The sequence below is a fragment of the Bos grunniens genome, chromosome 1 (assembly GCF_055505025.1).
Source record: "Bos grunniens cultivar Pamir isolate PY7600 chromosome 1, Bosgru_T2T1.0, whole genome shotgun sequence".
In the NCBI taxonomy this organism is placed as follows: domain Eukaryota; kingdom Metazoa; phylum Chordata; class Mammalia; order Artiodactyla; family Bovidae; genus Bos; species Bos grunniens.
Genome location: NC_141165.1, coordinates 83,284,274 through 83,572,631, shown reverse-complemented (window position 1 = coordinate 83,572,631; position 288,358 = coordinate 83,284,274). Strand labels below are relative to the sequence as shown.

The following is a 288,358-nucleotide window of genomic DNA, read 5'->3' as shown; positions in this document are numbered from 1 at the left end:
TATTTAGTGAGTTAGTGAAGTTGGGGTTTCTGCTTTGTGAGGGAGCTATATTTTCAATAATGTGGTCCCCTGGACCTTGTCCCCCTCCTCACCCCAGGATGGATAAGGCTCTGGGAATTTTCCAACTGCCTCCCTTCAGACATTGCTTTGGCCCTTCCCAGCTGACATAGGTCCCTTGGGAACACTAGACCAGGCTGGACCACAACCTACTCTTCACTGAGAGCCATCAGGGCCAGATTTGTAGAGTGTCAGCTCTGTGCTAGACCCTGGGTGTATGACACACATCATCTCATTTAATTCCACTTCATCTTTATGGAAACCTTTTAAAAGGGTTAGAACCCCATTAATTAAAGGTAGGAAGTGAGACTCAAAAAGTTCAGTAACTTGCCCAAGACCGTACAATAGACCAGCAGACCCAAATTATCATGCTGTGAACTCCTTAAGGTGGGATTGCCTTCTGTTCTCTCTCTATCCCCTGCACCTTAGCCCATGCGATGCAAGTCTGAATGTCTGTTGAATGAATGACTGAAACAAAGTTCTGACTCCGTAGCTCAAATGTGCTCTGAGCCTTCATTGCCTCACTGGGAAATAACATGAAATGGATGGATTTGGTATGAGGTTAAAATGAGTCCTGGCAATATGTTTGGTAAACAGAGGGGGTATGGAAGCCATGTGCTTTCCAGAATTCCTCGGATCCCAGACTGTAGACAATGCTCACAGATATCCTTTTGAAAAGGTTTGGCCTTTGGAGCTCAACTCACTTCCCGTTAGGGCATATTTGTGGGTCCGATCTGATTCTCAAAACTGGCACCATCACCTGCCACCAGGCAAAACTTCCAGAAGAAGCTGAACAAACTCCCTTTATTTCCACAGCATCTGAGACCTGCTCACCAGTCCAGTCCACCACCCCGCCCTGACCATACCTCAGGGAGCTCTGAGGAAAGGTTAACTGAAAGGGGGCCGTCTTTGTTGTCAGAACAAACTAGCGGTGGCATTGCCATCTCCACCTCCCTGGCTGAAGTTTCAGCGGCTGCGGCCACACAGAGCAAGCCTTGTTCTTTTGTGAAAGTTCTAGTCCCAGTTTTGCTGCAGTGTTGTGGAGTCTTCAGCGGGCCTTTGTGACCAAAGAATCCCCCCCGAACAATAGGGACACTTCCTCCAAAGAGCCTGCTCCACCCTGGAGGGAGAGCCAAGGCTCCCAGGCTGCCTGGCTGCCCAGCAACTGTGGGTGTGGAAAGTTCCCTGAGGCCTGGGAGAAAAGGAGAGCTAGGCCCCCACAGTGTCAGGCCTTCTCTTAGGCCAAGTCACAACCCAGAGGGAAGGCTGCCTCCAGCCCTCACCAACTGGGGCGAAAATCAGCCGCATCCACGTGGGGACAGAACAGGAGACCTACACTCAGCTGAACTGTTTCTTTAAGAAGCTGGATTTTCCTGCCTGGGGTAGCTGGGTCCCCTCTTGATCTAGAATCCCAAACGCATTCATGACCAAACAGAGAGTTCAACAGGGAAGGTAAGGGCAGAGAAAACGTGAAACTTTATTGAGTGTTTAATGAATGCCAGGTGCTATGGGAAGCACTTAAAAAAAAAAACAGAAAAGAAAGACATAGGGACTTCTTGTTTGGGAATTCGCCTTTCTACAAAGAAGAGAAAAAGATGATCAAGAATAGTTCTGCCATACAGTTTTATACACCAAGTCTTTTTTTCACCTTATTAAATTATCGACTCTATGAAAAAAAAGAAAAGAATTCACCTTCCAATGCAGAGTATGCAGGTTCGATCCCTGGTAGGGGAACTAAGACCCTGCATGACATGGTGCAACTAAGACCGAGTGCTGCAACAAAGAACTGTGCACGCTGCAGTGAAGACCCAGCGCGGCCAAAAATAAATAAATAGACACACCATGCCATTTATTGGAAGGTTGGAAGGCATAACGTAGAAATGAAGTCAAATGATCACAAATTGATAGGTATAATGCATTTTCTATCAAGACATAATAATTAATATTTACTAAGTACTTACTACATCCCAGGTATTCTGTTAAGTAATTTATCAGCAGTATTTCATTCCATGTTTATTTTATAAGGAAGGGACTATTATCATTCGTGTTTTGAAGATAGAATTTGAGGTTCAGAGAGGTTAAGCAACCTGCAGCCTATAAGCAGTGAGCTGGGATTTAAATTCATGTCTGTGCAACAGAAACACCTGTATTCTTTGTTTCTTTATTGAGGTATAACTGACATACAATACAGTGCACATATTTAAAGTCTACAAGTGGTAAGTTTCTGCATTTGTGAAACCATGACCAAAATGAATACAGTGAACTTACTCATGAGTCCAAAAGTCCCCTTGTGCCCTTTACTTTCATCCTGTCCCCAACCACCCTCTGATCTTCTTTATATTAGTTTGCAATTCCTAGAAGGTGGGGTTCCTAGCAATATACAGTATGTCCTCATTTAAAAAAATCTGGCTTCTTTCACTTAGCAGCATCATTCTGAGATTCACCCAGGTTGATGCATGCCCATTCTTTTTACTTGCTGAGTAGTATTCCATTGCATGAATAGACCAGAGTGTGCTTATCCATTTCTCGCTTGGTGGGCATTTGGGCGATGTTCAGTTTCTGGCTGTTAGAAATAAAGCTGCAAAGAACATCTGTGTACAGATTTTTATTTAGACACAGGCTTTCATTTATCTTGGGTAGACACCTAGGAATGGAATGGCTAGGGTATATGGTGGGCTATGTATTTAACTTTCTAAGAAACTCCCAACTGTTTTCCAATGTGGGCTCAAGCAACTCTTCTCCCCTTATGGGACCCAGTTTTCCTATTTGTGAAACCAAGCAGTCCTTCAGGGCCTTCCCAGGGACAGATACCCCATGTCCCCTGCCTCCTGTTTGTTAGAAAGCTTTAGCCTCCTAAGTCTAAATTCCAAGGAATAAATTCAATCAGAAATGAAAAAAAAGCCAAGACAAAGAATGGTCAATCAAGACAGAATAAAACTAGTTTAGTCATAAAACAAAATCAAGGACCTTTAGTTTCACCTCAATGGCTATAGAGAATATCCTTAGCCAGATCCTTGGGATTTTTTTGCAGATACTAAAACCCCAAGTATGTGGAAGAAGTGAACACTATGCTGACCACAAACATGCAGACTCTAGACCAGTTGGAACCAGAAGGTTGATGATATTGTTATTTTAATAACTTCCAAAATACCACACTGTTACCTCACCACCAACCAGTCAGAAAAAAGCCCATGAGCTGATCAGGCACCCTACAACCCTTACCCCTAATGTTGCCTTTAAAAACCCTCCCTGAGAGCTATCAGGGAGATCAGGTATTTTGAGCATGAGCTGCATGTTCTCCTTGCTTGGTGTTTCGCAATAAACACTGTACTTGCCTTCACCACAACCCAGTGTCTATAGATTGGCTTTGCTGCACATTGGGCAGGCAGACCCAAGTTTGTTTCTTTACCTGAGAAGCAGCAGAACCCCTAGCTCTGGCACACTCTCTGTAAGCCTTTCCACTGCCTGCCACCCCAGCCCACCACCACCCCTACATACACACACAGAGGAAGGCTTCAGGAATGTAAAAGGAGTGAGATATCTGTCACACAGCAGAGTGTATTTAGAGGCAAGTTTCCAGCCTCCCTTCTCAGTCTCCCCGGTACAGTTTTCAGATAGGAGAGTGGATCAGGTTCAGGACCAGAACACATCAGGTATACTCCAGTGGTGTAGAGAGAATCCTGAACTGACCTATCTCCTGCTGTTTCTGGATGGTGGTATAGAAGGAGGAGATGCGGAGAGGCACTGGGCAGGGCAGCCATCTCTTTCTTAGAACATGTCTCCAACCTATGCATGGACCCGGGGTCACTGTCAGTTCTCCTGTGCACAGCCCATCTGCCTCTTTAGTGGAGCCACAGACCACACACTGGTATTGGAAGGGCCCCAAGAGACTCAGACCAACTCTGTCCTTTAACAAGGCCAACCCAGATGCCAGAATGCTGAGGGCCTTGCCCAAGCTAGGGTGGAGCTGAGATCTTTGCACGCTGCATTGTAACCACACCCTGCTGGACAAACACATAGACCTTGGCTTCAGATACCAAGGGAAAGTTTCAGAAGCATGAGGTTCAAAACAAGTGAAAGTAGTTTGTGTTAGACTGGGATAGGTCTTCCCAGGTGTCTCAGTGGTAAAGAATCCGCCTGCCAGTGCAGGAGCCGCAGGAGAAGCAGGTTCGATCCCTGGGTTGGGAAGATCCCCTAGAGGAGGAAATAGCAACCTCCTCCAGGATTCTTGCCTGGGAAATCCCAAGAACAGAGAAGCCTGGTGGGGTCTTCTCGGGTCACAAGAGTCAGACATGACTTAGCGACTGAGCAATCGAGGATAGGATAGGTTAGGCTAGTGGTCACCCTTGCAGGAGGCGATCCCGGGAGGGAGCCCAGGTGGGCTGTGGGTGCCAGAAACGTCCAGGCTCTTGACCTGCTGGGTACAGGATGTAGCCATTCCCATCAAGCTGGACAGGTGACATGGTCCACTACATTTCAATAAAAATGTACTTTTAACAAACGAATGAAAAGAGACAGGAAAGGCAGTATGTGGCCTGAACATTGTCGGGCTGCCCCATGGCACGGAGGGTACTGTGTTTGGCACCCCAGCTGTGCCCCTGGAAAGGGGCTGGAGGGCTGGTCGCCCGCACTTGTTGGCAGAGCAAACACCCAGGCCTCTGAGTGCACTGTCTCCTCTGTGTACACAGGGTGTTAGGCCAGGCTCTGCCGAGCTGCACTTCAGGGTGACAAAGACAACAATGCCACCATCTCGTAACTGTCAACAGCATCACTGTGCTCAAGGCTTTGTTCCAATATTTGCGGAGCTAGAAGGGCCAGGTCGCCTGTATGATATTGACTTAGATGTACCACTAACCAGCAAAAGAGTGCCCGGGCCTGTGGGCTCAAGCCTGGGGCCTCTGGGATGTGCGTGGCCTTAGGGATGGTGCAGGGTCCTGGAAACCCCACCAGTTGGCTGTTGTTACTATTGTTACTGTTACTATTATCTTCCCAGTAAAGCAGGGAGTCATGAGTTTCCAGACTGTTGTGAAGACGCCCTCAAATCCTTTGTAATCCAACCTGCCAGATTTGCAGGGAGAGCTGGAAAGATGAAGCATATCTGGAACTGAAGTTTTTGGAAAATGGCAGTGGAAAGTTTTTCCTAAGAAGTTTTCTTTTTTTATAGGAAAGAGAATTTTTCTTTTTCTCCTTAACGGGATCACACTCTATAAATGCCAAGCTTGTTAGTCTCTAGTCGAGTGTTTTACTGCTCCCAGTCATTTCTGAGTGAGACACTCTACCACTGACAAATACCGAGACTGCTTTGCAGAAACTCGTGTTGCCAGGGGAAGCCCCCGCTCCCCTTTGTGAGCCCCAGGCCTCAGGGCCGGCCGTGACCCGTGACCTCTGGCTCCCAGTCTTGCTGTCAGCGGGAGAAAGCGAGGGGCCAGCCTGCGTCAGCTGGACGAGCCAGGGCCCGGACACACCGCCCTGGGGCTCTGCTCTCCACGAGGTGCTGACCCCTCGCTGCAGGTGCCCTGTCCCCCGGGGGGCCTTGCTGTCCCGTCGGGTGACCAGAGGCTCAGACCTCTCTGCTGTCTGAGAGGGTTTCTCTTCTTCCTGTTTTGTCAGAAGAGCTCTCACTCTGTGCCCTGCCCCTCCCTCTGCCTCCAGGCCCACACTCAGTGAGGCCTTCAGTAACCATTAATTTAGCCAATTTCCTGGGCCCCACCGTTCCCCAGGGACCCCACTTTGGTGGGCAGCAGCGGAACAAGACACCCTGCTGTGTCCCCTTCCCTTTTAATTACACGGGGACAAGCTTCCTTGGGGGGGCTTTGGGAGGCAAGCCCTGGGCCGGCCTGGCTGCCCCCTACGAAACAAAGCACACATGTTCCAGAGAATTCCCTCCTCGCCTAATCCAGGCTGGGAAGAAAAGGGCTTTTCTTCTTGTTGTCAAAGGGGGTCTTCGATGCTAAGATACCATTTTGTGTCTCAAGTCATGTCACGGGACTTCTGCCTGGGCCTTGCGTCTGCTCTTTAGAAATGAAAGACACAGTCCGTGCTTCACCTCAGGACAAGTACCACTCCCCCCCAGGCCCACCCCAAAATACAGGGACTCGGGGGCCAATAGAAGCAGGGAAACCTCCCAACTCCCGCTGTTCCTTTCTTATCCCAGCAATCTCGGCTTTCTGGACTATTTGCCCAAAGGATGAGTACGGAGGGCTGGGCCTCACCTGCTGATCTCAAGGGTCATGAATATTCTTATAATCCCCTGGAAAGAAGGACCCTTTCATTAAAGAAGCAGATTCCCCCTGGTGGCTTGGGGACTTGCCATCCCTTCCTACCAGCAGCCTGCCTCCTCTCTGCTCCATGACCTATGGGTCCCAGCTGGCTTCTTCAGCTTTTCCAGAAGCCTGGCTCTGCCACTTTCCATCGTGAATCCATGTCCCTATTTTACAGGTGAATTGAAGAAAGTAACAGCAAAGATATTACAGACATGCAACCTGACGCCTAGAAAGGAGTTGGGTTCAGGCCCAGAGAAAAAGAAACTTCCTGCATTGCTGATAGTCGCACACACTTAAACGTTTACACTTTACCTTGTTTGGCAAGAGGATTAAAGGTGGGTTTTGGAAATATCCGAGAAAATTCAGATGAAGAACTCAAAGATAAGTGCAGGGGAAGTAGCAAAATTAAATCAAGGCAGAGTGAAGTCAGTTAAGACATGTAAATGCAAAGTTCCATTCGTGAGCAAGGCTCAGCTGAGAATTTAGCTTCCAGCTTCCTAGCAGCCAAAGAAAAGGGAGAGAAATGGTTGACAGAAGGTCAGAGCACATCAGGCACTCAGGGGAAGCACAGGTCTTGAAACTGAGGCCTGACACATATACACTATTGATACTATGTATCAAATAGATAACAAGTGAGAACTACTGTGTAGCACACCGAACTCTTCTAGAGCCTCAGTGGTGACCAGAAGGAAACCCACAAGGCAGGGCATATACATACATGTCTGGAAGGAAACCCACAAGGCAGGGCATATACATACATGTCTGGAAGGAAACCCACAAGGCAGGGCATATACATACATGTCTGGAAGGAAACCCACAAGGCAGGGCATATACGTACATGTCTGGCTGATTCATTTTGCTGGACAGTAGAAAATAACACAAAATTGTGAAGCAACTACACTCAAGTAAAAAAGGATTCTAAATAAATAAAAACAATGTAATGTAAAAAAGAAAAAAACAAAAAACAAAAAAAACACGAAAGAAACTAAGGCCTGAAACTCTTTGCTCCCTACCCCATCCTTGGGAATGGTGAGATGATGAGTCTTCAAACAAAAACACTATGCACTGCATTGAAATGTCATCCCTGGTTTAAGTTTCCTTAACCTGTGCTTTAAAATGGTTGAATGTACAACTCACATAGCAATGATTACTTCACTCACTAGACTTCCTTCTACTCTTGCCATTGTATTTAAAATATATCCTGCATTCAGGCTAAGCAACAAACAGTTCTTATGGGGTCGGCATTGCTGCAGATATTTTAAACAAAGGCTCTGATCCTATTGCTAAGCCTTATAGTACAAAGCAATCATTTTCAAAGTTTTAATCTTTTAAAAAGCACTGTGCATGCCAAAGTTTTTGCTGACATGGGTTTATGTCTATTGATATTTAATATTTGATATTGATATATTAGAAACTGAAACATAAAAAATAAATACTCTAATAAATTAAAAAAAATAAAACGATTCCATGTTTTAACATAAATTATATTTCTTATGAAAAACAAAAGAATGTAGTGACAAGAGTAGGCTTCTAAAAGTCCTTTGCAATCCTTTTGAATATCCAGCTTGATAGGAGATAAATGGATTCTTCTATCTGCTTCTAGATTCAGTCTGTCGCAATATGTTGCTTTGGTTGAAGGCGGTGAAGAAAACTTGGCCTCACACAATAATGAGATGAGAAAAAACAAAGAGAATGGGAATCACCTTTCCAGGTAATCGTGCAGCTTCCTTGATGCGACACCAATACTTGCCAAATCAGTGAACGTATCCTCTGTGACATAAAATCCCTTGGTCCACCCCCTGCTTAGAGAGGAGCTTCCCCCCCATGCCTGTTCTAGATCTGTCACACACTAGCTGATCAGAAAATACTGGTTTCCTTGGTTATGCAGATCTTTCGACTGACACATTTCTTTTGACAATAACCAAAAAATCGCATTCCTGGATACCATCTTCCATCTCATCAGAAAAACACTGAGAAGCTATCAGACTCGTAATGTTTTTCCAAATTCTCATTTTGGCTTAAATGTGTCAGTTTTACCGTTGGTAACCAATACAGCAGAGGTTTTCCTTGAAGCGGCAGGTTCCCTCTTCTTTTTGAGAAAATATCTGCCTTATGAGTCAGCTTGAACTACCACAGTCTATTAGTCATTCTTTTAAGCAAAATGATATTCCTTGAAGAAAATGACAGTTTCGGTCCTAAGTCAAATAATTGCACAAGTACCTTTTATCAATATGACCATCATATTCTGGATTGCAAACAGTTTTTTATGTCACACTAATTTGTCACAGACTATTTAAAAAAAGTACTTAAGGGTTGAGATTAAATAAAGCTAAAAATCAAGAAAATACACTGATAACATAGCAATACAAATTAATAAAATGATGTTTACTATTTCATCAAATCACTCTTTAACTGAACTAGCTTATTTTTTCTGTTTTAAACCATGAGTGCATCTTAGTAAAGATGACACACACAGCACCCATTAGGACAGGTCGTGCCATTGTCTTGATTCATGCTGAGCGCTGTTACCCACACCGCTTTCACAGAGCCAGTGAATGTCGACATAGTGAAGAGAAGAACCACAATACCAGTGCTGTTATAACATCATGTTGACCATGTGATTACTGAAAGGGTCTTAAGGACCACCGGGGGCCCGTGGACCACTCTCTCAGCTGCTGATGTAGAGACTTGGCATCTAAGATGGCAGTTACTCTAGAAGAGATTCCAGACAGCAAAAAGGAAGAGGATTTCCCTCTGAAAATGGTTTGTATCTTGAGCATAGCTCTGATAGTTAAAGGAATTAGCAATGTATCCTGTGTTGCAGTGATAAATACTGCAGAAATTTAGTGCTAGAATCAAGTCATTTGATTAAGGTTGGACAAATGCTTAAAATAAGCCAATAACTGAAATGTACTCATTTCATCACAATGACTACCTTATATTTTAAAGATCAAGTGAGATAATAACTCTGAAAGCTATATCCCAATTCAGGGCAGTTTTATTTAGAAGAGGCAGTTTTATATCAAAATAATATCAAAGGTTTTTACAAATGTCAGCATCAGAAGGACCTTTAGTGAACAGCCAATCAAATCCTCATATTTTATCAATGAGGAAATTAATCAAGATGCAAAGGACATTCCAAATTATAGCAAATCCTGGTTTATGGGTGCATAAATGTTTTTTTGCCAACTGAAGTGAAAAGTTAATTATTTATACGAGATAGCAAATGAAAAAACAGAACACATACATGTGATCACAACACATAAATGAGTAAACATACAGATAGCAGTAAATGTTACCATACCTTATACATAACTCAATGTCTACATAATACATGTTTTATAGACATGAAAAGTTCACTCATTTAAATAATTTTTTAATATTTGTCATGTGCCAGATGTTGTGCTAAATGCTAGGGATAAGGAGATCCGTAACACTCGGTGTCTGCCCTTAAATATCCTCCAATCCCATGAAAAAACATGTGGATGAAGTAGCAATCCCAGTGCACTATGCTGTATCAAGACAGATACACAAGTGGGTGCCAACAGGAAAGCAGCCAATTCAGGTGGGAGGCAGGGAGGGGGCACAGAAGTCTCCCAGAGGAAGTGGTGCTAGAGCAGGGTCCCCAAGGATGGGATGAGAGTTATCAGAGCAAGGAGGACATTCCATCCTGAGCAGTGTGTGGGCAGGAAGGCGGGCTGATTGCAGGAAGGTCTGTAGTTCTCCATATGGATGTGGGCTGAGAGGGGTGACTGGAATTGCTGGAGAAATGGGCAGATCCCATCCCCTGAGGAGTTCTGTGCTAAAGATTTTGAACTTTATTTGAAAGTTATCTGGAGACAGATTTAATCAAAAATGGTCATGTTTGCATTTTAGATTCTTCTTTCTGGCAAGAGTGTAAAGGATGCTTAAGAGAAGTGAGAATGAAGGCATGTGGCGGGAATAGAGACGAGCTATGGGGCCATCTGAAGTGTGGAGAGCCAGGAGGAAAGATACTGAGGTCAAAACCGCAGACACTGATGACTAGGTCTGTTGTTTGTATCAGGAACAGGGGAGTCCTGGGTGTTTGTCTTGTCAGCCATCACAGTGCCTGTCACCAAAACAGTGAAATCTGGAGAAGGAACAGGTTTAATGAAGAAAGGGGTGCTTGCACTTTGGACAAGTTGAGTGTAAGACGTCTAGGGTACATGCAAGTAGGGAGTTGGAGCTGGTGTTTGGTATGGAGAGAGAGGAACAGGATGGAACTGGAGAGTTTAGAGTCACAAGCAATGTGGCTGGAAGTTGGGCAGGCGGGAGGAATGGAGGCAGAAGAGGAGAGTTCCAAGGGAGCACTCCGAGAAAGGCCCACCCTTGGGGGGCGGGGTGAACAGTCCTGACAACCAGCAGCCATTCTGTTATAAGATGGAGGACGAGGAGAAAGTGGGGTCACAAAAGGACAGAAGTCAAAGAAATAAGTTGACAGGGAGAGAGAGAGAACAGATGTCACAAAGTATTAACTGGCCTTAATGAGTCAAACAAAATAAGTATAGAAGTGTTTGGGGGGATTAGCATGGAGAAGCAGTGGTGGAGGCAGTGATGGCATGGAGGAGGGAGGCCCAGCTGGCAAAGAAAACGCCAGCTTGGAGTGAGTTAAAGGAGGAATATGGTGGTGATTTCTCTTTCAAGGAGCTTGGCTGAGAATGAAAGAAAGATAGTGTATAGTTTACAGATATATAGGGTTCACGGGAGATGATGATTTATTTCTAGATTCTGGGATTCAAGGACATTTAAAAAGTTAACTTGCTTTATTTCCAGATAACTCTACACAAAGTATTCGGAAGACAGTAAGTTAAAGTGGTGGTATAAAATGGAGGATGAAGTGGAGGTATAAAGTGGTGGTATAAAAGTGGACAATGAAGGAAAACGTGTTCAAGTTAGAAAAACATAAAAATAGCTAACTCAAGCAGGCATACTGAATATGATGCCCCAAATCCAAGTTTGCTTATACTCACATGATAAAGCATGGCCTGTTAGCAGGCCCAGTAGGCAATACTGAGCCAGTCCCTCTGTGCCCCCAGGAACATGAGGATTCATACAGCTCACACTGTGCCCTCCCAGACAGCCAATCCACAGTCTTCAAAGACCTACTGGGCCCTACTTCCCTCCCATGTTCCCGTGCAAATTAAGCTCGTGCCCTTCCCTCTGGCAGGGAAGAGATCTGGACGTGAACTGTCTCCTTGGCAGTCAGGGGATCCCAAGACTGGGCGGCCCGGTTCCCAAGGTCTCCGGTGTGGTGAGGTGCAGCAATGAGTCCTAGAAATAGAAAAATGTTCTGTTTGCAAACATTCCCGAGGGAGCTGGAACTTTTCTTATCTACGACTCTCAAATGCCTGCCTTCTGAACTCACAGCCTCTCAAACTTCTCTGACGCCCTTTTCCAACAGCAGCTTCAGCCTCAGGCTTCCTGCTAAGCGAAGTAGGCCATTTCTAGTGGAGAGGCAGTTTCCAGGGCGGTGGTTAAGTGTACAGACACAAGAAGCCAGATATCCCAGGTGGAAATCCCCACTTTGCCACTGACGAGCCAAGCAAACTCTGACAACTTGAACAACTCAGAGACTCCATTTCTTTTTCTTCCCGTCCTATCTATAAAAGGGGGAAATACCAGAATCTAGCTCTCAGAGCTGTGGAAACCAACAGCGTTCATGGAGGCTAAGGGTTTACAGTAGGACCTGACACATAATCAGCACTTAGCAAACGTTTCTATCATTATTTAGGAGGATTTAGGGAACACCTTGTACCCAGTTTGGAGGCAAATATGATGCTTTCCACTGAAAAGAGAATGTAATCTGGAAAATGTCCTGTCCTGATTTAGCTGGACCAGGAGATATTTTTCTCTGGGTTTGGGAAAACATTTTTAGATGCCAAGTGTAATCAATGGCAGAAGCTCATAGACCATCTGGGCTGGAGGCCTTTGGGAGTATCCAGAGGAGGAAGGGGCTCTGCTAAGGCCACCTGTCACGGGGGCACAGAGCATGATTAGAAGCACAGTTCTCTGGCTGCATGGCCTGTTCTCTGCCTTTGCTCTCCTACATATAACACACAGGTTCCAGACCTGAATGTATGTGCTTGTTGGGGCCTTGCCCTTCTTAGCAGCTGCCTTCTTTCTGGTGGAATTTCTCCAAGTAGAATTCTTTTTCTGGAAACAGTGATGAATTCTTGATTACAAATCCAGGACACACACACACACACTCAGTATTCAATAGACTTTCTTTTATGACAAAGCATGCTTTAATGAGTGAGGTGGTTTTATTCAACCTGTGCCACAAATAATCAATACAAAATACTTATTTAATACCAAGATTCTGGATTACCTCCTCCTTGTGCTCAGTAGTGTCCGACTCTTTGTGACCTGCCAGGCTCCTCTGTCCATGGGATTCTACAGGCAAGAATACTGGAGTGGGTTGCCAGTTCCTCCTCTAGGGGATCTTCCCGACCCAGGAATCGAATCCGGGTCTCCTGCATTGGCAGGCAGATTCTTTACCACTGAGCCACTGCGGAAGCCCAGTACCTACCTCCTCCTCAATAAACCTTAAAAATAATGTGCTCTGCATACTCAGAATTCACTGAAAATATGAAAAACTGGCATGACAAGTGCTATGAGGTTCACCAGTGTGACTTTCAGAATTGAACAGTTTGATGTTTAGAATGAAAAGCTTTTATGTAAATCTGTGCATCTTGTTCAGTTGGGGTTTTCCCTGAGCGCTGACTCGCCCAATCATGCTGGAAGTAGGGCATCCAGTTCTCCTTTTATGAATATACCTGCCTCTTTGCCAGGCTGCTCACAACATGAAAACGAACTGCCATTTCAAAAGAGTCGAGGAGGGGAGGGAAGGGCTGTTTAGCACATGGCCAGCCCTTCCAATACCTGCACTTTGTTCAAGGTTCTGTGCTTAAGCCTACCTGGGATCCCAGAAAGACTTGGCCAACAAGCCGGTCTTAGGACTGCAGGTAGCCTCTCTGAGCCAGAGTTGAACTGCTGGTAACATGCTCCCTTTAGTCCAGCCGCATCATCAGAGAAGCTAGAGCTCTGTGTATCTAAATGAAGCTAAAAACCTATGCATCTCTAAGAATGACTAGAAATCATATTATTTTCAGAAGCCCTAGTAATACTGTCACTCAAATCCATTGAGGCCAGAGGTGAGCATAAAGTTACAGTTTAAATCAGAGATTTCAAACGGTGACCCGGCAGTGTGGGTAGTGCGTTATAGATGTTTCAGTCTGACTCACACAGTAAGATTCTTAAAATCAGCTGCTAACATTTCAATGGAAGCTTTCACAGGACTCTCAGGATCCTCAACTTCTACAAAATGATTGGCTTTGGAGGTACTACATCTGTGTCCCCTGACATAAATCTTCATGGAACAGAAACAATACTTCCCTGGGGAGTCAGGAGGCAAGGGTTTCAGCTAGACCACTAATTGAACAAATTGCTTCTTCTCTCTGGGACTCTTTTTTTATTCTACTTTTTTAAAAAAAAAAAAACAAAAAACAAGAGCTATTGTTGTTCTAAAACTATAATTCATTTTCTAGATAAGCAAAGTAAATCTGAGGGTAGAAAAAAAAAAAGATACAATTCCTCTGGAAATCACACCATACTCTGTACAGTCAGCCAGGTGGGTAGGAGGTTTTGAAAATGTTTCAGAATATATATAACTGTTAACACAAAAGATTATCCAAACTATAGGCGCCGGTATATAAGTCATGGTAACTCAGAAAGAGGAAGCTATTTTTAAAGGACGAGGTGCTGGGTCTCATACGCTCGGGAAGATGGAAGCTGCCCGCCACCAGATGCTGAGCATGCAGACTTGCTACATATCCATCTGCCATGGAAATTTCCCTGCTTCCTCATTCTCATCTTGTCGTTCTGAGGTTGAGCATGCCACGCCTCGGCCATGGAGGCTTTCTGCTCTGGTGGCTTCAGACAAAGTTACCATTAACTCCCCAACCTGCAAGAAAATTATTTGACACAAAGGATTCCAAAATGTCCTCCTCTCCCCCTACAAGCCTGCAAACAAATGGTACAGGAATGAGGTCAGAAAGGAATCCCCCGCCTACCAGGCCCCTGAATTCATTTACCTACCTCAGAGCCCATTCAGGGGAAGGGGTGGGACTGGGAACAAGAGCCCCTTGGAGGCCAAGTGGAGTTTGGGGGTCGAGCGCTACATTACAAGATCTGACAGGCCTTTGCCAGCCTTCAGCTTCTTTGTGTCTCTCACATAATAGAGAAACACAAACTGAGCAGCACACGATCTGTGGTTACACCCTTGGACTGAGCACATTCTTTGCAAATGCTAATAGTATTGTAGCATCCTGTCACCCAGGAACACAAAAAAAGGATGTTGATTTTCACATGAACCAGAACACGCCCATTGTACACAAGTTGGTGACCAACTTGTAGTATCTGCACATCAAAAGCCCAGCCAATCACAGGGCACACAGCTGGCGAACTGCACCGATAGCCGCCAGGCCCAGAGAACGAGATCCAAATGCCCTGTCCCCTGCTACAGTGACAAAACACAGAACTTTTGAAGTGAATGGGCCCACAGTTTCAGGATTCTGATTCAGTGGTGACCAGAGCAATTAGTATAATTAGCAAGAATGTCAGTGTCTCAGATATTTAAAAAGAGAAATCTGAATGTATGAAAATGGGAGTGGCCTCATGCTTCTGCTGAGAGTCTTAATACAGCAGAGGCTGCAGAGGGCAGGGATGTTTAGGCATTCCCACTAGTGGTTATCAGAGGGATAGAGAAGCTCGCAAGAATGTTGGCAGGGAAGTATTTATTATCTATTTCTATTCTAATAGTCCTGGGAAACTAGAAAGTCTCAGGGCAAGAAAATTAAAGAGTATATAAGATATTCCTGAAAATAAACTTATTAAAGATGGCAAAGGTTTCTGTTAATAGCTTTCTGAAAGTGTTTAAGGGAGTCAAAATTTGGAAAAATAAAATATTCAATCAAGGTTTTGAAAACAGGTAAAAATAATTCTGTATCTTAATAGTTGGGCTAACTCAAAAAGAGAGGATCTGTAGAGGTAAAATGGGAAAATTAACATGATTAAGATGTTGAGGGAAAACTGCGGGGTATTCATTTCCACTCCTACCACTTCAAGGTCTGGGATAACCCTGAGATTAGAATCCCCTCTGAATCTCAATATCACCTTGCCTCCCAGGGCCCTGTAGGGAACCACATATCTCTGCAGGGCTTTCCATTCTCATGATGCAGCAGAAACCTCATATAGTTAGGGAAAGCCACCCTAGGGCATTTCTGTAAAGTTAGCTCAAATTGCACTTTCTAGGTATATCAGTGCCCTAATATATTCAGAATTTATAAATAAGTTCATTTTCCTAAAAGTATTTTTGAGAGCGAGCGAGCATGCTTTGGACAGTGGCTTGTATGTAACTAGATCTGTTTTCCAGTTTAGACTCTATTCACATGAATGGCATTGGTTACTTAAAACTTTTCCGAGCCTATTTTCTCATTTATAAAATGGAAATAACCCTGCCTGTGACAATGGATGCATAACACAAGACGTACTGGTTCCTTTGCTTTAAAGTTTTTTCTTCAAAATTTAAAAGGAAAGTCAAAGAAGTTTCATGGGATTAATCCTTGGAAAAGACAGAAGAGTGGCCTAAAGGGTTTCAGGGGGTTTCTAGATAGATCCCCAAAAGCTCACAGCCAGTGACAGCTCACGGCCCTGCTGTCCTTTCCATGGACACTAAGAGTCCTTCTGGGAGTCCTTCTCAGGGTGTGTGGCCACCCCTGCAACGCTGTAGACTGAGGTGGCTGCACACCTTTCCTCTGAAACACATCAAGCACCACCTCCTCCCATTAGTGTTGCTGCTGGCAGGGGGAGGCACGTTCTCTGAGAGCCGGTGTGTGCCTGTAGTCCCAGCTACTTGGGATGCTGAGGCGGGAGCATGATCTGAGCCCAGGAGTTCTGGGCTGTAGTGCACTATGCTGATTGTGTGTCTGCACGAAGTTCGGCATCGATATGGTGACCTCCCGGGAGTGGGGGACTACCAAGTTGCCTGAGGAGGGCTGCAACGGCGCAGGTCAGAACTCCTGTGCTGATCAGAAGTGTTGGCTGCATACCACCTGGAGCACCACTGACTGCAAGTGTGAGAACTTTTGACTTAAGCCCTCTAGGCAAATACAGTTCTTAATGGAGAAAGAGTTAAGTACGGCATTTTTGTTAACGACCCATGATTACTTCTGTGTTAAGATGTATGGAAAAGAGAGATTAAAAATAAAAATGGAACACAAACTAAGGAAGCAGAGAAATGAATAGGTTCATTCCTTACGAGATATGTTCATTTCAATATTTCCTGGTAGCTGAGGCAAAAAAACAGGTGAAGTCTTGAGTTCTCTTTGACAGAAATGAAGCAGTGTATATGGGCTTCCCTGGTGGCTCAGACAATAGAGTCTGCCTGCAATGCAGGAGACCTGGGTTTGATTCCTGGGTCGAGAAGATGCCCTGGAGAAGGAAATAGCAACCTACTCCAGTATTCTTGCCTGAAAAAGTGCATGGACAGAGGAGCCTGGCAAGTGACACAGTCCATGGATTCACAGAGTTGGACATGACTGAGTGGTTAACACTTTTAAGCACTATACGCTTTGCTCGGGAGTGGGAAACTTGGCTGGTCCTGAACTGTCTAGAAATCCTTAAAGAACCTAAGTGTTAATTGAGACATGTCATTTTAACTTTTGCAAAAGGTGCTGTGTATTTTCTTTAAACAGGTGCATCATAAAATATTTGTGAAAGCAAAGGGCATAATATTAGATAAATTAATAAGTGGGTAAAGTAGTTCAGGCAGTATTGCTTTCTGATTTGGCCTAATTTTCAGATAAACTTTAGCAAAACAAACAAGAAGATGGAGTTAACCTATTTCCTACATACTTTCTCACAAATGTTAGAAGTCTCACAAGCTTTTGGCAAGTGTTAGATCATGTATACCATGACCATAATTTTTCACAAGTGGATAAAATTCTAATTCTTGTGTTGTTGCATGATTTAGTTATTCCAAGAGACAGTTTCAAAATGGACATTCTTCTTTGAACTCTTAAGGAGAGAAACCTATATTCTAACTCAACCATAAGACATGCCTCTGTAGAGGCTGCTGGCGGTTTTCATTGGATCTTCACTGGGGTCTCTGGCCTACAATTTTTTAAATGACTTTTTGCAATTTCTCAAATACTTGGGTAGGAACCATGCTACACATAAGTTAATTGGTTAAAAACAAAACAAATGATACGAATTCTTTACCACACAGAATAAGGAACTGGTTTACAAAAACATTTAAAAGCTGTAGTTACCCCGGTCAGTGACTTGACCCCAAATAAACCTTAACACTGATCCGTAGAATGTGAACAAAACCCACATGAAGGCTTCACAGGGTGATCATATACACATTCTCTGTCAAGCTGGTAACTCAACTCTCATTTCAAGATACACACTTAACCCACTGCCTTATGATGTACATCTTTTCTCAGCTTATTTTATAAAAGTGTCTTTAGGCTAAGTATCACTCACACTTAAACTCTGGACACTACTCTGCTTTTTAATCTCTGACAACTTTTATAGTACCTGTCTTAACTCTTAAGTTTTCTACATCTATCAACTTAGTCTAATATGTGTAGAAATTATTTATGACTTGTTATCACAAGTTGAATATTTTATTGTTTAAATTTAAATAGCAATTATTATTTTAAAACACACTTTGTAACGTAATTAAATACATCTCTATTATTTATAGGCACATGGTAGCTACTTCACTTTGACCAAGATGCTAATTCTTCAGCTGAAAGTATTGGCAGAAAACAGATAAATTACCCTATTAAATCTTCAGGAAGCAAACTCTTCAAACTTTGACGTAGGAAGATCTTGAAGTACACAAAGGATGAATACCACTGATAAGTGAAATAACTGTTAATATGATTGAAATATGTCCTTCCCTCTAAATTTTCTAAAGGAATTTAAAACTGTCTTAACATCTATTCACCAGAAAATATACCACACTCCAGCGACTGTGTGCCGCTTATGGAAGCAATCGTGACTTTACAGACTCTTCCTGGTTTTGGCTTTACCTAACCGTGTGAATCAGGGAGAAGATACATCCACACACTGTCTTATTTTATGTATCTAATGGTCACCAAATCTTAAGGTCAGCTGGTAAAGAATCCACCTGCAAGGCAAGAGACCCCTGTTTGATTCCTGAGTCGGAAAGTTTCCCTGGAAAAGGGATAAGCTACCCACTTCAGTATTCTTGGGCTTTCCTCGTGGCTCAGATGGTAAATAATCTGCCTGCAATGCGGGAGACCTGAGTTCGATCCCTGGGTTGGGAAGATCCCCTAGAGAAGGGCATGGCAACTCACTTCAGTATTCTTGCCTGGAGAAACCCCATGGACAGAAGAGCCTGCTGGGCTATAGCCCATATGGTCGCCAAGAGTCGGACACGACTGAGCAACTAAACACACACATGAGCAAAGTTCTGGGAAAAATTCTATTTAAAAAAAAAAAAAAAAAAAGGGAGTTCGTTAATTGGGTGGTGGATGGAATGCAGTGATCTTTAAGGTTCCTTCTGGTTCTAAGACTTAATGATGCCTTCTTAGGCAGCCTCATAAATGACTAAACAGGTTAGCATCATCAATGAAAATGATGGCCATGGTAGCAAAATGCAATTAAAAACATTTAAAAAATATATTTCACCAAAGAAAATACCAAAGTGTATTGACAAATATCAAGACATGAAAAAGCATGGTTAGATCATGAATTACAACTATGCAATGTGAGGCATGTGAAAGTCAAGCATTCCAAGAAGAGCCACATGTTAAGAGGCTTATTAGACCATGAATTTGGTTATACTGTGGAGTCAATTATCATCCTGGGTGCATAAGTTTCTCTCTCTCTCCCCCTCATTATAACAGAGACAACTTAAAAGATGATCTCCAATAACATGATTTCAGTGTCTTTAATTACTCATCTACACCAATGATTTTAGATCAAGCACAGGCAAAATATAAATTGCAGTAACATCTACATATAGTGTGAACGTTTTAAAAAATAATACAAAGTTCATTCATAGTGCACAAGTAAAAACAAGGCTAAGTTTTAAATATTTAAACACAAAGCCATGATTATTCAAAAGGTAAGCATATTTATAAGCACATTTCTATATTGCTGAAGTTCCTGAAACTATAGCATATACCAGCTTAGAGAATCAAAACTGTAAAAAAAAAAAAACAACACAAAACTTTGATCCCCTTTATTGGAAAACTAAAATATATTTCTTTTAGCACATAAATACATCTAAAATAAATAAAAATAAAATTATTGACTAAGGGATTTACCTTTTAAACCTACACTCTGAATCTTAATATCATATGCAAAATTCCCAAATTATAAGGTCAGGAAATACCACTCTCTGCAATGATCCCTATTCATTATTACACTATTCATTTGTATCTGGAGGCTAAATAATTTGTGGGAAGGAGTGTGTCAGAGTCAAGCCTGGAAAGGGGATAATACAGAGAAAAGAGGACATAATTAAGCAGCTAAGAAAGGCTGACTGCTCCACTTGTAACCACAGCTCAGCTGAACTATGGTTCAACCGTGAAGCTGCAGGAACCGCTCGTTTCCCATCATTCACTGCCTACATAGCTTCATTTCTTAAATTGATACCTGGATCGAGTACCTTTTAAATCTATTTACAGTTGTTCAGTCTTCAGTACAGAGCTTTGTTCATTCTATTCCTTGCAAATTCTGTGGTGAAAAACAAAATGATTCCTGGTCTCATTAGAATTTAACTTCTGTACATAGAATTTGTTTCTATTTGTTACATTTTTATACTTTTGCATAGTGATTTGTTTACATTTGAATCATTTGTGATTTCTGAACTACTGACACAACAATTTACTGTTTACTGTTGAGAATCTGAGGGTTTTTTTTTCTTTTAAAACATCCGATTTTAAGAAATAGCTTTTGGGTGGGGAGGGAAGCATGCTTAGTGTGAGATCAGCCATAAAGGAAAACAATATACAATCCATGAAAGAAGTCATATTACTGAGTAGGACAGGGAAATGTCTGGACTCTAAAATGGGATTTTTAATAACATTTTATTATTTATATATTTAAATCACAAATACTGATCTCAAAGAAATGGAAACATCTCCTTTAACCACCCCTTCTTAAATTTATAGAAAGATGCGATAAAAGCACTGACTTAACATCAGCCTTTTGCTTGGGGGAAATCTGTAGAAACACAGCTGAGTGCATTTTTCCCTATCCATAGCTCACAGAAATAAACACGGTCCTTTTCCTTTTTTTTTTTTAGCAATACATTTGTAGTTGTAAAGTTGCTGTGTTTTACAACTGCAAAAATATTAATTACTAACTGAATGATGTCTGCTTCAGTGAGGGTATATACCCACTGGCCAGCACTAGTTGGAGGGAGTTAACCAGTACGGTCACTTCTTAACCTCTGTACAGAACATCAGGGCACTCTGTTCCCTCTCCATTCGCCCACCCACTCACTCACTGTCCCTAGGTCTGAAGGACACAGAAATGTTCTCGATGACTCAGCTCCCAAGTAAAATACATTGCTACTCTCTGCTTAAAACTGCATCTACATCCTATCAAACAGTATACAAAAAATAATTCAATTTTCAATTTCTGAAACATTTTGTGGTATCCTTTAACCTTGCATATTGTGTCAGATCTTGATAGAGATCACAATAAAGAATGTACTGATGTTAAATTTAAAAAAATGTGGGAACTGTTACCAAAATGTAATTCCAAGAAACTTAAAGATTAAGTAAAATAAAAATTGTCACAAATGGACACTTTTGTTAGAATACTAAAGGTGTAACTCTGCAGCAAGAAGCAGAGTTAAATGGCAAAAACACTGAAAGTCAAAAATGGCCTATTTCTTTGCTTTAAAGTCTTGTAGCCATTACAAAATATTAAAAAAAAACATGAAAATGATGTGAGGATATTACCGTAATTGAACTGCAATGAATTAAACTTTATATTTTTCTTTAAACATCCAGAGAAGAAGGGAATGGTCAACATAATTCTAATTGTTGAGATAATTTAAATGAAACGTAATTCCATTTAAAACACAGTTTTATGAAAGAAGGCTTTTCCTGAGGCCTCAATGAAATTTTCGACAATAGTCTAAATGAATTAGTCAATTGATGACTCTTAATCTTCCCCATCACAATCCAACAGCTCAGTCAACAGGTAAAAAAAAAAAACAACAAAACCACTGTCAACAAGAAAGCCTAGCTCAAGTATAAAACATCCAAAATGAATGAATTCAGTACAAAATCATCAACTGAAACAAACAGGTAAGCTGCTACTCTTAGCTTCTAAAGCAACTTCTAAGCTGTCAATGAAGGGCCGAAATCTTTCACTGAATGCACACAGAATTGTAATACAAATTAACCTATTTGAAGAGTTTTTCTGTTAACTCACTTTCTTTCAAGTAAATATAAACTGAGCTATCCTGGTCAAATAGCTTCTGTACACAGAACACTGCAGATACAGACAACAACTCAGCAGGTTACCATCATTTTATATACAATTGATAGCCTTTAGAAAATTGCCGTAAGTTTTATTTCAAAACACCTAACATTCTTTCTCTGCAAAAGAAATTACATTGAGTAATGATGGCTAAAGAGTTAGTTGAACTCGTGCCACTAGAAATGAGACAACAAGCAGGAGTGCAAGTTTCTTATCTTCAAGGACAGCCTAATGGCCACACCACTTAAATTATCCCAATTTGTCACTTAAATACAATAAAACAGAATGTTAATGGCATTTCCACTGTTCTTCCATTCAAAAGGCAGCTGACTGTTAAAGTGCCTCTAACACACATAAATTATTTTTATTCCATGACTTTATTTTATGTTTAGAAAGGCAGAATAGCAGAAGGAAAAAAAAGGCAAGACAAAAGACTTTTGAGTTTTCTTTCTTCAGATGTATGCTGAGGTGATTATATGATGAGTAGGATTCTGTAAAAATAAACAGAATTTTCATTGGTAAATTTAGGTCTGGGGAGACAAATGTAAAATTTCTAAGTAAATTTTACTATTGTATGATCATAAAAATATTGAAGCTTAACTGCCTAATTTGCTAGCTTTAATAAATTTGAAATATCCACCAGAACAATAAAAATTTTATCAAATATGATGTATGAATTAAAAAATATTGGAATTCATCTTCGCCAAGTATCAGTTATTCAAAATGATCAGGCTGAGTAACTACACGCATCTCAAAACTCACTGAGAGGAATACAAATTCCTTAAGATGCCTGGCAACTTTTATTAAATGGTCAAAATGAAGCAAGGCTACAGTTTTGCCAGATTTGTTCTTTTACTTTTTTTTCCTAGCCTCACCCGTGGCATCTGAGATCAGTTTCCCAACCATGGAACCTATAGAACTAGGCTCCCTGCACTGGGAGAACAGTCTTAACCACTGGACCACGAGAGAAGTCCCAGATTTATTCTTTTAAGTGGATGTGCAGGATACAAAATAGATCATCTGTCCAACTCACAGATGAATATAACAGTTCACAGAGCCATGAATCCCAAGGGGTGGCAAGTGCCCTAGAGAGCAGAGACAAGTAGGGAACAAAAAAAGGTGGGACTGTTTTCCGGTACACAACCTGCCTCGTAGGACTGTCTCGGCCTTCACCTGGGACAAACACTTTGGTAGGAAAAGGCATGTTCCTGGCAGCAACAACCACTCCAGATGTCACAGTGACCAGCTTAGGTAAGTGACACTGACCTGGTTGGCTCTGGGCTTCCTTATTTCATTAAAGAGATGGAAATGCACCTGATATTTTTAATTGGGTTTCTGTGAATTCCACCCCCCAAAAAAACCTATATTTGTAAACAAAAGTATCAAGCAAACTCTGATGCTTATGAAGAGAATCTCCAAATCCAGAAGATTCTCAAATGTTTCTAACATTAACTACTGATAGTAAGGAACTACGACAATGAGGAAGACATCATAACATTTCATGGTTTTAAAAGAAAATTCTCGTACACTGAAATTGTATAAAACGTTTATGAGCACAGACACTTAAAAATACTGAATTATTTTTGGCCTGTGTGAAAGATGATTAATATTTAGTTTCTAGACACATTTTTGTATACATCCATATACCTGTCTTAGCTTATGAAAGAGAAACAAAGTAACAAAGCATTATTCTAAAGCTTTCTACTCCTTCCTCTCTCATTCATTGCTGGTGTACCCTTTTATGTGATGCTGGCTCTGAGCTGTGCTTCCTTTTTCTAGCTTGCTTTCTCAAATATATTGCCTCGACAGTACAAGAAAGTAGGCAGTCTGATTTAAGGGCCTTTTCTGAACACAGTGCCGCTAGGGAGAAAAACTTTCACATTTCTACTCCGTTAACTTCTGTGTTGCAAGCTGTTTACAGAGCAAGGACTCACAAATAAAGTAATTAAATATTTTAAATAAGTGATAAGGTCTTAATTATAGCACTTTCCCTTTCTCTTCAATAAAATACTTCCTAATTATATTTTTTCAGCAATAATTAGCAATTAACTCTGCTATTAAGGGAAGTCTTCAAATATAATATTTTATTAGGCACTGCTTATAATGCCACACTACAGAATTAGACAAGAGCCCATACATTCAGAAGAGTCCTAAATTCTATAGCTGTCGAGTTATTTTAAATTGAAAAAGTTTATTCAAATGTTTTTAAATACTGAAAATAAGATTAAGAGCAATTATGAAAATTTTTAGTCAACCCAAAATAAAAAGCTTTGCAAGTGAACATATATGTGATTATTCATTGAATACGAACAATGAGAAAATGAGTGCAACAGTTCAATTCTTTATAAACAGAAAATCTATGAGCCACCAGCATATCATGAAATATTTTAGCTTTGTTCACCTTTTTTTATGTTCAAAATGAGTTCTAGGGGATATTTTTAGTTCAGCCACAAGGCGATCAAGTTATTCAAAGGAACATCATACATAAAAACTGTAGAATCTAGTTTTGGAAATTCCTGCTTTTTAAATTATTTAATTACATTAAGATTATTATTAAGGAGTAAGTAGGATATAGTTAAGTAGAATGGTAAACTGTTAAAGTAAGTTTTAAATATAAATTTTGTGTTTAGTCAGTACCAATGCAGTAAGAGATTTTTTTACTCACTTATAATTTATTTCTCCTGATGAAGAGCTTCAATAAATGCATCAAGTTTTTCTTGGATTTCTCTAACTTTTTCTGTAGAAATAAGAAGATAACAAATTAATTAAAAACAAATTTTATTTCTTGACGGCAATGGTTTGGGATACTTGAACTACTTAGGAAAAGGGGAAAAATTACCTTCACATGACATACCATCTGATATCCAAATAAAGTTCAAAGAGATTATAGCAGTAGCCCTTCTAATAATTTTTTGGAAAGGGGAGGAGTGTAGGGGACAGATCCTTTTGAGAATCTAATAAATGTTGCAGATTCTTACACAGAAAAAGGCAAATATAGATATAGATACACATACAATTATGTGTATAATTTTAAGGAGTTGTTAAGATTCTCTGGGGTCTAACCAAGTACTCACAGTTAGCATTATCTGGAACAGAGGAAAATATAAAATAATGAAACCAAACTTTTTAAAATTAGAAGAGAATACAGGTGAGTATATAACTGGCCTTCAACTAGAAAATGACTTTCTAGGTGTGAAGTAATAGGAAGAGTTACAAAGATCAACCAATATGACCACATTAAAATGTACACTTTACATGTCAAAATGTCCTAACACTGAAGACAAAAAAGAAACTATAGAAGTACCTTCAACAAAAATGAAAAAGGCAATAACACTTAAAAAATAATAAAAATGTACTTTTCTTTCTGTGAATGAGGAAGGAAAATTTAAAAACACCTGAGCCACTGAAGACAGATTTATTTTATTTGATTTCAGGTTTTCACTTTAGGTGTTCAAATAAAATCTACAAATTCTCCCTGAAACATAAAAATTTCCTTCAAAATGTGTTCACATGGCATGCCAATCTCCTAATATTAAAAGCAGAAAGAGTCATGATTTATTCTACTTCACTACTAACTTAATCAGGTAGCTCCTATTTTAAAACACAGGTTAGGCATGCTATTGAACTGTGGTGCTGGAGAAGACTCCTGAGAGTCCCTTAAACAACAAGGAGATCAAACCAGTCAATCCTAAAGGAAATCAACCATGAATATTCTTTAGAAGGACTGATGGCTGAAGCTGAAGCTCCAATACTTTGGCCACCTGATGTGACTCATTAGCAAAGACCCTGATGCTAGGAAAGATTGAGGGCAAAAGGAGAAGGGGGTGATAGAGGATGAGATGGTTGGATGGCATCACTGACTCAATGGATGTGGGTTTGAGCAAACTCCAGGAGATAGTGAAAGACAGGGAAGCTTGGCGTGCTGCAGTCCATGGTGTCGCAAAGAGTTGGACATGACTTAGTGACTGAACAACAACAGTAAGCATGATAACAAGTACTTTTATCCTGTTAACATAATATGTTAGTGAGTCAATTATCAATTAAAGTGAAATGACTGGTTCAAAGTTGGTGACCTAAAGGCAAAACTGCAAAGCCTTCTACCTTCTATTCTTACTCTTACAGTGTTTATTCTTTTTTTCAGCTTTTCTATTTTTTAAAAACCGAAATATAATTGATTTACAACATTTGCATCTTTTACATTTAAAAATAAATAATCTGTAATCGAAGATATAAGTATCCTTTTTTATCAATGAGACAGCATGTGTGATGAGTAGCCAATAAAAAGAACTGTTCTTTTGGTAAATTTTTGTTAGCACTGCAGGAACTCAGCATAGCCCACCAGAGTTGTATATAAAGAATGGAATGTTTTCATTTTCTTCTTCCAGTAATTTAGAACTTCTAATTCTTGGTATTAGACTGAGATGAATACACACCAAAAAAATCCAGGGCAGAGGGATCCCCTATTATTTTAAACAAAGTATTTACTGAGAAAATATGCTACAGTTAAATGTAAGCAAGAATTCCTTGCTTCTATCTAAAAAAAATCAGATTCCTGGAAATTTAGTTCATACTTTTTGTAGTCTGTTTTTTTTTGTTTTTTTGTTTGTTTGCTTTTTTAACTAGCAGTCAAACCAGTAAACATCCTTCCTTTCACAAAAAAAGGCCATATTTTTATTTTAAAAATTATTTCATATAGTTACTTAGAACAGTTCACCTATCTTCTTCACTGAACATTTACAGAGTTTCAGATACTATAGTTCAGTTGACGACCTTCTTTAGAGGAGGCTGGGAAATAGGGCGAAAAAAGTTTTCTACATCATCTCACAGAATTTTGGAAATGGATGAGGTCTTTAAAAAATCATCTAGCTTAAATAGCACAAAACATGGAAATCTCAAACAAGTGTTCAGAGCCTTAGCAGCTCTCTAAACACTGTACTGAGAACTACTTCTACGTGGGAAAACTGTATTGTATGAAGGAAGTAAATCACAATCTATCTGCTCCATCATCTGAGTACAATCAGGCAGCTGAAGGGCCAGCTCTATCCATCCTTTGCCCCGTCAATGACCTCTATGCTCAGCTGGACAGACTATCTGTGAGTGTGTGGGACAGTAGCATCACTCACAAGACACTGTTCACAGAAAGATCTACTTGTATTGACAGAGACCAAGAGCCACTCTGATGCGTGTGCCTAACACTGGAATCTGAATCAAATTCAAATTCTTCTAAAATTCAAGATAAGTGATGTTCCTCATAAAGTTTTTAAAAAACTAATTATATATGAAAACCACAGAATAAAAAACTACCAATTATCCCTTTAAAAAGTTGTTTTTACAAAATATTTTACCACTGGAACATTAAGACACTATACCTCTGTGCCCTGAAACCTCAAGAATAACACAAAGCACACTAGTAAGTAACTAGGAATTAATGGGAGGAGATGAGAGAGAAGAGGATGGAAGTAAAAGTTAAAAGAAAAAAGAATAACTGTGATAAATGTTTTAATACTAAACTGGAAAACTCATTTCTCCATTTGTTCCTTCACTTATATAATGTACTTACTGAAGTGACATGGGGACATATGATACCCTGCCTTTACGAAGAATTCCTTGCTTACCTTCTACCTCTCTCTAAGTCTGTAAGTGTCTACTATGCTTTGTGTGATTTCAGATCCCACATTTCATTTGGTCCTCATATAACCCCACACGTTTCACTGCCAAAGACGAGGCTTTTAAGCCTGGAGAGTTAGCCTTGTCCACCTTCCTCCAATTCAGAGACACATACCAGATCTACTACCATATGCAGATTCTAAATGGTAACAAAACAAATGCTATTATTGCAAGTGTATTTGTTGCAAGTTTTGCCTTCTGTGAAACAAGATATTTTGATAATAAAAATAGAAAATAAGATAGTTAACTGAGAACGTAAGTAATTCTGTGTCTAGGAGTGTCTAAAAAATGTATATTATGCTATCATAATATGAATATTATGGTAAGATGAGTATTATTATTACTTCTTCCTCTTGAGATTAGATCTATACACATTTGGAGAGACCCTTGGAGAACAATATTAGAGCAGGAAACTGGACCAAAAAAGCTCAGCGTCTTCAGTGTCTACAACAATGTCTGACTTACTATACATGCTCAATAAATATTTGATAAATGAAGTTACCACAAGTATGGCATGGAGAATGATGGCTACAGGTTATCAAGAAGGGGGAAAGAAGCACTTAACATGCTTCCAGGATGTTATGTCAGGATCACAAGAGCTAGAGCAAGTCTGTGAACAAGAGGCAGGGTACATGTTGACAATGAAGATCAAGAAAAGCTGGTAGGCTCCCAACAACACGGAACAGAGAATACTCAGGTCTTAGAATACAATAGCAATTGGTGGGGGAGTGGAGGGAGGACTTAATTATTACACCTTACTTAAGAAGGCTAAAATATGATGACTATATAAGCACACACATGCATGATTTCAAGCTTTGCAAGGAAGTTATATTACAAATAATAAGCAACATTATTTTCCATATTTGAATTAATTTTAAATTCTGATGTAAAGTTCCAACAATGTCTTGTATCTGGCTGCACAGAAAACTGAGTTATGCATAAAAATCAAGTTGGAATGTTAGCAACTAACACTTTCCACTTTCTGATCCTTCAAATTAATGTCTCACTATTACAGTGTTTTCAAATCCCCAAATCTTAACGGTATTTAATTTATCAACATTAGAACTTACTTTCCCACGGAAAAATGTGTATATATTAGCAAGGCTAATTATAGAGCAAACTCCTTTTTCTATTAAATATTTGCATTAAATATTTACATAGCTAGAGAATTCTTATAAATTTGTGATTTACTTGATAAACTAAACCAACTCAGGAAGAGATTAACAAACTGCTATTTCTGTACACTGAAACAGCCAATTCCACATGTAGTGAATACGGAGTCTACTTTCCATTTATCCAATGTTTACTTAAAAGATGAACAATTTCAAACATCAATTCATTGTGCTTCTTGATTGAGTCATGAATATTCCCATAATCCCCAACTCATAAACCATCAGTCTCAGTGAATGAAGTTCCTTCTCTTTTTTCTTTTCTTTAGATGACTTGACACCCATTCATGTTTAGGGTCTCTTTATCTCTACGTGAAATGATACCACTACTCTCATTTTCCTTTTGAGTCTTCTGATAGTTGTTCTAAAAGTCTCAAAACCACACTAATCTGTAATTAGGTTTTGAATACACTGTGAATCCAAAAGGCCAAACCCGGGAGAAGGCTCACTTCAGTGGTTAGTAACAGTTTAGAACAGGAACAAAGAATCACGCACAAAACTCTACACATGAACCGAAATAAACCTTTGACAACTTCTGATGTTTTTAGAGAAAGCGTAGAGAAATGAGCTGCAAACTTACAGATGCAGTGTATTTTATACAAGCACACATCCAAAGACCCAAATGCTCCTTAAGAGAACTGTTTCATAACACGCTGCATGCACATGTTCTACCAAGCTTGGGGACACCTTGTAGGTGAAATTTTGCTATAAAAAGCTGTTCACTACGGGACTGAAAATTAAAGGAACACTTCTTATTATGTTACATATGCTGTTCCTGTACAGGCTTGCTTTTTATTAGACAATTACACTGTAAGTGCTCTTTAGAAATTCAGTGTTTAAAGGAATCATTTAGGGAAACAAGGAAAGAACACCAACCAAAAACAAGTGAATCCAGACCAGATTCAAGATTCTCAAAACTACACTCAAAATCTTAGAGTTAGCACCAGGAAACATGTATACCTTTGACAGCTGAAAGGAAGAGCCAAAGAGATACAAAGATGCACATTTAAATCTAACACTTATCTTCTGAGTCCTGGCCCTTAGTTTATTTTTTTCTCTTCCCTACAAGTAGGTATGATTATTTTTAAACATATTCATTAATAAAGACAAACAGTAGACGTGTTTGTTACAGAAGAGGGAGGCGTCATGCCCTGTGTCCTGGGGAAAGATGTTTGAGACTGGGACAGTAATTTCAAAGCTGGGAGGGGTCCAGACTTCCAGGGGTCTGTGAGGCAGAAATAGAGTTCTCTGGGTTATTTCTATTGCTTCAAAAGTTCAAATGGAAATCTTTGTTTGGGCTAGAATTACATCTACTCTTGTAACAATTATCTGTTTGGGCTGATTAAGAGATATATAACTGCAATTCTATGTTTCAAATTAAAAATAAAAGCGTATTATAGACAAATTTTATAAAACATAGACTTCACAAAATGAAGTATACAAAAATGAAACGAGTGTCTGACAAAAAACAGTGTTAGGAATCCCTGGTCAAAGGCTCCTAATAATCAATGGGTTATTTCATATGATTTTTATATAAATGAGACCGTACTGTACTAATAGGCGTATGATAGTATGATCAGAAGAACTAAGTTTCTAGTCCTGGCTTTGCCTTTAACCTTAGTATTGTGGACAAATCACAGTCCTAGTTTCTTTATCTATAAAAGGAGGGAATATGTCTTAAAAAATTCAAAGTCTATATATTATTGTACTTTAAAACTCAGGACTGAAATGTACTATTCTGATGTTATTAATAATTGCACCTTTTAAAACTTATTCGTGGTCTTTTGTTCTTTAGTATCTTTTTATCTGATAACCTCAGATATGCAGATGACACCACCCTTATGGCAGAAAGTGAAGAGGAACTAAAAAGCCTCTTGATGAAAGTGAAAGTGAAGAGTGAAAAGGTTGGCTTAAAGCTCAACGTTCAAAAAACAAAGATCATGGCGTCTGGTCCCATCACTTCATGGGAAATAGATGGGGAAACAGTGGAAACAGTGGCAGACTTTATTTTTTTGGGCTCCAAAATCACTGCAGATGGTGACTGCAGCCATGAAATTAAAAGACGCTTACTCCTTGGAAGGAAAGTTATGACCAACCTAGATAGCATATTCAAAAGCAGAGACATTACTTTGCCAACAAAGGTCTGTCTAGTCAAGGCTATGGTTTTTCTGGTGGTCATGTATGGATGTGAGAGTTGGACTGTGAAGAAGGCTGAGCGCTGAAGAATTGATGCCTTTGAACTGTGGTGTTGGAGAAGACTCTTGAGAGTCCCTTGGACTGCAAGGAGATCCAACCAGTCCATTCTGAAGGAGATCAGCCCTGGGATTTCTTTGGAAGGAATGATGCTAAAGCTGAAACTCCAGTACTTTGGCCACCTCATGCGCAGAGTTGACTCATTGGAAAAGACTCTGATGCTGGGAGGGATTGGGGGCAGGAGGAGAAGGGGACGACAGAGGATGAGATGGCTGGATGGCATCACTGACTCGATGGATTGAGTCTGGGTGAACTCTGGGAGTTGGTGATGGACAGGGAGGCCTGGTGTGCTGTGATTCATGGGGTCACAAAGAGTCGGACACGACTGAGTAACTGAACTGAAGCTACTAGCAAAAACTGCAACCACAAATGATATTATTCTCAAAGGACTGCAGAGTTCATTTTAGAAAGATGCATTTTATATTGTCCCCACCCCGCCCTCCACCCAGGAATAGGACTGCTTATATGAATTATCTACTTACAAAGAAGCCTGTCATTTAAAATCACTCAGCAAGTGCTACACTTGCTATGTAATAGATGCCCATGAATATTCATTCATTGTTCACTCATTTATTGACAGGTGAGTGATCTGACTTAAGCAATACTTAATCTAAACATTAAAGATTATTTTAGGGACTTTCCTGGTGGTCCGGTGGCTAAGACTCCATGCTCCCAATGCAGGGGACCCAGGTTCGATCCCTAGTCAGGGAACTAGATCCCACATGCTGCAACCAAGAGTTCACATGCCACAGCTAGGACCCAGTGCAGCCAATAAATAAATATATTTTTTTTTAAAAGATGATTTTAAAAGTTTATGTCAGACCCCAAAACAATATGATTTAGAAAGAAAGCTGCCATAAGGAAAGTCTGTGAAATAAATTATAATTTATGTTCTGCTTCACTGACTACACTGAAGCCTTTGACTGCAGACCACAACAAACTGTGGAAAATTCTTAAACAGATGGGAGTATCAGACCATCTCACCTGTCTCCCGAGAAACCTGTATGCAGGTCAAGAAGCAACGGTTAGAATCAGACATGGAACAATTAACTAAGTGATTCAAAATTGGGAAAGGAGTATGACAAGGCTGCATGTTGTCACCCTGCTTATGCAACTTACATGCAGAGTACATCATGTGAAATGCTGAGCTGGATGAAGCTCAAGCTGGAAGCAATATTGCTGGGAGAAATATCAACAACTCAGATATGTAAATGATACCACTCTAATGGCATAAAGTGAAGAGGAACTAAAGAGTCTCTTGATGAGGGTGAAAGAGAATGGAAAAAGCTGGCTTAAAACTCAACATTCAGAAAACTAAAATCATGGCATCTAGTCCCATCACTTCATGGCAAACAGAAGGGGAAAAAGTGGAAACAGTGGCAGACAGTGGCAGATTTTATTTTCTTGGGCTCCAAAATCACTGTGGATGATGACTGCAGCCATGAAATTAAAAGATGCTTGCTCCTTGAAGAAAAGTTATAACAGACCTAGACAGCGTATTAAAAACCAGAGACATCACTTTGCCAACAGGTCTGTATAGTCAAAGCTATGGTTTTTCCAGTAGTCACGTATAGATGTGAGAGATGATCCATAAAGAAGATCGAGTAATGAAAAATCGATGCTTTTGAATTGTTAGAGCAGACTCTTGAGAGTCTCCTGTACTGCCAGTTCAAACTGCCAATCCTAAATGAAATCAACCCTGAATATTCATTGGAAGGACTGATGCTGAAGCTCCAACACTTTGGCCACTTAATGTGAAAAACCAACTCCCTGGAAAAGATCCTGATGCCAGGAAAGACAGAAGGCAGGAGGAGAAGGCGGTGGCAGAGGATGAGATGGTTAGACAGCATCAATGACTCAATGAACACGAACCTCAGCAAACTCCAGGAGACAGTGGAGGACAGAGGAGCAGGTGAAGACAGAGGAGCCTGACGTGCTACAGTCATGGGGGTTGAAAAGAGTTGGATATGACTTAGTGACAGAACAACAACAACATTTCTTCACCACAACCCAGTGTCAGTTGATTGGCTTTGCTGTACACAGGGCTAGGGGATCAGAGACCAATTCGTAAACACCAGTAGGAAGCTCAAGACTAAATTGACAGCTTGTTTATAGCAAAGTATGCAGAACCCTCAAGAGCACCAATCACATCCTAAGTTTCACATTATCCCATTGCCTGCATTTTCTCTTCCCTTCCACCCTTATCATTTAAGTATACTTACCTTTTGCACAGGGTAGATCTTTATAAGCTGCGTCAAATTATTTGAGGAATAAGGCAGGGAATTAGTAAACTAACAAGCTAGTTTGTAGAAGATACACCACAGGAAGCTGATTCATGCAATATATTATAATACTCTAAAAATGATCTTTTTATACCAGCAGCGCTTTTAAAATCAGTAATTTAAGAACATTTTTGGGAAACAATATCACATACTGTCACCCTGCTTATTTAACTTTTATGCAGAGTACATCATGAGAAATGCTGGGCTGGAAGAAGCACAAGCTGGAATCAAGACTGCTGGGAGAAATATCAATAACCTCAGATATGCAGATGACACCACCCTTATGGCAGAAAGTGAAGAGGAACTAAAAAGCCTCTTGATGAAAGTGAAAGTGAAGAGTGAAAAGGTTGGCTTAAAGCTCAACATTCAGAAAACGAAGATTATGGCATCTGGTCCCATCACTTCATGGGAAATAGATGGGGAAACAGTGTCAGACTATTTTTTTGGGCTCCAAAATCACTGCAGATGGTGACTGCAGCCATGAAATTAAAAGACGCTTACTCCTTGGAAGGAAAGTTATGAACAACCTAGATAGCATATTCAAAAGCAGAGACATTACTTTGCCAACTAAGGTCCGTCTAGTCAAGGCTATAGTTTTTCCAGTGGTCATGTATGGATGTGAGAGTTGGACTGTGAAGAAGGCTGAGCGCCGAAGAATTGATGCTTTTGAGCTGTGGTGTTGGAGAAGACTCTTGAGAGTCCCTTGGACTGCAAGGAGATCCAACCAGTCCATTCTGAAGGAGATCAGCCCTGGGATTTCTTTGGAAGGAATGATGCTAAAGCTGAAACTCCAGTACTTTGGCCACCTCATGCCAAGAGTTGACTCATTGGAAAAGACTCTGATGCTGGGAGGGATTGGGGGCAGGAGGAGAAGGGGACAACAGAGGATGAGATGGCTGGATGGCATCACTGACTCAGTGGATGTGAGTCTGGGTGAACTCCGGGAGTTGGTGATGGACAGGGAGGCCTGGCGTGCTGCGATTCATGGGGTCGCAAAGAGTCGGACACGACTGAGCGACTGAACTGAACTGAAATGAACAATCTCTATGTGAGAGAAAAAATAAAGTATTTTCATTTCTGCTCAATTCTCAGAAAACTCAAAGATATAAATATCTATACTTAAAGTCATTATTTTCAGCAATAGAAAAAAATCATACATTTCTATACGATTCATGATTATTTTTTTAAAAGTTAGATTCTACCATAAGATTATAATCATCTCCTGTGAGTTATTTAATTCTGTATCCAGTAATAAAATATTTCATATTCATACAACTATCAACTCAAAATTATGATGAAAAAATATTTAGAAGTTATTTTATATGCTAACTCATTAACAATATATTGATTTTTTCCCTCAAAAAAGCTTAAATACAGTATTTCAAAGTAAATAATTTCTTTTCTTTGCCCACAGGAAAGCCTAAAAATCAATACAATTTAACAACTATGATATAGGTAATTAATTGGGAAAGCTGAAAAAGCACTAGCCTTAAGACCAGTAAGATATTCAGGCCCAAATAATTAAGAAAGTATAAAAATAATTCATCATTTCTTTCTTTCCTATTTTCTTCTTATTCTTAAAAGCGTATTTTACTCTGAATTTTGTTTCAACGTTGAAACATTTTAAGAAAAGGAAAACCACCCAGGCAGCTCTTAAAGAGACAGAACATCATTTATCACTTGCAAAGACAGATTTATAAGAAGAGGGCCCCTTCTGTTCCTTTAAGACTGCCAAACAGATGGGAAGTGAATGGACAGTCAATGGGACAAGAAAACACATGGGAGGTGCTGCTCTATGTATGTTCCCAGCATAAGAAAGAGGTCAAGATTGTAACTGCATGACTGGATCCTGGAAAGGGTCTTTCTTCAAGCTGTTACAAAGACAAACGCTGTTCCTCATCCTGCTGTCAAACTGTTATAAATATTGGTTTGTCAAAAGACCTTCAGTTCTGAAGGTTTAAAAGGGAGGAGTAACAGATGAATGAATCATGAGAATGATTCTTAAACAGTCAGCTCATTAATGTAATTTTAAAAGTAAAAGAAAAAAATACAAGAAGGGAGAATGCAATTCTGATTTATGAACCAAACTAAAGTTTGCAGAATGTAAAGTATGGAATTAAAAATTGTAGACTTTAACAAAGTTATGAATTAAGTGAGATGAAAAATAAAAATGAAATATAATTTTATCTCTTAAATAAAATATTGCATTAGAACAAAGTATTATTAATTTTATCACAAGGAGAACTAATAGGCATTCATTTTTTTTTAGGCTGATTTCATAAGCTTTCAGTTATTTCTCACTATAACCCTATAAAGAGGTATCATTACTGATATTGGTTTCATAAGTCAGAATAAAGCTCAAAAACAAAAATAACTTGAGAGTTAATTTCATGCATTCACTAACTTAGAAAATCACCTTTAAATTATAATCATAATTTCTTCTACAGAAAAGGAATAATCATGAAAAAGCAATAAGCATGCATAGATTTATATGCCTGAGTTATTTTTTTTTGAAGAATAAAATCATTACATGTCTTTAGGAGACAAACTTATTGTTCTAGAGTTAGTGATTAGTTTAACTAGAAGAGCAGGGTCGGAAACCAACACATTGAAAAATAATATAAAAAAGGAAGCCAAACTATATGAACTTGGTTATATACAGTCACCCACTAGCATAATCCCAGACCAGAGGAACAGAATCCCAAAACAAATCTAAAAACATACTATCTCTAATACACGTTGTTAGTCCCAGCTTTGCCATAAAGATTTTTGTGTTTGGCTAAACCATTTTCCTCAATGAACATAAATTTTCCCATTTGAACAATGGGGATAATAACTTATAAGCCTTATATGCCTTTACAAGGCAAACGTAAGAAACTGTGTAAAGTGTAAAGCTCTGTACACATTTAAGGGATATATAAAAAGTTCCAAGCAGGATTTGACTGGGATTCCAAAGTACCTAATGATGCAGCTACTCGAGAATACTTTCTTTTCCTAAAGCTTGCCTGGCTCATTGCTTTCTTGATTGTCAGCAGTCTCAGTGAGAATAAAAGGTTACAAAGTTAAGAAGAGAGTGGATGGTTTAAAGTGGAGGTAGCAGCCAAACCCACTCCAGTACTCCTGCCTGGAAAATCCCATGGACGGAGGAGCCTGGAAGGCTGCAGTCCATAGGGTCGCTGAGGGTCGGACACGACTGAGCGACTTCACTTTCACTTTTCACTTTCATGCATTGGAGAAGGAAATGGCAACCCACTCCAGTGTTCTTGCCTGGAGAATCCCAGGGACAGGGGAGCCTGGTGGGCTGCCGTCTATGGGGTCGCACAAAGTTGTACACGACTGAATTGACTTAGCAGCAGCAGCAGCCAAACATTCAAATCCTTTCCTGTTTGAAAGAGAATCATGAATTGACCCCACAGTTTTAAGAAGCAAATACTTCAAGCATCTCTGAAGGAAGGGGAGACATAGTGAAGGCAAAAGCATGTACAGGAAGTGCCAGGGTCCTAAATACAGATGGAGATTAACTTTAAAACAGTAATTTTTAGTATATGTTTTGTTATAAGATAGCCTCTGGAATACCTCATCTATTTGAAGTAATGAGCATCATAGTTTTTATTTTTACTAATGCTCCTTATTCGTCTCAATGAATCTTTCTGAAGTAAGTTTATATGAAGAAAAGAAAAAGAAATTTAGCCTACTCTGATAGATGAGAAACCAGAAATAGGAGCAATGACAACAAACTGAAGACTCAGGGTATAGATGGAAGCTAATCCAAGATCTCTTCATGAAAAGTGTGTTCCAGATTTGTGACACAAATTATAGCCCTAAGATCACATTAAAAACTTTATTAGAATAGAGCTACAGTGGTTATTTCTGGGCAGTGGCAATAGCTTAAAAAGTTCTGCCATCTATATTTTCTAATTTTACACAATGCATATGCACTAGTTCTCTGATTTAAAAAAAGATGAAAACAAAAACACCCAAAATTCTGACAGTTGTACTGGGTGAAAACAGGTACGTATGACTCAGAACTGGTACCATGCGGTGGTGCCATTAAAGAGAGAGACTAACTAACTAATTCCTTGACTCAGCAAAAAAGATCTAACTTACAGCACTAAAACTAAAGGAATAGGCTGAAAGAATTCTAAGAGGAATTAAAACAGACCATTTCCATACACCAGCTAACAAGAAGCAGACAAAATCTGTTATCTTTAATAGGCTGCACAAGCTTAAAAACTTCACTAGTTCAACAAGAAAGGTTTCAATTCATTCACAGATGACAGATCCATGAAGGAAATGAGAAGAATTCAATGTGAATTTCCCACCACAAAGGATGATACATTAATGATCACTTACGTGGGCCCGTGAAATGTCTCTTGGTGTCACAATCACCAAGAGGTTATTTGGGAAGGTATCTTTGGCCACCTCATGCGAAGAGTTGACTCACTGGAAAAGACTCTGATGCTGGGAGGGATTGGGGGCAAGAGGAGAAGGGGACGACAGAGGATGAGATGGCTGGATGGCATCACTGACTCGATGGACGTGAGTCTCAGTGCGCTCCGGGAATTGGTGATGGACAGGGAGGCCTGGCGTGCTGCGATTCATGGGGTCGCAAAGTCGGACACGACTGAGCGACTGATCTGATCTGATCAGTCACTCTTAAGATTTATCATATCACAAACCAGCTTTTATCATTTCTATGAACATGACAGTTAAGAATATGAAATTTCTAAGGTAATTCTGAACTATGCTCATTTGGGCAAAGAAGCAGTTAAGGAATGTATAAAATGGTAAAGAAATTAAAATTCCTTTTGCCCTTAACGCCCTCCCCCAACAACTATTCTGAGAACCGTATTTTATAAAGATTACCAGTATCCATCAATTTGTCCTTCAAGACAATTTTTGAAAAAAATTATTCATTTCTGTTTAATTTTATTTTTTAATATACTGTTACACATGTCAATGGATTGTTTCATAGTCTGATTTAGTTTTCAATGACTAGATTCCATTTTTCTCTCCATCTCAGAATGGACAGAATAGTACAAAAGACATTATTTAAAAATAAAACAAATCAAAGTTTAATCCCAAATATAAAGATATTATTTCATTCTAAACTCTGAGGGAGTGGTAAGCATTAATAACAAGGGGGAAAACAGCCTAATTTCTAGTTTTAAATATGAGCACTGGCTTTTTTATACATATTAATATACACACAAACACATAACACAGTAACACATAAATAGAATCCACTTTAAAATGATAACCAAAATTCAATTCATAAATTACTAAAGAGTCCTTTCCTATCCTTATTCTGACTTTTATCAGTTAAAAATGTGGCTTTTAAGCAAAACGAACACACTTGCTAGTAAAGCATTGAGTACCAGTAGCCTGTTTAAGATTTTAGAGAAGTAAATATCCTTTTAATCTTGTACCAATTTATCAATATCCTTCAATGCTGTCCTTAAAAGACAGACTTAGTGCATGAAAAATGTGCTTGATTCTAAAAGCCCCATTTTGAGTCTAAATTTTCTCATCAATAACCTGGAAAGCACACAATTTGGACTCATCGTGTGGAATCATGCCTGTAAATAACTACTTCTCTTAACACAGAGGACTCTCCCTGAGGATTACTTTATTCTTTGTGTCAGCTCACACACACTCTCTCTTTCCCTTTTTTGGGCTACAACACAAAGGCAGACTCTACTTCATCTCTGCAGACTCAAGGTAAAAATAACTCTTCACTCTCTTTCTTAGCTGCTTTGTCAATTTCATTTTACTAGGAAAAATATTTCACAAAGGCAGAATTTAGAAACTCAACCACTTTTACCCTGAGAAGATGCCTGAAAGACCTCAAACACTGATAACATAACACAGGAAGTAGTTATTTATTCTGCAGTGAAGAAAAAAATTCCAATCTTTTTCAAATATATTCACATCTACTAACCATTCCAAAAAGTACTAAATATCAGAGAGAATAAAAATACTCCAATTGACTTAAGACTTCCTAATAAACACACACAAAAATGAAAACGCTTTGGTGAATTGGGTGGGCCAGTGATTAGACATCACAGGTGACCTAGAAAGCAGGTGTTTTGTTAGGGATGAAAGCTAGATCACAAAATGTGAGCAAAGGAATGTGTGGATACAGAGCTGAATGCAGGACATGTGAGCTGTTCCACAAGAGAAATGAGATGGCAGTTTCCTGGCAACACAGAGGAACGCTTCCTTAGGATGAGAAAGCTTCCTTTTCCCTCTCTTTTAAGTTAAGAGAAGTGGGCTAATGAAGAGTCTGTATTGAAGCAACATGATTCAACATTCAGCAAACATATACAATGTATGATTTACAAAGTAAGGTGAATTTACGAAAGAGGCTTATCACTTGGGCAGAAGAGATCATACATAACAGACATGAAAAGACTCTCTTAAATTGGTTATTTTGGTTGATCTACAGTTGTCTATAGTGGGAAGCCTGCCTTATGCTCAATTAAACAACACTGGCAGTTACCTCAGTAAGGTTTCTAACCACTGAAGGAAGGTAAAAAAGCAGAGAGGAGGAAACACTAGCTCAGGACCAAGAGAGAATAATGACATAGAAAAAGGAACAGTGAGAGATATTAGAAAAAGAGAGACAAAGGAAAAGAATGCTTAGAAGCATGCTAGAAGCCAGCAGAGATGAGAAACCAGTACTGAGGTTCTATAATTATTGGCCAAAACTCACAATAATAGTATTTATATATAAATGATGCCACAAGATTGTCTAGGTACCTAGAATTCTACAACTCAATACTATCCTCTTATCCTTTAAATCAAATCCCTTCAAAATTAATTTTCTTTGGTTATGTTTACAGAAACAAAATGGACATGCTACTACAGATGATGGTTCAAATAACAAATTTTCAGTAGTCACATGATTTATCACACTCTACTAAAAGATACATGAGAATTTCACCCCAGTTGCTAACTTGGCAGATTGTACTGCTGTAAACATGAAGAACTCTCTAGAGTACTGGTTTGAGGGCATGGCATGAATAGCTATTGTGATGCATGGCAAGAATCACCTACGGAGACTTGGCAAAATACACATGCCAGAGCCCTGGCTCTGGGAAAGGTAGTTTAAATATGACTGCCCTTTTCTACAGTTTAAAGTTTCAGATTCTGAGTATAATCTTTCAAGGATAATTTTTAGTCTCACACTGCCGTGTGGCCGCTATTTTCATCCACAAAGGCCCTCAAAGATTCTGTAGGTATGGCAGAAGTTTAGGAATGTGGAGGAACCAATGAAAATTAAATTCAAGAGGTACCTATTTCTTTTTTCTAAATGAAGAACAAAATTATTCTTGCTGAAGCTTTTCTCATCTTTATATTTTCTGACTACTTTTTACCCAAGTTTTAACACGGTGTGAAGAAACTTAACTCTTATAAATTAGAATTATATTTTAGAGATAATGAAGGTACTTCTTAAACTGGAACAGCTAAAGAGCATTTCTCTTCCAATCTTAGCTTTTAAACGTAGCACTGGATCATTCTGCTGTTGCTCCCTTTTTATGTAATTTATAAAATTAAATTATAAAGCCACTAGTATACCAATCATGAAGAACAAAGTTTTCATTAAAAAAAAAAATTCGTTACTATCTGATAGCTCACAGAAAAAAAGAAATTTCCATCTGTCATCTATATTTCTAAGTTTTTAGCATCAAAACTGAATCTCCTGCACACTAAGATACAAAACTTGTATCTTTACCCCATTCTAATTATCAAGAGAAAGCACAGAAAGGATAAGAGGAGACTGGGAAAGAGAGGAGATACAAAGACGAGCCCCACCAGCATTGTATACTCCCAAGAGAAACAAACTTTAGGATTTAAGAAACAATTGCTGGCTGTCTGGGAGATGCTCAGGCATCAAACAATAAAGAACAGTCAACAGAGGCAAGCGGCCGAGCATGCTGCTGCGACTGCTACTCTAATCCCCAGGGCTCTAGTAAAAAGGCCAGCTGTTGCCACCTCGCGTAGGGAGTCAGCAGAGCAAATTAACTATGGGAGAGAAAAGCTGCGGATATTGGAAAATTCTAATTTACCAGCCTCTTTAATCTATGCTGTTTTTAACATTAAGGGCATCAAAATTATCATTAAAATAAGCCTGTGCAATGGTAGCCCAAGTAAAAACTGTATGATTGTTTTCATATTTCATTAGTAAATGAGATGTAAATATGAAATATTTGGCTTTGACTGAAGCTTATCTTCTCTTCATGTAAAATACAAGAAATATGAAGAAATATACTGAAGCTTATTATAAAACATCTCAACACTCCCACTCCTAGACAAGCTCAACAAAAAAGTTCAACTAAGAATAACAGCCATTATGCTCAAGTAAAGGTTCTGTATCTGTTACAGTTGGATCTTAAGTCTCTAAGTATAAACACAACAGACTGAAAAGCTGTGTCTAGATTTTGGGCAACTTAGATACTACTTACCTATGGCGGAATCTGATTGAGTGCACTTAGAGACAGGTCTACAAGTCATATAAGGAAAATTAACTTCCTTCAATGTTTACTGGTACTGTTCACACTTTAGTGTTCTTCTACCCAGACTTCCTAATTCTGTGAAAGGTTTCACACTGTTTGAAAGTTTAAGCTGCAATGCTTTTGTGCTACAGGAAGTACGCAGGATGACCATGATCATGATCGTAACTAGTATGTATATCTTTCTGACCCACTCCATAAGGGACTTGTGAACTATGGAAGTTTCCAAATACACAAGACCATTTCATATAATTATATTGCCTAATGCCTTGAGGTTTTTTTCTCCCCTCAAAAAAAATTGTTCAGCACAGTAAAAAACCTGAGCTCAAATCCTGGCTTTACCACGATGTGGGTGTTTTTAGGACTCTATTTCTTTATTATATATAAATGATAAAAAATGACTGTACCTATGAGAATATGAAAATGCGTTTTAAACACATAACCTAATATCTGGCATAGGAAATGTATTTAAATATTAATTCATTTTCACAAGCAGAATCAAGTTCTGATACAAAAATGAAAAGGAATTTATTGTAAAATAAGGAGAGGAAAATCTAAATGACTGCTAATACCCCTTTAATTATTGGGAATCAGTGATTCTTTGATTATTTACACAAAGAATGAAAAGTATAACTCAGACTTTAGTGAATAAGAGTTGAAAAAGAAACCTAAGCTCTAAACTCCTTGCAACTGATATCAAGGTCCAAAAACTCACAATAATCTAGTTAACTGTTGATACAATATTCATAGAGCAAACAACAAAAGAATCCCATGCTGTACTGATGAAACTCAGCTGAGCAACACTACCAGCGGCTGTTACCAGTGCCCAGACACTCAGTTTCTGGGCTGAAGTGGAGAATAAATTCTGAAAAAAAAGTCTACGAGGTTTTTAGCAATATTATTTTATATAATGACAATCATAAAATAGATCTTATAAATCCTAAACAGATTATACAAAAATTTTGAATTGAGCTATATAACATGCTGATTTTTCCCTCTCCAAAGAAGGCACTTTAAAATTGCAGTCTATTTCAATAAATAGATAGGACACATTATTAAAAATTATGCTGGGAATCCAAATGGATTTTATCTAAATTAATGTTGTACTTAAATATCTATAAAAAAGAAATCCTGAGAAAATATTCACTACAAAATCAAAAGAATTTCATCAATGTCACAGCAGATACCAGGCAGTTGTGAATATGAGTAGACATTGCAAAAAAGGGATTAAGGTGGAAAGATCAGTTATGTATTTTATTAAATTATCCATGAGGTGACCCAGTCTTTCAACATCTTCAGAGATGATGTTTTCAAAAGTCTCATTTTCTCTAAATTATTTTCAAATGATCCCTGATCCTGTATCAGGATATATCCTTTTTAATCCTTTTCTCAGACTTAGGAAACAGTTTTAAGAATACCACAAAGAGCATAATTTTCCTGAATCATTTACTGTCATTATGCCTCACAAGCCCCAATTGTATTGTCTGTTAGCTACAAATAAGATTATTTCCCTAAACAATCTCAATCTAACAATCAAACTTTTAAAATTGATAATATTGACATATGACTACCATGTAACCCTCAGATCCCCACCAGCTGTCCCATTAACATCCTTCAGAGCAGAAAGATTCAGTTCAGGATCACATACATTGTATTTTGTTTTCCTGTTCTTGGTCTCCCTCAGCTGGAACAGTTCCTCAGTCTTCCCTTGTCACTCACGATCTTGATACACTTAGAGATTACAGGCCAGCTACTTTGTAGACTGTGCTTTAACTTGGGTTTTTCTGATGCATCTTCATGATTGAATTTAAGTTATACATCTTTGGTAAGAAAATCACAGAAGTGACACTGGGTTCCTCTCACTGAATTCTCTAAGGTATCACATAGTTCTGATCTGACCATTACTGATATTATTTTAACCACTTGATTAAGGTGGCTATTACCAGTCTTTTCCAACATACAGTTACTCTTTTTTCCTTACGCTGTCCTTCTTTACTTTGATGCCCAAATTGTCCTAGTGTTGGCTAGCAGGAGCCTTTGCACGTTGGCTTCTGTATCTTGTTGACATGTCCCTATCATCCTTCAACTACTTCCTTACTTTCTACATCCTCAAGACGCCCCAGGGTCCTCCTGACCTTTCCCTGTTCCACCGATGGAATCCACTGTGCTTCTAGAGTCTGGGTTCCTTGTATGACTCCTCAACCGATGAGCCTTCTAGGACTAGAAGAGGTAAATTCTTCTTTCATCTTTCTAATTCTAGTTTTGTGGCTTCATTTCAATATTGAACATGGTACCTCTTCTTAAAATGAAAGAACATCACAGTATTTTTTATGTAATCATCTTAAAGTATCATCAGTTGCTGAACCTCCAAAGTAAAGCGGTGAAATGATTTGAAAATGGGCAAGCTTAAGAGTGGCAAAATACATGATGCATCCAACTTGTACCAATTTCTATAATATTTCATCCTGTATTCATTTCAAATTGTAAAAAGCAAAACAAAACAGAGCCCTATCTGCTTCCCTTTCTCTAAATTTCATTAACCAATTTAACATATTCTAATTGAATATGTTATACTAGGAACTTTGATCTGTGTAATACAGTAGTAACCATTAAACTCTGAAAGTTTTCTGGCTGAAAGTATCCATGACCATATTCCCAACTGTTAGACTGAAGATAAACAGTACGGAAAAGGTACTCTCAAGATTCTTTTTCAACTAATGGACAAAGTCATGTCTCATCTCCTTTAGTGTGACTGATGAGGCTGAGTCACTGGTCAAACACTTGCTTCCAAGGACATTATCTGGTACAGAAACATGATGATAATTATATATTTATACACACACACAAAAGTGGTAAGTCATTTCAAGGGAGTCATATGAGTACTTTTTCAGGAAAAACAGCAGGAAAACATAAGAATTGGCTTAACAGTACACAAATTTGTGTTAGAAATATGCTTTCTTTAAATAACCAAATTGGGAGTGAAAAGTGATGGGGTTACACAAGACTCTATTAAAGGGACTTCCCTGGTGGTCCATTGGCTAAGACTCCCAGCTCCCAACGCAAGGGGCCTAGGTTACACTGGTCAGGTAACTAGATCCCACGCTCCAACTAAAAGTTCGCATGCCCCAACTAAAGAGCCCACGTGCTGCAACTGAGCCGCAGCACACCCAAGTAAATAAATATTTTTAAAAAAGAAGACTATTCTAAAACTTGAGAAAAGACACATCATTTTCTAATCACTTAAAAATGCATCTTCAGGTAAAACACATGGAAGTACTTCACTGTCTGATAACTATTTCTTAAGAGATACGAAAGAAATAGATCTGTATACACTGTGAAACCGATACATCTCTTCCTGAACAGTACTAATTCAGCATAAAATTATGAACCAGGAACTTACAAATGTTTTTTGAACCAATTTCCCTAACAATCCTATAAAAAAAGAACTATTGTAGTACCACTCTTTCACAGGAAGTTAAGGCTGTGGGAGATAGCCTGCCTAAGAAGGGGGAGACAGAGCATGAGATGGTTCGATGGCATCACCATCGAACAATGGAACATCGACTCAATGGACATGAGTTTGAGCAAACTCCAGGAGATAGTGAAGGACAGGGAAGCCTGGCTCGCTGCAGTCCATGGGGTTGCAAAGAATCAGAATACCACTGAGCAACTGAACGATGACAACAAAGTACATGGTAGCTCAGATTTAAGTACACACCTGTGAGTTAGCACAAACTTAACTATACTGCCAAAGTGGCATGAAAAACTGAAAGAAGAGCAACAGGAGATGGAAACAAAAGTTAGAGTGAGGTATGTTTCAAAGAAAGATTACCTAAAGAAAAGAAGGAAAAGGCAAGGAGAAAGAAATAAGAAGCTGAGGTAAGCTGGGAGGAGAGAGGAGAGGACAAACAGTGGAGGAGAACACGCTGCTCTGGCACAGGGTGGAAGACCGGAAAACTGCCTGGTTTTTCTTGGATGTACTTATCAGCTTAAAAACTGTTTTCAGATTTAAGTAACTGCTTTCTGTCGAGCATGTGCTATCTTTTGGACATCAGAAAATTCATAGACAGTAAAGCTAAGTATACATTGAAAGGAAAAACTACTGTTTCGTGAAGCTAAAATAAGGGAAACTTATTATAAGGTTAACGCAAACAGAAGCAATGACCACTAGTATTTTTATTTAATAATATAAATCTTTCATGGATTTCCTTAGATTCAGAAGTATCTAAGTAAATCTTAACATGAAATCCAAACAGCTTAAAGTGAGGGATTCACTAGCACCCAGGAAAGAACCCCCTGACCCCTATACCCTGAAAACAAAGTGACAAAGTGACGAATAAGGCCCAGCGAGATTGAGGGCTGAGGATAGGGAGCCACAGCATTCTGGTATATGTGTTAAAGCCAGACCAAGTTTAAGAGGCCATTCACATTAGGGTGTGGTGACCTGCCCAGTAGTGAGGAGAGGATACATGGAGGAGGGCAGGCAGGCAGTGCAAAGTGCCAAAGCACAGGCAGACAAAAATGGTATCTCTACAACAGCATGGTCAGGATTCAGGTGAGGAAGAGTCCTTGTGTACTTGGATAGGGAGGAGGAGAGACGCCTGGCAGTGTCAGAGCATGAGATCAGTTAAAAGGACTCCCTCAGGAAGGGCATCCTGGCACAGAATGTCACAACTGAGATGAGGTGGAAAGGGTATTAACACAGGGGGAGGAACTGTGGTGATGGCCTGGAGTCAGGTGAAGAGAACCTGAGCTGGGTGAGGACATTTGAACAATGAAGGGGACAGTGACAAGTTTAGTTAAATGTAAGAGGACTGATCAAAATAAGTAAATATATTAAGGACACTAAGAGCCAGATTTCTCATTATCAGAAAAACGAATTATAAATACGGAAAAGGGGAGATTTCTCTGGATGGTCCAGTGGTTAAGAATCTGCCTTCCAAGGCAGGGAATGTGGGTTTGTTCCCTAACTGGGGAACTAAGATCTCATGTGCTGTGGGGCAACTAAGCCTCCATGGCACAACTGCTGAGCCCGCAAGCCAGAGCAAGAGGTCCTGCATGCCCATGTGCCACAACTAAGACCTGATACAGCCAAATCAATAAATATTTTTTAAAATTACAGAAAAATAGAAAATTAGAATGAGCTCAGTATTTGATTAGGAATACAGTTATAAATATGTGTATATGTGCACATACACAAATATGCACACACATGCATATTTGTTCCCTTGCTCCACTGAGCACTTCTGGGAGCAGTGATATTTCAGTAACAATAAATGTATCTAGTTCCCAGCTCTTGATTTCTAAAGGTTGTGCTGTGCTTAGTCGTTCAGTTGTGTCTGGCTCTTTGCGATTTCTAAATATCATTCTACTAAAAAGGGAAGCTGGGTCAGGGAAAATAAAAGATGCATATGGAATATCTTGTGATATGGAAGGACGCTATAAGGACAACAGGTGAAACTTGAATTGAGTCTAAAAATTAGATGTAGTAATTTATCCTTGTTGTTAAAATCTTGATTTTGACGGCTGCTAGGAGAAAATTCTTGTTTCTAAAAAGTACACATTAAAATACTTGGAACTGATGGAACTTTAGGACAGCAACTTTCAAACAGTTCAAGGGAAAAGAGCTTTTTGCATACACTTTTCTGTAAGTTTACAATGAAATGGAGAAATAAATGGACATGGGGAAGGTGAAAGGAAAAGGCAGTGAGATGGAGGGCAGGCAGGATTACTTACTGAGGTCTTCGGCCAGTTGAACTCGTTTGCCAGTAAGCAATTTTACCTTCTTCTCACTGTCTTCAGCAAAATCTTCCAATACCTCTTTAACATTTTTCTCTAATCGCCTGACTGTTTAAAGCAAATAAAGAAGCACCATTTTTATGAACATACAAGAATGACAAAGGTAACAATATATATAGAAAGCAAATTCTTATTTTTCTCACCATGGTAAATCTGTTGTTAAGTTCAGATTTCTCAGTTATAGGGAGAATCTCTACCTGATATACACTACTTTATATATTCTCAGAGATAGTCTTAATCTTAAGCCCTAATATTTTTATGGAAGTACAGATTCCCCCAAATCCTAAATGATGCTTAGCACCCCTTTCATACCAGAGTTTTTGGGTAATAAAGACTCCTGGTATGTTTATTTCCCATAATTCTCAATTATGATTTTATTTTCATTAATATTTTAAAGGCAAATTATGTTTTGTTTGTTTTTTTTTTAATAAATCTAATTTTCAGGAAGTATTTTGGCATCCTTCTATTTAAAATGAACATTACTGTTTTTTGATGTCAAATTAGAAAGCGGTGCCTCTGTGGCTTACCTTCAGTGTTTGTAAGTTGCTGTCTTAAAGTATTTGCGGTGATAGCAAGCATACGCTGTATTCGCCAAAACAGGACAACATCATTGCATTCCAACTGAAATATGAGGTGGTTAAGATTACCAGATGCAATTTAAAAATGAAAACCACAATCATGAACCCATACAACTACTAAAAATATTCAGATTTACCTAATATACATATTCCTCTTATAGAGAGAACCTAGTGATTTTTTTCTGTATAGATCTATGAAGTTCTGCATGATTTGGGTTTTATCCGCTGCACAGCTACATAGTTTTGATTTCAATGACAAAGCAAAGTAAACTTGGGAGGTAGAGCATTTCGTTACATTCTATACAAGTAGAAGTCCACAAAATACATCCTTAATTAGCATTTACTTTCAGCTAACAATCACATTATCTTAAATATGTCCTCAGGCTAACCTCTTTTCTTTGAATGTGCACTCAAGCCATTTTTGAAATTCACATGCATATGAAAATAAATTAGTGATATTTTAAAAAAGAAGCTTATCCTCTGGGTGAGGAGTAAAAGAGGAATAGGGATTAAGAAGTACCAACAACTATGTATAAAATAAGTAAACTACAAGAATATATTGTACAGCACAGGGAAACATAGCAGTATTTTATAACAACTTTAAATGGAACACAATCTATAAAAATACTGAATCCCTATACTGTGTACCTGAAACTAATATAATCTTGTAAAATCAATTATACTTCAAAAAAAAAAAAGCTAGCATGCTGCTTCTCAAAAGAGGGAGACATAAAGCTTATTCTATACAAAGAGGTCTTTCCAACAATTGTGTGTTAGCTGCATGCGTGCTCAGTTGCTCAGTTGTGTCTGACTCTTTGTGGCCCCATGGACTGTAGCCCGCCAAGCTCCTGTCCATGGATTTTCCAGGCAAGAATACTGGAGTGGGCTGTCATTTCCTCCTCTAGGGGATATTCCCAACGCAGGGATCAAACCCGTGTCTCCTGTGTCTCTTGCACTGTAGGCAGATTCCGTACCACTAAGCCACTGGGGAAGCCACATTCCAACAATTAAAATGACAAAAAAAACTTGTCAATTTTTACATTGTCACATTTAAACAAAAATTTTCTTTTAAGCTGCTCAAAAGAAAAACATTTTATGGATCTCAAATAGGACTGCTGATTAGCAGAGCTCTTTCAGTACACTTTGAAAAGCATTTCTGCTTGCATGAAAATGCTCAAATACATTAGCCTACTGCCACCTAGGGGCTACCCTAGGTCTATGGAGTCACAGAGTCATATAACTGAACAACTAACACGCACACTGCCACCTAGGGGTTACTCGGTAAAATGTGACATTAAACTGCGCAATTGTCCATTTTAAGAACTTTATACAGTTCTTTAAAGAATTAGTTAATGCAAAATTTTCATGATATAAAGAAAGAATTATAAAATGGAGAAAAAGCATGATAAAAATGTATTATATTATTATTTCCACTATGAAATGGATGATTATGTTATAAATATACACACATACAACATGTGGTAGCTCAGAGGATAAAGCATCTGCCTGCAATGTGGGAGACCCGGGTTCGATCCCTGGGTTGGGAAGATCCCCTGGAGAAGGAAATGGCAGCCCACTGCAGTATTCTTGCCTGGAGAATGCCATGGACAGAGGAGCCTGGTGGGCTACAGTCCGCAGGGTTGCAAAGAGTTGGACACGACTTAGTGACTTCACCTCACCTCACCAAGGGGATTATAGGCTTCCCTCATAGCTCAGTTGGTAAAGAAACTGCCTGCAATCTGGGAGACCTGGGTTTGATCCCTGGGTTGGGAAGGTCTCCTGGAGAAGGGAAAAGCTACCCACTCTAATACTTTGGCCTGGAGAATTCCATGGACTATACAGTCTGTGGGGTCACAAAAAGTGGGATACAACTGAGCAACTTTCACTTTCAAGGGGATTATAAATTATTGTTTACTTTTGTATGTTTTACATTTACCTATTCCATTTACTTTCCAAAATAGAAAAGTTTATCTTTCTAACATAAAGTTAATCCTTAAAAGTCTTTCAAAAGTAGCATAGTGCCTATTATACACACACAGTTTTACAAGCACTGGAATGATAGCACGTAAAATGCAATTACTACCAAAGTGGCAAATATCTTTGAAAAAAATATGAATTAGGCTATTCTTTCTAAATAATGCATACTTTTTTTCTCAGAAGATCAAAAGACTTTAATGCCAAACCTCAAGGTTACTTTTAAGCACTTAAACAACTATCACTAAAAACATTTCTCCTTGCTTTCGGAAACCTTACCTCAGAATCAACAAAATGCCTCTGGTAATAATAGAAGCCTCTTCGACAAAGGTTACAATGGTTTAGAGCTGTTTTTAAGAAATGTCTTCTATAAACTTGGTGCCAAGTATCCTTAATCTAAAATAAAAACGAAGAAAACCAAGGCCAAAAAGTTACTGTATACCCTCCAGGTTGATCAAACACATTTTGAAAAGTCATATACAAAGTTTATTTATAAAAAATTAAAAACAACAGCAATGTTGTTATTCTGTCAACTGTTTATATCCATTAAAAATTTTGTTTCAAGATAAAGATTAGATTACTACTAATCTGACTCCTTAACAGTCTTTGTACTTCAAAATTTGTACTGTTTCTAACAAGCATTATTGTTAATAATCCAGTAGAGTAGACAGGGTGGGGATTATTTTCCCCTAGTTAGAATTAAGGTGTCTGAGGCAAATGAGGTTGTGAGCCTTGACTGAGGTCAGGGCTAGACTAGGAAGCTGGTCTTAGACCATGTCCATCAACCCAACAAGATTTCCTTTCTCATTATTAAATTTCATTGTTACCTCAGCAATATGATACCCCATCGTTTTATTACTATATAGTCTGTCAGAGTGTCCAAGGTTCTCTTACACCACTGTCTTTTCTTGAGCACGACAACGATAATGTTGAGAAAGTAAACAAGCGTCACCAACACCATCTGGCGGTTGGGAAGGGGGCTGAGTTTATACCAATTGTTAGAGGCAGTATTACTAGCTAATGGAGTGGAAATGTACCAGAAGTCACATCTCTTGACATCTAGCCCATCTAGATTACAGTACTTTGCTCAGTGAACACAGTTTCTCTTGGGGAAAAAACTGGTGTTTTCTTACTCACAGAAAGTAATTAAGATATATAGCCAATCCACATCCTAAGATATGGACAAAGTCCCTCCTACTGTATTAACCATTTATAAAGTTCAAAAGTACCGAACCAAACACAATTTATTGTTAGTGAGAACTAGGACTAATGTGGATAAATTACATCTATATTCAACTAATAACTGCATGTAATCACTAGCTTTAACTTCATTTTCAATTTATAAACAATGAGATATATAACAGCTTTATCTGTTTCTTTTCATCAGTTTTCTTTTCTTGTTCTGACCTCTGGTTAATTTTTTAAATAAGTATACTCTTTTCTCAAGTGCAGAGACGTAAATAGCAAATACTTTTAAAAAGAATTTATGTGTGGCTTTGAAATTTCTTAATGATTATTTTACCCACTAGAATTACTTTTCTCAATGGAATTCACTTAAGCTAATATTAAAATGAAGTTGATCCTTTACACCCTAACCAGGGAATATAGATCCAGAAACACAATTGCTTCTTAAAGACTTTCTCCAAATAAGCATCATGAAAGTGAAAAAGTACTACTCTAAACTATAATTATATAGCATCATATTTATTTTAAGAAAGGAAAGAGATAGAACTCAAAGACATTATCCAATTTACTCATACACATTAAGTATGATTAAGATACATATGACTGAAAAAAATACATATAAATGAACTATATTCAAGCAAAAATTTTATTTTGTAATCTGACCCAGTGTAATGTGGTGTAGAGATCTGAATGTGTTTCATCCCCTTTTGCCAGACCTAACTGCTAAATTTGCCCAGATACTTCCCTTTTCTAGGTCTCAGGTTCCCCATTTACAAACTAAAGCGTTACACTTAAAAAAATAATACTGAGAATAAAATTTCAAATTTTTTCCACACTCAAAATCACTGAGTTCTTTTTGTCAGCAAAAGCACCCATGATCAAAATCAAATTAAGTTCTTAAGTATCTAGGTAATATATTAGAAGTAAAAACATTTTACTACAAGAAACAAAGACTTAGGAAGCAAACTCATGCTTTTCAGCAACGTTTATTACCAAGCTCGGGTCTACTTCTACTCCTCGTGATTCAAGGTTCTTTCGGACTGTCGTTATCTCATCACTCGCAAGGTAAGCTGGGTGCTCCTCATTACACTTCAGCATCTTCTCCAGTTCATTCTTGGTTTCATTGTGAACACACTTTGAAATGTTTAAAAGAGGACTGTGTTTATTAGATAGTTCATGACTTGGCATAATTATAAAAAGAGAGTCCCAATTTTAATAAATATATTACTTTGGCACGACCGGTGACACACGCTCAATCAAACAAACAAGGAAGACCAGAACAGCACGGCTTATGAATGCAAAACAACCTGGACATATGAAGGGCCACAGGGGGAAGGGGATTAGCCCTATTTACTGTATTTTACTTTGGCTGAAATGTTTTACTGTCCAAATTACAGAACCAGACACCTTACTATGCACTTCGTTTCTTGACCTTAGGGTATGAGTTCAATCTAGGAAAAAGTACCCTGTATACATGGGAAGAGATAATGTTCTATGAATGCTTTATATCTAAGAACTGGATGACTATAAGGCCCTGTGCCTGTTGACATAGTTCTTTTCTCATAAATTAAATATGAAAGTCATAGTTTTTTTTTAAGTCTTTTCATTAAAAATCATTATTAGACTGCTTCTGTGAGGTATCTGTCATTCTTAAATTCACTTCAAGTCTCTTCTAAACAATTATATTGCTTATAATCTCTTCACCAAATGAGGAAAACACACACACTAGTGATAACTTTGAAAGCAAAACTAGTGTATGGTGTCAAAGTAACTTTATATTTTCAGTTTTTCATTCTTTCCAAATTGCATGGTACAGGAAACTAGCTTCAAATTCACTGAATTACACGAAACAAGTTATTGCCATAGCATCTTGCCCATAAGAACAACACTTAAACACAAAGAAATGGCTTGTAAATGAAACTATTAAATACTATTCTCTGAAAACATGACACATTAAAAGACATTTAATGAAGAGAAATTTCACTGTTTTCTTAAACTTCTGCTATCTGGTCTGAGAGAGGAAGGAAATCTCTAATCATGACATCCTCCCACTCTTCCTGTCCTGTTTCACTTCCACTTGTCCACCTGTCCCCATCACACTGGGTGTCCAGGAGACCACTACTCTCCTATCTATCCTGACCAAGATTTCCATTAGTTTAGCTCAATGTGAGAATGCTTCAAAGGACTGGATCCCGCACCCCCCCCCCACCCCGATTAAGTAAAAATAACAATATAAAAGCAAAAAATAATTTTCAGAACATGGATTTCTCCTCTTCAACACAGGACAAAATTAAGTTTCTTTTCCTAAGTCCTGCCAATTCAAAAAGAAATGAAACTGTTACACAGCTATCTAAATTTGCAGTATGAGACTTTAGGAATATTCTCGATCTCTTCTAGAATCTGTTTCTCAATAAAACATCCAGGTAGGAAGCCTAGACCAGTGGTTTTCAACTGGGAGTGGGAGGGTTAGAAAGATTAGAGAACTTAATTCAATGATTCTGACATGAAGCTTTGTTTTGAAAGAGAAAACAAAACATATCTATACAAACACCTCCCCTGTGATTCTCCTGTCACTCCCCTCTCCAAAGGATGGCCTCCATTCATCTATGGATCTTATGCACGCTGCCCTGAAACCCTAGAAGAAAGTTTCCTCTACAGATCCTTGCTTTGACCTTAAAACTACTGGGTTGGCCAAAAGGTTTGTTCAGGTTTTTCCTGTTGTTGTTTTTTTATGGAAAAACCTGAACAAACTTTTTGGTCAATCCAGTAATTCCCCTGCTTCTCTTTAAGGGATTCTTTTTAAGTTCAAGTTCCTGAGAAAGTAACATACAACCAGGAACCATTTTTCTCTGAGAATGTTTGGCTAAAGCATATTTACAACTAGTTGCTGAATTAAGTTCTGCCATCATTGGTTGTTCTAGACCTAATTAAGCCTAACTAAGCCTTACTCCTTGGAAGAAAAGTTATGACCAACCTAGATAGCATATTGAAAAGCAGAGACATTACTTTGCCAACTAAGGTCCATCTAGTCAAGGCTATGGTTTTTCCAGTGGTCATGTATGGATGTGAGAGTTGGACTGTGAAGAAAGCTGAGCGCCAAAGAATTGATGCTTTTGAACTGTGGTGTTGGAGAAGACTCTTGAGAGTCCCTTGGACTGCAAGGAGATCCAACCAGTCCATTCTGAAGGAGATCAGCCCTGGGATTTCTTTGGAAGGAATGATTTTAAAGCTGAAACTTCAGTACTTTGGCCACCTCATGTGAAGAGTTGACTCACTGGAAAAGACTCTGATGCTGGGAGGGATTGGGGGCAGGAGGAGAAGGGGACAACAGAGGATGAGATGGCTGGATGGCATCACTGACTCGATGGACGTGAGTCTGGGTGAACTCCGGTAGTTGGTGATGGACAGGGAGGCCTGGCGTGCTGCGATTAATGGCGTCGCAAAGAGTCGGACACGACGGAGCAACTGAACTGAACTGAACTGAAGCCTTAAGGGTCAGACACCACTTTCCCTGGAGTTTATCTGCCTTACACCAGTTCTTTCTAATCAATGTCTCTTCCTGTCTCAAAGTCAGAAATATTTGATGGATATCCTTGAAATTCTTTTTTGAAAGACTGCCTCCCCGCAGTCCATCTGGAGAGCAGAGGTAACTAACTGATGTACTCTGAACACAGGCAAGTGAGTGAGTGAGTGAGTGAAGTTGCTCAGTCGTGTCTGACTCTTTGTGACCCCATGGACTGTAGCCAGCCCGGCTACATCCATGGGATATTCCAGGCAAGTATACTGGAGTGGGTTGCCACTTCCTTCTCCAGGGGAACAGAGGCCAGACCCAACCGTAATTCCGTCAACTTCATCAGGTTCTCTTCAGTCTCTTCATGACTCATTTTCCCAAAAAAAATCAAATTAGAAAGAAAGACAGGCGGAAGACTGTCTTTTCACTATTTTAAGACAACTGGGACTCAAGATAGTCAGCTTATGAAATAAGAAATGTGTAAACCAGAAAAAATAATAGGGTGCTGATCATATAATTAATATATATAATTCTTTTTAAAATGAAAACAAAAAATAAAGAAAAAATATGTGATATATCATTTGGTAACCTTTTATTCTCTTTATCTGCTCTTTCAGTATTTCCACATTTGATGGTCTCATTTTGCTAATTATATGGATTCAAGAAAGGAAGAAAGGAAATGAATTGTACGCCACCTTTTTCTTATGCGTTACTTTCTTCATCTATATATTTTGATTCTCTATTCTATTTACAATCTTTATTTAAGGAATTGACATAAGAAAGAGATAGTGGTGTAAGACTCAATGCTAATAGGAAAAGAAACCATAACAAGGAAGGAATAAAAATGGGTAGAGGGAGGATTTTAATGACTACACATTTTCCTATTTATTCACTTGTAAAGTTACTTATATGTGCCTTACCATTTTGTTAAAGTGCTCATTAAATGTTTATAAAATGAATGAATTATATAATTCTACTTCCTGTCTGAATTTTTATACTTATTTTGTGAACACAGGAGCAAAAATGCAAAAGAATAAAATAACTTGAATAGACAACAGAAAATTTCAGTGATAACAGAATAAAAAGTTATCATATCTTTTATTCTAATCACATTTATTCTACATCCTCTGAAATCTTTATCATTTTTTTCTTCTGTTTAAACTTGAGTCTTTATTTACCTCAAACACCTCAAATGAACAAAATAATCAATCACTCTTTTTAATAACAGCTACCTCACTTTTCAAAAAACTTTCTTTTGTAGTTTATTGTTTATTCTAAAGATTTATTATATTTTAGAAAGGCTGATATAAAATATTTGAAATTATTAAGTTTGGTCTAGAGGCATTCAGAGATTATATTTTAATGCCTGAATTAAAATGCTAAAGATTTGTTTGTTTTTACCTGTTCTTGAGTTCGATTCTTCCAGTATAACCACCTCTTTTTCCAATCTGGACCTACCATATTTTCAATTGCATTTTCAGCTAGAAAAATTAAAAAAAAAAAAAAAATTTATCATTTACCAGGCACATAAAATGTAACTATCTTGCTTTCTTAACTACTTCAAAACACTGGGTCAATATAGTCAGTTGAAATAAAGAAAAAAATTATATGATTGATATGGTGCATATAGAAGCTAAAGAATTTAATTTTATATGTTTAGAATCTATGAAAACTATAACTGCTTAAGAAGTTTCCATAAGTATAGTAGCAAATACTAAAATAGTCTGAATTACAGCTTTTTAGAATATAATTACACATAAACATGTGTCCACTTTAACATTTTAGTAGTTACAAGCAGCTGACTGAAAAACTGCACAAATAATATTCAACTGGAGTAGTACTGACAAAGATCTTGAGATGTTAAAGTTTTTTTAACCAATGTTCACTAAAGTTAGATGACTTTCCACTGAGAATACTAAGAATTTAATAATCCACATTCCTACTTACTATCCTTGAGACGAGCCTGAAGAGCCTCTTCCATAAAATAAATAGCTGCATCCCATTGCTGTTTATCAGATATGGATCGATCTTCTAAAGCATTGTGTTGAATAACCCTCTGAAATAACAAAGAAAAACAACTACTTTGATTTATGTCTTGTCATCTTAGTAACTTTTTTCTAACCAACAGCTCAGCAAATATCCAAACTAAGAGATGTATCTACAATAACGTAAAAGTATGTCCCTCCCATGCAAATGCAGAGGGTCCCATTATCTGCCTGCGTCAGCATCCTGTATGCTTCAAGCTACACCCTAGAATCCTGGTACTCAGGAGCTAATGGTTCAGATCACATCTACTGCTTCTTTTTGCCGTATGACCTACGTGTTAGCATTTTCAAAAAAAAAAAAAAAAAGGAAAAGAAGAAAGAAAGCAATAAACATTATCTCACTGTTACTAGCAGTGGAAAATGTAATGGAAGGAGGCTTAAAAGGTCTACACAATCTTATAAATGTGAGCTACTTATAAAAAATTGGCTTTCAAATCTTATACTTTTTAAATTACTGAATGAATGAAAATGGCACCATTCTCTCTCAGAAAACCAATCTTATTAAGATGCTTAACAAGAATTAACATGGCTTTCAAATATGAAGACAAACATTTCTTAAAAACAAAAACACCTTATAATTAGGATTAGCCCACAGTGAGATATGCATTTCCAGAAAACAGAGCAATCTTACCAACAGTTTGTCTCATAACTGAGTAGAACTGGTGCTTAACGAAGGTTTGACTATGGTGATGAGAACATTCTACATAACAAAAGATTTATCAGGTGATGAAGGTCAGGAGCCAGACCTTTCTTTATAACTAAGACAGAGTGGGAGTGTGTATCCCAGCTTTGCCAGTGACAATAATAGATATGCTTAAGAATGAAATAAAATGTTTACAAAATACACAGCCGAGCTTCTGGTACCATGTGAGCATCCAACACGTTATGATTTTAGGAGTCTTAACATTTTGACTCAGTTCCACTGAAAACCAATGCATCTAATTCCTTTTGTTATCACTGAGGGTAAAATGAGAAGCAGCTATCAACAGTTCAGGCCCATGCAAATTTTGTGGAAGTTTATAGAAACCTGTTTACTGCAAGGTTTGATTTTTTTTTTTCTGAAATGAAAGCCAAGGAAGAAATAGCAGAGGGTGACTTTAGAAGGGCAGAGAAATGTCAAAAGGCCGATTGCATTCTATAAATCTAGTTCTTCCCTTCATTATTTTCAGTATTTTCAGAACCTAATTTAAATTTAAAACCATATAAAAATAGTCTCCTACAAAAGAATATCAATTTGAGAAATCATACAAAAATATGAGACTGGCACCCTAATATACAAATGACATACCAAGCTGTCCTCTGCAAAATCATTCCACTTGTGACGTTTAATACTTTCTTCCTTAACAGCCTCTTTGAGTTTATCAAATATGTCATCATGTTCTTTTCCTTTTGGTTCTGTCATGAAGCGGGAAAATTCTTCTTGTAGGGTCTCCCAAGCTACCTAGAATGATTTAAAAGAAAAAAGCTGTATTTATATTCATACTTTCATTTAATGTATAACAGGAAAAATAAACACATGAATGTAAACCAGGTAGCTGTGATAAATCAGTCTATCAGAAAATACATTATGAAATCACATTTTTAAAAAAGATAGCAAATATAAACTCGGCCCTAAAGACCTTATACTAATAGCTGGTGGGATAGATTTGGCCTACCGATATGTTTTGAAAGCTACAACACATATATGGCCTCCTAAATTTTAAAAAATGAGTAACCAACATTTAAAAACTGAGAGACTTCATATAAAATCTGTTCCCAGTCTCACTTGAACTGTCTAGCAACACTGGGCCCACGTTCTACACACCTCTGCCCACTGCAGCAGAGAAAGCACGCAGCCCCCATCAGCCACCAGACTCAGTTCACTTACTTATTTCACTCTCTACAACATCTGAGTTTGCCTGCCTCTTTCATACTGTAAAAAGTTTTAAATTTCTTAATGATTTAGTCTTTTTCACATCTTTGCCCTTATGCAAATATATGAAGCAATGTGTCAACACTTTCAAACAAAGGTGAGTACTATTGAGTTTTGTACTACTGCTAACTCCCAATGATCTGAACAGTGAAATGAGAGCACAGTGTCAAAAGCAATTAAGAACTAAACCTATTTAGGACTATGTGGGCTAGTTACTGTTGCACTTAATATTCTGCCCTCTTCATTTTAAACATGAAGAAAGGATGGCATAAAGAAGGTGACTGTCCAAGAATACAGAGTGAGGTATTAAAATCTGTTTCCTGACCTTCAGCAGGTTCACGTCTTTCTACCCCACCTAGGTGTGTGAAGGGAGAAAGTAGCAAAAAAGAGAGTCACTTGCCATTTTTATGACTGCTTCCACTGCTTGAACCTTAGGATATGAAAATACTCTATCATGGGACATGGCCCATGTCAGGGCCATTTGTGAGAAGAGGTGGCAGCAGCTCTCTAATTACTTTAGGGGGAAATGTGTTGAGACCAGGGGTCAGGAACACCTGAAGGCAGAATGACTGCAAGAGTTCTTAGAAAAAGAGACTTGAGGAAATTGAGCAGAGATAAAGAAGCAAAGACTGGCAGGACAGGAGAGGGTAAAATACACTTGAATAAGTGGACACTGACATTTTGTTTCTAGTAAGTATGAAAAACAAAATTATTTTTAACATGGATTCTAATTTTCACACAGAGGCAGAGAACACACTGACTCTGATCTACAATCACTCTTCAGATAACGTGCGTGGCAAGATCAATTTGGATGATGATGGTCATCATTATAAAGCAGTTGGCATTTACTGAGTGATTACCATGGACCATACACTGTCTACGTATTCTACATATGTTAACTCTTGACTCCTTATAACAATGTTTTATGTAGGCCAGGTTTTCACCCTTATTTTAGAGATGAGAAAACAGAAACATTACTAAGCAAATAGCCTGAAAGTGCTAGAACCAAGGTACACCGGTATCAGAAATGCATTCTCTAAGAGGAAAGTGTAACTTTCTTATATTCCTCGTCTAACCTTTTGGCAGGGTCTTAACTAAGGAAACTATTTCATTAAAATTGAACCCTGCAGAAAACAAAGTTAAACCCTTTCCTTGTGGCATATCTAACCACAGAAGAAGTTAAAAATATTTCACACTCAAGCAAATTTTGCTGGTTTTGTTAAATGCCACCTTTGGAAGGAGAACCAATACCCTCACACCAACACCATAGCAATTAGCAAATTTTTTAATAGTGGTAACTGATAGCAGCATTAAGGTTAATCCCAACACAGAGATCAGGAATAAAGAATAAAAGGAGCTTAAGAAGCAAAGGAACTATAGAGGCTGTGATGGGAATAAATCATAAAAGTCACAGCTCCTACTCTCTTCAGATAATGCTTCTTACCCATTTAATTAAATTATATCCTAACCTCGACTGCTTTATTAGGAAGCTGCTTATCAGTCCACTGTTTAAGCTTGATATCCACTGTCGTATTAAAAGTCCCAGAGTTCATGGTCTGTGCAGCTGGAAGATAGATGTTTTCAATCACATGAGTTGATACTCTTTCCCACAAAGACTGCTGAAGGATTTCTTCCCTGAAATTAAAAAAAAAAAAGTTCTAAGAACACCAAATTCAAACATAGTATCAAGTTTTTATAAAGAGCTTCACTGAAGTATCATTAAAGTTATCATTGACTTACAATAAGTTGCATGTATTTAAAGTTTTGACATACATACATGTCTGTGCATCACAGTAACCGAGATAACATATTCATCATTTGCAAAAGTTGTAACCACTAGATTTACTTTCTGTCACTACAGATTGTATTTTCCATAGCTTAATGTAAATGCAATCATACATCATATACTCTTATTTTGTCTGTCTTCTTGCATCACCATAATTATTTTGAGATTTATCCATTACATTGCATATATTAGTATTTCATTTCCTTTTTTGCTGAGTAATAGATGGTTAGATGGCATCACTGACTCGATGGACATGGGTTTGGGTGGACTGCGAGAATTGGTGATGGATAGGGAGGCCTGGCGTGCTGTGGTTCATGGGGTCGCAAAGAGTCAGACACGACTGAGCTACTGAACTGAACTGAATACTCCATTACATGAATCTGTTTACTTATTCACCTTCTGATGAACATTTGGGTTGTTACCAGTTGTTGGCTATCACAAATACAAGTTTGTGTATGACACAGACTATTATTTCTCTTGGACAAATAGCTAGGAGTGGAATGTCTGAATCATACAGTAATTATATATTTAACTTTATAAGATACTGTCAAACCATTTTCCAAACTGACTGAACCACTTTACATTCTCAGCAGAGGGGTATGAAAGTTCTAGATACTCTACATCTTGCCAACATTTGGTATCATTAGTCATTTTCATTTTGCATTGTAATAGGTGTACAGTGGTATCTCAGTATGGTTTCAATTTGCATTTCCCTAATGACTTGAACGGTTCTATGAAGACCTACAAGACCTTTTAGAACTAACACCCAAAAAAGATGTCCTTTTCATTATAGGGGACTGGAATGCAGAAGTAGGAAGTCAAGAAACACCTGGAGTAAAAGGCAAATTTGGCCTTGGAATACGGAATGAAGCAGGGCAAAGACTAATAGAGTTTTGCCAAGAAAATGCACTGGTCATAGCAAACACCCTCTTCCAACAACACAAGAGAAGACTCTATACATGGACATCACCAGATGGTCAACACCGAAATCAGATTGATTATATTCTTTGCAGCCAAAGATGGAGAAGCTCTATACAGTCAGCAAAAACAAGACCAGGAGCTGACTGTGGCTCAGATCATGAACTCCTTATTGCCAAATTCAGACTTAAATTGAAGAAAGTAGGGAAAACTACTAGACCATACAGGTATGACGTAAATCAAATCCCTTATGATTACACAGTGGAAGTGAGAAATAGATTTAAGGGCCTAGATCTGATAGATAGAATGCCTGATGAACTATGGACTGAGGTTCGTGACATTGTACAGGAGACAGGGATCAAGACAATCTCCATGGAAAAGAAATGCAAAAAAGCAAAATGGCTGTCTGGGGAGGCCTTACAAATAGCTGTGAAAAGAAGAGAAGCGAAAAGCAAAGGAGAAAAGGAAAGATATAAGCATCTGAATGCAGAGTTCCAAAGAATAGCAAGAAGACATAAGAAAGCCTTCCTCAGCGATCAATGCAAAGAAATAGAGGAAAACAACAGAATGGGAAAGGCTAGAGATCTCTTCAAGAAAATTAGAGATACCAAGGGAACATTTCATGCAAATATGGGCTTAATGAAGGACAGAAATGGTATGGACCTAACAGGAGCAGAAGATATTAAGAAGAGGTGGCAAGAATACACAGAGAACTGTACAAAAAAGATCTTCATGACCCAGATAATTACGATGGTGTGATCACTCACTTAGAGCCAGACATCCTGGAATGTGAAGTCAAGTGGGCCTTAGAAAGCATCACTATGAACAAAGCTAGTGGAGGTGATGGAATTCCAGTTGAGCTATTTCCTGAAAGATGATGCTGTGAAAGTGCTGCACTCAATATGCCAGCAAATTTGGAAAACTCAGCAGTGGCCATAGGACTGGAAAAGGTCCGTTTTCATTTCAATCCCAAAGAAAGGCAATACCAAAGAATGCCCAAACTACCACACAATTGCACTCATCTCACATGCTAGTAAAGTAATGCTCAAAATTCTCCAAGCCAGGCTTCAGCAATACCTGAACCGTGAACTTCCAGATGTTCAAGCTGGTTTTAGAAAAGGCAGAGGAACCAGAGATCAAATTGCCAACATCTGCTGGATCATCGAAAAAGTGAGACAGTTCCAGAAAAACATCTATTTCTGCTTTACTGACTATGCCAAAGCCCTTGACTGTGTGGACCACAATCAACTGTGGAAAATTCTGAAAGAGATGGGAATACCAGACCACCTGACCTACCTCTTGAGAAATCTATATGCAGGTCAGGAAGCAACAGTTAGAACTGGACATGGAACAACAGACTGGTTCTAAACAGGAAAAGGAGTACGTCAAGGCTGTATGTGGTCACCCTGCTTATTTAACTTCTATGCAGAGTACATCATGAGAAACGCTGGACTGGAAGAAGCACAAGCTGGAATCAAGATTGCTGGGAGAAGTATCGATAACCTCAGATATGCAGATGACACCACCCTTATGGCAGAAAGTGAAGAGGAACTAAAAAGCCTCTTGATGAAAGTCAAAGTGGAGAGTGAAAAAGTTGGCTTAAAGCTCAACATTCAGAAAACGAAGATCATGGCATCTGGTCCCATCACTTCATGGGAAATAGATGGGGAAACAGTGGAAACAGTGTTAGACTTTACTTTTTGGGGCTCCAAAATCACTGCAGATAGTGACTGCAGCCATGAAATTAAAAGACACTTACTCCTTGGAAGGAAAGTTATGACCAACCTAGATAGCATATTCAAAAGCAGAGACATTACTTTGCCAACTAAGGTCCGTCTAGTCAAGGCTATGGATTTTTCAGTGGTCATGTATGGATGTGAGAGTTGGACTGTGAAGAAGACTGAGCGCCGAAGAATTGATGCTTTTGAACTGTGGTGTTGGAGAAGACTCTTGAGAGTCCCTTGGACTGCAAGGAGATCCAACCAGTCCATTCTGAAGGAGATCAGCCCTGGGATTTCTTTGGCGGGAATGATGCTAAAGCTGTAACTCCAGTACTTTGGCCACCTCATGCGAAGAGTTGACTCATTGGAAAAGACTCTGATGCTGGGAGGGATTGGGGGCAGGAGGAGAAGGGGACAACAGAGGATGAGATGGCTGGATGGCATCACTGACTCGATGGATGTGAGTCAGAGTGAACTCTGGGAGTTGGTGTTGGACATGGAGGCCTGGCGTGCTGCAGTTTATGGAGTCATAGAGTTGGACACGATTGAGCGACTGAAATGAACTGAATGACTAGTAATTCTAAGTATCTTTTTACGTACTCATTTGCCTAATATTAATACACACTTTATATGTGTTGACTGTGGAGTCCAAGACTGTACACTTCTTGGTACAATTTTAATAATTTATCAGCACAGAGCACAAAGATGTTATGGAATATTGCTAAGTAAAATTGCTCAACATTTCAAGATAATATAAAGGATGAATAATCAAGCTGAAAATTGTATCTTAAAAGACACCTTACAAGAACACAGTTCTCTAAATAGAAAAAAGAAAATTATTTTAATCAAGAAAAAATGTTATCGCTAGAAAATATTTATTCAAATTCTCCAAAATTAATCTCTACTGTAAAATAGTGCTACAACATACAAAAGCAAACTGCTTATCGAGTGATCAGTTTTAAAAGTAATCTCACTTTTTAGGATACTGTTACAAAGCTCAGGGTAACAGAAACACCCTCTTCTGTCCAAAAGCCAAACTGTACTTTTCTTGGTTGAGGAGAGTCAACACTCCCTACTGTGCAAGTTGACTCATATTCACTCAACATTTTGTGTAACATTAAGTCTATTGGGTCAATGAGCTTAGCTGCTGGTTTTCCTTTGCTAATTTTCAGGTCTTTTTTCCATTACGACCAGAAAACAAAAGTATGCAAGGGAGGCCCAAACAGGTGAAGATGAAAAGGTATATACACATCCAGTTGTAAAATAAGTCACAGGGATATAATATACAGCATGGAGAATATGACCAATAATAATGTAATAACTTTGCATAGGGACAGATGGTTACTAGACTTACAGTGATTGTTCCATTATGTATGCAAATGTCAAATCACTATGTGGTACACTGAAACTAACATAATACTGTACGTCAACTATATTTCAATAAAAACAGAAGGGAGGGAGGAAGGGAGAAAAGAGACAGAGAGAAAGAGTGTGAGGAGAGGATGCACACTGAGGGTTAGAAGGATAAAGTCCATTTAGTCATGGCGATAATGACAGATAACGGGAGAATTTTAACAGCAAGATAGAAGAAAAGAAGCTTATCAGGGTCATCTATTCAGGCAACTTTAAACACAAACTCAAGACTTCTGAAAGATGAACAAAAAATCACGAGTCAGCCTCTGACCACGAAGGCCTTTCGCTGCTCCTGCTGCAGTCTGTGACAAGACTCTACAACCCATATACCTTTTCAAGGAGATCGTAACAAAATTCCAGACCATCAAATTCTGACAAAACTTAGGTAACTTTTTGCAAAGGACCCTCAATGATTATCTTCAAATTCTGCTGCTTGAAGCTCCTCATTAGCTGAACGTGCTTCAGTGTCAGGAAGAGGAAGCTACATTCTCCCAATCCCACAACCTCTCTTCCAAATCATTAGTCCTCAGCTTACATTGGCCAATTCCCCAGTGAATGTTCTAGGTAACTGTAGGCTTCTTCTCTACTCTTAAGTTTTGCAATCATCCAGGGATTTGATTCAGTTTAGTTCAGTCGCTCAGTCGTGTCCAACCCTTTGCAACCCCATGTACCACTAAAACACAAAATACAGTTACCATTATAGTTCTATTTATTACCCTCTTCATCTCCCAAACTTTACCTATATATTCTTTCTTTTAATTAAATTTTTTTTTCTTTCTTCTTTTAAAGCATAGGACTTACTCCATAAAATAATTTAAAATCGATACAGAAAAAGAAGTCCTCCATAATTTCTCTTTCACTGAAAGTAAAAGTGTTAGTCACTCAATCGTGTTTGCCTCTTTGTGACCCCACGGACTGCAGCCCATCAGGCCCTGCTGTCCATGGAGTTCTCCACACAAGAATACTGGAGTGGGTTGCCATGCTCTCCTCCAGGGGATCTTCCCAACCCAGGGATCAAACCCTGGTCTCCTACACTGCAGGCAGATTCTTTACCGTCTAAGCCGCCAGATGATCACTATTCACAGCTTAATTTATCATTTAAAAAAATTTAATGCCTACATTACTATTTGTGTGTTGATGCAGGTGATATTACACATACTGCTTAATTAATACAGTATAAAGCTGTAGAGTACATGGTTTTCCATGTTAACATCCTATATTTTTCAATGGCTGCAGAGCAATCCACTCTACGGATAAATCAAATATTATGTAATTCCAAATAAAAACCTAGTTTTCAATTTTTTTACACTTATACTATCACTTCTATCCTCTAGGTAACCTCTCAAATATCTCAAAAGTGTAATCTCTTCTCCATCTGCACAACTACTATTCAAGTCACTATTCTCTTCTCATCTAGACTATCTCAATAGCCAACTGTCTCCTTGCTCAGTTTTCTCCACCTGTATTCCACTCCTCCTACTACAAAAATCTTTCTAAAATGCAAATCTGACCTAAACTCCTCACTGGCTTTCACCGCTTGTAGGATAAATCCCAACTTTCTGAACATGGTTTCTAAGGCCCTTAATCATCTATATTTTGTTTATACCTACATTTATTTCATCTTCTGCCTCTTGCTTCTTCTATGTTAAAACCATAAGTAACTGCCTTAAGTTACCCGTGTCATTTTTCTTGCTCTTATCTCTTGGCCTCTGAAATATTCTGGTCACTGGCTTACCTAGCACCTATATATTCTTTAAATCTCAGATTATAAGAACATTTTTTGATTATTTACACCTGAGTTAGGGTGCTTAACTGTGCATTCCTATTTTCCTCTCATTCTTTTAACTTCAACAAAATAAACTTCATACTTCTCACCGAAAAATGTATACATTTTACCATGATACCATTTTTTAAGTGTATTTCTATAAATCCAGCCAGTTATCCTTCTAAATAAGGATAATTATCTCCTGCTAGTGTACATAATCAGCTCCTAATGATCAAGTGATGTACACTATGTGAAAATGCTGAGAGTATGCTGCTGCTGCTAAGTCGCTTTAGTCGTGTCCAACTCTGTGCAACCCCACAGATGGCAGCCCACCAGGCTCCTCCATCCCTGGGATTCTCCAGGCAAGAATACTGGAGTGGGTTGCCATTTCCTTCTCCAATGCATAAAAGTGAAAAGTGAAAGCAAAGTGAATCATAAGTCAAATCTAAACTGCCAATAACTTTCTTAAAATATAACTGAAGTACAGTAGACAAAAAACTTGTAAGAGTGCTTCTGGATCACCAAATACAGATCAAATAGTCTTCTGACTCAAATAATAATAAACATTATAAAGGTGTATCCTAAAATGTCACATAAGACATTAAGTAGCAAAAAGATACTACCTAATACAACATAAACTATGTCACAAAAATAAAACATTTTGGGTGCAATGCAGTTGATATCAGTGTGGCACGAACAGCTAAGATTAGGACCTGCTATTTTGATCAATGTTTGTGTTAATCTATAGAGTCTGGGGAAAAAGAGGGGTGGTGATGAAAAGATCCAGCAACTCAAAGAATAAATCTCTAGCAACCAGATGTCCTAGTTTTCTCCTTGCTGGCTCAATAGGCAATCTGACAATATAGTTTTCTTGTGCCTCCACAATTCACTTCGCCACCCATGCGTTTATCTTCTCGGCTCACTTAAGTGTAGGTATACTTTGATTTCAAACTCCTCTGTCCAAACAAAACTAACCATTCCATTTGATGATGCCAGAAATTTACAAAGGCACATTTTTCTCCATAGTATTACAGTTATTATAGTTTTACAAATCACTTTTTTTGGTATATTATCCTCATACAATCTAGTAAGGTCAATAGTATTATTCATTCTGTATGTATATATGTATATGTTTACATGCAGACACACACATATCTATCTCTGGCAAACTTCCAAAGCTGGATGACTTACAGAAAAGCATTGCTGTTTAATTGCTAAGTCGCGTCTGACTTTTTTGCGACCCCGTGGACTATAGCCTGCCAGGCTCTTCTGTCCATGGGATTTCCCAGGTAAGAATACTGGAGTGGGTTGCCATTTCTTCTCTAGGGGATCTTCCCAACCCAAGGATGGAACTCGCATCTCCAATAAAGATAACAAATTTGTTGTGTATGTGTGTGTGTGCACTTTCCTGATGGCTCAGATTAATCAACAAATAGAGGTAAGATCAGAATTCTTTTTTGGATAACAAGATTAAAAATAGGCAAATTTTGATTAAGAGAGAAGAGAGATTTTACTTTAAAACCAAAATCAAATTTTGATTACTTTAAGAGATTACTGAGGAAGAAAGGGCACCAACATCGGGAAACTAGCACAGAATATAAACTTCAGGAACGGATACTACTGTCTGTGTTCAATTTTGATAATCTCCAACTGAGCATATAAAAGTTACAGAAAAAAATATTTATAATAAACGGCAGTAAAGACAGTTCTACTCTGAAGTTAAATTCTTAAAATACTACAGATTTAATTGTGAAGGTAATTTTTATATGTTATTTATTAATTAAAATACAGATTATAAAAACTTAAAGGATATTTATATATAGCTTGCTTGAGATACATTGACCCTAGTTTGGTTACAGTGCCATTCCAACATATTGACATAAAACATAAATTCAAGATGACAGTTGGCCTTAAGAGCAATTTGCATGAGTATTTTTCAAAAGAGTACACTTACTTGCTATTTTAAAAAAATCTCAAATAGGATTCATTTTCAAATGTGATTTGCACAAAACATATTAGACACATTACAAAAGCACCAGTGTTCTTATGTAGATATGAGAATTCTAAAATAATATACTCTTCTCCTTTTACAAATCAATTTTCTCTGTAGTTTTGTTCTTTATGTGTGACCAAACAAGAACAACTAGTTTTTGACAGACTGATAATTAGCTAAAGCATGATTTAACATAACTTTTACCTAAAAGACTTTACAGAAATCAAAATTATGTATTTTTTAAGTATAAGTAAGGAAAAACCTAAGATGAATTAAGATTTCAAAAGAGCAAGGAGAAAGCTATCTTTCAGAATATCTCTTCTCAGAGATATTTAATAAATACCTAATTCATTATAATTAAAATATTTAATTGGTTAGACTAAAATAGTGGTTTTATTTTATAAAAAGACATTTTTATGTTCTTGTCTGTTAGTACTAAGTGCTTGGGGGATGAGCCAAGGCTACAATAAATCACTGCCTTATCAATCTAAATTTTAGTATTCCATTATAATTCACATAGTAAAGTCTTTGAGAAAAGGTCAAATACTCACCAATGTTTTGGGGTAACCTGGCTCAGACTGATAACTTCATCGAGGATTTCATTTTTAGCTTTTTCAAATAGTTCATTCTAGGCAACATAGATACAAGTAAGTAAGATTTTCATAAGACAGTCAATTTGCCCTGCCATGATTTTCAGAGATAACTAAAAGGAAAGCCTGTGACAGGCTCCTGGCTGGGCTTAGGTCTGAAGTATCCATGACCTGCAAGTAATGCTCTTCTCTTCTAGACTCTTTTCAGGAATGCCAATAACCAGATAAGGACACAAAAACGGACACAAATGCCCACCTTATTCACTCAATTCTGAATGTAGCTTTTCATGTAACATTTGTTTAGGTAAGTTTTTCATGTAATGTTATGTGACAGCTGTCAACACATATTAATTTTAATATAGTAGTGACAGTATCTAATGCTATTTTACAACTGATGGCATTTTAAAATAAAGGAAAACCAATACTTAAGTCCTATTAACTTAGAATAGTTTAAAAGGTTAAAAAGCTGATGTATCATTTTTAAAAGTTTATATTATATAAACATGTTAATTTATGACCTTGAAAGAATAGTCTTCAACTTCTTAGAAAAAAATTTTTTAAATACTTGTTTGCATATGCTAGAATCCCTAATTGATTTTTAATATTATGTAATAAATGATTTAAATTATTGTAGAAGTGACAACTGTTCCTCCAAATGTATTCCTGTAACTCTAAAATTAGTAATCATGGTTAAAAACAATTTAGCTTACCAGATTTTACTCATTAACTTAAATTCTGTTAGAGCACAATATTAAATTAGATATACACAAAATCCATAAGGCACACAAACATTACCCGGTCAAGTTCTCGCAGGCGAGGATAGTTATTCTTCCACTCAGTTTCAAGGTTAAAACGTGTTGCTGAGGAAGAAGGAAAGATGCTCAGGTTTGAGGAATCTCCTTCGTTCCAGACACAGTGGTTAAAGGCTATCTCACATATCCGGTATATTAACTGAATTTCTGAATGTGCACTGATAGCTCCTGAGTACTCTGGGCTTTCCATGTCTGCTGCTGCTAAGTTGCTTCAGTTGTGTCCGACTCTGTGCGACCCCACAGATGGCAGCCCACCAGGCTCTTCCATCCCTGGGATTCTCCAGGCAAGAATACTGGAGTGGGTTGCCATTTCCTTCTCCAACGCACATATGCATGCTAAGTTGCTTCAGTCATGTCCAACTCTGTGCGACCCAATGGACAGCAGTCCACCAGGCTCCTCTGTCCATGGGATTCTCTAGGCAAGAATACTGGAGTGGTTTGCCATGTCCTTCTCCATCTCAATATCTCAGAATCTGCATTATTGAAACAGTTTTCCAAAGTAATCCTTTTGACTTTAGTTTTTCCATTTTCAATCCACAGATCACACAGCTGACACAATTTAGTACAGTTGCTAAGAGCACAGGACTCTGAAGTCAAGTCACCAACTCAACTCTGATTTTGAACTCCATTCAAATCCCAGGTCTATTTTCTGTTACTGTGTGATGCTGGGTGCATTATTATTCAGGCAAGTTATTCTCTGCCTCAGTCTGCTCTTTGGTAAAATGAGAATAATACAAGATTGCTGAGGGACTAATGGGCTAAATAGGTAGGATTTCCTACTGAGAAAACGGGAGGGTATACTCTTGCCAAATGAAACTATGGAAGCAAGCAAAACCATGCAAAAGGAAGGCCTGGAGTTCAGGAACCAGTACAATATACCTGAAAGTACACTGGCTGCTCTGCCTCCCAACACATTTCCTCTCATTCCTCTAACAAGGCGGAATCTGAGTTCTCTATAGTTTTCTAGGCTCTTTCTCTCAAACATTACTGCAAGCTTTCTGTTTAAACTCTGTAATGTGCTCCTAGCAATTGTTCCTCTGAAAGGAAAAATCCTGCTCTCATACAACTGAAGATTGGTATTTTTCCATTTCCCATATACTATTATAGTAAATGAACAAAAAGGAAGTCAAGAATCTGATGGATGCCTAAGTCTGTCAGGTAATAAAATACATAAATTTGAGAGCTTATTTTAAAAACCCAACATACCTTTGAAACTATCAGCCTGTTGTTCAACTGACTCTCGTACCATTTTCCAAAAGCAGTCTGATACAGCAAGGCTTAGATTTCTTGTAGTCACCTGGTGTGCCTTTAGCATGCTTGTCCTACAAAACAATAACCAGAGTTAAAGTACATTAAAGTGGCAGAAAGGACAATACTATCATCAAGTTTGAGAATGTGCTTGTTATAACCTAATGAGAACAACCACTTAATTGCTTTATACTAGGGCTGTCCAATGAACTTTCCACGATAAAGTAATCTATATCTGTGCTGTCCAATACAGCAGCTACTAGTCACATGGGTTACTGATGCCTTGAAATGTGTGGCTAGTGTGACTGAGAAACTTCAGTGTTCCTTTAATGTTAATCTGAATTCAAACAAGCACACAGGGTTAGTGACTACTGTAATGAATAGCTTAGTTATTGTTGTTGTTTAGTCACTAAGTAGTGTCCAGCTCTTTGAGACTTCATGTACTGGAGCCCACCAGGCTCCTCTGTCCACTGAATTCTGCAGGCAAGAATACTAGAGTGGGTTGCCATTTCCCTCTCCAGGGATTCTTCCTGACCCAGGGATTGAACCCACATCTCCTGCTTGGCATGCAGAATTCCTCACCACTGAGCCACCAGGCAAGCCCTAGCACAGTTCTACCCACATCCCAAAAGATAATTCTCAAGACTATGGGTGAAAGGTCTGCCTTGACTTACTATACTAATATACAGGAAAACACACTCTTCTAGCTCAAGACTCTCTACATGTTACAATGTTTTAAAATTCAGTTGCTCTTTAGCATTTCCTTTTTGCTTTTCTGTTAGTTTCTTATTTTGTTAACATCTGTCAGTATCTATTTAAGGATATCTCTTTGACACTGCCACCTCTCACTCCCAAGTTTCCCCAATACTCTGAGAAATCTGGATACGTATTTAAAAATAAGTGTTGATTTTTAAAAAATCACCTTGTAAGGGAAACAACTTAAGAGGCACTGGTGTTGTCCCTGGTGCCCATATGCCAAGGGGCAGTTGATTACAACACAATGTTTTGTACTATGTGATAAACTGCTCCCAACTGTGTCCCAGTAGTCTGAGGACTTGCTTACTAGATACAGATGACTGTTTGAGAATTCATCTCTGGAAAGTCAACGTTAAACTGACAGCTATAAGAGAAACTTTTAAATTGGAAACAGCTGAAGTTACTCCCTCACTATCAATTCTTTAAATATTTCAATAAGATACTTACTTTAGGAGTTTTGAATTCTGAAAAAATTCTTCTTCATAGTCTCTTATAGCTTCAATGCTTTCAGAGCTGTTTCCTATGGAAAGATGGTGGTAAAGTTCTCACTAAGTTCATTTTTATTATTTGAAAAAAACCAAAAAACTAATGATCCATCTTTGCATACCTTTTCCTGTTACAACAGCAAAATAACCTAGAGCTTTCATTGGGAAGAGTTTTCCTTCAATTATCTGCTGAATCTATTTTTAAAAGTAGGAAAAAATAAACATGACATGTGAGTTTACATAATTTCAAAGCATAATATGCTATTTAGAAAGCAAATTTAACAATGCTGTATATGTATATGTTTAGGTAAACGTATGTCTGTACAAGTGCTGAAATGTATTTCAAATGCTATTTGAGGGAAAAATAAAACACATTTAATTTTGTTATATTAAAAATGTATTATTAAACATAAGTATCAACATTAGAACTTGGAATGATGTACAGTGGCTTAGAGTCAGGCCTTAGTTTGAATTTCTGCTCTGTCACTAATTAGGTATGTGGCCTTAAGTAAGCTCCTTAACTTTTCATAATGGTAGTTGAAAAGAGTACATGATATTTAACACAGTGCCAGGCATGCAGATGCAATCAGTAAATGGTAGCTACTATTATTATTTCCCCAATATCTAAATTCTAACAAAGTTGGATGGTCTTTTTTAATTAATTCTGAAAAAAAAATTGGATCCATTGGTCCTTAACTCTTTTGGGTCAAATCTCTTTTTCTAAATGTAATAAAAACTGCAGACTCTGTCCCCAGAAAAACAAACATTTGCACAGATCTATCATTCACACATAATATAAAAGAATTCCTACTTTCAGAAACTCATTCAGATAAACATTGAGGTAAGAATCCCTCTTCTAAGTAACATTCTTAAGCTAATGCTAAATCTTTAGTGTAAAAAGAAAAGACTGATAGAAGCTTCAACTGTATTCAAAGGAAATACAAGCTCATTACCCTAAAGAAGAGAAGAAAATGAAAGAAAAGATGGGAAATGGGAAGGAAGCACAGAAGTTTGCTTCTACCTCATTTTCCCTTTTCCATATCAGGACCAATACTGCCATGGCAGGCCTTCTCCTTGAAAACAGGGCAAAGCTAAGGTCATGGAGACTGCAGGAAAGAGTTAACACAGCAGGCTGAGATTGCTGTCCTCAGAAAGGCCTGCTTGTCCTTGGCTGGCATCTGTGAACTTAACCGGTAAACAATCCCCTACATTGTTACAGAACTTTCCCTAAGTAACAGTGGCTTATTGTGCAATCAATGTGGTTTATGAACATCTGCTTTCCTTTGGGCGTCTGGAATTTTGGTATTTGTGGGTGCCTATGTGACCAGCCCTCAATAAAAACCTTAGGTGCTGAGTCTCTAGTTAGTACCTCGTTGGTGGAGGCTTAAGCATTTCTTGTGTGACTCTACTGGGAAAGGACTCCTGGAAAATTGAGCCTGGTTTCCTTCAGACATCATCTCTTGCATCTTCTTCTTAGGTATAAGTATGACTATGTACTGAGTCCTATGAGTCTTTCCAGACAATCAGTGAACCTAGGGGTGGTCTCTCTTGGGAATTCTTACCACAGAGGCATAGTCCCACAAATTTTCAGATTTGTGAGAAAAAGAGAAGTTCTAAACAGAAGCACAAGGGATGGCTATTTATATTTCAAGCTCTTGTTCTATGGGGGATGAGGTTATAATAATAACAATGGATGATAGCCACAATTTACGTAACACTCTCATGCTAAGCTCAACCACTTTACAACAAACATTTAACTCAATAAATCTTCATAACCTATGAGATGTGCTTGTGCTTAGCTGCTCAGGTGTATCAGACTCTCTATGACCCCACAGACTGCAGCCCGCCAGGCTCCTCTGTTCATGGGATTCTCCAGGAAAGAATATTAGAGTGGGTTGCCATTCCCTTCTCCAGGGGATCATCCCAACCCAGGGATGGAACTCAGGTCTCCTGTGCTGCAGAATTTTAGTACCATTAATATTTTCATTTCCAACAGGTGACAAAGCCTAAAGCACTGAAAAAGTGAAATAACTTACCCAGTGTTACATAGCAACAGCAGAGCAGATGGGAAACTAAGGCAATCTGGCTTAGTTTGTGCGCTTTCACCCACTTTTACATTATGCCTTCACAATTAAGAAGAGCGCATGCCCTAGTAAAACTTGCACACAATGGTACCTTGGAACAAAGTTCTTTCCTTGTTAAGGGAGGAGGAGAAAATGGACACGGAACACCATGCACAGATGTCATGTGTGTGTGTTTGTGTGTATGCTCAGGGGCTAAGTCGTCTGACTCTTTGTGACCTCATGGACTGTAGCCTACCAGGCTCCTCTTGTCCATGGAATTTTTCAGGCAAGATCCTTCTTCAGGGGATCTTCGCAACCTAGGAATTGAACCCGTGTCTCCTGCATTGGCAGGTGGATTCTTTTATCACTGAGCCACCAGGGAAGCTCATATAGAAGTCACAAGAATATCAGAAATGAAAATAACCCTAGAGATAAACTAGCCTAATAGACTGGATTGTGCTCTTCCTGGATGCAGAACAAATTAACAAGATTTGCCCAAGGACATGTAGCCAGCTGTTGGTAGAGCATGGATAAGAATGCTGAGCCTAGACACCCCATCCAATGCCTTCTTTATTATGAACATCTGCCACACGCTCTTTAATCAGTTAAGAAAGGTAATGTTTATCTGAATAAAAAATAAAAAAATTTAAAACAAAGAATAACATAAGTAATGTCCAGAAGGAATTTAAACCATCACTAGTTTTACACTAATTTATGAATATTAACTAATGTTAAAAAATACTGCAATGAGGTTAATGACTATGTCAGCCTACAAAATTTAGAGTAAGCAACATTAGTTTTAAGAATTTGAATCAAACTAGTTATAACTGTAGAATTACACTTAAACCTCAATTCTGCACTTACATAATTTACTATAATTTAACAATACTTTGCTTTTTTAATGAAAACCAAGAAAAATCCCATTACTACTTTTATTTCACAAGGAAATCTTTTTCCCCCCATTCAGTTTCTGTCATAACTAAAGCTTGCATAAAGAATTTGCCCTCACCCTGCTTGGACTAGTCACATTTTTCTCTGCCAGGTCTACTTTGGTCAAAACAAATATTGTCCTTCTTCCATGAGGATCCATTTGACTGACCAAGTCTGTAACAATGCTGCGTTCAGCATCCACAGATCCATCTGAAAATAAATTGAAAAATGACACTGTAATGGCTACAAAGTGGGTTTTAAAAACTTCAAGAAGCTACATCTTGTGTCTAACACTATAGTAAAATCATCTTTCTTAATATTTTATCTTAGTTGTGAAAAGAAATTCTAGCCAATAAGAATTTCTATGATGCCTACACAGGGAAATTCATCAAAATATCACCAACCTCAATTCTACTTATAAAATGAACAGGAGGAGAAAATAAAACATTTGTTTTATATGTTTATGTAAAGTGAAGTTGCTCAGTCACGTCCAACTCTTTGTGACCCCATGGACTGTAGCCTACCAGGCTCCTCCATCCATAGGATTTTCCAGGCAAGAGAACTGGAGTGGGTTGCCATTTCCTTCTCCAAGGGATCTTCCTGACCCAGGGATCAAACCCGGGTCTTCCGTGTTATACGCAGACACTTTACCATCTGAGCCACCAGGGAAGCCCATGTTTATGTAACACATATGTAAAACAAACCTTCATTGCTAAATAAGGAAGAATACTAGTGCAATTAAAACCTTTCAATAAGATTTACCTTGAATACATAGTATGATGGCATTAGGGTTCTGCATGTAAGCTTTGCTGATACTGAAAATAGTTTCCTTTGTGTCAGGAGCCATCCCTGATGTCACAGTCTTGAAGAAAAAGGTTTTAAAGGTCATTATAAATGTCTGCCACAACAGAATAAGATAAGATACATGTTTTGTATACACTTACATTAATCACACCTGGTAGGTCAACAAGCACCATCCTCTGTAGTCCAGGACCTTTTACATTTAAGGATATGGTCTGTTCAGGGAAAAAAAAATCCAAAAGCCAAAAAACTAACTGAAAGACAGCTTGTTAGCAATTTTTTTGTTGACACATATCCTGAAAATTCTTTATCTCATTCATTTAGATATGTGGTTCAGAAAAAAAGTTATGCTTTTTCTGATCATGGGAATAATTATTTCATAAAACTTTCCCACAAAATGAAACATTCTTTGGAATATTAAAAAAAAAAAAAGACTATCTTCGAACTGCTTCAATCTAAATATCAATGCTAATATCATGATTTCAAACCATAAAATACTGGATTTCCATAAAACATGGTTGAAATGAATTGCAGGACTTACCTCAGGGCTAACAGTACAGCCTTCTTTCACATTTTTCCGCATTCGGAGTTCTATTTCACGTCTTAATGCGGCAAGCTATCAATGGAAAAACAACAAAATCCTAAGAAAACTGTCAGTTAAATATTCCATTTAGTTGTCTTTTATAAGTTTACACAGATTATAAAAAATTACACATATAAACCTCATACGAAACCTACTTACATCTTCCTCTTTAGTAAGATCAAACTCCCGAGAACTATCTTTAAATAAGGCCACGTGATGAGGGCCTTCACTCAGAGTCACCTGAAATTAACAGAAAATTGAGAAGACTGTATTTACAATTTCTATTAATTCCCACAGTACTTACATGGTTCCATTTCCCAGTCAATGTTGTACAAAGTACCAAGCACAAAACCATCAATCTCAAAACTTGAAAAACTAAAAGGAAATTTTGCATTGCACATCAATAGTAAATTTAGGTAACAATTCATTTCTTTAACATCTATTTACTGAGAGTTAAATGTTTCAGAGGTTGTAGGTGTTCTCCATCTCCACTCACTCCTTAGGTGATCTTATCCATTAGGGAGTTAACTACCACCTTTAGATGTTTGACTATGACTCCTCCATTTCCATCTCTAGTCCAGATCGCCCTCCAAACTTGCACATCCAGCTGCTGCTTTGTTAACATCCCAAAGGCAAGCCCCAAACTCCTGATCTTTGTTCTTGTCTGAAGGATGACTTCTACTAATTTCTACACTAGGAAAAATTTCAAATGCTACATATCAATTCTTTCGTCAAAATTCTTCATTTCAACACAATGGACAAACTTCGTTAAAGTGATTACTTCCCTGAAGAACTTCGTTTGGCCTACCTTTTTCTTTTAACTGAAATATGGTTAACAAACAATATTATGTTAGTTTTGGTGTACAAAACAGTGATTCAACATTTAAATACATTAGACAATGATCACCACAATAAGTCTATTGACCCAGAGGGCCTATTTTCTTACCTTAACTGGAGAACGTGTCATCATCTCCCCAGACCCTCTAGGAAATATTCGTGCCTGAGCAATCATTTCCAACACACTAGTTTTTCCAGCACTTTGATCTCCAACCACAACAACCTTACCACAAAATAAATACCACATATTCAAATTTTTTGATACGAACTTAAATTCAATACATTTGGAATGCTGCTGGGAATTAGTCTTTAAAAACTGTCCAGTTAAATGATTTTAAAATATCCAGAAAAAAAAAATGATAGTTTATACATGGATGTGTACTGAAAATAAACAGTAAAACATCAATTGGATCCATTATTTATAGCCAAATTTTTATTACTAATGCTAAACTACTAGTTTTAAAACCAGATTAACATTACTATTGCATAAATCTCTTCCATAGCTAGTTTACTCTTTATAAAGACATTTTCAATTCTGTGAGGTTATATTTCTCCTATGTACCTAATTTTATCTACCAAGCAGGAATTTTAATATCATAGACATCATGTATATATAATGCCAAATATCTGAAAGCCCTCCTTCATTATGCATAAATACAAGTAAACTAATGCACCAAAACAGTCAAACAACATTCAATGCTTGAGACATCACCTAGAACACATGAATATTATAGAGAAAATTTTGTCTTTGTCTATGTATACACACACACGCAACTTTTTAAAAAACTAATGTGCTTTTCTGCTAATGGGCAATTTCACTGTGTACTAATTTTTCACTTACCCTTGGCAGATGATCTTGTGTATTATAACTGGCATCATAATCAGACAGAACATCAAGAACTTCAGAATACATATCAATCAAAGATTTCTATAAAATTCAAAAAATCAATATTATAAAATACAGAAAACATTTTTAAAAACCCACAGATGTGTCAGGATAAAAAAGCTGGTAAATTCAAAGAGTTCCCATAATTATATTCTGAGTAAATGTAAAACAGTATAGAATAAAATTCCATAGCTTCTTATCCAATTTATTTCAAGAGACACTGATTTAACACAGTATGTTAATTCAGGATTTCCTAATCTTCCAATTAAACACTAAAAGAGGGAGGTTACTGTTTAACATTGAAGAGCTAGGGGCTTCCCTGGTGGTCCGGTGGCTAAGACTCCCAGCGTCCAATGCTAGGTGCCCTGGATGGATCCCAGAGCCGGGAACTAGGTCCCACACGCCTGCAACTAAGAATCTGCACACCACAACTAAATATCCTTCACGCTACAACTTAAGAACAACTAAGGATCCACATGATAAAACTAAGGACCCGGGGCAGACAAATAAATAAATATTAAAAAAAAAAAATACTGAAGAGCTAATATTAAGTGCCCAACAAAGAAAGACCATTAACACTCAATACCAGGTACCAACTGAAAGGAATGTTTGGTGTTTCCCTCTCAGAGAGGGAGAGAGAGACTGAAGAAAAGGTAAAGTAGAGAAAGAATCACCAAAATTATTGTTAAATCAGTAAGGACGAGTAGTGTATACTGATAACTGGGCAGACTAAAACATGAGAGCACCAGGAGCAGACATCCTGTATTGTTCTCTCAGTAAAACCAGGGTCAAACAAGTTTTCTGGAAAATAACAAACTTCAAGTATTTGAGGAATGACTGAACATATAAACAGGCCTGGGAAAAAGGCTACTACCAAGCATTTAATAATTAAAGGTAAGTTTTAATACCAAAGTAGGAACAAAATGAGGGCCTGAAGTTCCTTTCATCTCTAAACACCTACTAGTAATTAAAAGGAAAGCAACTATTATATTATCCCTTGGACCTAAAGATAAACAACAAACTTTTCAAATCTTCATTACTATTTCACTTAATGAGAGAAAATACAACTGCTCAGGTAAATTCTCAATATTTATTTACACTTGGATGTGACTTTTCCAACTGCCACATATTGGCTTATAAATAAAGTCATGATAGTATTATGCAGTTGTAATTTGGAGTCAGAACTACTAATACATGTTGGTTAAACCAGAACTGTATATCCTTGGACCTTGGCCACAAAATGCATGTGTCATGATTTATTGAAGTTTTGCTACATACACATTCTGTTTACTTATATGACATTTAAGTTAAAAAAAAAGAATTACTTCAATTTAATGTAGCACATACAGGTTGTTTAGTGGGGAATAATAATATTTAATTTACTGATAATGGTAATTATCAATGTGCTGATAACAATACCAGCATGTTTATTCAAAAATTCTTTAAAATGCCTAAGGAACCTTCCAGAAGAAAATGTTAACTATTGTAAAACTGAAGAAAATGGGCTCTTCATGCAGTAGCACTACAAGTAAGGCAATAAAGAGGACATATGTAATTTTCTATTAACTTACTGATTTTACAGCTGCAGAAATGAAGTAAGCCTAGAAGTAAAGTGTTAGTCACTCAGTCGTGTCCAGCTCTCTGCAACCCCACGGGCTATAGCCTGCCAGGCTCCTCTCTCCATGGAGTTCTCCAGACAAGAATATTGGAGTGGGTTGTCATTCCCTTCTCCAGGGGATCTTCCCCACCCAGGGATTGAACCCAGGTCTCCTGCATTGCAGGCAGATTCTTTACCACCTGAGCCACTAGGGAAGTTTAATATTTCATAAAAAAATAAATTGATTCACTGATTCACAAGTATGAAGAATTTATGGATCTAATAAAAAAACAAATGTTCGGAGACTATAATCTACAAAGTCTTTAACAAAAGACGAGACCTCCCTTTCCCCCAAGGGCATAAGATTAGAAAGAAAAGGATGATAGAACCCTTTGCAGTTCCTTAAAAACTGGTATTGATGAAGACACAATGTGAAGTGGCAGTTTTGAGAGCTAACAAGTTAAGACACACTTAAAATACCTTAAGCTTTCTATGATGGATGCCTTTGTCATCTTTCTGTAATACTAATTTTCTCAATTCTTTGTTCTCCTTTTCTAGCCGTTCCAAGATTCTCTGGTACTTTAACTGCAACACAGTAATACAAGTAACTTCATAAGAAACCAATCGGTTAAAAAATAACATTAAGTATAAATTAAAATCTTCCTTGATCCTGAAGCACTTAAAATTAATTATTTTATTTAAAAGTTAACTATGAAAATGTTGAACAAAATAATGATGAATATTATCTCAAACAATGAACTTCATAGTTTTCTGTTATAATTGGCATCTTATTGGAAAATTATTTGCTGTTTATGTTGAAGAAATTAATAAAAATACTAAAAATAAAAGGAGTTGAAAAGGCAAGCTCTTAAGTATACTCTATGAAGCACTATTTCCTGCATCAAAATTTTAAATCTTCAGTTAAGGCACATTTGACAAAAATTCAAATTTTGTTTATGCCCCTATATTATTTTATTAAAAAGGTATAAAATAAAAATAGCTAACGGTACCTGACCATGCGTTACATGACAGGCCCTTTACTCAGTGTTTCACCTGTATTAACTCCTTTAAGGCTTCATGTGAGGCCAAGGTTATACAGGTTAGGAATCAGAGGTTAGAGATGCTTAGGAGCCTATCCAAGGTCACATAGTTTTGAATATAGGTCTGAGTTGAGGGCCCAAACTCTTTTAAGTTTTGGTAAGCTTCTATGACCAGAGATTACACATTATAATTTTTAAAATACTGACATAAGAATAATTTAAAAGACTAATATGTTTATACAAGCTTTTTTGTCAAATTAGATGCTTGGCTACACCAATAAATGTGATCCTTTTCTAACTGGTCTGTTTATACTCGATTATTTCTTCTATAAACATTAACCAAGTTCAGAAAATTATTAAGAATTACTCTTTCTTACAACCAACTGGATTTTTTAAAATTTTATTTTCAATTGGAGGACAATTACTTTACAATATTGTGTTGGTTTCTGCCATACGTCAACATGAATCAGTGACTGGTATACACATATCCCCTCCCTCCACAACCTCCCTCCCCATCCCACCAACTGGATGTTTTTGTCCAACTTTACAGTAACATGTCTTTTGTTAATGGAAAGAAAGAAATGGAAAATTTTTCTTGGAAAATATGTTAGGCTGTTACAATCTTCCAAGCACAAAGTAAATAACAAGAGATCATGGCTTTATCCTCAGAGAATGTCCAACTTAAGATAAATTTAAGAAATTATATAGTATGAGACAGGTAGAACTATAGGCTGGTTTATATTATAAATATATTTTTACAGAACTTGTTCATTTATATTCAGTAATAGTACACACAACAAACTTCTGGTAGTTATCTAAGAATTAGACCTATGCTGTCTAATACAGATGGTAGCCACTGGCCACATATGGATAATTAGCACTTGAAATGTGGCAAGTCTGCACTAAGGTGTGTGTTAAGAATAAAATACACATCAGATTTCTATAATTCAGTAAAAATACACAAATACCACATTAATATTTTTATACTAACTAGATCTATAACTATTTTAGATCTACTTTGTTAAATATATTATTAACATTAAAATTTTACCTATTTCTTTTTACCCTTATTTTAATGCAAAAATTTTAAAGTACATATAGCTTGCATTTTATTTCAACTGGACACTATTAATATAGGTAATGTCATTATTATATCATGAATTCTCCATAAAGTACTTTCATCAATGCCTAGCACCTTCCAACAAATAGAAAGATTGATATCAATAGGTATATATAACGGTGGTAGGATTTCTACTGGTTCACTTGGTAAATACCGAATCAAATATGGGGTCTACATTTTCTGGGACTGGAAACACTCTTTAGTATATGTCAATCTGCAGGCTTCCTACAGAGATGTGCTATGGGCCATCATGCAAAATTCTAGGCCAATAATTCTCAAACTTAAGAACTCATCAACATCACTTGAGGGTTTTTAAGAACAAAGACTGCTAAGTTCCACATCCAGAGTTTCTGTTTCAGTGCATTTGGGACTGCATTTCCAACAAGTTCCCAAAGAGTATTACTGATGCTAATTCTCCAGAGATCACATTCTGAGGCCAGTGATTCTTAATCTCTGGCTGCAGACTATAATCACCCAGCTGTGAAGCCATGACAATATTAGGGTTGTTCAGAGCACACTTGATTCTAACATATAGTTGAGTATATGAATCAATACATAGATATTAAGAAAACCTGAGATTCAACATACACTGGTTCCTAATTTCATTTAAATTGCTTTGTCGTACTTTTCTCTAAAAAGAGACCTGATGAGTCTTTTTAATTTAAACGGAATTACCACATATCATTGTATCTATAGAGAATAATTAATGATAGAGTGGATAACGTGGCAATTTTTCAGGAGAATGTTCTCTACTCGATTACATTGCACAGAACAAGTCTTTAAAATAATAATTGTATCATCAACTATAAGAGAATAACTCTTTAGTGTCAGAAATATTAATACCTTTGGAAAGATTATTATCTGATTGGGTTTGGACTTTAGAGAACTGTGATAGATTTCACTCCAATTTCTTTTAACTGTTCCTCTAATTAGCCAATTAATGTAAAAATACAAGCACAGGTTTATACAAGAACAAGTCACTTTCCCCAGTCTTTTCTGCCATAGTCTTCCTCTAAAATTAAAAGCATATGATTCACTCAACAATAGGTTTTACACATAAATGAGTTAATTAAACTTATCAAGTTCCTTCATTATTCCTTATTTCTCAATTAGCTTTTGCATTTGTGGGGGCATCTATTGATAATAATAAGGTTCTATCATTAAATCACTACAAACTTTGCTCAGTTAAAAAGATAAATTCCCACATCACCAAATTTAGAGTATAAGACAAACTCTTTGGTTCTTTTTACCTGACTATGAATTATATTAGTATTACCTGAGTATGCAGAAGCTCTTCTTGAAGTTGGTCAATTTTCTCTTTGTCTGACACCTAAATATTTAAAATAAAAATTTTTTGAGTAGAATTATGTTTATATAGAATATACAGTAAGTTAACTTTTTAAATAAACCATTTTTAACAGTAAAAACTATACACTTTACATGGATATTTAATAAAAGGAAATTTTAAATCAAATGCTTATTTTAAAAAGTAATCTTATTCATCAACAAAAACAGCTCAGGAAAAGTTTATATAAATGAAAACCTTAAAAAGAAATCATCTTCTTATTGCCGTTCTAGTCATTTCTTATGACTGGCTTGTTAGAAAAATAGATCAACACATACATTTACTAGGTCCTTGACAGGTTGTTTTGTACTCAAGCACAGGGACTTGGATGCTTGAGAAATAAGGCACTGAAATCCTCACAATAATGTTTTCAGAAGTCAGACGCGTTATAATGTACAGCTACTGAAAAAATTTATTGGTCATAGTTTATCTTTTAAGCAAACACTTATCCATTTTCATTCCATAAGTAGGAAAGTGTTTAATATATGCAAAGAACAATTGCATTTTCAGAGCTTTAAGTGGAGCCAGATGCTTGCTTTTTAAATTTAGTTCCACTGCAAGATCTTCTAACCCATAATAAAGCGAATGCATCAGAGGCAGTGAAGTTGAGTAAAGCAAACAAAATTGATTTGAAAATAAAACAAAAGTAGGATAAAATCCACAGGTATTAGGGAAACTACTTCTAATTATTAGTAATGCTAATAGTTCTAAGATAAGATATTTAAAATAAAGAACTTTATTCTACGACAAGCTTTAAAGTAATCACAATTCTAAATATAAAACACAATAATCAATTGCAATTAAAATGATGTCATTTATGACAAATCTATATAACTGCTTTGACTCCTTAGTGAGATACCAAAGTTGCCATTCTCAATCTTAAAATAATTATCTAATTTCTGTACTCAAAATTTTTAAACATGATTTTATTCCATAGGAGACAAAAATCAAGTTAAAACTCAGGTAAATCTTTATTCATCCTGATTTCACTGGCTGCTTAAGCAGCCAAGACCTCATGGTAGCAAATACACATGAAAATATTCTAAATGATTTGCTTATTGAAGTGGACATTAATAACTCTTATCCATGCAATAAAATGTTATTTTGAGATTTTAATTCCTGTTTCCAAATGCTTTCTCAAAATTCCCCTCAAACTTCTTTTAAATAAAAATGACAATACTTGCTAGAAATGATAGGTACATAATCCACAATTGCTTTTTCCTAAAAAGCCTATGTCTAAAAATTTCAAATTTTATTTTGCAAATGAGAAAAATGCAACATAAAACAAACTTTGTATTACTGCTTCTCACTCCAGTACAGCAAGCAGCAACTTGTGGATAGAAGCATTTTTCATGTGACTATGTGTTTGTGTAAAATGGACAAGAATTATTAATCATCTCCTAAAATGTGACAAAACAAGCATGTTGAGGAGCCCACAACCCAAAGAACAAAATCCTGAAGGCCAATGAAGAAATTAATTCCATATTTTGATCATATGGCATGACATCACACTGTAATAATGTGATCACAAAAATTGTTATGCAGATTATAATCCCAATTCATCTGGAAAGTTACTCTGATTTACTGTTCCATTAAATATTCATCCAACTGAAGTTAAAGTAGTATGAAATATATAAACAGCATTAGTATAGGATGTGAATACTTAATGATATCATGCAATATAATCTAAGTTACAGTAGAAAATCCAACATATCTCTACAACTGGGGCAATAATTAAGAAAGCAATATAATTACACAAAACAGAATGTTTATACAAGCCAAGGACTATAAAGGACTAACCTTGACAATTTGGTAAAATAAAAAAGATATATAAAGAATTAAAATGATATAAGGTTATTAAAATATTACAAACACAATTTTTATGCTAATATTAGTATTTAGTAACAACTTTTTAGGAGTATTTAAATTTATCATGTGCCCTTCTGGTGTGACTGTTAGGAATAACTCATGCATAGTTTCAACAATACACTTCCTATCTGCTTAACATTAAATTAAAAGGTTAATACTATATTATATAAAAGACAAGTTGATGATGAGTCAAGAATTAGATCTAAGATTTTACAGGAAACAAGATTAAAACCTTTAGGTTCACAAAATAAATCTTAAAGATTAGTGATAAGATACTTTGACATATTTTGAGAGAATAATACATGCTATTGTTAGTCTATCACTTATTTGAAGTCTTAACTAGCAACCTGGGATATATTTTATTTTGATGCACTTTACTAGTAAAATTCAGCTACTTACAGTAAGTCCTTGTCCTATTGTTTAATATATTTAGTTTTTATTATGAAATTAGTTCAAAACTCACCCTGACAGAAATGGGTATCAATAGTCTTGAAACCAGAGCTTTCCTACAATTCCAGGGCTGTAAAACTGATGGAGAAAGAGCGGAACCCTCTGCAGAAACAAGCTAAAGCTGAAAAAGAAAAACCTTTACTAGCTCCTAACAAAACCAAGCCTGATTTTTAAATTTTAAGCATTTCTTCCTACTAAGCAATTGTAGCCATTCTGAAATATGGAGTATAAGACTCACAAAAGTTTCTATGTATGCGTACATACATTCATAGGAGGCAAATCTACCAATGGCAGTTTTAATCTACTATCTCTGCATGAGCTGCTCTGCTTGGATGATACAGGGAAAATCTACTAGCTGCTACCAATAAGATATAAATAGGGACTTCCCTGGAGGTCCAGCAGTTATGATCCTTGGAGAGGGTGCGGGTTTGATCCCTGGTCAGGGAGCTAAGATCTCACATGCTGTACAGTATTACAAAAAAAAAAAAAGCATTAAAAAAAAAAAGAAGGCCTACTAATATTTACAATATGTAGTAGGAAAGAAGCATCAAAAAATGACAAAAAGTAGCTGCGGTTTTGTACCTCAAGTAAACCTCAAATGCCTGGAAAGATAGAAGTCTCATCAAATTAGCACTTTGGTCATTATGACAATGTAAGGCTGAAGTCACCAGTGTAACTATAAGGGGAAAGGAGGGAAGATACAGTAAGGAAATCATCTTTAAGGACAGTGAAAGAATGATACTATTATAGAGGTGCACAAATTGTTTTTCGTCTCATTAACTTTCACACAAGGTAAGTGGGCAGGAACAAGCCCTGTTTTGTGCCCTTCTAAGTACATCTTAATAAACAAAACAGACAGAGGTACAGCCCTGTCAGTAGCTCTTTCACAAACATGGAGAGTGAGGAATAAAAGGGTTATATATGGATAATCCAATGACTATTAGGAAGAGGAAGGATAACTCTAGGTCTGAAAAAAGGCCCCAAATGAACACTAACCCTTGGCAGTGTAGAAAATAACAGTATTCACTATTGCTTTCATTTAAATTGTCAGATTCAATAGGATATTTATAATCTTAAACTGTATCTTAGAATCTTAAAATAGCAGATCTATGGGGCTCACTGTAAATTATTTTACCATTAAGAAAAAAACAAGATCTACTGGTCTTGAAAACAAGAGCTATATTCATATTTCTAACTAACACACCAAAACATAACAGTTTCTTTCCCTCTTTTTTGTAATGAAGTTAAGGACAGAAGCTTAGCCTGAGCATCCAACTTGTTAGTATATTTAAGTGGTACTCTGAACAGCATGAGGAACAGAGAATGCTAAAGCACCATTTACACTAAGTCCTCCTGTGATTTAACACAAGTAGGAAAATAATTTGTTTTCTATTTCCACCTATATTATTCATTTACTGAAAGCTAAATGACATATAGCAGTTGATTTCACAGCCATGGAATTGAGAAAAGCCAGGAAGCGACTCTGAAAAAATAAACTATGATTAGTACTGTACTAACCACCACCGAACGACAGGGTTAGCCAGCAGGATCATTTCACTAATTATCTGTAGTATTGGTTGATTTCAATATCAGAATGTACAGGAAACTAATTATATGACTGGATCATTTTTCTTAAGATTTGTACCTAACTGTAAAACTTTTCTAATATATGTAACTAGCTGATGTCAAGATTTTACAATAAAATTTTAAAAATCATTTTAAACACTTCATTTGACTCTAGTCTCTTTAGGACATTAAACTGTGGATCTACATTATAGGATCATCTAAAGCCAAAAGCATTACTTTTAAGGATTTCTTGGTGATAAGCAAATATTTGTACAGTGTTACACTGAGTTTTATTAGAATCTGTCCTTTAGTGACTAGAATTATATCAAATTTCCAATGTTCAATTTTTCAGTGGACAAGGTGAAAATCTGTGCTGACTTTGTTAATAAATGTCAAAAGTCTTATTACAAGTTAATAAAAGTATTTAAGAATAACTGTCCGAAAGTTAAGTCAAAATAGTTTTCTTTTGTAGGAAAAAGAATTCTCTGCTGAATCATTTTAACTAAAACAAAACCCTTTCATTCTTTAATTTAACATGGTCATTCACAGGAACCCTTTTCATTTTAGAAGTGAAAACTTAAGAGAATAGACAAGTTGGCCACAGATTTAGGGTAACTCAATAACTGGGCCAAGTAAACCACAATTCACAATTATCTAAGTACAAGTCCATGAACCCTCACAGATAATCTAGTTTTCAGAAAATAAACTACTATGTTTAATATTTTGGGTTTGTTTGCATACTCCAGAAAGTTGCATATCTGTATTATCTTTCATATTTTTATCTTGTCAAAACTAATTTCTCATAATTCTAGTCCATGAATGGATTAAGGTGACATGATATTGGCAGAAATGGCTGATTAGTGTAAACAAATCAGTAGCCCCCTTAAACCATCCATCACCTTGCGCTTCTGTTGGGCATAGCTCGTGCTATACTGGCCAGCAGCTCTGCGTGCTTCCTCTTCATGCTCTTGAATTTGCTGTTGTAAGAGAATGAGCTCACCAAGCAGACCCTGCCATGAGTTTACAGCCAGGAGAAGAGGAAAATTGGGGAGGAGAACAATGTTAAACCAAAGGGTACAAAAAAGGAACAGATGTAAGTTAGAGAGGAATGGATAGCTTGTAACAAAAATGGAAACTCAGTTATGTACCTTTAGAGCCACTATATAACTGGGCTCTGTACCACATTTCCACTTTTCCCCTCAGTAAAATTATGTCTCAAATATAAAACACCATAGTCTAAAAAGTGAAAAGGAAAATGCAGTAAGTGACTGTTTGGTGAATAAAATGAGCCAGATATAATACCAACATACAGTAAAACCTAGACTAACTGGAATGCTCAAGGAAGGTGGCACTACAGTTAACTAAATGAGTACCAGGAACACTGAGAAAACAGATACTGTGACCCGTATTTTTGAACTGCCAATATGAACCAGTGTTATGTTCCCGACTTGATACATAGGGGGCAAAAAAAACCCAAACTGATTTTTCAAGCGTTGATATGCGGTCCTGAATCTAATTCTCAACTGTTAAAGTTTCTTAAGACTAAATGGAGAATATATAATAGCTTAATTACGTATTAAATCATTATTTTTAAGTAAGTATTTTTCCTTGATATCTAATGTCTTCAAGTAAAGATCCCTTAAGGAACTTCCCTGGTGGTCTAGTGGTTAAGACTCTGCCTGCTTCTATTGCAGGGGGCGTGGGTTCAATCCCTGGTCCAGGAACTAAGATTTCTGCAAGCTATGTGGCATGGCCAAAAAGTAAATAAATCAATAAATATCCCTGAAAACTTAGTTTTGAGCATCAAGTTAATCAAGGTTTTACATTAATTCAAAATTTTACATGCCTAAACACATAATCTTATTTGATTAAAATTTAAGAGTTTTTTTAATTAAAAAATGTTTGAGGTATTGTTTTAGTTTTATACAACAACAAATTAAGAAGTGTGACTGAATTTTCACTTTTTATGAGCTGTTCTAACATTAAGTAAAAACAGCCTCTGAGAATATAACCAAGGGTACATTAATTACTAAAGCACAAGTTCCATTAAAGAACATAATTAAAATATGGAGATAATACAGTTGCTGCAAAAACAAAAAAGAAAAAAAACTCAGTTTGGACCTATGTACAAAGTAATCACTATTTCTATGCTAAAATCTCATTCCATTTATAATAATGAAATGTTCATCTAATGCAGTGCATTCACTTGTGGAATGAAACTAAAATACATGTCATTTTCTATACAGTGTTTTTAATTGCTGGTCTATTAGATAATCAACCTCAAGAAATGTAGGAGAAGTAACAACTGGGAATTGACAATGCTATGAACCTTGTATTTTCTCAATTAGAAACCCTTAAAAGGTAAAGTTGCAATGAAGTCACCCTTTAATCTTCATAAGAATAGTTTACCTGGGAGAACAATGGGCTCAATTTTTACCAAGTCATAAAAATTAAAAGTTAGGAAAATTAACACTCATTAAAATAATCTAAGTTAGGAGTTTCAAACAGCCTCAGAGCTTTATAAACAACTGCCAAAAATATTTTATTTTCTTTAATATAATCATAAAGCTTCTTAAAATGAAATACTAATTAATGTTACATTTACATTTTAATTAGCAGACTCACCCGGAAGCTTAATAAGTTAGTTTATATAATCCAAACATTTATATAAATAAAAAAGTTTAGCAGAAAAGAAATAAATACAAAAAGAAAAGCTGTATTATAGTACAGCACTTTAAGGGAAATATTAAACAATTAGGGGAATTTTTACCTTGATTCTTAGGTTTAATACATTAAGATGTACCAATATAATGAAACTGGTTGACTTACTATAAATCAAAGGATGAAACTAGTTGATATTTCTGCATGACAAGTAAGAGAACGTCAAAGTGGCAAGTAACATAACTGAAATTTCGACATCTGTTTCCAAATTCAATAGTATAAAATATACTTATAAAAAACTGCAGTTCTCTTTTAGATATATTCTTTTTTTTTTTTTGATATATTCTTTAAATAAATATTTTTATGGTCATTGATAAATCTAAAAGAAATGCAACGTCAACTCACTAGCCTCATCATTTGCATAACTTTTTATGTCCTTTTCTTTCATTTCATGTATCCCTGCCTTTCATCAGGCAGAAAGAAATTACCCAGCTCATTTTTATTCAGTCATTTATCATAATAGCTTCTACTCATCTAAGTGTTTAGATTTCTCAAAATAGTTGTCTTTTAAAGAAGGCATCCCATGTTGGCTTACACATTAATGTGCCTGTGCTTTAATGAACATAATCCCCATTATTATAGTTTATAAAATGCCAAAGCAGTATGAAAGTATTCCACACTTCTAAACTGTGCTGGTCTCTCACGCACAGGTTTCTTATTTACTGATAACTTAAACACCCCTCTCTAATCCATTGCTTACATGTATATACAAACTGTACGGTAAATACTCTAACAGCTATTTAAGTATAAGAAAAACATCCTCCTCCTAGTGACACCTCACTTTCCTTCCAAGTCTGTTACTGAAGCACTGTTATGTGAAGGTAGTTGAAATTAACTGTTACCTCCTGGAAAAAGTAGGAAGAAAACAAGAATTAGACACAGAAAAAAACTACTTACACTATACTATACAACTATAAATGGTTACTTTTATTTTAGGCATCACATCTCACTTATCTAAGCACTGCTAGGCTAGCTTTTAAAGCCAAGGCCATGTTGAATAAGGAGGAAGAAAAATGTGTGTGCCTCCTGTGTAAGATACATCCTTATATGAACAAAACATTTAATAAATATTTTCCCAAGGTCAGACATTTTAATCTCAAGAAACAGCACATAATTTTTAAATGATATATATTAAAAATGCAGTAATTGTGGTCTATAAAAATAGTTATTGTAAACAACCACATGTGATACACTCTCAAAACATCTCTTGGTTACTATCAGTTTGACACTGCTGCTCTCATGGTCCCATTTTGTATGTACAATGTTTTCGGGTTTTTAAAAAAGTATAGTGTCAGACCAAGAAAATCAACTCCAAAAACCAAGACACAAACTGAAAGTGCTAAAAGACCTCTAAATGTTGATGGTTATTTTTTAAAACCTTGAAATTGTGACTCATTTTTATGTGAATACATTTAAAATACTGCATTTTGGTAATTCCCTGGCTGTCCAGTAGTTAGGACTTGGAGCTGTCACTGCTAAGGCCTAGGTTTGATCCTTGATGGTCAGAGAGCTAAGATCCTGTAAGCCACAAGGCATGGCCAAAAAAATAAAAATACTTATCTTTAACAGTATTCTAAATATTAATAGCAGAGCAGGGTCTATACCTTGTTTGTTTTTATACCTAGCACATAGAATAAGGTCTTGACACTTCAGGTGTGTTATGGCCAGCACATAGGTTAGGGCTTGGCACATGTTTGTTGCAAAAATACACAAAGTTTATAGCATAAAATCCAAATTGGGTTTCCTAAAAATTGCTTACTCTCTAAATAAGCTAAACATCAACCCTACAATCCATTTTTCCCACTTATCACAATTCCCAGAACACACTCAACAGGAAATAAGAAAAGAAGAAGAAATTAATCAAATAACATTAATATGCTGTTAACTTATGCAACAATTCAAAGTATAAGATAATAATATCATCATATAAATATTTATTGAGTTTTATTATGTGCCAGATCTTGTGCTGAAGGGCTTTACGAAATGCCCACACTAACCATTATCAGGTAGCATGCCCCCTATTACTGAAGAGGAAACCAAAAACTTGGAGAAACTAAGGAACTTATCCAAGGTCATACACCTCAGAAAACTGGAAGGGCAGGGTCTGAACACAGGCAGTGTGACCCCAACGCCTGCACCAGATAGCATCCTGTGAGCTCTACAGTCTCACTGGTTTCAGTGTCTTTGACCCTTCAGGTTCAATCCACACATAAATAAGGAAAATGGTAAAACTACAACACTTCAGAGGACACATGTAAATTACTCTTTAGAGAAGGAGCTGGCAAACTATAGTGGGCTGGCTGAGCCCATAGGGCTTGCAAACCTAAAATATTTCCAACCTGGACCTCTAAGAAAAAGCTTGCCAAATTCTGTTTTATTAGTTTGGGGTCCAGAAAACAACTTTGTGAAAGTAAAAACTTCTTTTCCGTTCCACTTAAAAAATATTTCTAGGCACTAATCTACTTTTCAAAGTTTGAATAATTCTGCTATTAGCTATAAAGATCTATTTTCCTATTTTTCTCCCTCCTGCTGCTGCTAAGTTGCTTCAGTTGTGCCCAACTCTGTGCGGGTCCGGCAGCCCACCAGGCTCCCCCGTCCCTGGGATCCTCCAGGCAAGAACACTGGAGTGGGTTGCCATTTCCTTCTCCAGAGCATCAAAGTGAAAAATGAAAGTGAAGTCTCTCAGTTGTGTCCGACTCTTGGCAACCCCAAGGACTGCAGCCCACCAGGCTCCTCCGCCCATGGAATTTTTCAGGCGAGAGTACTGGAGTGGGGCGCCATTGCCTTCTCCTTTCTCCCTCCTAGTAATATATAATTCTTCTCAAGATATTCAGAGCCAATCACAATATGTTTAATATTGGATATCAGAAGAAAATAAGTCTTTCAACTTGAATTATTTAACTTGCCCCAATCAGAAATACCATGTCCTATTTCACTATTTGGACAATTTCTACAAATGATAATTTTAGAAGATGGACAAATCAGTCTATTACCAATAGTTTTTATCAAAATTACTATTTCTACCAAATCCCCTTTGTTCTAAATTATTACACCTAAAGACAGTGTTATGTACACAGTATATATTTAATGTAAAAAAAACATAAAAATGCAATATGCTTATTATTAAGGAATAAAATAAGTGTCTAATCATGTACAGTTGCTAGCCGTTAGCTGCTCAGAAAACTTAAGCTTCCTGAATCTGTTGCTTCTTGATGGTGCTGGTTCTGAGAATTTCATTTTGCAAGTTTACATCATTTGTTGCATGAGGATTTCCAGAAATGTAAATCCCACTTAAGCAATACTGATTTGTTACAATTCAGAAATCCAAGTACATGTGCTCCTTCACATTCTTACTCTCCTCAATAGTTGTTCAAATATTGAAGGTCAAGAGAAATTCACAGGTAATCAGAGCAAAAACACACATTACATAAAAATCTGGGCCCACTTTTGTTAGCATTAGCCAAATTTACTTACTTTAAATTAGCCTTTTACCGAGTTAAATCAATTGACAGATTTTTTTTTTAAGAGTTCAGCAATATCCTACATGCTTTGAGAACAGAGATTTTGCGACAGAAACAGCCCCTTAAATACTAAGAATGGAACCCAAAGTAAATAGTGTTTCATCTGTCTAACGCCTTAAATGTTAAGAGTATAATTATTGGGACTAAAATGGTTATACAAGGCTTCATGAAGCTGGACTTTGAGGACGAGGGAAAATTAGGCACAGAAAAGGGAATAGAGAAGTGGGGGGGTACAAAATAAGTAAAGCCACACAAATAAGAATTACAGTAACATGTGGGAAGGAAGAACATTACTATTTAATGATTATTTTTAAAATGGTAACAACACTTTATGATTTGGACTTCAAATATTTTCTATAAATTATAAATGTACTTATAACCCTCAGAATAATATTCCCTACTTCTGTGAGATGTTTATGACCAATCAGAAACATGATAGAATAAAAGCACAGATAATGTCTCATTTAACAAATTTTCACTAGAATACAACAATGTTACTGAATCTAAAAAGAGGAGATACACTATGTGGTCCCGTTACTATGCATATTATGACTGAATACAGAAATCTGGGGATTTACAAACCAGGCGAGTCCGTTAACACTAAAGAAGGCTTGCCACTCCAATTCTGAATTTGCCTTCAGATATCCAGGTCTCAAAAACATTATTAAGTTCACACTAAGGGCTCTTTCCAGTATTTTTCTATAGTGGACACAAGTTTAAAATATTCTGATTAAAAGCATTTACTAAAATGTAGTTTCAGTACTTTTCCATTTTTTATTTATCAAAAATACATAAAGAACTTTTGATTGACATAACTACTGCCCACAAACTGAATAGATATAAACCCAGGCAAAGTCAAAGAAATTTGATTGATGTTTAGTTAGCCTGTGCAGCATTATGTGGAAATATACGCTTTTTGACTTTCTGAAGACCTCAATTACAATTTTTCAGAACACCTAAAGTCTAACAACTCCAGACTGGGAACCACAGGTAATCTATTTTGTTTTCATTCTGTTGACTCAAGTCAATCAACCTCTGTGTTCCTGCAACTCCCTGTCACTTTCACTTAAGCTGACTTACAAAGGCTCCTAACTATCCTTCTACTCACCAGTATTTTTCCAGATGTGTTCTCTTATTAAAAAGAACAAGTTTTTCTTTTTAGTTCTATTCATAGAAATGTTTTTTTATTACATTAAAAAAAATCCAATTCACATTTACATTTCTAAGATAAGTCTAGCTAGAAACTTTGGTATAAACCAGTCGATCATTATGCTAAGTCATGACTTCGCTTTTAAATCTTGGGGCTCTCAGACACTAGACTAAACCAATCAAAAAGGCACCACCTGAACTCTGGCTACCATCCTGCTGCTGCTAAGTCGCTTCAGTCCTGTCCGACTCTGTGCAACCCCATAGACGGCAGCCCAACAGGCTCCCCCGTCCCTGGGATTCTCCAGGCAAGAACACTGGAGTGGGTTGCCTGGCTTCCATCCTATCACCTCTGATTATTGCCCAAATTTTCAAATTTGATATTTTAGAGTAATTTCAAAGAGGTTTCTGCTAAGGTCTCCCTGTCCATGCTTACATTCAACCATCCATTTACAGACAAGTTTCTTACAATCCATGTATCTGCATCTTGTCTGAATAGTTCATTATTTTCAAACATCACAGGTACACAGTTAAGCCTTGAAAAAATGCTGCATATTAATAAAATTCAAAACCACCAGTTGATGCTGACAATACTTTCTCTATATAGTAAATATTTATACTACATTTAATACTATCTGATTTAACCTATGAAAATGGATTAACTAGAACTCGATGTAGTATTTATAACAAATAGTGGGAAACAACTGATGAGTTTTTAATGGAAAGATAATCACCATAAACTATGGAAAAGTTTAAAAGAAATAGTCTACAGCAGTATTTATCTTCAAGCAAAGTGAATTATAAAATAAAGCAATAAATTTGCTCTCATGTCTACTGTATAAAATAAAATCTGTAAATATAAATTTTCAGAGATTAGTTCTCTTGTTTCTTCTATACTGCGGAGCTCCTGACCATTTATCAATTACTACTACTCATTTATCACTTTAGCAGGATTATAAGGGAATTATCTGTCAGGTCCAAAACAGGCAGGATTCTCATGAACCAAAACAATCATAGGCCATGTCAGAAAAGAACAGAGATGCAGGCCTCACCTAACTGATTTAGGCAACAAGAAATCTTGTCACTTGAAAATCATACTACCACCTCTGTTAACAGAGGTTCCTTCTCCCCAGATACATTCATTTCTCTGCACATTAAATCTACCTGCATCAAGGGTCAAGCCTTTGGCTCAAAAAAAAGTCGATCATCAAAGGCTAATTTCTATTCAGATTTTTCTTCCCAGTAGCATGCATAGTCAAGGGTGTCCCTGGTCAAAATAACACCAAGGATAAAGGAAAAGGAAATGGAAAAGGATATAAAAAATGATCAAGTTAAAAAAATACACACACACATATATAAACACATCTTGAAAAATGTTTTCTCCAAAAGATCAAGTTAAAAGACAAAAAAAAAAATCTTTTGAAATATAATTGACACGTGGAATATCATGTAAAAAGTTCAAAGCTGAAGGATAGGAAACCAGATGGAAATCTACACAAAGGAATTATTTTCTTCCTGCTTCCCCCAAAAGCCGTGAAATTATTTACCTCAATGCATTAAAACCACAATAACCTTCATTATTTAATTGTTAAATGTTTGCACTTAATGTTTTAAATGTTCATAGAGTATTTTCCAGATATCTATTTATCTAGGTATTATTTTGAAAAAAGCTTTCAAGGAATCACTTATATTACAATTTTGAAAAGATAAAAAAAGTGAAGATTAAGACAATATCAGGCTAACATGAATATAAATACATAACAATGCATGTTATTCTATATCAGCAAATCTCCTAAAACTTTATATGGATTTTAAAGCATGTATGGAAATTAGCATATCCTAAATAACTCCATACATTAATTTTGTTGACTACCAATGTAATAGAAATCTATATCCCCCAGTAACAAACCTGTTATTTCCTTAAGATTTCCCTTAAGTATATATCATGAAACATTGGTATCTAGAAGATATTTCATGGAAAAAAGGGTTTTGTTGGTAAATATATTTAGAAAACTCTGCATATTTTGACGAATCTCTTATAGCTTCACAATGCACATGCATATATCAAAGTCTGAGAAATCCCAGAGAAAAGAAGCCTGCTTGTTTTATTTATACGTTTCCCGTCACACATATTTAACAACAAAACCCTTTGTTGCAGAAACCCTGGAAACTAATATTTCTCAAATATATTTGAGGGAAACTGGATTATCCAATTATATTTCCAGAACTGTTGCATAAATGCCTTGCATTTTGTACCAAGAATAATAACAATACCTCCACTGAATAATTTTATGGTTGCTTCTCATATGTTACCATTTTAAAATCTTCTAGGGTAGGTAAAAACTTAAAAAAAATCTTTCAAGACTACCTATGTGAAGAGTGCTCCTTTATACTTACCTTTCTATAACGCTTGTCACTTTCAGATCCGGGATCTGTCGCTCTAAAGGCCGTTTCTCCAGGTGAACCTTAAAGATAAATATTCAGTCTTATAAATTCTCCAGTGAAGCCAAAAGTCTAAATTAAATTCCATATTATATTTAGTCAGTTGAAAGGTAAGTGGATTTTTAGAGCAAAAATCATTTTAAGAAACAAAGTGGTAACCTAAGAAAAAAATTTTTCAAAACCATTATAGGACCTGTTTAACTGATTTTTAAAAATGTCACTGAAAAGTACAATTAAAAAATAAGAATCTTTGATAAGATTATTTTACATGAGAGTACTTACAGTTTGGCCATACACTACTGCCATAAGAGACCACATACAGTAAAAAAAAGTAAAAATGTCAACTGTGACCAGACAGATGAGACAAACTAAAGTGACTTCATTTCAATTATAAGAAACAACCAGATCTGGTTCAAGAAAATAGTTTGATTAAGCAAACTTTCTTTTTAACAGTTTTAACCTTATAATATAGATACATACTTAGGAATTTTAGTTTTATCACAAAATAATTATTTTATTATTTCCACCTAAATTTAGGATAATGAATTTGCCCAATATAATTCTGACATTTTAAAATTCAGCACAAGCAGCATTATAAATTTGGTCTGCAATTTTATTTGCAACTAGTTTATTAGAAGCATTAAAAGACATGTTAAGATCAGCAAAAATATCTGTTTACACACCTAACAAGAGAAGTAGGTCAGAAGCTTCTATGACTTCACTAACCAATTTGTGACCTGTGAAAAATCAGCAAAAGGGGAAATAGAAATGTAAAATTTAACAGAAATGAGCAAACAAAGATGTCTGAGACCTCAGATTTATATTATGGTAGGGCAGAATTGGGCAAATACACCAGGATTGACCTTAGCAAATTCTACTCATAATGGTCCATTATAATTAAATGTTTTAAAATCGGCTCTAATCAATTATGAAAAGCAAACACACAGGAAGTCTCATCTGCTTGTCAAGAACAAGTGACTTACTTTCCCCTCACTGACTAAATCCAAGATGTTTAAGTTCTTGAAAACCTTCATTTTGCTGGGCCAAACAAAAATTAAAACCACGGGAACTTCCCTGGTGGTCCAGTGATAAGACTTTGTTTCCACTGCAGGGGGCGTGGGTTCAATCCCTGGTCAGGGAACTAAGATCCCACATGCTGTGCAATGTGGCCAAAAAATAAAAATAAATAAATTAAAAAAAATTAAAACTATGGAGCAACAAAATTTTGTTTTATCTTTCTAATAAAAAAACCTGGCTTTTATTTGTACTAAACATTTTCATTTAAAAGATGGAAAATATGAATGTATCTTAAGTATCTTTCCTCTGTGTTTCCTGATATTTTAAATGAGATCGAACACAGGTCTTTCCTTACCTGTGGTGAAAAAGTCCTTTAGTAAGCTGAGGCTTTCAGCAATCTTGTCAAAGTCAGGTGCCAATTTTGCAAGGTCCTCTGAATTAGGAAGGGCTTTTCTAATTTTCTCTGAAGAAAAGAAAAGGATAGTCTCCAAATTAAAATGTGACTACTGAACCATTTATACAATTTAAATAATCATATACAAACTTAAATAGTTTTCCATTTTTCTCTCTATTCCAACTATAACTGCTACATGTATCTGAAACAATGTGTTATTCTGATGACATTCTATAAGCCATGAAAAATTTTTAAAAAGACTCAGACATATGGCTTAGATATTTTTGATTCATAAGTTAAATGCCTTGAGACAGAAACAAGGTATAAATGTTAACACTGGATTGGAATCAGAAGTACTTTAAAAATCTTTTGTAGCACCTGGCCCAAATTCTAAAAAAGTAATGTCAGTTTAAACTCAAGAACAGAATTTCATTACTTCTCTTTCTCCTTTTATGTTACCATTTCGAAAAACCTGTGTATGAACCCAAGACAAGCCTTTATTTTTGCTAGCCTTATTTATAAAGTGACCAAGTATTTATTTTTGTTTACAAATACTCAACAATTCTGTCCAAGTTTGGTACAGCTTTACAGTGTCTTCTGATTCAAGAAGGGCTTTTCTAACTTTCTCTGGAGAAGATAAAACACAAAGTTTCTCAAAATAAAAATATGTATTAGGTCTTATTCTAAATGCAATAAAAGCATTAACTTGTTCCATCTTCGTGGAAATGCTACAAAACAGTTCTCATCAGCCCCATTTTACGGATAAGGAATGGAACACAGAGATGTAACAGGACCTGTGCACCCAGCAAAGTGAGGCAGTCAGGTTTAAGCCTAGGTAGCGTAGCTTCAGAACCGAGGCTCATAGCCATTACTGTGTGCTGAATTTATCAAGTTAAAAAGCTCTCCTCATATATGTTAGAAAAATAATTTGAAGGCGCGCTTTTCCTGTATATATCTTTATCAGTGCAACAATCTTTAATAAAGTGTTGTGAATAGTGCATGCAGAGATTAAATCCATCCCTGCAAACACCTAAGCTAAAGTCTAAAAAAAGTCTACACAAAGTCTATAAAGAGAGACCTGAGGAAAATAATTTCATCAGACAATTTTTTTTTTCCCCTAAAGATCACCATGACTTACTGGCAATCACAACTATCAAATATACCTGTTTCTCATCTACTACTAGAAAAAGGGAACAACGGCAGACTAACAGGAGAAATTACTCTGGCCACTAGCAGGCTTTTAAGGAACTTGGTAATAAAAAGTAGAGGTAACCAAGGTACTCAAGGAGAGTTAGTTAGGTGAAGCTGTTCTGAGTAACATACAACACTGAAAACGATGTTCAAGAAGGCTGCTTGGCAGCGTAGAAAATGCTGACAAATGTGTTAGCTAACAAAAGACAAGATAGCAAAGTGTTTGTTCACTATGACTATACCTTTTTTAAAAAGGAAAGTAAAACATTAACCACATACACAAAATAGGTACAATTAAAAGAAACTACGCTGGCAGCTGTATTAAAGTGATGAACCAGTGGATTATTTTTGTTTCTTACCAATTTTTCCTCTGCTAGTCTATCACTTTCATTATGAAAATAAAACTGCTGCAACCTTAGAGTTAAGGAGCTATCTCAATACAACTATTTTTCTTTCCTAAAGAGACAACCAAGAAAAGTATTCTGATGTTGATACAAACCCAAATCGATATACTCATCAATCTCCCACACAATGTCAGGCACAATCCATTTATAATCACTAAGGTCAGGTATCATGTCTTTCCACTGATCAAAAGTCTAAAAGATAAGAAAGTATGCCAGTCAAATGATCTGAATGCCATATAAAATATAAAGAAAAACTAGCTAAATTTATTTTGTTAAAACTTGCTAAGCTGCTAAGAGTAATGTATTATGTTCACAATTTTGAGAAACAAAGTGGCCTTTGCTCTTCTAAAAATTAACAGACAAGTGTATAAAGCATGTAAATGTTTCTCTGCTAAATACAAAAAATGGAAAAATTCAAAATACACTTTTATTTCAAATAGGTTTCATGATTTGACTTTAAACATGATTTGAAGAACAGAGGGAAAACAAACCAGGCATCAGGAGACCCTGCCTGGTCCCACAGTTGCCACGAAGTGGTTGCAGGAGCATGCCACCTAACTTCCCTTCCTGGGCTACTAAATGGCAGAGCTGCAAATCAAACCAAGGTATTCTCACTCCCAGGTCAGTGCTCCTTCCATTAGGCCATTCTCACCTCTTATAATAACTAAGATTCTGAGAGCATTTTCCTATTAGCACCATTAAAACAGTTTAGCACATGACAGAGACACACGATAAATGTTTAAACATCTCATTATATTCTACTGCACTAAAGAAAAATGACATATGCTATGAAACTTTAAAATATTTGCTGGAATAGCTGGAAAAGCAGTAGCAAAGTGAAACTCACCTTTTTGGCTGTATAGCCACCCCCAACAGCAGATCCGAGTATGAGATACCGGAGTTTCAAGAGTCTTGCTGCTAATCTGGCTGGCCAAAAATTCCTGTGGGGCTGGTAGCCATATTTAACTGGAGAAAGTTTCAGTTTACGTAAAGGAAGGCTAGTTAGAGAGGAGAACTGCTGCAATGACATCCTCAATTGAGGTCTCTGAAGCTTTAAGGTAGGATGATGTGTATGATAAATACTTCGTGAAACCAGATGTAGTTTTTGTAGTGGTAAACTTCCTTTTGTTCCAGAGCTGTGTTTCACTAAGGACTGGCAGACCTCACTGAAAGAAAAGTAGGTGTGGGAGAAAGATCAGACAGGGAAACAATGTAAAGAAATGATATTAACAAAACAATATGCAAAAGGGAAAATACACAGGGCACACCTGACCAATTACACCCTGTCTCACGATAGCATACGGGCACTAACCATTTACTGTGTGCCAGACGCTGCTGCAATGGGAGCTAACTCAGCTAATCTTGCTGATAATCCTATGATAAAAGTATAAGGATCATCCCCATTTTATCAACAAGGAAAAGGCAGACAGATATAAATAAGTTACTAAGGTCCCCACTGATGTAAGAAGTAATGGAGGGACTCAAACCTAGACAGAGGGACTCCAGAGCCTGTCCCTCGATTTACTATATGTGGGTAATGATCATGGCCCAAAAAATCCAAACTAAAGGAAAAAAGAGACTTATTTTATTAGCTGTTGACATCTACTTGCTGTCAATAAATTTGAAAACAAAATATCTTTATTTAGTGACATATCCGACCTAGACTTCACCGCTGTGATCATTTTGAAATGGTACAGAAATACCAAATCACTATGCTGTGCAATAGGACCCAATGCAGCATTGTAGGTCAATTATACTTCAAAACCAAACACTCACACTTAGAAAAGAGATCAGATTTGTGGTTATTACAGGCATGGTGGTAGAAGGGGGAAATGGATGAAGGCAGTCAAAAGGCACAAATTTATAGTTCTAAGGTAGAAAGTGAAGAAATAAAGAGCCTCTTGATGAAAGTGAAAGAGAAGAGTGAAAAAATGTTGGCTTAAAGCTCAACATTCAGAAAATTAAGATCATGGCATCTGGTCCCATCACTTAATGGGAAATAGATGGGGAAACAATGGAAACAGTGGCTGACTTTATTTTTCTGGGCTCCAAAATCACTGCAGATGGTGACTGCAGCCATGAAATTAAAAGACGCTTACTCCTTGGAAGGAAAGTTATGACCAACCTAGACAGCATATTAAAAAGCAGAGACATTACTTTGGCAACAAAGGTCCATCTAGTCAAGGCTATGGTTTTTCCAGTGGTCATGTATGGATGTGAGAGTTGGACTGTGAAGAAAGCTGAGTGCCGAAGAACTGATGCTTTTGAACTGTGGTGTTGGAGAAGACTCTTGAGAGTCCCTTGGACTGCAAGGAGATCCAACCAGTCCATCCTAAAGGAGATCAGTCCTGGGTGTTCATTAGAAAGACGGATGCTAAAGCTGAAACTCCAATACTTTGGCCACCTGATGCGAAGAGCTAACTCATTTGAAAAGACCCTGATGCTGGGAAAGATTGAGGGCAGGAGGAGAAGGGGATGACGAAGGATGAGATGGTTGGATGGCATCATCGACTCGATGGACATGGGTTTGCCTGGACTCTGGGAGTTGGTGATGGGTAGGGAGGCCTGGTGTACTGTGGTTCATGGGGTCGCAAAGAGTTGGACACGACTGAGCGACTGAACTGAACTGAAGATAAATACTAAGACTGTAGTGTACAACATGATAAATATAATCAGCACAGCTGATGTGCTATATATGAAAGTTGACAGTAAATCCTAAGAATTGTCATCACAAAAATGTTTTTTCTATTTTGAGTCTATATGAGACTATAGCTGTTCACTAAATTTATTTCATAATCACTTCATGATGTATTTAAGTTAAATCACTATGCTGCTCACCTTAAACTTATACAGTGACGTATGTCAATTATATCTCAATAAAACTGGAAAAAAAGATGTGTTAAAATAGCAAAAAATAATGTTGCCACGAACCCACCTGCATATACAGGAGACATGTGTTCAATCCCTGGTCTGGAAAGATCACACATGTTGGGGGACAACTAAGTCCAGCGCTACAACTACTGAGCCCATGTGCCCTAGGGCCCTGACTCTAGAGTAGACCCCACTCACTGCAGCTACAGGAAGTCCTGTGAGGCAACAAAGACCCAGCACAGACATAAATACAATGACTAACATTTTCTTTAAACAGAAAGAAAATAAACGTGAATTATGGATGCACTTATACAAAAAGGGGCACATAAACTTTTACTTTTAATCACAAAAGTTTCAGTAGCTTACAACATCTATTCTTTGCCTTCTCATGTCTCACAATCCAGAGATGGTTCAGGGATGGAAATTAAGAAAAAATTAACACCTCAGGTACCAGGCTCCCCAGAAACAGAAAGAGAACAAAAAACACCCCAAAGAGAAAAGGATCTAAATGCACATGTTGCTATCTGAGCTCTTCCCTCTTGTTCTTCCTGGTAGAGAATGAAAGTCTCCTACCAACAAACACACACTTGATTATCTTATTCAATACACAGTCATAGTGCTTACTACGGGCCAGGCCCCGCTCTAAAGAATTAAAATATTTCATTTAATTACATGGGACTAGAAATATCTTAAGAAAAAGGAATCGAGGAACACTGAAATTATGTTGTGAAGAAGGACAGTCACGGGAAAGGGGTATGTAACTGACAGGCATTATGGCAGATGTTTGCACAAACGCTACTGTTAACTCTCAGAAAAACCTGGTAAGGATCCTTATTTTTCCAATTTGCTTTTTTAAACTGTGTCTCACCTAAGGTAGAATGACTAGTGACAGTGGAAAAGAATTTGAATATATACTTCTATATTTAGGATGAACTAAAAATCAAATGTGATGCAAAACAAGGCTCCCTGACCTTCACTCCAGAAACCATCTATTCTCATTTATCCATCTTCCTTTAACCTAAGCACTGTTTCCTAGCATGTAATTATTTTTTCAAAATTTTATGCAAATACTTATTGCACCTAAATAAATATTGGTCATTAGTCTTCTTACATGTCTTTGAGTATGTACTTAGATATACATGTCAAAGAATGTTTGTTTAAAGAGTAAGAACCTAAACTCCAGAACATGGGGCATCTGACCTTCCTCATCTCTACTTGGGCAGGCAGCTCAACAGTGCAGTCAACGTAAGATATCTTAAACCATGACTATGGAGTCATTAGTAACTTTAGAAACAATTTAGCTGACAGAATCCAACTGAATCAATAATTATCAGTTGATATCTAGTTTCTAAACTCAATTTTTAAAGCATTCCCTAAATATCTTAATCAATTCAACAAAGTGTGCTATTTTCTGAAAAGTCTTTCCTGTTCTTATTTAAAGAAAACTAAATATATTTCCCCAGTAAATACTGAGAAGTAGAAATAAAAAGGTTGTAAATAACTTAGTTTAGTACCAAAGGCTGTGGATATACTCAGAAATTAAAATTCCATGAGGTCAGAAGTAACTTATCCAAGTATTCTATTTGACTAAAACTACACCTATTGTATGTTTTTCAGTTTTAAATTTAGACTCAAGGTTAATCTATATAAAGCAAATGGATTCCATCGCTTACAAACACTATAAATTACACCACTTAAAACACTCCTAAAAAAATCTTTAGGACAGGTGTTTAGAGACTGAGTTAACTCAGGAAATCAGGTTTTTCCAACTTTGCTTGATACATGTTACTTCTCATCAAATGCCTGTCAACAGTGAGTTAAATCTGAAGGTATTTAAGAACATTAGAACACAACTACGTGTAAAAATTAGAGCCAAATTTAATTTCATTAAAATGCACATAGTAACCCACAGAAATGTAAATACTTCTATCATTTTCGGTTTAGGATTAAGTCAGACCAGGTCAACAATAACACGGTGATTAGAAAAGTGGCGCTACATTCACCACCTCACATCCAAAAAGCAACTCTCCCTCCATGAACACTGAAAAGAAAGCTGTTATTAAGAAAATATCTCTAATCACCATCTCTGATACTGTATGTGTCACTGCTCCAAATCTGACTCCATTCATGTTCTTCAGCGGACTAAGGAAAGAGACAGAGTCCTCTTTATCCGAACAGAACAGCTCAGGTACCTGCAAAGGCAATGTAAACCTAGCGTGGAGGTAGAAGAAAAAGACGCGGAAAAGGTGACACATGGATAGCAAGCACCATAGAGCCCAGAGAGAGAGGGGACAGAAACCAGGGGCGACCAGAAACAGAGATAACAGCGAGGACAGACGGGTGAAGGGGCAGGCACAAAAGGACAACAGAAACAGGCCAAGACTGAAATGGGCCCAGAATTTTCCGAGAGGAATAGGGACAGGGGCCAGTACTGGGGCAAGCATCTCAGGTAAACCCAGTCAGGGCTCTTGCGACTCTGGGACCTCTAAAATATCCCGGAACCATCTAACTGCCCTCCGCCTGGCCTGAGAGTTATCTGCACACTCTGGAGGTAGTGATGGGGCAGCCCCGTTTTCTGGACGCCCCAGAAATAACGGAGCCAGGTCGGAGCCCGGACTTACCAGGCCACGGCAGCCCGGCGTACTCGCCACATTCCGCCGGCAAGGAGGTCACACAGGCGCCGAGGCGGCCAGCGGGGAGCCCGGGTGTCAGCCCCAGTCCAGCTGCTGCTCCGGGAATGACCCAGGAAGAGGCCCGCAGCAACAAGGGCACAGAGCAGCCTCTGCGGCCCTCCCAATGGCGAATGGACTTCCGTAAGAGCCTGCTCAGCACCCGTACTTGGTCCGTCGGCCAAACCTCCACCCCGCTCTTCCAGGAGGGCAGCAAAAACGGTCCGGCGGAGGACTCGCTCATGCACTCAAAGCCTCTGTAGGAACCACTTTATTTCCCCCTCCCCTCTCCCCTCTCCGCCCTCTGTTTCCGGGGTGGAACTGGGAGCTTGTGCCTCCAGGGTGGAACTGGGAACTTGTGCTTCTCAAGTTAAATAAATGAGGAGCGGACGGGTGAAGGTGTAGGGTAGGGAATGAAAGGCGTGAAATACAGGTGATAAATTCTCACTGGGTGGCTACCAATTTAAGAAAATTTAATATTGCTTGAGCATAGAGGAGGCTAGGGAATACGGGATGAGTTAATACAGGGATAGAGCAATAGAATAATGAAAACCCACTGCTGCCTCTTTGCCCTGCTCCTTTGTATGACGTCTTTGTTTAGGAAGAACTTTCATAAGTTTAGAGCAATCTCGGGAGGCTGAGAGGAGTATTGGACAGGTTAAATGCTTTAGAATCTGAAGGAGATCCAAGAGAAGCTCATGAATTAGGCGAGCTGAAGGCTTGATACATGCATGTGCAGTTTATAAAGGCATCAAAAATAATTTTATTCATTCACTCCTTAACTGGCAGTCATCTGGCTTTTAATCTCACTAATTTGTTGATATTGCTGTTGTCAAAAGTCACCAACAATTCCATATTGCCAGTGATTACTGGACTGCTCCACGTTCAGCTCAGAATAATGGATACTCAGCACTCTCCTGGGTTTCAGGACCCACATTAACTTTTTTCTCCAGGACCTGCTACTCCTCAGTCTCCTTTGTTGTTTCCTCCTCCCAGCATTTCAATGAAGGGTTCCAGATCTCAAGAAATCCTGGACCCCATCTCTATCTTCATTATCTCTGCCAGTAGTCTAAGGCAGTTCTATAACTTTAAATATCTTTTTTCCCCTTACAGCTCTTACCATTCTATGTTTTATGTGGAAACAGGCCCATACGAGGGACATGGCCTGTAAAAGGTAGTGAAGTCAACTAGTGGTATAGCCAGAACCAAAATCAAAGGGCTGGGTTTAAAACTAAGAGCACCCTTAGTTTTAAGGACTCCGCCCCAACACATGCTATACACAAAGAAAATTCCTTTGCCCTTAATTATCAGAACCCACAATGGCTAACTATTTTTGGGGGCTCCAAAATCACAGCAGATGGTGATTTCAGCCATGAAATTAAAAGACGCTTACTCCTTGGAAGGAAAGTTATGACCAACCTAGACAGAATATTAAAAAGCAGAGACATTACTTTGCCAACAAAGGTCCATCTAGTCAAGGTTATGGTTTTTCCAGTGGTCATGTATGGAAGTGAGAGTTGGACTATAAAGAAAGCTGAGCACAGAAGAATCGATTCTTTTGAACTGTGGTGTTGGAGAAGACTCTTAAGAGTTGCTTGGACTGCAAGGAGATCCAACCAGTCCATCCTAAAGAGATCAGTCCTGGGTGTTCATTGGAAGGACTGATGTTGAAGCTGAAACTCCAATACTTTGGCCACCTGATGCAAAGAGCTGACTCATTTGAAAAGACCCTGATGCTGGGAAAGATTAAGGGCAGGAGGAGAGGGCGATGACAGAGGATGAGATGGTTGGATGGCATCACCGACTCAGTGGACATGAGTTTGGGTAAACTCCAGGAGTTGGTGATGGATAGGGAGGCCTGGCATGCTGTGGTTCATGGGGTCGCAAAGAATTGGACACGATTTCGAGACTGAACCGAACTGAACTGAAGTCAATATCCATTCCTTCAAACTGACACCAAGTATAGACCCAGTTTTTGGTAGTAAACTTCCCACATGAAGGACTCTGGGAATTTTCTTTATTATATTTAGTGTGGTGACTGTGTTAAAAGGGCAAATAGGAACTTGCTGTATTGATCTGTACAAACTATTTTTGCAGAACTCTGGAGTTATGCAAAAATTCCTGTTACTGTTAAGTCCCAGTTGTTTTAATGGGGAAAAAAATGGAAACCAAATAATGGCAACTCCTTTCCTGTATGGGTTATCTTTACATCTTACAAAACTCTTGTTTTGTTTTTTTACTTCTAGGCATTTAGCCTGCTGAATCTGTTCCCCCAACAATTAGGTTCTCCTCTTGGTGGATGTTGAGCCAAAAGACACAACCAAGCCAAAGCTGGGGAAAAGGGAGAATTTATTACTTGCAGCATGTGATGAGACACCTGGGAATCTTTTCCAAAGCAGTGCATCCTTTCTTAAAAAGCTGGGGAAGTTTTTAAGCTAAGGGTACATGCATATTCATAAAGGGGCTTGGCCAGTTAACAGAATCTAAGCTTTAGTTGATTGGAGTCACTTGGGTCAGAAAAGGTCAACATCATCATCCCTTAGGTTCCAGTTGATCTGATGGTTGAGGCTTCAGGCTAACCTTTACCAGTGAACTAGAACTGGAAGTCTTTACACCTAATGCATTGTTGCTTCTCTTGCCTGATAACAGTTTTGTTTCTGCATTCTTTTGCTTTGTTCCCTTTTGTTGTTATTGCTGTCTAGTCTCTAAGTCATATCCGACTCTTCAAGAGCCCATGGACTGCAGCACGCCAGACCTCCCTGTCCTTCATTATCTCCCGGAGATTGTTCAGGTTTATGTCCATTGAATCAGTGATGCTATCTAACCATTTGCCTTCAGTCTTTCCCAGCATCAGGGTCTTTTCCAATGAGTTGACTTTTCACATCAGGTGGCCAAAGTATTGGAGCTTCAGCTTCAGCATCAGCCCTTCCAATGAATATTCTTTGATTTCTTTTAGGATTGACTGGTTTGATCTGCTAGCAATCCAAGGGATTCTAAAGAGTCTTCTCCAGCATCACAATTTGAAAGCATCATTTCTTTGGCACTCAGCCTTCTTTATGGTCCAGTTCTCTGTTCCCTTAAGATCGTTAATTCCTGAGACCTGAGGACAAGCGTTGTGGCCAGGCTTAGATCACAAAACAGCTTAGGCCAGAAATGACTTCTCATGCCAAGAAAGCCACACCTGATTTTCTGTTTCCAGACCCTCTACCTTATCTGCTTACAAACTGTGCAAAGATGTATGCATGATGTTTCTTTCTGCACTGTATGAAATAGCAGAAGATTAGAATCAGCATCATTAAAAAATAAACCCTTTAAATTTTTAATGACTCAGTTTATCTTTTAATCCCAGAGATCTTCAGAAAGGGAGATGTTAATGGAAACTGAAATGTTTGCATTTATTTTTAAAGTTTTATATTAGAATTTTTATGATAGTTTAAGTTCTTCCTGCTGCTGCTGCTGCAGGAAGTCGCTTCAGTCATGTCTGACTCTGTGCGACCCCAGAGACGGCAGCCCACCAGGCTCCCCCGTTCCTGGGGTTCTTCCTGGGAGATGCCCAAATTCCCTGGCACTGCACTCTTCCTCTGCAGTTTCCTGGAGAGAGAAACTAGCTAAGTCATGCATAACTGCACCATTATGGTTATCAAACTATTCCCACCCTTCAGAAAAGGATGTCATAATCTTCATCAACAAACATTTATAAAATATTTTCTACAAATCCTCACTTGGGGATTTAAAGAAAAATGATATATGTTTTTGAAAACGAGTAAAACCCAACCCTGTTCTCAAGTGTCTATGGTCAGGCTATGGAGACCCATACCTAAAAAGGTAAGCAATATAAAGAGTGTTTACAAAGATTGAGTTAAGTGGACACTGAGGACCGAGTAAGGAATGGAAGTTCTGCTACAGGCAGAACTATAGCATAAGCAAGTGGGCTAAAGAAAGATAATTCTGGAAAAAACAGAAAAAGATGAATTTGTAAAGAGAGGCTGAATTTTGGGAAGGCTGGATAAGAAGCTATGGAGAAATGTAAGTGTGAGAGGTCCCGGTACAACAGTGGGGATAGAGGTGAAAGATTATCTAAAAGAATATTTCTGAGTATTTAAAGCAATGGAAAGCTGAATGCATAAATTCAGGACAGGAGTCAAAGATGATTGGTATTTCAATCTGTAGTAAATGAACAGTGCTAGTGATAGTCACAGATACTGGGAAGCTAATTTGGAGTAGAAATGCTGCTTTTGGATTGACGATTAATGCTGAGGCATTAATGAGTTATCTAAGTGGAAAAATCTATGAAGCTCTTAGAAATCAAATCCTGGAATTCCAGAGGGAGGTAAAGCTTGCAATACAGATTTGAGAATTGTCTTTATAAACATGAAACTGAATCACATTAACCTTTGTAAAACCATGCAAGAACTTGAAATTGTTCATAAATTATTAAATCCACATTATTTTATAACGTTTCTATTTTAGGGCTAAAAGTATTACCTTCAGTGAAATAATGCAAGAAAAAGAAATACAAGGCATAACATTTTCAATTGATTGCTTACATTGAAAACCTTAAGAAAAAAAAAAAAGCCAGTAGAAATATTCAATGAGTTGAGTCCCCAAAAGTATATATAAAAAATAATTGTGTTTTTATATACTTGCAAAGACACCTGTGTACATATCAGGTCCGAATTCTTGGAATTTGTAAATGTTACCTTAATTGGGGAAAGGGTCTTTGCAGATGTTATAGTAAGGATCTTGATCTGAGGAGAGTATTTTAGATTATTCAGGTGGGCCCTAAATGCCGTTACATGTATCCTGACAAGAGTAAGACCTCACACGTACAAACAGAGGAGGAGGCGGTGTGAAGATGAACCAGAGAGCGGAGGATCTAATCGACTAGAAAGAGACCATGCTGGAACCATGATCTTGGACTTTCTAGCCTGCAGAACTGTGAAAAATGTTCTTTTTAAGCTACCCAGTGTATGGCATTTTATTATAGCAGCCCCAATTGACTAAGGCACAACCCAATTAAAAATAGGCAAAAATTCAAACAAACACTACATAAAAGGATATATATATGTGTGTGTGTGTATGTGTGTATGTGTGTATATATGTATATATACACACACACCATGGCGGTTTAGCTGCTAAGTCATACCTGACTCTTGCAACCCTATGGACTGTAGCCTGCCAGGCTCCTCTGTCCATGGGATTCTCTAGGCAAGAGTATTGGAGTGGGTTGCCATTTCTTTCTTCAATTATTACCCATATTTGATGTGAAATCAATGGCCATGGGTGTGGCCTTAGTGAATTTGCTTAAAGAGAGTGCCAACCCGCAGCCCTGAAAGTATTTGAACCAAAGGATCAAACTGTATCTTATTCAAAGTATAAGATAAAGGAAGAAGTCATTAATCCAAAAATTACAGCACACACCATAGAACACATAAACGAAGTGCTCAATGTTACTAGTCATCAGGCTCAGTCACTTCATTCGTGTCCGACTCTGTGTGACCCTGTGGACTATAGCTCACCAGGCTCCTCTGTCCATGGAATTCTCTAGGCAAGAATGCTGGAGTGGGTTGCCATGCCCTCCTCCAGTGGATCTTCCTGACCCAGGGATCAAACCCACATCTGTTGTGTCTCCTGCACTGGAGGTAAATTCTTTGCCACTGAGCCACCAGGGACTCCCTATTATTCATCAGAGTAATGCAAGTGAAAACCACAAGATACCGATTATGCTTCCACTAAAGCTGCTAAAATTAAAGACTTACAATACTGCATTTGATGAAGATGTGCAGCAACCAGAACTCTCAGGCACTGCTGACGGGAATGTTAAGTGATATAGCTGAAATGGAGCAGGACCCTATGGTCTTTGCACCCTCACCATGTCATCTGTCTGCCTTTTGTATGTGGAAAACTTTAGTCAAAGAATAAGTTTAATCAGAGAAATGAGAAATGCGGAAACAAAGGAAAACAGTCAAAGGAGACTAAATAATAATAATAATAATGTAGTCATCAAGCATGGTCAGGGACCTTTAGTTCTTTCTCAAGGGCTCTAGATAATATTCTGAGCCATATCCTGTGAGCTGCCTTGTAGATACTGAAACACCAGTGGAGAAGTCAACTGCATGATGACTAGACTGTACCTAGGACACGAGCTGCACATTTATGAGAATTGGCCTCAGAGAAATGGAACAAATGGACCTTGGAACTGAAGAATAACTGTACCTAAAATAATCAAGATGACTCTGGTCAGACCACCGATGACCAATTTGATGATGACTGTTAGAGCTGACTGCTGTTTCTGCATGTAGCCCCCTTGTTCAGCCTATAAAAGCTCTTGCTCCACTGGTTGCCAGTGGAACGAGCTGGCCTTTGGACAGATGTCCTTCGCCCATCACCCTCAGTTGCCAGCATCTGAAGTAAAGCAAACTTTCTTTTCCACCAACCTAGTCTGTTTATTGGCTTTTTGGACGGCGAGCAGACAGACCCCACACATTCTTTTGGTAACACTCTGATGCTAACTCTTCTCCCTCTTCCACATTTAGGGACCCTTGTGATTACATTGGTCCCACCCAGATAATCTACATTTATCTTCCTATTTTAAAATCGACTGATAACAACCTTAATTTCAACTGCATCCTTAATTCACCTTTCCATAGTCACAAATTCCAGGAATTAGGATGGACTTTGTGGGAGACATTCTCCTGCCTACAACACAGCTCCATTTAAATTTTTTGACTGATCTTTCTCTGATACTATGGGATGTATGTGTGTATGTGTGTGTATGTGTGTGTGTGTGTGTGTGTGTCTGAAGTATCATGCTCCACCTGTTCACCCAGCTACACCTGGAAATATCTGTAGTTTTAAATTTGTACTTCTAATCTTTGTTTACAAATTTATCATTTTCTTATTTTTAAAGTTTGTATACATTTGTCATATTTTTTCCTGCAGTCTAAAAGGAAATCTCAAGTGTGCATTCCATGTCACAAATGTCATTTTCTGCAATGGTACTGTTGTGTTTCCTGCTTTCTAAGTCATTTTTAATATTCTTTTGCCTTGTAAATCTTGAGATATTGCCCTTACTTATGTTTATTGCTTTCTCTGCCTGTACCTTAGAGGTCAAGTTTTTTCATTATCTTAAAGATGAAAATTATGTCTAAATTTTTTTTCTTATCCTTGTCGTAAATAATCTCATAGATAGTAAAATCATGGATATCATCTTCCTCTGCATCTATCATGACTGTTGTGATTACAGTCACTAGTGGATGCTCTTTGAATGCACTGGGCACCAAGCTCTGTCTTTACACATACCTCCTTCCATTCTTTCGTACATTTTTTTCACAGGCTTCACTTTTTCTTCCTTGCTTTACTAGGCTAGCAGGTTTACTGTGTTTTTTATTGCAAAGAATGTATTATTCAACATAGGCTTCCCTGGTGGTTTGGTGGTAAAGAATCTGCCTGCCAATGCAGGAGACGTGGGTTTGATCCCTGGGTTGGGAAGAACCCCTGGAGACGGAAATAGCAACCCATTCCCATATTCTTGCCTGGAAATTCCCATGCACAGAGGAGCCTGGTGGGCTAGAGACCACGGGGTCACAAAAGAGTCAGACATGACTTAGAGACTAAACAACAAAAACAGTGAGAAAACATGATTGGAAACAGCAGACCCATCAGATTCAAAGGCATGATGAAGATTAGGAAATTGGAGGACTCCAGAAGTTATCTATGACCACTTATGGTAAAAAAAGTTATTTTCTACACATGTGGTTATTTATTATGTCTATTATTTATGTCTGATGGAAATACTATATAATAGTGTGCTACTTGGAGAAGGCAATGGCACCTCACTCCAATACTCTTGCCGGGAAAATCCCATGGATGGAGGAGCCTGGTAGGCTGCAGTCCATGGGGTTGCTAAGAGTCGGACACGACTGAGCGACTTCACTTTCACTTTTCACTTTCATGCATTGGAGAAGGAAATGGCAACTCACTCCAGCGTTCTTGCCTGGAGAATTTCAGGGACGGGGGAGCCTGGTGGGCTGCCGTCTCTGGGTTCGCACAGAGTCGGACATGACTGAAGCGAAGCGACTTAGCAGCAGCAGCAGCAGTGTGCTACTGTGTATCTTTCCCCAACTCTTCTTTCAGTGACATTTTGCTGGGAGGTTGAAATTAGTTATACTAGTTATTATAAATTAATCAAGACTTGATTTATTGTTTTGTTGACTGCTTAGTCTTAAGTAGGTGATAGAGAAATGGCAATACTGCAAGTCCCGTTTAAAAGTGTGTTGTGTCTGTGGCTGTTCCATTATGAATAGCACAGAATATTGAGGAAATACTCTTCCAGTATTTAAAATCTGTTATCTGATCCAGGAAAGAAATCTTACACATCATCGTGGATGATCCAAGTCCTGACATGCCTTTGTCATTTCACATTTCTCTTACTTGTTAATGAATAGAGAATATCAACTTATATTCGTGTCGGATCTGAACTCATAGGCCAGTGATATAAGCAACTTCTTTAGTACATTTAGTAATTGATAGTACGTTCTTCAGTATCAGTAGTAATAAAGATAATCAAGCACTTATTCCTAGTAAAGTTTATAATGACCTTATGCACATGGATGAATGCTTTTTTGGAAGAGCTATTGCTAAACATTTCCCAGGACAACACTGGTGTGCACATGTGGGCTTGGGTAACAGGCTACTCTTCTTCTATCTTTCCATCATTGAAAACTTGTGCCACTTATGGGACTTCCCCAGCTGTCTAATGGTTAAGACTCCATGTTCCTCTGAAGGCGGGGCATGAGTTCAATCCCTGGTTGGGAAACTAGTATCCCACATGGTATGTGGTGTGGCCAATCCCCTCCCCGACCAAACAAATCGACAAAAAATTGTGCCATTTAGTTTTTTTTCTTTGTTTTGAAGTTTCCTATACCTCTGGCCACTTATGCAGCTGTGTCCTCTTTTGGGCTAATGTCATGTCTAAAGCCTGCAGAATATTCCTTTCTCCATTCCTGGGATTCTGAGCTTTCTTCCTCCTGCTTAGAGATATTTTTTCTCTACGCTTTGAAACATCTCCTTTCTTGTCTTTTATATGAACAACGTATCCCCTACCTCCCCCCGATTTCCAAGCTCAGCTGTTCAAGAAATATATTAGCTGTTAAGTAACATTGCATGGTAATCCACGTTTTCCAGCTTTCTGGTGTCCTTCTCAGCAGAAGTAGATTGAACTGTGTGCCTTGCAAAGGGATAAGCTCCCATATGCTTGTTATTGTCGACGGCCTCCTCATTCTCTCATACTTTGGTTCACCTTAACTTTCCTTCATGGCAGGAAAGGCCAAAATGGGTGGTTGAGGCAGCAGCCTGCTACAACAATGCTGATCCAGTTTACAAACACCACCAGAAGAGTGAGATCCACCATCCCGTGGTCAGGAGACCATCTTAGCAGCAATGGCACTTACATTTAAAGAAGGCAAACTGAATCTGTGTGCAGGTGATTCATTTATCAGCTTATACTGGTAGGAGAGATGATAGGAATGCATAGCCTCCAAGAAGTTCTTAATAAATCAGAATTAGATTTACCTGTTTATATAAAATGAACACAAATTAGAATACCTTCTTTTGTTTCCTTTACCTTACCCAGCTTGCCATTTTGTTCCCTCCTGGGGGATAGGTGAGATTTAGACAAGCAGAAAGGATGGGGGGAAGAAATGCGATAAGGGTGTGTGTGGTGAATCTGGGGGTCAATGACCATTTTAGGTTTGTATTTCTGCACCGTTCTGAAGTTCCAGTACTTTGGCTACCTGATGCGAAGAGCTGACTCGTTAGAAAAGACCTGATGCTGGGAAAGACTGAAGGCAGGAGGAGAAGGGGACAACAGAGAATGAGATGATTGGCATCACCGACTCAATGGACTTGCGTTTGAGCAAGCTCTGTGAGATGGTGAAGGACAGGAAAGCCTGGTGTGCTGCAGTCCATGGGGTCTCAAAGAGTCAGATGTAACTGAGCAACCGAACAACAAATTAGTCTGTTACTATGGCATTATAGTACATGCTGATGTATCTATCTGAGTACAAAATGAGTTAATACATACAAGGCATTTAAAGCAAAGCCAGGTACAGAGCAAACACATAATAATTGTAGGTTGAGATAGGTTGAGATGTGCTACTCTAGAAGATAAACTTTCAAATTTCAAGGACTCAATCCCAATAGAGTTATTTCCTTCTTACACGATAGTCTGATGTGCCCTGGGCAGGAAGGGTCTCCTGAAGGCAGGTGACCTGGATGCCCAAGTGGCTTCCCACCTGACCCTATACCATCTGAAACATGCGGCCTTCAAGGCCACTTTGGTGAGCATGGAGCATTGTCTGGTATTTTTAAGGGCTAGAAATGATTTCATAGTATGACCACTATGTGAGTGGTTAAAAGGGACAAAGTTCACTTCTGCTCACATTCTGTTGGCCAGAACATAGTCCCTTGTCCAACTTAACCACCAGTAAAGCTCAAAACTACTGAGGAGAACATGGACAGAGAGAGTGCCTATCTCTGCTAATGCTTCATGTTATAAGCATTAGCTATAATAACAATAGTGTCATTCATTGCTCTCCAAAAATGAGATATTTTTTCTAAGTATTGCTATCTATATTTCCATTGAACCTATAGTTTTAGATTACTTTTTAACTCATGCCCTTCTGTTTCTAAAACCTACTTTTATTACTTTTATTCTCCATAAAGAGAGAATAACCTAATTTTATTTTTTATTAAAAAACTTTTTTTTGGTCACACTCTGCAGCATGTGGGACCTTAGTTCCCTGAGCAGGGATCGAACCTATGCCCCCTGCATTGAAAGGCAGAGTCTTAACCACTGACAACTGGGCAAGTCCTATAGTCTAGTTTTATTGTACTTTCTGTAACAGGACCATCATATTGAAAGTGATTGAATTTCTCAGAAACCAAATACATGAAGGCTCATAATTAAAATTCAGTTGATTTAAATAAACACAATATTTATCACATACCTGAGTTTACAGTCTGTGATTTATACCTGCTCCATTAAATACACACTGTATGCAGAGAGATTGAAAGAGACTGAAGCATTTTCAACTTTCAGAATTGTTAATAAATCCTAGTTCTTTTAAGAGTCCTAACAGAAATGTTTATGTGGGATGTAGATGTCTACATGCTGGGTTGCAACTTAGAGATCCATTTGATAAGAGATTGGATTTGGAAATGAATCCCACTGCATCAGCTGAAAAGACATGAGAAAGACTGTGCTCTAATGTTCACCTTCCTGTTATGTTGGACACTGGATTTAGGGCTACCAGTGAGACCGATAAGCAGTGTAGACCATATGATTTCCACGTTCTAGTCTCCCAAGGAGCAGTGTAGACTATATGACTTCCGTGCTCTATTTTTATGGGTTCAGAGAAATATGTTCATTTTCTCAAGCTCACACTTGAACTTTTTCAAGTTCAAGTATGGTATTAATATATTTACAGCTCCATTTGCAAACCATTTGCCTAAAAGAGTACTGGAAGAGAAAACAGAAAAGTAGGTTCAGAGCAAAACACAATAGTGTTTTGAAGATGTCAAATTATGTTTGGGTATTTTTCTTTTGGCAAAAGGAATTTGTAATTTCGTTGTGGGGAAGCACCATGATCCATGTGATGCTCTGTGGAGGTTAACCTGCCAGTGGCTGGTAGTATTGGTTAAAGGTGGGAGACAAAAGCAGAGAGCCCATTTAGGAGGATATTTTAATCATCCAATGTGTTCTGACTTGGATTAGGATTATGAGGTCAAAGGTGACAGTGAAGCTTTTAGCCTAAATGGCTGAGGGTTTTTTTTAATGTTAAGGCTTAAATAGAGTTGTATGCTTTTTAAAAAAAAATTTTTTTTTTTGATATGGAACATTTTATTTGTTGGAGTATTGCTTCTGTTTTATATTTTGTTTTTTTGATATGAGGCATGTGGGATCTTAGCTCCCTAACCAAGCATCGAACCCACACCCCCTGCATTGGAAGGTGAAATCTTAACCACAGAAGTCCCAGTATTTGTATATTTTGTATATTTGTATAATTTGTATATTTTGTAATAGACTCTTTTGACGTCATGTTTCTTTTTCCTTTTCTCTTTTGAAGCATCCATTCTATCACAATTGCTAGTACCTCCATACTTCCTCCCTTCATCCCAGCAGTGTTGGTGCTAGTGACGGGAGCACCACTGTCTCCATAGACCTGTTCTGCAGTATGCGTTTATGACTGTTCTTTTCTGCATAGCCTCTGGGCCATATTCTCCACCTCTTCCAGGGATTCTATGAGCTACCCACTATTGCTTGATACATTCCTTTCCTGCTTAATTTTCCCAGAGTTAGTTTCAGTTACTTGCAAATTAGAACCATAACCAAATCAATTTTCTTATTTGATATCATAACCCAGATGTTGACTACAATAACCCTTCCCTGATAATTTAGATAAGATTGACTGCAATTCTACTCCATGGATTGCAGAGTCTAACACCTTCTCCAAGATTTCTATTAATTCTGTAGGAGATTTGGGTTCTCACAGACACATCTGACTCAGAACTTTTGTATCCTCCCAAATCAAGATTTCTCAACCTTGGGACTATTGATGTTTTGGACTGTACAGTTCTTTATTGTGGGTGGCTGTATAGTACACTGAAGGAATTTTTGGCAGCATCCCCAGTATCTACCCACTTAATACCAGTTCAAATGTCATGACTGCCGTTTCCCCAGTCATGACAAAAGTGTGCCCAGACAATACTAAATGTTCCCTGTAGTTCATGGGGTGGTGGTACAAAATCACTCCCTGTTGGGAACCACTATTCTAACTTAATACCATGTAGGAACTGCCACCTGTTGTCTCTGTTCTCACCAAGTCTGTATACATGCAGCTATCATTTTTCTCTATTTCCATCAAAATTTTTTAATGTAAATTATTAAAATCTTTTTTTAATCTTTAATTTAATTTCTAATCTAATGCTAATACCGAATTTTATGGAAGTTCTGGAGAAATAGATTTTCATCACAAATATGTAAATAAATCAAATTTGTTAGATGCTCATGTTTTCAAAAAATCTTTTGGTCATTTCTGCAACTTGCTTTCTAGCTTCTGACCACATTATTTGCCCCTTTTCCCATTTATCTTCCTTTATCACTGCATTCCTCTCTCTCTCTTTTTTTTTGCTCTTCCCTGTCTCCAAATGCCTGTCCATTTTCAATTCAAGGTGTTTTAGTTATATCTTTTTATTTCTCTGTACCACCTCATCCTCTTAGGGACTTATTTTGGCTTATCAAGGTAATTTCCTAAAAAGAAAAGCCCCCCATAGAAACTCTGGAACCTATTGTGAGGGTAATTCTCACTACAGTTCCTCCTAGAGCTACTATAGTATTAGCCCCCTTTTATTGGAAGGAATCTTTTCTAATTATCCATTGCAGCATAGACGCTACCCAAAATTTAGTGACTTAAAACAACCACCCTTTCATCCTCAGTCAGTCAGTCAGTTCAGTTGCTCAGTCTCGTCCGAATCTTTGTGACCACATGGATGCCAGGCTTCCCTGTCCATCACCAACTCCCAGAGCTTGCTCAAACTCATGTCCTTTGAATTGGTGATGTCATCCAACCATCTCATCCTCTGTCATCCCACCATCTCATCCTCTGTCATCCCCTTCTCTTCTTGCTTCAATCTTCCCTACCTGTCTCCAAATGGCATATCACATGGTTAGCTTGGGCTCCTTGCAGCAGAGTATTTATTCTCAGGCTAGTTCACCTTTCATGTTGTGGCTCAGGACTCCTAGAGAAAAGATTCCTCCTGACAGAGGTAGAAGCTGCCAGTCTCTTAAAGTGTGACCTCGTCAGTGTCACATCTGGCATATTGGATAAAGTAGTCACAGAGCCTGTCCGATTCAAGTAAATGTGCAGTCATCTTTATTACCATAGTACAGCCTCTGGCCACAAATTTAGACAGTACTCCCTCAGGTAGATTGCCCTGTTTCCCTCCAAGAACCTGCAAGTGTCTCATTTTATTACAGCAAGAGACTCAGAATTGAGGTGGATAAAAGAACTAGGAAAAAAGCTAAGAGACCTTGGTGCTGTGAAAGCTGAGGGAAAGAGAGGGTTCAAGAAGAAAGTGGTCAAAGATCATGTAACACAGAGACTGAAGAGAAGAGGCCTTTGGGTGAGGCCAACAGATGGGTTGGATACCATCCTTTTCCTCCTCCACTGTGAGTGGTGATGCTGGGAGTCAGAGACTTTGTTCATTGATTTATTTTTATATACCATTTTATATACTATTTTATATACCATTTTCTTTTTCTGATGAGTCGAAACCTATTCCTTCTAGGAATTTAGGAAATGTGGGGATACATGTATAGGTAACCATCAAAACCTTTTGTTGAATTGATTTTCCTGTTCTTTATATAAATACATATGTTTAAGCATCCATAAATGTTTGTGTACGTGTACATATATTCACTTCTTTTTACTCCTTTCCTTTCCCAAATTGCTTAATCACCAGCGAGACTTTTCCATGGACAGTCAGTATAAGTTTACAATAGGAAAGCAAAGAGAAAGAAACGAGACAATCATCAGTACTTAGGTTTTTGAAATAGACTTGACATTTCCGAAAGACACTTTACTTAGAGAAAAAGGATTTCTGAGTCATTTTCCCCCCCTTTTTTTAAGCAATGATTTTTTTTTTCCTTTTTGGCCATGCTGCACAGCATACAGAATCTTAGTTCCCTGCCCTGGGATCGAACCTGTGCCCCCTGCAGTGGAATCATTGAGTCTTAACCACTGGACAACCAGAGAAGTCCTTCTGTGTCTTAGAGTCTGATTTTTTTGTACAAAAGCTAAATTTTACTCTATAAATAGTAGACTTTGGCAGAACAAATGATGTAAGGTCTAGTTTTTGGGTCACAGATTTGAGAAACATTTCACAGCTGAGGAAGGAGAGATTTGGGAAGTCTGAGTTTCGTGCTGGTGTCAGTCCCAGAGACACACCTGTACCTTGTGGAATGACAGATGGCTCAGGGCAGTGGGGCTGGGCACCTCAAGCAGAGAACTGGATCCTGAGCCCTGGGGAAGTCTGAGAAGATAATGACATTGACAGAGAAGTCCGGAGTTCACAGCAGAAGTGAAGAAGCGAATGAGGCAGGAAAAGCCTAGCAGGGGCCCAGCCCCTACATTAACGGTGGTCCAGGAGGCTTGGAAAGTCCCTAGTGTTTCATTTGGCCTAAAGGTGTGGAGAAGGGCTGAGGGAAGGCTGAGGTACAACCCACAGTGGAGCCACAGATGTCTCAAAAGATGCAAGCCTAGAAATGCAAATGACTGTGTATGCAAACGATGGCTCAACCTGTGCCAGTGAAGGACGGAGGACAGTGAAAGACCAGTCTTCCCCGCTCTGGGACACGAACATCTGGGGAACGGAATCTGATGGAAGGAAGCGGAAAGGGGGAAATCCTTAATTGACTGTTTAAACACAAAGTGCTTGGGAGTATCCTGGCATGACTTAGCTAACTCATAGTGGACTAGATTCATTTCCTGCCATCAGGCACAATGAGGTAGTAAAAGAAAAAATCAAGTTGAGATATAAAAACATAAAGTTACATTTCCTGCACACTGTGACCTAAGAAATACGTATCATTGTTTATATGTGTGTGTGTGTGTGTGTGTGTGTGTGTGTGTGTACGGAGAAGGCAATGGCACCCCACTCCAGTACTCTTGCTTGGAAAATCCCATGGATGGAGGAGCCTGGTAGGCTGCAGTCCATGGGGTTGCTAAGAGTCGGACACGACTGAGCGACTTCACTTTCACTTTTCACTTTCATGCATTGGAGAAGGAAATGGCAACCCACTCCAGTGTTCTTGCCTGGAGAATCCCAGGGACGGGGGAGCCTGGTGGGCTGCCGTCTATGGGGTGGCACAGAGTCGAACACGACTGAAGTGACTTAGCATAGCATAGCATAGCATGTATGTGTATGTGTGATCATGTATGCTAGTCCCTAAAGTTTTTATCACACTGTTTATAGAGTTTTACTGAACATTCTATCACAAGCAGTTTAAGCATGCCATTAAATATTCTTGGGTATGTTTTTACTGACTGTGTAATAAAACTATCATGTAGGTATAGTTTCCTTTCCCCTTCCTACATTCCTTCCTTCCTTCCTCTCTCACCTCCTTCTTTACTTCCTTCCATACTTCCCTGATTGTTCGATATTTACTTTGTTTCTAATTTTTCACTGTTATATGAAACATTTCTTAAAATAGCTTAAGCCTTTTACTATAACCTGTATTACTTTCTGAAGAACAATTTCCAAAAATGAAATGACTGGGTAAAGGTATAGAAATAGTTTTGAAACTTTCTATTCACATTGTCCAATGGTGTAAAGAAGGCAAAGAATCTGCCTGCAATGCAGGAGACCTGGATTCAGTCCCTGGGTCTGGAAGATCCCCTGGAGAAGGGAATGACTATCCACTCCAGTATTATTGCCTGGAGAATTACAAGGATAGAGGAGCCTGGCAGGCTATGGTCCGTGGGATTGCAAAGAGCTGAACACAACTGAGTGACTAACACAATTCTTGCCTATTCATGCTATTTATGTTCCCATCAGCTGATTTATTCATGTCCCTTTCTTCAGATACCACTCAAAGGGCAAAGATCTATGTATATGAATGAAGTGGAGATATGCTCCAGGAGGTCAAGGGCTCTGACGCTTGTCTAGGCTTTCAAACTTCAAAACTGGAGCCGAAGGCTGTCCTTTGACACAAATTGTAGACATTATATTAAGCCACTAGAGGGCAGAGCTATCCCACTAAACTAAGGTACTATTTGTTTCTGAAACCAGTTTATACTATCAATTTAGATCTAAATCCTGACATTGCCACCAAGGTGGCTTCAATTATTTTAACAAGATGATAAAGGTTGAGTTGCTATATATTTAAAATAAGCAGTTTCCAGTGACTCAAACTTTTATTCATACTACTTTTTAAAGAATGAGCTTTTAATTTTAGAATAGTTTTAGATTTACAGGAAAATTGTGAAAATTGTATAGAGTTCCCATATGTTCCAAACCCATTGTTCTCTACTGCTAACATCTGGTATTAGCATGGTACACTTATCACAATTAATGAACCAGTATTGACACATTATTACTAACCAAAGTCTGTAATTTATTGAAGTCTCCTTCAGTTCAGTTCAGTCGCTCAGTCATGTCCGACTCTTTGCAACCCCATGAACCGCACGCAGCACGCCAGGCCTCCCTGTCCATCACCAACTCCCGGAGTTCACCCAAACCCATGTCCATCGAGTCAGTGGTGTTCTGTATTTGTTCCAGAATACCACATTTCACGTAGTTGTCGTGGCTCCTTAGGTTCCTCCTGGCTGTGACAATTTCTTGAAATTTCTTTGTTTTGATGATCTTTTTGAGGTATACTGGTCAAGTATCTTGTACATTGTCCCTCTATGGAGATTTGGCTATTTTTTTTCTCATTATTAGACTTTTATTATGAATTTGAGAGAAGAATATCACAGAGGTAAAGTATCACTCTCATCTCATCTTGTTAAGAGTACATACTGTGAACATGATTTAGGACTGTTGATGCTGAACCTTGGTCACCTGACTGCGCTAGTATTTGTCAGCATCTCCACTGCCAAGTTGCTCTTTGACTCCTTCCCTCACTTTGCAGTCACTGTGAAAGGTAGTCACGATGAGCTGCCCACACTTAGGGAGTAGGGAGCTGTGTAACCCTCCTGAAGGAGGCAGTATCTACACACAGTATGTGGATTCTTCGGTTTCAGAGATTTGTCTCTTCTTCCCCATTTATTTATTTACTTTATCCTTTGTTTATATCAATGTGGACTCATGGGTAGTTAATTTATACTTTGGGTTATAATCCAAATCCAATTTAAAAATTTTGTTTCTCAGATTGTTTCGGCCCTTGAAAACTCTTTCAGTTTCTCCAGTGCCCTTTCAATATCCCCATCATCTTTCTTTTTGTCTTTGTTGTGTGTTTTTGTGTGAGCACTTCATAACTTCCTGGCCATAAAAGAGGCTCCCAGTTCACCTTGTGTATTTGCTGCCTTAGTTCTGGAAAAGAAAGATTATGTGCTCAGTAGTGTCTGGTTCTTTGCAGCCCCATGGACTATAACCTGCCAGGTTCCTCTGCCCATGGAATGTTCCAGGTGAGAATACTGGAGTGGGTTCCTTTTCCTACTCCAGGGGATCTTCACAACCCAGGGATGGAACCCATGCCTCTTGCATCTCCTGCATTGGCAGACAGATTCTTTACCACTAGCAACATCTGGGAAATCCTAGTTCTGGAATCAGCCATTTTTCTTCCCATGAAGCCCTGGTCCCTGTTGTTGGAGAATGGTATTAGAAGCAAAAATCAGGGTGCTACATTTATGTTCACTTAGCTATACATTTTGTATAATTCTATTCTTCCAGCTGTGGCTTTCCTGGTGGCTCAGCTGTAAAGAATCCGCCTGCCAATGCGGAAGGCACAAGTTCGATCCCTGGGTCAGGAAGTTCCCCTGGAGAAGGATATGGAACCCCACTCCAGTATTCTTGCTTGGAAAATCCCATGGACAGAGGAGCCTGGCTGGCTACAGTCCACGGGGTTGCAAAAGAATCAGAATCAGACATAATTTAGTGACTAAATGACAACTTATAAAGTTATTAGTCTTATTTTATAGATGAGCATTGGAGAAGGCAATGGCACCCCACCCCAGTACTCTTGCCTGGAAAATCCCATGGATGGAGGAGCGTGGTGGGCTGCAGTCCATGGGGTCGCTAGGAGTCAGACACGACTCAGTGACTTCACTTTCTCTTTTCACTTTCATGCATTGGAGAAGGAAATGGCAGCCCACTCCAGTGTTCTTGCCTGGAGAATCCCAGGGACGGGGGAGCCTGTTGGGCTGCCATCTCTGGGGTCGCACAGAGTCAGACACGACTAAAGTGACTTAGCATATAGATGAGCATTCTTCATAGCCATGCAAAAGCTCCCCCTGCTTTTATAGCAGAGCCTGACCTCATGTCCAGATGTGAAGTGACTACAAACCCATATTCCTTTCAGTATGCCCAGAAATAATGGTTAAAGTGGAAAAGGAGTATACATTATTCCCTGCAGTTGGATGAAAGATTTTCTCTTTACTCCACCCAGAGAAAGAATTTGTCTTGCAGTTAATTGTTCACTGAAGCTTTCTGGTAGTTAAAGAAAAGTGGTATTTCTAGCACCCCCAATTTACTGAGGGCACCATCATGGACCAAGGACCTCAGTTAGGCTATGCTGACCTGGCTTACAAGATTAGAGCAAGATGGTCTCTCTGGAGTATGCTTGGTAGGCTTTGAACAGGACCTGGGCCAGTCTGATTTGGAGGGTCAGGGGATGGCAGGGAGGAAAGAAACAAAGAACATCACTGAGAGGAAAAACCCGGAAGGAGGAAACATTCTGGCTGAAAAGAGAAAATCTAATGCTAAATTTCCATTTCTCTGGGCACTTAAGGAGATTGAGTGGCTCCTTAAAGAGGATACATTTTCTGCCTGCCACAGAGTAAGGTACACAGGTTCTTTATTTGGATATTTTCTGTGTAATTGGAATAAATTTGCATTACCTTTCCAACTCCTTATCTTTGGTAATAATATTAACTTCTAGCAGATGGTCCCATCAAAGACGTTGACAATGCAAAGTTCTCAATGAAGGCAAGTAAGAGACTTGCTCTAGTCTAGTAGAAGTAGAACTTGAAGAAATTATGCTATAGCAAAAGATATTTTTAATAACATTTACTTTTTTCTGATTATGACTTTAAGGCATGTTTGTTGTGGAAATTTAGAAGAATTTCACTTTCCATTTTTTTTCCAGAAGATGCAGACAAACAAAAACTCTCCCATTAGAGGTATTTACTCTTAGAATTTTGCTGTGTTTCCTCTTCTTTTTTTCTTCGTCTATGCATCTGTGGATAAAAAAACATGAACATGTGGTTCATGTTGCATGTAAAAATTTACATCTTGCATTTTTTAAATAGGTGTTTTAATGGGGACCATTTTTAAAGTCTTTATTGAATTTGTACAATATTGCTCCTGCTTTATGGTTTGGTTTTTTGGCTGCAGGGCATGTGGGATCTTAGATCCCTGACCAGGGATTGATCCCACCTCCTCTTCACCGGAAGGTGAAATCTTAACAACTGAACCACCAGGGAAGTCCCCTACACCTTGTTTTTCACTTAGTATTTGACGACCTTTTCATCTTATAAAATATTTGTGAAACTTTTGATATCTAATAAATGTATAATATTGCATCATATTGGATATATTCACTTTTAAGTATGCTCTGCTAAATTTTTTGTATATGTACATTTTTAATATGGCCAAGATTATTACCTTAGGAAAAATTTCTAGAAGTGGAATAAAGTGGTTATAACAAAAGCTATGGCTTTTCCAGTAGTCGTGTACAGATGTGAGAACTGGACAATAAAAAAGGCTCAGTGCCAAAGAATTGATGCCTTCGAACTGTGGTGCCAGAGAAGACTCTTGAGAGTCCCTTGGACAGCAAGGAGATTGAACCAGTCCATCCTAAAGGAAATCAACCCTGAATATTCATTGGAAGGACTGGTGATGAAGCTGGAGCTCCAATACTTTGACCACCTGATGCACACAGCCAACTCACTGAAAAAGACCCTGATGCTGGGAAAGATTGAGGGCAGGAGGAGAAGGGGACGACAGAGGATGAGATGGTTGGATGGCCTCACTGACTCCATGGACATGGGTTTGAGCAAACTCCGGGAGATGGTGAAGGACAAGGAAGCCTGGTGTGCTGCAGTCCATGGGGTCACAAAGAGTCGGACACAACTGAGTGACTGAACAACAACACAACAACAACAAAAGTATGTGTTCCAGACAGTTGATGTCAGGAAAATGAGAGCAGAGAAATTAAACCACTCACAACAGTGTTTGGTACATGGCAAATATTCAATGAATGTTAAGTATAATTGCTGCAAGGATATTCCATTTGGTCAATATTAAAAACTAACCTTCCAGAAGACCCCTTGTCATTCTTAACATTAAGCACATCATTAAATATTTTAATAGTAATTGAAAATACTGTGAATCAGAATTCTAAGCTTTGTGAATGACATCTGGGGTAAGAAATGCGGTTTTGGCAAAAGGGAATTGAAGAAATTAGCAATAGGCCTTCCAAGACTAGATTAATGGGATGAGAAATACCATGGAATGGAATCGTGAGACAAATGTCCCCATTGCATCTTGATGGAAATGTGACCAGGGCTCATGCTGGAATGGTATGTGTGTGGGTGTGCGTGTGTGACACTGTGGCACCTGAGGGAAAGAGATGCAAGGCTCTTGTGATGCCTAACATCTTCCTGGGGCTGGGGGTCCCCAGCAGATCAGGTTTGGGGCTGTGCACCCGGGAGCAGTCACAGATTATTGAAGGCAGAAAACAAGCCAAATGGGGTCAGTCCTTTGAGGAATGAGGCAGGCCAGCTGTTGTCCAGATCGGAATGGAATATTCAGTTGTGGAGAAGGTATAAGCTGGGGACCATCTGTTCTAACATAGAGGTTAAAAGATCACAGCAAGGAAAATCCGGGAGATCTTAAACTAAGGAGGATTGTTGAGGAATTAAATTTCAGTAAAGGATACTGGGATTTAGGAAATTATCAAAGAGTAGGTTAAGACAACAAGGGTGGGAGCTTTGCCTCTAGGGACTCACAGTCTAAAATGCATCTGGGTTGGCGGTCCGAGATTGTAAGGATTGTACAGGGTATTTAGAGGTGGAGTGTATGGTCAGGCCACCCAAGATGGCTGTTCTTTTGTTCTCTGTGCATCCCTTGCCCAACCAGGGCTTGCTTCGCTTGCACTCTACCCACACGACTGACTTTCCTGTGTACTTAACCCAGGCCCCAGCTAATGATGGCTTATCAATGCAGTGATGAGGGGCATGCCCCTCTGCTGGTTTCCCTGGTAACTAATGAGCCTATCTGAGTTCAGTTCCCCCTATAACTGATAATCTCCCCTCTCCTCCACCCCCTTCCCGCTGGGAACAAAAAGTGCCGCCATGTCCTGCCTGCTGTGCCCCACACATGGTGGGGTGTTGCTCCAGGATCTTGCTTTGGACGTGTAAACTGCCCCCATCCATTAAATCATTGTTGGTTCTTTGCTGACTCTGGGCTACTTCTTCAGTCTTGAAGCTGGGCAAGCACAGGCCTTGTAGGTTTGTGCTGCTCAAACCCAACACCACCACTACTTATAAACTAGATAACTAATAAGGACCTAATGTATAGCACAGGGAACTCTACTCAATACTCTGTGATGGCCTCTATAGGAAAAGCATCTAAAAAATAGTGGATATATGTATAACTGATTCACTTAGCTATACGCATGAAACACAACATTGTACTCCAACTGTACTCCAATAAAAATTGAAAAAAACAAAATAAAATGAGTCTGTGTTTCTTCCCCTGGAGGGGAAGAAAGTGCTTTGATTTGCTCCTTTCAACAGCCACACAGGTTTGTGAACTGAGGACTTGGACACTCCCTTCTGCATGGATTTTACCTTTATTACTTCCCATGATGCTCATTCACTGTGGTCTTGTGATCTGCCCTTCATGGAGTACTTGATCTTATTCTGAGCAGGACTAAGTGCTTTACAAGATCACAAGGATGAGGCAAATTGTAGCTTTCATCGAACAGACGAGGAAACTGAGGCTCACGGCAGTGAAGTGACTTGTCAAGATCACGTGGCAAGAGAACAAGAGACAGGAAGTTAATGTGTTTCCCACCTCCTGTCCCAAATACTTGACTATTAATAGGCACTTAGTATGTGAGCTCCTGATTGCCAGATGCCAGAAGAGTGCTGACAAGGAAGGTACCCCGTGCAGATGTACCAGAAGTAGAGAGGAGGGGCAGGCTGGGACGCCTCATGTACAGAGTGGGACGTCTAGATTGGAATTGCACAAGCAGCAATCCCAAGAGTTCCTTCTAATGGCAAGGTTATCTGACTCTGAGGTTGCCCACCTTGGATAGTGAAGCTAACAAAACTTGCCTGGGATTCTCCCACTTTGCGGTGCTCTTTGATGGCCTTGCAAAAGTCCCTGGAAATCTACCACTCCAAATCTGGCCCCTAGTAGGCCTGGCAGGAGGCCTTCTGTGAAGTTCAAAAGAAGCTCCTAGGCAAATATTTGCCACATTGACTCTGCACTAAGCACTTTATATGCATTATGTCACCTGTCTTCTTATCAAAATGCAAGAGATTTATTAGAGGTTAAGGAATTTGTTTTAGATCACACTGAATTTAAGTGGCAAGGTAATAATTGGAGCCCAAGACACTGGACATAAAAGCTCATATGCTTTTTGACTTTATTGACATATAAATAGACTACAATACACTGAGAATATATAAAGTATAAAATATGTCAAGTGTATACCTGTGAGATGATCACCACAATCGAAAGGACTGAAGCCCTTTCTCATCAACACTGGGTAGCAGCTTCTCTCTATTAATCCTAATTCTTCTCTTGGCTTCACCAGATCAGTGTCAGTTCCATCCTATATGACAAGCAGTCAGATGACCAACCTGTGCTTCCTAAATCTTCTGTTCTTCTATTCCTCAAGTACCTTTGAGAGTTCTTACCAAAGCACTTCATGGGACATAACTGAGTTTCTCTTATCAGCTTGTTAACCCTCCCACACTGATTTTGCCCAGGTAATTGAATATCTGGATGATTTTTCAATCTGCAAAAAGCCATGCAACTATTGTCACAGAGCACACAGGGTGCAGCCAGGCCTGTGGGTGGCAGGCTGCGGTGCCCAGAGCAAGGCCTAGTGAGGCAGGCTCAGCGGCCAGGGTTGGGATGTCTTTGATTTAACTTGGCCTACTCCAAATGATGACATCTTTCAACCAATTGGTTTGTGTGTGTGTGTATTTTAAAAGATTAATAAAATTATTTTTTCTTATTATTTATTTTTATCAAAGTATGGTTGATTTACAGTATTAATCTCAGGTATACAGCATAGTGATTCAGTATTTTTACAGATTATACTTCCCTTAAAGTTATTACAGAATAATGGCTGTATTTTCCTGTGCTGTGCAATATATCCTTGTTGCTTATCTATTTTATACATTGTAGTTTGTATCTCCTGATCACATACCCCTATCTTGACCCTCCCTGCTAGAATAAAAAAGATTTGTCTTTTTTCCCCATTTTCTGTGTCTATGTAGAATAAATATACAAATAGTATTTATAATATGCTTTGTATTTATATGTGCTTTGTATATGTATGTATATTATATGTATATATCTGTTTCATATAAAAATATTTTTAGGGAAGAAAAAATTCCCAGGTATAGTTATCTTTAACTTCCACTAATTTTTCCTTTAAAAAATATTCTTATAATTTGTTTGACACTATGTATGTATGTATACACTATCTTACTCATCCTTACAACCACCTCACAGTGTAGAGCATGAGTATTATTCCATTTCACAAATGAAAAAGTGAACTAATGCCCTATAGGGTGAATGGGATATAAACAAACAGAGAGACAAAGTAGGCAGACAATGACAAGTGTCCTGGGACCAGAGGAAGACTAAAGGGGTAGTAAGCTGCTAAGGCCCCAGTGCAAGGAGAAGTACAGGGACATTCCTGTGACAGACACGGGAAGAAAGCAATGTTTCACGGAGCCTTGCAGAGGAGGTCAGTGGCAAGACAGAGAAGGCCCCCCAAAAAACCTCTATTAGAACAGAGATTGAGCTGGAAGCAGGGGAACTTGTTTTGAAGTTGCTTTTGCATGACAAACTCAGTTTTTCCTTAGATTATTAATCTAAGATGATTGAGTAGAGTTAGTGGAGGGCCTGGACAAGCCGAAGACCTCAGCAAGCCCCCTTTGATACTTCACAATGGAGGGACAGGTTTGAGTACTAGAAGTGCTTCAGTTCCAATTTCCACTCAGTTTCCCATCAGGAAATAACACTTCCCATTTGCTTACAGAGACACCTGTAAGCTCTGAACTTTATGAGGCATTCACTGCAGTTTCTTCTCCCTTCCCAAATATCATGGGTTGATACACTTGAGAATCTCTTTCCTTCTGTGCAGTGTCACTTGCTGATGAATTATGAAAACCATAACTAGCAAAAGTCATCCTAAAGTGGACGTGAGGGAGAATGGCAAACAAGGAGCCCAGTAGCCACTCCCAGTTTTGCCTTTCTCTTTCCATCTCCATGGGGGAGAGTTCTGACAGAATGCGGTCCACTGGAGAAGGGGATGGCAAACCACTTCAGTATTCTTGCCTTGAGAACACCATGAACAGTATGAAAAGGTAAAAAGATAGGACACTGAAAGATGAACTCCCCAGGTTGGTAGGTGCCCAATATGCTACTGGAGATCAGTGGAGAAATAACTCTAGAAAGAATGAAGAGACAGAGTCAAAGCAAAAGCAGCACCCAGTTGTGGATGTGACTGGTGATAGAAGCAAGGTCCGATGCTGTAAAGAGCAATATCGCATAGGAACCTGGAATGTCAGGTCCATGAATCAAGGAAAATCGGAAGTGGTCAAACAGGAGATGGCAAGAGTGAGCGTCGACACGCTAGGAATCAGCGAACTAAAATGGACTGGAATGGGTGTATTTAACTCAGATGACCATTATATCTACTACTGTGGGCAGGAATCCCTTAGAAGAAATGGAGTAGCCATCATGGTCAACAAAAGAGTCCAAAATGCAGTACTTGGATGCAATCTCAAAAATGACACAATGATCTCTGTTCGTCTCCAAGGCAAACCATTCAATATTACGGTAATCCAAGGCTATGCCCTGACCAGCAATGCTGAAGAAGCTAAAGTTGAATAATTCTATGAAGACGTACAAGACCTTCTAGAACTAACACCCCCAAAAGATGTCCTTTTCATTATAGGAGACGAATGCAAAAGTAGGAAATCAAGAGACACCTGGAGTAACAGGCAAATTTGGCCTTGGAGTACAGAATGAAGCAGGGCAAAGGCTAACAGAGTTTTGCCAAGAGAACGCACTGGTCATAGCAAACACCCTCTTCCAACAACACAAGAGAAGACTCTACACATGGACATCACCAGATGGTCAACACCAAAATCAGATTGATTATATTCTTTGCAGCCAAAGGTGGAGAAGCTCTATACAGTCAGCAAAAGCAAGACTGGGAGCTGACTGTGGCTCAGATCATGAACTCCTTATTGCCAAATTCAGACTGAAATTGAAGAAAGTAGGGAAAACCACTAGACCATTCAGGTATGACCTAAATCAAATCCCTTACGATTATACAGTGGAAGTAAGAAATAGATTTAATGGACTAGATCTGATAGACAGAGTGCCTGATGAACTATGGATGGGGGTTTGCGACATTGTACAGGAGACAGGGATCAAGACCATCACCGAGAAAAAGAAATGCCAAAAAAGCAAAATGGATGTCTGAGGAGGCCTTACAAATAGCTGTGAAAAGAAGAGAAGCAAAAAGCAAAGGAGAAAAGGAAAGATATAAGCATCTGAATGCAGAGTTCCAAAGAATAGCAAGGAGAGATAAAAAAAAAAAAGCCTTCCTCAGTGATCAGTGCAAAGAAATAGAGGAGAACAATAGAATGGGAAAGACAAGAGATCTCTTCAAGAAAATTAGAGATACCAAGGGGACATTTCATGCAAAGATGGGCTTGATAAAGGACAGAAATGGTATGGACCTAACAGAAGCAGAAGATATTAAGAAGAGGTGGCAAGAATACACAGAAGAACTATACAAAAAAGATCTTCATGACCCAGATAATAATGATAGTGTGATCACTCACCGAGAGCCAGACATCCCAGAATTTGAAGTCAAGTGGGCCTTAGGAAGCATCACTATGAACAAAGCTAGTGGAGGTGATGAAATTCCAGTTGAGCTATTTCAAATCCTGAAAGATGATGCTGTGAAAGTGCTGCACTCAATATGCCAGCAAATTTGGAAAACTCAGCAGTGGCCATAGGACTGGAAAAGGTCAGTTTTCATTCCAATCCCAAAGAAAGACAATGCCAAAGATTGCTCAAACTACCGTACAATTGCACTCATCTCACATGCAAGTAATGCTCAAAATTCATCAAGCCAGGCTTCAACGATACATGAACCATGAAATTCCAGATGTTCAAGCTGGTTTTAGAAAAGTCAGAGGAACCGGAAATCAAATTGCCAACATCTGTTGGATCATCGAAAAAGCAAGAGAGTTTCAGAAAAATATCTATTTCTGGTATACTGACTATGCCAAATCCTTGGACTGGTTGGATCCCCACAAACTGTGGAAAATTCTGAAAGAGATGGGAGTACCAGACCACTTGACCTGCCTCCTGAGAAATCTGTATGCAGGTCAAGAAGCAACAGTTAGAACTGGACATGGAACACCAGACTGGTTCTGAATAGGAAAAGGAGTACGTCAAGGCTGTATATTGTCACCCTGCTTATTTAACTTATATGCAGAGTACATCATTGGAGAAGGCAATGGCAACCCATTCCAGTACTCTTGCCTGGAAACTCCCATGGATGGAGGAGCCTGGTAGGCTGCAGTCCATGGGGTGGCGAAGAGTCGGACACAACTGAGCAACTTCACTTTCATGCATTGGAGAAGGAAATGGCAATCCACTCCGGTGTTCTTGCCTGGAGAATCCCAGGGACAGGCAAGCCTGGTGGGCTGCCGTCTATGGGGTTGCACAGAGTCAGACATGACTGAAGCAACGTAGCAGCAGCAGCGACAGCAGAGTATATCATAAGAAACACTAGCCTGGATGAAGCACAAGCTGGAATCAAGAATGCTGGGAGAAATATCAGTAACCTCAGATATGCAGATGATACCACCCTTATGGCAGAAAGTGAAGAAGAACTAAATATCCTCTTGATGAATGCAAAAGAGGAGAGTAAAAAAGTTGACTTAAAGCTCAAAATCCAGTAAACTAAGATCATGGCATCTAGTCCCATCACTTCATGGCAAATAGATGGGGAAACAGTGACAGACTTTTATTTTCTTGGGCTCCAAAATCACTGCAGATGGTGATTGCAGCCATGAAATTAAAAGACGTTTGCTCCTTGGAAGAAAAGTTATGACCAACCTAGACAGTGTATTAAAAAGCAGAGACATTACTTTGCCAACAAAGGTCCATGTAGTCAAGGCTATGGTTTTTCCAGTGGTCATGTATGGATGTGAGAGTTGGACTATAAAGAAAGCTGAGTGCAGAATTGATGCTTTTGAACTGTGGTTTGGAGAAGACTCTTGAGAGTCCCTTGGACTGCAAGGAGATCCCACCAGTCCATCCTAAAGGAAATCAGTCCTGAATAATCATTGAAAGGAGTGATGTTGAAGGTGAAACTGCAATACTTTGGCCACCTGATGCAAAGAACTGACTCATTTGAAAAGATCCTGATGCTGGGAAAGATTGAAGGCAAGAGGAGAAGGGGACGACAGAAGATGAGATGGTTGGATGGCATCACCAGCTTAATGGACATGAGTTTGAGTAAACTCTGGGATTTGGTGATGGGCAGGAAGGCCTGGCGTGCTGCAGTCCATAGGGTCGCAAAGAGTCAGACACAACTGAGTGACTGAACTGAACTGAACTGAACTCCATCTCCAGCAGGGACCTGTTTTGGATTCCCACCAGGAGGCTCAGCCCTGTTCCTGGGTCATCCCACAGCGGGGGTACCAAACCCAGACCAGCCTCACTCTACACCAGGAGCTCCAAGTCACACCCCTTCAGTCTGACCAGAGGCAGTTCTCTTGGTAGAGACAGAATAGGATGGTCAAATAGTTAGCTTAGAAACCCCATTAGGGAATTGTAGATAGAGAGGGAAATTTAGGGGATTGGGGAGACCACAGTAGGACTAATGGTCACTCAAGAAAGTAATGGAAAAATTCTGAAACAATGTGGGCTTGCTTGACTCATAAAGCAAAATAAGTCACTTAGTATCACAGTCAGATAGGCTTGCTTTATGGTAAAATCAAGCTAACTTGCTTTGAAAACAAAACCATGCAACAGAAGCATGAGACATGACCCCCCCTCCTAAAAAAAAACTATGGTGGCATGAGACCTATATCTTCCTCAGTGAGCTCAGTGAGCTAGTAACACCCTAAACATGTTCTTTGGCCCCAAGACATGTTCTTTGCACCATGCAACCAAAACAATAAAACAATAGCAGAAAATAAGGACTACGATCTGCCCAGTGGTGTCATCAAGTTAATGACTCCCAAAACAGGGTCTGTGTACACAAAAAATCATCACTTATGGGAAGGTGACTTTTCAAAATGAAAGACTCTCATTGCACTGAGACTTGAAAATATTTTTTCCAAAGTGCTATGACAAACCTGGCCTGACCATACAGGGAAGGACTAGCAAACTTTCCTTGCTCTACATGGTGGAGGAACTGATGATGGAAATGTGATGTCTACTCAAGAGAGACAATGAAGACCTTTTCCTCCTCCCCTCTCTTCCTCTGATTATAAAAATGTAACTCACTGAGTACCCAGGGCAGCACAACACTTGCCTTCCCACTTATGAGCCTTCAGTTCAGTTCAGTTCAGTTCAGTTCAGTCGCTCATTCGTGTCCGACTCTTTGCGACCCCATGAATAGCAGCACACCAGGCCTCCCTGTCCATCACCAACTCCTGGAGTTCACTCAGACTCACGTCCATTGAGTCAAGCATCCTATTCTAATAAATCACTTCTTACCTATTACTTTGTCTCTTGCTGAATTCTTTTCTGCACTGAGACATACAAGACTGTGGGGCCAGAGCTCTTTGAAACCCTGGAAATGACACCTAACAGTTTCACTCTGATTCTGCTAACTGGGCTTCTGTCTCATTCCCAAACGTAAGATCCCCTGTGGGTACTACTGTTCCCAAGTTCCTGTTTGGCAGCCTGCCTCAAGCCCTAGATCCTTCTTAGGAGTAAGGACTAGGCTTTCTCTTGCCAGGCTCCTACCCAGAATTGGAACACTCCCCCAGGCTCAAAGTCTCTGGCTGGGCTTGGCCACTAGAGAATAGACTCCTGGAGCCAGCTTCCTGTTTGGATTTCCAAGTATCACCTGCCCCATGTTCCTCATGGCTGGACTTAGCTGCTTTTTGGAAACATTTCCACTTTTGTCTTATGGCCTCCTTTCTACGGCCAACTGCTCTCCTGAGCTGTAGGCAAAGATTGCCATAGACAATTGGCTAGATTGAACTTCCTTTGTTAGCACCTGCAAATTCAGCAGTTTGCCATGTACAGATATCAAGTCCATTGGATATGTTCACGATCCTTTCTGTTCTGCCTAAATCAGTAATTGGATACATCCTACAATTCTGTGATACGGCCATAGCTTTGGCACCCCACTCCAGTACTCTTGCCTGGAAAATCCCATGGACGGAGGAGCCTGGTGGGCTCCTCCATGGGGTTGCTAAGAGTCGGACACGATTGAGTGACTTCACTTTCACTTTTCACTTTCCTGCATTGAAGAAGGAAATGGCAACCCACTCCAGTGTTCTTGCCTGGAGAATCCCAGGGACGGGGGAGCCTGGTGGGCTGCTGTCTGTGGGGTCGCACAGAGTCGGACATGACTGAAGCGACTTAGCAATAGCAGCAGTTACCCAGTTAGTGGATTCTGCAATTGTTCTATTTAAATTGGACTTTCCAAATGAAATCCTCTTTTAAATATACTAGAGAGACTGTTCAAAGAATCCTATTCTGATTCCTTCGCAAAAAAGTGGGTAGCAATATGGTGCAGCGTAAAGTACCTTATGGGCTTCCCTAGTGGCTCAGTGGTAAAGAACCCACCTGCAATGAATGAGACACAGGTTAGGCGTGTATTCTGGAGAACTGTCTTCTGGAGAAGATCTTCTGGAGAAGGAAATGGCAACCTACTCCAGAATTCTTGCCTAGGAAATCCCACGGACACAGGAGCCTGGTGGGCTACAGTCCCTGGGGTCGCAGAGAGTCAGACACGACTGAGTGACTAAACGATAATAACAATAACAAAGTACCTTATATAAGACTCGAGTTCTTTATTTGAGGCCCACTTTTCATAGACTGTGACCTCAGAAAATCATTGTACAGTCTTCTTGGAACTTTTTCTTCATCTGAGAAAAAAATGAAGGTAATTTAGTAATTTCTAAGATCCAGTCTACTTGTAACAATCCGTGATTCTTAATAATTCTACCTTAGCATGCATGATTTTGCATATTCAAAATTTCTGTTAGAAGTTCTCAAAAGTAAGTACACTGGCATGAAGTTTCTGCCTGGGGATTTACTCTTCTGGCTTCCATTTTTATAGACTGTCCTTAATGACCTGGTATTGTTGTAATAGTTGCCAACTGAGATGCACTTCACAGAAGAGAAACTGCCTTACCTCCAGAGAGGAGTTTTTCATTTTTGAAAATAACAGAAAGCCAGGTGGTTGCTTCTGAAGGTGGACCAATGGGCCAAGTCACCATAAGGAAGGTCAGAACCCGATGCCAAGCAGGGATATTTGAGAGCAATACTTCTGAGAAGTAGAGACAGTGGTAACCTGCTCTTTTCTACTGTAATTAATGGGGAGTCCCTGTATATTTGTATTAGACTCTTTTTTCTTAGGGTTGCTAAATGTTTCATAAATGAAATTAATTCAATTAAACTTCACAGCACCACCTTGAGATAGGTAATTCCTCTGTGGGACATCACATCTTTGCTTGCTACGATGTCATGTGCAGATTATACAGTAGTGCAGATTAGGACAACTAATAATAAGATGAGTTTAGATGAAGTTCTAGAGTTAAAGGTCTCAAGTGCTTTGCAAATAAGCAGACTGGAGGAACGAAGACTGGAGACGAAGCTTGAGGCAGCTCATTGCCAATGATGACAAGCAGAGACATCACGCTCATTTTGATTTCCACTTTATGTTGAGGACACATGACCCTGAACTGGTCTTTGTGACCCCTTTGTGACTCAGCTCCTACAGCTTTCAAGTGGGGGCAGTAATATTACTCATCCACTTACTTCATAGAGATGTTGCAAGGAATAATATTTGTAACTGCTGTGGAGTTCTCAGATGAAAGGTGGAGGTTAATACATGCTGATTACCACTTATCTTCACACCATCTAAATGAGTTAGGATGTGAAGAAGACACAGGCCCAGAGTCCTGGCAGAAACTGGAAGTGTCATTATTTCTATTTTGCATCCATTATAAACACCCAAAGAGGTTGAAAAATAGAGCAGTGGTCATGCTCCTGGGATAAATGAAAGCAAACTGAAACACCAGATCAGCAAAGAGGCAGCTAATTTTTGGTTTTCTTCTTTTTTTCTTTTCCGTTCTTATTTGAAATGGAGTATTTGAGAGGGAATGGCTGAAGCAACATTTTCTCTTGGGAATTCCTCTCAATTCTAAGCTATCAATATATAAATATGTGTGTATTATTCAGATTCCTAAGAATGGGCTCACATGTGTGTTTTTCAGTGGGCCTTTGCTTTCAGTCTTCTTTGTCAGTAATGTTTTCTCTATCTCTCCATCTCCATTTATCTAGGTTGGCATGGAGCTTCCTACCTCCATGAAGTCTTTTTGTCCTTATCCTACCTGAACTTTCTCTGCCACTCTTTTGTAATTAACACTTGTTTTGAAATTCATATTTTGGTGTTTGTCTTGCTTCTTAATGACTTAGCTCTTCCAAGGTGTATTAACTCACATTCTCCTTTTAGTACAAGTTGGTACAATGAAGTGAATCAAACAAGTGTTAAATAAATGAATGAATGGTTTCTGCTAGAAAAGTGTCAAGATTTGAATTCAGATCACGCCAAACCCACATCTGCTGTGCTCACCATGTCACTCTATACTCTGTGAGGCACATCCAGTGGAGAATATATTTCAAATGGGTGATATTAAGGAAGAGAGAGACTGATTTAAATAATGAAACTTTTAACTCCTTGGGTAAATTCTAGGGAGTGTAATAACTGAATTATATGATAAGATGTTTAATTTTGTGAGAAACTCCCAAAATGTTTTCCAAAGCACCATTTTGCATTCCCAGCAGGAATGAAACCTTCTGTTCCACATCCTTGCTGGTATCTGGTGTTGGCAATGTTCCAGATTTTGGCCATTTTAATAGGTGTATAGGGATAGTTCCTTGTTGCTTGAATTTACAGTTCCCTGATGGCATAATCAAATGAGGTGATTATAAATAACAAACACAAAAGTTATTTACTTAAATTATTTCTTGGTTAATTAGTTTAGCCTTGATTATTAAATTCCTTGTTCCTAAACGTATGTCTCCACAAAAACCTGCACACAAATGTTTATAGCTGCCATTCTCATAGCCAAAACTTGGAAGCGACCAAGATGTCCTTTGGTAGGTGAGCAGATAAATGCACTGTGGTGCATCCAGACAGTGGAATAATATCCAACTCTAAAAGAAATGAGCCATCAAAACAAGACCAGGAGAACTTAAATGCATATTACTAAGCAAAAGAAATCAATTTGAAAAGGCAACATATTGTATGATTCCAACTATGTAACATTCTAAAAGCAACACTATGGAGACAGTAAAACATCAGCCATTGCCTGAGGTCATTGGAAAGTTAGGGATGAATAGTGGGAGGAGGGAGAATTTTTAGGGCAGAGAAACTATATGATACTACAGGAGTTAAAACTCACAGAACGGACAACGCCAAAAGTGAATTCTAGTGTAAACTGTGGACCTTGAGTAAAAATGATGCGTCAGAGTAGGTTTAATTGGTAACAAATGTACCATTCTGGTGGGGAATGCTCATGTGGGAGGAAGGATGTATATTTTTAAAAAGTATATGAAAAATCTCTGTACCTTCTGCTCAACTTTAGTACAAACCTAAAAAATGCTCCAAAAAAGTCTATTGAAATTTATTTAAGTTAAAAATTATTTAATAAATAATAATTAATTTTCCAACAATGTTGTAAAAGGAAGTACATTTAACCTAGAGGGTTCAAAAACTCTTTCTATTGTCTAGAAAGACTGAGTTACTTTAGAACTTGCTTATTCAGTGATTCCTGTAACAGTCAAGTACAGGTTGATCAAGGAAAATATGCATATTTGTGATGCTAGTTTATTTTCACTGACATCATTACTTACTGTATGAAGTTCAGACTCAGGCCATTCAGGTAATGACCTTAATCTCTATTTCCTGCCCTATCTCCCTTTTTCTTTCACTCACTCCTTGATTGCAGCAAAGGTGATGGATTACTTCTGGACCAGCTTGTGTGTTTCTCCTGATGGCTCCCTTGCTTTAGATGCTCTTTCCTATGACCCACTTCCAGTCTAAGCCCCAGCATCTCCACCTATTGAAGCTTTTCCTGTCTGACTTCAAGGTCCTTCTCAAATACTTCCTTCCCGAAGAGGCTCTCCTGGTCATATAGATTTAATATCTCTCAGAAAGCACTTAGATTATGCCAAATGAACCTGTAGTAGCTGTATTAACCTAACAATGAGGAACGTGGATTGGGAGAGCAGCATTGCCATATCCAAATACTAGCATTCGCTATTTATTTTCTGTGCTGGCATTTCCCAGTCTGCTAAGTGGGAAGGTCTAGAGTAGTAATGACTACAGAGGTTGTAGGATTGTAAATATGTGCATAAAATGCTCAGAATAGTGCCTGGTACGTGGAAGTGTTCTGTAAATATTCTGTTTCCTTTTCATGGAGTGTAGCTCCGTTTCTAGGTACACTCAATGCTTACAGACCAACAGTTCTAGACAAGGAAGGAGGCTGCCCATGAGTCATGTGGGCTGTAGAGGCACTTGGATATTTTACCATTAGAACTTCTGGAGGGATATGAGGAAACTCATTATTTCAAAGTCCTCAGTTCTCCTGGACCATGTCGTTGAAATGGTTTTCCACGGACTTCTGGTTTTCAATAACATTTCTTTTTTTTACATTCTTAAGGACTGATTTTGCTATTCAAGTTCGCCTTAAATATTGCTATGGCATAATCAGATCTGTTTAATGAGGTTAAGTTCGTGTGCAGTTTTTCCTGAAGCCCTTAATCAATTACACACTCATCTTAACCCCACAGTGGCACATGAATTGCCAAATGTACTCAGGAACCCAGTCAGAAGGAAGAAGTGCAGGAATTGCCAGTTCTAGACAACAGAATGAAACACTTGTTTCTCACTTGCCCACTAGCATGGGTATAGTTTTACCACTTCACACAGAAACATTCCTCAATCCTCATAAGTTGAGATAAAGTTTGAAGTCTCTTAAATATTTACATAACTCTTGCTAGAGCTCTAAAATAGTCACTTATCCTTTTTTGAGATATAATTTTTTTTGTTGTTGTTGAGAAACAATTCACATTTATAAAGTCTACCCTTTAAAAAGTATACAATTTAGTGAGTTTAGTATTTTCACAAAGTTTTGCTGCCATAACCACTAATTCCAGAAGATTTTCATCCTCCTAAAAAGAAATCTCATACTCTTCATATTTTTGTGATTTTGTGATAAAATGTTTTATTTATGTGGTTAAGTTGCACTAATAATTTTTAGAAATTCAGAGAGCTGCATGTATGTATAAATATAGTAATTAATATTATAATAGGCTATTTTTGAATGCTTATCTTAATGATACTTTACCATTTGTTCAGTGTTTTACACACACACACACACACACACACACACTTCAGTCTTTGACTTGCTAGGATTTTTCATATCAGGTTGGTGATCAATGCCAACATTTGTGGATAGCTTGAAGGAGAGTGGGTGGACACACTGAAGGTAAAAATAACTCCCCTTTATTGAACATACACTGTTTCCCAGGGACTACCCCTCACACAGGAGGTAAGTTCTATTGCTATCATTTTTTATTCTACATGGGAGCAGATAGAGGCTTCTGGAGCTTATGAGACTTGTTTTCCCCACATGGCATAACTAGGAAAGGCCAAATTTGAACCCAGGCCCTCCAAAGAGGGTGGCAGAGAATGAGATGGTTGGATGGCATCATTACTGATTCAATGGACATGAGTTTGAGCAAACTCTGGGAGATAGTGAAGGACAGGGAAATCTGGTGTGCTGCAGTTCATGGGGTCACAAAGAATCATAACTTAGTGACTGAACCTCCAAAATCAGAGTACTTGCCCTTAAACACTGTGCTCTAGTGACTGCTGTTAAATTGGATGTCTAGCTTAATTATGATGACAGTCCTTGATCAGAGCTCTACAACATGCTTCCCCAAGCCCCCATTCAATTCCTCCAGTTATTGGTTGAGAAGAGCCAGCTCCTGCAGGTCAAATGCTTATAGTGAGGCTGGCACACATGAGCAGCTAGATTGCTTTTTTTTTCTCTTTCAGAGCAGACATGAATGTGTGTTGCTTCCACAGTACTGGGACTTCTGACAGTTGTCTTAGACTCCTAGTCCAGCTCTCAAAATAACTAAACACCTTTTACCACATTTGTTTGTATATTTGAATACTTACATCAGTTGGAGGGTAATATATGACTTGATTTATATATGTAGTCTCTGTGCTCAAATAATGTATGTTGAATGAATGTGTGAAAAAATTTAAAAATGAGTCTAGACTCCTTATGAGTTCAACCACCAATATTTTAGTGAGAGGAGACTGCATGGTATAGTTTGATTATGCTTTCTTTTCCCTGCAAGTTTCTCAAAAAAGTAAACTTAATTCCACATACACATTGAGTGGACTATTTTTTTACACACACAGAGAAATGTGATTTCAAATACCTTTTGAAGAGGATTAGTCACAATTTTTACCTTTTGTAAGCAAAATGAATGAAGATCCTATTAAAAGTCGATGGATTGGGGCTTTCATGAATCAGATAAAATCTGCAGCTCTGTTAGAGTCCTTTTGCCTGTTGCCCACTCCTCGGAGAGGTCCTGCCAACTCTGCATTGTCCCGCCGGATTTGCAGTCAGATGTCTTGGGCTGGCAGGCACTGTGCAGGCAATGAGTTCTTTCCCTGTAAGTTGGGTACAAAAAGACCAGCATGGGAGCAGCCTCCTCTGGGACAGCGGCTGAGAGAGAATGCAGTTAGCCAGGAGCGGGCAGAAATTCCTCCAAGCACAGGGTGGCTCGTGGGAGGAGTTCGGTTTCCTAAGTACTGTCATTTGCTGAGAGAAGGTGTGTGCTCCAGAGCGAGTTTTAACCTGGAGGATTGTTAACGCATTAACTCTTTCAGTCAGCTGGAGAGGGAGAGCGGCGGTGGCTGGGCGAGTTCAAACTCAACCTGGACGCATCTGTTCCGGAAGGTCGGGGAGGAGTGGAATCGCTTTTCCATGGGGGACCACTTTGAGAAGGGCCAGCACGCTTTGCTCAATGAAGGAGAAGAAAATGAGATGGTAAGATTCCTGCCACATTCCGCCTCTTTCCATTTCCACTGCCCAGCCTCCAACACTCACTCACTCACCCACACATACATACACACACACACTCACACATATATACACTCACACGCTGACACGCTTACATACACTCATACACACAAACACATGCTCATACACACACTTGTGCGATTTGATTTTGGCACAATGTGAGAAAAGACAATGCACAAGAAACCTTCCTTTCCCATAAATGTAACCTCTGACTCCAGAAATCTGGTAGGCTTAAAAATATTGTATTCATTTTATCAAGAACGTTTTGAAGTAGAATTGAAAGGGAGAGAAATACAATGCTACTTTATGATTTGTTTCGAGTCTCATCAGTATAGCCAGTTCTGGCCAAAACCTACTAATTTTAGCAAATCCCTGATGTTGGAGCAGCATATTTCCTGATAGGAAGGACTAGCACATCTTCAGAGAGGTAAGAGGGCAATGGGGTCCTGACCTCCTCTGCTCACATATCTGTGTTCACAAAGATGTCTGGGCAGAAAACATATAAAAATAGTAACAATTATCAGCCTACGTACGTTTCTCTTTACTTCTAGAATTTTACTTGTTGTTCCCTTCATACAGATTGGTTACAGAAAATTTTCCAGAGTTCACAGTCTCTTTTATTTTAGGTATGTTCCCATCTGAGAAACTGTAGGAAAATCAAAGATGATTCTTATGCTCTTGCTGAAATTAAAGCTGTATTTCTCAATTACAATCTAATCAAGAGAGAGTTAGAAATGTGTACTTCTGTTAATAAGGCCGTTCTGCTAATTGTGTGAGCGTAGTCTTTTATGCCAGAAATGGTGTAATTAAAATGTTAAAATGTGAAATTCTCATTCTACAGTAGCATTTTTATTTTCCTGGAGTAAATATATAAGTAACAAACCCCAAAGATATTTACTTAAAATTGTTTTCTTGGTTAATTGCTTTAGCCCTGACTATTAAATTCTTTGTTCCTTAAACTGGTCTTTCAAGTCTAATCTGCTTACCTGTTCCTATAGCAACAACATTTTTTGGAACTTCAAAAGTAGATCCCTTCTACTATCAAAGCTGAAACATTTATAAGGGAATCAAAGTCTCCCAAGTTTATATGGCTTTCTCAACTGTCTCCTTAGTTCTTTTGGATTTGACTACCAAATAACAATTGCCTTTAGGCCCTATACAAATGTCACCAGAAGTGACCTTCTGATCCATGTTTTTGATCCATCCCTTTTTCTGATTCATCCCTTTCCCTCCAAAGTGTTTTCTCTATGTTTAGAAACTTGAGAAAATTCTCTATATTAACTTGAAAATCTGATCCTCATTTTTAATATTATTCACAAGAAGGCAAAGTCTGCTTCCCTCTAAGGTTTTTTTTTTTATTCTCCCTCAAATCCTCAGCTGGAAATACAACTACTCTTTTCCTGTACACTCATTTCTTCTCTTCCACAGCTTGTCATTCCAGAGTCATGAAGAATTATCTACTTGCTGGCGGGACATTTCTAGTTCCAGGGAAACTAGTCTCCCTTTTGTAGCCTACCGAGTCTACTGAAGCAATGTTGTCAGTAGGTCACCTTCACAATGGTATCACTCAGTCAACACATTCGGGTGTCAGCTTAGTTTTGCATGCAACTGAAAGCCCGGTTAGGAGAGGGCCTTTGACGTGGAAAGCACACTGTGTTTTCTGGAGAGGAGTCATCTAGCCGCCAGTCTCGGCAGAGGTGCAGCAATTAGTATGCACTCTTGAGCTCTCTAGCCTGCTCAGCCTGGAGAAACCTGGCCACCTGCCTATTACTGTGTCTGACACTGTCCATTTTAAACACACCACCCCGCTCCCTTCACCCAGAACAGCAAGCATCAAAAATTAGCAAGATAATGTATGCCACACATTTTAAGAGTGATTTTTAGTTTACAAAATAGTTTTTTTGCCCACTAACTAACTTAGTTTTCACTACACCCTGTGATGCCTTTTTCAGCTTTTGCAGAGGATATAGCACGCCTTTTCTTTTTTAAGTTGTACTGCAAGGCATGTGGGGTCTTAGTTCTCTGCTGCTGCTGCTGCTGCTGCTGCGTTGCTTCAGTCGTGTCCGACTCTGTGCGACTCCATAGACGGCAGCCTACCAGGCTCCTCCGTCCCTGGGATTCTCCAGGCAAGAACACTGGAGTGCTCTGACCAGGGATCAAACCTGCACTCCCTACAGTGGAAGCACAGAGTATTGGCTGGACCAATACTGTAGCCAGGAAAGTCCTGGATGTGGTACTCTTAATAGGAGAACACACTTCCTCCTTTAACCGAACAAAGTTTAGGAGCATCTGATCTGCTTAGATTCTTCAGGATCTGTTGTTATATATGGTTTGTATTTCCTGAGTCAGTCTGTCTCCTTTGGCCTCAACGTTAGTTCCTTTTAGCAAATCAACATTGTCTAGAAATGTGTCACACCAAGTGTTTATAGTTCTGGCTTTCTAATTACTGCAAGTTTCCAGGGAAAATAACATTCTAGGGTTTAGCCTTCACGTCAGATAAAGAAGAACGGAATATTTCCAGGCCTAATGATGCCTGGGACTATCTTCCACTCTAGAACTAATAAGCTAAAAACTAAAGAGACACTCTGCTCCTGCTGCTGCTGCTGTTGCTAAGTCACTTCAGTCGTGTCCGACTCTGTGTGACCCCGTAGACGGCAGCCCACCAGGCTCCCCCATCCCTGGGATTCTCCAGGCAACAACACTGGAGTGGGTTGCCGTTTCCTTCTCCAATGCATGAAAGTGAAAAGTGAGAGTGAAGTCACTCAGTCGTGTCCGACTGCTAGCCACCCCATGGACTGCAGCCTACCAGGCTCCTCCGTCCATGGGATTTTCCAGGCAAGAGTACTGGAGTGGGTTGCCATTGCCTTCTCCGAAAGAGACACTCTTAGTGACCTAAAATTAATATCCTCAAGTGTAAATTGAGACAGAAGCCCATGGAAGAAAGCACTTGTTAGGAGGATAAGGCAGAAAAGGGGGAAAAGTGAACTTCAGAGAAGATTTCCCCAAATGACTGCCTCTGAGAGGCCTCAGAAAGGAGACGGTCTCCCAGACATCACCTGAGTGGGACCAGAGATCAGGCTTTCACTAGCCTTGGGCTAGCCACTTGCCTGCTCTAGCCTGTTTTTGTGCCTGTAAAACGGGTGTAGTCCTTTTCTTACTTGTCTCACAGGGTTCTTATGTGGAAGTGTTTGAAGAAATATAAAATTCTGGAGAATCATAAGCTGGTGTCTATCCAAAGATAAAAGTCAGGGCTTCAGCAGTTAACCAGTTGAATGCATACTGCCACCTCCCTCCTCACCGAATGAGGTCGTCTCCTCTCATTAAAAAATGACAAGTGAAGAATATATACTTTTATTCACAAGTTATAGAAACCATTTATAAATGGAGAGGTGCCGAGTTTCTTTATTAATAATCAGCTTTGTAGTGCTTAATTTGGAAAATACCCACCAGTCTTAGGACTCAGTTTCCTTATTTGTAAAAGGAGAGCATCAGATGGCCTGGGATCTCAAATGCAGATGTTACATATTTGTATTTGGAAAGGTCTTAGAAACACTGAGTGCTCATTTCCTTATACCATGACTGTACAAAGATATGATTTAATTGATTCAAACTTTACTCCCTATCATATTTAGTTACACTCTAGTGAAATCAGACTCCTTCATGGGGAAGTGCTTTATTCCAGTGATACTTTTTTAAATAAATATTTTTGTTTGTTTATTTAATTACTTGGCTGTGCTAGGTCTTGGTTGCGGCATGCAGGATCTTCCATCTTCACTGCAGCATGTGGACTCTTTAGTTCTGACTTGTGGGACCTGGTTCCCTGACCAGGAATCAAGCCTGGGCCCCTTGGATTGGGAACTCAGAGACTTAGCCACTGGATCACCAAGGAAGTCTGAGACTTGTTTTAAAAATTGTGTTCCCTGATTTTTTTCCTTCCTGGATTTTAGCAATTAAAAAAGAAAAAAAAGCCTTGAAAATTTTTTCTGATTATAAAGGTAACGTATGTTTATTGTAAAATATATTGCAATGACATACAAATGGTGTAAAGAATGAAGTAAATATGATTCATGAACTTCCCAACCAGACATGATCAATATTATTATATTGGTGACTCTCCTTCCAGACTTATAAAAAATGCATATACAAAACTTATCACTTGCTAGCATTTCACTACATTTTAATGTTATCTATATTTTTGCAATTATTTTTATTTGTTGTATCTGTATCATGGAAATACAACATATTGGTATGCTACTGTGCATCTCTTCTCAACTCTGCATTCAGTGATGCCACCTTAGTAGCTTGAAATTAATAATGTTGGGTGTATTTATGCCATGGAAATCAAAAGGTGCTGCAGAGAACTTCTGTCTGCCCCACCTGAAGACCGGTTGTTAACTTTATACCCATACACTACAGCACATATTATTTCTTCAAGACTTTTCTCCCTCCTCCATCAGATCAGATCAGATCAGATCAGTCGCTCAATCGTATCCGACTCTTTGCGACCCCATGAATTGCAGCATGCCAGGCCTCCCTGTCCATCACCAACTCCCGGAGTTCACTGAGACTGCCTGAATAAAATAAGAATACTGAGATTCCCCTGGTGGTCCAGTAGCTAAGACTCCACACTTCTATGGCAGGGGCAGGGGTTTAATCCCTGGTCAGGGAACTAGATCCCACATGCCACAGTGAATACTGAAGATCCTGCATGACACAACTAAGACCTGGCCCAGCCAAATAAACAAATATTTTTTAAAAATAAAATAAAATAAATAAGAATATTATATTTGTATATCATCCATTTTTTTGTACTATTATCATGCTGAATCAAAAGACAGTCACAATCTACTCTTAAAAGAATATATACACATTATCATAAATACATTAAGAAAAATGGAGTCATTCCACTTATACTCTTTTTTAAAGCTGGCCATTTCATTACACTTAAAATGTTAGGGACATATTTTCCTTTTGATGTTTACAGCTTCATATAGCCATTTTAATGTTTAAATTATGTTTGGATGGACTGCACTAAATCAAATACATCTCAAATGTTGCACGCTTAGGTCATTTCTAAATATTTTTTGGCTGTGACGGACAATTTTGTGTGTGTATTTTTATATATTCATCAGAGCATTTCCTCAGGGAAAAGTCCTAGAAAAAGGTACTGCTGCTTTAAAGGGGATGTGTATTCTAAGTTTTGATTGATATGTGATTTTAATACGAAACTGCCCTCCCTAAGATTGTGATTGTACCAGTTTATACTCTGACTAGCAGTCTTTTTTGAGAATGCTTACTTTCTCTACCATACTTGCCACTGTTGAGCACTATCAGTCTTAACCTTTGTCTCATCTGGAATGTGAAAGTGATATTTTGTGGCCGTATTATATTTTCATTTCCTTTATTTGAAAGTTATCACACATCTATATGTTTGTCAGCATTTATTTTTACTAGATTATCTTACTGTTATCACTGATATTATATCAACCAGTAGACTGGGTAACTATAAATTTTCCAGTAGACTGGTAGACTGGGTAACCCAGAAGACTGGGTAACTTTTCCCAGTGAATATGGAAAAGCAAGAGCAACTCTTTCTGAACTTCCAAGTCATTGGGAGCAGCAAGAAGCTAGTGCCACAGGCACATAATATGGCAGCAGGGTGGTGTGTGGTCTTTGCCACATTGGAAGTCCTGTCGTGCCTTCAGCGTGAGTCAGGGGCATCTGTCCTCAGCAATTATTGGGCTCACTTTGATAGCTGATGTTGGCCCTTTCTTCCCTAACACCAGGGAGCAACAGCACCTCCCCCACCTCAATAGCCACTTATTTATTATGCTCATTGAGCACCTCCGAGTTGGTTGCCAATGTTAACTAGCAAACCCACCGGTCTCATAGTGGAGGAATTGTGTTCAGACTGAGACATTTTGTCAGCTGAAGTGTTCAGGAAGCCGGGCCACTGGCCAAGTCTAGTGTCTTTATTCTTGATTCATTGCTGTAGAACTCCCATGAAGTCAACTCATCTTTGATTGAAACTCTTGAAGAGGAAGATTTAATGGCTTCTTGATAATAAGGACCTGTTTGGTTCACCTTTCTATGGCCTCCTTCTCCCCTTTCCCCAGTCCCCAGAATATAGTACAGTGCTTGGCTCAAACACTCAGGGCATAGCTGATGGCACAAGACCAAGCTCCCTTAACCTGCAATTTTGTATTCTGAGAAGAACAGGGAGGCAGCAGGGCTCAAAGGATGAGATGGTTTGAATAAAGAGAAACCTAGGAAATTTATGTCGTTTATTGGGGATTGTCAGTCATCTTGTGAATTTATCAATTGACTGCTCTCTCTATCAATCATAAACAAAGCTTATTCTTTGGAGTTAATTAGCCATACTACATTATTTTCCTATGAGATACCTTATTCTACTCTTTTATCCATTCATGTATAAATTCAACAAATATTTACCAAACCCTTCCTCTGTGCCAAGCATCCTCTGTGCTAACTAAAGAGGATTTCAAGTGAATAGCAAACAGTTTCTGTTTTCAAGGAGTTCAAAGATGAATGGGCAGGGCCAAGTATGTAATTTGTGGGGCCCAGTGCAAAATAAAAATGAGGTACCTCTGGCTCAACAATTATTATGAACTTTAGGATGACTCTAGCAGAGCATCCTTCCAAGAGCAGGGCCTTTTGTGACTGCACCAGCCACATGCTCATGAAGTTGGTCCTACAATTGGGTCAAGTAAGGGTGAGATGTAGTGAAATTATGCTGAAATAGGTATTGTTGTGAGACTTATGCATACAGAGCTGTGGGAGCACAAAGAAGGAACAATTCAGTCAAAGAGCAATCCAAAGGGAAAAGAGGGCATTCATTTTCTCTGGAGGGGTAGATTAAGGCCAGATTGTGAAGGACTTTATGAGACATCCTAATGAGTGTACATTTTGTCTTTTCCACAGATTCCCAAACATCGGTCCATGAAAAAAAATACCAGAATAAAGTTGGAGAGTGCATTAAAAAAATTGATCCATAGGTCCCCATTCCAGACCTACTAAATTAGAATCTTTGATGATCGAGCTGAATTTATTGTGATATCAGCCTGATGGGCACAATGGGGAAGCCACTGGAAAATTTGAAACAGGGAATTCATATGGTAGGATTTTCCTTTCCAAACAATGTTACATCAGGGGTTAGGAAGTTTGGTTGGAGGAGGAAAGTCAAGGAAGGAGTGTTTGAAACAGTCCAGGTAAGAGATTCAGGATGGAACTATAGCTTGTTAAAGAGGATGCTGAGTGGAGAACGGATTTAAGAGATATTTAGAAATTAGAATTAAAAAGACTTCATGATCCATAGATCATGGGATAAGAGAGAAGGGGTAAACAGGATGAGTAGTTACTAAGGAAGACTTTAAAGTTCCTACTTTTCCAATGGGAGAAAGATGGTGCCATCACTTAATCCCACAGGGAAAAATAGGAACAGGTTGGGAGTGAGGATGGCAATAGCTGTAGCAAATACTTACATGGTGTTTGATCTGGACTGGGAACTTTACAAGGTCATGACTTCTTTAACCCTCTCAACACCCTAGGAGGAATGAGCATCTCTCTTCTACAAATGAAGAAACAGGCACAGAGAAATTAAATGACATGTCTAGGTTCATCTGGCTCAGGAAATAGAAGGCTATAGCCTGGGTTCCTGCTTTAAACATGTAGCTTACTGCCTCTGGTTTTGTTTAATTTTGGACACACTACTTTAGTTGTTAATGGTTGCAAAACAGCAGGGCATAGTTTAAAGAAACACCACATTAGGAATCTGGAGACCAGCACCGTGGTATTGGCTCTGTCATTATTAAAGTAGATCATGGGCACCTCTCTTTGATGTCACTTCATTTACAAGATGGAGATAATAATACTTTACTGATTTGAGCCAGGGACCAATGCAGATGGTTTCTTGGGGTCCTTTCCAACACACATAAAAATATGGTTTAAAAAGTTTTAAAACAAGTGGATAAAATCTCTGTGAAATGTCTTAAGAAATTTAAGTGATATTCTTGAGTTTTTAAAAGTACTGTGAATTGTTTTTAGTCATGAAAAGAAGGACTTTTCTGGAGACATTACAGTAAGTGGGAACTGGAAATTTATGGCAGTTGCTTTATGAATTACTCATGAATAAAGGAATCAAGAGTAAAACTATCAGTAAATAATTAACCAAGGCTGAATCTACAGCTTCCTCAGGCCCACAGAAGACACAGAGCACAGGGACTTGGGCTTCAGAAGAGTTGGTGATCTGGCGTTGTGTCCAGAGGAAAGTCACCCTAGACGCCAGCTGCAACGCTTTGTGTCTGTTTCAAAGCCTTATGAAGACTAGACAGAGTGAGACCACCTACCTAAATGGGCTACACGTATTTCTAGATGCCCATCATGAAAACCTCGGTGAATTGCCTGAAAATCACGGCTGGGTTGAACATCGCCTCCTCAAATCTGTCCTCAGCCTGAGGCTATTCTTATGGACAATGAACACAGTTAGGCCCTAGATATCCCTTCAAGATAAAGAGCAGAAGGAGGCCCAAATGTGCTTTCCAGAGAAATGTTATGTCCCTCGGGCCAGGACAGTTTCTGATTTGTAGTGGTTGTGCACACAGGGCTCTGGCTGAGACCATAATCACCTTAGTATTTCCATAATTTGCTAGCTTCTTGGGGGAACCATGGCTGCAGGATTTTGAATTTCTGGATTTTTGAAACTTTGAGTCTCAAGATCAGGCTTGATCACCAAGCATGATAAGGATCTCTTAGCTTAGATGCCATATTACCCTATGCAGGTCTTTCCCTTAGTCACTTCTAAGAGACAGTTTTTTACTTTCCATTTTCTCTGATCACCTTAATATGGCCTTCTTGCTCTTCCCAGAATATTTTATATACTTTCTTTGCCAGGAAGACGTCTTCACCCTAATATCTGGTCTTCAGAGTTCTGCCCATCCATCAGAACTCATCCCAAATCTGACTTCCTCCTTTAAGCCATCTGGGAGTCCCTGGGTCACAGTTGGTCCCTTCCTTGTCTGGAATGTGTTTGAACTCTTACTATAGCAATTTCACTGGGTTTTGTAATAGAGTGTTTTATTATATTTTGTAATAATGTGTTTGTCTTTCTCCTCCAACAGATTGTGAGTTAGTATGGGCAGGTACTGCATCTTATTTCATGTCTACATCTTACATAGAACACCAACGTTGCTTAATATGTTTCTGATAAGATGAAGACTGTGCAAATATTATAAGTTTTTTCTTTCTTTCCTAACTGAATTAAGTTGTTACACCGAATTTTACAAAAGCAAGTACTGAGAATATATAATTTGTCCAGATCTGGAAGCTAAGAAGCAGTAAAAACAGATCTTGAAACTTCGCAGGTTGATTCCCAAACTCCCACTCTAACTCCAATAGTTTCCTGGATGCCATTACTGTTACCACCTCGGTTACTGCTGTCACTAACCATAACTATCACTACCACCACCACCAGCACCACTACAACTAGAAAATAAGCCCAAGGTAGTGTGTACTAGTTTAGCTGCTATTTCACACTTAGTGTTCATTTTGAACTTGTGAGAAACAAAACCTCCAGGTCTCTTTTATAAAGTCATAGCTTTCTGATCTTTTGGGCATAGAAGTGAACAGAGGCATAGGCTGTGGAATCAGGTCACCCAGATTCCCCTGTAGTTTCCAGCCATCCATGCCTGCCAGCTTCACAGAAGTGGTGATGCTCTTGTCCCTCCACCAGTGTGGCTTCCTTGGCTTTTTACTACTTGGCTTGGTGCTAGGCTTCTAGTAGGGGCACAGAGGGTGATCCTAGCCAGTCCTTTTGTATTTGGGCTTCAGGGAATGATGCTTTGTCAATATTCTTGTTTGTCCTTTCCATGGCAGCCAGTTCTGTCTGTCATTGGCCTTAGGTGGGATTTTCTTGCTCCTCCCTTCACAGTTGCATGAGTGTGATTTTGTAGACCCATGCTTGGTAAGTGGTAGAAGATCCACCCAGCATCAGTGCATTTTTGCTGTGTCAGAGAGGATTTCCTACTTTCAAGTAAGTGATCTTTGTTCATTTGGTCCTGCTTGTTTTAGTCTCAGACTTTGTATGGGGTTTTCTAACAACTCCAGTATTATATATCTCCAGGTACTAAGTCAATGGAAAAAATAAAATTATTTCTCAATAATATATAGAATTTTTCTCTTTTCTCAATAAAATAGAAGAGCAAAAAGACTCATATTTTCTCATTGGCTCTGATCGGATCATCTCCTCTTTTCAAACTTATTAGTGTGGACAGGAGAATATCATGGTTTTAATCACATTCCCAGTCCAAGAGTCAGGGTCAGAGGCAATTTTACATGAAGCACATCAGCAGAGGGTGGTAGGAAGAGGTTTGACAGAAGAAAATTGGAGTACTGGATGCTATTACCTGGAGTTAAATAAATGGGAATTGGAAGGTCTAGACAAAAAAGTACAAATGGACAAATGGAATTTCCCTTCTAGCCAATAAATAGTAGTGTAGCTGAACTGAACAAATAAAGTTTAAAGTGGTTAGATCCCCTGTGATTTTTTTGCCTGAGTAAATGTAAAATATAGAGCTTTTCTGAAGATATTTTACATATCTAAGAAGAGGAGGAAAAGGACTTTAAAAATATGTTTGTTTTTCCAATTTTATTTTTATTTTTAAAAGTTATTTAAATTGAAGTATAATCGATATGCAATATTGTATTAGTCTCAGGTGTACAGCAAAGTAATTATGTTCTCTCTCTCTGTATATGTATCTTTTCCAGAATTCTTTTCTTTATAGGCTGTTATATTGAATATAGTTTCCTGTACTATACAGTAAATCCCTTTTATTTAACTATTTTATATATGGCCATGTGTATCTGTTAATCCTGTACTCCTAATTTATCCTCCCTTTGACATTTGGTAAGGGTAAGTTTGTTCTCTATGTCAGTGATTCTGTTTCTATTTTGTAAATAAGTTCATTTGTTTTATTTTTTTAGATTCCATGTATAAGTGAAATCATATAATATTTGTCTTTGAATTACTTCAATTAGTATGACAATCCTTAGCTCCATCTTTATTGCTATTTTTCTGATTTTAAATATGTATAATATCATATATGAAACGAGTTGCCAGTCCAGGTTCGATGCACGATACTGGATGCTTGGGGCTGGTGCACTGGGATGACCCAGAGGGATGGTATGGGGAGGGAGGAGGGAGGAGGGTTCAAGATGGGGAACACATGTATACCTGTGGCAGATTCATTTTGATATATAGCAAAACCAATACAATATTGTAAAGTTAAATAAAATAAAATTAAAAAAAATAATGTAAATGGGTTACAAATAAAAGAAATGTTAGCTTATGGAAAAAAAATAAAAGTTTGTTTAAACATATTTATTTATTTACAAAACAGAAACAGATTCACAGACTTAGAGAATGAATTTATGGTTACTGGGGGAAAGGTGGGGAGGAAGGATAGAGTGGAAGTTCGGGATTGACATGCACACACTAGTATACTCAAAATAAATAGCCAACAAGGACCTGCTGCATAGACCAGGGAACTCTGCTCAGTATTTTCTAATAACTTAAATGGAAAAAAAATTGAAAAAGAAAACGTATATATATATATATGCATAACTGAATCACTTCGCTGTACACCTGAAATCAACAACATTGTTAATTAACTATGCCCCAATATAAAATGAAAATTAAAGATAAAATAATTTTTGTTATCAAAAAGTTAATTTAATTGTGTTCAATAATTAAAATGTGCACAATATAAAAATAAAAGAAGAATCACAATGATGCCATCACCCAAGGCAAACACCACTAGTATTTTTATTTTATGCATTTATATTTCAGACTTTTTTGTTTGTGCTTCACCTTTTTTCAGTTAAATTTGAAATCACACTGCATAATTATGGTGTTTCTCTTCACTTAATATTATTACATGTATTTTTTCCATGTTATTAAAAGTAGGTAAGCATTATTTTAATGACTATATAATATTATTTAATGATTAGCTTATTCTTATATACATAGGTTTCTTTCTACTGCTACTACTAATAATACTGTAGTGAATATCTCTGCATATAAATCTTCTCTGTGTTTTGTATGTTAGAGGAATATTTTTAAAGACAAGTCTTTCCTAGTTCCTAAAATCATGTTTTTTGGGGGGTCTGCACATTGGTAAGGCCAGATTGGCTAACCCCTCTCAGTAGCAGAGATTTAGACTCAAGTGGAGCTGCAGGAAGGGATATGATTTTGATGCTCAGAAATGCCATTTTTGCCATTCTCCACTCAGGAAACTATAAAGAGGAAGTGAGTAATAGAAAGTTGTGATGCTTCTGTTTATCCAAAGGCTTTTCAGGCAAAAGACATCATGTGCATATGAAGGGTCAGTTCTGACCACAAGGTGTCCCATGGTGCAAGGGTGAACAGAGCTGGAGCAACAGGTTAAGGAAACTTCATATTTTATTTCAGAGAAGTTTTCTTTAGCTTCTCCCTGCTCTTTTTACCCTAGGAGGAATAAATAAAAGCTAGAATCCTTAATATCTTGGTAACAAATTCCAATCCCTTTGCCACAGCTATAGAATCTGTTCTTTAATAAATGCTTGATTATAGGGCTTTCAAACTACTGGGAGAAAAAACCAATTATCTTCCTTCTGAAATTTTACAAAGATCACAAAGCAGGAAAAAAAAATTATGTTAGTTAACATCATTGAAATAATTGCCTACAAAGGATCTGTATATAAATTAATTAGCAAATTGAAATAAAAGAATATGCAAATAAAATACTTTTTCATTATCCCAAGGAGGATATACTTTTCTATTTAATTTCTCATAGCTAATTAATCAACTATTCACTGCTGTATGTTCAGTGCTTAGAAAAATGCCTGGCACATAATAACTAAACAATATGTATTTTTGAAAGACATGAATGAATGATGGATGAATGCAGCTTGTTACAGTTAAATTCCAAAATAATATAAAATAGCATACAAATTAAAAGATAAAAAATGATTAGAATTGAGAGAAATAGATGCCTGGTTTACTGCACTTCACTTTACTTGTTCCACAGAACCTCAGGCCAAAATCTTCAAAGTTTATCTGACCTTTTCCTGCCTCTTCATTCATCCAACCTTTCTTTAAGTGCCTTCAGAGAGAAGGAAACTTATAATAAGACAAATCATTTCCTTGTAAGACAGAGCTGACTATTAAAAAAAAAAACCCAAAACTCTTCCTTGTGTTGAATTGAAATATGTTTCTATTAATCTGAATTTATTAGTCTTACTTCTTTTGCTTTTGGTGACTTCCTGGAAAAAAACCAGTTTTCAGTTCTACAAGTCAGGTATTTAAAAATTGTTCTTGTTTTTCTCCTGCCCTATCCTTCCAGGTATCTCTTCTCCAGTCTATACAATTTCTTCAATCATTCTTCATGTTCTTTGAAAATCTTGGAATGATAATTAGAAGAAGCTACCTTCTCTTACGTAATTCTTTCTTTGAAATCAACAGAGATTCTTGGGTAAAGGTGCATCTACCAGGAGGAACACAGAAGTGCCATTTACTGTGTCACTAAGGTTGTTGATGATAATGAGTTCAGAGCAGCCTGTTCAGATCCAGACAGGTCTTAGAGCAGGCTTATTCTGTTACCAACTTCTGTTCCTCTGCTTGCCACTTGAAAAATCAAGACTCAAGAGACAAGTCTTAGTTGGAAAGGAAAGGTTGGTTTATTCATGAAGTTGGCAATTAGGGTGGAAGGTGGTTTTTGTGCCCCCAAATCAACGGAAGATTCTGCTTGTTCCAAGTAAAGGAAAAAGGGGAAAACAATCTCAGTTAATCACTAAAGGGGTCAGATTCTTTGTCATGTTTCCATTCCATGCAGTTTTGCTGACTCCCCCTGAGCTTTCTTTTGATGCTATCTTACCTACAGATTAGCTAAGGGGGATGAAATATATAACCAGCTGAATGCCAACTTCCAGAGAATAGCAAGGACAGATAACAAGGTCATCTTAAATGAACAATGCAAAGAAATACAGAAAAACAACACAATGGGAAAGAATAGAGATCTCTTCAAGAAAACTGGAGATATCAAGGGAACATTTCATGCAAGGATGGGCACAATAAAGGACAGAAAAAGTAGGGACTTATCAGAAGCAGAAGATATTAAGAAAAGGTGGAGAGAATACACAGAAGAACTCTATAAAAAGGGTCTTAAGTTCAGTTCAGTTCAGTAGCTCAGTCGTGTCCGACTTCAATGACCCAGATAATCACGATGGTATGATTGGTCACCAAGAGCAAGACATCCTGGAATGTGAAGTCAAATGGGCCTTAGGAAGCATTACTAGGAACAAAGCTAGTGGAGGCGATGGAATTTCAGCTGAGCTATTTCAAATCCTAAAAGATAATGCTGTGAAAGTGCTGCACTCAATATGTCAGCAAATTTGGAAAACTCAGCAGTGGCTACAGAACTGGAAAAGGTCAGTTTTCATTTCAATCACAGAGAAAGGCAATGCGAAAGAATGTTCCAACTACCGTACAATTGCACTCATCTCACACACTAGCAAAGTGAAAGTGAAGTCACTCAGTCATGTCTGACTCTTTGCAACCCTATGGACTGTAGCCTACCAGGCTTATCTGTCCATGGGATTTTCCAGGCAAGAGTACTGGAGTGGATTGCCTTTTCCTTCTCCAGGAGATCTTCCTGACCCAGGGACTGAACCCAGGTCTCCCACATTGCGGGCAGACACTTTACCCTCTGAGCCACCAGGGAAGCCCACACACTAGCAAAGTAATGCTCAAAATTCTCCAAGCTAGGCTTCAATTGTACATGAACTGAGAACTTCCAGACGTACAAGCTGTGTTTCAAAGAGGCAGAGGAACCAGAGATCAAATTGCCAACATTCACTGGATCATAGGGAAAGCAAAAGAAGTCCAGAAAAACATCTACTTCTGCTTCATTGACCACATTAAGGCCTTTGACTGTGTGGATCACAACAAACTGTGGAAAATTCTTAGAGATGAGAATAACAGACCACCTTACCTGCCTCCTGAAAAACCTGTATGTAGGACAAGAAGCAACAGTTAGAATCGGACATGTAACAACTGACTTGTTCCAAACTGGGAAAGGAGTAAGACAAGGCTGTATATTGTCACCCCGCTTATTTAACTTATCTGGATAGTATATCATGTGACATGCTAGGATGGATGAATCACAAGCTGGAGTCAAGATTGCCAGGAGAAATATCAACAGCCTCATATATGCAGATGATACCATTCTAACAACAGAAAGCAAAGAGGAACTAAAGAACCTCTTGATGGGGGTGAAAGAGGAGAGTGAAAAAGCTTGCTTAAAACTCAGCATTCAAAAAACTAAGATCATGGCATCTGGTCCCATTTCTTCATGGCAGACAGGTGGGGAAAAAGTGGAAGCAGTGACAGATTTTATATTCTTGGGATCTAAAATCACTATGGACAGTGACTGCAGCCATGTAATTAAAAGACACTTCTCCTTGGAATGAAAACTATCAAAAACCTAGACATATATTAAAAAGCAGAGATGTCACTTTGCTGACAAAGGTCCACGTAATCAAAGCTATGCTTTTTCCAGTAGTCACATACAGATGTGAGAGTTGGACCATAAAGAAATCTGAAAGTGTCAGTCACTCAGCCATGTCTAACTCTTTGCAACTGCATGGACTGTAGCCTCTGTCCATGAAATTCTCTAGTCAAAAATATTGGAGTGGGTAGCCATTCCCTTCTCCAGGGGATCTTCTTTACCCAGGGATTGAAAGCAGTTCTCCTGCATTGCAGGCAGATTCTTTACAGTCTGAACCACCAGGGAAGCTGAAGAATCGATGCTTTTGAATTGTGCTGGAGAAGACTCTTGAGAGTCTCTTGGACTGCAAGGAGATCAAACAAATCAATTCTAAAGGAAATCAACCCTGAATATTGATGGGAAGCACTGATGCTGAAGGTGAAGGTCCAGTACTTTAGCCACTTGATGGGGAGAGCTGACTCATTTGAAAAGACTCTGATGCTGGAAAAGATTGAAGGTAAAAGGAGAAGGGGTCGGCAGAGGACGTGATGGTTAGATAGCATCACTGACTCAGTGGACATGAATATGAGCAAATTCTGGGAAATAGTGGAGGACAGCTGAGCCTGATGTGCTGCAGTCCACGGGGTGGCAAAGAACTGGACACAACTTAGAAACTGAACAACAACAGTGCTGTGGTTAAAGTCACTCTTTCTTCTTTTAATTTAAACTTTTTATATTGCATTAGGTATAGCTTATTAACAAACGATGCTGTGATAGTTTCAGGTGAACAGCAAAGGAACTCAGCCGTACATTTTCATGTATCCATTCTCCCCCAGTCTCCCATCCCATTCAGGCTGCCACATAACACTGAGCAGAGTTCCACATACTATAAAATAGGTCCTTGTTGGTTATCCATTTTAAATATAACAGTGTGTACATGTTCATCCCAAGCTCCCTAATTATCCTTTGCTCTATCCTTCCCATCCTCACACCTGGCAACTGTAAGCTCCTTCTTGAAATCTGTGAGTCTCTTTCTGTTTTGTAAGTTCATTTGTATTATTTATTTTTAGATTCCACATGTAAATGATGTCATACGATATTTCTCCTTCTCTGTTTGAAGAATCAGTCATTCTTTAACTACTTAAGTTGTCATTCTTACTCCTTTTAATCCAGGAAAGAAATCAATAAGTTAGACAAAGCGTTGTGTGTATTCTGTAGAGCATAAAACATGTGTTAGGTTAAATGTTACCTGGTGATCTCATTTTTACAATTAAAGTCTGAGGGAAATAGAGATGGACAAACAGAAAAGGGGTTAAAAAAAAAGTACTTATAATTCTTGCCTAATAATTGTAACAGTAGCATTTATTGACTATGTACTTGGCCCTATGTCCTTTCATAAGCACTTTTTCAAGTGATACTTCATTTTGAATTTATAAAAACCCTATTAGGTAGGTACTGTCTCTACAGGTGCAACCATTAAATGTTTCTGATGGTCTGCTATGGCGGCGGTCTCCACACTATGGACTGTGGGTAAAATCTGGCTCACTGATTGTTTTAGAAATAGAGTTTTGTTGGAAAACAGATCCCTGCTTTTGTTTATAGATTGCCTCTAGCTGCTTTTGCCATACTCAGCAGAACAGAGTAGTTGTGAGGGAGTTCATACAGCCCACAAAGCTGGAAATATTTTCTATCTGGTACTTTACAGAAAAGCTCTTTTCCTTTCTTTTCTTTTCTGGTCTTATTCTTTTTTTTTTTTTTTTAAGAACAACTTTTCCTTCACTGCCATAGTAAAATGTTACTTGTTAAGATTGCCCACATTTTCTTTATCCACCAATACTGGTTTCCACCAGTACTGGTTTAGTAGAGTTCCAAAAGGCCTGGGGTTGGGTGGTGTTTAAGTGTTTGGACAGGCTGTCCGTGAGAGCAGTAGATATTTACAAACTGTTCTAGTTGAAAGGGCCTGTTTAGAAGTCCAGGATCTTTCTAATACAAATACTTCCATTAATCATTCATTTTGTGTGAGAAATGTCCCTTGTCTGGCCTCTGTTTCTTCCATCTCTAGGTAGATGTAAATGTGTAAGATCTGTCTGGTTCAGTTTCATACCTGTCCTCATTTGAGGTTGCTTAGACTCTTACTAGCATGAACACGGGGCCCAGATCTGTAAGATTTGCCTGCTGGACATAGTGTAGCCATTTATAGCCAAGAGTCAAATGGATCCTTAGACCCCTCAAATCATGGAATTTCAAGTATAGAAAATTACTCAGAAATAGTCTAGTCTGACATAGTCATTTAAAGCAATTTTTTTTTTCCTTTGGTAAAGATAATTGTAGGTTCATATGAAGTTGTAAGAAATAATGCAGAGAAATTCTGTGTACCATTGATAATATCTTGTAAAACTATAATACAGTCTCACAATCAGGAAATTGACATTGATATGATCAAGGTACAGAATATTTCCATTACCCAAGAGATCCTTCATTTGCCTTTTTATAGCCGCGTCCATTTCTTTTTTATCTGCACTCCCTCCTTATTTTCTGGCAACCACTAATCTGTTCCTTATTTCAATAATTTTGTCATCTCAAGACTGTTATATAAATGTAGTCATACAATATACAAACTTTGAGATTGACTTTTTAATTCACTCTATTTCTCTGGAAATTGATCCAGGTTGTCGTGTGTACCAGGAGTTCATTCTTTCCTTATTGCTGATTAGTGTTCCCTGGTTTTCCATGGTGCCATGTTTTATTTAACCATTCATCCATTGAAGGTCATCTGAGTCATTTCCAGTAGTAGGCTGTTATGAATAAAGCTTTCTATAAATATTTGTGTATAAGCTTTTGTGTGAAAGTAACTTTTCATTTCTCAGGAATAAATGTTCAGGAAAACATTTTCTGGGCTGTATATAAGTTACATGTTTCTTTTTTTTAACAAAAGTACCAAATTGTTTTTTAGAATGGCTGTACTGAATGATCTAGGTTCTTTACGTTCTCATCAGCATTTCCTATTGTCACTATCTTTTTTTAACTATTCTGATAGGTGTGTAGTGATACCTCACTCTGGTTTTAGTTTGCCATTTCCCTAATGGCTATTGATTTTGAACATCTTTTTGTGTGTTGTTGTTATTCAGTCGCTCAGTCATGTCCGACTCTTTTCGACCCCATGGACCATTGCACTCCAGGCTTCCCTGTCCTTCACCATCTCCCAGAGCTTGCTCAAACTCATGTCCATAGAGTCAGTGATGCCATCTAACCATCTCGTCCTCTGTTATCCCCTTCTCCTGCCTTCAATCTTTCCCAGCACCAGGGTCTTTTCCAGTGAGCCGGCTCTTGTGGCTGAAGTGGCCAAAGTATACAAGCTTCAGCTTTAGCATCAGTCCTTCCAAAGAATATTCAGGATTGATTTCCTTTAGGATTGACTTCTTTGATCTCCTTGCAGTCCAAGGGACTCTCAAGAGTCTTCTCCAACACCACAGTTCAGAAGCATCAGTTCTTTGACATTCAGCCTTCTTTATGGTCCAACTCTCATATCCATACATGACTACTGGAAAAACCATAGCTTATTAGCCATCTACATCTTCAGGTCCCTTGTCTTATCTAATTGAATTGTTTGTTTCTACTGTTGAGCTTAGAGGGATCTTTATACATTCTAGATACTAGTCCTTTGTCAGGTGTGTGGCTTGCAAATATTTTCTCTAAGTCAATAGACTCTTATCCTCTTAACAGGCAAAAGTTTTCACAGAGCAAAAGTTTAAAGTTTTAATGAAGTCCAATTTATCATTTTTTTTCCTTTGATGGATTGTGCTTTTGAAGTTAAGTCTAAGAATTCTTTGGGTAACCATAGGTCCCAAAATATTTTCCTACTTTTGTTCTTTAAGTTTTATGTTTTACATATAAGTGTGTAATCAATTGAGGGTTAATTTTTGTACAAGGTATGAGAATTACATTGAGGATCATTTTTGGCCTATGGATATCCAATTTCTCCTGTTCATTTATTGAAAAGGCTATTTTTCTCCATTAAATCACTTTTGCATACTTGTCAACAGTCAATTGGGCATATTTGTATGGGCCTATTTCTTGATTTCTATTCTGTTTCACTGAGCTATGTGCCAATGCTACATTCACTGTCTCGATTAAAGTAACTATATAATAAATTTTGAAATCCCACTTAATTCTTATTTTTCAAAATTGTTTTGGCTATTGTAGTTCATTTGCATTTCCATATTCCAAATCTTAGAATAATGTTATTTATATCTACAAAAAATTCTTATTGAAAATTTGATAGAAATTGTATTAAATCTGTATATCAATTTGTAGGGAATTAAAATTTTCACTATTTTGAATTATCCAAACAATCAACATGATGTCTTTCCATTTATTTAGATCTTCTTTGCTTTATTTCATTACCATTTTGTAGTTTTCAATATACAAGTTTTGTACATATCTTGTTATATTCACACATAAGTATTTCATTTTTTTTTAATGATTGCAAGTTGTCTTATATTTTTATTTTTGGTGTTCTTGTGTTTATTACCGAAATATAGAAATATAGGTGATTTTTGAGTGTTTAGCCTGTATCTTGTGAATGTGGTGAACTCATTTATCAATTCTAAGAGATTATTTCTTATAGATTTCTTGGAATTTTCTATATAGAAAATCTTGCCATATAACGTAAAAATGATTTTTATTTCTGTAAGCTGTTTATTTCGTTTTCTTGTCGAACTGCAACTCTAGTACTGTGTTGAATAAGAGTGGAAAGAATAGACACATTGTCTTGTTCCTGATCTTATGGAGAAAACATTGTCTGTCATCATTAAATATATTGCTACCTATATGTTTTTAAGATGCTTTTTGTTAAATTGAGGAAATCCCCTTTTATTCTTATTTCTCTGAGAGTTTTTAATCATGAATGGGTGTGAACTTTTATCAAATATATTTTCTGCATTGATTGATCTGATTCTGTTTTTTTTTTTTTAACTCTCTTAACATGATGGATTACATTGATTGATTTATGAATGTTAAAGCAGTCTTGTATCCTTGTAATATACCACTTGATAACATTGCATAATTCTTTTTAGCGTATTGCTGATTTTTCTTTGTTAATATTTCACTTAGAACTTCTATATTTCTGAGGGGTATTGGTCTATAGTTTGATTGCTTTCTTTTTCCTTCCTTCCTCTCTTTTTAAAAATACTGTCTGTCTAGTTTTGTTATCAGGATAACACTTGCTTCATAAAATGCATTAGGGAATGTTTCATCTTTTTTTCATTTCCTGAAAGAAATTGTGAAGAATTGATGTTAATTGTTCTTTAAATGTTTAATAAAATTTTTCAGGGAAACCACCTGGCCTTAGATATTTTAGATATTTAAAAGGTATAAATTCCATTTTCTTGATAGTTCTAGGGTTATTCAAATTATCTATTATCCTTCTAATGATATGAATAATGAGATCTTTTGTTATAGTTTCACAGGTCATATGGCTCTATTCAGCATTTTTAAGACTATTTTATCTCTGTAGTTCAGTTTGGGCCACTTTTATTAATCTTTCATTTCACAGATTATTTCTTGTCCCTCCATTCTACTATTGAGCCCATCCTTTGAAATTTTCCGTTTTTTTTTTTTTTTTTAATTTTAGGCATTGTATTATTCACTTCTAAAGTTTCTATTTGGCTCTACTTTGATATTCTACTTCTTGCTGAGATATTCTTTTTTTTTCATTTGTTTTCTGTTTGACTGTAGTTGCTCCTCAAAGTATTTTTACGATGGCTTTAAAACCTTTATCAGATTATTTTAACGTCTCTGTTATCTTGGTTTGGCATCTATTGATTGTGTTTATTCATTCAGTTTGAGTTCTTATTCTTTTTGGCATGACTTTTAAAAAGTAAAATCGTAGGTATTATGTTACAAACTCTGGATCTTATTTAAAACTTATATCTTAGTCCACTTCTGTTACCAAACTCTTCCAGCAGAGGAAGAGTAGGGCACTAGCTCATTACTGCCAGTTAGTGGGAAAGTCAGGTAACCTAACTCAACCGCCACTGACACTTGAGGAGGGGAATGCTTCTCATTATTGCTGGTTGAGGGTGAGAGTTTCAGTGCCACTAAGCTCCACTGATAACTCTCTGGCTTAGAGAATTAGAAGTGCCTCATTGCTCTTCTCCTCATGGCCTCCACTGATGCCATGGAAGGGAGTCTTACCACTGCTAGGTGATAGTAAAAAGCTCTGATTCTCCATAGTCTTCATCTGACAGCACCCCAGCATGGAGGAGGAGAAGGTGAGCCTTGTTACTTGATCGGTGGGAGTGGTAGTCCAGGCTCCACATGGTTTCCACTGATGCCACAGGGAAAAGGGTGCTTGCTACTACTTGCTGGAAATGAAAGTCTTGGCTCCATTATTTAAGCTTATGTGTCATCATTCCTGCTGGGGGATAAGGTTCCTTCTTTACACATGGAGAAGAACAGTCTAGACTCTGAATTTGGCTTTTGCTGGTATAGGTGGGGCGGGGCCAGTTTTTTGTGTGTGGACTTTGAATTCTTTCCTGGCCATTTAGATAGAGAGATAAGGCTTTCCGTGTGTGTGTGTGTGTGTGTGTGTGTGTGTGTGTGTGTGTGTGTGTCTTCTCCCACTGTCAGTCTCTTTTGCTCCAAGCCATAGATAAGGCAAAGAGAAAACCCAGGGAACTCACTACTGTGTCACTGGTTCCTTGGTTCCTAAGTTTTGTAGTCAGTCTGCCTTTTCTCCATCATTCAGTCTTCTTATGTTTGTTTTCTATATAATGTTCACAGATTTTAGTTGAACTTATTGGGGAAAATAGGGGAAAGTAAGTCTACTCCGTGTTTCCAGAAGTAAAAGTCTCAGTTGCTTTTAAAGAAAATATTATATTATGACTTTATTTTAAAATGGGCTTACCTCATAGTTCAGTTGGTAAAGAATCCGCCTGCAATGCAGCAGACCCTGGTTCAATTCTTGGGTCAGGAAGATCTGCTGGAGAAGGGATAGGCTACCCATTCCAGTATTCTTGGGCTTCCCCTGTGGCTCAGCTGGTAAACAATCTGCTTTCAAAGAACTTCATGTCACCCATTTTTTCTCAGACTTAGACAATAGATAAGCAACACCAATTGATAAATATAATGAATCTCTGCAGTGTGCATGCTATCAGTTCAGTTCAGTTCAGTCACTCAGTTATGTCCGACTCTTTGAGACCCCATGGACTGCAGCATGCCAGGCCTCCCTGTCCATCACCAACTCCTGGAGTTTACTCAAACTCATGTCCATTGAGTCGGTGATGCCATCCAACCATCTCACCCTCTGTCGTGCCCTTCTCCTCTTTCCTTCAATCTTTCCCAGCACCAGGGTCTTTTCAAATGAGTCAGTTCTTTGCATCAGATGGCCAAAGTATTGGATCTTCAGCTTCAGCATCAGTCCTTCCAATGAATATTCAGGATTGATTTCCTTTCAGATTGACTGGTTGGATCTCTTTGCAGTCCAAGGGACTCTCAAGAGTCTTCTCCAACACCACAATTCAAAAGCCAATTCTTCGGCGCTCAGCTTTCTTTATAGTCCAACTCTCACATCCATACATGACTACTGGAAAAACCATAGCCTTGACTACATGGACCATTGTTGGCAAAGTAATGTCTTTGCTTTTTATACGCTGTCTAGGTTGGTCATAACTTTTCTTCCAAGGAGTAAGCGTCTTTTTATCTCATGGCTGCAGTGATTTTGGAGCCCCCCAAAATAAAGTCTGCCACTGTTTCCACTGTTTCTCCAGCTACTTGCCACGAAATGATGGGACTGGATGCCATGATATTAGTTTTCTGAATGTTGAGCTTTAAGCCAACTTTTTCAGTCTCTTCTTTCATTTTCATCAAGAGCCATTTTAGTTCTTCTACACTTTCTGCCATAAGGGTGGTGTCATCTGCATATCTGAGGTTATTGGTATTTCTCCCAGCAATCTTGATTCCAGCTTGTGCTTCATCCAGCCCAGTGTTTCTCATGATGTAATTGATGCTTTTGAACTGTTGTGTTGGAGAAGACTCTTGAGAGTCCTTTGGACTGCAAGGAGATCCAACCAGTCCATTCTAAAGGAGATCAGTCCTGGGTGTTCTTTGGAAGGAATGATGCTAAAGCTGAAACTCCAGTACTTTGGCCACCTCATGAGAAGAGTTGACTCATTGGAAAAGACTCTGATGCTGGGAGGGATTGGGGACAGGAGGAGAAGGGGACGACAGAGGATGAGATGGCTGGATGGCATCACCGACTCAATGGATGTGAGTCTGAGTGAACTCCGGGAGTTGGTGATGGACAGGGAGGCCTGGCGTGCTGCAATTCATGGGGTCGCAAAGAGTCGGACACGACTGAGCGACTGAAGTGAACTGAACTGAATCTGCATATAAGTTAAATAAGCAGGGTGACAATATACAGCCTTGACGTACTCCTTTCCCTATTTGGAACCAGTCTGTTGTTCCATGTCCAGTTCTTACTGTTGCTTCCTGACCTGCATACAGATTTCTGAAGAGGCAGGTCAAGTGGTCTGGTATTCCCATCTCTTTCAGAATTTTCCACAGTTTATTGTGATCCAAACAGTCAAAGGCTTTGGCATAGTCAATAAAGCTGAAATAGATGTTTTTCTGGAACTCTCTTGCTTTTTTGATGATCCAGCAGATGTTGGCAATTTGATCTCTGGTTCTTCTGCCTTTTCTAAAACCAGCTTTAACATCTGGAAGTTCACTGACATCTGGAAGTGCATGCTATAGGGATAGATAAAGCCTTCAACAAGCTAATGTTTTAATGGAAGAGGCAAACATTTTATTCAGCTAATCCGAATATTAGTTATACACAGAAGGTAAAGTGATCTAAGGAAATGCCTTTTCTTCCTTCCTTCCTTTCTTCATTCCTTCCTTCTTTACTGAGCACTTATTGTGTACGGGTCCCTGTGCTTTGTTGTTGTTGTTCAGTCGCTCAGTCATATCCGACTCTTTGTGACCCCATTGACTGCAGCATGCCAGGCATCCCTGTCCTTCACCATCTCCTGGAGCTTGCTCAAACTCATGTCCATTGAGCTGGTAATGCCATCCAACCATCTCATCTTCTGTCATCCCCTTCTCTTCCTGCCTTTAGTCTTTGCAAACAGGAGGGTCTTTTCAATGAGTAAGTTTTTCTCATCAGGTGGCCAAAGTATTGGAGCTTCAGCTTCAGCATCAGTCCTTCCAATGAATATTCAAGATTGATTTCCTTTCAGATTGACTGGTTGGATCTCCTTGCAGTCTAAGGGACTCTCAAGAGTCTTTTCCAACACAATTCAAAAGCATCAATTCTTTGGTGCTCAGCTTTCTCTTTGGTCTGACTCTCATATCCATACATGACTACCGGAAAACCCATAGCTTTGACTAGATGGACCTTTGTTGGCAAAGTAATGTCTTTACTTTTTAATATGCTGTCTAGGTTTGTCATAGTTTTTCTTCCAAGAGGCAAGAGTCTTTCAACTTCAAGGCTGCAGTCACTATCTGTGGTGATTTTGGAACCCCAGAAAATGAAATCTGTCACTGTTTCCATTGTTTCCCCATCTATTTGCCATGAAGTGATGGGACCGGATGCCCTGATCTTAGTTTTTTGAATGTTGAGTTTTAAGCCAGCTTTTTCACTCTCCTCTTTCATTTTCATCAAGAGGCTCTTTTGTTCTTCACTTTCTGCCATAAGAGTGGTGTCATCTGCATAGCTGAGGTTATTGATATTTCTCCCAGCAATCTTGATTCCAGCTTGTGCTTCATGCAGACCAGCATTTCTCATGATGTGCTCTGCATATAAGTTAAATAAGCAGGGTGACCATACACAGCCTTGATGTACTTCTTTCCCAATTTGGAACCAGTCTGTTGTTCCACATCTGGTTCTAACTGTTGCTTCTCGTCTAGCATACAGATTTCTCAGGAAGCAGGTCAGGTGGTCTGGTATTCCCATCTCTTTCAGAATTTTCCACAGTTTGTTGTGATCCATACAGTCAAAGCCTTTAGCATAATCAATGAGGCAGAAGTAGGTGTTTTTCTGGAATTCTCTTGCTTTTTCTATAATCCAGTGGATGTTGGCAAATTGATATCTGGTTCCTCTGCCTTTTATAAATCCAGCTTGAACATCTGGAAGTTCTCGGTTCACGTACAACCTAGCTTGGAGAATTTTGAGCATTACTTAGATAGTGTGTGAGATGGGTGCAATTGTATGGTAGTTTGAACACTCCTTTGCGTTGCCTTTCTTTGTGACTGGAATAAAAACTGATCTTTTCCAGTCCTGTGGCCACTGCTGAGTTTTCCAAATTTGCTGGCATATTGAGTGCAGCTCTTTCACAATATCATCTTTTAGGATTTGAAATAGCTCAGCTGAAATTCCACCTCCACTAGCTTTGTTCGTAGGGATGCTTCCTAAGGCTCACTTGACTTCACATTCCAGGATGTCTGGCTCTAGGTGAGTGATCACACCATCCTGATTATCTTGGTCATTAAGATCTTTTTTGTATAGTTCTTCTGTGTATTCTTGCCACCTCTTCTTAATATCTTCTGTTTTTGTTAGGTCTATACCATTTCTGTCCTTTATTGTGCCCATCTTTGCATGAAATGTTCCCTTGGTTTCTCTAATTTTCTTGAAGATGTATCTAGTCTTTCCCATTCTATTGTTTTTCTCTATTCCTTTGCATTGTTCACTCAGGAAGGCTTCCTTATCTCTCCTTGCTATTCTCTGGAACTCTGCCTTCAGGTGGACATAACTTTCCTTTTCTCCTTTGCCTTTCACTTCTCCTCTTTTCTCAGCTATTTAAGGCCTCCTCAGACAACCATTTTACCCTTTTGCATTTCTTTTTCTTGGGGATGGTTTTGATCACTGCCTCCTGTGCAATGTTCTTGTGCTTGGTATTAGGGCTACAAAGAAAAGTCATAGGGCCTAGGGATTTCAGTGGGCTAGTGTTATGAGAGCAAGATACTGTGGGAACATAGAGGAAGCAACAGCCAACTCCTAGATGATTTCAGTGAAAAATTGCCAAAGAAGATAATCGAGATGGACAAAAAGGAGTTTACCAGTAATCCCAGATAAGGTGAAGAACATTCTAAATCAAGGAGACACAATGCACAAAGGTACTGAGGTGTAAAGAGACAGAGCACATTCCATTTGGAGAACTGAATGTAGTTTGGCAAAGTTGGAGTGCCATGTATCTGCTGGAGTGGGACAGGAAGAACAGAGAGAGATGAGGCTGAGAAGATGGTGTGCGGAAGATTAGGAATGGCTTTGCTTGCCATTCTAAAAGGAATGAAGGGTTCTAAGAAGGTGACCAACCGCAGTGGTTTGGCTGGACCTTCTGGTCACTAGCACTGAAAGCCCGCATCCTGAAAAACCCCTCAGTCCTTGACAAACTGGGATGGCTTGTTACTCTAGTAAGAAATTGAAAGCAGATGTCTGCTTTGGGAAGGTAGAGTGTGAACAATATTGTAGGTGCACGTTGAACCTAAATGGGGGCTCTTGTGATTCTAGTGAGCATAGAGGTTGAACTAAGCAGAGAGATATATCAGGGATGGAGCACAGGAGACCAGTTTGAGAAAAATCTAGGAAACACAGTCCGTGGTCTTTGAACTAGTTAGATGTTGAGGGAGGAGGGGGCAGAATATTCAAGGGAATCCCTAGATTTCTGAGTCATGTAACTGGTTGTGTAGTGGTGGTGGTAATTCAGAAAGAGAAGAGGGTTTTAAATTTCATTTTAAATTTGTGATGAATTCTGATTGAGGAGACTTCATAGAGAAAGTTTTATTTGAATAAAATCTATTTATTTAAAGATTGGTAGGATTTTATTTTCCCTAGAGAAGGAACAACAAGATAGGGGCTGGCATTTGCAAAGTAAAAACAAAGAAAAACCCTGCTTGAATAAAGCCATGCTGATAGGTAAGAGGGTGTTTCTAGGAATGATGTGTAGTTGTAGGACATACTCATTTTAAATACAACTTTGCCTATTATGACTCTGATTAGACTGAGAGAAATAAGAGAAAAGAAGGTGTTGTTCTACTATGAATATAGGTTAAGGCAAGGCTTCCCAGTAGTATGTCACGGATGGCACTGGGGTGCTAGAGATAGATTATAGGCGTTCTTAGGGGAAGGCTGAAATATTGATTCCTTCCAGCTTTAAGCAGCCTCACCTACTTATCTGATTTGCACTATGAAAATATTATCATTTTTCAATGAGTCTCACTGTAGAAAAAAGATTTAGAAGCACTGTGCTAAGGAAATGTCTTTTTTGGTTTGGTTTATAGTCAAATTGGAGAAGGAAATGGCATACCACTCCAGTATCCTTGCCTGAAAAATCCCATGGACTGAGGAGCCTGGTGGACTGCAGTCCATGGGGTCGCTAAGAGTCGGGCACGACTGAGCAGCTAACACACACATAGTCAAGCTAATTTAAGTATGACATAAAATTATACCTCTATTTTTATTAAAATGCAAAATAACAAAACAAAAATTCTGTTCTTTTTTTCTTTCTTGCTCATAGACAGTTTTTTCCCCAGCTTTATTGATACATACTTACATACAACACTGTGTAAGTTTAAGGTGTATAATGTGATGATTTGGTATATATATATATATATATATATATATATACCAAATATATAAGTTTAAGGTGTATAATGTGGTATATTTAAGGTGTATAATGTGGTAAGGTGTATAATTTGGTATATATATATATATATACCAAATATATATTTAAGGTGTATAATGTGATGATTTGGTATGTATATATTGTGAAATGAGCAAGTTCTTTATAAACAAAACTTTTTTTACCATTTCTTTGTGGGATAGATGTTATTTTTCTTAAAAAAATCTATTAAAATAAAATGAGCTGAAGATTAGGTCATTTTTCGGTTGTCTTTGTGTAACATCTGATATCAGTGGAAATGTAGCTATTAGCATTTGAACTGTTGCAGAAGCACTGTCTGTTTCATAAGTTATTATCATGAAATAGGGCAAGAACTAGATTAAATGAACCAGCAAAAGTACAATGGTGAACATATAAGAGTATGTGACATTTCCCCTTTTCTTCTATTGTTAGATATTATATAGTACCTATATAAAAGCACATGAAATATTTTTATACAGCTTAATGGATAGTTTGGAGAAGGCAATGGCACCCCACTCCAGTACTCTTGCCTGGAAAATCTCATGGATGGAGGAGCCTGGAAGGCTGCAGTCCATGGGGTCGCTGAGGGTTGGACACGACTGAGCGACTTCACTTCCACTTTTCACTTTCATGCATTGGAGAAGGAAATGGCAACCCACTCCAGTGTTCTTGCCTGGAGAATCCCAGGGATGGGGCATCCTGGTGGGCTGCCGTCTATGGGGTCACACAGAGTCGGACGCGACTGAAACGACTTAGCAGCCATGGATAGTTACAAGCAGTGTGTGTGTGTGTGTGTTAGTCACTCAGTTGTGTCCGACTCTTTGGGACCCCATGGACTGTAGCCTGCCAGGCTCCTTTGTCTTTGGAATTCTCCAGGCAAGAATATTGGAGTGGGTTGCCATTTCCTTCTCCAGGGGATCTTCCTGACCCAGAGATCAAACCCGGGTCTCCTGCATTGCAGGCAGATTCTTTACCATCTGAACCACCAGGAAAGCTGAACTATAAGGTGAAAAATCTATTAATTATCATCAAGATTAAGAAACAGGGTAATGCCACTCCAGTTTGGGGAAAAAACAGTTGTAGCGGACATTAGTGGAGCCATTGAAAAATCTGAATATAATTTGCATTGTAGTTGAGATTAAAAACTCATAGACATAGAGAAATAGAGGTTAGTGATTGAAAAAGCAAATTATAAAAGAGTATTTATAGTACAATTTCATTTTAATCAAAGAAACCTGTATGCAGTAAGTTGTTAACTGTGACTCTGGATTGTGGGGATTTAAAACTATATTTTTCTTTTCTGATTTAAAATGAACAAGTATTGCTTCTGTAATAGCAAAGGCATAAAACAAATACCTGCAATTATGTCATAACTATCTGGCCCAGCTTAAGTGCACTGAATTACCCTTTAGTTGGGTGTGGCATTCCAGGATATTTCAACAAACTAGAAATTCTGGCCTCCCTTTTGTTCCACTACTCTTCTAAACTTTCCATTTTTATTGTGGTCACTCATTTCCCTATCACCCAGCCTAACTTCATCAATTGCCACTTTGGTCCATTAATTGCTTGAAATTCTCCAGCAGATTAAGAAGCCTCTTTTCTGTCAGTCAAAACCAGAATCATGCCTCATGGCATGATGGTGCCATCTTACAGAATTGCGGGAACCCTTCCCTAAGGAAGTGCTCAAGTCTGAATACCAGTTATGGAAATGAATAATGTAGTTTTGTCACACTGGGGAATTAAGATGCTCAGTTGATGAATAAGGCACAGTGGCCAGAAAGTCACACAATATCACAATGGGGTGGTGTGCCAGCCCCCATCCTTGGGGCCAGGCATGGGGCTTTTTGCATGTGGCGTGCTCCCTCTTTCAGAGGGCTGTCTGACGGTCTCAGGCAAGTGGTCTGCAGAATATGTTGGCAGTAATTTGCACAAATGGTACCGTAGGAAACACCCTCTATTTTTCCCTTAAAGGAATGTTGAAGCTTGAGTGAAGGCCACATGGGCAGCTATGAAGTGGAGGCAGGCATTTCCATGGAAGGAATTTATAACCATAATGTACACCTATGAGGGGACTGCAAGCTGATCATATAAGTGATATTTGTGCGGTTCCTATTGTTATAAGTACTACAAATATCAAAATTTAGAGGGACTTGAGAGATCATATAATTCCATCACCTCTGTGGCAGAGTGAAACTGAGGCCCAGACTGGGGAAAGGAATTACTTAATAGAATCAAGGTTTATACTAGAGCCCAGGATTCCCTATTTCTAAGCCAGTGCTTTCCCCTCGGCATTGGTGTTTGCAAACCTATGACTCTTAAGAATTATCACTATGGGTCCAAGGATTTGTATGTCCAACAAGCTTTCACAGCTTCCATAGGCAAAAGCAGAAACCAATCATTTTAAAAGCTGTCAAATAAATGTGAAAAAAAAGTGTACAACCAATTAATAGTAAATCAAAACCATTGTGTAAGTCAGAAGACAGAACACTGCTAGCATTCCAGATGTTTTTCTGAGGCCCTCCTTAACCATAACCCATCTCTGTCACCCAATATAGAAATAACCTTTTGCTTTCTGTAATTCTTATTTTCTTACCTTTAAAATTTTTTTTCTAATCATTCCATGACAATATTTTTGAAACTTATTTAGTTAAATCACATTGATTATACTCTTTTGTGTTTTGCTTCTTCTGTTTATTTTTGAGACATATCCATATTATTGCATAAAATTAGAGTTTATTCATTTTCATTGTATCAGTTCGGTTCAGTTCAGTCGCTCAGTCATGTCCGGCTCTTTGCAACCCCATGAATCGCAGCACGCCAGGCCTCCCTGTTCATCACCAACTCCTGGAGTTCACTCAAATTCACATCCATCGAGTTGGTGATGCCATCCAGCCATCTCATCCTCTGTCGTCCCCTTTTCCTCCTGCCCCCAATCCCTCCCAGCATCAGAGTCTTTTCTAAAGAGTCAACTCTTCGCATGAGGTGGCCAAAGTACTGGAGTTTCAGCTTTCGCATCAGTCTTTCCAAAGAACACCCAGGACTGATCTCCTTTAGAATTGTATCAGAACAGATCATTATAAGACTATACTTTAAAAATGTCAGTTTCATTGTTGGTGGACTTTTGGATTGCTTCCAGCTTTGATTTTTTTAATATTCATGTCTTCTGGTACACACATGCATACATTTCTGCAGAGAAGGTTCTTACCAGTGGAAGACATGCAGGCTGGATAGCACAGCAATGTGAAGAAAGAGCTGATTCTAAAAAGGTGGTAAGTAGTGATTATAGGCCGGAGAAGGCAATGGCACCCGACTCCAGTACTCTGGCCTGGAAAATCCCATGGATAGAGGAGCCTGGTGGGCTGCAGTCCATGGGGTCACTAGGAGTCAGACATGACTGAGCGACTTCACTTTCACTTTTCACTTTCATGCACTGGAGAAGGAAATGGCAACCCACTCCAGTGTTCTTGCCTGGAGAATCCCAGGGATGGGGGAGCCTGGTGGGCCGCCGTCTATGGGGTCGCACAGAGTCGGACACAACTAAAGTGACTTGGCAGCAGCAGCAGCAGCAGCAGTGATTATAGGCATGCTTTCCACCCACCTGCTCTGTATGGAAAAGATTTCAGGCCATCTCAACAAGAGAGCTTTGTAATTTTCAGAATGATGCTTTTCCAAATTATTTTTGTCTATAGACGACCTTGTTTAGGCATGTACCTGTAATGGAAGATCAATATATTTATACTGATTTTATATTGTTTTAACAGACAGAAACGGAATTGTTCAGTTTGAGAGGAAAATGTTTGAGTTCAGAATACCAGCTTCTGGGTTTCAGCCCACTTTCTGGTACATGATGTAATCATTAGTAAGGTTGTCTGAAAATGAAACAGGCTTACCCAGGAAGTAGGGTTTGCTTAATTGGAAGTCTGGGTGTTTCATATTGTGAAAGAAATGCAGGAGTATCTCTGACCCTTACTTCTCTCAGAGTTCATAGAGCATACTTCCCCCATCTTTCCTTTATAATATCCTATGGTAAGTGACAATCATATCTGGGGATAAAGGCCAACAAGAATCCTTGAGGATACAATCTATTGTCAAGATAAATTCTCCACTGATCGAGAGTGGAACTGTGACTTCGGAAGGAGATCATTGCTTTTTTCCTACGCTTTCTCTGTGTGTGCCCTTGTTTGAGAATTCTCCTATGGTCTCAGATTTCTCCTCTTGAAAAATGATACTTGACTGGATGTTTGCTAAGATTCACCACATGCTAACAGTCTGGAATTGTAATTCTTGGCATCTCTGTTTAGCAGTCTAGTAATATTTAATAATGTTATCAGAGCCACTTGTTCACTCAAAAAAGTATTAGAGGGCCTATTTTGTTCCAGGACGTATTCTGCTGTGTACCAGGGATTCAGCAATGAACAAGACAGACAGAAGCTCTGCTCCTGTGAAACTTACATTCTGGGAACCTATCATGAAAAAAATAAACAAATAAAAAAATATCAGATAAAAATAGGGGCTTGTAGAGATTTAAAAAGGATGATGGGAAGAGCATGACTGGATAGCTTCTTTAGACTGTGTGGTTGGGGAAGCTGAGATCTGAGTGATAATGGGGGGTGGGCAGCCATGTTAGAGCATCTCTGAGGGTTTATCAATTAACCTGAACTCTAACAGCCCTTTTAATGAGAACAACTTCTATTTAAATCGTGTGTTTGCCACTGTTATCCCATTTCCTTGTCAATAACAGTTTTGTGATGCAGGCATTATTATTATCATTATTTAGGTGGGGTAGTGACTTCCAGATGCTAACATTAGTAAGTAGCAGAAACAGGTCTTGAACTCAGAGTTTGGTCTTTACATGTGGTGTTTGCCCCCACTCTGCTGTCTGAGTCTCTCTTCTGTGCACTGAGGAGGCTTCCCAGATGGGATGGTATCTCAGATACTGATCTATCTGAGGCCTACTGGTCTTAACACTACTCAGACGTCACCAGTAAGGAAAGTTTTCATTTCAGCATCACACGGAAATCTAGAAAATGCATCTTGCCCAATATTACCAGACCAGAAAACGATGTTGATTGTAGAAACCACTGTCTGGTTGCTGGGTGGTGTCCCTCTGTCCTATTTCCTCTCTCTCTGCCGTTTGAAGCTTGTGAAAACCTGTTTAAGAGGAGCCTAAGAACCTGTCTGGGTGGTGCATCCATTAGCTCAAATGTGAATAATCAGCAAGGATTCAAGCACTATCCCCCGCCAGATGAGACTATCAGAGGGCAGGGGTGGGAGTGTCTTCATGAGAGGTAACCCTATTGGTAGAAAGACTTTTCTCTGTTGCCTACCAGCTGGGTGACTCTGAGGACTTTCCTTAACCTTCCTGAACCTTACCTTTCTTAATCTCACCTCCAGATGATATTACCTTCTTTGTAGGGTTGTGAGGATTAAAGCAGAGTGTGAAAAAATAGATATTTAAGGTGACTGGTGCACAATGACAAGTTATTATTTATACAAACTGTATGTCTCATGAGCTTTAGCCAAGTTTGGAAGGACAATTATCTACAGGGCAGACTGTCACTAATGGGTGGGACAAGTTGCTTTTCTGTCAGCTAACTGGCCTGACAAGGAGGTGTTTCCACAGCCCATGCTGGCAGCCTCCTGGTCTGAGAAAAGGAAACCCTGATTATGTTGAAGGACACTGAAGCTCCAAACACGTTTGTTCTTCCTCCTTCCAGAACTAGACTGCTGCCCACCTGGAATGTCCAGCTAGGCAGAGACCTCTGTCCCTGACTTTGCCCAATGGCCCTAGCTTTAGGATTGTCACAAGAGGTCTGCCTGCTATTTGTGGGAGGGGAGAGATGCAAGTGTGATTTTTAAGGGTTTGGCAAACTCTCTTTTGGTCAGTGGCTAATAGGACATGTCCTAGAATCCCAAAAGTCCCACCCAAAGTTGCATTCTCTGTCCATACAAGAGGGGGTTGATTCAGTTCAGTTCAATTCAGTTCAATTGCTCAGTCATGTTGGACTCTTTGCAACCCCATGAACTGCAGCACACCAGGCCTCCCTGTCCATCACCAACTCCCGGAGTTCACCCAGACTCACGTCCATCGAGTTGGTGATGCCATCCAGCCATCTCATCCTCTGTCGTCCCCTTTTCCTCCTGCCCCCAGTCCCTCCCAGCATCAGAGTCTTTTCCAATGAGTCAACTCTTCACATGAGGTGGCCAAAGTACTGGAATTTCAGCTTTAGCATCATTCCTTCCAATGAACACCCAGGGCTGGTCTCCTTTAGAATGGACTGGTTGGATCTCCTTGCAGTCCAAGGGACTCTCAAGAGTCTTATCCAACACCACAGTTCAAAAGCATCAATTCTTCAGTGCTCAGCCTTCTTCACAGTCCAACTCTCACATCCATACATGACCACTGGAAAAACCATAGCCTTGACTAGATGAACCTTTGTTGGCAAAGTAATGTCTCTGCTTTTGAATATGCTGTCTAGGTTGGTCATAACTTTCCTTCCAAGGAGTAAGTGTCTTTTAATTTCATGGCTGCAGTCACCATCTGCATTGATTTTGGAGCCCCAAAAAATAAAGTCTGACACTGTTTCCACTGTTTCCCCATCTATTTCCCATGAAGTGATGGGACCAGATGCCATGATCTTCGTTTTCTGAATGTTGAGCTTTAAGCCAACTTTTTCACTCTCCACTTTGACTTTCATCAAGAGGCTTTTTAGTTCCTCTTCACTTTCTGCCATAAGAGTGGTGTCATCTGCATATCTGAGGTTATTTATATTTCTCCCGGCAATCTTGATTCCAGCTTGGGCTTCCTCCAGCCCAGTGTTTCTCATGATGTACTCTGCATATAAGTTAAATAAGCAGGGTGACAATATACAGCCTTAATGGACTCCTTTTCCTATTTGGAACCAGTCTATTGTTCCATGTCCAGTTCTAACTGTTGCTTCCTGACCTGCATGTAGATTTCTCAAGAGGCAGATCAGGTGGTCTGGTATTCCCATCTCTCTCAGAATTCTCCACAGTTTATTGTGATCCACACAGTCAAAGGCTTTGGCATAGTCAATAAATCAGAAATAGATGTTTTTCTGGAACTGTCTTGCTTTTTCCATGATCCAGCAGATGTTGGCAATTTGGTCTCTGGTTCCTCTGCCTTTTCTAAAACCAGCTTGAACATCTGGAAGTTCACGGTTCAGGTATTGCTGAAGCCTGGCTTGGAGAATTTTGAGCATTACTTTACTAGTGTGTGAGATGAGTGCAATTGTGCGGTAGTTTGAGCATTCTTTGGCATTGCCTTTCTTTGGGACTGGAATGAAAACGGACCTTTTCCAGTCCTGTGGCCACTGCTGAGTTTTCCAAATTTCTGGCATATTGAGTGCAGCACTTTCACAGCATCATCTTTCAGGATTTGAAAGAGCTCAACTGGAATTCCGTCACCTCCACTAGCTTTGTTCGTAGCGATGTTTTCTAAGGCCCACTTGACTTCACATTCCAGGATGTCTGGCTCTAGGTGAGTGATCACACCATCGTGATTATCTGGGTCGTGAAGATCTTTTTTGTACAGTTCTTCTGTGTATTCTTGCCATCTCTTCTTAATATCTTCTGCTTCTGTTAGGTCCATATCATTTCTGTCCTTTATCGAGCCCATCTTTGCGTGGAATGTTCCCTTGGTATCTCCAATTTTCTTGAAGAGATCTCTAATCTTTCCCATTCTGTTGTTTTCCTCTATTTCTTTGCACTGATCACTGAGGAAGGCTTTCTTATCTCTTCTTGCTATTCTTTGGAACTCTGCATTCAGATGCTTATATCTTTCCTTTTCTCCTTTGCTTTTCGCTTCTCTTCTTTTCACAGCTATTTGTAAGGCCTCTCCAGATAGCCATTTTGCTTTTTTGCATTTCTTTTCCATGGGGATGGTCTTGATCCCTGTCTCCTGTACAATGTCACGAACCTCCGTCCATAGTTCATCAGGCACTCTATCTAGCAGATCTAGGCCCTTAAATCTATTTCTCACTTCCACTGTATAATCATAAGGGATTTGATTTAGGTCATACCTGAATGGTCTAGTGGTTTTCCCTACTTTCTTCAATTTAAGTCTGAATTTGGCAATAAGGAGTTCATGATCTGAGCCACAGTCAGCTCCTGGTCTTGTTATTGCTGACTGTATAGAGCTTCTCCATCTTTGGCTGCAAAGAATATAATCAATCTGATTCGGTGTTGACCATCTGGTGATGTCCATATGTAGAGTCTTCTCTTGTGTTGTTGGAAGAGGGTGTTTGCTATGACCAGTGCATTTTCTTGGCAAAACTCTATTAGTCTTTGCCCTGCTTTGTTCCGTATTCCAAGGCCAAATTTGCCTGTTACTCCAGGTGTTTCTTGATTTCCTACTTTTGCATTCCAGTCCCCTATAATGAAAAGGACATCTTTTTCGGGTGTTAGTTCTAAAAGGTCTTGTAGGTCTTCATAGAACCGTTCAAATTCAGCTTCTTCAGCATTACTGGTTGGGGCATAGACTTGGATTACTGTGATATTGAATGGTTTGCCTTGGAAATGAACAGAGATCATTCTGTCGTTTTTGAGATTGCATCCAAGTACTGCATTTTGGACTCTTGTTGACCATGATGGCTACTCCATTTCTTCTGAGGGATTCCTGCCCGCAGTAGTAGATATAATGGTCATCTGAGTTAAATTCACCCATTCCAGTCCATTTTAGTTCGCTGATTCCTAGAATGTCGACATTCACTCTTGCCATCTCTTGTTTGACCACTTCCAATTTGCCTTGATTCATGGACCTGACATTCCAGGTTCCTATGCGATATTGCTCTTTACAGCATCGGACCTTGCTTCTATCATCAGTCACATCCACAGCTGGGTATTGTTTTTGCTTTGGCTCCATCCCTTCATTCTTTCTGGAGTTATTTCTCCACTGATCTCCAGTAGCATATTGGGTACCTACTGACCTGGGGAGTTCCTCTTTCAGTATCCTATCATTTTGCCTTTTCATACTGTTCATGGGGTTCTCAAGGCAAGAATACTTAAGTGGTTTGCCTTTCCCTTCTCCAGTGGACCACATTCTGTCAGATCTCTCCACCATGACCCGCCCCACGGGCATGGCTTAGTTTCATTGAGTTAGACAAGGCTGTGGTCCTAGTGTGATTAGATTGACTAGTTTTCTGTGAGTATGGTTTCAGTGTGTCTGCCCTCTGATGCCCTCTTGCAACACCTACCATCTTACTTGGGTTTCTCCTACCTTGGGTGTGGGGTATCTCTTCACGGCTACTCCAGCAAAGCACAGCCACTGCTCCTTACCTTGGACGAGGGGTATCTCCTCACTGCCTCGCTTCCTGACCTTCAACGTGGGATAGCTCCTCTAGGCCCTCTGGCGCCCGCGCAGCCAAGGCTCCTTGGATGTGGGGTTGGTCCTCCCGGCCGCCGCCCCTGGCCTCAGGTGTGGGGTTGGTCCTCCCGGCCGCCGCCCCTGGCCTCGGGCGTGGGGTTGCTCCTCCCGGCCTCCTCATTTATCGTTCCTCCCGAACCTTTCCCCTTTGATAAACGTGAGTTTGTTCTCTGTGTCTGTGAGTCTGTTTCTGTTTTGTAAATAAATTCATTTGTGTTATCTTTTTAGTCCCCAGTTGATTCTTCCAGTGCAAGAATATGAGTTCAGGATGGTCACAACTTCTCATTTAATTTTAAAGAAAAAGTAGAACTTCTATGTGAAAATAACTGGGGCACCAATTTAAAGTTTTAAGAAATTCTTACCTGGGCAACAAGAAACCTTTCTGCAGGCCATTTTTTTTAAGCCTCCAGTTTAAGATTAGGTCATTCAGGTTGAGAATTTCTCACCTAAATGGAGAAGTTAAATTAACTTAGGGGACACTTAGGAAATCATTCTTTAGCACTAAAGAATGGCAAACAGGAAACAACCCAGGCAGAAATTTGAATAGAATGTGTGGTTAAGATCAGCAGGGAGTTAAACCGTGTTGTTTTAGCACAACTTATTGTACTGCTTGGAAATGTAGCAAAACATTCTCTTCACGCAAAACATTTGAAAATAAGGGAAAAGAGATTATCTTTGGGGAAGTGCTTTTAAAAAATGAATCACTTTAACTTTCCAATATTTAATGAAGCTAGAAGAGGAAAGCAAAATTGTCTTAAGGAGAATAAATGGCTCCCAGGCCAACAGGATCTGACTGTAATTGATCAAATATATTTAACGAAAGCATGTTAGGGTGAGAGAAGATTCCAGAGCCCAGTTTAAGCGCTATGCTTGCATATGGCTCCACCGGCAGGATAATCACAATTGTGGAGATGGTGCCATTGGAAAGACAGCAAACTCTTCACACCCACACATGTATTTATCTGGTCCATGTGACAGGTACATACATCTCTCTCTCTCTCATGACACCGCTGTCTCTGGGATCTGTTTAACTGGAGACTTCTCTGGGAACTGTTCTCCTGTCAGTCTCTGGGTTTAGAAGGCTGACAGCCATTCTCAGGACTCAGTGGCCCCCAGGTGATCAGATCACCTCACGGAGCTTCTTGGAGTCAGCCAGTGCTCTGCTTTGGTGGCCACCCTCTCACCCTCCCCTGCATTTCCGTGAGATCCTGTCCTCACACTTCTCCTTTCACTAAGTGCTTGCCTAGTATCAGGTCCCAAGTTCACATACAGAGTGTAAATTCTTTAAGATCAGCCTTGATTTGGACTTAGCCCTCTGGGGCAGGGTCTTTTCTAGACGCTGGGAACCCCCTGAATCTCTATGGAGAAATTTATGTATGTGTATTTCTGAGAAGATCTGTAGACTCTTAAGGAGTTCTGTTGGCCAAGGTGATTTAGATCATTGCTTGGGGCTTCATTGGTGGCTCAGACAGTAAGAATCTGCCTGCAATGCAGGAGACTCAGTTTGATCCCTGGGTCAGGAAGATCTCCTGGAGAAGGGAATGGCATCCCACTCTAGTCTTCTTGCCTGGAGAATTTCACGGGCAAAGGAGCCTGGTGGGCTACAGTTCATAGAGTTGTAAAGAGTCAGCCACTACTGAGGAACTCACACTTTTCACTTTCAGGGAACATAGTTTGACTTCTTGAGTACGGGGAGAAGGGAGAAGGCCTATACACCTAGAAGTCTGACTTTTGGTCCTTAGGAGTAAAAGGATGTAGATGCCCTGGGACAGGGGGAGGAGAAGAATCTGTGGGTTGGAGGGGGATGAAGAAAGGGACAGCTTGCTATTGTGTAATGCAAATAGACTGCCAAGAGGGTACTATTTTGGGGACACTTGCCCAACATTTTTTTTTTTTTTTTTTTTGGTCTGATGGACTCTTTTATTGTGGGGCAAAGTGTGGGTGGAGTGCAGGGTAGTAGGAACCGTTCCCTCAAGCATTTTCAGAGACATGGAACACACTCTGTAATGCAGGAAGGAAATTGCTATGGGTTGATAAGAAACCACACTGTACACATTTTTACCATTTTAAACCCAGTATCTATGAATAGTCCCTGCAATGCCTGCAATTTGCTGTACTCTTAAATTTTTTTTCTTAAATTGAACTTAAAAGCAAAATGAAGAAAGGCCTTAGAGTAGAAATAGTGAGCTCACATTTACCTTCACTGTACTGCCTAGATCTGGACTTGAAGCTCAGTTCTGAGTTACTTATGAACATTGTGCATTGGAAATTTTATTTAGATCTTTTTCAATGAGATCAAAGTGTGTGTAAAGCACATGGTGAAAGGTTTTTCAGTGCTGCATCAATGTTAGCTACCGTCATTGTTTCCAAATCATTAGTTGCTAATAAAAACTATTACTATACTCATTTTAAACTCTAGTTTTCTTTGCTGGAACTTGAAGGTCATCATTCTTGCATTACTTTGATAATGAACTGAAGACATTTGGGAAACTACAGAAAGCTTTCACTGAATAGCCTGTAAAAGAACACACAGTGATAGGGAGATTCGTGCTTGTATTAGGGACAGAACTGGCATAGCTTCAGCATAATTAACTAGGGGCTTAGTTGAATGGCAAGATAAGGAAGCATTTAAAAGTAATATTTTTAAAAAGGTGAAAAAATGGCTGGGTGGGAAGGGTGGGTAGAGTTGACCTGTTCCACAGTGTAGGAATGTAATAAAAGCACACAGAAAAAGATGGTGGGATGGACTCAGGACAGGTCTGGAATTTAGAATTGGTATGCTGCTTGGTATGAAGCCAACAAAGCATTGCTTCCAGTGTGGTGAGGGTACAGAAACATTTCAGATTTGGCATCTGGGGAGCGACAACTGGAGTGTGAGACAGAAGAGTATTTATGTCAGGATAGACATTCTACTTTGCAAAGTCAGTCAAGAGCTTGTATTTCTGCAGTGAGGTGAACATTTTATCAAAGGCATTCCAGATGTGAACACTACCTAAGGAAGCTATCAGCACCTGTGTGCACTGCTGATAAGAGAAAGGAACCCAGTAATTACGCCTGCAAGCAGCTTTCAGCCAAGGATCACAGGAACTTTCCTGTTAATACATCTTTATCAAGTTGAGACAGGAAAGTTGGAGGATTTAAAGTTGCACGTTCCAGATCCCCCTTTTTCCTACCAGGCAATTCTAACAAAAGTAGAACAGTTGATACTAAGAATTCTTAGATCTAAATGCCTGTAAGCTATGTCAAATTTCCAATCGAATTTTGGGTCTATATTCCAGGAAATGGTAATGTAGCAGCAACAGCAGTAATTACTCATGTTAGCACTTTTACATAGTAACTCATTTAAACTTCACAGCAACCCTGGGAAGTGGGTGCCATCACCACCCTCACATTATGGATGACAAGGCAAGAAATTAAAAGGTTAACTTACTTGTTCAACCTCACACCCAGTAAACCAAAGACTAGGCTTTGAATCTAAAGTATCTTGATCCAGAGAACATGCTTTTAAATCAGACATGCTCCTTCCTCTCAACCTTAGTTATTATACTTAATATGTGATATACCTATGGCTGTGTGGGCTATCACTGTGGCATAGAGACCATAAACCTCAGGGGTGGTTTTCTGTTCTGTCCCTGGCTTTGCTTGGAAGGAAAAAGTTTGTCCAGATTATAAATTTATTATAGATCAGACTCTTACCTTGTTAATCTTTGCATTCTCCATGATCTTCTATTCCCCTCATGGCACATAGCAGCTGCTCAATAAGCAGGAGTTGAAATAAATCAAATAGCCTTTATGGGTTTTCCCCCCTTAATATAAAATTCTTTTTGCTACTAAACAAGAGAGAAGGGTGGAAAGGCCTAATTGTCTTTACCCCAAATCCCCAAAGGCAAGCTGAGATTTAGTTGTGCATTGTCAAACAGTTTCACCAAATCCTGACTTTGAACTCAAGGCCTGGTTCCAGCTTCCCCCGTTCCATCCCTGCTCGTCCTACAAAGCTGCTGGTCTCAGCTAGGGAAATCATTCACTGCTGCTGTCTCACACATGGCTCATGGTCACATCTGTAAAGGTTGTGGATCAAGTTCAAGACTTGAAGGCTGATGAATCTGGGTTTGAATCTTGACAGCAGAACTTGCCAGCTCTGTGACCTTGGACAAATCATTACATTCAGCCTTTCTGAGCTCAGCCTCATCATTTATGAAGTGAGGGTCATATTATCCTATTCAGAAGATGCTTGGGAGACTTAAAGAAGGTGATGTATCATGTAGTATAGTGTTTGGCTCAGGGCAGCCAGGTGCTGAAATTGTAAAAATCGAATTTCCCCAGTTGGAATACAACTTCTTGGAAGTCTGAAATCACAGCTTATGAAGAATTTTGTCAGGGGTCTTTCTCCACTTTCTCAAGCTCTCACTCCGTTCTTCTGTTCTCCCCTCAACCTCTTCAGTTTCTTCACACTCTGCATATCCCTCCACCAGTTTCGTCAGCAAAATTCCAACTTGTTCATTTGTTGTTTATTGTGCTTAACTAATATTTGGATTCATTTTGGTTTTGCCCCAGGAGATATTTGGCTACCGGACTCAGAGTTGCCGGGAAACCCTCTGCCTTGCTGGATCCATCTTCTCCTTTGGGATCCTTCCCTTGGTGTTTTACTGGAAACCTGCTTGGCACGTGTGGGCAAATTGCATCCCATGCTCCTTGCAAGAGGCAGATGTCGTGTTGCTGAGGACAACGGTGAGTGTGTCCCTGATTCTCTACCTGGCAGCCCTTTCTCCTGAACATCTTGATATGGGATGGCTGTGGGGAGATGAGCACAAGGCAGGAGGTGGCTAGAGGTCCAGCCTCCGGATCCATCTTAGCCTTACAGTTATTTACCACAAATGATGTGATTTCATTAAGAAGACCTAATTCATAGGGCATTCCTTTTAAAACTACAATTGTAGTGAATGTCAGTGTAGGGAGTGACACCTTAGACTTGTTACTTAACCTTTTGGGACCTCAGTCTCTCTCTTTGTAAAATGGAACTAGTGAAAGCATGTGTTCTCTCTTGGGTTGGTGTGAGGATGAAGTGAGATTACATTTGTAAAAGCCATTTACAAAATGTAAATGGTTTGATCACTCTCATTTACAAATTGTAAATGATCTTTGGTCATTATCAAAGATTGTTTTGTGTGTCTGTGTATTTTTTTCCTCTTTCTTGTTTACTTTTTAAATTATGAAAATATGATAACACATTTACAGGAGAATTGGAAAATATAGAATAAAGTTATAGTACAAAATATACAGAATATATTTCCACTATATATTACAATTTTTAAAAAGTAGATAAATTTAGATTTTTAGTTTGAGTTTCAATATCAAACACTAAAAAATTAATAGAATGATTATACAGAGATATAGAAGGATTTAGTAGACCTGAAAAGCACTGTGAACCAATTTGTTTGTGTATGTGTTTTTTATCCAGCAACTTTACAGGCTTACTGAACAAAAGGACTTGCTGTAGCCTAGATGCATCTACATATAATGGCCTTGCTCATGTGGGTGCTATGTCCTTCCCTTACTGCTGCTACTGCTGCTAAGTCACTTCAGTCGTGTCCGACTCTGTGCGACCCCATAGACGGCAGCCCACCAGGCTCCCCCGTCCCTGGGATTCTCCAGGCAAGAACACTGGAGTGGGTTGCCATTTCCTTCTCCAATGCATGAAAGTGAAAAGTGAAAGTGAAGTCTCTCAGTCGTGTCTGACTCTTCGTGACCCCATGGACTATATAGCCTGCCAGGCTTCTCTGTCAATGGGATTTTCCAGGCAAGAGTACTGGAGTGGGGTGCCATTGCCTTCTCCACCTTCCCTTACTAGCCATAAGCATTTCCTTGTAGGACAGAATACAGGAGGAAAGTACCCTTTTAGCTAGGAATCCCCAACACTCTCTACACTCAATCAGGTCCCGTCTCTTAGTTGCATGTTGGCTTTGCAACTGAACATACGGTGGAAAGTCCAAAAAAGCATTGGTGCCTCAGGAAACTGTATTCCATCACTCCACCCCTAACTCTTTGAAAGGTTTTCTCTCATTTCACTATCCTCTTCAACTAATCAGAGCCGTTGAAACCACCTTCAATCTTGCCTTTTTCATCTTGATTTCAACCTTAATTTTTAATTACCTGCTCTTGTGAGTCATTTTAAATGGATTCGCTATGCCGGAGGCTCTCCAAATAAATGAGGTGCTAAATTAGTCTTTATGTAATTAGAGAAGAACTCAATTATTTCAAACACTTCTACTATGTGAGTCTTAGATAAAAATAAGCTTTGGGAGCCAGAAGTTTAAAAGTCTGCTGTTGGGTTATTTGCATTAAAATGACACTTTAAGAAAGATACTATTTGAATTATATTATAATAGCTGAACAGTAAAGATTTCCCAGTAAGGAAGCCTGGATGACTCCTATCTGAAAATGTGTTGTATATCTGTTTTTTTGTGTTATTAAAAAATCAGTACTTGATATTTATCATCAATCTCACACTGGTAAGATTACAGATCATTATCCTAGATACTGATTAGGTAGTCATTTTTTTTAACTGAAAAAAAAAATAGTAAATGTGATATACTGGCTGGAAGTCTTTAGCACCTAGTTTATTTTCTGTTCCCCTCCTTTTATTAAATGCCTCAAAGAGTGACATTTTTTCCAAATGATAAGAGTAATTACATTTCTATTTTATAATTTTAAAAGTGGCATTTTATTCATTATCCATCTACTCCTGAATTTTAACCAATATTTGTATCGATGCCACATTTCTATGCAAATAACACGATTTACATTCATTGGTGTTTTGAATTCAGATGATCCTGATGATTTCCGTAGTTTTTATCTTTATTATAATCACAAATAAGTTTTTTCCCTTCATTGTTATTGTATGTCACATGTTGCCAATGTGCAGAAAACATTGTGATGATTGACTATTAGGCCTGACTCTAGGCATATCACTTCTATGTTTTCATGGGGAACATTTTCCCTTCAGTTTCACCTAAAGATGTCAAAGGTAGGGGCTTTAATTTGAAAACTTCAAAATCCCACAAATCAGCCATGCAAATGACACCTGCGGTCCACCAGACCCCCAGATGCTCATCAGCCACCAGCATGTGTGATGATATTTCCTGGATCCCTTATTTCCTCCCCTCCCTCTTCCTCTCCAGCCTCTTCTCTCCAAACCCAGGCTCCCCACTTCAGCAACATTTTCTAAGGTAACCAGATAATTTGTCCATGATTTTACTCTTGCATTTCTTCTGATATTCCCTATTTCCTCCATGCATTCTTTCACTTATTTGTTCATTCATTATTTGTTGAGCAAGTACCAATCGTCTACCAGGCATTGTTATAGACACTGGGAATACAGCTATGAACAAAACAGATAGCAATCCCTCTTCTTACTGAGTGACATTCTGGAGAGGACTCAACTCATTTACACTTGCATGCACTCATCCCGACATTCTCTTTACAGTAAATACAGAGAGTAGGCATTCTATCTCTACTTATTAAACCTACTCATTCCTGGGCCATAAATCACCTTGTCTATTCAATCTTTGTTGATCCATTCTCTGTCCTAAGTCTGGAAGAAATTAATCACCTTTCCTTCATTCTTTTTTAGCTCTATATTTTCAAGTCTCATTGCTATAATGCTTTCTGCAGTCTACCTTCTATTACAGTGCAATTCTCTTTACATTTTACAAAGCAACATCTCCTTGATTATGCTATTTTTTTTTTATGTTAGGCAAATACTTTATACATATTCTCTTATACAAGGTTCATAAGTACTACCTCCTTTGGGAAGCTTTTCTTTTTTTTCTTTATTATTATTATTATTATTTTTTTTTTTTTTACTTTACAATATTGTATTGGTTTTGCCATACATCAACATGCATCCACCTAATTCTCACAACAGCCCTGGAAAATGGCATTATCATTTTTATCTTAGAGATGAGGATACAGAGAGGACAATTACTTTGCAACCTGGTAAATGTCAGTCAGGATTTCCCTCTCCCTTCCTTTTTGTCTCTTTCCTTTCCTCCTCCTTTTATAAATTTGATGAGCACAGGTTGTATGTCAACCATAGTGCTAGCTCATGGGCAGGGCAAGGAGCAGGAAGTATTATAGTAAAATCAAGGTTCTTTACAGAATTCATCAGATCACTATACAAATAAATGCAAAAATCCAACAGTTACAAGTTTTATTGGGTTGGCCAAAAAGTTCGTTTGAGTTTTTCTGTTACATCTTATGGAAAAACTTGAATGAACTTACTGGCCAACACAATACTTAGGAAGGTTTCATGGTTATCATAGGATTGTAGGTAAGGAATTGACCAAGTCAAAAAAACCAGGAAAGACTTTTCCGAGCATCAGAGGATGATAAACATTAAAAGGTAATGGTGGCTGATGGGGAGGAGCACATGGGGAATGGTCCAGGTAAAGGGGTCACATGGATAAAGAAGTTGAACCTGAGTTCCTAATCCCTAAGCCCAGAGCTCCCCCACTATGTTATAGTTCTTTTTATAGCTTTTTCTCCTATTAGACTAGAAGTTTTTTGGAGACAGTGGCCATGGCTTTTCATTGTGTGTAGCACCTAGCTCGTGTCCACAGCAGGTGCTCAATAATTATTTAATTAAATTAAATAAATGAATTGAATCTGCAATAAATGGTTTCGCAGATTCTACCAAAACTATCACGACAGTAAAGTGAAATACCATGATTGAGAAAGTAAGAGGAGATAGTATTACGCTACTTTTAGGTACACATTCCTTTCTCTGAATTCTGTTTCCCCATCCTCCTACTTTCTAAGACAATGGCACCCCACTCCAGTACTTTGCCTAGAAAATCCCATGGATGGAGGAGCCTGGTAGGCTGCAGTCCATGGGGTCGCTAAGAGACGGACACGACTGAGGGACTTCACTTTCACTTTTCACTTTCATCATTGGAGAAGGAAATGGCAACCCACTCCAGTGTTCTTGCCTGGAGAATCCCAGGGACGGGGAAGCCTGGTGGGCTTCCGTCTATGGGGTCGCACAGAGTCGGACACGACTGAAGTGACTTAGTATCCCCTTACTTTAAACTACTTTTTGGTTAAGAATCTAGCCAGAAATGCCTGAAATTTCATAAGCTGGCCTCTCTGAGATGATTTTTTGTTAAGGCAAATAGTCTTGAGGTTACTATCTTTTATAAGATAGGACTATTTATATTGTGATTTATGATTTGCAAAGTATTTGCATATATGTTGTCTTATTTGATCCTTACTGGTAGAGATTATTTTTTCCCTATTTTACAAATGGAGACATAGAGAAGTTAAAAGAAAGGCTCATGGTTCCAGAGCTATAAGCAGTGAAAACAAAATTTATGGTGAGTTGTTAAGGATTTCTGTGGGTTTTTTTGTTTGTTTGTTTGTTTTGCATATAAACATGGATACAGCCTATTTAAAGTCTCAAGAATTGCAATTCTGGAGACAGATTTGGGTACCCTGAAAAAGTGTTCTGGGAAAGAGAGATTGAGGGGTAATAAGAATAAAAAGTCATCACTGTTGCATGGGGACAGTTGTGATTGACTCTGATACAAGTCAGAACATGTCTGTTCTTAAGAAATCACAGTTGTTTCTGGGTAGAGGTCTGATAAATGAATAGACTGATGTAAGTTATCTTAGGGTAAAGGTCTGATAAGTATTTTGAATTTGTGGCAGGTGTTGTGGATGACTTCATCAGACCAAAAAGTCAGATTTCATCCAGGGTTAAAGGTACATACGTCACACTTCCTTAATAGTCTCCTGCCTCCATTGAAGAGTGCTCTCTTAGCAATACTGACTCCATTTTGGTTTTCCATTCACAGTTCTCCAAATTTCTCCCTTCTGATAGAGATGTATCTTTAGAAAGCATTGATGATCAACCACTTGGTTATTTGACATTAGTATTAACCGCCTTGGCACTGGGGAGACTCATTCCCAGAAAGCCATGTCCCACAGAGGAGAAAGAGAGGTGATCATGCAGAAGGTATATGATTTTAGAGAGTTTAGAGATCTCATAGCTTGAATTTTAAAACTTTAGTCATGAATCAGGTACAATAATAAAAAAAAAACTCACTAGTTTATAAATAACAGTTGGAACAAATTATATCTGCTTGCTCAGATGGCTGAAGTCTTTTATTATGTGTGGGGAAGACTTATAAGATTTGCATTTGCCCTTGACAAGCAATTTTAAGGAGACTGTTTGGGCCAGAGAGTCCTTTTAGCAGTTTGAGTTAAAAGACCTCTTTTCCATTTTTTTCAGTCTTATGATTTGGAGATGGTCTAGACAGGAGTTCCCTAAGAAGATGAGGTAGAACATTTATATCTCAAAGAAACAGGGGGAGAAATGCACAACTCCTCTGAGGATTTTTGTTCCCTTGGGGTCAGAATTAGGGCCGTTAATTCAAAATGACCACAATAGTCATAGACATTTTCATTAGGTCCTTACAATTATTGTTGTAATAATCAATCAACAGTGCTATTAAAAGAAAGTTCAGAGAGATATGGAGAGCAAGGAAAACATTGTGGTGAATCTTCAGAGGAACAGAGAGGAGCAGAGTGGGAGTGAGAGAGTCAGAGACAAAGAGAGCTCTCAGAAGCCTCAGAGGAATTTGCAGTTCTGAAATCCTTCTACAGAATTGTGAGCAGTTTCTCTGAGGGAAATGGATTAATTGTTATGTTTCCCGAGTCCTCAAAAATGCCTGTTGAGATATGCTTCCATTTTTGCCTTACATTTTTCTAATTGACTGCATGGGTGAAAATGAAAGTGTTAGTCGCCGAGTCATGTCGGACTCTTTTGAGACCCCATGGACTGTAATCCACAAGGCTCCTCTGTCAATGGAATTCTCCAGGCAAGAATACTGGAGGGGGTAACCATTTCCTTCTCCAGGGGATCTTCCCTACGCAGTGATCTAACCCAGGTATCCTGCATTGCAGATGGATTCTTTACCATCTGTGTCACCAGGAAGCCCTGCATAGGGAAACTAATTTAGGAATTTCAAAGAAGCCCCATGTTGGCCAATTTTATTATAAATCATCCCAAGTAACTGTAGTCCAGCAAGACAAATACTTGCAGAACTCAGGTCCATAGTTCTTATATGCAAGACCAGCAGAAATTCCAGGAGACTGCCCTTAGAGAGTGAACTTCCCATATTCCAAGAGTAATTACTTACCAGAAAAAGAAAAAAGAGAACCAAAATCATTAGAATAGAAACTAGCAAACCAAACAAAACAGAAAGTGAAACCTTGAAGGCCACTGGGGCAAAATAGAGAAGATAGGGAGAAAGATCCTAGAGGACAGTAGCTGGTAACAAAAGACAGCCTGCCTCCTACCAAGACAGGAGGTTCAGTACAGAGGACTTACTGCCATGTCAGGACAATGGTCCTAGGTCTCCTTAGGGCCACTGAGGAGACCACGGAGCACACGGGAATCTTGCTGTTACCTCACTCAGATCCAAGGTAATATATACAACCCCAAATGAAAAATACTGATTTCCTACTACCTCTTTGGAATTTTGCAATGGGTAACATTTTTTTTTAAGGCCATCTTAGAGGTACTGCATTTTGTGAAGTGAACTTCTACACAAGAGGATAAGCCTGAACTTGAAGTGACCATTACACTGTTACTTAAATTCCAAGAGATGAGGTGCTTACAGCAAAAGGTTGGAAAGAGATAAGCAAGGTCACTCACTTCATTCACTATAAAAGTTAGTCTGGTATTTCCAAGGTTCAGCAAGTGCAAGTCCACAGAAGATAAGAATTGTCCAGGTTTGCTTCTCTTTCTGTCCAGGTCAAACCTAAGTCTTCTGTGTACATTCCTTCTTTGAAATCCACTCAAGTTATTTTAAATCTTATTCTTTTAGAGTTCAAGGACTAGACTGGTCTGATTCATTCTCTTGGTGAAGAGGAGGTAAAGATGATGCTCAAGCATTAAAACACCTAGATTTGCCAGGCAAACAATTTGGATTATATGTATTACAAAGCAATTATTTAAAGTGGTAAGTCTTCCAGTGTATTTAAGGATTTTATAGCTCAGTAAGCGCTTGAGAGAGCTGGGAAACAGATTGAAGAGGAAATAGCCATTTCTAGGTAAATATACTTCTTTTCCAGAAAGGAGAAATAGACTGTTAGAGATTCTAAATTTTTTTTAAAGGGAAAATAAGTTCCTAGTTATAGAAAATCTCAGGAACAGCATATTATGGAAATGAGGTACAGCACTGCACCCAACCAACATTTGCCACGTCAGCTGTAGGCCAGACTCAGCCTGGGTCACAAACATTATGCCTTTAATTCTGAAAACATCCATGAAATATGTATTATCACCCCCACTTCCTGGATAATGAAAATTAAGTTCAGAGAGTGGCAATTTTTTCAATTGGGTTTGGAACTGAGATTTGATCTCATGAAGGAGCCCATGCCCTTTCCATACTGGACAACACCAAGTTGAAAATGGAGAGAAGTTATCAGCTCGCCCAGGGTGACCACTCCACAGTGACACACTTTCCTTCCCTTTCTTTGTCTTATTTTCTCCTTAAAAAGTTGGGTGTATTTCTTTTTTTTCAATTATCATTTTTAAAAAGTATACAATTTTTGAAGGTTACTTTTCATTTATAGTTATTAAAAATATGCATGATTTTACAGTCTTTAACAGAGTAGTAAACAAGGGAAAAGTCACTGTGGCATCTTTATTTAGCATATAGAGTTCTACTTTGCATTATAGAGAATTTGAGTTAAAAGGCTCCAGGAGTAAAGAGGATGACAGGAAGGGGATGAGCTTAGAGACAACTATATCCAAGCACCTTCAATTTAGTGATGCTTTAGACTGTAATAAGAAGAATTTCAGCCTTTAATACTTGCCTAGACTAAGATACGCAGTCAGTACATTGGATTAATACTGGCTCGTGAGAATTTGGGAGTTCCAGTGTTCCAATTTGCCTTTTCCCTTTTAGGGATTACAGTCTAGAGGTCGGTTTGCTGTCACACTGAACGAGAGGGTGACAGCTTGATTTTGGGTGTCAGATTCTCTGTTGCTAGGAGATCAGAGATTCTGAGCAACTGGATGCTATTTGATACACAGTCTAGAAATCAAGGTGACTTTTATACATGAACCACAGACACTGTTGGATGACTTGTTGAAACAAAGAGGAAGCAGACAAGATTTAGCATGAGAAGACCTGGTCTCAGGTCTCTGCTCCCTCTTGCTCCCCATACCAGATTGGCTTGGACAATTTTTTGCCTTGTTGATGGAGAATTTTCTCATGTGCAAAATGGAGATTTTAATATCGGCTTTGGAGATTTGTGAACCTAAAACAGGACAACTGGCACAACAATTGTTTATAAACTACCAAGTAATCATTTGAAAATTACTAGTTAATATCCTTTTGCTTCATTTAAGAGGACCAAGAGGACCTTATCTTCCTAATTGTCCTCACTTGGTGGTCTGAGGTCTGTGATCCTGATGCCATTTTTGTAATTTGTATTCCTATTTAGCTAAAAATTATACACTTTCTTACCAAGTTTTTCATTGATACTTTGTTTGATACTTTGTCCTTTGGCAATCTTAGCTCAGGCTGGGTATAAAATGGCAGTTCAATCAAACTGTATTTTTAAACAAAATATGGACTAGAGCAAAGGGTAAGACAGGATCTAGAAGGTCAGGGGGTTGAGGGTGTCAAATCCCTGCTCTGATGGTTACCAACTGTGACTTAGTTTCCTCCCTGTAGAATGGGTAATGAACAGTAACTACCTCCTAGGGTTTTTGAGCTTTAAATGAAAGCATACACATGTGGCATTATATGTGCCTAAATGCAGCCATGAAATTAAAAGACGCTTACTCCTTGGAAGGAAAGTTATGACCAACCTAGATAGCATATTCAAAAGCAGAGACATTATCTTGCCAGCAAAGGTCCGTCTAGTCAAGGCTATGGTTTTTCCTGTGGTCATGTATGGATGTGAGAGTTGGACTGTGAAGAAAGCTGAGCGCCGAAGAATTGATGCTTTTGAACTGTGGTGTTGGAGAAGACTCTTGAGAGTCCCTTGGACTGCAAGGAGATCCAACCAGTCCATTCTGAAGGAGATTAGCCCTGGGATTTCTTTGGAAGGAATGATGCTAAAGCTGAAACTCCAGTACTTTGGCCACCTCATGTGAAGAGTTGACTCATTGGAAAAGACTCTGATGCTGGGAGGGATTGGAGGCAGGAGGAGAAGGGGACGACAGAAGATGAGACGGCTGGATGGCATCACCGACTCAATGGACATGAGTTTGAGTGAACTATGGGGGTTGATGATGGACAGGGAGGCCTGGCGTGCTGCAGTTCATGGGGTCGCAAAGAGTCGGACATGATTGAGCAACTGAACTGAACTGAAAACTAATAAGTGGTCAATAAATATTAACTGTTGTATTACTATTATTGGAAACACAAAGTTTTTCTCATAACAGAGCATTTGACTCTTTCATGTGGTCAAAGGCAAAGCTGTATGATGCTGAGCTGTGTCAAGCTGTGTTCTAGGGAACTGGTGGCATATTCCACAGTACCTAGAACATGCCCCTGTTCAGTGGCTTAGTACTGGAAATGTAGCCACTTTCAGTTATTCTTAGGCTGTGAAGGTAACTCCATGCAGATATGATTTGATTTAGTAGTTAAAAAATGAAGTATAGCCAACTTTACTGGTTTTTAATAGTAACTCATTAACTTTCAAATTTCTACTAAGGTTTTTCCTTCCTCCCCTCCTCTCTTTTTAAAATTTCCTCTCCTTTTCTCTTCTTTCCTTCTCTTTCCTCTCCTTTCTTCTCTTCCTCTCCCTTCTTCTGTTCTCCCTACTTCCTTTGCTTTGCCTTCCCTGATCATCTCCCTCCTCTCTCTCTCTCCAGTTGTCTCTCTCAGAATCTGTGCTAAGCCAGGCTGGAGCACAGACATCCATCAGACATGATCTCTACCTACAGTCTGAGAGATGTGATAAGGTGAGGGGACAAAGGATGATGCAGTGAGGTAGTATGTGGTAAGAATCTCAAGTAGCCTGATGATTTAGAGGAAAGATCAGAGAAGTTAGGAATGTTCCCATACATGAACTCTGAGTCAGACCCTGAAGGATGGTTAGGATCCGGCCCCAGGAAGACTTAAAGATACACACTCCAGGCTGAGGAAACAGCAGGCTTGGAGGTGGGGTTTGCCTGAGGAAAATCATTGTAAGAGACTTAGCTACAATAATTACTAACGCTTCTCACTGCCTTTTGCAGTCAGCTCACTCTTCATGGCAACAGTGGTTGTGATGGAGACAATCTCTGGTTCTGACCTACATTCCTAGGCCTCAAATTGCTTCCCAGGCTTCACTTTCCTGGCCATTCTTCCTTGCTCCTGAGGTTTACCAGACATCCGAGTGGAATTTACGTGTGTCATTTACCCATTCAGACAATAACCATTGCTATTGTCAATCAGTCTCTAAGCAACCATCATGGTCCCTGTTACTCAGTCCAGTGCTGCTGCCTCTTGTTTTATGCTGTGATGGAGTCATCAGTGAACTGAAACTGAAGCAGCCTCAATTAGGGTCATGCACAAAGATGCCTTCCTCAGTGCTGCCTATGCCAACATCTTGACAATCACCCCTGGGCGTGTTCAGCTCACACTTTCCATACTTTTCTCATCCATTCATCAGATTCTCACTGAGTGAATCAAAATTCCCCATGTGGATGGGATGTAAGCGACAGTAAAATATGACACCTACCTTCAAGATAGACTGGAAGAACTAAGAGAATGTAAGGCAGAAGGTAATTGGGAGCACAAGAGAGGGACAGTGGCAGTCTTTTGGAGCTGGTATAGGGATGGTCCTCCCCACCCCCACCCCCACAAGAGGTGTTAAAGGGAGTGGCATTGAAGTTAAGCCTCAAAATAAGAGGATGGTTCAGTTCACCTGGTCTCTTAGCCCTTTAGAAACACTTTGGAATGCTTGCTTGTTTGGGACTTTTTTTTTCCCTATGAAATTTGTATGTGGTCGTAGCCCCATGGTTGGAGGGTAATAGGGAACACTGGTTCTTACCTGAACATCTGCCTCATGACTCTTGAGTGCTGTCATATGCCACCGCATCATATTCACCTTCTGATGCCTCCGTAAGTGATGACAAGACTTTGCCCCTTAAAGCTCTAAATCTACCAGCTTTCAAAGACATGTAGTCCCATCAAGAGGGTTTGTTAACTCTGCAAACTTACACAGTTATATTAAAACAATGCTTTTCAGGTTGAATTTTAGCCTGATGACTTCCTTAACTTCATGGGAGTTTTGGTGTTTATTTCCTCAGGATGAATTCCAAACTTACTCTCGGAAAAAGGTAATGTGGATCTGCCTGTCAGCCTTGAACAGCGCATTTAGGCTCAATCCTGACAATCCTTTCATCACCGACGAGGAGAGCATCATAAATAGAGCCATAAGAAAGCCAGACCTAAAGGTAAGTACGATTATGGCTCCTGCAGATGCTAGAGAAGGTGAATCTTTTTTCCTTCCAAATACAAGATTAAATTCATATATAGTCAATACTTTAAAGTAACTATAAATGGAATATAACCTTTAAAAATTGTGAGTCACTATATCGTACACATGTAACTTACAGAATATTGTACAGCTGCTATATATTTCAATAAAAATGGTTAAATTCAGATCCTCCACTGTGCCAATCTTTAATTTACAGTATAGAACATTATAAAGAATATGGATTTTGGAGCCAGAGCTCAGTTAAAATCTCATCTTCATCCTTCAAAACTGTAATCTTGAGTCATTTATTAAACTCTGATAATGCCGACTGCTAATATTAATTGATGAAATTCAATTAATTAAGAAATGCAAAGATCAATATGGTTGCACGTATGTAGTAGATGTTCAGTGCATATTAACTCTTAGGAGTATCATGCCCTGTATTATAAGCTATGCAACGGGATTTGTCTTACAATAAAGGTTAATCCCCAAAGAATATCCTAGGGAGTTTATGTCTATAAAATGATCTTATTTGAATTCTGTCATTCAAATGTATTTGGGTTACTCTTTTCCCATCATATTAAATTAGTATTACTTGAATTATGACTAGTTAACATTCATATTTCAGTCCAGTTCAGTCGCTCAGTCGTGTCCGACTCTTTGCGACCCCACGAATCGCAGCATGCCAGGCCTTCCTGTCCATCACCAACTCCCGGAGTTCACTCAGACTCACGTCCATCAAGTCAGTGATGCCATCCAGCCATCTCATCCTCTATTGTCCCCTTCTCCTCCTGCCCCCAATCCCTCCCAGCATCAGAGTCTTTTCCAATGAGTCAACTCTTCGCATGAGGCGGCCAAAGTACTGGAGTTTCAGCTTTGGCATCATTCCTTCCAAAGAAATCCCAGGGCTGATCTCCTTCAGAATGGACTGGTTGGATCTCCTTGCAGTCCAAGGGACTCTCAAGAGTCTTCTCCAACACCACAGTTCAAAACCATCGATTCTTTGGCGCTCAGCCTTCTTCACAGTCCAACTCTCACATCCATACATGACCACAGGAAAAACCATAGCCTTGACTAGATGGACCTTTGTTGGCAAAGTAATGTCTCTGCTTTTGAATATGCTATCTAGGTTGGACATAACTTTTCCTTACAAGGAGTAAGCGTCTTTTAATTTCATGGCTGCAGTCACCATCTGCAGTGATTTTGGAGCCCAAAAAGATAAAGTCTGACACTGTTTCCACTGTTTCCCCATCTATTTCCCATGAAGTGATGGGACCAGATGCCATGATCTTTGTTTTCTGAATGTTGAGCTTTAAGCCAACTTTTTCACTCTCCACTTTCATTTTCATCAGGAGGCTTTTGAGTTCCTCTTCACTTTCTGCCATAAGAGTGGTGTCATCTGCATATCTGAGGTTATTTATATTTCTCCCGGCAATCTTGATTCCAGCTTGTGTTTCTTCCAGTCCAGCGTTTCTCATGATGTACTCTGCATATAAGTTAAATAAGCAGGGTGACAATATACAGCCTTGACGCTTCTTTTCCTATTTGGAACCAGTCTGTTGTTCCATGTCCAGTTCTAACTGTTGTTTCCTCACCTGCATACAGATTTCTCAAGAGGCAGGTCAGGTGGTCTGGTGTTCCCATCTCTTTCAGAATTTCCCACAGTTTATTGTGATCCACACAGTCAAAGGCTTTGGCATAGTCAATAAAGCAGAAATAGACGTTTTTCTGGAACTCTCTTGCTTTTTCCATGATCCAGCGGATGTTGGCAATTTGATCTCTGGTTCCTCTGCCTTTTCTAAAACCAGCTTGATCGTCAGGAAGTTCACGGTTCAGGTATTGCTGAAGCCTGGCTTGGAGAATTTTGAGCATTACTTTACTAGTGTGTGAGATGAGTGCAATTGTGCGGTAGTTTGAGCATTCTTTGGCATTGCCTCATTTAAAACATATTTATAACAGACTTCTTTCTCTGAAATTTATATAGGTGTAGGCAACTATTTAAATTGGTTTTATGAGCTCAAGGTCAGTTTTTAAAAATAATAAAATCAATTACTGAGCAGTTCTCTACTGTCAATTGTTACCACTCAGTTGTCTTAATTGCCAAAATAAACAAAAGCAAAAAAAGGTCAAGCACCCAGCTAACAGATTGCTTAACCTGTTAGCTGGCCATGAACCTGGAGAAGTAGGCATCCCAAATCATCCCATGGACACAACCTCAGAATATTATTGGCCTCTACGATCTTTAAATTTTTTAAAAATATTTTTTTATTTATTTGGACTTCCCTAGTAGCTCAGGGGTAAATAATTCACCTGCCAATGCAGGAGATGTGGGTTCTATCCCTGGGTTGGGAAGATCCCTGGAGAAGGAAATGGCAACCTACTCCAGTATTCTTGCCTGGGAAATCCTGTGGACAGAGAGCCTGGTGGGTTGCAGACCATGGGATCACAAAAGTTGAACTCGACCACAACAACAACAGCATAATTTATTTGTTTTGCTGCACCAGGTCTTAGTTATAGCACATGGGATCTTTAATCTTTGTTGGTATCTTTAGTTATGACATGTGGGATCTAATTCCTTGACCAGGGATCAAACCTGGGCTCCCTGCATTGGGATCTCAGAGTCTTAGCCACTGGATCACGAGGGAAGTCTCTCCACCATCTTTAATTCCATCAAACAAATAAATGGACTGACAAATGAAGACACATGTTCAATAAAATATGAGGAAGGGGAAGAAGTCTTGAAAAGGAAACTTCTGGGACCTAGGCTCAATATCTGCATTTATCAGTGTTTTTAAAAGTGCCTTAGTTGACTCCAACTATTGCTGCATGACAACATGACAGTCTTACCGTTTCTCTTTGTGCTTAATTAGATCACCAGTTAAGGGAAGTTCAGATTCATAGGTAAAATTGCTTTAAAAATTAGAAACAGAAAGTCCTAATATAAGCATTAACCTTTCTTCTCCTTCCCATCGCCAGTACCCTCAGATGCTCATTTCCTAGAGTTCATTTTCTTGAATAATGCCCTCACAGACTTCTAGAACCTGTCAGTCTAATCTTTTTTTTTAGTGTCTCTTCCATAGGTTATTCTGCAAATCTGTTGCTTACAAAATTAAGTTCTAAATACTTACCCAAGCATTTGAGAATTCATACTCTGATCTTTATTTATCCTTCCAGCCTCCTTCTCCATTCTGCTGTCAAATAGGTCCCCCCTCACCTGCCTTTCCCCACAACTAAATTGTACAAAACCTCTTTGAAATGTCATCTTCTCATCTGAACAAAATTCTTCCAATCCTTTAAGAATGCAGCTCTGATTCTTCTTCTCCATGACACCTTCTGTCATCTACCCTCTATATTTCTACAGTATTTCAATCCTATAATTTTTGCTTTATTATGCATTCATTTCTTTGACATGTATATAATTTGACTGTATGATATAGTTTTCCCTTTTTATAACATATTTCCTTCCCTTGTTAGGTTATCAAGTAGTGGAATGCAGAGGCTGAGTTTTACTTATATAGTAAGTCCATGGTGCACATTGACTGAATGAAGACTTCAAATAAGGAATGCCATTTCTGTCATAGCCAAGGACAAGATATGCTAGGAAAGGATAAAATCTTAAGTATGTTAGGGCTCTCCCTTTGCTTCTTCCACAAATGCTTCTTTAGTCTCTGGATTGTGTGTATCCACTGATCCTCAAACTGGGGATTCCTTAGTACTTTTCTTTTGCAGGTGAGGTGCATAAAAGTGCAGAAAATAAGATATGTTTGGGACAACTTGGAGGGACAGTTCCGGAAAATTGGGTAAGTTGTTTGAGCAATTGTATCCAAAAAGAAAAAGACTATCTCAGAAATATTTTGTTAAATATGTCTTTCTCAATATTATTATTATTTTAGCTGTTTGGAAGACTGGCTAAGTTCTGCCAAGATACACCTAAAGTTTGGATCTGGTCTGACAACAGAAGAACAAGAAATTAGGTACCAAGTTTATTGTTATCTATCTATGTACCTATAGATGCATAGATGCCTGTACTGTTATCTATATTGTTATTGATCTATACTGACAGCTAGAAATGACTGTCACCAGGTAGTCTAAAAGAGGGCCCTGGAAATGGCTGTCTTAACTGGTTATTAATAATATCAGAATATGTTGTAGTGCTCTATTTAATATTATTAAAACAAATGTGTTTATATACATTATCTCACTTCATCAGAGCAACTTTGTGGGTGAGTTAGAACAGACACCCTTATCATCTCAATAAAACAGACGAAAAATCTGAGACTCAGAGAGGTTAATGGCCTAAACCAGGTCACACAGATGGAAGTGACAGAGGAAGAATTACATCTTTGACTATAGGTTTAGTTATCTTTTTACTCTGCATGATGCTTCTCAAGGTTACTATAATAAGGTTAAACCAGTTTTGACTAATCAGGAAATATGTATTACAATATATAATGTAGCAAAATAATAATTATAGAGCAGTAGAAAAATATCACTCAAGACTTGTAGCTCTTCTACAATTCTAACTCAGTTACTGGGCATAGGAGTGAGGTTTGGGAAGGGCATTGTGTTGAATGTCAAGAGCCTGTTACTAATTTCCTGTGTGCTTTAAGCACATAGCTTCTCCTTTCTGGGTTTCAGTTTCCTAATTATTAAAAGTGGGGAGGAGAGCTCTATACACATGTTGCTAGTCCTAAGTTTCTATGATTCCTGCATTCCCCTCCTGACCATTTTAGAGTGGAGCTTTGGTGGCACTTTGAATAAACCCACAGTCTACAGTATCAGCCTCAGTTGGATGCTTGTTAGAAATGCAGAATCTCAGACCACACCTCACCCTTACTGAATCAGAATCTTGCCATTAACAAGACCACAAGGTTATCTACGTGAACATTACATTTGGGAAGCACTGCTGTAATACATTTTGTTAAGTTCTTTGATCTGAGCATTTACATAGAAGCCACAGATAAAGTGTTTTAGTGTTCTTAAGAGCAAAATACTCACAGAGTCACTGTTCTGTAGAATCAAAGAAACACATCTCTGAGTTTTCAATTAAAGAGCTGTGTATCTGTGCAACTATTTTTGAGAATTCAACATCTTTTCACTCACTCACAAAATAAATTCTGCAGCTTCCCAGAACTGAATAGGAGGAGGGAAGCAGGCATGGTATTTCTTATCAGTAAAACTGTTCTCTTGTAATGAACCCCTGTCCCACATCCATGGAGCCAGAGCTGGGGAGAGACAGAGTTGAGAGGGTGCCAATCCTGAAACTGCCTGAATGGAACAATGACTAAAATTAAACATCCAAATTACCATCAGGGAAAAATTTAAACTTCATGAAGAGTCTAGTTCAATAAATGTAACAGGGTCATATTTATTGGTTTTGCACCTGGAAACCCTCCCCTTCTCCAGTTATTTTGAGAAAGATGGAGGTATTATGTTACAAGAGAGGCTTATATTGATCTGACAAGTGAGAAAATGAACATGGAACAGACCTTTTTATGAATGAATGAGAAATCATTTATTTTTATAAATAAAAATAAAGACTGAGTGATCTGTGATCTCTCCCCACAGGAGGTTAATATGTGGGCCAAATACTATTGATGTTGAAATCACACCCATTTGGAAGCTGCTCATCAAGGAGGTAATCAGTATTTTCTCTTGGTGCTGGCTAGAAAAGTTTGGTTCTAGTCAAATGATCAAGAATGCTATTTGTCCATGGAAACCATAATTTGGACTATTTTAAAAGAATGCTAAGCATAGTCACGTCCCTCCTCTTTCTTGGGGTCTATTTTGGCATACACAATGCCTGTTAGAGCATAACATAGGATGCTCATGTGTTTACTTACCCTTTAATGACTCAGTGAACATAGGATTTCCGTTCTCTGTGTCCTTTTTAATCCAATGCTTTTGTCTCCTGTCTCATCTTTGTGACACTGTAATAATAATTAAAACTTAACCAACTCAATCCCTTTCTTATGGGCAGCATACACAATTTCCTCAGCACCTAAAATTGTAAGAGAAAAGTGTTTGTTCCGCCTTATTTGTTCTATTAATCTCAGTGTGTATGTGTGGGAGGGAAAGAAAGATTTGACCATCATTTATGTCCTTGAATTTTTTCTCTTTGACTCTATCCCTGGGCTTATTCTTCATTTTACAGTGATTACTGACACTGTAACTATACAGCTATACTCTGGATCCTCTCCTGCACATGATCTCTGCTCCTCCTTGCCTTAAAACAGGCTTAGTAAACCCCAGCTTCTTTCTCAATAATTTTTAGCAAGCTTTAAGGCATGAATGAGAGCAGAAGAAACTGATAAGAAAAGTTTCTGTGTGCTTATTCCCTAACCAGAGGCAAAGATTACAATTTCTGTTTTAGAAAGATGAAAATCAACTAGAAGGAATTTGAGTAAGGGCACAAAATGTTTTTAACCTGAGCAGGATTACAACTGTTGGAGTTAAATCTCTACTTTCTCCCATAGTGTTCTAGATGCTCAGCTACAGATTACCCCTTCGGCTTGGCTCTCTATGAGAAAATTTAGTCTTCAACTCATACGATAAAGTACTTGAAAGGCTTCAGATATGACAGTGTTTGTCATAGAGAAGGACAGTAAACTAGAAAGAATTTAAACTTTGTAAACCTGACCTACTACTTCAGTCTTCTGAAGGCCAGTAAATGTAAACCGGATATGATTCTACTACTACATACACATGACAGACATACACTGTGTTAGTTACTCAGTCGTGTCCGACTCTGTGCGACCCCTATGAACCGTAGCCCACAAGGCTCTTCTGTCCGTGGAATTCTCCAGGCAAAAACACTGGAGTGGGTTGCCATTTCCTTCTCCAGGGGATCTTCCTGACCCAGGGATCGAACCCGGGTCTCCTGCATTGCAAGCAGATTCTTTACCATCTGAGCCATCAGGGAAGCCATGATATTATGTACTCCTCAAAGGACAGTTGTCAAAGGACAGTTGTCATGGTCAACATGAGGAAACATGAGATGATACTTCATAAATTAATAAGGTGCCGTATGATTAAAAGTAAGTTGCTCTGGGGCCAGATTGTCTAGGTTCAGGTCCTGGTCTATGATACTTGCTGCTCTGTGATGTTGGGCAATTTCTCAATATCTAAGGCTCAGTTTCTTCATCTTTACCATGGGGATAAGTAATGACTTCTGTTTTAATGAGATAATTATGGGAATTAGATGAGTAAATTCAGGTCAAGTTGCTTAGTGCCATATCTAGTACATGGTAGTTGCTGCATAAATAAAATAAGAATATTTTATAGGATGATTTGTGTCATGGAGATGATTATGACACCAAAAAAGCCAATGAATAGCCAAGTGTAAAGCCTAAATATCTCCTTTGTCTTCTTGTTTTTATGTCTGCCAATAGGTTTTAAATCCGTTTTATGTATTTCAACTCTTCAGTGTCTGTCTGTGGTTTAGTGAAGACTATAAGGAGTATGCTTTTGCCATCATAATCATGTCCATCATTTCCATCGCTTTGACTGTATACGATCTCAGAGAGGTGAGTTTAACCACTAACACTACAGTCTCAAAAAGGAAGAATTCTGACTTTGTTGAAATTTTGTTAGAAAAGAGTACAATGGGGAAATAGTCATTGCCCACCATGTGTGTGCTCAGTCGTGTCTGACTGTTTTGTGACCCCATGGACTGTAGCCCACCAGGCTCCTGATCCGTGATATTTTCCAGGCAAGAATACTGGAGTAGATTGCCATTCCTTTCTCCAGGGGATATTCCCAACCCAGGGATCAAACCCAGGTGTCCTGCACTGCAGGCAGATACTTAACTGCTGAGCCACCTGGAAGAAGTCACTGCTCACCTCATAACAAATGAGACCACATTTGTAAATATCTAGCACAACTGCTCATGCTCAGCAAGTACTGGTTCTTCCATTCCTTCACATCTCAATCCCTAACCTTTCAAGTTATTTTCCCCCTCTGTTTAGTTTATTAAGTTTTACTAGAATATGTGTATATTTATGAATTAAAAATAAGTGAAAAATATGTAGAGAATACTGATGGATCTTAAAGATGGTGGAGGTAGAGGAGTCTTTAATGTTTAATAGGGACTTCCGTGGCTTAGTCAGTAAAGAATTTGCCTGCAATGCAGGAGACTGGGCTGGGTCAGGAAGATCCTCTGAGAAGGAAATGGCAACCAGCTCTAGTATTCTTGCCTGGGAAATCCCATGGGCAGAGCAGCCTAGCGGGCTACAGTCCATGGGGTCTCAAAGAGATGGACATGACTTAGTGACGAAACCATCGCCACCAAGGAATGTTTAGTATCTTTACTCTTTATGTTGAGTTGGTACTCATTTGTCAACACCCCAATCCAACTCTTGGTTTTCCTTATACCTATACCAGGGGATCCAGGTGCTGTTGGGAAAAAATATTACACTGTGTAGGTTGGTTGACTGTGTTATAAACCATGAATATTGATCTCATCTGGGCAAGCTTTCTATATGTCTCTAGTCAATGTGCTCTCCAATTGTCTGAAATTAAAGTTTCAGACCAAACCTTCATTCGAGTTTCTAAGATGCCTAACTATTCACATTCTACCTTTCCTCTAACTCAGCTAATAGTCTGTTTCATTGCTTTTTTCACAAAGATGGAAACTATAAGATGGGAATTTGCTCAATTCCCTGTTCTCCAACAACCAGATGATTTTTGTCTCCACCTTCCTCCTGCCTTGATCTCTCTTACATATGAGGAAATGCCATTTGCCTGCCTTCTTCTTCTTCTAATTTTTTTTTGTGTGTGTGTATTTATTTTTATTTATTTGACTGCACCAGGTCTTGGGAACTCTTAGTTGCTGCATGTGGGATCTAGTTTCCCAAGCAAGGATTGAGCCCAGGCCCCCTGTTGGCCCCCAGGCTCCTATTGGGAGCTCAGAGTCTTAGCCACTGAACCACCAGGGAAGTCCTCTGCCTGTGCTTTATAGCATTCTGTCCTCCCTTCTCAGCCTGCTTATGTGGTCAGCGAATGACTCCTGCTTCCCCTCCTTAAGAGCTTTCACATCAGCATTTAAACAAGCTCATGTTTCTCTATCAGCACTTAAACATGCTCAAGTGTTTCCCAACTTAAAAAAAGAAAAAGAAACAAATGAAAAAAGTTTTCATTTGTTTACTGTACCTTAAACTTCAGCTATGACTCTACCTCTTTTCTCCCTTTGAAGCAAAACTTACTGAGCTCATTTTGCTTTTTTCTTCATTTACTCATCTCCCTCTCATGTCTCACCCATACTGAGCTGGCTTCCTCTCTTGTGATTCCATTCAAACAACTATTGTTAAGGTCACCACTATAATCCTAAAATAACTTTAAAATTAAAGGACAATATTTTTCTTTAAATTAGGTGGTGGTGTTGTTTCTTGATAGAAGGAATAACATATGGATGTAATAAAAAAATTCACACAGAACAAAACTGTAAATGAGGAGTAAATACTCCCCTTCTTTCAGTGTTTGGGTCTCCTTTTAAGAGGCATTCACTGGGACCAGATGCTTTACATACTTCTAGCACAGTTAAACACATATGCATTAATTTGTTTTGTGTAAATGGAAGTATACTATATATACTGTTATACACTTGCAATTTTCACCTAATATATCTTAAATATCTTTCACCTAATATATCTTAAATATCTTTCCATATCTGCACAAATATACTTTCTCTAAACTTACCATAATTTTGAAGCCAGTCATATGGATGGATATTTAGATTGTTCTAGTCTTTTGCTGGTAAAACACTGATATATTGAGGATATTTGCACATATATGTTTTCACACATCAATGTATATGTGTGTTTACAAATATGTATAAATCACAAATATGTGTAATTTATATCACATGTAAATGTGTGTATAATGTATCTGTATTGATAAGGAGATATGAATTTTCTATATTTGAAACTAGAACTACTTAATCATAAGCTATATACTATTTTAGTAGACATTGTCAAATGTCTCTTAAACAAGTGAATACTAATATTCCCCTAAGGGTAGATGAGTGTTTTCCTCATTTTTGCCACTATAAGTGAAAACAGAATTCTTTAACTTTAATTGCATGTTTTCCATTGAGAGTTGAACTTTTTTTCTTGTTTTAAGCTGTTTGTTTTTCTTTTGCTGTGAACTGTATTCATGTCCCTCATTAATTTTTATTGGGTGGCTGGTCATTAGTTTGCAGATTTTATGATTCCCTTCCTACAGTGAATACTTTTTCGAAAGTGTAGATTTCACTAAACCTTTCGGTTGCATTTGACTATGTTAACTACTTTCCCTTTGGCTTCACTGACAGCACACTCTCCACTTCTCTAGATGTTCTTTCATTCTCTCCCCCCACCCCTCCACCCCTGCCTCTTTTTTTTTTTTTTTTTCATTTTGGCTGCTCCTTTCAGCATGAGGAACTTCCTTGACCAGGGATTGAACCTGTGCCTCCTGCAGTGAAAGTGAGGAGTCTGAATCACTAGACCACCAGGGAAGTCTCTTTTCATAGTTCATCCCTCTCTACCTGGCTTTTCAAAACATGGATGTCTAAAAACCAAAACAATAGGAAAATGTTTACCACTTAAAGGCTTCCTCTTCCTCCATCCCTCCACTTGTGCAACCTCTTTTATTAGCTTCTTGTGCTTTCTTCCAAAAATTTTTTTGGAATATACATATATTTTGTTTTTCTTTCCTATGTAAGAGGGAGCATAATTACATTATTTTCTACCTAGCTTTATTGCTATTATTAATAATGGTGTCTTGATGGTCTTTTCATAAGAGTACAACTGAGTCTTCACTATTCTTATATTGTATATACTAATGAATTCTGAAAGCATATGCTAATGACTTTCAAATTTATGTATATATTTCCAGTCCAAATATCTCTTTTGAATTTGAAACTCATAATTCAACAACCTATTTATTTCAATGTCACTTAAGATTTGTATTGGTTCATTAGCTATATATGCTCCAAAAATACTTTACTTTTTCTATTTTATTGTTGATCATAGTGATATATTTATGTGTGTGATTATTTGATTAAATGTATTTACCCAGTAGGTTGTAAATATCTTGATGGTAAGAATCATTTCTGCTTTGTTGACCATTTTACTGCTATCTCTTAGCATAAAGATTACTCAATAAATGTGGAATGACTGCATAAATAAATAAAATAATAGATTAATAGCAGAAAACTTTTTCACCTTATATTATTCTGTTGACTATTCTTAGGACATATTAATCAAATCTGTAAATGATTCGAAGCTAGGAGATTGAAGGAGTGTCTTAAATAACAAAATCAGAAAAAAGAAAATGAAAAGACCAAATGATTGGGACTTTTTAATCCCCAGAACCTTATAAAAGGTCTTTCACACAATAGTTTTCTAATAAATGTGAAATCCAATATATTACTATTTTTGTCTGCTCTTATTTTTTCACTGTCAATGTCCCATATATCTTATATATTAAAGTATATAAAATACTATGAGGAAAGAATAGGAACCATTAAAGTCCTTATGAAGTTAAATTAGGAACTCTAATGTAGGATGACCCAAAGCTGAAATAATGCTTGGTTCTTGAAGCTATTTAGGTATAAACATAAATCTTGAATGATCAAAGTTCTTTTGAGTGGGCAGAGCATGCTGGGAAATTTCTTTCTACTAAGCAACACATGCTTCTTATCACTGGATGAAGACCACCACAAGTTGGATGCTTTTTCAGTTGAGTAGCAGGCTACTCCGTCTTGTTTATAAAGAGTACATTCAGTTGGGTCCACCTTTAAAGAAGGCTGACACTGTACTGGCTATTATCTGGGGCCTATCCTAAAATAGAAAAGGCTTTTTTTTTTTTCCTATTGTCTGTTCTTCTTTTTCAGCAATCTGTAAAGCTCCACCGTTTAGTTGAAGCACATAATAACATTACAGTCTCTATATATGGGAAAAATGGTAAGTCACTTCATTTTAGATCTATGTGTTGTCCATATGAAATCAGAAAGGGATTTAAATTTTTATTTCTGATTGTTCCTACTACTCTCATCTTCATATGTCGGTTTTGCTCTGCAATAACTTAAAGGGCTGAGGACCTTGACATTTTTTTTCACTTAAAAAAATGTGAAGTAAAATTGACATACCATAAACTGAACATATGAATATTTAAATTGTACAATTTGGTAGGTTTAGACACTGTACCTACCCATGCACTATCACCACAATGAAGATAATGACTGTCCATCGTCTCTAAAAGCTGCCTCGTCCTGTTTGTAATCTTCCCTCTCAACTTCTTACTGTGCATCCCCATCCTCAGGCAACCACTTTGCATGTTCAGGATATTTTATAAATGGTACTGCACAGTATGCATTTTTGCCTTTTAAAGTATCAATTCAGTTCAGTCGTTCAGTCGTGTCCGACTCTTTGCAACCCCATGAATTACAGCATGCCAGGCTTTCCTTTCCATCATCAACTTTTAAAGTATATCTTGGGTTTAATTTTGTGAAGAACAAAGTTCATAATAATTTTGAAGTTCATCCATTTTTTAAGAACATTAATAGCTTATTCTTATTTATAAGTGAATTCCATTGTCCAGGTAGACCAGTTAGTGAATGCATTTAGTTGTTGACGGAAATTTGAGTTATTTCCACTTTGGGACAATTACAAATAATTCTACTTGAATGTTTGGATTCAATTCTTTCTATGGACATGCATTTTCATTTCTTATGGGAAAATACCTGACTGTAGAATGACTGAATCATATGACAAATCCATATTTAACTTTTAAAGAAACCGCAAAACTGTTTTCAGAAGTGGTGTGCCATTGTGCTTTCCCACCAGCAGTGTGTAAGAGTTTCAGTTGCTTCACTTTCTTGCCACTACTCAGTATGGTCAGTCTTTTTCATTTTAGTCATTTAAAAAGGTGAGTGGTAGTATCTCATTGTTGTTTTAACTTGCATTTTCCTAATGACTAATGGAGGGCTTCCCAGGTGGCTCAGAGGTTAAAGCGTCTGCCTGCAATGCAGGAGACCTGGGTTCGATCTCTAGGTTGGGAAGATCCCCCTGGAGAAGCAAATGGCATCCCACTCCAGTATTCTTGCCTGGAGAATCCCATGGATGGAGGAGTCTGGTGGGCTACAATCCATGGGGTCCCAAAGAGTTGGACACGACTGAGCGATTTCACTTTCATCTTTTGCAAACAGATATCCAAAATGTCCTAATACCATATATTGAAAGGGCAATCCTTTCTTCACTTAATTGTCTTTGCACTTTTGTCAAAAGTCAGTTTCCTGCACCTGAATGGATCTATCTGGACTCCTTATTCTCTACTATTCTAATATTTACTTGTCTTTATATTAATTCCACATAACGTGACTACATAAGTCTTAGAATAACATTAGTCCTCCAACTTTGTTCTTTTTCAGAGTTGTTTTGGCAATATAGGGCTCTTTGCATTTCCATATGACTCTTAGAATCAGCTTGTCGATTTCTACCAAAAAAAAATATGCTAAAAGTTTGACTGGGATTGTGTTGAATCTGTAGATCAATTGGTGAAAAATTGGTATGTAACAAATTTGGGCCTTGTGACCCATGGACATGCTATCTCTCCATTTAATCTTCTTTGATTTCTCTCAGTCATATCTTATAGTTCTCAGTGTAGAGCCTTTTACATTCTTTTTCATTATTGGGTTTTCACTGCTCACAACCCCTCTCAGAGAACAGAATTAAGAGAAACTACATATAGAAAAAGGCAAGCAAATATATTTGCTTATATATTCTTATATATACACACATGCACATCTATGTTATTTTACCATCTATCTGTTGAAAATCATCCATTTACACTATCATTTCCAATTCCAGTCCAGTACCACAAAGTTCATTCTGATTTTATTTCTGTTTCTTATAACTTCCTTTCTTCAGTGAGAAACCTGTCTCTCTTCAGCCTCATTATATCAACTTATAGTATCAATCCTGCCTTTCTCACCTGGCTGGACTCCAATATCTCAAAACAGGCCACTGCCACTATGGGGATCTTGTCTCCCTCCTTGGGCTCTGTCACTCTGCACCCAGCCACGTAAGCACCCACTCATCCAGTTAAGGCTTCACCATGTGGAATGGTCTACCACTCCTATCCCCACTTTACCTAGCCCCCTGCATGGATGTCTATCTTGCTTAACTGCTTGTAGCTTTGGGGCTTTGGGACTGAATAAGGAAGGTAAGAAATAAAGGAAGGTCAGAAAGAAGGACAAAAGGCAGAAAGGAAGGATATATTTTTCAATTTTCTTACTATGAGTAAGAATAAATATCTTTTCAAACACCATGCCGCTTGTAGTATGTATGTGTGTGTCTGTTTGCATGTGAATTATATGGTAACAATTTTGCTATACAGTCATTTGCTTTACATCTTTTTTTTTTCAAACTCTTTTTTTATGAGGAATATTAATCTTTTGTCTGCAATGTAAGTTTCAAACATGTTCTCTGAATTTGTCATTAGTTTTTTCTCTGCCTATTTATTTTTTTATTGCCACACAAAGGTCTTTATTTTATGTAATATAATATATTACCTTTTTTCTTATTGTTTGCAGATTTAGAGTCAATGTTGTGGAATTGCTTCCTTTTCATATATGCTTTGGTTGCTTTTTCATTGATTTCCAATTTAGGTAGATGTTGGACTGTGTTTTTGTGGGAAAAAACCTGACTCAACTTTGTTTCCTCACACTTCCAGCTGGAGTCCAGGAGCTAGAATCACGCTTCCTGGTGCCTGGAGATCTATTAATTCTGATGGGGAACAAAGTGCAAATGCCATGTGATGCTATTCTGATTGATGGCAGCTGTGTGGTGAATGAAGGCATGCTGACAGGTACAGTTCTGTCGCCTCACATACAGCCTCCGCTGGTTCTCCCAGGTTTCTCCTGAATGATAATGGCAGAGCATGCGGCTGCTATGGGACCTTCCTACTCTCACAAATCTTACTAATAGTCCTGCACTGGACAGACCCGAGAGTTCAAATTAAAACTGATTTCTATATGCTAGGTTCGATAACAGTCCTAATTTTTGGAGCATTTAGCATTTCTTTCCTGCAAAAAAGATTATTACAATCCTGTCATTTTAAAGATTTAAAAACCTTTAAAGGTCATTTGATGTTTCAGAATCACCTGTGGCTTTTATGTTTAGTGTTTTTCTATAAAATGTATCTTCAGATAAACACAGATGGTTTGAAAACCGTTATGACATCCTGAAACACCCTTCCTGCCCCAGGTCAAGTTCAAGCTCTTTCTAGGTTGGTTTGAAAATGTTGAAAAGTGGTTGATGCAGGATTTGCCAAAGCTGCTACTTTGAAAACGCACACTGGATATTTTTAAATAATTGTGTTTCATTTTTACTTTTCATTGTTATTTATTCTAATTTTAAATAAATAAATATTTATGTCTTTGGCTTCACCGGGTCTTAGTTGCGGCACCTGGAATGTTTTATTGGGTCATGCTGGATCTTTGTGACACACGGGCTTAGTTGCCCCAGGCATGTGGAACCTTAATTCCCCAACCAGTGATTGTACCCACATCACCTGCATTATAAAGTGGATTCTTAACCACTGGACCACCAGGGAAGTCCCTGGATTTCATTTTTCAATTGCATGATGGAGCTGGAGAGATGTCATATCAGGGATATGGGAGCTGAGGTTCAGAGAGAAGGTCTTGTTCAAGGTCACAGTGCTTTGAGTTCTAACTCACATATGCAGTTAGGAGGAGATGTTACAGCCTTTCTGTAAGAATCACAAGCGCTTTTTCAGAGATGCAATTGGAGGCTGTAAATGTATTGATGTACCATGATTCCCATTAAAGTCCAAATCAAACCATTTCTCCTGGTGGACCGGGAAGGCATGAAATGCAGACATCAGCACACAGTCCGTGTGAACTTACAAAAAAACAAAAACAAAAACGATGTGACAGGTCAGGTTTATTTCTCTAAGGAATCCATAGATTTGATAAAAACCCCTTTGTGCTGGGACATTTACAATACCAAATATCATTTTCCTCATGAAAGCAGCTCTAGTATACTGGGACATATCCCTGACTTTATATTATCCTTTCTATGAATGGAGGTAGAGGATTTTAACGAGCTTTCTCAGAACAGGCGCTATTATTTACTTTCACAATTCATTCACCACCTTGTATTAGCACTTCAATCCACTGAAATCTGCCCTTCCCAGTACATTGGCGAAAGTCGCTAAAGTCTCAATTGGCGAATCCAATGGATTCTTTAAATTTCTCATCTTTTTAGCCGACCTGTGGCATTTGACTATTCTGACCACCTCTTCCTTCTGAAAACACGTCTCTCTAACCTTCCTAGATAGCACTGTCTCTTTCTGAATAATACTCCAGTGTCCTGTGTGGCTCCATTTCCTCCACCTCTTCGATTTCTGAAGCTGTTCAGGGTTCTTTGATTTTTTCTTTTTTCATCTTTCATGTGATCCCTAAATAATCTTGTCTCTTCCCATAGCTGTAATTATTGTCTATAGGGTGATGAACTGGGACTAAATATCTCCAGTCAAGACCTCTCCCCTGAGCTCAGGACCCAAATAAATTAACTGCCTGCAAAGCAACTCGCCATGGTCCTTCCACAAGTCATCTTTAACTCAGAGACCAAAAGGCAGTTCCTCCTTCCTCCTACAAGGATTCCAACAATCTTTGTGTTAATGATTAATACCCTCCCTCTGCTCATTCTTTCAAGTCAGAAACCAGGAAGCCACTTAAAATTCCTCTGTCACTATGATCTACCAATATAAAAATCTCCCCAAGTTTGGTAGCTGCTCACTTTTTTATTTCTCAAAACCAGTTCTTTCCTGCTCCTACTGTCAGCTGCCATAGTTCAGACCTTGTCCTCTTCAGCTGGGACCCTTGCGATGGTTTCCCAACTGTATGAGTCTGCAACCTCATCAGTCTTCCAATTCATTCCCTGTATTGAAGACAGAATACACTCTCTGGTATGTAAATGTGATAGTACTCTCCTGAATCGGACAACGAGATACCTCCCTATTTCTCTCCTGCCACCAGTGCCTAATGAAAGGGATTTAAACACTCAAGTGTGTGCATGCAGGGCTCTCCAAGTCTTGGCTCCTACATAGCTCTCATGACCTCTTACTCCCCAGACCCTGCATTCTAGACTGCACAACTTGCTATTCCCTAAATGGTTGTTTCCAATCTATCTCAGCATCCCTGTTTGGTTTTATAAGACTTAGAGTATTTCTAACATGACATTGTATTTAATTTTTTTAATGGCTGTCTCCCTCTCTGGACTACAAACTTCTTAAACACAAGAACTGTGTTTCTCCTTATATCATCTATACCAAAGGTTGTTCCTGCTAGGTGACAAGCTCACAAAAAATGCCTGGCATGTGATGGGTTGGTGAATGCAGGATTTAAATGAATGAAGGTCTCCCACCTCACAAACTGAGATGCTTGTTTTCTGTAGGAGAAAGTATTCCAGTCACTAAAACTCCATTACCTAAGGTGGATGGCTCAGTGCCCTGGAAAACACAGAGTGAAGGGGAGTACAAGCGGCATGTCCTCTTCTGTGGAACGGAGGTTATCCAGGCCAAGGGGGCCTGCTCCAGCCCTGTGAAAGCAGTGGTACTGCAGACAGGTTAGTTAGCACCTCCTGCATTTTATTATTTTCATGAAATACTTTCACTCCATTTATCTAGTGCTTTAAATGAATTAGGCAAGGAGCAGTCTTTAGATGACAAACCCCATATATGTAAATAGAGATATTTAAAATGTGAATTTAACTATGGCATATACCTTTTAGTAAGAACAATAACACTGGTGACAATAAGTATTATTCACGTGCTTTGTAATTTGTAAACTATTTCCTGCTGCTGCTGCTGCTAAGTCGCTTCAGTCATGTCTGACTCTATGCGACCCCACGGACGGCAGCCCATCAGGCTCCCCTGTCCCTGGGATTCTCCAGGCAAGAACACTGGAGTGGGTTGCCATTTCCTTCTCCAATGCATGAAAGTGAAAAGTGAAAGTGAAGTTGCTCTGTTGTGTCTGACTCTTGGTAACCCCATGGACTGCAGCCCACTAGGCTCCTCCGGCCGTGGGATTTTCCAGGCAAGAGTACTGGAGTGGGTTGCCATTGCCTTCTCCGAAGCTAGTTCCACATATCAAATTAGTGGAACAAAGATGCCTGTCCTCACTTTGTACATGAATAGGCTGGAGCCCACACAATTTAGGTCAAGTTTTTCTTAAAAAAAAAAAAAAAAAACTCACACAGCCAGTCACTGACAGAGCAGGACCTAGAGCTTAGGTTTTCAAACCCAAAGAACAAACCCCAAGTTTTTTCCATGCAGGACTAGAAATTGAAAACTTGATGATAAAAAGCATTAGAAGTTGAATCCATCTGTATTTACTGGACCATTTAAATTCAAGTGTTCTGTGTGTGTGCACGCATACACACATGTGTATGTGCACACTTACAAGTCCTTTCCTTAAAATGAAGCTATATTTGGCAAAGCTGCGCTCTGCCCCCATAGGGTGCTTTACTATCTCTGGGATGCACTTAAATTAGAAATATAAAAGGAAGGAAAGCCAGAGAGGAATAGGCTCTGAAAGAGCTAGGATATATTCATTCTAGCATTTAGGTATTTTGCCAATCATCCTTTAATTGTGTTTGGGCTTAAGCACTGTTTAAGTTTCTCTAGAGGAAACAAAGGCCCTGTTAAAGATTAGAAGAGCACTAGCAGAAGGATTTGTCATCCTGAGAGTGTGAGGTGTGTGTTTACTGCTTCAGGATTCAACACCGCAAAGGGAGACCTCGTGAGATCCATTCTCTACCCCAAGCCGATGAATTTTAAGCTCTACAGAGATGCCATCAGGTTCCTCCTGTGCCTCGTAGGGACAGCCACCATTGGGATGATCTATACTTTGTGCATCTATGTGCTCAGTGGGGTAAGCTGCTTTCGTTCTTTTAGTACAATGCATGTAGACTTATTTATATAGTGTCTCTTATTCTCCTGTTGACCTTAATCTAAGGGGTGGTTTTCAAACCTGGGAAAACAAAGCCAAATGCTGAAACCTGCCTATATATTTCCAGATCCCCAATATAAGCAGTTGATCACCAAGCTCCATAATAGCCATTGGATCCAGTGGGATAAAACACTGTGTTTATGGAGATAGTAACACGCCTCTACTCTTGGATTTTGCCTTACTCTATTTTTTCATCTTCAATTTAAGAATATGTTTATTCCAATAATGTAGTATTTTATAGCTGTTAAGTGAGGAATTTTAAATAAAAACCAATGTTGATAAGGTCGTGGCAAACTGGTACATTGTTCTCCGCTGGTAGCAGTATGAATTGTTACAGACTTTTTCATTACACTTTGGCAAAATATAGAGAAAGCCAATAAACGCGTTCATTCTCTTTAAACCACATTTGGCCAGCTCATATAATTTCTAGAAATCTGTACCAAGATAGAAAATAAAGAGGAGGGGAAAAGTCATGCGCATTAAAGTGTTCACAATGGATTTATCTGTAATAGCTAACTTTGTCCTCCCAGGAAACTCCTGGGGAGGTAGTGAAGAAAGCCCTTGACGTCATCACAATTGCAGTTCCTCCCGCTCTGCCTGCTGCTCTGACCACAGGCATTATGTATGCCCAGAGGAGGCTGAAGAAGAGAGGCATCTTCTGCATTAGCCCCCAGAGGATCAACGTATGTGGACAATTAAACCTGGTCTGCTTTGACAAGGTATGTGTGTTTCATCATCACCCTCGGCGCCATTTTTATCATCACTGTCATCATGCACAGGTGCTTTACATTCTTGTGAGGCAGGAAACCTTGGATGTGGGTACTGGGTACCTGATTTCATTTTGTCTCTGATTGGATATGTCATCTAGGACAGATACATCTCTTCATCTCAGATTCTAGGGTTTAGAGAAGGGAAAGTAGGAACTGAGTAGGTGAATCTTTTAGGATTCTTCCAGCTCCAATATTCTATGAATCTCAATGAATTAAAATAGCATTCTGTCCCTCTATAGTCAAAACCGTCATACGAAATTTAAACCTTTTACTATGGTTACTACTGTATCCCTAATGCTAATATTATTACCTGGCGTATAGTCAGTGTTCAATAAATATTCATTGACTTAATGAATGAATAAAAAAGAAAATGTTTATTTAGCTGTCTCTTACTATGAGACTGGGTTAAAATAAATCCCCAGGAAATCTTTCTTTTCTATAGTTTTCCATCTGCAGTAAATTGCTTAAAATAATCCTTGATCCCATACCAGTTACTCCCAACCAGCCTCTTATTCTGCCTTCTCCTGAATATATTCTTTTCATCTGTATACACATGCTGGTATGAAGGTGGGAGCTATAAGAGGGTAAGATGGAAATGAAGGGCTGTTTTGTACCCGTGTCTTAATTTATAAAGGTGACTAAGTGGCTGCTGGCAGAAAATGCCATTGAAAAATGTGTTTAATGTTACAGTTCCCCGACAGAAGAGGTATGTCCTACCAGGCAGGGCCAGAGATGGAATGCCAGATTTTGATCAGGGAGGAAAGGAGGATTGAGGGGAGTGCTCAGGTTATGGCCCTTATAAAGGAGTTTCTGCAGGAAATACAAGACAGGGCAGGGTACATAGATGACAACTAGCTATTTGGAATGATGTTGATGGGTTTTGGTCTATAGGATTGACCTCTAGTTGTCTAGTAGCTGGCCCTGGGGTGATGTTTCCAGGGGAGTGTGGCCAGATAGAGAAGGTATGACTCTTGACTGGTTAGTTTGCATATCAAAGGCATATTCTTGGCTGAGACCCTGGCTATCTCTAAGAACTGGCTGGCTCCAAGGAGGCAGTCTCTCCATCAGAAGGTTTCCTAAATTAAAATTTTGGTGGTGATCATACTGAAATAGAAGTATAATGTTGGCAAAACTTATATAATGTTATTTATAATATAATGTAAACCACTGTCTTGGCAATGAAAAATAAATTGTAAAAGAGAAAGTCCTTTTGCATGTCAAATGTCATAATATATACAAAAAAATTTTTTAAGATAAACAATTCGTGGACATTATAGTCATGTGAATCCACATTCACATGCCCACACTCCATGCCCACGCATGGAGTCGGGAGAGAACAGAGTGACTTTGATCAGAGCAGAACCTTAGTGATGGGAAAGGGTGTTGTAGACCTGGAATATCTGGCTAAGAAATTTTAATATACATTTTAGATAGTGGAGAGCTATTCATTGAAGGTGTTTTCTTCTTCTTTTTTATTGTTTCCTTCCATTTACTGATTTTTTATTGTGGCAAAAGATTTATAACGTAAAATTTACCATGCTAATCATTTTTAAGGGGCTTTAAGTGCTTTCATGTTGCTATGCAGCCATCATCACTATCCATCTCCAGAACTTATTCTCTCTTCCCCAACTGAAACTCCGTACCCATTAAACAGTACTGGGAAGGTCTGGGATAGCAGAGACTTAATGGGATCAGAGCTGTATTTTATAATTACTGGAATATCAAAGAGATTTACGAAGAACAGAAGGTTAATATGGTTCGTGCCACCATGTCAAAGTTAATTTGTGATCAAGCTAGCATCACACAGAAAGATGTTCTGTTTCTAGCATCATATTAGCCTTGAGCTTGGAAAGGGAAACAGGGGTGGGAAAGATAATTGTGAAATGAATTTGAATAAAAAGTAATAATTGTGAACAATTTTCATTATTCTCAGCTCTCACTCTTTGCAGACATTGCATTCAACACTATATTATCTCATTTAATCTTTTCAACAACCCTATATGATTATGACCACATTACAGATAAGGACTCTGATGTTTAGGGGACTAAATAATTGGCCCAGGTCACACAGCCAGCGTTTTAAGCCAGTCCAAACTCTTCATCACTTTACTAAGAGAAATACTAACAAACACCTTTTTAACAAATAGATGTCAAAATAGCAAACTATTTCTTTAGAACAGTGAAAAATTATACTTCTATTATTTCTGATGACGTACTTTTAACTTCTGCTATAAATGCTGGGACTCACCCATTTTTTTTTTAAGTTATTGAAGTGTAGTTGATTTACAATGCTGTGTTTAATTTCTGCTGTACAGCAAAGTGACTGAGTTATACAAATACATTTTTTTCATATTCTTTTCCATTATGGTTTCTCAGAGGGCACTGAACATAATTCCCTGTGCTATACGGTAGGGCCTTCTGTTTATCCATCCTATATGTAATAGTTTGCAGCTGCTAATCCCAAGCTGCCAGTCTGTCCCCCTCACCTCACCTCCCCATTGGCAACCACAAGTCTGTTACCTATGTCAGTGGACACACTTTTTAGCTCTCAGAGCAGGCTTACCAATGCCTCTCCCATCCATTCAGTCTTTCATTAAATTCTCAAAACAGGTCTCTGAAATATGTAGGCAGTAACTGTTTTCTTCCCTTTATCTCGGAGAACACTAAAGTTCAAAGAGATTAAGTGCCAGTTTGTCCCACAACTGGTGTGAGTTCATCAAAGCTTCCACCCAGGATTCCAGATACCCATCTGACTGTGTCATTCCCCAAGTGCTGAGCTTGACCATGGGTTTGTGACATACATTTTCCTGTTAAAGCATAACTTACTGGTGTCACTATGGGCTGCTGAGTCTTCAGAGTAAAGTGAGCTCCTGTTTCTGTTTAGACAGGCACCTTAACAAGGGATGGCTTGGATCTCTGGGGAGTCGTGCCTTGTGATGGGAACGGGTAAGTACTCGGGACCAAATGCATTATCATTTCCTCTTTCCCAGTTTTATCCTGAACACTAGTAAAGAAGAGGTTCTGGCACTGGCTTTGGTGATCAGTGATTGCTAGAGTGATGGCCAAACTTCATTTAATTTCTTTTCTTCACTATTTCCAAACTCACTAAAATGTGCATCCTCCCTCCGCCCCTGTCCCAGCCCCAGGATTCTCACGGAACCCAGGAACTGAAGGGCACGTTTTGACACTGCATTCATCTTGCTAATGTGTGATTAGCTGTCAGCATATTAGTCAGGGGCCAGTGTACATCATTTGGGCAACACCTGGACACTGTCCTTCAAGGAGTTAATGTTCATAGCACGAACTGGAGTCTTTCCATGTGCTAGGAGGAGCATGGCCCTGACTTGCAGACACCGAATTTCAGTATGAGGAATATCTGTGGAACCACAGCTAGTGTACCTCATTTTCCTTTATATTATAGTTCTGGCTTCTGGAAAGTCCTCTTTTTCTGGCCAGAAAGGATTCCATTTTGACAATTTTAAACTCAGGGGAGTAAAGATTTGTTGCCTGTCCCTCTCCTGGGCCTCTCTCATTTGAGTTTGTTTCACAGCCTCCTTTTTCTTCCCACTACAACTTCCAGTCTGATCTGAACATGAACATTTGACAAATTCAGGTTTCGAGTTTGTTTGCTTGTTTTTAAATGGAGGTATAGTTGATTTCTTGGCTCAGATGGTACAGAATCCGCGTGCAATGCAGGAGACCCGGCTTCGATCCCTGGGTCAGGAAAATCCCTTGGAGAAGGAAATGGCAACCCACTCCAGTACTCTTGCCTGGAAAATCCCAAGGAGAGAGAAGCCTGGCAGACTACGGTCCATGGGGTCACAAAGAGTCAGACACAACTTAGCAACTCAACAGCAACAATAGTTGATTTCAGGTTTTGTTTTTTTAATGAGAATGCTTCCCTCTCATACTTGCAATGTAAGTCACGAAGCATTTTATACATACATTTTATACATTCTTCTGCATTATGCGAATGCATGTGACTTATCCATAATATACTTTATTTATATATATTTAATACATTTTCATATTAATATACTATTAAGATACAAATCCATTTCCTGGGTTAAAAAATTGATTCTGGTGCTTTTAGCCATTTTAGTCTATAGAAGAAGGTTGTTGTATGTGGTAAAGTTTCTCGTTTTTGTTTTTTTTTTTCTTTTAAAGGTAGATTTGGATATATAGCCAGTCTTGCTTATTAGTATTTTTCTGTTTCAGCTTCTATAAAAAGCATGCATTTATCCAAATATGTGAGGATTTAGAGAGCACGTTTTCTTATTTATTAAATTTGTCCCTAGTGACATATAGCTCTATAGCTGGCATGCACAGTAGATACACAGTAAATGTTTGTTTATCTAAAATGAACTAAGTATGTTCTGTCTTTCGAATGTTCTTCTGCTTATTGAATTAACATCATCTTAGTCACAAAATTTTTTAAACTTTCTGTTTCTAAAAGTGATTTGTCAAATTTAATAAAACTAGCTGATATAATATTTAGATTATTGATGGATTAATTCAGCCTGTCACTCTCTTTCCCAGTCCCTTCCTTTCTCCAAATGCTCAAAGTTGGCTCCAAGTGACTAAAAGAGCAATTCATTTTTAAAAAAATGACAGATTTAATTAATAGAATAAGAGAAAACAGAATGAGTTCTAAGTAAGAAGTCAGCACTTGATTTAAAGCTATTAAATATATTATTGTAAAATGTAAGATCATTTCTAATAATTCTTATCTTTTCCAAAGAGGGCCTTCCCAATGTGCCAGGTACTTCAAAACCATTGGAAATCTACCTGACTACCTAATCTTGATAAATGATAAACACTCAAATAAAAATTCAAGGACTGGGATGACAGAATTCTACTTATTTGTTGTACAAATCAGAGTCTGGCCCAATCCTCAGAAATATAGTATGTATTCAGAATTACATATGGAAGACAGTTTTTGTGCTGTGTTAAAAATAAGATTCTTTTTTCCTGATCTATTTGCTGCACAGTGTGAGCTTGAGAACCTGTTTTAATCCCTGATGGTGATTGCTTCCTTTTAGTTGTTTACTAAAATACCAGGGACACATTGGAACCGCTGAGGTACTAGAACTTTCAGTATAATAATAGATACCACCATCAACAAGGTCAGTAATCAGTCAAAGGGTTTTTGAGCTCTTAAGGAAGCTTGAATGAGGAAGCCAGGAAGAAAAATGGCTTAGGTTATGAGTTAATATTCTGCCGTCCCTGCTTTCAGGAACAAAAGGCTAGAGCAACCAAGGGAAGCGCAGTGTCCATATCATGAGAAATAATAGTCTGATCCTGAAGACCAAATTTTAAGACCAAGTATGACAAAAAGTGAAAAATACAAACTCTTCCAAGAAAGAGTAAATAGGAAGTTCAGAGATCTGGAAACTGTATATTGAAGGCACAGCTAGAGGTTCCTGTGTAATCCCAGAGGAAGGGAGTAATACAGTGTGTGCAACCAAGTTGGCCCACAAATCTGAAAGAAGTGGACACATGGAGGAGGATGGGCAAGTAAATTCTGACTGGTCCCAGGAGACAGATTTGGCCTCAATCTGGGAAGCACCTTCTGCTACTCGGGATTCTCCAAGCAGGATAGACTGCTTTGTAAACCACTTACTGTGCAACACGTGTAAGAAGGGCCTGACCAGTGAGAGGATATCCTTTCATAGGCCCAAGGCCAAATTTGGTAACTTCAATTCTGAATTAGTGAAAGAACCCTGCATGTGACGTTTGAGTTGTGTCTCGGTAAATTTTTAAATGAGGCCACTTCTATAGGAGGTGATGGAAATGATGCCTGCAATATAGACCCTAGATTCCAGGGTAGAAGAGGAAAATGCAGTGTCCTTTTCTAAATGTTTTTTAAATTTGTCATTTATTTAACATTATGGTCTTTCAAATCTCCAGTAACCAACTCATTCATTTATTTACTCTTAAATTTGTCAACTGTCTGCCGTGGACCAAACATCAGATATGTTGAAGAGAGATATGGAAGAAACAACCCTACCCTGAAGGATAGATTGAAGGCGATATATACATAAGAAGCTATAGTATGAGCAAGCCTGTTCTGTCTAATAGCATAGGAAATAGTGGGTCCAGAAGTTCAGGTGGGAGTAGATGCAGTTGGAACTAAGGGTGATATTTCTAGCTCTTTCTATACCTCTGGATTTAAATCAGTGCCAGAGAGGGGCATAGGGAAAAGAGGGAAGAAAGAGCTTGAAAGAACCTCAGGACCTTTCTCATGCTCACTGAACTCATGTAAGGATGATGGCTGAATGAAACACTATTCATTTGAGGGGATTAGAAACTGAGTATGCAACAAAGCATATTAACTTATATTTTTAAAAGATAGTTACCTCCAGAAGCTTCACTTTGGCCTGGAGGAAGAGGACTAACGTCCTTTCCCTTTTCTCCTTTAGTTTCCAGGAAGTCCACAGCTTTACCTCAGGCAGGACTTTGCCATGGGGCCCACTGTATGCAGCCATGACCAGCTGCCACTCTCTGATCCTTCTCGATGGGACCATCCAGGGAGACCCACTGGACCTCAAAATGTTTGAGGCCACCACCTGGGTAAGCCTCTGCTTTTCAGAGATTCTAAGAAGCTTCTTCAAGGCCAGGCCAACCCAGGTTTTATCACAGCTCTCCAATACTTATAGCATTAGAGGTCTCCAATATGGATTACATGTAGCAGTGAGGGGCAGGCTCATCTAAACCATTTTCTGCTTGTACAATGTATTTCTGTATTGGGGTTATTGTGAGGATTAAATGGAACGATGCATGTAAGAAATCCCTGGTACTGTGCCTGGAATCTATTACCAGCTCAATAGTCTCAGTATAATTATTATATAATTATATTCTAACTCTTCTCAACTACAATATGAGTCATGTCTGATTTCAAAGTTTTCTAGAACATGGGGATTAGGAAGCATCACGTCCCCAGTGCTTAGGGTAATTCATTGTTACCAGGAGTTTTATTTCTATTACTTTAGTATAATTTTCTCTCTAAGACAAGGCACTAAAAAGAACACCATGAGAGCTTTTGTTGAGACTGAAGTGGATTTCAGAGAAAATTATCTTGTTCAGGACCAAGTATCTGGCTTTCCCAGTTCTCATCTTGGCTCTGCTCTGACTCCTTGACCTCATGAGTATACCTGTGGCAGATTCATTTTGATATATGGCAAAACCAATACAATATTGTAAAGTTAAATAAAATAAAATTTAAAAAAAATAAAAATAAAAAATAAAATGAGGGAATTGAAGTAGACCAGCAGTGTTCACATAAAAGAAAACAAAAAAGCTGGAATCTTTTCTTAAAAGGAAACCTTATTCAAAAGCACCCTACCCAAAACAAATCATTGGAGTTACTCTGGTTAAGATAGAAGATGGGGAGTAAATGTACAGCTTAGGGAACATGCATCCTCAAGTACTTAGCCACAGTCCACTCCACTCTCTGTAATCTGCTTCAGTTCCAGGTCTGTGTAATAACATGTGTAAAATCCTCACTGAAAGAGACAACCTTTAGGGTCCCTTCCAGCATTAATGGGGCCTCCCTGTGGCTCAGTCAGTAAAGAAGCTGCCTGCAATGCAGGAAACACGGGGTCAATCCATGAGTCTGGAGATCCCCTGGAGAAGGAAATGGCAGCCCATTCCAGTGTTCTTGCCTGGGAGATCCCATGGACAGAGGAGCCCCGTGGGCTACAAAGAGTCTGATATGACTTAGCAACTAAACCACCACCACCTCCCATTGTTAATAGGGCATGCATCTGTACCAATGTGATATAACTTTCTCCATCCTTCCTGGGTTACTGTTTCTGTATCTTTAAGTAGGAATTATAATTTCCTCTCTGAGATTTTTTTTTCTGCCACCGCTCCATGAGATGATTATAAAGCATTATGGCATCTTTAGGTAAAAGGTTCCTTTGCCTATAATTTAGGATCATTGTTATAGCAATTTAGTTCAGTCGCTCAGTCGTGTCTGACTCTTTGCGACCCCATGAATCGCAGCACGCCAGGCCTCCCTGTCCATTACAAACTCCTGGAATTCACTCAGACTCACGTCCATTGAGTCAGTGATGCCATCCAGCCATCTCATCCTCTGTCGTCCCTTTCTCCTCCTGCCCCCAATCCCTCCCAGCATCAGTCTTTCCCAATGAGTCAACTCTTTGCATCAGGTGGCCAAAGTACTGGAGTTTCAGCTTTAGCATCATTCCCTCCAAAGAAATCCCAGGGCTGATCTCCTTCAGAATGGACTGGTTGGATCTCCTTGCAGTCCAAGGGACTCTCAAGAGTCTTCTCCAACACCACAGTTCAAAACCATCGATTCTTCGGCGCTCAGTCTTCTTCACAGTCCAACTCTCACATCCATACATGACCACAGGAAAAACCATAGCCTTGACTAGATGGACCTTTGTTGGCAAAGTAATGTCTCTGCTTTTGAATACGCTATCTAGGTTGGTCATAACTTTCCTTCCAAGGAGTAGGCGTCTTTTAATTTCATGGCTTCAGTCACCATCCGCAGTGATTTTGGAGCCCAAAAAAATAAAGTCTGACACTGTTTCCACTGTTTCCCCACCTATTTCCCATGAAGTGATGGGACCAGATGCCATGATCTTCGTTTTCTGAATGTTGAGCTTTAAGCCAACTTTTTCACTCTCCACTTTGACTTTCATCAAGAGGCTTTTGAGTTCCTCTTCACTTTCTGCCATAAGGGTGGTGTCATCTGTACATCTGAGGTTATTGATATTTCTCCCGGCAATCTTGATTCCAGCTTGGGCTTCCTCCAGCCCAGTGTTTCTCATCATGTACTCTGCATATAAGTTAAATAAGCAGGGTGACAATATACAGCCTTGATGGACTCCTTTTCCTATTTGGAACCAGTCTGTTGTTCCATGTCCAGTTCTAACTGTTGCTTCCTGACCTGCATACAGATTTTTCAAGAGGTAGGTCAGGTGATCTGGTATTCCCATCTCTTTCAGAATTTCCCACAGTTTATTGTGATCCACACAGTCAAAGGCTTTGGCATAGTCAATAAAGCAGAAATAGATGTTTTTCTGGAACTCTCTTGCTTTTTCCATGATCCAGCAGATGTTGGCAATCTGATCTCTGGTTCTTCTGCCTTTTCTAAAACCAGCTTGAACATCAGGAAGTTCACGGTTCAGGTATTGCTGAAGCCTGGCTTGGAGAATTTTGAGCATTACTTTACTAGCATGTGAGATGAGTGCAGTTGTGCGGTAGTTTGAGCATTCTTTGGCATTGCCTTTCTTTGGGATTGGAATGAAAACTAACCTTTTCCAGTCCTGTGGCCATTGCTGAGTTTTCCAAATTTGCTGGCATATTGAGTGCAGCACTTTCACAGCATCATCTTTCAGGATTTGAAATAGCTCAACTGGAATTCCATCACCTCCACTAGCTTTGTTCGTAGTGACGCTTTCTAAGGCCCACTCGACTTCACATTCCAGGATGTCTGGCTCTAGATGAGTGATCACACCATTGTGATTATCTGGGTCATGAAGATCTTTATTGTACAGTTCTTCTGTGTATTCTTGCTACCTCTTCTTAATATCTTCTGCTTCTGTTAGGTCCATACAATTTCTGTCCTTTATCGAGCCCATCTTTGCATGAAATGTTCCCTTGGTATCTCTAATTTTCTTGAAGAGATCTCTAGTCTTTCCCATTCTGTTGTTTTCCTCTATTTCTTTGCACTGATCACTGAGGAAGGCTTTCTTATCTCTCCTTGCTATTCTTTGGAACTCTGCATTCAGATGCTTATATCTTTCCTTTTCTCCTTTGCTTTTCACTTCTCTTCTTTTCACAGCTATTTGTAAGGCCTCCCCAGACAGCCATTTTGCTTTTTTGCATTTCTTTTCCATGGGGATGGTCTTGATCCCTGTCTCCTGTACAATGTCATGAACCTCATTCCATAGTTCATCAGGAACTATAGTTCATAGTTCATAGTTCATGATTCATAGTTCATCATTCCATAGTAATTATAGCAATTACTGTTTACCAAAAGTTAACCATGTACATCACAGTCCCTGCCCTCCTGTACCCTGAGGACCGTCCATCTAAATTAGACAGAGAGGAAAGAGCAGGAGCAACAGTGAACCAGGAGAAGAAAGACAATAAGGTACTGGCTATTCATGCTCAGTGTTTTCAAGTTAAGCCCTCTGAAACGGAGAAAGCCTTTACGCCACAAATTCCAGCAGAGAAAGCACGAGACATTGTATGACTAATTTAGAAGTGTCTGGCCTTCAAGTTCCATAGTATTTCCGATGCATTATTTTTTTGTGTCGAATTAAAATCTGGTTCACCTCCATGTAGCTGAGGGAGGAGAATACATTGAGACGGTCTGAGAATTTTCTCAAGGGGAGGGTTTGAGCACAGTATTCATGAATGAAAGGGAAAGAAATCTCTACAATGAAATATCCTGTATGAAATAGGAAATGGTGGTTTCCAGGGACGATTTCCAACTCAAGGGAGTGCCAGGATGTGCCATGGTTGTTAAGCCCTGTGGAACATCCAGTCAGGTAAGTCTTGCCTGCTGTCTACCCCACAACACCCAACTCGGAAGGAAAGTCCTGCGAGACCCACAATTTTCAAAGTTCAGAAATGTGTCTTCTTTGATTTCTACATGTGGAAATTGGTGAGACCTTGTTTCCCTTATTTGCTAAACTGAGGCCTGGAGGAGCAGTAACTAATTCCCCATAGCTAGAAGCTATGTGGTATGTCTGTCTCCATTCCCCCTCCCTCTACCAGGTCCCAGTGGAAGGAATTGCAATCCTGCATCAGTTCCCATTCTCATCAGTGCTGCAGAGGATGACAGTCATTGTCCAAGAGATGGGGGGTGACCAGCTGGTGTTCATGAAAGGTGCACCAGAGAGGGTGGCCAGCTTTTGCCAACCTGAGACAGGTAAGTGATCAGACTTACATTACAACAGGAAAATCTGTCCCACATATGTCCCTTCATCACTGGATTGGCAAATCTAATTGTCTACTGGCCATCACCAATCTGATGATTCAATGGTACTCCAAACTCAATACCAAAATCAAGCTTATCTTTCTCACTCTGTATTTTCCAACTTGGTGAATGAAAGTATTACTCCCCCACCCCAATTTAGGATTCTTCCTAGATTCCTGTCTCTCCCTCAGCACTCCTATCTTGTCAGTTGCTACTCCATGGCTCTGTCACTCCATCAGCTCAGGCCCTCATCATCCTTCTACTGGATCACTTCAATAGTTGGTGAATTGGCTTCCTCCTCCCCAGTGTTCCCTACTCTGATTCATCCTTTACACTATGTGCAGATCAGTTTTTCTGTCACATAGCATAATTATACTGTTATTTCCTACTTGCATTCTTTGGTTGCTTCTCATAGGCTCCAGGATAATCTCAAACTCCTTTAGAATCGTATCTAAAGCCTTCATGATCTGACTTCTATCACACTTTCCAGATTTTCTTTACTATGCCTGTCTTCACATCCTGTGCTTCCCCTGAGCTAAACTGTCAAGGTTTACTGCCTCATGGCCCCACGCCTGAGTACATGATGCTCCCTCAGCCAAATGCCCTTTTTCTTCTCCATCTGACCACCTCCTCCCAGTCTGGTAGATACACTAATGCTCCCAAAGTGTGCTGCCCAATTGCCTGGATCAGAGCAAGCATCTCATTCAATTGTATTCTTGGTCTACCGTCTGTGACCTTACTAGACAAAGACCCTCGAAACAGGAATTACAGTTCAATAGCTGCATAAACAATGCCTGATCCATAATAGACTCTCAATAAATTTTTGTTGGTTAAACTGGAGAAAAAAAGAATTATACACTTTACCCATTCTTCTTCTTCTTTTTTTTTTTTTTTTTCTTTTGAGTACTTCCTTTTCACTTCTGCTTAACTGGATCTCAAGAAGTCAACCATGACAATGTAGTGATATTTAAAGTTCCCACTGACTTCTATACATACCTTTTGTAGAGATGTGTTTTCTTGGGCAAGTGTTGATTCTGTTTGCAAGGAATTTCTCCACCAGTACCAATTGAGTTTCATATTGCACACTAATCTTGTGTTATTTTCTGAACAGTACCAACTAGTTTTGTTAGTGAACTTCAGATTTACACGACACAGGGCTTCCGGGTCATAGGACTGGCCTACAAAAAGCTGGAAATGGATCACCACATCTCTGCCTTGATGAGGTAAGAGGGGAGGAGGGGAGAATTTTGGTAAAGCAGAATGATTTCATGGGACGATACACCAGATTGGGCAGCGGACTCAGCAACACAGCTTACTGAATTTTTATGTATAAAATGTCCTTGAACTTAGTAAATGGGGATATAGTCATTCCTTTCCTGCCTAAATCACAAAGGTGATCTGAACTTGACTGGGAGAATTGACCAGAAATAGCTGTAAAAATTATAAAATATGGTTGTACAGCTTTGTGAAACCAAATATATGAATATAACCTATGTTTCAGAGAGTTTGAAAGTGTGGTCCTGCTCTCATTTTGAACCAAATATAAATTTGATTTTAAATTATTTTTTTGTTTTTCATTACTTAGCTATTTGGGGATTTTATTATTTTTATTTTGTGTCAAAGTTGGTGAATTTGTTGAAAGTTAGAAAATATAACACTTGACTGAAAAAAATCTTGATAAAAAATGCACAACTTAATAAAACAAATAAATATAGCTTGGGCCCAACATATAATCTAGGTAATACTTGTTGAAAAACAAGAAAAACTTCAGAGAAGCTGTTATAAAGAGAGTTTTCTTATAGATAGATTAAAATAAGGATGCTCAAAAGTTAAAACGTACTGGAGTGATTAGCAGTTCAAATTTATTTGTTGTTTTATTTTCCACTGTTTTCAGGCAATGGTATTTATTTCATTTTCAAGTTATGTCCAGTACTCTATGTCAGCCACTATTGGTGACACTGCTATGGAGATAATCAAAGCTTAGTTTGTTATTTAGGATTTTAAATTTGGGAGGTCTAATGTAATTGTTTTCAACCTTGCCAAATTCAACACTCTCTTACTATAACTATTAGGTATCACTTCCTTTAATGTAAGAAAATAAAATTCATATGTAACATGATCTGCACACATTCTCTTTAAAAAAGAAATATAATGCCCTCCTATATAGCAAAAATAGAAGCACAAATTATAATGCCTTACAAAAAGTAATAAATAGTTCAATAAATACTCAGTTGACTCCATTAAAACAAAATGAAACAATACGTTGCTTACACAGTAAGTAGACTCCTTGGGGATGTAACAGGAAGGAATGCAGATTGATACAGGTGTTTTATTCATTGGAATCTCAGATATCTCTGGCAGTCTTACTGTCAATGAGGTGACTCTGTGAAATGACTAAAAATTCTTAGTAAAACTGAATATAATAGAACACTTTCCTCTCAATATACATTATATTCCTGGAGAACTCAATGCAATATTAAAAATATGTAAAAAATACTTTGTGTTTATATGTAAGAGAGAGCTAAGGGAAGTATGAACCATTTTATATTTGCTTATTGCAATACATCCACAGATGTTTTTAGTGTCCGTGAATCCTATAAAATATTCAAAAGGCATATTCAAAAGGGTAAAATTTTGCATGCCTAAAAAGTTTCCAAAATGTCCTCTAAAGGCAGTATACAGTGGAAGTGACAAATAGATTCAAGGTATTAGATCTGATAGAGTACCTGAAGAACTATGGACAGAGGTTCGTGACATTGTACAGGAGGCAGGGATCAAGACCATCTGCAAGAAAAAGGAATGCAAAAAGGTAAAATGGTTGTCTGAGGAGGACTTACAAACAGCTGAGAAAATAGAAGATGCAAAAGGCAAAGAAGAAAAGGAAGGATGTACCCATTTGAAAACAGAGTTCCAAAGAATAGCAAGGAGAGATAAGAAAGCCTTCCTCAGTGATCAGTGCAAAGAAATAGAGGAAAACAGTAGAATGGGAAAGACTAGAGATCTTTTCAAGAAAATTAGAGATACCAAGGGAATATTTCATTCAAAGATGGGCACAATAAAGGACAGAAATTGTATGGACCTAACAGAAGCAGAAGATATAAAGAAGAGGTGGCAAGAATACACAGAAGAGCTATTCAAAACAGATCTTCATGACCCAGATAACCACGATGGTGTGATCACTCACCTAGAGCCAGACATCCTGGAATGCGAAGTCAAGTGGGCCTTAAGAAGCTTCACTACGAACAAAGTTAGTGGAGGTGATAGAATTCCAGTGGAGCTATTTCAAATCCTGAAAGATGATGCTGTGGAAGTACTGCTCTCAATATGCCAGCAAGTTTGGAAAACTCAGCAGTGGCCACAGGACTGGAAAAGGTTAGTTTTCATTCCAATCCCAAAGAAAGGCAATGCCAAAGAATGTTCAAACTATCATACAATTGCACTCAACTCACACACTAAGTAATGCTCAAAATTCTCCAAGCCAGGCCTCAACAGTACATTAACTGTGAGCTTCCAGATGTTCAAACTGGTTTTAGCAAAGTCAGAGGAACCAGAGATCAAATTGCCAACATCCATTGGATCATCAAAAAGCAAGAAAGTTCCAGAAAAAACATATACTTCTGCTTTATTAGCTAGACCAAAGCCTTTGACTGTGTGGATCACAACGAACTGTGAAAAATTCTTCAAGAGATGAGACTACCAGTCCACCTGACCTCTCTCTTGAGAAACCTGTATGCAGGTCAAGAAGCAACAGTTAGAACTGGACATGGAACAACATACTGGTTCCAAATAGGGCAAGGAGTATGTCAAGGCTGTATATTGTCCGCCTGCTTATTTGACTTATATGTAGAGTAGATCATGAGAAACGTTGGGCTGGAAGAAGCACAAGGTGGAATCAAGATTGCCAGGAGAAATATCCATAACCTCAGATATACAGATGACACCACCCTTAAGGCAGAAGGCAAAGAAGAACTAAAGAGCTTCTTGATAAAAGTGAAAAAGTGAAAAAGTTGGGTTAAAACTCAACATTCATAAAACTAGGATCATGGCATCTGGTCCCATCACTTCATGGCAAATAGATGGGGAAACAATGGAAACAGTGAGAGACTTTATTTTGGGGGGCTCCAAAATCACTGCAGGTGGTGACTACAGCCATGAAATTAAAAGATGCTTGCTCCTTGGAGGAAAAGTTATGACCAATCTAAACAGCATATTAAAAAGCAGAGACATTACTTTGCCAACAAAGGTCTGTCTAGTCAAAGTTACGGGTTTTCCAGTAGTCAGGTGTGGATATGAGAGTTGGACTATAAAGAAAGCTGAGCGCTGAAGAATTGATGCTTTTGAACTGTGGTGTTGGAGAAGACTCTTGAGAGTCCCTTGGACTGCAAGGAGATCCAAGCAGTCCATCCTAAAGGAGATCAGTCCTGAATATTCATTGGAAGGACTGATGCTGAAGCTGAAACTCCAATACTCTGGCCACCTGATGTGAAGAATTGACTTATTTGAAAAGACTCTGATGCTGGGAAAGATTGAAGGTAGGAGGAGAAGGGGGTGACAGAAGATGAAGTGGTTGGATGGCATCACCAACTCAATGGACATGAGTTTGAATAAGCTCCGGGAGTTGGTGATGGACAGGGAAGCCTGGTGTGCTGCAGTCCATGGTGTTGCGAAGAGTCAGACACGACTGAACAACTGAACTGAACTGAACTGAGAGGCAGTATCACCTCTGCTAAGAATTACTGATCAGTTTCAACCCCACCTTTGTCAATGGTGGGTGAGGCCCGGAGGGGGAAGTGACTCATCCAAAGTCATTGAGTGTTGACTCCCTGGACTTCTTGGCCCAAGGATAGTAGGCCAGCTTACTGTGACCCTTAAAACTTTGGCTATTACAGTTCTGGATCTTTGCTGTAATTTAACCAACCCAGGTCACTCAAGTCAGAGAGCTAGAAGTGAACTTTGAGACTGAATCTCACAGTTTAAAGAAGAGGATGCTTGGGTCAGGGATGTGGCAGAGTTGGAAATGGAATTTTGTTTCCTGAGAGTCTTTTGACACATATATATCAAGATTCTGGCTGAGGCACTGCTGCTTCTGATTTCTGTGATGAAATATTTGCGTATCAAGTTTCAGACTCATGACTTTGGAGTTTGTGAATATAACAAAGCATTCACAGTAGGGACACATGGTTGGGAGGGGCAGTTGGTGAGAGCAGCAGCAGACAGGAGAGTCCATAGCCCACAGCGTTGAAATTCCAACTCTCCAAAATCTGGTAAGGTCTATATCCAAGTTCACTGGTAGAATCTGACCCTTGGTTGTCATTTGGCCCATCTTGTGTTAAAGCTGCATCACCACCGTGTCTACTTCTAGCTAAGTCAATTTACCTAATTAGACATTTGCCCTAATCCATGATTAACGCAGAACATTCTTTCTGGTGTGTGTGTTTACTCAGAGTGCTTCCAGCACTGATATCATAATTTCTGTGATGGTTCTTGGCTCTCTTTATGCCTATTTCATCTTTTAAAAATCACATGGATTTTAAGAACATGAAGTGTAATCACAGGAGTGGCAATGCTCCTTCGTATTACACTCCCCATTCTTCATTATTTTTAGGTGCTTCAGGAGGAGGTATAACGTTTGTGCAGGAAACAGGAAAAGATAGCATGCTATTCCAAGTTACAGAGTGTGAGCCCCTTCAAGGGCTATGTCTTCTCCTTATTTCATTTTCTAGATCAGATTGAATGAAAAGAAGAATTGTGTCACACTTGAGCTAGGAGAGACTTTGCAGATTCGTTATTTTCACCACCTGCTTTTGAAAAAGTAGAGATAAATTGCCAGGCAAAGAAAGTGATTTGCCTATGGTTACACAACAGGATAGCCTCAGAGCTTGGATTGGAATGCTGGTCTCCTGATTATTGTGCACTGAACCCACATGCCAGAGGAACCAGAAAAATGACTGCCAAAGTGGGTTGCAGACTTTGTCAGATCTTGACACTACAGCCATTTTCTTGATGCCTGGTGCCTTGTGGTTGGACCGTGTCAGTGATCTCTGAAAATATCTAAAACCTGATGCCTGTGTATGAAAACTACTAACAAGATTAGAGGACCTCAGTTAGGCATCAACTATATTATCCTTCAAAAAGTAGCTCAAATATCATCTCCTCTAGGAAGGCTTCTCCAGTCATTCCACCCAGAAATGATTACACCATCCTCTGTGACACCAGAGAACTCTTACAATACTTTCCCCAGCTTTCCATATAATCAAAGTGATCAGGATTAATCTTGTCCTTCCAATTTGAATGTCAAGTTTCTGGAGTTAGGAACTACTATAATCCCTGTATATTCTCTTCCTCTTTTCTGAGCCCCGTTCCTTGCATTTATTTTGTTGTTATTGTTATTTAGTCACTAAGTCATGTCTGACTCTTTTGTAACCCCATGGACTGTAGCCCACCAGGCTGTTTCATCTATGGGATTTTCCAGGCAAGAATACTGGGGTGGGATGCCATTTCCTTCTCCAGGGAATCTTCCTGACCCAGAAATCAAACCCATGTCTCCTGCATTGGCAGGCAGACTCTACCACTGAGCCACCAGAAATGTTCTTACATTTATTTGGGTGTCCACTAACTGGTTATTGATCTGACAGATTTGCTGGCTTCAGTTCCCATGAGAACCCTCTGGCAGTAGAATTTCTGAAAGAGGAAATGAATTTTCCAGGGATGCCTGGGAAAAAGTTATACTAGGCAGTAGGGCATTTTCACTGGCAAATATTTGCTGAGCACATCCTCTGTGCTAGGCACCACATGGGTGTTGTTGAACTTGTCATTGAACCAAGCAAGTTTACCGTTAAGGATCAGAGACAGAGAGATAGATCAAGTAGCAAAGAATGACAAATAAAATACAAGCTGAACTGAGGTAGAAGTAATAGGTTGAGGTTGAAATTATTTCTATTACGGAAAGTCTTCATGGAAGGTGCATGTGAGTTTGATTTCAAAATATAGGAAGGGTTTCCATGACAGATCACAGGGAACTTATAACCTTTTCTATGAAGTAAGAAGAAATGTCTTCTGGCAGTCTAGAGCAAATGTTTAAAGATGGTTGTGTACAGAACATACCCATGGTCCAACTTGGCTGGAATGTGGGGTGGATGAAGAATTTAGTGATAGGTGAAGCTGGAAAGATCTTTTGGACTCAGATTATGGAGAGATTTAAATGCTAGGTTCAGAAGGATAGGGAGTGCTATCTCTCCGAGCCAGCTTTGAGGTGAGTAGTTCAAGTTATATCTACTTCCTGCCACTCCTGTAGAGATGTTAGCAGTGGCCTGGGGAGTGTCTCTAGTTCTGGTTTGGGCTGCTGGTTGGAGTGAGGCCCAGCATTGAGACACACACAGCAAGAAGGCAGTTTAGTTCTTCTGAGTTCATCTGTACTTGGGCAGACTTGAGAGGTGCTGGTGCCTTGCTCTTGTGTCTGCTAGACATATTTGGGTCTCAGATAAATGAATCATGGAAGAATCACTGAAACCCCAACCCCAGATGTACTCCCCTGCACTTAGTCCTGTGGAATGTCTTGGAAATGTTCTTGTGATGGGCAGGAGCCTGAGAGAATTCATTTGTTTGCACAAACAGCCACACTTTATGTAGAAGAGCAACGCTACCCACTGAGAGAGAGACACACACACAGAGAGAAAGGGAGAGAGAGAGAGAAGCTTGGTTTCAAAGGAAGGGCTCTTTTTAAGACTATGGCCTCATGTCTCTTGGGACCAAAACAGTATTGATGATAGCTTTGATTTCTAGAGAAACTAGTGTTTTATTTTATTTTTCTGTGCTGCACTTACTTTTCATGATGTTTTGTACCAGGGCTAGAACTTCTCTCTGGTGGTTGCTAACAGGTGAGGTGACAAAAATCACCCCATCAGATGGAAGACAATTTTGTGGTTATTTTATTCATTCTCTACCAAGATTAAAGTGAATCATGTACTGAATAAGCACCCTCTCTTCCTCTCAATTCCATCAGAGCAAACGTCTCCATATCCTTGTGCCTTCTCTTGTCTTTTTTCTGGAAGGTTCCTGCACATATTCAGGGCCTCAGCAATGGTGCGTGAATGAGTGAGTAGAGACCACTCTGAGAGGATGATATCTGTCATTGTTTTTGTTTTGCTTCCTGTAAGAAAGACTATAATGGGTGAATTCTGTTCAATCATTCATACACTTCCAGGGACCAGGTAGAATCAGACCTGATATTTCTGGGACTGCTTATCTTGGAGAATCGACTGAAGGAAGAGACAAAATCTGTCCTTGAAGAGCTTATCTCAGCCCGGATAAGGACTGTGATGATCACAGGTATAGAACAAAATACGTGGGTGAAAACAGGAAGAAATTGATGCAGAAATAGACACAGTTCTCTCAAAAAGTAGCAAATCTTTTTGACTCCCTAATATGGGCCAGGCACCATTCTAGATGCTGGAGATGGGCAACAAGAAAGGCAAAGTTACTGTTCTCACTGAGTTTTCACTCACATGGGTTAAGACAGAAAATCAGTCAATCAATCAAATCAAATAAACAGCTCACAATAAGTGTTACAAGCTACGTAAAACAAAACAGGCTGATGTGGTTAAGTGTGTCTGACCGGCTACTTTAGATGAGGTGTTCCTTCTGAGAGGGGACTTTCGAAATAACACTTGAATAAGAATCCTTAAGCCACGCAGAGATGTTGATTTCATTGTTAAATATTCAGAGAAGAAGAATGCTCAGTCAGCGTGGTCTGTACACTACGCTGAAGGCCCATCAAATGAGATCTATGATTCTGGAAATTATGAAATGTCCCTCTAGTCTCACTCTCAAACCCCAAATCACAAACAAGGGAATGATGAGACAGGATCACGCAAGAGAAATGTGTAAAATTTCCTAATGAATGCTTCTGAGTGGAGAGTCAATGAGTTCCTTAAGTATTTACATTTTTTGAGTGTGTGTTGCCTTCCCTTTCTCTGCTCTCAAAGTCAGATGCATTTAGCTCTATGAATTGTGGCATCAAATACAGTCTTTCCCCACCAAAGAATTCTCTCTCCACCCTACTGCCCTTGAACTCAGTTCTATGTTGGGGACTCAAGTGTACCTTCACTTCCCCTATGGTACTTCTCTATCCCCCTCCGCTACCCACCCCTCCAAACCAAGAGATTTTTGGATCACTTTTACCCTCTCCTTTCTGAGCCCCTCAGTCCAACTTCTAGGTGTTGCTGAGTTAATTTACTACTTACTAGAATTCCCCTTATATTATGGCTCTTCTGTTTCAAAATTTTTATTTAACAATTATTGCATGCATTCTCAGAATCTATTTTTAACCAGTTAGACTTATGTAGAAGTAAGAACTCATGGCTCACAACCTTCCCTCTTCACCTCTTCCCTCATATCAAAATTTCTGTCCTGCTTCTTCCCTTGCTTGGTTGTAATTTTTCTGGAGAATTGTCTTTGGATGAGGTGAAAGGGAGATATGCTTTCTGATCTATTATATACCCTGAAATATCTTTCTTGGCTTTGACAAGGAAATGGTGTCTTGCCTAGGTATAGGAAGTTTGGATTAGAGTCTTTCTTTAAAAGTTTTTATTGGAGTGTAGTTGACTTACAATGCTGTTAGTTTCAGGTGTACAGCAGTGATTCAGTTATATATTTTTATGTTTACACATCATTTTATATATAGTTTTACTCAGTTTATAAGTATTTATATATAGTTTTCCAGGCTCTGCACGAACTGGTTCTGTCTCTTCAGTCCCATTTTGGGGTACTCTTCCTTTCTGCTAGGTGACAACCTTCAGACTGCAGTAACAGTGGCCAGAAAGTCTGGAATGGTTTCTGAAGGCCAGAAAGTCATTCTCATTGAAGCAAATGAAACTACGGGGTCCTCATCAGCATCTATTTCTTGGAAACTACTAGAAGAGAAGAAACACATTGCATGCAGGAATCAGGTATACCTACAATCAGACCTTCTGCCGTATTATCTGACTCATCACACGGTGTTGGCCTCTGAGCCGCTTTGACTGGCAGAGGTGTACGTGTGACCTGGGGTCAGCATACTTCTTCAGATGTCTAACATGTATGCAGTTCAAAGCACTCAACTACATCACTTTACCATACCATTCATACTGAGTTTTAAAGTATGGTGGTTTCCTGGATGCTGGAAATAATACATCCCATTAAACTTAAAAAAGTCTTTAGAAAGAATATAGTAAGTGAGACTGCAAATCTATTTCCCTTTTTCCCCTTGCTTCCCAGCTATCCCATTGAGTTCAAACTGGATTTAGTCCCTAGGAGAGACACTGCTGTGTGCACTGGAAAAATCAGACCATGTCTTCAAGATGGGGGAAAAAAGTTTATTCATTTATCCCCAATCTTGCCAGTATTCTATCTCTATTGTGTCCTTGTGAAACAATATTAATTCTGCTAGCAAAAAAAAGAAAAAAAAAGAAAAGGAAAGTTTTCACTTCAGGAAGAGATTTATTAAGCTGCAATGCTTTCATATTTTTACACTTAAAATGTGTGAAATGTGCTTTTCTCTGGGACTCACCAAGATCAAATCAGGATGCGGACAGGACATGAGTGTTAGTTATCCTCCTGTTCACTAGAGGCCGTTGATGTGCAAAGATTGATCCAGCAAAGAGAAAGTGCTTCTCTGAGGAAACAAGGCTGGAGTGTGACTTTTAAAGAGAGACCCCAGACTGTCATAGTTGCCTTTGCTTAGATATGCTTGTGATCCTAACCACCTTATCAAGTCTAAAATAACTGTGTCTTGCTTTGCAGGACAGTTACATTAATATCAGGGAAGAAATCTCTGATAATAGCAAAGAAGGAAGTTACCATTTTGCTCTAAATGGAAAATCCTTCCAGGTTATAAGTCAACATTTCAGTAGCCTACTGCCAAAGGTAAGCTCTAAGATGGTACCTATCTCCTGGTAAAGATGCTAACAATGTCAAAGAGCATGATAGTAAGTGATTTCAAACCTTTAACTAGGTTAGCTATACCTACAGAATGTATCATAAGGAAAGCAGATAGTTTTGCAGAGGTCACTGTTTAATTTCATGCTAGATTTAAAATAAGTAAACTTGATTAACCAATTATCCATCAACTGTAGGATTAAAGCATTGGTGATTTCTCAAGTGATAAGATTGCTTTGAGGTAGCTGTCACTATACTGCCATGATTGAGGGGGTCTCACAGTATAGTGGAATCCAGCTTATACAGGAAGGTAGGCCAAGGATGGGGCTTCCCAGGTGGTACTAGTGGTAGAGAACCCTCCTGCCAACGCAGGAGACTTAAGAGAGGTGAGTTCGATCCCTAGATCAGGAGGATCTCCTGCAGAAGGAAATAGCAACCCACTCCAGTATTGTTGCCTGGCGAATCCCATGGACAGAGGAGCCTGATGGGCTATAGTCCATGGGGTTGCACAGAGTCAGACACAACTGAAGCGACACAGCAAGGGCAGACCAAGAATAGAGGAATTCCACCAGGCTTCTGATAGAGATTCTCTACACAAAAGAGTGTCAAACTTAAACCCATAGTGGGGGCTGGTGAGTTATATATATAACATCTGAACAAACTAGAGGAGGATTATGCTCATAGTAAAGCAAAATGATTTATTTGCATTCAATTGCTCATTATCTTGGGTACTGTTTAAGAAAAAAAAGAATGAAGACTTAAACTGAGTGAACTCTAAGCTGAGTTTACTCAAGAGGAGCAGGGAGCATACAGTTTTAACGGAAGAGTTTAGACTCTGTTGGATGGCGCTCAGGTTGATGGAACTGTAGAGGTTTTTATACTACAATCAATGAATGTTTCATGGCCCAAATCAGGTTGGAGATATCAGCTGAGTCTCACAATTGGTCAAGCCCAGATAGTACGGCTAAGTCAAAGGCTACAGATAATCACTCTGTCATCACTAGGTGGTTTTTCTGCTAGATTCAAATGAGCTTTCCAAAAAGCAGTTGCCTCCTTTCCTTCTTTTGGGATCCTGACATCATTTTATCTTGCAGTTTCTCATACTGTACTGGTTTAAGGTTCTATTAAGCTCCAGATTTTTCAGGCCCACAATCCCCATGGCAGCTGAGTTAAATTCTTGTAGGTCATTGTTTTCTTCAACTCTGTCTATTAAGTAGTCATCTTTACTGATTTTAGTCTTCCTGATCACTAACCTGATGACCAAAGTCTCAATATCTGTCTTCAAATCCGAAGGAGGACTTCTTAGAAACACTGTTTTCTCACTCATGGATATCATTAACCAGTCAGTGTTCTGAATGCCATCAGTTATTTCAGGTATGACCAGCTGACATGATTAAAACGTTTCCCTTTTGCGTTTTTTACAGATACTGATGAATGGAACCATCTTTGCAAGAATGTCTCCAGGGCAGAAATCCAGTCTGGTGGAAGAATTTCAGAAACTAGAGTAGGTTATTTACCAATTCAGGTAGTATAAAGTGCATACAGGCATAACAGGGGGAAAGTAAGAGGTACAGGAAGTCACTCAGTTGTTTAAGGCAGTGTTTGTTTGTTTGTTTTATAATTTCTTTCTTTTCTTTTAAAATTTAAATTTATTACTATTTTTAATTGAAGCCAGTTTGCAGAATTGGCTTCCCTTGTGGCTCAGCTGGTAAAGAATCTGCTTGCAATGCGGGAAACCTGGGTTGGATCTCTGGGTTGGGAAGATCCCCTGGAGAAGGGAAAGGCTACCCAATCCAGTATTCTGGCCTGGAGAATTCCATGGGCTGAATAGTCCATAGGGTCGCAAAGAGTCGGACACAACTGAGTGACTTTCACTTTCACTGCCAAAAATCAACATCAATCAGCCGTAGGTATACATATGTCCCCTCCTCTTTTATTTTTATATCTTAAACATTTATATATTTGGCTGGGCCAGGTCTTAGTTGTAGCACACAGGGTCTTAGGTCTTCGCTGCAGCCTATGGGTTCTGGTTCCCTGACCATGGATCTAACCCAGGTCCCCTGCATTGGGAGTGCAGAGTCTTAGCTCTGGACCACCAAGGAAGTCCAGGGCAGGGTTCTTAATGCGGCTACTCATGACAGTCACCTCAGGAGCTCTGAAAAATTAGCAATACCAGGACACCACCATCTAGAGATTCTGATTCAGTTACTCACGTGGGTGCTTGGACATTTTAAAAGTTCCTTTCATAAGTCAATTTTGCATCCAGAATTGAGAATCCCACTGAACTAGAACATAAGGGGCACAAGAAATAACTCTGAAAGGTCATTTGAATTTGACTTCTGAAGGTACAATGAAAATGTACACTTTATTTTTACAAATTATTTTTATCGTTATGATATATGGGGGACTCCTATAACAAGAGAGAGACTCACATAACCCTGAAATATTAAAGCATTCTTATGCAAAGAATCTTGTCCATCCTAAATTAGAAAGATACTCTTAATACAAAGTGTCTCCATTAACAGAATCCCATCATTTGGGATCCTTTATTTCCTGTTAATGGAACTCCATGGAGTCTCTGAGGCTTTCTCTACCTCTGGTACTGGAGCACACCCACACAACTCCTGCTCCTGTTCACTTCATTCAGTCACTGAAAGGGTAAACAGTCCTCTCTTCTGAACATGGCCGAAAACCTCTGCAGTAAACTCGTTGTCTTAGGTAGCAGTGTGGAAGAGAAGTACAGCAAATTGTGCAAACACTGTCAGATTGCTCCTGCCTTAAAAAGCAGACTATTTCCATCAACAATTCAAGATAGCAGTATCCGTTCAGCCTTGAAAATCTATCCTGAAATAGAGATATATTTTGTTTCTTCAACTTTTGATTCTGGCAGCCCATTTTTGAGTCACTCAAGTGACTGCTGACACAGTGGATTTCCTCTCTGGTGACTAAACATTACCAACAACTAATTTTTATTTATCATTTTAGAATGCCCCACCTCACTGAATACTCATAATGCTTTGTAGGGGAGATGAATGATAGTCAAAATGGAAAGTTAACAGGTCAAAGATCTAGATCTCCTGGTTTCAAATCCTGTGCCCTTCCCACCATGCCATGCTGTCATATAATGATGAACTTCCTGTTTTACAGCTGACAGAGTTGCCTCCTAGATAGTGAAGTGCAGGGTCTCCTTGAAGCACCTGGACTTAGGACGGCTATGTTGGTTTTCTTAATCCATTCAGGAACTGCTGAGTCAAACTCTACTTTTGGTCAAACCAGACTGTTAGGGAATCTCCCTTAAAATAAATAATAAGTTTGAGTCTTAAGTAATAAAGTTTATTTTATCTTTTTAATTAGAACAATTAGTAGGTACGATTGCTTTGATCTCCTCTACAATTGACACTTTGTTCCCTTTTAGTTACTTTGTAGGTATGTGTGGTGATGGAGCCAATGACTGTGGGGTAAGTAGCTGCCAGTGGGGGGCCATCGTCTTGCCCTCAACTGTATTTGCTCCAAGACCAATAAGAGATAGCATCTCTGGGGTTATGTACCGTCTCCATTCCTCTTGATGGAGAAACTGATGGGGAGGATTTGGGAAGGTTTGGACCAGAGCCACACAATGACTCAATGACCAGTATGGACTGAATGGAGTAGAATTTGGCTCCAGATTCTTTGGCTAGGTGTCGGAGTGACATCCTTTCTTATGTGGTAAGCAGAGCAAAGTATAATCATCTTCTGGCCAGAGCTTGGGCCTACAAGCCACCTTGTGGCCAGATTAACTAGCCTTTCTTATGCAGCCTCAGGAGAGATGTATGTGAGTAGACAGTAAGCTGACTCTTTGCTTTCAGGCTTTGAAAATGGCTCACGTGGGCGTCTCTTTATCAGAGCAGGAGGCGTCTGTGGCTTCGCCTTTTACCTCCAAAACTCCAAACATTGAATGTGTACCTCATCTTATCAAGTAAGTAGGTACTTTCCTCCAGCATTGTTTTAACCTCTCTTGACTTTTAGGTGTAGATCCCTTTATTCTGCAAAAACCAGGGGAAATGTGTGTCCCTGGGTGGAAAGGGTGCTTTGTGGGAGAAAGCAAAGATTCTACTTTGGGGTGGATTTACCTCCTGGGAAAGCAGTGGCATTTCTAATGAAAACCACTGAATAGATTATTTTTAGAAGATTGGAATCTGGAACTTGCTGCTGCTTTGAAAATGGTAGTCATACTGTTAGTATTGTTTTGAATGTATCTCCTTAGATACTTTCTTAATGGAGGATTTACAGAAACCCTCTCCTCCCTATCTGTCTTCCTTTCCTCTTGTGTCTTTAAACTTCTTTGCAATATCCTTCCTATCCCCAGTTTCCAGAATATTTATTCCTCTTTGCTGCTTCTACTACAGTTTCCCTTGGTGCTTCGTTCTCCTCCCCCATCCCAGAATATGTACTTCTGTTGCGTTTTGTTTGAATAATAGAGATGGTGAGCATTGTGGCTGCTTTTGGTTATTATAACTAGTATGTGTTTACAGTTTATGAAGTGCCAGCCTGGGATTGTAGGGATGGTCATTATTTCTTTTACAAACAAAGAACCTGAGACTCTGAGAACTTCATGTAGCCAAGCTCACTGCCATATAAGATTGAAGATTGTATTAGAATTAATTTTGCTTCAATATGTTTTATGTACAAATGTCATACTCCTTCCACCACATTAAAATAATGTTTTGATTAGCTCCTCCCCATTTAAAAAGTGTATTCATGCACTCGACAAGTATTTATAAAGCAGGGACTCAGTACCCAGAACTGTTGGAGGCACTGGGAATCCAGAAGCAAATAAATCAAACATTCCTTGATCTCACAAAGCTTTCTTCTGATGAAGAAGCCAGACAATAACACATACACAGATAAATCAGGAATAGTGTGAAAAGTCATGAGATAGCTCAGGTGATGGAATCAATTTCTTCAGATGTGGTTGTGTCGGGGCACCTTTCTCAGGAGGTGAGGGAGGAGGAGAAACCATCTTCTAGGTGGAGTTAACTACAGCAGCAAAGCCCTGATAGAGGAAGAGGTTTGATTTGAGGATCAGGTTTTGGAATCCCAGGAAACTATTCCAACCAGAAGTAAATTTAAATTCTTCTTTTTTTCCCAAAATGAAAGAGATAAAAGTGATATTTGATAAGTAATCTATTTTAAGCTTTAAATTTATACCATTTACTCAAAATCAATTAACAGTAACACAAATGAACATGCTCATTGATTCCAGTCTCTTTAAGTTGGATGCAAGCCTTATTTGAGTGTGCATATTATTTTAGTTCAGTTTTAGAAAAAGTTGGGACTGCCAAATGAAATTTGAATGAGATGTTTGCCAAACCCCTTTAGCACCTGGAGCATGAAAATAGCCCCCAAACCTGCAATCTTATTTAAATTCCTTAGTTCACGGATGAAGAAACTGTGACCAAGAGGAGGAAAATGAACTTCCAAGTCACATTAGTGAATAATTATGAACTCTGGGACTATTTCTCAAGTCTCCTGACTCGGAGCTGAAATAATGCTCACAGACAGGACAAAAGTAATTCCATATCTGGGCTTTAAAGCTCGACCAAAGGCTGGTGGACCTTGGACTGGAATTAGTCTTCATTGAAAATCTGGCATACTGACCACTGATTCCCACTGGCTTAAGACTGTCCAGTCTGTTAGACAAACAATCAAATTATCAGGCTTTGATTTTTTCTTCTGAGCTCAGCTGAACAGCACAGGATAACTGACCTCATTTCCTCCTGTGATTTTCATTTCTTTACTTTCTCATTTTTTTTCTCATGCAGGGAAGGCCGTGCCGCTCTCGTCACCTCATTTTGCATGTTTAAGTACATGGCTTTGTACAGCATGATTCAATATGTTGGTGTTCTGCTGCTCTACTGGGTATGACTTGGGACCTAGTCTCTTGGTTAGTGAGAGCTAAAAGTAGTGGTCACTTTCAATCTGCAATGCCTTTTAAAGAAAGAGTGCAAATAGGATATTTCAGGCTTCCTTGGTGACTCAGACGGTAAAGAGTCCGCCTGCAATGTGAGAGATAGGGTTCGACTGGGAAGATCCCCTGGAGAAGGGAATGGCAACCCACTCCAGTATTCTTGCCTGGAGAATTCCATGGACAGAGGAGCCTGATGGACTATGGTCCAAAGGGTTGCAAAGAGTCGGGCATGACTGAGCGACTAAGCACACACAACAACTAACTTACTAAATTCCTGAAAATTTAGCAATTGACTTTCATAAGTTAGTACAAAGCAGCATATCACTGATTCCTTGAATATAGGGATTTGGAAATAGGCATATCATATCCCCCAAAGTACATAGATCTTGTGATAGCTTTTATTATTTAACAAAATATCAAAGAAAAGACATACCTGTTTGTGAATTCAACCTATAGGCTTCTTCTATTGACTAACCCTGAGAAAGGGAATTCTACTTGTGCTGAAGGTATCCAGATTCACCTCTATGTCTTACCCTCTTGCTCCTGGGTTGAAGGTTTTACTTCTGTTATTTTCAGATTATATAAGTCCTTTTCCTTTCACTGATGAATGGGCTGAAAAAAGAAAGGCTGGTTACAGAAATCTGGCCATATTTTGGAATCCCAGTAACTCATTATCCTCAAAAGTAGAGTTAAAAGTAGAGATAATGGGTACTCATTGCCTTTTCACGAAGGGGTTGGGGGGCAAGGAAGCAAGTTCCTTGAAATCAATAATACCTGAATATTTTTTTCTTAAGAATATCAGCATGCTTTATCAGGACTTTCTACACCCGAGAACGCAAATCATGGGTTTAGTTATTCTTATTTTCCCTTGATGAAATTTAGGTAAGATCACCCCATTTCTCATTTACCGTTTAGAAAGTCCTATTTTGTTGTGCCAGACCAAACTCCAATCTTTCTGATAACAAGTAGAACAGAGAGAAGAGATGAATCTGGTAGAGTGAGGTGTTCCCCTCAACAAGGAGTGACAAAGATGTTCAAAGGACCAGCCCAGAAAGCACACAGCGGTGTCCCTTCTGATTAGGGAGAAGTTCACGGGCTTGTCTTTGATACTCTTGCTGACATGACCATGCCCCTGACCATATCGCCTTGGTCTTCTAATTGAAAATCCTATGTTGCCACGAGAAAATGAGTGCAGTTTATATCACATTTCATCCAGAAGGTTCTAACTGTTTTGAGCCACTTTCATTTTTATTTTCAGGAGACAAACAACCTTTCAAATTACCAGTTTCTGTTCCAGGATCTGGCCATTACAACTATTATTGGTGTAACAAGTAAGACATCTTTTAAATTTTCTTCTCGGAGATGCTGCCCTGCACCTGTGTCCCTCTCTGCCTGCAGGGTTGGTCCACCATGAGAGGCAGTCGCTATAGCAGCAGTGACGCGTGCCTTGTTCTCAAAGGGATATAGTCTGCAGGGAGAGAGAGAGGAAACAATCTTCAGTTTTAAGCGTTGAAAGCAAGTGTTATCCAAGGAAAAGCTGGCTAGTTATTTTACTGTTTTCCACAAAATATAGAGCTTCTATAAAGGGTTGCTAAACATTTAAAATGAAAAAAAGCACTTTGAAAATCAGAAACACTGTCTTCCATGTGCTTTTAAGTATAGTTATTGTCCAAATGTGCCCAATTTATAGAAGCTAAATGGCTTTCATGGTTTCCATTTCCAATCCTAGCCTCTCAGGATTTAGAACGGAGATTAAATGTAATCTTGCCATTACGCTACTCTCACCCACACCTCTGACTATCAATAATATGTGAATTGTCTCCCCAGTTTCCCTGATGTGGGATTTTTTCCCCAACCTGACCACTAACCATCATCTTGACCATATTCTCTGCTTTTCTCTGTTACATATGAATGCCACCGGTTCCACTTGTACTTTTAATCCTACCTGCCCCTACCTCCTAAAGGATTTTGTTTCTGTAAAAAGTCTTTTTTTCCACCATCAACTTTTCTTTGGTCTACTTGATCATTCCAGTCAGTGTATACATATATATTTTTGTATCTTTCTTTAAGAAGCTCTTCCATGACCCAAAATCCACCATACACTGCTGTCCCCTTTATTGTCAAACTTCCCAAGTAGTTGAATAGACCAAATCTGTCCACTGCCATCTCTAATGCTACTGTCATTTTGTTTCAATCAGCCAGATTCTAACATTCAGTGGAATGGATTTGGATTCTGAACCTGTGCTGCTGCTTGGTGGGAGGCAGTGGTTTCCTGGCAAATATTTACCAACCAGCTCTTCAAAAATTGTATATAAATTTGGGCTTCCCTTGTGGCTCAGTCAGTAAAGAATCTGCCTGCAATGAGGGAGACCTGGGTTGGATCCCTGGGTTGGGAAGATTCCCTGGAGAAGGGAAAGGCTATCCACTCCAGTATTCTGGCCTGGAGAATTCTATGGACTATATAGACCATGGGGTCGTAAAGACTTAGACTCGAATGAGTGACTTTCACTCCACTTCATGTATACACACACACACACACACACACATGCATATGCATATAAGTTTGGGCTTCCCTGGAGGCTCAGGCAGTAAAGAATCTGCCTGCAATAAAGGAGATGGAGGTTTGATCCCTGGCTTGGGAAGATCCCCTGGAGAAGGGAATGGCTACCCACTCCAGTATTCTTGCTTAGAGAATTCTATGGACAGAGGAGCCTGGTGGGCTACAGTTCATGGGGTTGCAAAGAATCAGATGCAACTGAGGGACTATCACTTTCATGCATATAAGTTTACTATGAGCTTTACTAAAAAGAAAAATAAGTAGTGAACAATTAACAAATAGTAATAAAATATACATTACTCTTTCTTGCAAATTCCATTTAACCAGTTGATTCTCACAGAATGCTTTAACTGAGTTTCATCAAAATCTTGTATCCTTAGTCACTATACAGTTGTGATTGATGACTGAAATAGTTCCAATGTGATGGTTGATGATGTTTAGTTGATGATAAACTCTTGATGGTTTATCAACCATCAATAGTTGGTTGATGTTTTTCTTTTCCTGAATGAGCGAAACAACAAAGCCTTATGGTGAAACTTTAATCACATCCCATCAGTCATGTGAGCAACTTGTTTGCTAATTTGACTAACAATTCTTGAAAACTGGAAGGATATTTCCTCAGTTAAAAAACAATTGTTCATGATGTAATGGCTACAGATGTGACACACTTTTAAGTTCAATCTCCATTGTTAACTTCAAGAACAATGATAATGCTGCTGCTAAGTCTCTTCAGTCGTGTCCGACTCTGTGAGACCCCATAGACGGCAGCCCACCAGGCTCCCCCATCCCTGGGATTCTCCAGGCAAGAACACTGGAGTGGGTTGCCATTTCCTTCTCCAATGCATGAAAGTGAAAAGTGAAAGTGAAGTCTCTCAGTCGTGTCCGACTCTTAGCAACCCCATGGACTGCAGCCCACCAGGCTCCTCCGTCCATGGAATTTTCCAGGCAAGAGTACTGGAGTGGGGTGCCATTGTAGTAAAATCATTGCGACGTTGTCAGTTTTGAGTATTCATTATCTTTGTTTTTAAGATATTTATTTACTTGCTCTTTTATATAATTTTATTTTAATAATGGCTGTGTTTAATAACTGACTTTTGAACTTCGCCACAGTTGGCTCTTGTGGTCTTGTATGAGCGGCTCTAGCCACCACTGGCTGGGAGGGTCCACATTACTCATACATTCAAAAATACCAGAATATACACACTATTGTATGTGAAGTGGGTAAACAGCAGGGGCCTACTGTATAGCACAGGGAACTGTACTCAATATCTTATAATAACGTATAATGGAAAAGAATTTTAAATGTATATGTGTGTGTGTATAACTGAACCACTTTGCTGTACTAGCTAATACAACGCTGTTAAATCAACTATACTTCATTTAAAAAGATGTACCAGTCTTAGATTGCCTCTTCCACATGGCTCCTGGACTTGCTTTCACACTATTTCCACTATTTCCTCTAATGCCTTCTCATCATCATATTAACAGCTATCACACCAACTCATCATTAAAAATTTTTGTTCAAAAGCTCTGCTTTCAGAGAACATACTCAAGGAGAGCAACCATTGTGTACTATCCACACCTCTGCTGCCACTTCCCCAACACTGCTCTTGTCAAGTCCACCAAGGACTTCCTTGCTGTCAACAATACTGATCACTTCTCTTTCCTCATTGTTCTTGAATTTCTCAACAGCACTCTCCTTCTTTAAAAGGTTTCTTCTCTTGGTTTTTGTGATGCCACTTACTCCTGAATTATCTGTTGCTTTAAAGAATACAGCTTCCCCATTTCTTTCGCTGGCCTCTGCTTCTTAAAGTATGTGTGTGTGTGTTTATGTGCGCTTAGTCGTGTCCAACTCTTTGCGACCCCATGGACTGTAGCCTGCCGGGCTCCTCTGTCCATGGAATTTCCCAGGCAAGAATACTGGAGGAGGTCGCTATTTCCTATTCCAGGGGATCTTCCTGACTCAGGGATCAAACTTGCATCTCCTGCGTACCCTGCATAGGCAGGCAGATTCTTTACCACTGTGCCACCTACCTGTGCTCTGACTTTCAGAGTGTTTCAAGGCTTGCGTGTTCTTAGGTTCTCTTGTCTTTTCAATCTACACCATCCCCAAAGTGATTTCAGCCAACTCTATGAATTTAATGTCACCCATATGATGATGAATCCCAAATTTGTGTCTCTAGCCTTGATGTCTATCCCAAGCTCTGGAAATGCAGCTGCTAAGCATCTAATCTTAGCTATTTAACAGTATGGAGACTTCAGAGGCCCAAACAGAACATTTTATTTCATCAGACCTGAGAGTCAACAAATTATTAAATATTTACTGATTATCTGGTTTGTACTACTTACTGTAGTAGGCAATTAAAATACTTCAGTGGAAAAAAAATAAAAATTCTTTTCCTCGTGAAATCTACATTCTATTAAAATAATACCACAATCTAGCAAGTTGTTCAAATTGAAGACCCAGAGTCATCCTTAATTTTCCTTTTTTCTTCACCTTTACATATAATATATCTGCAATTCCTGTTGCCTCTGCCTCCAAAAAATACCCTGCCTCCTTGCTTGCCATCCCCAGTGTAGCTATGGTCACAAAGCCATGTCACCTCACTTAAGGATTTCTGTGATAACCCTCACAATTGATCTTGCTTCCACTCTCGCTGCTTTCTCTTCACCCCAATTTACCTTTTACACAATAGTAAAAGTGTTACTTTTTTTACATGTAAATTTTGTTGTCATCCTTTCTATTTCCACCAAGTCTGAAATCTTACATGAGCCGGCTCCTGCCTACTTCTCTAAATTCACCTCTAACCATATTGCAACTCAGGTCCTTGTTCTAGACACCCTGGTTTTTCTGTCTTGTGAACTTTGCCAGCTGTGGTCACCTCAGCATCATTTTTTTTTTTTTGCTATTTTCTTTGCCTAAAATACTCTCCCAGTAGAACTGCCTATGGCTTTGGCTTTTTCTTTAGAGTCAGATCTTAGCTTAAATGTCACCACCTCAGAAAGGTCATTTAAACAGTGACCAAGCCAGTTATTCTCCATCACTCATTCTGCTTTGTTTTCATGCTACTTTCTGCAGTTTGAAATTATGGCATTAATCTCTGTTTTTATCTTTTTTTGCCTGCTTTCCTTCTCTCAGTGTGTACACTGCATGAGAACAGCACCTGATCTACCCTGATCACTGCTGTATTCCCAGTACTTCTGACAGTGCCTGACACGTCAGAGGAGCTCATTAAATATTTGTTAAATCTACCATAAGAACATTCTTGGACAGTCCTTACTGTTAACAGAGTAATCCTTCACATCAAGTCAGCTCTGTCTCTCTGTAACTTTCACCCATCTCAGTTCTCAGTTCTGCCATTTGGGAAGACAGAGAATAATCTGATTTTTATGCCGAAATAGTCCTTCAGATATTTGAAAACAGCTCTCATTTTCTTTTTGTGATTCTTCTCTTGCCCATAACAAATATTTCCAGATTTTTATCTATTTTTTGATAAATATACTTGACTCTTTAATGTTTTTATGATTGATTAATATAATTAACTAATATAATTCATTGTGAAAATAAAATGGAAAACATTACAACATATAACAAAGACGAAATCCACCTATATTCTACTATCCAGAGCTAACCAATGGAGGCATTTTGACATATTTCCTTCATATATATGTCTATACATATACATGTATTTGAATTATGTTTTCTATATTATTTTGCATCCTGATTCTTTTTGTTTACCTTTATGCCCACTTTTTAATGTCATTAAATATTTTCAACCTTTTTGATTGTATTAAATTATACATAGTATAAAATTTGCCATTTTCATCATTTTAAGTATACAATTCAGGTACATTAATTACCTTCACAACAGTGTTCAACCATCACCACTATCTATTTCTCATTTTGCATCATCCTGAACAGAAGCTCTTTACCTAATAAGAAATAATTCATATTGCCCTTCTATCCAGTCTCTCATAACCTCTGCTCTACTCACTGTCTCTATAAATTTGCCAATTCAAAACGTTTCAAATAAGTTGAACCATTCAATATGTGTCCCTTTGTCTCTGGCTTATCTCAGCATAATACTTCCATATCACCTATGTTGTAGCATGCATTAGAACTTCATTCTTTTTATGGCTGAATAGTATTCCATTATATATATGTATATATCACATCTTGTTTATCCATTTATGTTGATGTGTTGAAACACAATTGATTTTTTTTTTATTGTGTTGATCCTGCAGCATAGCTGAATTCATTTTTTAACTTTAGTAGTTTTCATGTGGATTCTTTGGGATTTCCAAAATATAGGATCATATCACCTGTGAGTAGAGATTGTTTTACTTCTTTCATTCAATTTGAGTGGCTTTTATCTATTTTTCTTCTCTAATTGCTTTAGATAGAATTTCCAATGCAATGTTGAATAGCAATGGTGAACGTGGGCATCTTTGTTTCCTTCCTGATCTTAAGGGGAAAGTTCTCAATCTTTCACCCTTGAGTGTGATGCTAACTGTAGATCTTTTATTATATAATATATAATTATGGGGATTACATGTAATAAGCTAAATGTATGACAATCTAGTTGAATAGGTACATTAACATTAGTAGCAGGCAAAAACTCCTGCTTTATAGCTCTGTCTCCTTTTATATGGCTATTACAAATTAAATCTTTATCCATTTTGTGCTCAGTAACATACATATATAATTATTTCTATGCATTTGTCTTTTATTTTTAATTTTTTTTGCATTTGTCTTTTAGATAATGTAGGAATAAAAAAATGAGGTTAAAAGACAAAATTGGAATAATATAGGATTTTATATTTGTCTAAGTAATTACCTTTACTGATGTCAAAAATGAGTATGTCAATAAAGAGAACTTATTAAAAAGGGTTCTTTAAAAAGAATGTCTTTTTGCTTCATTTTAAAATTTCTGTTAATACCCTCCTTTTGCTCATATATTATTTGACTGACTTTGTTTAGTTTTTAAGCATATTAAAGACAGTTATTTTAGAGTCTTTTCCCAGTAAGTCCAATGTTTGGGATTTCTCAGAAATAATTTGTCAGTTTATCTTATTCCATTAAATATTCTAATGTTGTAACTCTGGAATCAGATTCTTTCCCTTCCCTAAGTCTTGATGTTTTTTGTTTTGCTGCTTTTTGATGGCTTTAGTATTTAGTATTTAGTATTTAGTATTTAGTAACTTTTCTAAACTATTTTTTCAAAGATTTGGATCAGTTGTCACACGTGGTCAATAAAATCTCTATTGCTTTAGCTTTTGTTCAACTAATATTTTGATGGAAATATCCATGAGTTGAATCCCATGACATGAACAAAGAAATACTTCTCCCAGTATTGCAGACTGGTTCTGTACTGAGGCACTTCAACACATTACCAAGCTTGTGCTGAGTTGAGTGATTTTTCAGGCTTAAAACCTTAAGGTCTTTTCTGGTCTTTCCTGACCATTCATTTTGGCATGCACATGACTTTCTACATTCTCCAAAGGCACAAGTACTTTTGAATACTATAATTTTCCAAATAAATGCTCCTTAACTTTTCTTTCTAAGCCACAAATGGTTATTTTATGTCTCAACTGCAATTTTTTGCTCCCTGTGACTGTGGGTAGCTTGTTAGCTTTACAATGTTTTCAAGCAGTGTATGGTGCTTTTCTGCCTTTACTAAGTTTTGTATTAGATGAAAGAGAGACGAACACCTTGCACAGTCCTCAGGTAGTCCCCAGACAGGTTAGAACTGACACACGTAATTACTTGTCTATAAAGTTTGCTTTTCCCTTCTGTAACCAGGGACCAGGATCCCCTGCTGGGAATGCAGACAACCTTGTTCAAGGTTGCCAGTAAACTAAGGAGGGAGTGGGGCAAGGGCAAGTAGAAAATGGCACAAAGCTTTCCTCCCATTTTTAAGCTATCTTTTTCTTGATTCAGCATCTGCTTGGTTGCTGGAGACTTTTGTCTGTTTTTCAGAGTTCTGACAAGGCTGGTCCTGACACCTTCCTTTTGTCTTTCAATGTTTCTGTGGAGGGATGAGATCTTGGAACCACCTAATCTGCCATTTTGCTAATGTCATGCCTTGTTTTGCTATTAGTAGTTGAAAGCACTACTTCTCAGTGATTACATGTTGTTTCATTGTAGAGATGTACCACAATTTATTGTAAACAATGCTGTGGTGAACATCTTCCTACATCTCTATGTTTTTAGCTTAGGATAAATTTCCAGAAGTGGAATAGTTATGTCGCAAGTTATAAACATTTTTCAGTCTCTTCATATTTATTGCCAAATTGCCCTGCAGAAGGTATTTTTGTGTCAATTTATGTTTCCACAAGCAGTATATGAGAGTGCTCATTTCATCACTTCCTCATCTATAATTTAATAGTTTGCCTATTCATTAGGGGGAAAAAAAGGTATCTTGTGGTTGTTCTATGTCTTCTCTTTTAAGAATTCCTCATATGACTTAAGTTTGCATGCATTCATTGTTTTATTCCTTCTGTTTGTGATATATTCCAATTTGTCAGTTTCTTTAAATACGTGGGACCAAGAAGTTATACCATACTTCTGATGAAAAATGCAAAAACTGCCTCCTGTCATATACCATATAAAACCTGAATTTGTTTTGTAGTGAATTTGAATGGTGCCTATCCCAAGCTGGTGCCTTTCAGACCAGCAGGACGGCTGATCTCCCCACCTCTGCTGCTCTCCGTGATTCTCAACATTCTTCTCAGCCTCGCCATGCACATTGTGGGCTTCATTCTGGTTCAGAGGCAGCCTTGGTATTCCTTGGGGATACACAGGTAAGATCACAGCCTTAGATTCTCGCATTCCAACTTCTGTCAAACATCATCTGGCCCATGTGTCGAGAGGCAAATGGATCTTCATTCTGTTAAAGGTTTTGGCTTCCTTAATGCCCTTGGCATGCAGAGTGTGTGTCTCTGTAGCACTGTTTGGTGGCTTCATTCATTGGTATTTCTCTTTACTCATTTTGTATGATATTGAACTATGACCATCTTTTATATCTAAGGTGAGCATACATTATAGTTTAGCTAGGTAGCCCTATTTTAAGCTTGATAATTCAATGAAATGGTTAAATTTTTTCCTTTCCTATTGAAATCTGTGCCTGTTGGACAATCAATTGTACAGTCATCCTTCTTGTAAATGTTCAGAAATCTTAAGCAAACAGAGGAAAGAGTCATGACTTACATCTTTTCCTCCCGCATAGGTTTAATACATGATTCATGCCCAATTTATTGAATAAGTAACTTTTTGAACCTGTTTATCTATCTATCATTTATTCATCTACCCAAAATACAGGTCTACACATGCTGATTTCTTCCTGTTGTACTTTTCAGTATATTCTTCCCAAAGTGTAGGCAATTATAGAAGCCTTGGGGGGCACAGAGTCGTGTAAATACATATGCTTCAGAAGCGCTTGTCACCTCACTTCATTAGCCTTTTCGATTTCCTTTTTAGTGCCTGCACAGTGCAAAATGACACCATTTCAAAGTTAACCATTTCTCCAACTGCTCCAGTAAAGAATGGAACTAATAGTGTCTTCACAAGTTTTGAGAACACTACTATATGGTTCTTGGGAACAATCAACTGCATCATTGTGGCTCTTGTCTTCTCTAAAGGAAAACCATTTAGGCAGCCCACATACAAAAACTGTGAGTAGAATTATACCAAATCAGAGGAGAGAGCTCATTCTTTGGAGAGGAGAACAGACATGCCTGGCTCACTCAAGGTGCAGTTCAGAGTTGGTGCTCATCTAGGGTCTTCTGACTTCCACTCCAGGGCTCTGTAAACACATGCAGCCTCACCTCCTGGTTTATTGCTACCTCCGTCAAAGCTGCATAAAATGCTAGAATTTCTTAATCCACCTCTTCCCCTCACTAGAAATGTCTCTAGGTATCTTTTCATGGGATCACTCTGAATTGGGAACCTTGTGCGTGTGTGCTCAGTCGTGTCTGACTCTGTAAAACCCCGTGAACTGTAGCCCATCAGGCTCCCCTGTGCATGGGATATGCTCGGTAAGAATACTGGAGTGGGTTGCCATTTCCTTCTCCATGGGATCTTCCTGACCCAGGGATCGAAACTGCGTCTCTTGCATCTCCTGCACTGGCAGGCAGATTCTTTACCATCAGTTGGGAAGACGCATTTAATTCTCTGCTTATCAGAATTCATCTCAGAGGATGTGAGAAGAACGATTACAGCACTCAATTGGACATGGCTATGACGTGTACAGTACAATAGTCAGGTGGTCTGTGTGATTGGCAGTTCTGGGAGCAGGTTCAGTCTGGGGGATCTTGACTATAGATCATTGAGGCTGATGACCAAAGTACCTCTCATCTCCTTACAGTCTGGGCTGGGGGTGAGGGAGCATGTTAGGAGACATGAGTGATCTGGTAAGAGACATATATTTATACAGCATCACTCCCTCTCTAAGTGGGAAAATGTAGAAGCACAATTTGAAGACTCAATATCCTCTGTTCAGAGAAAGTTATTTTGCTCTTCTTGGGGTGAGGAACCCGTGGAGTGCTGACCTCCACATGACTGCAATTTAAACATTTCCTGCTGCTGCTGTCCTGTTTATTTACAGCCCTCCCTTTTTCCAGAAAAGGATTTGTATTTGCAAATGATTTGCATTAAAGAGATTTGGATATCCCCAAGGCATTTATTGAAAACATATTTTGTCAATATTACCCTGTATGCTGTTATTTCCCATTTTTATTAATTAAAACATATAGCAAGCATGCTAAAATTTCCACTTAACTCAAAGGCATGCAAAAAATTGTAGAAGTGAGACTCATTTCATAGAAATGAGTACTTTTCATCTATTATGCTTATTTGGATGAAGAAATCAAGTAAATCTAAGCAGTGTTAATCAGTATATATCTGTCAATGAATGTGAGACTTTCTACTTAGATTTCTCTAAATGATAACTTGTATTCTTATTTCCTCAGATATATTTGTCCTTGTGCTGGTCGTACAGCTGAGTGTGTGTCTATTCATTCTATTTGCTGATATTCCAGAATTATATAGGTGCCTGGATGTAAGTCTTATCTCTGGGATATGGTGATATTTTATAGTTATATAAAATCCTGACTTCAAAAACTGGGCTGCAATTGCAATTGACATGGATTCGTGACACCTATTATTCTTTTGAGATGGGAGGGTTAAAAAGAATGCTGAATTTATTCATTTTTTAAATTTAAACTAGTCAGGAGATGACATTCTGTTTAGTCTTGACTTCAAGTATTTAAAAAACATTGAACACTTTACCTTTAAAAGATCACTGTAAGATTGGAAATTCAATTTATACATTTCCTTTTTCAAATGTGAGAGAATTTTTCCTAAATGGTTTTGTTTTGAAGCTGTTTAAACAGTTTTGCCTGTAACAATTTTGGGGTTAGTTCTCAAATTTGTATTTACATCTTTTAAAAACATCTTTAAAACATGTTTTTCTGTATGTACATACTTAAACGTATTCAAAACTTTTCAAAGATCCATATCCTATCTCAAGAACTCTCTTACATTTTGTAATTTTGAGACAACTTTGGAACTCTATAAGAGACAGAAATTTTACATAGTCAAGCAAGGGAAAATGTATATATTGATTTATTCTAACTTTTTCTTCTTTTGAATCAGAAGTTAACCATTAATAAATGTCTTTTAGACCAATAAATAGAATACAGAAGAGATGATAAAAGGAACTGAGCTTTTAGTTCTTTGCAAAATTTCCTGTCTGCTTCTCCATCTCAAAGATAAGTTCATGAGGGCCAAGATCCCATCTTATTCATTCTTGTATTTCCAGTGCCTAGCATAGTGAATGGTACATAATGGCAATGACTGATGACTGATCATTGTAGATCAGGTTCCTAAATGTAGACAAGCCTTTAAAGTACACAGTGCATTCAAAACCAGCAATACCTTCACAAGCCCACAGTGACATCTGACTTATATGCTAATATCTACATTCAGTTTTTCATTTTTATAATTGTATTACTGTAGTTAACAGTGCAATTGTATACATGAACTAGATTAGGTACTCATGGAGATAAATGGTCTTTGCCTACCAGCCTTGTAAGTGAGTTAAAATTCCTTAATCCTGCAGAAATTACAGGTTGGGACATGTTGAATTTAGTTATACTCTTTAATAATAAGGGGGCTTCCCTGGTGGCTCAGCGGTAAAGAATTTGTCTGCCAATGCAGGAGACACAGGTTTGATCCCTGGGTCAGGAAGATCTCCTGGAGAAGGAAATGGCAACCCATTCCAGTATTCTTGCCTGGGAAATCCCATGGACAGAGGAGCCTGGTAGGCTACAGTCTATGGGATCTCAAAGAGTTAGAAACAATTTAGTGACGAAACAACAACAAAATAGTGAAGACTCTTTTGCATGACTTCAAAAGATTCTGCAAAGAATTATTTCTCACATTAAAATAATTTTTTTATTATTTCATAAAGTTATGCATACATTTTATATAATGAAACTATGCAGGTAAGGAAAATTATAACATTATTGAGTGGATCCTTCCATCTTTGAAAATTCATATATTATAAATGTATATTTGACTGAGTTATGAAGTTCATTTTATTTTAAATGGAATCGTGCTGCTTTGCAACCTAGTTATTGCTCATTTTTTTAAAAATTCATAATTTTTTTTAAAATAGAGAAAACATTCTCATAGTTTAAAATTCAAAAATTAGAGAAATTGTGTAGTGAAAATCTCCCTTGTCATCCTTGTTCCCGGGTTACCATTCCCTGTCTGTGGAGACAACTTGTAACACCAGTTTACTTTGCATACTTTTGGATATGTATTATACACATGTATACATACATTTCTTAAAGGTATATTTTACCACATTTTTACACAAATAATAGCAAACTATTACATTTGTCCAAATCGTCTGATATGGAGATGTCCAGGTGAGATGAGATGTACAAGAAAGTTGTTGGAGAAATTACCCATAGAGGGAGGGGATTAGGCAGCCAGTGAAGGCGGGAGGGGGCCACACTATGATATGAGTCTGATCCCTCTGAAGGACAGAGAGATGGAAGGTGAGCTGAACGAGTCAAGTTTCAGACTGCAGCACAATTCCAGGAAAGTCAAGCCAAAGTTGCCCATCAGAGGTGTCTCACAAGAATGCGTGTGGGTAGAAGCCCTGGGGTCCTCACTTATTAACTCTGAGCAGACCATGCATGCAGAGTGTGGTCACAGAGTGAGTATGGTGGTAGATTCTAAGCATGCTGGTAGTTGGAGGGTTTGCCTTTTGTCCTCCAAGCAGCAGGAGATCCAGGTGAAGCATTTTCACGGCTTCCACAACCACACACACAATCCTGCACTTCGCTCTTTCATGTAACAGTGTATTTTGGTGCTTGTTGCATATTAGCACATGATGTTTTCTTATTCTAATGTAGTATTTCAATGTCTATCTATGTATACCATAATTTATATGAGTCCCCTATTGACAAACATTAAATTGCCTCTAATTTTTTACTATTACCAGCAAATAAAATAACTTTACACATATATTATTTCAGCCATGTATATCTCTAAGAGAAATTCCTTGAAATGGATTTGAACTTTGAATTTTAATATCACTGCCCTTCATAGAATTGTACACCTTTTATCCTCACCAAAGTATAAGGCAGCGTATGAGGCAGCGCCAGGTGCGTAAGAGTAGACTTCCATTCACTCATTCATTCATTTGTTAATTCATTCAACATGAATATGTAAATATTATGTGCCTGGGGAGGGGTCAGGGAAGATAGAGAGAAAAAGGGGCAAAAGATAGGTAGTGACAACCTGTTTCATCTCTGATTTCTGCATTGGTGAGAAGCCTTGTCATGACAGCCTGGGAAGCTGTATGCACGGTCCTGAGGGGGAAGCCCTGACTTAGGGCTCAAACTAGAACTCAGCTGAAGGGAGATATGAGACCACAGAGAAGAGGTTTGACAGGTGTACCCTCAGAATCTCCTGGGAGTAGAGCCACATTCCTGTATTCCCTCATAAAAACAAAACAAAGCAAGTAAACAAGAAACACTTTGGGGACTTCCCTGATGGTCCAGTGGCTAAGACTGTACTCCCAGTACAGAGAGCCTGGGTTCAATCTCTGGACAAGGAACTAGATTCCACATACTACAACTAAGACTCAATGCAGCTAAATAAATAAAAATTTTAATAAAACCCCAAAAAAGACTTTTACTATTTTTTTTTTTTTGCAAAATAACCAAATTTATTTTAGAAAATTTAGAAATTACAGAGAGGTAAAAAGAAGAAAGAAGGAAGATAAAAGAAAGCAACAATCAGTCCCCAAGTTATTGGAATCATTGAGTGTAATACTTCCATATTTTCGGTGCATTGATGCATAGACATACTTATGTATATAAAATGTATATGTATGTATATAAATGTAATACAACATACACGTCTATGCATGGGCTTATTGCATATGTAATTTGAAACCTATGAAAAAGTACACTATGAACAGCATGAACTTTTTGCAGCATGATTTGTCTTCAAACTGATTGTACTTCATCTCCCGCCAGCTGCTCTGCACTCCTGTCCTGTGGAGGGTCTACATTGTCATTATGCTGAGCTCCAATTTCATTGTGTCCCTTGTCGTGGAGGTAAGTGTCCTCGAGTTGCTGATACCTGGTTGGGTTGGTGGGGGCCATTCTCTGGGAGTCCAAAAAGGAACAGCTTTAGCCAAAAAGGTTTAGCAGTGCAAGGGGCTCCCTTCCTTGGCAACATGAGCAATGATGGTTCCCTGTGATGAATTCCAAACAGGGCATTAGTTTTCCTGTCTGTAAAGTGGGGCTGGGGAGGATGGAATAAGGTCTTATCCATATCTAAAATTCACATATAGAGAGCCAACTAAATTTATTTTTTGAAATTGAGATATGAGTCACATATATTAGATTCACTTATTTAAAGTGTACAATTCAGTGGTTTTTTTGGTATGTTCACTGAGTTGTGTAACCACCACCACTTTCTAATTCCAGAACATTCTCATTACCCCAAAAGAAATCTCATACCCATTAGTGGTTGCTTCTTATTTCCCCTTTTTCCTCCTTCACCCCCTGCTAACAACTAGTCTGCTTTCTGTCTCTATGAATTTGCCTATCCTGGTCATTCCATGGAAAGGGGATGGTATGATATGCGGCCTGTTGTGTCTAGCTTCTTTCCCTGAACAACTTGGATCATTTTTACTTTACAGATGGGAAATGAGATTCACAGTAAGTTTTTCCTGAGTTTTATTCTTTATGCTCCATTTCCTCAGTAAAATGAGTTGGTGCTCCTCTTTTCCCTTGCTATGTGCTTTACTCGCTGCTTCTTCAGTGCTGTCAGACAAAGTCTCCAGTTCTTAAGGCTTTCTTTCGGGGAGAGTTAAGGCATCCAGTTTGCACCCCAGAAAAGGCATCCAGTTTGAAGAAGGATGAGCTATAAAACTCCATCTGTCCTCATCCTGCTCTCGCAAACCCAGGATGGTTCCAGTGAGGGGGGATTCATGGCGGGCTGGGGGCCCCGGGGCCTGTCGTCCCTGCAGTGTCTTGTAAGCACAGAGCCTTCTTTACAGAGCAGAGTGAAGGCTGTGCAGGAGCTGGTGGCAGAAGAGAACATAGAATTAGGGTAAGGAGCATCTCTCTACATGCTAAACTAGGGCCTCCCAAACTTGAGTGGGCATCAGAATTCCCTGAAGGGCTTGTTAGAACACAGATTGTCCCGCCCTGCCACCAGCATTTCTGACTTGGTAGGTTTGCAGTAAATACAAGTTTTAGTTTTTCCAGTAGCTTGCCAGGTCATTCTGATGCAGCTGACTCAGGAACCACAGTAAAGAGCCCTATGCTAAACCATACGGTCCCCAAAGCCACCAGATTAATCAAAGAGCATCACCATGAGAGTCCTCTTAAGGAGTTGCAAAAAGATTGCCCTTGCCCTTTAAGGGATAATCTTATGTGTAGATCTTATTCCTGTCCATGATCACTTTATTTCCACTGTTTCAAACATCTTTCTCCATCTCTATGTACTGAAATACCATCCCATCCTCTGTGGCATAGCTGTGGTATTATCCTGTTCATGAATTTTTCCTGATGCATGGATCAGCTAGGCAAGTAGCAAAGCTCAGCTCACAGTGGTTTAACAATAAAGATATTTATTAACTCACTTAGCAAGAAGACTGGAAGCCAGTGGCTTCAGATCTAGTTTAGGGTCTCTGTGGCATTACTGGGAACCTGCAGTCTTCCACCTTTCCGTCTCACCATCCTTAGAAACTGACCTTTCATATTTGTGCTTGTTGCTTATGGTGCTCAGCTTAGCTCCCATGTAGCTGTGTTAGCTGGGTTTGAGGTCTGTTTTCAGTGCAGGTAAAAAGCAAATGGAAGAAGAGGTACCAGCAAGCTTTTTTTCTCACAAGTATGAACCTTTTATAAGGGAACAAAATATTTTCCTGCAGCTCACCAGTGAGCTTCCTCTTATGTCTCATTGCTTAGAACTATGTCTCATTGTCAGTTTTAGTAGGAAAGGATTCTGGTAAAGTGGATCTATGCCAAAAACTTGGACAAATTGTCCTGGACTAGTTATAATTTTTTTAAGGTGGCAAGGAAGAGCCAGGAGGAATGGATTGTAAGGTAATCAAGCAACAAAACCTGCCATAATCCCCCTACAGAAAACCATTCTCCTTCAGTATATTTGCAGTTAAGAATATAGTTGCAGAGTAGATTACTTGACTTTGAATCCTGGCTCTACCCTTTCTTGCTGGCTGATTTTGGTCAAGTTTCTATACTTCTCTGAGTCTCTGTTTCCTCATCTGCAAAATGATGATAATAATAGTAACTCATCTCATAGAATTGGGTTTCCCAGGTGGCTCAGTGGTAAAGAATCCACCTGCCAATACAGGAGACATGGGTTCGATCTCTGGCTTGGGAAGATCTCCTGGAGAAGGAAATGACAGCCCACTCCAGTATTCTTGCCAGGCAAATCTCATGGACATAGGAGTCTGGCAAAGGGCTTCCCTCATGGCTTAGTCGGTGAAGAGTCTGCCTGCAATGCAGGAAACCTGAGTTTGATGCCTGGGTTAGGAAGATCCTCTGGAGAAGGAAATGGCAACCCATTCCATTATTCTTGCTTGGAGAATCCCATGGACAGAGGAGCTTGGCAGGCTATAGACCATGGAGTTGCAAGACTCAGACGTGACTTAGAAACTAAACCACCACCAGATGAGCCTGGCAGGCTGAAGTCCATAGGGTCACAAGAAGTTGGACACTACTGAGCATAAAGGTTTATTCAATTCTTAAATTTAAGAAGTGAGCCTGTCTACCTCCACCCCAACTCCCCCACCCCCCACCCCCACCCCACCCCACATATGGAGAGGGTAATTTGATATGCACAAAACAAGTCTGAATGAGACCTTATTATAATTGCTAATCTCACAATCTAACAACCTCCTTCTTATAGGCAGAGGAGCTAATGTAGACAGTTTTAACAGCCCTTCTTGTATTACTTATGTATTTGTGTGTATATGTAAGTGTATATATATGTATGTGTGTATATATAGATATACATGAATTATTTGAATTGTTTGTCAAAAGAGTTCATGTGATAAAATTTTTGTTGTTTCTTGTTTGTTTGTTTTTTAAAGAAATGGTGTGTTATCAAGGCTTTCCTTTGTTTCTCCTTCTGTATCTAATTTACAATGTAGAATGACAGGACAAATATCTCAGTGCTTTCTTTGGTTTCCCCTTTCAGAGCAGCAAAGTAATATAGGTTATCACATTCTAGAATTGTGACAAAGTTCAAGATATGGTGGAGAGCACTAAAGTCTTTCTGTGTGTGTGTGTGTGTTGATTTGTTTTGTCTGAAGCCTGCTAAGATTTCCTGGATGTAAGTTGGATTTTAAAATCTTTAATTAAATACCCATGATCTTACTTTATCCTAGCTCTAAAGAGAACTACTGTTCTCTAGTTAATTAAGGAGGACAAAAAAACTTTGCTGTGGGAATGTAGAAGAACAGGTTTGGCGAGGCGTTTCCTAAGGTTTCCAAGATGCTGATGAGATAGCTATGTGAGTATTTAACTGATCAGCAGATGATCAGTTTTTAGAGGAATATTCAGACTAGCTCTTTTCTTTGATTTCCATAAGCAGTGTACTCAGATGTCAAAGATGGGTGGATTTTAGGAAACCACTATCTCTAGCAAAATTCCTTGTAGAATCCTACAGAATTAACTCTTTCAGTTTAGCAAAAATACCACTGACAGACAGCAAAACTAGTTCTAATTCTAAGGGACCTCTTAGGCCCTCATATTTTCCTCTTTGTTTCTTTCATGATAACTTCTAAGATGGTCTATCTCTGTGACCACACGTGATAAAACAATGAAATTAACATGATAACCTCTTAGGCACTATGTGTTATAAGTTATAACTTGAGCTCTATTCAAGGTTCAGTTTAACTCATGACATAAAATGTTTCTGAAGAGACATATCTTTTGCTATCTTAGAAAAAGGATTGCAATGAAATATTTGTAGGTGAAGTTTAGAGGTTTATATGAAAAAGGCTGCAATGCCAAACCCTTTATTAAATGAATAGTTCAGAAGAATGGTAAAGGGAGGCAGCTATGCCATGCCATGCCATGCCCTGCATTGTAACAGGAGCTGCTGCTGCTGCTGCTAAGTCACTTTAGTCGTGTCCGACTCTGTGTGACCCCATAGACGACAGCCCACCAGGCTCCCCCGTCCCTGGGATTCTCCAGGCAAGAACACTGGCGTGGGTTGCCATTTCCTTCTCCAATTCATGAAAGTGAAAAGTGAAAGTGAAGTCGCTCAGTCGTGTCCAACTCTTAGCGACCCCATGGACTGCAGCCTACCAGGCTCCTCTATCATGGGATTTTCCAGGCAAGAGTACTGGAGTGGGGTGCCATCGCCTTCTCTGGTAACAAGAGTTATACAATCCCAATGACAAATCTAAAAGGACAGAATTATCATTTCTAATCACTGAGGCTCAGATGGGATAATTAATCTGCACACAGGAGGTAGGTGTCAGAGCTGGGACTCAGATCCAAATCTGTCCAACTCCAAAACTGTGGCCCACATTCCCAGTTTTACCTGTGTTCAAGCTTACACAGTGATATGCTGGGATATACTTGGTTTCTATAAGGTCAATACCATTTGGTATTTTAAGTGTCATTTATATTAAATCAGCAGCAGCATATTAAATCATGTATAGATGTGATATGGAGTAAACTGCAGAATTTAGATGCTTTTACTGCTTCCCTGGTGGCTCAGATGGTAAAGCGTCTGTCTACAATGCGAGAGACCTCGGTTTGATCCCTGGGTCGGGAAGATTCCCTGGAGAAGGAAATGGCAACCCATTCCAGTACTCTTGCCTAGAAAATCCCATGGGCGGAGGAGCCTGGTGCAGACTACTGTCCATGGAGTCGCAAAGAGTCGGACACAACTGAGCGACTTCACTTTACTTTCACTGCTTCCCTGATAGTTCAGTTGGTAAAGAACCTGCCTGCAATGCAGGAGACCCCGGTTCAGTTCCTGGGTTGGGAAGATCAGCTGGGGAAGGGATAGGCTACCCACTTCAGTATTCTTGGGCTTCACTTGTGGCTCAGCTGGTAAAGAATCTGCCTGCAATGTGGGAAACCTGGGTTGGATCCCTGGATTGGGAAGATCCCCTGTAGAAGGGAAAGGCTACTCACTCCAATATTTTGGCCTGGAGCATTCCATGGACTGCAAAGAGTTGGGGTTGCAAAGAGTAGGACACGACTCATTGACTTTCACTTCACATTTAAGATACACATGAAATTCAAAAGAAATTTCATCCTTGAGGCAGACTACTTAAAGCTATATTTCTGTTTCAGAAACTCTCTTCCAGAAGCATTTCTTAAATGTAAAAGTTTGAGAGGCCTTGACCTCTCATGTGAAATCACCTTGGGAGGCAGAGACTTAAGATCTTTGTCAAGCTAGATTGAAGCAGTCAATGTGGTAGTGCCTTATGAGGACTATATTCTGGAAACAACCTCTGATTGTAAACAATAACTCTTTTATTTTGCAGGAGGCCATTATTGAAAATAGAGCCCTGTGGATGATAATCAAAAGATGTTTTGGCTATCAGTCAAAAAGCCAGTATCGGATATTGCAGAGAGCCTTGGCAAATGACCCCAGTTGGCCCCCAATAAACCAGACCTCCGACTCTGATATGCCAGAATGTGGCAGGGGAGTGTCTTACAGCAACCCAGTGTTTGAGAGCAACGAGGATCAACTATGAAGACAATGTGATATCCAAGTTTATATAACATAGAAACAATGACAAAAGGGACCATTTTCAGTTATTTTACTTTTTTTTTAAGCAACAAGACTCTTTTAATATCAGCTGGAGGTTTTGGAATCAAAAACCTATCCAATCATGGTGACAAATTAAAGTCTTTTTGATAAGATACTTTCTACAGAGCTGAACACTGCCCTAAGGAGAACACTTTTCTCCTGGCTTCTGAAAGTATTAGAGGTGTTCAATGACTCAAGAATATCCCAGGGATGGCAATGGGCCAAGAGATTGCCTGGCTGAAGGAGAAGGAGAGTATGTAATCTTTCTTCTTAGATGTATATGTTTTAATGAGTTGAGGGAAAGTAGCATAGAACTATAAACATGTTAAAGATCATTTTTGAATTCTTATTTCATTGATGGAAAAACAAATGCTGGAGAACCATCACACTGCTCTTTACTGTCTGGTTTCCTTTCCTTTGTGGTACTTTTCAGATCTGAGATATTTTCTTCTATTTCTGGCCTCTCCTGTGTATTAGTAAGGACAGGCTAAGCCAATGCTGTAATAACAAGCAACTCCAGTATCTCAGTGTCTTTACACTCAAGAACGTCTTTCTTGACCCAGGGGACTCTTTAGAATAGCCCTCCTCAGGATGGTGACTGCTCCAATCTGATGGTTCCACTGACTCAACACAAGAACTCCATGTGTACTGAGATAGGGAAGGAAGATGGAGGCTCTTCACTGTGCCAAGGTGGCACACATCTCTCCCATCACTCACAATTCATTAACCAGGAATTTGGCAAAGGAGCTGGGAAGTAGAGTCTCCTTAGCCCTGGCTTCATGGGTTTGCAATCTGGTGATCAAACCAGGGCTCAGAAAGCTCCCATTCTTGGTTTAGTACTCTGCTGTTGCCATCTTGACATTCTTAATTTTTAACAAGCATCCCCACAGATTGTCTAGTTAGTCTGGCTTATATTCCTGGGAAAGAAAGGGAAGTAGCCCACATCACAGAGCGCTAGAACTATCCACTAAACTGTCTCCTGACCCTGTGGTCTTCTTTGTTTTAGGAGCCCCTCATCTTGTGTGCCCAGTTCCAGAAATTTTTACCCCTTTGTTCCATTATTTTTGAGAAAAGTTAGTTTTGTGCTACAACATTATATTATCATTAACATAAGTCCTCGTACAACCTATGCATTTCTTAAGTTTGAGGCTTTAGTTTTTAGAAAGCAAAATTTTCCCTTAATTTATCACTCCTACAGTTTGGTTATATTGAATTCACTTGGCATAGAAAACACCCAGGTTTCTGTTAGCTCAGCAGACAACAGTGAATTCTAGGAAAACATCCACAAATAGTATTTTTAAGGCAAAAGCAACATTTTCATGGCAAACAGCTAATTCTAAGTGAATATTTGGGGCAGAGAGTGAGTCCCTGACTGACTTGGCTACTTACCAAGAATATCTGCAAGCATTCCCTTCCTCTGCTGGACTCCCGAGCATCGTCAGTGCCTTGTGACTGCAGATAATTCTGGAACATGGTGTTTCTCAGACACAAAGCTACCTTGTTCCTTCTGGTTTTAAAATAGGGTGTGAAGAATCATTAAAACAGGCTGCAGGATCATTGTCTTCCTCAGTACAGAAAGGAATGTTTCCTTTTACAAAGTCAGCCTTGGCAATGATAGGACAGCTCTAAATGTCTTTTCTAAAACTAATAGTTGTTCTCATTTTTCAAAAGTTGTGGGCAGGGGCAAGCTGGAGACAGCCTACAGCCTAGTGATGAGCAAGCATGGGCACACCGTTCACACTTTGAAGAGCCCCCTCTCACCAATTATGTCATCTCCACTAGCCATCTGAGTTACTTAGTTCTCCCGGAACTCAGACAAGGGAGGGCTTACCATCCCCACGTTACAGATGAGAAAGCTGAGATTCAGGGGAAGGAGAGCACAGCCAGACCTTGGACACACGTTTTCTGAGCAAACCTTCTGTAACCTCCAAATGCCTCCTAATTACTAAGCTCCAGCAGGGCAGGGTGCACGGTGTGATCTCACAGTCAAACAAAGAGTGAAATTCTTCTCTGTCAGGTGCAGAGGCAAGCCTTTGTAATACCAGCGCCTCCACTTCAAAAGAATGTCAGGCAGCCTGCCAGCCTTGGACTAGAGGTGTGTTAAAATCCCAAACCACAGGTGTTTGTTTGTTTTTCTGCAACTCAGTTGCTTTTGTCTTGATCAGAAGTGATTCCATCCTCAGCAATTCACACACAGCTGGCAGGGAACAGGGATGGAAAGCTCTAGTTCCTTACCCACAAAACAGCCCTAAAACCTTGGCCAAAAGGGACTTGTTCTAAGCATGGTTCTTGAGACGAACTAGATCTTAGTGAGTAAAAGAGCAGGAAATGCTTAACCAGGAAAAATGGAGATTCGAGAGATGCCAGAATGGCATTCAAATAGTTGAAGGGGTTAACCTGAGAGAGAAAGTTCTGACTTGTTTCTGGTGGCTCCACCAATGGGTGAAGACCATGGTGGGAATGGCTTCAGGCTGACACGAAGACTGCTGCCTTATTAGTCAGCGTGGACAGAGGTGGAAGCTGGTGACCCCACAAGGTGTGCACTCCCTGACACTGGTGACTGCAACGGGTATTCGAAGATCAATTAGCAAAGGAAGTCAAGTATTAGATGAAACTCAGTTACCTGCTGGATTCCTTTCAGATTTGATAGCCTGGATCTCAGCTTCCAATTGAGTTTTTATGACTGCTGAGCGCCCAAAACAGCAGCTGGACCCTGTGGGGGGCTGGGTGGGGGAGGTCCTGTGGTGAGGATACACAGGCTGACTGCTCTGTCACTTGGAAGGTGGCTTCTGATAGGGACCGGAATCTAGAAGAAAGCTGCACAGTGAGGGATTCTGACTGACAGACTGACAACTGGGGGATACTTCTGATGTATTTTCTCAGAAAGAAATGTTTGAAATATTTAAGAAAAAGAGAAAAAAATGAGAAAGTGCCCCAAACCCAAGGGCCGCACTACTTGTACCCACTGTGCTTTCCTGACCAGGACCTAGAGGAGAAAAGGACATAGTCACCTGGTCTAAATCATTTGGGAGAGTCCCTGGCATCTTCTTTTACCATCTGAGCCACCAGAGAAGTCCCTAAAAGTAGCAGTGGTGTTTAAATTTTCTACGGGAGTGGGTAGCCATTCCCTTTTCCAGGGGATCTTCCTGACTCAAGATCAAACCTGGGTCTCCTGCATTGCAGGCAGATTCTTTTACCACTACTTCCCTGGTGGCTCAGACAGTAAAGAATCTGCCTGCAATTCAGGAGACCCAGGTTTGATCCCTGGGTCAGGAAGATCCCGTGGAGAAGGGAATGGCTACCCACTCCAGTACTCTTGCCTGGAGAATTCCATCGACAGAGGAGCCTGGTGGGCTACAATCCATGCGGTCGCAGAGAGTCAGACACAACTGAGTAACAGTTTCACCTGTATACTTTCACTGTATACCTGTATACCTTCACTCCAAGGTATACAGCTCTTACCCATGGAGAAGAACCCTGTCTCCAGGCTTACCTTACTGAATATGGAAGGGTGGAAATAGAGAATGGAAATACGGCTGTGCCATCTGTGTCCTTTCTGTATTCACAGAAGTATGCATTGCACACTTGCAGATGTGATGACTGGAAAAAATGACAGTTCAGAGCCTTGTACGCAGTTTGTGCTATCATCAATTATCCTGTACAAAAGCGATGAGTAGAATCTATCATTCTGTTGTTCTAAAATCGATCCCTCTTTCTCTGCAGTGAAGTCTTTCACTCTGGATAATAAAATAAGGTAGTCTCCTTCAGTTATGTGGCCAAAAAGCCACTTCTTTACAAAGTCCCAGGCATTTCTAACACTGCAGATGTGATTATTCCCTGCTTTGTTACAGGGCGTTATAGTCTCCAAAATACTTTCATTCTCGGTCTGTTATTTAAGCTTCATAACAATCCTAGGAGGAAGGCAGGGTGAGGATTACCCTCCTCCTCCTTTTCATCATATAAATCCTCCAAAGCCTCAGGAACCTGTCTGAGGGCACCCGACTCATGAGTGGAGCCCGGAGCTGGCTTCAGACGTGGTACCCCTGCCGTGAAGTCCCTGCGGTGCCACTCCTCTGTGTTGTTCTCCCTGGGATGTTCATAGCATCAACAGACAAGAAGGCAAGCAAGACAACTATCTGATGGATTGTCATCATGAATATAATTTCCTCCAGAAAGAGTTTTTAGTTTTCCTAGAAGTTCTCTTGGAGCTAACCATCTATCACAGAAAAGGTCAGCTCCCACAGCTGAGAGAATAAAATTTAAAACCAGAGCTCTGAGAGCTGATGTCATGAGAGCAGACAGAGTTCTGGTTTCTGCCTTTTGTCTCCAGAAGCAGAAGCCTGGATCCCTGCTTGAACTTTGCTCAGCCTCTGCTTGTACAATTTCTGTAAAAGGGTCATATGACTTCTCTCTCGGCTTTGTACTATGCTCACTTTTTTATGTGAAAGAAAAAAAAAAAAAACCCTTGAAAATTGCTGCCACACAACATTGTCTGTCCTTTGATATCTTTAGACTTGTTAATATGACCCTTTAAACTTTATCAGCAAATTGGCTTTCTTCAGAATTGAACAAACACAAATAAAAGCAACAACGACCAAACGTATCTCTCCTGGAGGTGTTAACCGAGCCACCCTGGCCTTCCCAAGCCTGTCGACCTTGTTCCTTCATCAGAAAGGCCACTCTTGCCATGCTCTCTCGCTTGAATATTCCCCCCACTTCCACCACCACCCCCTTCCTCACGGCCGTCTCCTTTTCCTCCAGATTTCAGCTCACTGGTCACTTCTTCCAAAAAGTCTAGCCTGATCTGAGCACTTCATCCAAGGGTTTCCTCGCCCTGCTAGCTCAGCTTGTTTTCTACATAATTACTTGAGCAAACTTTCAGGAGACCGAGGTTGAAAAAAATCCCAATTGTTCAAAATCATGCACTTAGGAAATGGGTGACCTGAGTCTAATATCCAAGTCTAGGCTTCCAAGTGAAGATCCTTTATGGTCTTCGCTTCTAGCCAGATTCTGCTAATCAAATCAGCTGGGGGAAAATCACTGGGGGAAAAATGTAACATGTTGTAGAGCAACTTCCATGTTTGAATGAAGTGTGTTCAAGGGATTATCCAGGCTCTCCTGGCTCTATTTCTTTGCTCTCTCATTCCTATTATCTCTTCTCAGTGTTTCAACCCCATGAAAAATCTGATAAAGTACTGGCCTGTGATAAATGCTGCACACACATCGACCATGGAGACTGTTGAATTTGAAGGTGTGGGTGAGGATGACAATATTGCCAGAAGTGTTGAGGCAGTCCAAGTGAGGGTTGGAAAAGAATTTCCAGACATAGAGCATTTCCTGAGGGCGTGAGTTTATTAAGAACAAAGAGCAGAGATAATGTGGGCACTGCTAACATGGCGGGCTGACCTCCTGACGGACCAAGGGGAGTCAGCAGTTTTTGTGAGTTAATGGCTAGTTTTTATAGCCTAAGATAAAAAAAATTCCTGCTGGAAAGTCAGCATTAGGTGATTGGTTACCATGCTATTGGTTGACTACCAGACCAGGCACCTTTGCCTAATTTGGAGTCAGGAAGCTTGTTAGTGATGACCAGGAGCCTTTTGGCAACAGTTACAAAGGGGGTCAGTCAGCTTTGGAGGTGACCTTGGTTCTGAGCTCTGCTTCTGCGGCCTTGGTACAAAGCCTTGCACCTGTGGCCTTGGGGCAGGACTCCACAGGTAGGTCTCATGTATGTTGCATGTATTAGGCATTGCACAACTCACAAGACACCATTCCTATTGTATCACAAGCCAAAAGTGGTGTCTCTGTGTGACATCAAGGCTTTGTGGGTAAGTGAGGACTTTTCCTTGTGTAGCCACAAACATAGCATGTAACAAGAGTCTCACTGGTCCCCCCTCCAATCAGTTCTTAAGCCCCTGAACACTCCTGTGGCACAGTCTCGCATGTAGAAATTCCCTCCCTCAAAAACTTTGTCTGAATTGAGAATCTCTTATCTCATTTCCCTAACTGAAGTCTCTCTTCTGTTTTTGCTTCTCTAGGTCCCTATGAATTTTATTGCTCAACTCTGATCATGTTCTGTCCATGGTCAGAAACCCTTCATAGTCCATGTTATCTACCAAATAAAATGCATATTGCCTAGAAAGGAATTTAAGACCCCTTGCAATGGCCACATGTAGCCTCATCTCAGACGTTTCTCATCCTTGCACTCTCTAACGCAGCAAACTACTGTTCCCAGCATTCAGTAACTCACTTGTTATTCCCAGCATACAGGAACCATTTTTCCACCTCAATACCTTTTCTCATGCTGTTTTCTCTGTAATTGTTACTCTTATCTTCATATATCCAAATCCCACCTATTTCTCAATTGGGATGCTATTGAATCTGCCAAGCCAAAAGAGAGATCTCTTTTATCTACACATGCATCACACTCTACATATTCACCCTTTGTGTAGCAGGCAGCTCTTTTCACCTTGTATTATGATCCTGTAGTGTTTCAATTTCCTCTCGTGTCCACGCAACCCCATTTTAACTAGAAGCACATTCGCTGAGGGTAGGAACAAAGCCTGATTCATTTCATCTTCCTACTCTGCACCCAGAACAATGCCATGATTGGGGCTTTGTAAGCAGCTGTGGCATGATTGAATAAAAAATATAATCACTGGGACATTTTGTTGATTTATTTCTCCTTCTTTGTCTGTGAACATCTGTTTTGCATTCAATACAAAGAAGCTTAACTAAAACAATAGGACATGAATAAAGGCAACCAAAAGTACAAAGTATAGTGATTCCCAAGTTGTGCTTAATGAATTTGGCTGTCCATGTGTATAGTAGATGTGGGGAGGTGTGCTGTGAAATTAGAAGGGCTAGATATATGCTACAAAGACCATCTCAGTATGTAGAGGACACTAGAAATTTATTTGTGAATGCAAAGGCTCTTCTAGAAAGGTACTCAACTCAAGGGAAGAGAGAATCGAGCCAGGCAAACTTGTTTGAAAAACCAAACAGTGGGTACTGGGGAAGAGGGGAAAAGTTTAAGTATAATTAACTGTATATTTTCAATCTGTTCTCTGGTTTCACCCTGAATTTACAAACTTTCGCAAGGGCCTGTGATGAAAACAGAGAAAGGGCTAGAGATAGAGACACCGAGAGAGAAGGATAGGGGTAGGGGCACAGGTAGAGATAGAAGCCTGCTCTGTGGTTGGTGTGTCAGGATGTAATAAAAGCACAGTGAAGGGAATCCACCTGTGCCCTCTGTCACTTGGCAGAGAGGTGACTGGGGCTTACTCTATAAGCCCCAGAGTAAGAGGCATTTTGCTAGTGGCTGATGGTATCACACAGGTATTATAAACAGTCTGAGCATGTCTCCAAATGGCTAAGGGAGTTAGTAGCTAAAGGAGACAGAGGATGGGGAGATGTGATTAGAGCATCTAATCCAGATTTATCCAGATTGCAATGAGATTGATCTAATCCAGATTGCAGTCCCCTGCAACCAACCTCCAGGTGAAATAAAACTCACAGAAACCTCACGGAAGCATCAGAGATCATCTTGGGCTGGTGGACTGTGGTCTGCAGGGGAAAGAAGAGCATGCTGTAGCACTCTGTGTATCTTCTCAGTGATCCAGAGGGACTTCAGCATGACAGTGCCTCTGTGACCCTGTTTATGACTACAGTCCTGGGTTTATGTGACCAAGGAAACATCAGTTACTAAGATAGGAGAGATACCTCTCCAGGAGGTGAAGGTGCATTTGGTGAAAGTATATGCAGGAACACTTAGGGATAAAGCACCCCGAGCAAACAGCTCAGAGACCCAAGGCCATAACAAGTTCCTGATCTGCTCAGGAACTGAACAAAGTACGAGACAGCTGGCTGGATGCACTTTCCTGAAAGCTGAGTCACTTCTTGACTCAGGCCAAGGTTAGTCTTGAGAATTGGTGCGAGTGCTCAGCCAATCAGTTGTGTCCTACTCTGCAACCACATGGTCTGTAGCCCACCAGGTTCCTCTGTCCATGGGATTCTCCAGTGGGTTGCTAGTTCCTCCTCCAGGGGATCTTTCAGACCCAGAGATTGAACCAGTGTCTTCTGCCTTGGCAGGAGGATTCTTTTTACCCCTGAGCTACCTGGGAAGCCCTTGAGAATTGGATAAGGGCTAAAATAGCCTCAAGCGTTGAACCACAATCCATGACTAATTGAAAACTGGTTTGATCTGGGGACAATTTTTTGAGTTCAGATCCTCCCTAGATAAATTCTATAACCTATAATGTATTTGATCTGGACGCCAAAAGTCATATTTGGGAAAGATCAAGTGTTTGTGTCTGCCCACATCTCACTCTGGCACAGCAGGTGTCCCAGGGCAAAGTGGGAGCTCAGGCCTGCACCTGGAGTCTGGAGGGTGGGACAGAGCTAGCCTTTGTGGGCATAGAAATAGCCATGCTAGCTGAGGTCATGGGCTCTTGACTGTACCCCATGTCTGACCTCATCAATGGGATCAAGCAGTGCTCAGATAGATAAAGTCAATCTCAAAGGTGTCTCTTTCAGACAATGGCATATGGTAGCTAAGAGCATAAGCTTAGAGTTTGAGCTCTAACCCAGACTTCTTTCATTTGTAATTTTGAGCAAATTACTGTGTCTACATCTTCTTTCCCTGACTATTGGCATGAAAATATTATTTATTACCTAATTTGTATCTGCAAAAATCAAAGAATATTAAATGCAGCACATTATTTTTTTCTTACATCTCTCAAGCTTTAAGGAGGATTTTAAAATCTTGGCCTTGCACATAATATAGCTATTTAATGTGTTATGTGAATCAGTGAAGGAGTAAATAAAAGAATGCATAAGTTGAGAATGAATGAACTGATGAGAAACTTGCAGGAACTGAATGAATCTAATTTTATTTTACTTAAAATGTAATAATCTATTATTTGCTAATTGTTTAAAATTATTTTCTTAGTTAATCTCTTATTTATTTAAAATGAGATGCAGGGTGGCCTACTGCTGGCTTTTGTTTACAGAATCAGTTACTCACACTTCTAAAGCCAAATTTCTTTTCAGACTTTATTTTGAAGCTCTTCTTGTCCCATTATCTGACTGCTCTGAAGGACTGCTTTTTAGAACTGGCCCTTCCTGGATGACTTCTGAGTCTATAGAATCTCCCATGAGATGCGAAGTCCTGTATAAATAGTCCAGATTCAGACATATTTGTAGGTAGTGTTTGGTTGATCTTTTTGTCCACTCTCTCCAAGGAATTGTCCACAGCACTTCATAAAGTTCTTTTTGGAACATGGTGCTCAAACTTGATACATCATGAAAATCCCCAAGGAGCTTATTAGAAATAAAGTCTTGCACCCAAGCTCAGATATCCTCTGAATCTCCAGAATGAGTCTTGAGGAATCATAGCTTTGTCAAGCTCTCCAGGTGATTCTGATGATAAATCAGATTTATGAACTATAATCCTAAAAGAATAACTTAGTTTATTTTTCCCTAAATGTTCTGTCTTGCATTTGTCCTCATAGAGACTCATCTACACTTTTTTTTCTGCCATCTCCCGCTGTGTTGATATATTTTGTGGCATATTTCCTTTGAAAATACGATGTCACTGCTATATTCTCGACTCTATGTTAAAAAGCAGTTCCTGGTGGGGGGAAAGCCTGTTGACAGACTTCTTTCCCTTTGAGATGAGCTAATTTGTCCCTGCTCTTTGTTAGAGTACTAAGTACTCCATTCTTGACAAAACAATCACCTGCTGGCTAAGTTCAGTGGGAAAGCATGGCCACTAACCAAAAGCAAAAATGTAGAATGGTGTTTAATACCTTGTATTCTTGAAGTTAGTTTGAAAATATATGTAAAACTTTTATTCCTTAAGGTATCCAATCTAATCCATCCTTTAGATGAGGAAGAAAAAGAATAACTGATACTGGACCATGCCCCGGTCTGAATATACTCATCTCTCCAACCAGGTTAAATCATCTAGAATTGATTAATAAGAAATCAATTTGCTTTAGGACATGAATTTAGAAGGTTTCATGCAGATGCGCACAATAAAGGACAGGAATGATATGGACCTAACAGAAGAAGACGATATTAAGAAGAGGTGGCAAGAATACACAGAAGAACTGCACAAAAAAGATCTTCATGACCCAGATAATCACGATGGTGTGATCACTCATCTAGAGCCAGACATCCTGGAATGTGAAGTCAAGTGGGCCTTAGAAAGCATCACTACGAACAAAGCTAGTGGAGGTGATGGAATTCGAGTTGAGCTATTTCAAATCCTGAAAGATGATGCTGTGAAAGTGATGAACTCAATATGCCAGCAAATTTGGAAAACTCAGCAGTGGCAACAGGACTGGAAAAGGTCCGTTTTCATTCCAATCCCAAAGAAAGGCAATGCCAAAGAATGCTCAAACTACCTCACAATTACACTCATCTCACATGCTAGTAAAGTAATGCTCAAAATTCTCCAAGCCAGGCTTCAGCAATACGTGAACCGTGAACTTCCTGATGTTCAAGCTGGTTTTAGAAAAGGCAGAGGAACCAGAGATCAAATTGCCAACATCTGCTGGATCATCGAAAAAGCAAGAGAGTTTCAGAAGAACATCTATTTCTGATTTATTGACTATGCCAAAGCCTTTGACTGTGTGGACCACAATAAACTGTGGAAAATTCTGAAAGAGATGGGAATACCAGACCACCTGACCTGCCTCTTGAGAAATCTGTATGCAGGTCAGGAAGCAACAGTTAGAACTGGACATGGAACAACAGACTGGTTCCAAATAGGAAAAGGAGTATGTCAAGGCTGTATATTGTCACTCTGATTATTTAACTTATATGCAGAGTACATCATGAGAAACACTGGGCTGGAGGAAGCCCAAGCTGGAATCAAGATTGCCGGGAGAAATATCAATAACCTCAGATATGCAGATGACACCACCCTTATGGCAGAAAGTGAAGAGAAACTAAAAAGCCTCTTGATGAAAGTGAAAGAAGAGAGTGAAAAAGTTGGCTTAAAGCTCAACATTCAGAAAACGAAGATCATGGCATTCGGTCCCATCACTTCATGGGAAATAGGTGGGCAAACAGTGGAAACAGTGTCAGACTTTATTTTTTTGGGCTCCAAAATCACTGCAGATGGTGACTGCAGCCATGAAATTAAAAGACGCTTACTCCTTGGAAGGAAAGTTATGACCAACCTAGAGAGCATATTCAAAAGCAGAGATGTTACTTTGCCAACAAAGGTCCATCTAGTCAAGGCTATGGTTTTTCCTGTGGTCATGTATGGATGTGAGAGTTGGACTGTGAAGAAGGCTGGGCGCCGAAGAATTGATGCTTTTGAACTGTGGTGTTGGAGAAGACTCTTGAGAGTCCCTTGGACTGCAAGGAGATCCAACCAGTCCATTCTGAAGGAGATCAGCCCTGGGATTTCTTTGGAAGAAATGATGCTAAAGCTGAAACTCCAGTACTTTGGCCACCTCATGCCAAGAGTTGACTCATTGGAAAAGATTCTGATGCTGGGAGGGATTGGGGGCAGGAGGAAAAGGGGACGACAGAGGTTGAGATGGCTGGATGGCATCACTGACTCGATGGATGTGAGTCTGAGTGAACTCCAGGAGTTTGTGATGGACAGGGAGGCCTGGGGTGCTGCAATTCATGAGGTCGCAAAGAGTCGGACACAACTGAGCGACTAAACTGAACTGATTCTTCTTAGGATAGATCCTGGGGCCCAGCTCACTTTAGAATGTCTATTTCTCATCTTTGTGACCATCCCATCTCATCCCAGCTCTTTTCTTTCTGGGGAAGCCTCTTATATTGACAAATTTTATTGAACCTCTGTTCTTTGAGCAGTGACAACATCAATTTTAGAAATGCCACTGTTCTTCTGGTCAGTATCTTTATTTGATCTCAATGGTCAATAACATTTTTAGCTGTGAGGGGAGCAGAGATATGAGTTTAGTGTTTTCCAAGGTATTGATATTGAAACCACAATTCTTGGATGGAACTTGAACCCAGGCACACCTCAGAGAGGGGATTGAACCCATGATTTCTGACTTAGGAGGGGACTTGAACCCGCTGTCTTTTAATTAAAACCATTCATCTAGTGTCAGGACTTACTGACGCTCAGGTTGCTTTGTCTTGGCCCAGAAAGAATTTAGCAAGAGGCAAAGTGATAGGTAAGAAGTGAATTTCATAGTATAGGATGCTTAAGAGAGATACGAGTGGGCAGGCAAGAGAGTGCTGCTCTGAGAACTGAGAACTACAGTTTCATAATCAAAGGAAAAATTGGGAGGAGGAGGAGATCACCTTTTTACTCATTCTTCAGTAGACTTTAAACTTCCATCCTCAGCTCCTCCTCCACACTGGGTGGGGGAGTTTTCTGTTCTACATGGTCAACCTGGGACGGTCATGGTTATTCAAATCAGTAGAAAGGTGGTAACATATGCCAAAACATGGCAAATCATCTTTAAGTTTCAGTGTAATGAAGATTTTCTACTTTTGAATGTCACCTTCCCCCTATATTTTTGTTTTTAGTGTGTTCAGAGAGCATGTTCTAGAAATCATTAATTTACTGACCTCAACCAGCAGGATACAGGCGTCATTGACTTGTTCTATAGTTTTGTTGTTAGTTTCATTGTTAAGCAAGCCTGCTTAGTTTTGTTGCTAAGCAAATCTGTTTTCTTGAATGATCATTAACTTATAGGGGTCTTCCATACTTCTCTCTACTTATGATCCCCTAGTGAGATTATTTAATCAACTACCCTGTCTCTTTATTCTGTCTCTATCAATCTGACAACACTGGGATATCTTTTTGGCCACTAGTCAGACACTGGTAGGTGACTTAACCTGACAAACGCAGTTAACAGTTGACAATCATTCTCACTGACATTTCCAGTACTCAGCTGACAAGCCATGCACCTGGCAGTTTTTGTAGATTTGTTCTTGCGGCCAGTCATCTGGAAAGTCCTCCAGAATATGAAATTAAACAGACATTCTTGTCCTATCCTGCTACTAAACACACAGAGGGCTGGGACAATGTGGCTTAAGCTTAGCCAGGCCTAACATCCTTGACAAGAGTCAATACATTTCCAGAAGCATAAAATGAGCTATTGAATTCTCCTGGAACAATCTTAATACCTTAGGCAGAAAGAATGGTTAGACCAAACTCAGAGAAGTTGAATGGAAATTTTTAAATTAGGGAGAAAAGAGGCTTTGAAGTAAGGTACTAGGTAAGAGCCAGGTGGAAGAAAACAAAGATGAAATCCGCTTATCAGTAAGTAATTCCCCATCTCTCCCCAAAAGAAATGAGTTCCTTGATAGATCCAGAATGGGGGTTACAAATATTAGGAACCTACCTTAGCTCTTTTCTGGAGTTGAACTCCCCAGAAACAGACACTAAGCCATGGATTCATATGCAAATATTTTATTAAGGAAGTATTCCTAGGAGAAACTGATGAGGGAGAAGATAACACAGAGGAGAATATTATTTTTGGCAAAGTCTTAACCTTAACCCGATGATACCAGGCAGCTTTAGAATGTAAACTTCACCTCTGTGTGCCAACTCTTGGCGAAGAAGAAGCGCTTCAGGCTTCAGCCTTAGTCATTGATCAGGGCTGTTTGGGCCAGGTGGGCATGTGGAATAAACTCCAGGTACTTTTGTTTCTTTGCTAGGGCAGGCTAAAGGGTTCAAGGGCAATCCTCTGCATAGAGTTGAAGGTACCTCAGAAGAAAACACATAAATGCATTGAAGAACATTCAAGGGGATTTAGACAGACCACAGATATCGTCTATAGTTCTATTTTCCACTCTGCCATTGAGCATCCTAAAGGGAAAACTCTGTAAGCATCCACCTAATTTGAAAAATGCAATAGTATAAAGCAGTTTCTCCAAGCAAGAAAAGAGTGATTTATTCATCTACAGTATTTATTGAACAGTTGCCATTTCTTCCACTCTCTAAGTGCTTGGATTTGAAGATGAATGATTCTTTCCCTTGAGAGTGTTAAGAGCCATTATTGACTTATGTATAAAATGCTATGGGAATAGTCCCCAAATCAAAGTCAGTGGACTCGAGGGCAGTGAAGGCCACCAAGCCTGGGACATATAAAGCATTAGGAAAATACTAGAGTGTAATAGAGTAAATAATATACTAGAGTAAATAAATGATAGAGTAAATAGAGTAAATATTATATAATAGACTGAAGAGACAACATTTAAAAAATCTCAAACAAGAGCAATTAAATACAAATTTAATGCTTCAGTGACCTACACAAAATCACTGTGCCTAAACTGCATAAAGTAAGTTTTACAATAAAGAAGAAGTAGAGCCTTGCATTAGATACAGATTCTCATACTTGACTCCCACGAGGGCCATGAAAGAACTAGGTCAGCTACCTAACTTGTGTCTCTGCCCTTACAAAGGGCAGATGGAGGGGCAGTAATACCTAAAATAGGAGCAGAAATGAGATCCCCAGAGAAAAGCCATTAACAGATGAGGAGGAGCCTTTTTCCAGTTGACCAGGTCACAGCAGTAAGTGATCAAAGTGGAATATTTCTTTCCCTTCTGATTCAAATGCTCTAATCAGAAGTCCCTGGGCTGCCTTGTTCTACTACAAGTTCAGATATTCCAACAATCAATCATTTTCAAAAGTCACAACCTCTGTCAATAGATTCTGAACTACCTAGTTTCCATAGGAGGAAGATACCTCAAACACTCCAGCTAAGCAATGGATGGTTTATGCATGCAATGATAAGCTAAACTTGATCCTGTCCATGAGAGATGAGTTTGTCAACACTCCCTGGGACATGGGTTCTAAGAGAAACTGGAGGGAAGTGGAGAATATGGAAGATTTTGATTCTGGAGCATGGCTCCAGTAAACTGAGCTCAAGGACAAGATTCCAGTCTCAGTCATCACTAGATTTTCATCTGAGGGCTTAGAACAGTGCTTTGTATATGGCAGCTTTTTATACGTGTGGGCAGAATTGAATTGAGAAGAGCTTAGGAGGTTGATGAGCTACAATTACAACTCCAAAGGCTGCTCTTTGCCAACCATGTAAATCCAACTTATTGCCTAGAGAGTTTGGATTTCCATCCTTTGGCTTTAATTTGTGCGCTTAGTTGTTCAGTCATGTCTGAGTCTTTGTGACCCCATGGACTGTAGCCCACTAGGCTCCTCTGGCTATGGAATTTCCCAAGCAAGAATACTGGAGTGTGTTGCCATTTCCTCCTCCAAGGGATCTTCCAGACTCATGTCTCCTGCATTGGCAGGCAGATTCATTACCACTGTACCACCTGGGAAGCTCAGGAATATTGAAGTGGGTATCCTATCCCTTCTCCAGCTACTTATCCAGTTTTTACTTCCTCAGTTTTTCTTCAAAAAGAATAAAACAGAGTGCACAATGCAAACTGAAATACTGTGTTTGGTAAGTGCAAATTTTGAATTATATTTGAAATATTTATCTAATTTGAATATCCTTAAAATCAAATTTATTTTTCTTTTCAATTTTCAATTGTTCATTATAAAACTAAAGACTGGGTCAAGAAGATAAAATTTTATATCACATGGAACAGTTTGATAATTGCCCAAATTTTACCTTTCACAGCAGTTTTGGTTTTATTAAAATTCATGTATTAGTTACCACAATATCACTATTAATTACAATGCATGAATTTTTCTTTTGTAAAAATACATTAATAAAATTTTAAAACATTATCTCTCCTCATGCACAGTAATATTTATTTATTTATTTATTTTAAAAACACTGTACTGGTGTAATTACACATACAAAATTCAATAAAAATATTATGTTGGCCTCTATGTTTATTTTCTGTTTGTTGTTCTCACAAATTGAAAATCATTTGTCACATAGAGGAGGAAGCAAAAAGAATGAACTACTCAACAAGGACAAATACGTTATAGCATCACTTATATGTGGAATCTAAAAAATACAACAAACTTGTGAATAAGACGAAAAAAAAAACGCTCACAGATATAGAGAACAAACTAGTGGTTGTCAGTGGGGACAGGGAAGGGGAAGGGGCAACTTAGGTGAGTCGGAGGTACAAACTATTAGGTATAGAACAAGCTACAAGGATGTATTGTATAATACAGGGATTAGACTCAATATGTTATAATGACTACAAATGGAGTATAACATTTAAAAATTGTGAATCACTACATTGTATACCTGTAACATATAATATTGTACAGCAACTATACTTCAAATAAAATAAAATAAAAAATAAAAACTGTCTGCTGTAGGTGTGAAATACACCAGCCCCCCAGTACTGCATCTCTACCTCCAGTCCTGAGGTCCTGTCCCTTGTAGACACAGGTCTGGGCGTACTGACTTCCTTCCTGGCACCCAGCTTAAGCACTTGGACACTTGCTATTCCCTTTACCCAGAGCTCTCTTGGCCCAGATAGCCATACGCCTTCAGTTCAGTTCAGTTCAGTTGCTCAGTCGTGTCCAGCTCTTTGTGATCCCATGGACTGTAGCATGCCAGGCTTCCCTGTCCATCACCAACTCCTGGAGCTTACTCAAACTCATGTCCTTTGAGTCAGTGATGCCATCCAACCATCTCATCCTCTGCCATCCCCTTCTCCTCTTGCCTTCAATCTTTCCCAGCATCAGGGTTTTCCAAAAGAGTCAGTTCTTCATATCAGGTGGCCAGAGTATTGGAGTTTCAGCTTCAGCATCAGTCCTTCCAATGAATATTCAGGACTGATTTTCTTTAGGATGATCTGCTTGGATCTCCTTGCAGTCCAAGGGACTTGCAAGAAGTCTTCTCCAACACCACTGTTCAAAAGCATCAATTCTTTGGCTCTCATCTTTCTTTCTTTTTTTTTTATAGCCCAACTCTCACATCCATACATGACTACTGGAAAAACCATAGCTTTGACTAGATGGACCTTTGTTGGTAAAGTAATGTCCCTGCTTTTGAATATGCTGTCTACGTTGGTCATAACTTTCCTTCCAAGGAGTACGCGTCTTTTAATTTCGTGGTTGCAGTCATCATCCACAGCGACTTTGGAGCCCCCAAAATAAAGTTTCTCACTGTTTCCCCATCTATTTGCCATGAAGTGATGGGGACCAGACGCCATGATCTTAGTTTTCTGAATGTTGAGTTTTAAGCTGACATTTTCACTCTCCTCTTTCACTTTCATCAAGAGGCTCTTTAGTTCCTCTTCACTTTCTGTCATAAGAGTGGTGTCACCTGCATATCTGAGGTTATTGATATTTCTCCCGGCAATCTTGATTCCAGCTTGTGCTTCATTCAGCCCAGCATTTCTCATGCATATAAGTTAAATAAGCAGGATGACAACATACTGCCTTGAGGTACTCCTTTCCCAATTTGAAGCCAGTCAGTTGTTCCATCTCCAGTTCTAACTGTTGCTTCTTGTTCTGTATACAGATTTCTCAGGAGGCAGGTCAGGTGGTCTGGTATTCCCATCTCTTTAAGAATTTTCCACAGTTTGTGGATATCCACACAGTCAAAGTCTTTGGCATAGTCAATAAAGCAGAAGTAGGTATTTTTCTGGAACTCTCTTGCCATTTTGATGATTCAATGGATGTTGGCAATTTGATCTTGGTTCCTCTGCCTTTTCTAAATCCAGGTTGAACATCTGGAAATTTACGGTTCATGTACTATTGAGGCCTGGCTTGGAGAATTTTGAGCATTACTTAGATAGTGTGTGAGTTGAGTGCAATTATATGGTAATTTGAACATTCTTTGGCATTACCTTTCTTTGGGATTGGAATGAAAACAGACCTTTTCCAATCCTGTGGCCACTGCTGAGTTTTCCAAATTTGCTGGCATATTAAGTGCAAGACTTTTATAGCATCATCTTTTAGGATTTTAAGTAGCACAAGTGGAATTCCATCACTTCCACTAGCTTCGTTTGCAGTGATGCTTCCTAAGGCCCACTTGATTTCACATTCCAGGATGTCAGGCTCTAGTTGAGTGATCACATCATTGTGGTTATCTGGGTCATGAAGATCTTTTTTGTATAGTTCTTCTATGTATTCTTGCCACCTCTTCTTAATATCTTCTGCTTCTGTTAGGTCCATACCATTTCTGTCCTTGTCACCTTGTCAGTATATCTTCCCTGCCCGATTTTTATTTAAAATACAACTCCACATCTCTTTCTGTTTTCTGCCCCCTCACTCCAGACACCTCTGACATGCCTAGTCCCATTTTACCCTTATTTCCCTCCACAGCCATGTCACTATTTCCCCAACTGTGAATTTTACCCATTTACTTGTGTTGTCAATCTTTTCCCACTGTACTTTCATCTCCATGGGCAGTGACTTTTGTCTGCTTTGACCCCTACTGTCCTTCCAACACCTTGAACCGGACCTTCTAGAAAGGAAGCCCCCAGTAAGTATTTGTTTAACAAATTCATGAAATATGAAATAAAGGGATTGGACCTGATAATGGGTTGGTAAATCTGATGTAAGTAAAATTTTATGCATGTGTATAGATAGGTGTATTATTCTTGGGAGGAGAAAAGTTCCCTAATTCTCAAAGTTCTCTGTAACCCCACCAAAGTGAATAAACTCCCAGACGAAAGATGTTTGTCATTCCTTTGCTTTCAAGGATTCTGTGCTTTTCCAGCCATTTCTCCATCTGTCCCTCTGGGTTATTTAATTTTTACCCCTAAAGCAGAGTCACATTTTTGACTCTTTCTTTACTGGACTGTGAACTCACTACGGACAGGATTGTTCTGCGTGCTCAGTCATTTAGTCGTGTTTGACTCTTTGCGACCCCATAGACTGTAGCCCACCAGGCTCCTCTGTCTATTCCCAAGCAAGAATACTGGAGTGGGTTGCCATTTCCTCCTCCAAGGGATTGTCCAGACCCAGGGATCAAACCCATGTCTCCTGCATTGGCAGGCAGATTCTTTACCATTGACCCACCTGGGAAGCCCCAAAGACAGGATGAGAGTGATTCATTTCCACACCTCCTTCAGTCCTAACCCTGATCTGAGTGCTCAGAAGCTGTTTGCTAAATGAATGAACAGGATAGAGAGAAGCTGAGGGGTAAAAAGGGAAGGTCCCTGTTTACAGTTTGGATTCTTTTTTTGTCTTCAGATAAGATACAATTTTATTTCTACCCATCTAAGTTTTGACACAATCACCAAATTCTCTATTTGCTGATGATCTCTGAATAGAAATTTAAAGTAGAGAGTGGGAAAGACAAAGTATACCTTCACCATATTTGTGTTTCCTAAACAAAGCTCCCTCTACCCTGATTTGTTCTGTGGGAAAAGTGTGGGTTGTTTTGGTGAAGTGAAGGCTGAGGGTGGAAGGAGCAAGTTTTGGGCAGGTCTGCCTCTCAGCAGATTGAGTGCAGTTAGAGTGGACGTTTGCCTACATTCTTGAATCCATATTTCAGAAAGAAGATTAGTCACGTACAGAAATTCAAGTATCTTCTTAACGTTGTGGTCATTACAGAGTGCTTATAAGGTCCCTCAAACAGATATTATGTTAATAAGATTAGAACTAGTAGTAAGACCCCTGAAAAATCTAGTTGTGTAATAGGGATGGAATGGAATTTTATCAGTATTGGATAAGATTCCTGTAGGTTGTTGAAGCCTGTTTTGTGGAGGAATCATAGGGTGTGGCGTGTCCTGTGATATAAGATAATATAATGAGAATAGGGCCTCTTACGTATGTTCCTCCTTAGTCTGCAATAACCCAGGCCGCCCTCACTTCTTGTGTTACAGTCATCTCTACATGGCTTTGTCACTTTTATCAGACTCTGAGTCTTCTGAGGAAAAGAATCTGATCTGATCCACCCCTTTATGCCTCACTGGGATCATCACAGGGTCTATGTGGAAATCTTAGCTCTTCAAAGACTGCAGGATAACCACCAAGTTCATATTTTCTTCTTCCTGGCACATAGGCAGACCACATACCCCAATCATCTTGCAGTTAGGTGTGGTCATCTGACCCAGTTCTAGCTAATTTTTTGGCACAAGTACAAAGTATTTCTTCTAGGACTAGTCCACAGACACCTTCATTAACTCTCCCCCGTCTTTCATACAATCATAGCAGCCTCAGACAGCTTGTGTTGAAGATGGTGGAGATGCAGGATGGAAGAACCCAGCTTCAGAATCATTGTTTGGAGGAGACTCCCCTCGATTATTCCACCAATGCCCTCCTATTATTATAGACTTAGACCCACACTTCTGCTGTGTTAAACCACTGAAAATTGTTACAGTTGTGGTCATTATAGCAGTCAGTTTACCTTAATTAAACAGTCTTGCCCATGTAGGTGTCCAATAATGTTTGTGTGATGGGATGCTTCAGAAAGGCTCCAGTGCAGTAGAGAAATCTAGATAAAACATCTAAATCCACACTAGTTTTCCCTCTAGGTCATGGGGAAGTGGGGACAAGGAATCTTGTCCCTGCCATGTAGGAGTGTGATGCATGGTTCTCATACATTCCACTCTGCCTGTTGTTTCTTCATTTCTAGGCCTCATGGACTAGAGGTGGAGACATTTCCTCTACCTTAATCCATGTAATCCCCCATGTCCTCCACCTCTCCAGAACCATGGCAGAGTTCTAGAGAAAATACAGCATTAAAGGAGGAAGTATTGTATTTCCTGGTTGAAATAAACTGGACTGGAACCAAGAGACCTGGCTCTGTGTCCTGCATCTGCCAGTACTTTGCTGTGCAGCTTTGAGCAAACAACTTCCATCTCTGCATTTCTGATTCATTTTCTGGAAATTGTATTTTGAGTTAAGGATTGTCCAGGGAGATACTCTCAGTCATTTGCTTCTTCTGGCTTCACTCTGAACAAAAAGACCCTTTGAAGAGCTAAGACTTGGCTTTAAGGGTGTTAATCACTTCTTCAGGTCCTTGTGTGAAGTGAATATTTCACTCTTTTTTTCTTTTGTTTCCTCATTTGGCTCTTCCTTTCCTTCCTGTCTCTGGAGTGAGTGAGTGAGTGCTATGTTGATTCAGTCGTGTCTGACTCTTTGTGACCCCGTGGACTATATAGCACATCAGGCTCCCTTGTCCATGGAATTCTCCAGGCAAGAATACTGGAGTGGGTGGCCATGCCCTCTGCCAGGGGATCTTCCCAAATCAAACCCAAGTCTCCTGCAGCTCCTGCATTGCAGGTGGTGTCTCTGGAGGGCCCTACTTTACAGCATCTGATGCTTGCATCTTCTCATGAGTAGGAAGTTTGCCTCTTTGGTTCATCAGGATGACTGTGTTCTGCTTCCAGTCACAGGCAATCAGGAATCTGGCCTCTCCAGATGGAAAAGATTGGAAGAGTGTCAGCTTAAGTGGCAACCTCTACCTCCTGATCTCCATGACTAAACAACCCCTAGGAGGTCCTCCCCCCATGACTGAGCCAACTTCCTTGCTATCCTCACCCCCACACTACTAGCCGCCACCCCCCACAAGGCTTTTCCTCTTGTGGGCCTTCAAGGAACTGGCTAAGCTACTGAGGTGTGACTGGCTCTCTCTTGCTTATGGGCATCTCTCAGCAGATCCTTTAAATTTTAGTATCTGTTGCAAATCCTGCAGGAGGTAGGATTTAAACCAGGAGTGATTATTTTCTTACGGAGCATGTCCTCTGGTGGCTGAAGCAAGGGCTCAGTATTTATCGAACTTCATGATCAACCAGTTTAACTTGGTTTACAAGCGCTTCATGGCAGGCACATCTGTTTTCATTCCAAGCTCATTGCCCAATATTCTTCCTCATTCCCTTGGTTCTCAAGCCTTACTTTGACATCTCTCGGTACCCCCAAATAAGCTATATTTTCTCACCTCTCTTGAACATTTTCACACATTTTATGCTTCTGTCCCTGGTCAAGAGTGTGCTCACCATCCACCACTATCCCCTATTCCTTCCACCTAGTTAGCATGTGCTCATATTTGAGATGTCAGATAGGTGTCACTTCCTTCAGGAAGCTGTTATTATCCCATTAAGCCTGAGTTTGATTCCCTTCCTATTTAAGAGGCTGTTTATTTGCCTATAGCAACTGCACCCCAGCACCACCCCTTGGGGTGGTGACTCTCCATTTCACCACTGACTCCCAAGAGTTCAGCACAGTGTCTGGAATATCTGTTGTTTAACTCATAATTAATGAGTAAAAGTCGAATGGAGCTGCTATGAGTGTTATATTTTGTATATTTGGGCTGTAACAGAAACCACAAACAGTGACTTTTTAGGAACATTTAATTATATGTTTAACAAGGTGTCTAGAGCTAGGTGGTCCCAGGGTAGCACTGTGGCTCAGTGGAATTGTAAGGATCTAAGCTCTTTTATCCTTTTCTCCACCATCATTAACTTGACTATTTTCATCTTCTTCATGATCTAAAGATGGCTGTCATGCATGGAGTATTGCATTCTCATGTGTCATCTTTAAAGGAAGGAAGAAAAAAGTTCTCTCTCTTTTGTCAATAGGACATTCTTTCCCAGAAGACTCCAGGTGTCTTTCCCGCTCAGATCTGGGTCCTGTGCCCACTCTAAGACACGCCATGACTCATACTTGGTGCTTTTACCTGAAATCATGCTGCCTAGAGTAGGACTATTTCTAGCAAAATATATGAGTAGATAACTGATCAGTAAGGAGTGAATGATGATTGTCCTTCAAGTCTTTCATTAGGTTTTACTAAAATGGTGGGCTCTTTTTTCTGAGTCTGAGCTCTACTTTAGATTGGTGTCACTTAAAATGCAACATTTGTGATGGCATGTTCTTTCAGTAGCCCCTCTGGCATGAA

At 39.0% G+C, this 288,358-nt stretch overlaps 2 protein-coding genes and 1 pseudogene across 8 annotated transcripts; 2 read left to right on the top strand and 1 right to left on the bottom strand.

Annotated features, from left to right (window-relative positions):
- Positions 1-16,226: 16,226 nt before the first annotated feature.
- LOC147379768 (signal recognition particle RNA) lies at positions 16,227-16,495 on the top strand (annotated as a pseudogene).
- A 5,741-nt stretch (positions 16,496-22,236) lies between these two features.
- On the bottom strand, positions 22,237-105,851 carry OPA1 (OPA1 mitochondrial dynamin like GTPase). Of its 6 annotated transcripts, XM_086320206.1 has the most exons (31): positions 105,672-105,851; positions 101,027-101,345; positions 100,275-100,371; positions 98,546-98,653; positions 97,857-97,910; positions 97,129-97,196; positions 88,243-88,353; positions 83,390-83,443; positions 80,434-80,538; positions 78,312-78,398; positions 77,580-77,693; positions 76,793-76,873; positions 76,592-76,666; positions 76,194-76,265; positions 76,012-76,111; positions 75,329-75,459; positions 72,379-72,451; positions 72,219-72,291; positions 70,974-71,089; positions 69,751-69,815; positions 68,917-68,993; positions 60,239-60,404; positions 58,146-58,298; positions 56,760-56,868; positions 56,214-56,293; positions 52,295-52,435; positions 50,396-50,512; positions 48,092-48,185; positions 47,502-47,612; positions 24,544-24,615; positions 22,237-22,369 (listed from the first exon to the last, which is right to left on the bottom strand). In XM_086320206.1, exons 1-30 carry the CDS (start codon positions 105,701-105,703, stop codon positions 24,551-24,553), a joined length of 3,048 nt encoding a protein of 1,015 aa, XP_086176332.1. In that variant the 5' UTR covers positions 105,704-105,851; the 3' UTR covers positions 22,237-22,369; positions 24,544-24,550. The 6 variants fall into 6 exon arrangements, with proteins under 6 accessions (XP_086176332.1, XP_086176354.1, XP_086176343.1 ...); XM_086320228.1 differs by lacking the exon at positions 88,243-88,353; XM_086320217.1 differs by lacking the exon at positions 97,857-97,910.
- Positions 105,852-142,657: 36,806 nt separating this feature from the next.
- Positions 142,658-266,028, top strand: ATP13A4 (ATPase 13A4). 2 transcript variants are annotated; one of them, XM_086320192.1, is made up of 30 exons: positions 142,658-143,044; positions 185,197-185,370; positions 196,961-197,107; positions 200,860-200,930; positions 201,024-201,104; positions 202,699-202,768; positions 204,522-204,656; positions 209,003-209,072; positions 211,843-211,977; positions 214,590-214,760; positions 215,910-216,067; positions 216,676-216,864; positions 219,800-219,861; positions 223,338-223,488; positions 227,358-227,444; positions 227,674-227,827; positions 228,987-229,098; positions 236,079-236,203; positions 237,659-237,822; positions 238,655-238,777; positions 240,214-240,293; positions 242,205-242,247; positions 242,635-242,744; positions 244,591-244,687; positions 245,995-246,067; positions 253,926-254,097; positions 254,774-254,967; positions 256,264-256,352; positions 259,852-259,932; positions 265,362-266,028. In XM_086320192.1, the coding sequence occupies exons 1-30, from the start codon at positions 142,982-142,984 to the stop codon at positions 265,572-265,574; spliced, it is 3,594 nt and encodes a 1,197-aa protein (XP_086176318.1). In that variant the 5' UTR covers positions 142,658-142,981; the 3' UTR covers positions 265,575-266,028. The 2 variants fall into 2 exon arrangements, 1 of the variants encoding a protein (XP_086176318.1); XR_015134135.1 differs by lacking the exons at positions 244,591-244,687; positions 245,995-246,067 and having other exon boundaries at positions 142,693-143,044; positions 265,362-265,965.
- Positions 266,029-288,358: the final 22,330 nt, after the last annotated feature.

Coding starts and splice junctions, on each gene's coding strand:
- ATP13A4 (XM_086320192.1), top strand. CDS start 142,982: ATGGGGGACCACTTTGAGAAGGGCCAGCACGCTTTGCTCAATGAAGGA. Junction 185,371..196,960: donor TCGTGTTGCTGAGGACAACG/GTGAGTGTGTCC, acceptor TTATTTCCTCAG/GATGAATTCCAAACTTACTC. Junction 197,108..200,859: donor TAAGAAAGCCAGACCTAAAG/GTAAGTACGATT, acceptor TTTCTTTTGCAG/GTGAGGTGCATAAAAGTGCA.
- OPA1 (XM_086320206.1), bottom strand. CDS start 105,703: ATGTGGCGAGTACGCCGGGCTGCCGTGGCCTG. Junction 100,372..101,026: donor GTGGCTATACAGCCAAAAAG/GTGAGTTTCACT, acceptor CTTATCTTTTAG/ACTTTTGATCAGTGGAAAGA. Junction 71,090..72,218: donor CAGAATTCAAAACTCCTAAA/GTAAGTATCTTA, acceptor ATTGTTTTGTAG/GACAAGCATGCTAAAGGCAC.